At 40.3% G+C, this 288,358-nt stretch overlaps 2 protein-coding genes and 1 non-coding gene across 5 annotated transcripts; 1 reads left to right on the top strand and 2 right to left on the bottom strand.

Annotated features, from left to right (window-relative positions):
- Positions 1–16,799: 16,799 nt before the first annotated feature.
- On the bottom strand, positions 16,800–16,906 carry LOC124803840. Its single transcript, XR_007017312.1, has one exon. It is a non-coding gene; the product is annotated as a U6 spliceosomal RNA (small nuclear RNA).
- Positions 16,907–135,163: 118,257 nt separating this feature from the next.
- LOC124803127 (digestive cysteine proteinase 1) lies at positions 135,164–213,617 on the bottom strand. The gene is made up of 11 exons (XM_047264303.1): positions 213,047–213,617; positions 212,458–212,598; positions 206,324–206,496; positions 206,080–206,184; positions 203,672–203,834; positions 198,755–198,947; positions 191,208–191,428; positions 171,581–171,681; positions 162,050–162,181; positions 141,898–142,087; positions 135,164–136,074 (listed from the first exon to the last, which is right to left on the bottom strand). Exons 1-11 carry the CDS (start codon positions 213,087–213,089, stop codon positions 135,890–135,892), a joined length of 1,647 nt encoding a protein of 548 aa, XP_047120259.1. The 5' UTR covers positions 213,090–213,617; the 3' UTR covers positions 135,164–135,889.
- Positions 213,332–281,826, top strand: LOC124803128 (ethylmalonyl-CoA decarboxylase-like). 3 transcript variants are annotated; one of them, XM_047264307.1, is made up of 5 exons: positions 213,334–213,558; positions 247,822–247,836; positions 251,259–251,383; positions 279,050–279,283; positions 280,216–281,826. In XM_047264307.1, the coding sequence occupies exons 3-5, from the start codon at positions 251,338–251,340 to the stop codon at positions 280,662–280,664; spliced, it is 729 nt and encodes a 242-aa protein (XP_047120263.1). In that variant the 5' UTR covers positions 213,334–213,558; positions 247,822–247,836; positions 251,259–251,337; the 3' UTR covers positions 280,665–281,826. The 3 variants fall into 3 exon arrangements, with proteins under 3 accessions (XP_047120261.1, XP_047120263.1, XP_047120262.1); XM_047264305.1 differs by lacking the exons at positions 247,822–247,836; positions 251,259–251,383 and adding an exon at positions 273,464–273,678 and having other exon boundaries at positions 213,332–213,558; XM_047264306.1 differs by lacking the exons at positions 213,334–213,558; positions 247,822–247,836 and adding an exon at positions 273,464–273,678 and having other exon boundaries at positions 251,274–251,383.
- Positions 281,827–288,358: the final 6,532 nt, after the last annotated feature.

Below are 288,358 nucleotides of genomic sequence, written 5' to 3'. Positions count from 1 at the left end.
AGACACTGGAATTTCTTTTTGACTACTGCACCCTTATGCATTACGTTTTAAAAAGAGAAAAAGTCCAGTAGATAACTTCAGGGAAGCCAAAAAAATTTAGCCAGCGGGGGACATATAGAAAATCATTTTCCATAATAAACAAACTTAAATACAAAATTACTGAGATACTAAAGCACACACTCTTTATACTGATCATTTCACTTCAAGAAAACCTCTTTCTTACTGGAATTTACTTTCAGAAGCTATTATTCTTTGAACTAACTCTGCATAGTCATTTACCAGATTCTAGTAACTCTGATTGAATTTTTCGTAAGCAAACTTTTACTGTAACGCTTTGCAGTTGTTAAGAAAACAAAAAAACAATTTAAATGGTGCCTCTTTATATTAACTTGGCACTTCCTAAGTCTGTAAAATTAGGTAATCGGATTCGTTAAACACCAGGAAGGAACCTTAGATAGGTGTATGATTAGGATGAAATAACAGGGTAAACCACTTTCTTTAGTGTTCAAGAATGATTACTAAACCACAATGTAAATTAATGGTTCACGCTGTACAAAAGTAAATTTATTATAAGAGCATTTTCTGGTAGCTGTAGGCTTGGGTGTGGCGATCAGTTATGGCGCCTACACTACCCACAGTACGGCCTGCAAGACTCTTGCTGTATGGACTTAATTTCTCTTTTTGGCGTCGTTCAATTCTACATACAGTAGCCCAACAACTCGCAGCTATGCCGTCAGCCGTTTTCAGTCTCCATCCGAGGCATATTGTGCGAATTTGCAGGTAAAACTTCTCCTCATCCACAAAGGTGTTGCCTCAATCACTGCTGCCTGGAGACAGTGACTTACTTCTCGCGCTTGCTCTAGGTAGAGCGCCAATTCGCCCTTGCCACCTTTTCCATTCCCCAGAGCTACTTTCGTTTCAAACAACACACTGACTTTTACATAACTCCTATTTCTTATTGTTGCTAAGCGTGACCATTTCTTAAATTGTCAAATTTGCATTAACGAGAACACTACAATGGGACTTAACATCTATGGTCATCAGTCCCCTAGAACTTAGAACTACTTAAACCGAACTAACCTAAGGAGAGCACACAACACCCAGTCATCACGAGGCAGAGAAAATCCCTGACCCCGCCGGGAACTGAACCGGGAACCCGGGCGCGGGAAGCGAGAACGCCACCGCACGACCACGAGCTGCCGACTTGACGAGAACAACTTATACACACAAATATTTTTAAATACGAAAGGTCATCACAAAATTATTTAACAATAATAAGCAATTTACATAGTATTTCACGTACATTACTCATATACAATGCAAAGAACTTTAATCTCTAGTATAGTACGCTTTACTTTACATATACAGAAAATTTAGTACCAATCTGTGAAATAATTTTAAAGCAAAAAAAGTTATAAAAAATTTAAATGAACCATAAACAAATATTGTTATAGAGTGCCATGAACAACACACTAGAAATCTTGACTGGTGGGTACTGAGAGTGGGAGAGGAGGTGCGTTGGAAGTACTTTCTTAGGTTTTCCTTGAATAACTCGAAAACAACGGCCTCTAGCGAAAGTGTATCCAAGTACAAAATTTAACCGCATAATTTCCTACAAAAACGTCCTGTCCTTTTATGTGCAGGACTAATATTTTACACATAGAAAGCCATTGATGACCTTCAACTGTCTAGAACTAAATTAGAATTATATTAATATCTTCAGCTTCTGACGGCGTTGATATAATCAACGGGGACAGATGAACATGTGTACCCCGACTCGGGCTCGAACCCTGGATCTCCTGGTTACATGACAGACGCTCTATCCATCTGAGCCACGGAGTGCACATAGGACAGCGCGACTACAGTGACTACCTCGCGCACGCCTCCTGCGAGACCCACATCCTCACCTTGTATGTCCACACACTACATTCGTAGTGTCCCACCCCAACACGCTCATTGCTCGTGGAAGACATTCTTACTAAGTCCCGTAAGAGTTGGCGGAATACGTGTACATCCGCGAAGGAGGTTATTGCCTGTATTGCCAGAACTATATACTTATATGGATATGGTGGACATGTCCGAAAGAACAGCCACCATATCCATATAATTGTATAGTTCTGGCAATACCGGCCGTGACCTCCTTCTTCTTCTGTGCGGATGCACACATATTCCCCCAACTCTTACGGGACTTAGTAAGAATGTCTTCCACGAGTAATGAGTGTGTTGGGTTGGGACACTATGTAAAATAAATAAATAAAAAATAAAATAAAATATTAATTATTATATATGTATAATAGTGATTGGTTGTAATTAATAATTGCTTATCTAGAACATGGACGTTTAATTATTTGGTATCAGACGCTTGATAATGGCTTTTTCGTAAATGCAATGTTATTCCTAGTTGACCGTGAAATGTAACTCAAATAATCGGACTTCGTTTTAAAATCGTTTCCAAAGACTGCTGCGGTAGGTGCGGACTCAAAATCTCAGTATTAGAATAATTTGCCAGCCATGTCAATACGTCGTACAGAGGTGACTGTCTACTAAACATAAAAAAGTTTACACAGTTAGTTAAATCAGATATATTCAACGAATAAGCCTACAGTTAAATAATTCAACCTACTTTCATAAATATAGAATCTTTACAGAGTCGAGTGCCTAGTGAGGTTGCAACTCGCAGTGTTCTTATATATGGCGGTGTGCCAGTTAATAAAATATACGTGCTTCCCGCACCAGCTATTGTACAAGACCTACTTCTTAATGAAACATATGAGTGTCGTAATTTTCTTTTGTTTTATCAGCGACATAGCGCTGCAGTTCTGTGCCATAGGCTTTATTTATTTGTCAGAGATTAATTATTTAATTAAGATTTCGTGTTTTCAAGGAAACTTACGCACGGCATGCAAATGTGCCTTTGTTGTTGTTGTTGTTGTGGTCTTCAGTCCTGAGACTGGTTTGATGCAGCTCTCCATGCTACTCTATCCTGTGCAAGCTTCTTCATCTCCCAGCACCTACTGCAACCTACATCCTTCTGAATCTGCTTAGTGTATTGATCTCTTGGTCTCCCTCTACGATTTTTACCCTCCACGCTGCCCTCCAATACTAAATTTGTGATCCCTTGATGCCTCAAAACATGTCCTACCAACCGATCCCTTCTTCTAGTCAAGTTGTGCCACAAACTTCTCTTCTCCCCAATCCTATTCAATACCTCCTCATTAGTTACGTGATCTACCCACCTTATCTTCAGCATTCTTCTGTAGCACCACATTTCGAAAGCTTCTATTCTCTTCTTGTCCAAACTGGTTATCGTCCATGTTTCACTTCCATACATGGCTACACTCCATACAAATACTTTCAGAAACGACTTCCTGACACTTAAATCTATACTCGATGTTAACAAATTTCTCTTCTTCAGAAACGATTTCCTTGCCATTGCCAGTCTACATTTTATATCCTCTCTACTTCGACCATCATCAGTTATTTTACTCCATAAATAGCAAAACTCCTTTACTACTTTAAGTGTCTCATTTCCTAATCTAATCCCCTCAGGAACCCCCCCTATTTAATTTGACTACATTCCATTATCCTCGTTTTGCTTTTGTTGATGTTCATCTTATATCCTCCTTTCAAGACACTGTCCATTCCGTTCAACTGCTCTTCCAAGTCCTTTGCTGTCTCTGACAGAATTACAATGTCATCGGCGAACCTCAAAGTTTTTACTTCTTCTCCATGAATTTTAATACCTAATCCGAATTTTTCTTTTGTTTCCGTTACTGCTTGCTCAATATACAGATTGAATAACATCGGGGAGAGGCTACAACCCTGTCTCACTCCTTTCCCAACCACTGCTTCCCTTACATGTCGCTCGACTCTTATATCTGCCATCTGCTTTCTGTACAAATTGTAAATAGCCTTTCGCTCTCTGTATTTTACCCCTGCCACCTTTAGAATTTGAAAGAGAGTATTCCAGTCAACATTGTCAAAAGCTTTCTCTAAGTCTACAAATGCTAGAAACGTAGGTTTGCCTTACCTTAATCTAGCTTCCAAGATGAGTCGTAGGGTCAGTATTGCCTCACGTGTTCCAACATTTCTACGGAATCCAAACTGATCTTCCCCGAGGTCCGCTTCTACCAGTTTTTCCATTCGTCTGTAAAGAATTCGCGTTAGTATTTTGCAGCTGTGACTTATTAAACTGATAGTTCGGTAATTTTCACATGTGCCTTTATAACTACGAATGTAGTGTGCGGACATACAAGGTGAGAATGTGGGTCTCGCGGGAGGCGTGCGCGAGATAGTCACTGCAGTCGCGCTATCCTCTGTGCCCTCGGTAACTCAGATGGATAGAGCGTCTGCCATGTAAGCAGGAGATCCCGGTTTCGAGTCCCGGTCGGGGCACACATTCTCACCTGTCCCCGTTGATTATATCAACGCCCGTCAGCAGCTGAAGGTATTAATATAATTCTAATTTTCAGATGTTGTTCAGGCATGCTTACTGAGTATTTTAGTATGAGGGACACACTGCCTTCAGCGGCCCGTTACAGAGTAATAATGCAGTTACAATTTATTCGGTTTATTACCATGGCCATCCTCGTTTCTGCGAAAATACTGGCACATCAGTGAAGATGCCTGTAATATGCAATAACCAAAACGAACAACACACAACACAGAGTAATACAACAACCCTCAGAAGAAACGCTGTACTGTGATGTGAGTGACGTCGGTGTTGGCATCGCTCAGCATAGCGTAGTGGTGCCGCTCGTCCATTGCATTCGGTGAAGTCACACACGAGGTGCATATCGACCAACTCTTCATCATCAAACCTATCCATAGTAATGCTATATACTCACACGCCAACCGAACAGGTCTCGGAAGACCCTGACGGCACCGACCGGCCGCCGTGTCATCCTCATCCTACAGGCGTCACTTTATGCAGATGTGGAGGGGCACGTGGTCATCACACCGCTCTCCCGGCCAGTGTCAATTTTCGTGACCGGAGCCGCTACTTCTCAATCAAGTAGCTCCTCAATTTGCCTCACAAGGGCTGAGTGCACCCGGCTTACCAACAGCGCTCGGCAGACCGGACGGTGACCCATCCAAGTGCTAGCCCAGCCCGACAGCGCTTAACTTCGGTGATCTGACGGGAACCGGTGTTACAACTGCGGCAAGTCTGTAGCAATACTGCTGTGTATCACTGTTAATGTAGAATTAACACTGCTGGACAAAACAGAGCAGTACTGAATGCAAACTTGAAGGCAATGATTAACGAGGACATTACTGTTGTCAACAGTAGTTACTGTGAGCAAATAGAAACAAGACACGCCGCACAAACCGTCGATATTTGCGCTGTACTGCACTATTTTCAGTGCACAACAGATGGATAAGTAACTGGAGCAAGAAACCAAACAAAATGCAGTAATTGTAATGAGCCGCCAGAGACCGTGTGTCCCTTATATTAAAATACTCCGAACATATCCCTAAACAAGCTCTGATTTGCCGGTGGAGTTCTGGTTCACCCTGCATAGTCCCGAAATAATCATCACACTGTGCTCGTCTCACTACATTAAAGATAGGCCACATGTAGTACTCAAAATGCAGATTATCTTCCTGATAACTACATATTTGACGATCTTCTGAGAGATGTACGTTATTGCAGTTGCAGTACGCCTCTCTCTGTCAGTGACAACGTAAATGCGCTGAGGCAATATATTCCTTCAGTTACCAAAGATACGAACGTGTGTTTCACTTTAGATAACAGATGCCCTTGCGCCTTTTAATATCAATTTGCACTTAAAGAGTAGGTACATTTTTATTTTAATCGTCAGTAGCGGCACGTATGAGTAAGCAATGTCAATTTTTGTTCAAGAAGCGTCCTCATTTTTTACGATACTTCGTTTTATGAATGTCATAGTTAGGCAAGAAACGAAGTACGACTATTTTTCTCAGAATTTCCTTGCATGAAATGATGTCCAGTTCCGTAGGGATATTTATTGCGTGCATTTTGCTTCTTCTTCGTCTAAGCGGCACGCTCAGGAGGCTGAAGTTCGACATCTTCTCTAAAGTCGTAATTCTGTAAAGTCGTGGCTTTTCAACTGATATCTCAAAGCAATTCCAAATAGTCACGTGAGGTTGAAATGACGCTGTTGTTCATCTTTCGCGCGATAAGCTTTAATATCGCTAGTATTTGAACTGTTTTCACATATTTATTTATTAGTTATAGCAATAGCAAGGAATTGACGCTGCTACGGATGCAAATCGAAATTCGTCAAAGATGGAAAAGATACTTCTCGCGTATGAGTACTGTGATCGTCTAATTCTGGTTATACTAGTAAGAGACGTTTAATTTGTTGATTAATATCTAGAAAGAGTGTAATAAAGGATTACTATTGTACGACTAAGTTATGTAACTATATGGCCTTAATTTTAGGAGACAAGTACTAGATAAAGTACACAGTATGGTTGTGAGAGTATTCAGGTTTCGAGGAATTTTCGCCTGCAGATAAGACTTAACATATGTCAGACTCAATCTTTACCACCAAATTATACATTTCTCCAACACATTATTTTAAAGTAGTCACAATAGGAATGTCTAGTACTAGTACATAAAATTATATCTAAAATCATTACAAGCGATCAACATATTGTTTCCCTAAGGGTGAACGAAGAGTAAACATATGACACCCTCCGCCACACACCGTCAGGTGGCTTGCAGAGTATGGATGTAGATGTAGAAAATAATAACGGGATAATTTCTTACCTAAAAATATTGAGTGATTGCTAATTTTCGGTGCGTCATAGCTACAAATCCAATGTTCTCCAGTGACATCGAATTCAGACTATTAAGATGGCTCTGAAACTTGTGTACAAAATCCACTGTACTTCTGAATGGACTCTGTATTAGCGTTGTAATGACATTCAGCATCTGCTGCGCGGTTTCTGAGACACCTTACGCCACAGTATACTCACGTTATTTTGAAATCAAACGTATATTAGCGACAAAAATTCTGTTCTCCGCAGCTGAATGCTCACTCCATTGATTTTTCTACTCTGTGGCCGAGAGACGAATATAGCTCTAGTGAACTCTGTTAGTATGAGTATCTTTGGTTGACAGAACAGGCCTTCTACCCTCTCTGGTGCAAAGAGCGTCTCTGATGTAAATTGTTTAAAGCGGTTACCGCGCGCACATGTGCTCGCCGCCTGTTTTCAAAATTATCGCCGTATGACGTGGCTGCTCCTCTCTTTCGGCATTTCCTTAGTGATAATCTAGTTATGTATAATCAGCAGTTCCGATGGAGCGGCGCCTACGACGCGCAAACACAGCGGCTAGGCTGCGAGCGCGTGCTCAAAGAAGCAAAGATGACACTGCGCTGGTTGCACGAATACCGCGACCTGGCGTACGGACGGACGGGCGAGCAGCGGTCCCCCGCCACACAGCAGTTGCTCAATGAGCTCGAGTACCAGGGCTTCGCACCGGGTCCACTCGAGACGTGGTTCACGGGACCTGGCAAGGTAAGCTAGCAACTTTCTCTACATGCAAGTTATGTAAATATCCTTGTTCGCTGCAACCATGTTTTCAGGATTAGTGCGCATGTACCAGGAGCTTACTTGTGCAGACTACGGGGTACTTTCAAAATGAGTATTCGGGTCGGCTTCATAGCATTTATTACATTCGGTGTACCATTATAATGCATCAAATGAAGGAGAAACCGAGGTAATTTCCAAGAATGATTGCCTCTCGAAGGCGCGCGTCCAAAAGATACATATCGATCGTGCGATCCTAAATCGATCACTAGACTCAGGTGACGGGCGTTATGAGTATGTTTACAGTGGTCACTACAGCAACGACAAAAGAAGAGCTTTACAAAAATACTTGTAATTACGAAGGAGACGACTTACCTTACTTGTCGGTGTTGTCGTCATGTGAAAGTCCGTGTGATGTGTAGGCTACACGAACAATTCCCTTTTTGCCATTAATTCGCGGAGGTGTGTATCTTATAGCAACTAAGGGAACGACATAAAACAGATAAAAATGACGATCGCAAATAATTGATCATAACGCCCGCCACCAGAGTCGCGTGATCGATTTAGGATCGCACGCTCGATATGTATCGTTTGGACCCCGCGACTTCGAGAGGCAATCATTTTTGGAAATAACCCATATCCATGCCTGAGGCAGCATTCGAACCTGCGACCGCAGCGGTCACGCCCTTCCAGGCTGTAGCGCCTAGAACCGCTCGGCCATCCCGGCCGGCTCTGTGGTTCAGTTTCTTCCAATTGAGGAAAGAGGTATCATGGTAAGAAACATCAATTACAGATGCTTCACCGAAAATAAAGGCCCATGAACTTGTCGCCGGGACATGGCATAAAAAAAGAAACATTCAGTTTGGGGAGGCTGGTTGCAAATGTACCATCTCGAGGGGATTTTCTGACCACCAGATGTTCACATTATGTGTATTCACTTTTCAAATTAGGTGAAATGTTGAATCATCACTGAAGACGACGTGATTCAGAAATACTTCGCGCGGTTTGAGGCGCCATGTCACGGATTGCGCGGCTACTCCTGCCGGGCCGGCCGAAGTGGCCGTGCGGTTAAAGGCGCTGCAGTCTGGAACCGCAAGACCGCTACGGTCGCAGGTTCGAATCCTGCCTCGGGCATGGATGTTTGTGATGTCCTTAGGTTAGTTAGGTTTAACTAGTTCTAAGTTCTAGGGGACTAATGACCTCAGCAGTTGAGTCCCATAGTGCTCAGAGCCATTTGAACCATACTCCCGCCGGAGGTTCGATTCCTCACCCGGGCATGGGTATGTGTGTTGTTCTTAGCAAAAGTTAGTTTAAGGTAGTTTGTGTAGTGTTTAAGTCTAGGGACCGATGACATCAACTGTTTGGTCACACACATTTGAACATTTAGAAAATCTTCATCATCATGCAGCAAAATTTCGTTTGAAGTGCTGGCATGTAAACCATAGTCTGTTGGCTTTAGAGCTTGTTACAACTGCAAACGTTAAGGACGTAGTTGTAAGCGTCCCCTTAAAAGTCTTCACACAGACGTCAATGGAACTGCTAACTCAAGGCTAGCCCTCCGAACTGATTTCTTGAGGCTACGCGTGAAAGACTGTCACTTGTTCAACACGTACTTGAGTCACTCTTGGTCGCTCCACGCTCTCCCTTTGCATTTTCATTTAATGTATTATTTATAATTGTAAACTGAATGTTATAAATGCTACAAACCCTTAAAACCCGCATATTCATTTTGAAACACTCGGTACTTTACAGCGAGGAAACTGTGCGTCGCTGTTTCCTTTCTAGCAGTGCAAGATATTTAAAAAAAGGTTCCTTTAGTGCACTTTTCTCCTTTTGTCTTACTTCTTTCGTTTTCTCTTTCATTGTGGCTCCCACTTAGTTTTCCGCCTTTTTACTCTCACAGACACTTTTTTGGGAATGGTTTTAATCTGCAGCCTGTTAGTATGTGGAAAAAGGGATTTATGATCCTGTACTTTGATCCCTTTCTCTTCAAACCAAACAACCAACCATCACTTGTTTTCCAAGACAGCTTACGTTTTATTTTTTAAGATTGTGTTGTGTGTCGTAGTTCCCACCTATAGAGTTCCTTTTTTAATACTCGGTCTGTTTTCTTTCTGATAAACGTTTCTCTTATTAACTTGCTGTAACTCAAAATATTTTTTGCGTCATGCAGTAAAAATATACACCGTCTCACACATGTTCACTATGCCATTGGTCAAAGCCGACGGCTAGTATCGCAATTTTCACTTTAGCCAGCCATTCTGTGTAGGTCGGGAACAGTCAGTACCCAAAAGTTACGCTCTCTGTCTGTTGCCCTTACCAGTTTCTTGTTGGTTGGATCTGTGTCGATATTTACTCCTCTACTTGTTATGCTATTGTTAGACTATTGCCGGCCGCGGTGGTCTAGCGGTTCTAGGCGCGCAGTCTGGAACCGCGCGACTGCTACGGTCGCAGGTGGATGTGTGTGATGTCCTTAGGTTAGTTAGGTTTAAGTAGTTCTAAGTTCTAGGGGACTGATGACCACAGTAGTTAAGTCCCATAGTGCTCAGAGCCATTTGAACCATTTTTTTGTTAGACTATTCCATTTTTCGTTCCAGAAAACGGTAGCTACGAATAAGATCAGCTCTGGACACGTCATTTTTTTGTGATACGTTACAATACAGCATCACCGGTCTTTTGCGGTCTAACTGTGTTGGTGAGGCAGTAAATTTATCCACAGGGCAGTGACACTGCATCACTGCAATCCACTTTGGAGGTGTGGCGGTGGGACTTGTAGTCCAGTACCACCCTCCGACAGTGACAGCACTACATCAGTCAGGCAGAAAAATGTAGCCTAACGTGGGCAGGTAGGACGGGAAAGTACAGGACGTAGAATGGGGGCTAGTCCCGCCAAAGGATGCATTCGTGGTGGGCGTTCCAGGCCTATCGTTAGCCATGGTTGGAATCCGATTCCTCTAGGATGCTTAGGGGAACCGGATGTCGATGTCTCCGGCGTGGAAGTGTGGTCCCAACGTGGCGTAACTCATGGACAGTGTCCCGCAAGGCATCCACTTTCTCATAGAGCCGCCGCGCGTTGTTGCGTATGGTCGTCTTTAGGGGGACGATGTCTGCTTCCTCGTGGAGAGTGACAATTCTCGTGAGTGGCGGGGCATGCAGGCTCCACCTGAGCACCTTTTTCTGCAGGCGCTGCAACGTCCGCATCCTGGTGACACTAATCGTGGCCCATGCAGCAGATCCATACGTGAGGCCAGGCAGGATTACTGTTCGGTATATGAGGAGTTTGGTATGCAGGTTAAGTTCCCTACTGCAGAAGAGTGGGTGCAAAGCCCTGGTCAGCTTTTGCCCCTTGTTGGCGACATACTCCCGCATGACAGTGGATGAGCAACTTGTGGTCCATCTGGACCCCGAGATAGGTGGTTGTCGGGGACCAGGGCACCTGCACACCTGCGATCGAAATACTGCGGCGGAGGACAGGGCGCCGTTTCGTGAATGGACTGCCGTAGTTTTGGCGGCATTGAGAGCTATTTTGTTTGTCTGGCACCAGGTGATGGTGGCGTCCACCTGTCGCTGGAGGCCTTCGAGCGAGCATCTGGATTGCATTTCTTAACACATTTTCCCAAAAACATAGCTCTGTATCTGCAAATGCAATAAATATGTATGATGTTTCATTAGAAACGATGAAACACAGTTTATGCCATCTTAAAACTCTCATTATGAAATATTAAAATTAGCAGACATACGATCCGTTATACTGAATCACGTTTTTATTCTGAAGGAAAACTTGTGCACACCGTTCTTACACATAATTTGTAGGTGTGGGGTACAGTTTGAAACATTCCAGCATGTAGACAGCTGCATCACAATTTGGACAACACCAGGCTGTTTCTTTTCGGTACGTTTTTCCATTCTGCTTCTTATTGACATTGGAACACACTTTGCACACACGTGTTGGGTGCGGTTTTTTATGGTACGTTTTACTACCTGAGTTGTTTTACCAATGTTCTTTTAAGCGATTCGAACGCTTCACTAATTTATTTCCTTTTATTTATTGCTTACTGAGCATTCAGCCATAAAGAAACCTGGACCAATATCAGAATCATCAGCCTCCCCGTCTGAACTGGAATCACTGATTTCTTCTTGTAAGGCATTGCCAACATAGCTATCATCGAAATTCCCAATATCAAAGCCATCCTGAGCGCGAGCAGTGGGTCCAACAAAGGTTCAGGTAGCCGACGAAAGTAGTATGGGACTCAACATAGCTCAGGAATATAACAAGCGGTTATGTGCATTTCGTTTCACAACAATGGATTTGTCGCGGTGATCCTAAAGGAAGGAAGGAAAGTACTCTACGGCGTTGGTCCCCTATTTAGCTTGCATTTATAGCGAATTTGTCAGCCAGCGCAAAGAAAGTCCCAAGCGACTGGAAAAAAGCGCAAGTGACTCCGGTATATCAGAAGGCCAAAAGGCAGTACCTGCCGAATTACAGGCCAATATCCTTAACATCGGTTTGCTGCAGAGTGCTTGAGCATATTCTCAGTTCGGACATAATAAATTTCCTTGAGAAAGCTTCTGGCCATAAATCAGCACGGCTACAGAAAGAATCGCTTTTGCGAAACTCAGGTTGCCCTGCGGATTCCATTTCCTAGACTTCCGAAAAGCGTTTGACGCGATGCTCCACTGAAGACTGTTAACGAATGTTCGAGCATACGGAGTAGGTTCACAGATATGTAAGTGGCTCGTATACGTCTTAAGTAATAGAATCCAGTACGGAGTCCTCGACGCGGGTGTTCATCAGAGACAAGGGTCAGGAGTGCCCCAGGGAATTATGATTAGGACCACTGTTATTGTCTGATCTGACGGACAGGGTAAGCAGCAGTATGCGGCCATTTGCTGACGATGCTGAGGTGTATGGGAAGGTGACGTCGTTGAGTGACTGCAGGATGATACGAAATAATTTAGATAAAATTTCTAGTTTGTGTTTTGAACGGCAGCTAGCTCTAAATGTACAAAAATGTAGGTTAATTCAGATGACACAGTGGCGTTGATGAAATATCTAGCCCTAAAGTGGCAAAGCGATATGAAATGGAACGAGCGTGTAAGGATTGTAAAATGGAAGGCGAATGGCCAACATCGGTTTATTGGGAGATTTGTAGTAAAGTGTGGTTCATCTGTAAAGGGCACCGCATATAGGTGCGATACATTCTAGACTACTGCCAGAGTGTTTGGAATCCGCGCCACATCGGGCTAAAAGAAGACATCGAAACAATTCAGAGGTGGGCTGCTGGATTTGTTACCAGTAGGTTCGAACAACATGCAAGCACTCGTATTCCGAAAATGCTTCGGGAACTCAAATGGGAATCTTTGAAGGGAAGGCGACATTCTTTTCTAAGGACACTATTGAGAAAATTTAGAGAATCAATATTTGAAACTGACTACAGAACTATTTTACTGCCGCCAACGTACATTTTGCATAACGACCACAAAGATAAGAGAAATTACGGCTCGTACAGTGGCATAGGAACAGTCAGTTTTCCCTCGCTCTGTTTGCGAGTAAAACAGGAAAGGTAATGACTAGAAGTGGTACAGTGTACTCTCTGCCATGCACTGTAAGGTAGCTTGCGGAGTATCTGTGTAAATGTAGAAGAACCTAGTTTACGAGACTTCGATCGATATTGACATAGATCTTGTTACTATTATTGCCGCAGCTGCAGGTTACGTCGTGGGAGCAAGGGGGGGAGGGGGGGGGGGAGGGTTGCAGTCATGATGTGTACCCAGTACCCAGTTTGACTCTGAGTCGAATTTTGTGTCGTGAGATCCTTGAGTGTGCCATTCATGTGGTGGTGCGTTGCTGCACACGCTGCTGTGAAAATGAAGTTTGACCTTTTCGACAATACATGTAATGGCACAGCTCTACACTCATTATGTAGCGTACAAACAGCACTACGATATTACTGTATGTGTTTCGCTTTAGGATTGTTGCATTACTTTTGTGTTTGGCGTTGTACAGTTTGGTGATAGCATATTATAGACATTTTCACCGTGGTGAAGTTTTTTTCACAGAAGCAGATGTACGTGGGATAACAGAACGAATAAATTATAAAGACATTATTACTCTATTACTCTATCCCGAGGGCATGCAGCTTTACTGTATGATTAAATGATGATGGCGTTCTCTTGGATAAAATATTCCGGAGGTAAAATAGTCCTCCATTCGGATCTCCGGGCAGGGACTACTCAAGGGGACGTCGTTACCAGGAGAAAGAAAACTGGCGTTCTACTGATCGGAGCTTGGAATGTCAGATCCCTTAATCGGGCAGGTAGGTTAGAAAATTTAAAATGGGAAATGGATAGGTTAAAGTTAGATATAGTGGGAATTATTTAATTTCGGTGGCAGGAGGTCAGGTGCATATAGGGTTATAAATACAAAATCAAATAGGGGTAGTCCTGGAGTAGGTTTAATAATGAATAAAAAAATAGGAGTACGGGTAAGCTACTAGAAACAGCATAGTGAACGCATTATTGTGGCCAAGATGGACACGAAGCCCACGCCTACTACAGCAATACAAGTTTGTATGCCAAATGGCTCTGCAGATGACGAAGAAATTGATGAAAGTGTGATGAGATAAAAGAAATTATTCAGGTAGTGAAGGGAGACGAAAATTTAATAGTCATGGGTGACTGGAATTCGAGAGTAGGAAACATAGTAGGTGAATACGGATTGGGGCTAAGAAATGAAAGAGGAAGCCACCTGGTAGAATTTTGCACAGAGCATAACTTAATCATAGCTAACACTTGTTTCAAGAATCATGAAAGAAGGTTGTATACATGGAAGAACCCTGGAGATACTAAAAGGTATCAGATAGATTATATAATGGTAAGACAGAGATTTAGGAACCAGGTTTTAAATTGTAAGACATTTCCAGGGGCAGATGTGGACTCTGACCACAATCTATTGGTTATTAACTGTGGATTAAAACTGAAGAAACTGCAAAAAGGTGGGAATTTAAGAAGATGGGACCTGGATAAACTGAAAGAACCAGAGGTTGTAGAGAGTTTCAGGGAGAGCATAAGGGAACAATTGACAGGAATGGGGTAAAGAAATACAGTAGAACATGAATGAATGGGTAGCTTTGAGGGATGAAATAGTGAAGGTAGAAGAGGATCAAATAGGTAAAAAGACGAGGGCTAGTAGAAACCTTTGGGTAACAGAAGAAATATTGAATTTAATTGATGAAAGGAGAAAATATAAAAATGCAGTAAATGAAGCAGGCAAAAAGGAATACAAACGTCTCAAAAATTATATCGACAGGAAGTGCAAAATGGTTAAGCAGGGATGGCTAGACGACAAATATAAGGATGTAGAGGCTTATCTCACTAGGGGTAAGATAGATACTGCCTACAAGAAAATTAAAGAGACCTTTGGAGAAAGGAGAACCACTTGCATGAATATCAAGAGCTTTGATGGAAACCCAGTTCTAAGCAAAGAAGGGAAAGCAGAAAGGTGGAAGGAATATATAGAGGGTCTATACAAGGGCGATGTATTTGACGACAATATTATAAAAATCGAAGAGGATGTAGATGAAGATGAAACAAGAGATATGATACTGCGAGAAGAGTTTGACAGAGCACTGAAAGACCTGAGTCGAAACAAGGCCCCCGGAGTAGACAACATTCCATTAGAACTACTGACAGTCTTGGTGAGCAAGATGTATGAGACAGGGGAAATACCCTCAGACTTCAAGAAGAATATAATAATTCCAATCCCAAAGAAAGCAGGTGTTGACAGATGTGAAAATTACAGAACTATCAGTTTAATAAGTCACAGCTGCAAAATACTAACGCGAATTCTTTACAGACGAATGGAAAAACTGATAGAAGCCGACCTCGGGGAAGATCAGTTTGGATTCCGTAGAAATGTTGGAACACTTGAGGCAATACTGACCCTACGACTTACCTTAGAAGGAAGATTAAGGAAAGGCAAACCTACGTTTCTAGCATTTGTAGACTTAGAGAAAGCTTTTGACAATGTTGGTTGGAATACCCTCTTTCAAATTCTGAAGGTGGCAGGGGTAAAATACAGGGAGCGAAAGGCTATTTACAATTTGTACAGAAACCAGATAGCAGTTATAAGAATCGAGGGGCATGAAAGGGAAGCAGTGGTTGGGAAGGGAGTGAGACAGGGTTGTAGCCTATCCCCGATGTTATTCAATCTGTATATTGAGCAAGCAATAAAGGAAACAAAAGAAAAGTTCGGAGTAGGTATTAATATCCATGGAAAAGAAATAAAAACTTTGAGGTTCGCCGATGACATTGTAATTCTGTCAGAGACAGCAAAGGACTTGGAAGAGCAGTTGAACGGATTGGACAGTGTCTTGAAAGGAGGGTATAAGATGAATATCAACAATAGCAAAACGGGGATAATGGAATGTAGTCGAATTAAGTCGGGAGATGCTGAGGGAATTAGATTAGGAACTGAGACACTTAAAGTAGTAAAGGAGTTTTGCTACTTGGGGAGCAAAATAACTGATGATGGTCGAAGTAGAGAGGAAATAAAATGTAGACTGGCAATGGCAAGGAAAGCGTTTTTGAAGAAGAAAAATTTGTTAACTTCGAGTATAGATTTAAGTGTCAGAAAGTCGTTTCTGAAAGTATTTGTATGGAGTGTAGCCATGTATGGAAGTGAAACGTGGACGATAAATAGTTTAGACAAGAGTAGAATAGAAGCTTTCGAAATGTGGTGTTACAGAAGAATGCTGAAGATTAGATGGGTAGATCACATAACTAATGAGGAGGTATTGAATAGAATTGGAGAGAAGAGAAATTTGTGGCACAATTTGACTAGAAGAAGGGATCGGTTGGTAGAACATGCTCTGAGGCATCAAGGGATTACCGATTTAGTATTGGAGGGAAGCGTCGCGGGTAAAAATCGTAGAGGGAGACCAAGAGATGAATACACCAAGCAGATTAAGAAGGATGTGGGTTGCGGCAGTTATTCGGAGATGAAGAGGCTTGCACAGGATAGAGTAGCATGGATGATGATGTTTAGCTTGTAGGGCGCTCAACTACGCTGTCATCAGTTCCCGTACAAAGTCCCAATTTTTTCACAGTCCAATTTTTACACAGTCCAGTTTAGCCGCTGTCACGAATGATGATGATGAAATGACGAGGACAACACAAACACCCAGTCCCCAGGCAGAGAAAATCCCCAACCCGGACGGGAATCGAAGCCGGGACCCCGTGATCCAGAGGCAGCAACACTAGCTACTTTCTTTTTCTTTTTTTCCTTTTTATCTTTTCTTTTTTTTTTACGTGTCATCCTTGCGCAGGGTCCGTGATAATCTACTCTGTATCGTTCCAATTTTTGTATATGTACCACCGAAGCGAGTACTCCACTAGACCACGAGCTGCGGGCGAGTAGCATGGAGAGCAGCATCAAACCAGTCTCTGGACTGAAGACCACAACAACAACAACTGTTAGTTCCATGACGATGCTAAGTAAATGCTGCGTAAGTTAAAAGAGGTATACGAAAGATAGGGCCTCACAATCAGCTTGACAAAAACCAAATAGGTTAGCGACAATACCAGAAAGAAGGGGAGGCCAAGAAATCATTTCGCAAGTCGTGCTCTGTCTCGAGTGCCATAGGACTCAGCCTGCTTGCGCACTTCCCCCGTCATGTGATACTGCCTCAGTGGGAGGAAGGGGAAACTGCGAAAGCGCAATGTTTCGATGAGAATTCAGTGGCACTACGTACGACTTAGTTTCATATTTTCAACAGCATAGATCACGAACAAAACAAATTTTCGATATTATATAATTATTTCTTTCACCCTGCAGACATAAAACATTTTTTATCTAGTAAACTGTCGACCTACGGACAGACGCAGCCCATTTCACAGACTTTCGCTCACGGCTTGCCTCGTAATCGTGACTTATTTAGTTTTGTAGTCGAAAAACAGTCCTTCACACATATATGATGATCGAAATATTATAGTACTTCTGCAACCTCACTGTGGAGACTTGAAACTCAACCTGACGTCCTGTACAGTTTTAACGTAAAAGCATTTGTTACACTCCAGATCAGTCATTTACATCGGCACATGTACATGGGCACTTTCAACCGAAACGGCAAATGGACTAGAAAACAACTCAAAAACAGATGTAAGATTGGCAGTGTCCGCAAAACGCTTAGAAAACTATCCTTGTAATTCTTTCAAGGCCACAATGAATACTTTCAGACCTTGGATTTCTTTCATACCTGTGAGCTTAGGGAACTGGATTCTGTTTGGCAGGATTTGTCCCTTCTGTAATGTAATTTTCTTTTTAAATGCATCCACATCATGTCAGAAATGTTTCTCACCATGCAATGTCTCATTATAGGCAGTGCACAGTGAAATCCACTTAAAATCCGAGGGGTGCAATCCATTCCGGGTGTTCTAATTCTCGTTCCTGCGCTTCTTTTTCCTTCATAGATTCAACATTAGCGGGTTTTAAATCGAAAACTAGTTTCAAGCCTGTCCCTTGACTTACCCAACATATGTTGCAGTAATACATAGTCTTCATACTCTTTATTCACTTCCGTTGAAAAATGTTGCAACTGACAGTAGAATAATATGCTACTGGTCATTAAAATTGCTACACCACGAAGATGACGTGTTACAGACGCGAAATTTAACCGACAGGAAGAAGATGCTGTGATATGCAAATGATTAGCTTTTCAGAGCATTCACACAAGGTTGGCACCGGTGGAGACACCTACAACGTGCTGACATGCGGAAAGTTTCCAACCGATTTCTCATACACAAACACCAGTTGACTGGCGTTGCCTGGTGAAACGTTGTTGTGATGCCTCGTGTAAGGAGGAGAAATGCCTACCATCACGATTCCGACTTTGATAAAGATCGGATTGTAGCCTATCGCGAATGCGGTTTATCGTATCGCGACATTGCTGCTCGCGTTGATCGAGATCCAATGACTGTTAGCAGAATATGGAATCGGTGGGTTTAGGAGGGTAATACGGAATTCCGTGGTGGGTCCCAACGGCCTCGTATCACTAGCAGTCGAGATGACAGGCACCTTATCCGCATGGCTGTAACGGATCGTGCAGCCACGTCTCAATCCCTGAGTCAACAGATGGGGGGACGTTTGCAAAACAACAACCATCTGCACGAACAGCTCGACGACGTTTGCAGTAGCATGGACTATCAGCTCGGAGACCATGGCTGCGGTTACCTTTGACGCTGCATCACAGACAGGAGCGCCTGCGATGGTGTACTCAACGACGAACCTGGGTGCACGAATGGCAAAATGTCATTATGTCGGATGAATCCAGGTTCTGTTTACAGCATCATGATGGTCGCATCCGTGTTTGGCGACATCGCGGTGAACGCACATTGGAAGCGTGTATTCGTCATCGCCGTACTGGCGTATCACCCGGCGTGATGGTATGGGGTGCCATTGGTTACACGTCTCGGTCACCTCTTGTTCGCACTTACAGCACTCTGAACAGTGGACGTTACATTTCAGATGTGTTACGACCCGTGGCTCTACCCTTCATTCGATCCCTACGAAACCCTACATTTCAGCAGGATAATGCACGACCGCATGTTGCAGGTCCTGCACGGGCCTTTCTGGATACAGAAAATGTTCGACTGCTGCCCTGGCCAGCACATTCTCCAGATCTCTCACCATTGAAAACGTCTGGTCAATGGTGGCCGAGCAACTGGCTCGTCACAATACGCCAGTCACTACTCTTGATGAACTGTGGTATCGTGTTGAAGCTGCATGGGCAGCTGTATCTGTACACTCCATCCAAGCTCTGTTTGATTCAATGCCCAGGCGTATCAAGGCCGCTATTAGGGCCAGAGGTGGTTGTTCTGGGTACTGATTTCTCAGGATCTATGCACCCAATTTGTGTGAAAATGTAATCACATGTCAGTTCTAGTATAATACATTTGCCCAATGAATACCCGTTTATCACCTGCATTTCTTCTTGGTGTAGCAATTTTAATGGTGAGTAGTGTAGCTGCCTCTTTTGCTGCAAAAAGCCACATGAATCTGTGGAAGTCCTTTATACCGCAAACAAATAACGAAGGGTAAATAGCGCTGACACCACAATTCTGCCGACCTGAGAGAATTTTGACGCCCGAGAAATGAATGAATGAGTAGTCGAGCTGTGCTGGGTTCTTTCCGAGAGGTACCGAGCAAAGCTGGGATGTTGCCCGATCGTCGGCCCATACGTGGCCCGCACATCTGGCTCGTTTGCTGTTTGTATGCCGTGGCCGGCCCTGGAGGTTCGAGCCAGTGTGATCAGTGGATGTAAGTCTTTTAAGTATCTGAAGATTATGATGTCATCAAACGGAAAAGTGATGGTGACATAAACAAGAAAATAGGACAGAGCAGGAGGGCCTTATGACAACTGAACTCGGTCGTTTGGAATAACAAAATAACAAAAAGGTCCAAACGGGGTATACACTGTCCAGTTGTTGAAAACAGCGCTATGCACCGAGCAGAAACGTGGCTAATAAACAAGCGTCAGGGAAACAAATTGCTTGCAATAGAGATGGACATTCAGAGATGAAGTCGTGGCATCTCCAAGCTCAACCGAGTCACCATTACAGAACCTTTGGGTGTCGATAAATCAATAATAGACACCAGAGAGGTGAAACGTCTAAAATGGTACGGACATTTAGACAGCGGACCCCAGCGGAAAGAAGAAGCGTGAACGACCTATGAGGGGCTGGAGTCGAGAGGTCCATGATACAGTGGATGTCAGAGGACTACAAGAAGGAGACCGGCTCGATCGGAGGAAGTGGGACACAGGAAGCTAGAAGTGGCGCCAGCCATAGAATACTCGCAAGATGAAGATGATGATGGTGATGAACTGTGAGTTAACGGGATTAACCTCACATACTTTTCATATGAGAAAAACTCATTGGGTTAATGCGCTTTATTTGGGCAGTCACTGAATATCGATAGCTCTAAATACGCACTGTGGTAACGTCACAGCGACTATACACGGTGTTGGGGGAGGAAAGGTCAATATTTTACACAGTGATAGTATAAGTAATTCTGAACAAAAAATGTTATATGAACATAGCTGTCCAAAATGCTTCGTTAGGGAGGTATGGGTATTGAAAGGAACTTTAATTCTGCAAAACTGATGTGCAGAACTGAACGTATACGCAATACAACTGGACTGTAACGTGATTTTCTTGAAAACAATGTTACAGAGAAGTACAGTTACGTTACACATTTTTACATAATGTTTATTTACCTTGCATTTAGTACATAATGCATTACAACATGCATGTTACATGTATTCAGTTGAAAAAGACGTACCACGTCTTTTACAAACGGCTTTAACACTTATCATACAGACGTCGTACAGTTCACAGAATAGGTTCGACTATCCTATCGTGAACGTCAATGCACTTTTGCGCTCTAGCGATAACATGTTGAGTTGTTTGTTCAGTTGCCTGTGGTTGGTTCCTAATCAATTCAGCAGCGACGAAGCAGTTCATTTCGTGTACTTACCTTCACTTTGTGCACCTCTGATTTCATCCAACTCCATAAACAGAAATCTAAAGGTGTAAGGTCAGGTGATCTTGGAGGCCACGTGCACGCTCGGACGAAAAATGTCTACTTGGAAGAGAGCTTGTTGCACGCAAAGTGACAAGCACTTTGGTAAACACCCTGCGATCAGGTAATCGTCAAGCCTGAAAGCGTGTGTGGTATTCTTCTCTTGCACTGGTAGCACTACCGTCGCAGAAGCCATAAACATAGGCCTGCACCAATCTACATATTCCTCATTACTGTAGACGTCTGGCGTTGTTAGCAGCGCTAGTACGAACACAGTTAACACCATGCACTACACAGCTAACCGATCCGTCGCCGGTACACTACACAATGCGGCTTACACGGCACAAGTGCGCAAACAACGGGTGATTATACTCGTACTACGTAGTACGTGCGTCACATGACCATAATATGTGGTAGGTTGCATAGCGTAAACATAGCATGAACTCGTGCATTGTCTGCAAGAAAATCACGTTACGGTCTCGTTGTATTACGTATACGTTCACGTTGTGCACATTAATTTTACAGAACTGAAGATCCTTTCAATACCCACACCTCCCTAACGAAGTATTTGCGGGCCTATGTTCGTATAACATTTTTTGTTCAAAATTACTTATACTATCACTGCTTAAAATATTGACCTTTCCTCCCCAAACACCCCGTATTATTCGCGTTTCTGGTGAAAGTCGACTGGTTGTATCACGCACTCTCCTTGACCCGAAAACTTCACGATACCCGATTAGTGCAAACACCAATATGCAGAAGATGTGGTCTGCATGATTTTAATTACTCATTTTACACAATGAGGACTGTGCGTATGGAAGTGACAGGAACAGAATACTCAGTCACTTGCATTAAGATCGCTGTTTTCGTTGGGTTTTTTTCGTGAAACTGAACACTGGGCGTGCACTATTTTGACTACAGTTTTGTCTCGGTGGACATGATGAAGTTAGTTAGTTACATGTTTCAGAGATCATTTGAACGATCCATTTATCGAAATGATCTGGAACGAGTCAGTTTACAGAACATATACAGGGTGTTACAAAAAGGTACGGCAAAACTTTCAGGAAACATTCCTCACACACAAATAAAGAAAAGATGTTATGTGGACATGTGTCCGGAAACGCTTAATTTCCATGTTAGAGCTCATTTTAGTTTCGTCAGTATGTTCTTCCACCTACGCTCAATGGAGCACGTTATCATGATTTCATACGGGATACTCTACCTGTGCTGCTAGAACATGTGCCTTTACAAGTACGACACAACATGTGGTTCATGCACGATGGAGCTCCTGCACATTTCAGTCGAAGTGTTCGTACGCTTCTCAACAACAGATTCGGTGACCGATGGATTGGTAGAGGCGGACCAATTCCATGGTCTCCACGCTCTCCTGACCTCAACCCTCTTGACTTGCATTTATGGGGGCATTTGAAAGCTCTTGTCTACGCAACCCCGGTACCAAATGTAGAGACTCTTCGTGCTCGTATTGTGGACGGCTGTGATACAATACGCCAGTCTCCAGGGCAGCATCAGCGCATCAGGGATTCCATGCGACGGAGGGTGGATGCATGTATCCTCGCTAACGGAGGACATTTTGAACATTTCCAGTAACAAAGTGTTTGAAGTCACGCTGGTACATTCTGTTGCTGTGTGTTTCCATTCCACGATTAATGTGATTTGAAGAAAAGTAATATAATAAGCTCCAACATGGAAATCAAGGCGTTTCCGGACACATGTCCACATAACATATTTTCTTTCTTTGTGTGTGAGAAATGTTTCCTGAAACTTTGGCCGTACCTTTTTGTAACACCCTGTATACGTCATTTGGTAGGATATGTTCTCAGGCATCAGAATCACCAGTTTGGTATTGGAGGTCAGCGTGGAGGGTAAAAGTCGTAGAGGGTGACCAAGAGATGAATACACTAAACAGATACAGAAGGATGTAGGTGGCAGTAGGTACTGGGAGATGAAGAAGCTTGCACAGGATGGATTAGCATGGAGAGCTGCATCAAACCAGTCTCAGGACTGAAGACCACAACAACAACAACAGTGTTAATATTAATGAACATATTTTTAGTGGTGTTCATGCAACAACACTTAACCGGACGATCCACATGTGGTCTGAAGTTATGGTCTGTAGCTAAAAGTCGTTATGGTTATCTTTTAACTTTTTCTTAAAAGACTGTGAAATCTTGCTTCTTGAGCGTTTTAGTGTAGAGTCAAAAAGTTCAGTGCTTACCGCACACATTTGGTGCTTATTCATTTCATCTCAGCAAATGAGGATTCTTGTGGCTATCATTTTCTGGTCATGAATCTCAACCGAGCGGTTGGCTCGAAACTAATGCAGAGATTTTGAAAAATGACTTCAAACCGGCAAAATGTTTTGTGTTTTTGGATCAATAAATTTTTTTAATGAGCTCATGGTGTGCCCTTGACATGACTTACGGCTTATTTCATGCATAACATTAGGACTGCTAGAGGTCTACAACCAACGAAAATTGAACTCAAGAACTTTTTATGCCTGAGCTCTTCAACCCACCGCCTTCGTATATATTCACTGTTCCTCTTTCAGTACGCTACGTGCCTGTGAATACTGCATCACAACAAGGTTCCAAAATACTGTGAATAAACGGTGTGTCACAAACAAAAACTACAGCTTAGATCTGAGAATTTGGCGTTCAGTGTTTTTCATTTTCTTGACACTCCGTTGGAAATGGAAGAAGCGTTCTGACAAGGGTCAAGGAACTATTATACATTCGGTCAAGAAACTGTTATACATTCGATCAAGAAACTGTTCTACGTTATCTAAGGAAAAATAGCAGGATACCCCTACGTAATTTCACGAGTGGGGAACCAGCCAGTATAAGACGAGTTGGGAGAAGTGTTGTCTTGCCAGGGGCCCTATTCTGTACCGTTCATACCGATCGGTGTAGTAGGTTAGTTTCGGTAGTGACATCATTTTCGGTTCTTTCTCGAAATATTCTATTCAGTAATTTTCTGAGACTTGTTACCGAAAGGTCTTCCCACCGATTTTACGACAATTGTACCGAGAGGTTTTGTATTTCGGTCTGGCCCTGTCGATCGGTGAACTGGGGTTTATTTACACCTATAATTTGTTATTTTAAACATATTTAGCGGTTTTAGCTTTGGATTTAGTGATTGTGTTACTAAAGAATCACTAGAGGACGCATCCAGTTGGAAAGTGAGCTCGTAATAGACTATTTTCCTTCGTTAGAAATATGGTTAGGTTAGGTTGTTACTGTGAATGATTACATAAAAAAAAGTTTTCGATCAATATTCTCTCAAAATACGTGTTATTTTTATGCAAATAAGAGTTTAAAGATCATTAAATATCAAGACATCGGCTCTGCTTACGTATATTACATGAGTGTGAACTGACGTTACTAGTGCCTTTGTGTACTTTTTCCCACAAATAGGTTAGTTAGTAACTATCGAAACGTGCTTACAACTTTCAAGTAACAATGGAAAGCAATTATATCAAGCCTGATATTGGAAACCTTCCAAACTATCACGCATTTATGACTTACGCAGCACCGTTTGGCAACGAAGTCAGCCTACGTTTCTCTACACAATACTACAACAAATGAGCACTGCGTGTCTGTTGTTAGGCGTGGCCAAGTGGTGAGTAGTTGACCTTTGGCTGTGCTGCGGTGAGGACGCGCTGTTTGTGTTCCTGCCGCGGATCGAGCACTCGTGTTGTTTATATCGTAATCGGCCGCTTCGCGCGTGCCGTACTCAGCATATAGATCACTATGGCGCACCAATACAGAAAATCGACGCTCAAATTTACGTTCCGCAACGAATTTGCACGGCCTAAAGCACTAGAAATGGTTCAAATGGCTCTGAGCACTATGGGACTTAACATCTGTGGTCATCAGTCCCCTAGAACTTAGAACTACTTAAACCTAACCAACCTAAAGACATCACACACATCCATGCCCGAGGCAGGATTCGAACCTGCGACCGTAGCAAAAGCACTAGAAGTCGAACGATTTGTACGAGAAGAAGTTAAAATCCCGGCGACCGATATTCTCAGCATTCACTTGTCCATTGTGAGTAGTATCGTGTATGTCAAGATCATCAACAACGCAACATGTGAACGGATCCTTCGGGAGACGAAACAGGGCCTCCGTTTCTGCCATGCTGATGACAATGTGGGGACTGTGCACGTCGATTATTCTGGCATGGGACTTCGCACGATCAGAATTTTCGAACTTCCTTTCGAACTACTGGCGGAAGACGTCGTGACAGCGCTGCGCCCCTACGGCACGGTCCATGATCATATTGCGGAAAAATGGACGCAATTCTAGACATATCCTGTGCTGAACGGAGTCCGCCAGGTCCGAATAGAACTTAAAAGACATGTACCTTCATATCTGAATATCGGTGGCTGCCCTGCCATCGTCATCTACGATGGGCAACCGAAGACCTGCTCTGGTTGCTGGAAGGAGGGACACCTCAGATCAGAATGTATCCAACGTCGAATCACTCAACTGCCGCCAGCTGACGCGGACCCGCCATCGCGGCCGACGCTGCTTCCCGTGACTTATGCAGCAGCCCTCACGACAGCTACCACTTCACCACGACAGCCGACATCCACTGTTGGGTCGCGGCTCCATCCTCCAATACGGGTCGATGATGACACACCCGTTCCACAAGCTACGGATTCAATTCCGATGCCGCCGCCCCCGTCGACGGATAACAACATACATGACGATAGCATGGTCGTAGACTCGCTTATTGTGCCTACGCCTGCCTTTGTGCCGGAACGGCGTTAATCTTTGCCATCGTCTGACATAGAAGGACACACCAGGAAGCAACGTTCTCCGAAGCGACGGAAGCGGAGGCGTAGAGCAACTTCCGAACGGGATGGGACACAGCCTCCAGAGGACGACGACTCCACCTTCAATGACGACGCTACCACAGAGACAGCCGCCATTTGCTGCAGTGTGGCACCACCGAACGGAACTGAGGACAAACCACATATATCTCCAGTGGCAAAATCGGATGTCGATATGCTGGACAGATGCTGCCCACCACCTTCTGCCGTGTCCTGAGGAAGCTAGGGAAGCCGATCTTGCTTTGAGTTTCCCGACGCGAGCGGATGACCACGACGACGACGGAACCATGCAAGTTACGCCAACAGGGCCCACGCCATTGGCACCGGCTCTCTAGAAAGGACTGCAGGTGAGGTTTGGGGGGATGCAGAGGTGTCAATACAGTCAGAAGCGTCATAGGTAATTCCAGTCTTAATGGATAAATTAACACCTGCGGTTCGGCAACAAGCTTATCGTATCGCCACGCTTAACCTCAACACGATACGAACGGCAGTGAAGATCCAGTTGCTGCGTGAGATGCTTCGTTCTTCGGATGTTGACATTGCCCTGTTGCAAGAAGTGTATATAGCGACCCTCCCCGTTTTCTACGGTTATGTGACATATGTGTCACCGGCGGACCGGAATGGCAGCGGTACGGCAATACTAGTGCGCGACGGAATTGCCAACGAAGAAGTGACTTACCTTCCGTCAGGAAGGGGGCTGGCGATCACAGCACTGGGCACGCGCATCATTAACATTTACGCTCCATCAGGAACTGACCAACGCCGCGAACGATCGCTGTTCTACTCGGAGGATATCGCCCCCCTCTTTATCAGCCGCTTCGATCAATATATCTTCGGCGGCGACTTTAACTGTGTGCTCCACCCCAAAGACCAAGTCCCACATTTCTCGACTTGTCAAGAACTTCGGCTCCTGGTTCGAGATCTGCTTCTCACCGACACACGGGAGACAGTGCACGGTGACCGTCCCGGGCCGACATACCTTACTAGTCACTCAGCCAGTCGCCTAGACCGCATTTATGTCTCACGAGCTCTAGCGCCGGGAGTATTGGACGCCGAACGTTGGCCGCTTGCCTTCTCCGATCATAGCGCTTTCATATGCACACTCACTCTACAACAGCAGCGGATATGGCGCAGCCGAGGACCCTGGAAGCTGAATGTGGCACATCTTCAAGCCCCGGAATGCCGTCAGATTATCGCCAACACATGGCTGGATTGCGAAAGTCGTCATCCCCGATACCCTTCGACTCTAGCATGGTGGGTGGACTGTGCAAAACCAGCGTTTCGGCGTGTGCTAACACACTTCGGAAAAGATATCACAGCTTGGCATCATCACACATTGGACATTTATTACACGATGCTCCGCGAACTCGCCAGCCAACCACCATTTCCAAACCGACAAATGGAAAGCCGCCGAATTAAAGGTAAAATATTGTCTCTTACGAGGAAACGTTTGGAGGGGTCGTTGTGCGATTGCGACGTCAAGACCGAGCGGAAGGAGAAAACTCGTCTATGCATCACATCGTGCTCGACAGGCGCCGACGCCGACAGCAGCTGATCACAGACCTCTTATTGCCAAGTGGTAGGGTCGTAATGACTCAGGCGGCGGTTACAGAAGCCTTTGCAGATCACTATCGCCAGTTTTACGACGACGTGAATACAGAGTAAGCGGACGTTCACGACATACTGCAGCACGTGTCGCACACACTCGACAATGCAGCAGCGGCGACGCTGTTAGGTGGAATTACACGGGACGACATCGAGGACGCGCTTAACAAGGGAGCACTCAACAAATCTCCCGGGCCAGACGGACTGCCGCTCGAGTTTTATCGGACTTTCCGCGATCTAATGATGCCCCGATGGATCATCATGTACCAAGAACTGATCACCCCCGGTTCCCACGTGCCACCTGCATTCGTGGAAGGTCTCCTTATACCGATACACAAGCCTTCCAGAGGTCGGACCGTCGAGGACTACAGGCCAATTACAATGCTCAACTCGGACTATAAAATCTTCGCCCGACTACTCGCCAGCCGCATAAAGAAGGTTCTGCCCCTACTCCTCTCAATGGAGCAAACGACACAGGGCGGAGTGACCAACATGCAAACGGCAACCAGCGAATGCAGGGATTTAATAGCCATCGCCACATCCTGTCGCCTTCGAGCTGCTCTGATCTCCACTGATTTCGACCACGCCTTCGACAGAGTTCACCACAAGTTCCTTCTGTCCGTTATGGCCCTCATGGGCTTCCCGTCTGACTTTCTCGACATCTTTCAGCGCCTTTTCCGTGGAGCTGCATCCCGTGTACTGGTGAATGGACGGATTGCGGGTCCCTTTCCGATCCGACGGTCAGTTCGCCAAGGATGCCCACTCTCCATGATCCTTTACGCGATCGCACTCGAACCACTTGTCGGAGGGTTGAAAAACAGGCTCTCGGGCATGTCATTGAGGGATCACACCTTTCACTGCAGGATATATGCTGATGACCTTCTATTACTTGTCCGATCTGGTGACGAGGTACGCTCGCTGATACAATGGATCAATCGCTATGGATTGGTAGCGGGCAGCCTCATGAATGTGGCCAAGTCAGCAGCGATGCCCATTGGGAGAGGTCTACAGGAGGACACTTTAGCCCCACTCCCACTAGTTAACAAGACCCGGTTCTTGGGCATAAAATTTACACAGGATGTGCGCCGCAAGGCTGCCATGAACTATGCACGATTACTACAGGCAATACGCACAGAAGTTCGCCGGAACTTACTTCGACGGATGGACCTCCTACAGCATGTGGAATACCTCAACCTTCACGTGGCGACTAAGATGATCCACATGGCCCAGGTCCTACCGATGTCGACAGCGATGGCACACAGACTGCAAGCAGCGTTTGGATATTACCTTACCGCCGCACACCTATTCAAAGTCCGCTACGAAACACTCACTCTCCCTCTGCGTGATGGTGGACTGGGACTTATAAATGTACGAGCGAGAGCTACAGCGTTATACTTGTGCACAATGATGAAATTGTAGACCCACAAAGATGCTTCCCTTACGGGACGTCTGTTAGAGGAATTGCTGCCGGCGTCTCTTCTGCCACCTGTCACGGTTGCGCACATTACACCCTCACTCTCGCACCTCTCGGCATTTATTCTTGAGTATCGTTACGTGCACCCAGACCTTCCCAACACTCGCACTCCCAAGGCGAGAGACGTTTACAGACTGCTGCTAAGGTCCATCCCTCGCAATGTGATTGAGAGAAAGAGCCCTACGACCCTATGGCCTGCAGTGTGGAGAGCGGTCCAGAAGCCGTTCCTCCCCACGCGGGTACGAGCCGCGTGGTACCAGGTGGTGAACGGGAAGGTTGTAACACGACAAAGGCTGCACGCTATTGGGATGACGGATTCCCCCCTTTGCCCACGTTGCCACCTCGTGGATACTGACGAACACCGTTTAACATGCGGATCGGCGTTAGAGGTATGGCTGCTAGTGCAGAAGATCCTCGCCTGCTACCTACGTATCTCGCCTCGCACAATTGAGCCATGGCTCCTCCTTTGTCCAGAGGATACTTATTTCCCACCTGCGAAAACTCACGCTCTCACATGGTTTAAAGGCATGTCCATATACTACCTCTTTCGAGATGATGAGAAGATGGTGCTTGATTACTGGCAATTTCTCCAGGACAGTCATAGCACACTTGAGTGTACACCCCGATACCGACAACTATTTGCGAACTATTTGCGCAGTGTCTTTGATATCCCCCCCTCACAGTTGGGGAGTACCGGGCGGAGGATGACCGCCTTCATGGGGCTCCATACGCTGCGAAATGTTGTACCAAATTGGAACATGGAATCTGTACGAAGATGGGCCATGCACATGGAATGGCGTGCGGGAGTTGGTTACATTTTTCTTTCTTTATTATCTATCATCACACTATTAATTTCAAATTCTATTTCTTTATGAAACTTCCTGGCAGATTAAAACTGTGTGCCCGACCGAGACTCGAACTCGGGACCTTTGCCTTTCGCGGGCAAGTGCTCTACCAACTGAGCTACCGAAGCACGACTCACGCCCGGTACTCACAGCTTTACTTCTGCCAGTACCTCGTCTCCTACCTTCCAAACTTTTCTTTAGTTAGAAGGAACTCTTGTTCTGTTGTTGCTACGGATGTACATTCTAATTTTGTTTGTCGTAACTGAAAGACGCCTTTTCTATATATTAAAAAAAAGATTGGCAGAGAAAATAATTTACAATTAAAAAAAATTTTAAAAAACGAAAAAGAAGTGGTTAGCGCGCGGGAATGCGATACCAAAAGGCACAGGTTTGCGCACGGCGGGATGAAAAAAAAATTTTTTTTTCGTCCTCATATATGCAACACGTTCTGAAACATTGTTATTCGTGTAAGTTAAGATTTTTCTGCAATATTCATTATTACTTACATGTAAGAGCGCACTTCCTCAGTAATGATTTCTGTGTGTTTAAAATACGAAATACGAAATTGTCGGAGATGAAATAATTCACCATTTTTTCCGAATATGTAGCGATTTCCGAGTATACGGTTAGACAGGAATCTAAGAGCAAAACTTAAATTACTGGGAATGTAACTAGCAGCAGTCATCTTCATAATCTTGCTTGTCACAAGTATTTATCTGCGATCGAATCCTCAACCACAGTAGACAGAGATGAAAGATCTCTGCCGTAATATTTTTTAGACTGTAGAACCAAATACGAAACATTTTCATTCATGAGATACATGTTATAAACTTCGACGAACTGCGGGAGCTCTCGAAAATGCGGGTTTTTTTCAATTTTTGTTTTTAAGACCCAAATCGTTGACGCATCATATAGCGAAGTGGGCTACTTAATCATTTGGAGCTCTAGGAGCGTGTTGTAACCACATTCTGTTCTTCTTCTTATTCTTTGGATCTCTCAGAATCAATTTTTCGAGTGTTTTTATAGATGTATTAGTACAATGTGGTACTACACACTATTCCTAACTCATTTTCCGAAACGTAAAATCGAAAACACGATGTCAGTGTGAATGAGAATAAGATGACATAATGCGGTATTTACGACAATCTGCAGAACACAGTCAAATACGCTATCTTTATTAGGCATGCATGTAAACATGCGGTCAGAGAAACTGTAAAATTTTTTATGCATTTCAGCTGAGAATCATGGAAATGGATATACTGCGCCTGATATTGTTAAGGAGGAGGCAAGGGCGATGAAGGCGGGCACGTCAGCTCCATGGAATGCGGCGTCATGCGTTATGGCAACGTAAACGCAATTTTCGGTACTTGGAAGAATAGCGCGCCTGTGTCGTCTGCTAGCCGCTTTGTGTTCGTGGCGCTGTGCGCGCTGCAGTGCGCATGCGCGGGTCTGCGATCGCTTGCTTTTGATTGACTTGCGCGACACGAACCGACAACAGCGCTTCGGTTCTCTAGACCCGAACGGTATCGCTGCCGAAATGCATACTGAATAATGCAGACACTCAATTCGAGTACTAGACCGTTCGGTGCTCTTGAGTACCGAAACGATCGGCGCAATGGCGGAAAGATACAAAATAGGCACCCAGTAGAGAAACAGTAACAGCAGAATGGTTCGACCAGGAGAGCTCAGTTACTTCAAAAGCGGGCGACGCCTGAGTAACAAATTCATCAGGAACATTTCTCCCCTTCTAAAACAAGAAACAACCACAAACAAACCAAGACCAGGCAGACCTCATGTACTGACGGACAGAGACCGTCGAGCATCACGGAAGGTGGTTGTAAGAAATCGCATGAAACTAGCAGAAGCAATCACTCGTGAGTTCCATAGTGCTACCAGCAGCCCAGTTAACACAATGATTGCGCACAGAGTGGAGTAGAGTGGTCGAACAGCTCCTCATAACCCACACAGTTCCATAGTCTATATTAAACGACGCTCAAAATGGTGTCAAGAGCGACGCTACTGAACTGTGGATTACTGCAAACGAGTCATTTGGAGAGATTAATCACGCTGTACTTCGTGGCAATCCGATGGAAGGGCTTGGGTTTAGCAAATCTATGGAGATCGTTACCTGCCATTATGTGTAGAGCCAATAATGAAGTACGGAGGAGGTGGTGTTAGGGTATATGGATATTTTTCGTGGTTTGGTTGTGGCCCCCTTATGGCGCTGAAGAAAACACCAAATGCAGGAGGATACGAACATGTTTCACAACATCGTGTACTGCGTACAGTAGAGGAACAGTTCAGAGGACATTATGGTTTTATCAGCATGGCAACACAGCATCTGCGAGGCTATGCTTTGTGGACTATAGCATTCCTAACATGGACTGACCTGTCCAGAGCTCCGTCGTGAAGCCAATGGAACATCTTTGGCATCAGTTACAATGTCGACCTTAATCCAGACTGCAGCATCCAACATCACTATCAACTCATGTTTCGGTTCTTGAGGTAGAATGGGCTGCCAATTACTGCACAGAAATTCAGTCATCTCGCTGAAAGTGTCCCCAGCAGAGTTCAGGCTGTCATGTAGGCGAACAGTGGTCACTCAGTTTCTTACTGTCCACTAATAGCTGCCCAGATATTTTTCTACAAACAGCGTATACGAGATCTGTTCAGAAAATTCCGGAACTTTCTCCACAGAATTTGTTCACCTTACCTTTTACTTATGCGCAACGGCCTTGCCGCAGTGGTTACACTGGTGCCCGTGAGATCACCGAAGTTAAGCGCTGTCGGGCGTGGTCGGCACTTGAATGGGTGACCATCCGGGCCTCCATGCGTTGTTGCCATTTTTCAGGGTGCACTCAGCCTCGTGATGCCAATTGAGGAGCTACTCGACCGAATAGTAGCGGCCTCGGTCAAGAGTACCATCATAACGACCGGGAGAGCGGTGTACTGACCCCACGCCACTCCTATCCGCATCCTCCATGGAGGATGACACGGCGGTCGGATGGTCCCGGAAGGCCACTCATGGCCTGAAGACGGAGTCCTTTTTTTTTACCTTTTACTTATTGTGCACGGTCTCCTTCGAAATACTCTCCTCCGCCGCTCCCAATGCCGTTTCCACTTACGGAAGCAATCTTGGTACGCCTCTTGCTGAATCGCGCGAAGTGCCATTTGCGAATTTTCTTTTATCTCGTCTATAGTTGCAAATTTTCGTCCTTCCAACGGGGTTTTCAACTCTGGAAAAAAAAGTCCACAGGGGCCACATCGGGAGGGTACGGAGAATGAGACACCACAGTGATTTCGTTTTTTGTGCAACTAGTACGCTCCAACAGGGATGACTGTGCGGGTGCGTTATCGTGATACAAGAGCCACGAATTGTCTCGCCACATTTCAGGTCGCTTTCACATTTTCTCACAGGCGACGCAACACATCCCAATAGTACCATCGATTAACAGTTTGTCACTGTGGCATGAATTCATGATGAACTAATCCTTCAAAGTTAAAGAAAGCTATCAGCATGGCTTTGACATTTGACCTGACCTGACGAGCTTTTTTGGTCTTGGAGAATCTTTCTCGACCCATTCTAAAGATTTAAGATTGAACCTTGGTCTCAACGTCATAACTGTAGACGCGCATCTCATCATCAGTAAGATTCTCTTAAGGAATATCTCGTTCTCACAGCCCTTCACAGGTTGCGAGGCGAAGATCTTTCTGGTGTTGACTCACGATCCGTGGGACGAACTTGGCGACAACATAATGCATTCCAAGACGCTGTGTCAGGATTTCATGACATGATCCAACTGAAATGTTACATTCTTCTGCACTCTCTCGGACAGTCAGTCTTCGATTGATCCGCACCATTTCGTTGATGTCCCTGACACGAACCTCGTCAGTAAATGTCGAAGGGCACCCTTATCGACGGTCATCTTTAACATACGTCTGGCCATTTGTAAACCGTGTGAACCATTCGTAACACCGAGTATGGCTTAAGCACCCTCAACGTGGGCTTCCTGCATCGTTTGGTGTGTCTCTGTAAAGGTATTCTTGAGTTTCACACAAAATTTAATACAGACGCGTTGCTTCTGTACTCTTGCCATCTAGAAATTCGCAAACTTTGCAACACAACGTTCTACTCAATGCAGCACTGAGCAATAACTAACGGACATACGACAATGAAACTTTCGGTAGTTACACATTGAACACAGGCGTGTGCAAGGATGTCAACCGTATTTCGCTCCAACACAGCATTGGCGCGATACTACGAATGTTCCGCAGTTTTTTTGAACAAACCTCGTGCGTGCAAATTTGTACCGTTCTAGAATTTACTTAGTAAATGCTGAAATTTCATTTGAACTAAATCCTGTTGCTAATTTCAGCTCCCGAGAGAAATGTATACAGTTAAATTAGAATCCTTGGAAGTTTCAACGATGCTATACCGTAAATCATCTTGCTATTCCTTTCCTAAGGGGGGAGACTTAATCTCCCCTGTGTTCGTACTTTAAAAAGATGCAATAGTAATTCAAAACAAAAATATAAACAACTTTCTACTAAGAGCACTAAATGTGCGAAGACATCAGTATTGTAGCCCGCGCCGCCGCACCATGAGTATTGGGGTGTCTGCCTGCTTGAGACTCGACTGCCCTCAGTCTCTGCCTATCTTCCCTTACCTGGCTGTGTGCGCCTGAGCGTTCTCGGCTCCCCTCCACTTCCCCTCTTCCACGAGGGGCGGTGCGCTGCACTTGCTAGCAGGTATCGAGACTAGTCTCTGCCGCTTCTATGCTGGCTTTTAACACGGAAGTGAACAATCGCGCGGTTTGTGTTCATAGCCATTCTTGTGTGATTTTAGTGCATGTTTTCGGATGTCGCCAAAATGAGTGAGCGAGCAACTGAATACCTTATAGAATTTTTTTAAAACGCCTTTTTCTACATTAACGTACCGTAGGAAAAAAGTGCGAATTGAAGGACAAACGACCTACTCCTATACTCAGTGTTGTTTTAAGTGAAGCCAAACAAAAACTCACTTTTCAGAGAGCCTGGTACGAAAAGTATACTTGGCTGACTGCGAGTGCAGTTAATAACAGTTTATATTGTTATATATGTCTTCTGTTTGGTGGTGAAAAGGAATGGTGCAATGAGGGCATTTGTACAATAAAGAAGTTTGACAGAAAAGCAAGCACCAAACCATCAGATATCAAAACGTCACCTGCAGAACAAAGAATCATTTCAGTTATTGGCCAAAAGTAGAATTGAGCACGCCCTTTTTGAAGCCGCTCGTCTGACACCAATAAATTCAACGAAAAAGTTGCATCCAACAGGAGAGTATTGGTTTGTATTATTCAGGCAATTGTATTTCTTTGTAAACAAGAACTAGCCTTTCGTGGCCATCGAGAAGATGAATCCTCCAAAAAAAAAATGGCTCTGAGCACTATGGGACTTAACATCTATGGTCATCAGTCCCCTAGAACTTAGAACTACTTAAACCTAACTAACCTAAGGACATCACACAACACCCAGTCATCACGAGGCAGAGAAAATCCCTGACCCCGCCGGGAACCGAACCCGGTAACCCGGGCGTGGGAAGCGAGAACGCTACCGCACGACCACGAGCTGCGGACATGAATCCGCAAGCTACAATGGTAACTATATGGAAATGTTGGATTTACTAACTCAAGGAGAGCAGTTAATCCAAGACCACTTGTCATCATCTTCAACCTTTAAAGGATGTTCTCCAGATGTACAGAATGCTGTAATAGAAATGATAACTCTGGCAGTTAATGAGAAAATAAGATTCAAAATTCAGAACTACAATTTGATTTCGATTCAAGCTGATGAAATATTAGACGTGTCATGCAAGAGTCAAATGAGTATAATATTCAGATACTGTATTGCAGACAAAATTGAGGAAAGATTCGTTGAATTTTACGATGTTTCGAGAGATAAAATTGCTGAAGGTTTGTCAAACATTATTCATGCAGTATTGAAAGAATGGAATGTGGAAGGAAAAGTGGTTAGTCAAACATATGATAGCGCTTCAGTAATGGCGGGCAGAGAAAGAGGACTACAACAATTGGTGAAGCAGTTCTGTCCCTATGCGCTGTTTATTAATTGTTATGCACACCAACTGAATTTGGTACTGTTACATGCCTCCAAAATCATACGACAAGTACGCATATTTGTAAGCGATTTTACTGCATTCCATTCGGTTTTCAGCAAATCATCAAAACGAACTGTATTGCTAACTGAGAAAGGATTTAAACTACCACGTGTAAGCAACACCCGCTGGAACTTTCATTCCAGGGCAGTTTGAACAATAGCTAGTCATTTCTCAGAGCTATATAGTGTTTTTAATTATACAATTGATGATACAGACTCTCAGTGGAACCCAGAATCTTTGAGCTGTGCTGTGAGAATGAAACGACGGATGGATGAGCCTACGTTTGTCTACTTGCTTTGTTTCTACTGAGGGTGCTTTGTTTATGTTGTTCATTTCTTTAATGTTCTTCAGTCAAAATCTCTCAGTATAACTGCTTGCCACGACGAAATAAGAACTGTTTTGAGTAACTTACGACAGTTAAGAACGGAAACATTCGTTGATGAATGCATTAAATGCAGTTTGTGTTTGAATGGCAGCTTATCATTCCGTGACAATCAAAAGACATCTCTCAGGGCACTAACTTACGAGATACTAGATTTGCAAGTTGTTCAGATGGAAAGAAGATTTCAAGAGTTTCCCTAAATTCAGTTTGTGAACTTTTGAACGAAAAATGTTTCCCGAACTGTCAAAAAGAATTCCCAAAGTTGCAACTGCTTCACTTATTAGAACAGTACCCTTTATTCAAACAAGAACAACTTGAAAACGCACTGTGTAACATATACGACGATGTGAAAAGAAACACTTATTTCCAAGAATCCTCTTAAAGTACATTGTCAAGAATGATTTAGACTCTGTTTATGAAGAAACAACGAAGTTTCTGCGTTTGGTTTTGACCCTACCCGCAACTACACCAAGCAGTGGACGATGCATGACTACTCTTAAATGAGTGAAGAATTGTTTAAGGAATTCAATGTCCAACACCCGGCTGTCGTGTTTGAGCACGTTAGTAATAGAAAAGACACTACTTGGAGAGCTATCCAGTGATTAGATCTTTGTACACCGAGTTATGGACTCATTCGTGGAAAGAAAAGGCGCATTGCACTTATGTACAAGAAAATATAAGTGCTTCTTCTCTTGCTGCTGGAGTTCTACAAATTTGTCATCGTTTCTTGAACAAGTTAGTTATTATTATTATTAGTGGCGGCGGTAGTGGTAGCAGTAGTAGTAGTAATAGTAGTTGTTGTTTTGTTTGATGCATTTTGTTTCATTGGTTTAAATTATTGCTTATTGTACTATTTTGTCTCCCTATAATAAATGTAGTCTCCCCAACCTTTGCAGCCACGCTACGCCACTGCTTTCCTTACCTAATAAAATGCTTTAGATGTGATGCCACATAAAAGAAAATGACTACACAAATTCCCTCTGCTGAAAGCTCTATCCCCGTCTCAGCTGAGCGACGAACGTACTTGTAAGAACTAGGTCACAGTGGATGAACAAATCTTAATAGCTTTGTTTCTTTCAGATAGAGACCTACCTGGTGCCTCAGAAACTTCCTCCACTCCCAAGCACCGACCCTCGCTGCACACTGCATACCATGCGGCCAATTCCAGAAGACCAGGAGAAATTATTATACACAGGTAACGACTCGGCTGTGGTGGGACTAGTTTCCCTGTCCTAGTAAGCAACTGAGAAACTAGAAATCTCAATAAGTGTTGCTAGCATTCCATTCTCTCTATTGCAGCCTTGTTTGCAGTGAATGATTTCAGAGACAATATTCATATTAAGTAACCGGTTTACAGCACAACTAGGCTAAATGAAGGGATCGGTTGATAGGCCACCACCTAAGGCATCGAGGAATTGAGTAGGCCCCCATTAATTCGAGCCCCGGTATTTCGAAGTTCCGTGTAATTCGAGCTGGATTTTAAGAAAATCAAAATTTTACATAAAACGAGTAAAAACCTGTTTTCACACGTTGTTCGCATATACGTTTTACGCACTTTCGAATGTACCACATTTTGAAGTTTCTGTCAATTTTCCGTGTAAAATACCGGTAAAACTGTCCCACTTACGGTTTTCGTTCACAGTGAGTAGAAATAACCTTGGCCTCAGATATCTGATGCATTTCTATTACAGATGGATAGGTTCCGTTAGGTTTCGATGGTTGCACTTGCTCTGTCTTTGACGATCCAACAGTGGGACCGCCTGACAATCAATTGTAACATCCATATTGTTACCACTTTTTTGTGACTACTCAGCAACAGTGGTCTTTAAAATCAGTACGCCCAACTAACAATACAGTACACCCTTGCTGTACGTGTATGTCTGTTGGTTGTGTACTGTATTGCAGTTGTGTACTAACATCTGTATTGTAATGAGCCCACCTGTACGTGTATGTCTGTTGGTTGCGTACTAACATCTGTATTGTAATGAGACCACATGTGTCACGTTAATTTTAAAGAGTTGAATGTATGTTGTTGTTGTGGTGTTCAGTCCTGAAACTGGTTTGATGCAGCTCTCCATGCTACTCTATCCTATGCAAGCTTCTTCATCTCCCAGTACCTACTGCAGCCTACATCCTTTTGAATCTGCTTAGTGTATTCATTCCTTGGTCCCCCTCTACGATTTTTACCCTCCGCGCTGCCCTCCAATGCTAAATTTGTGATCACTTGATGCCTCAGAACGTGTCCTACCAACCGGTCCCTTCTTCTTGTCAAGTTGTGCCACAAAAACCTCCCCAACCCTTTCAATACCTCCTCATTAGTTATGTGATCTACCCATCTAATCTTCAGCATTCTTCTGTAGCACCACACTTCGAAAGCTTCTATTCTCTTCTTGTCCAAACTATTTATCGTCCATGTTTCACTGCCATACATGCCTACACTCCATACAAATACTTTCAGAAACGACTTCCTGACACTTAAATCTATAATCGATGTTAACAAATATCTCTTCTTCAGAAGCGCTTTCCTTGCCATTGCCAGTCTACATTTTATATCCTCTCTACTTCGACCATCATCAGTTATTTTGCTCCCCAAGTAGCAAAACTCCCTTACTACTTTAAGTGCCTCATTTCCTAATCTAATTCCCTCGGCATCACCCGACTTAATTCGACTACATTCCGTTATCCTCGTTTTGCTTTTGTTGATATTCATCTTGTATCCTCCTTCCGTTCAACTGCTCTTCCAAGTATGTATGTACAGTGTACTATTCATGTGTAACTAGGTGTTTCTTAATGTTTTAATTTATACATTACAATGAGTGGCTGGAGTAAGAGGAAATTTGTGCCGTTGAATGTGAAACTGGAGGTTATGGAAACACTAGACAAAGGAGAAACATTAAAAAAAACTTGCTGCTGAGTATGGAGTCGGTGAATTGACAGTTGGAGATTGGCGAAGAAACAGAGACAAAACTGATCTTTGCGATCTGTACGCAGAGGATCCATATGGGAAACACGTGGAACAGTGCAGCTGACTTTTGACTTGCTTGTTCAAACCTCTCTGTTTGTTTGCCTCTTATGAGAGAGTCCTTCACAGAGAAGTCGCTGCAAGCACTGATTGACCTGCAAGCCGATAGGTTGGCAACGTGACAACGTCGTTTAGCAGACGTTTGACCTACTTCCCCTACGCACAGTGTAATGTCATGCTGCGCCATGTACAAACGAATCATACTTGCTTCTGCAGATTAGGGAGAAGTAAAATTGGAAGCACACAACATTTCTTTTACAAATTACAAAGAGTTGCAAAGAGTACTAAAAATGATGATACAGAAAATGTAGAAACAATTTCTTTGTTATCTTGCATTTCCAAAACCATAGAAACGATAATGAAAAAAAAAAAACGAATGTAGTATCTAGACAAATACAACTTTCTCTGCAATTAACAAATCGGTTTGAGGCCCACAAGAGGTACACAGTCAACTACAGTACAGTTTACCTGAAGTTGTACTCGAAGCACCAGACAAGGGCGTGAACGCAACAGGCGTTTATTTATAACTAGAGATGGGTCGAACTCGTTCCTTCCCGTGAACTACTTCATTCATTTCACTCTTTGCCGTGAAGCGTTCAAATGAAGTAGTTCATTCACCAAGTACGGAAGCCTGGCGAAGTTGCCCAGTTCGCCGCTCAGCCGCGGCTACGCTCGCTTCGCCTCGCTCGTACAATAAAGCTTCGTAATACTTAATAATTTTACCAACAGATGGCCGAACTATGCAGTAACGTGCACGCAACGTTTCACGCTCTTACAGCTTCTGAGTTAACTTACATAGAGCATGGTCGAAGGGGACAAAAGGAAAGATAAACAGAGAAGCCTGTCACATACAATTTAATCTTGCTCGAAATTTTCTCATGAAGCGCCCAAAAAAGTCTTTATTTGCCAAATGAAACATTATTTGTTGTATTCATGGACTGAAAACTAGGGCTACCAACGAAATGCAGTCCAATCTTATGTTCCTTTTAAAATTTAATCCGAAATAGAATGAATGTGTTTACCACTGTCATAAAGTCTATATACCTACGTTAGGTAATTATTCATAAGTTTTCCTGTAGATTTAATTTTTGTTGAGAATAATAACCCTCCAGATTCAAAACGTAAACTGTCACCTGTAGTCATTGGTACGATTTCAGGTTAAATCCCTCTTTCAGTGTTAATAACAAACCTTTTTTTTCATGTTGGCTGTGCGTGCTCACACAGCCAGCCTCTTCGTTTGTATCTTTAATATTCATTTGTCTGCAAGCGCTGCCAACGGTAGGCTACCCTAGACGCGAAGTATAACTGCACAAATAGCCACGGGTAATGAATGATGCCAGCATTGCAGGATGCAGCTGACGCTGCCTTCCCCTCGCCCCTCACCTTCACAACCCCTCCTAAACCTATCGTTCCCCACAAACACCGCGCGATTCGTCGTCAGGCAGTAGAGGGAGGACTGAAGAGAAGGGAGGATGAGTGACGTAGCGCCGATGTAGTGGGAGAGGGAGAGGGGAAGACAGTGAGTGGACTAGAAAATAGTGTGGAGTGTGCTATCTGTGAAGAGTTTGAAGTACCAGTTCATTGAAATTGAGTGGTTAGTTCACACTTCACTGGAGTGAAGCGTTCATTTGAACGACTCATTCACTAGCTCCCCATCACTATTTATAACTGTCAAAGGTATTTGATGCAGTTGACCACAGTATTTTATTACGCAAGTTAGAACTATTATGGACAAGGGATATGGTAAAGAACTAGCTCGTCATACTTGGAAAATCAGGTGCAAAGAATTGAAATCTCATATGTTTCTAAAAGACTAGTAGTAAAACACTTGTCAGATCCGAAACATATTTAATATAGGCGTCCCCCAGGGAAGTTTATTGCCGCAATCCTCTTCCTTATGCATGTAAATGATTTTTCACAGATTGTCAGGCACGGAGAAAATATGCTATTTGCTGATGACAGTACCGTAGTTGTTACAAACAAAAATTTAACACAGTTAACAGAAAAATCCAATGAAGCTCTTAGAGACGCCCACAACTGGTCATTAAAGAACGGAGTAACTTAAAACGTGAAAAAGACAAATTGTATAAACTTCCGACTAAATAAAAAACCCAATAATACAACACTGAAAATAAACAACGATATACTAGATTGTGTAACTGATAGCAAATTCTTGGGGTTGAATGTAGACTGTCAATTGGACGGACAGAACAGGTGAGGATTCTGGCAAAGAGGCTATCCTCAGCATGTTATGCCCTGAGAATCCTTGAGCCACAATGCAATACTTCATGCCTCATAGTAGCCTATTTCGGATATATGCTTTCAATCCCTAGTTATGGGGTAATGTATTGGTGAATAAGTGCTGGGAACATCAGGCTATTTTTAAGATACAGAGAAGAGCTGTATTAAAAATAACGAATAATAGTAACAGGGCATACTGTATAGAATTATTCAAAAACCTATAAATTCTGGTTCTGTGTGAATACATTTATCACAACAAAATGTAAATAAGAAAAAAAATCTTAATCTATTCACCAAAAACAGCACAATGCGATACCATGAAATCAAATTAAAGAGAAGAAATAAGTCAAAAACTCAAAATGGTGTATTATACCATGGAATAAAATTGTACAACAGACTGCCACAAAAAAGTAAACATGTAAATATTCCCCACACCCGTAGCCAAAGGCTATATTTAGTAAATAATAGCTATTACACTGTAAATGAATATTTAAAATAACTAGAGATAATAACCTAACTTTCATGAACACTGTACAACCTAAAAATGTATGACATGATTACGAAAGTAGGACTAAGTTTAAGAGCTATAAATACTGTAAAAGACACGTTCATTTTAATAAGAAACATTGTACAAACATTTGACGACACCCATACAAAGTATGTTGCTCTACAAATGAATAAATAAATGAATCAATCAATAAACGATCAATTGCAGTTGCCACTGCAGAGATTATTCTTCACATCAACTTCCTGTGGTATGATCATCTGGACAGCCCTAATGAAAGGTGTTGCTAAGTCGATTTCCAATTTAGGCTCATGTAAAGTAGAACATACACACCACGTTGCGCTCATTTCTCTAGAAAAGATACTTAACTTGCCTACAAGTGAGACAGAGACATTGACTATGTGCTTATGTTGTTGCTGTGGCTCCAAATTGGCTTTCACGAGTGCTTGTCTCCCATATGACACATAATTTCCCCCTTATTTACTACGAAGTGAACATAAGGGATGAAACTTATGCAAATTCCCATTCCAAATTATGGTGGAAAATTCTGGTGTAGTTCAGAATATGATGCAACCCGTCAGGTCTGACCCTCATGTCAATCAATGTAGCTGCTGTGCAGTCCATCAGTCACATGTTTTTCCGACTACTCACAATCGATTACTTAAGAACTATGTAACAATTAAGTGTTAGGTATTCTGAGTGCATTTTGTTATGAGATGACTGTAATTCCATTTCCTGTCAAGGCTTACCTGTGATCATAATTGCAAAAATTGTACTCGTCTGATTATATTGTAGTAGCATCAGTTCTTCCTGTGCAACCATCAGTAAAATAATATAGAACATGTCGCGTATTACTTTGATCACACTGTCATTCTGTTACCGTTGGACCACTGCAGCTATAGAGCTTGTACGGAGCTAGGTAAAAGGGTATATCATTTCTACATGAAGCTCTGTGGGTCGTCAGAGAGAGACCCTGGTGAAATGCGTAAGTACATTTCGTGAAAGGAGGAGAGAAAATACGACACTTTGAACACTTTATGGGTCCTACTAATGATCGTCTTCTCATCACTGCATCATACGATAAGCGCACCAGACAGAATGTTAAACACTCCCAGGGACGTCATGCTACTACCCTGCAGTTCTGCCTCTATCTACATAAATAAAAATGTAAATGTTCATTTGTCCAAGATCGTGTGTCTCTGGTGTATCTCCGAAAGTGCTTGGCCGGTTGCTTTGAAATTTTGACACAGCGTTGCATCTAATACAGACATGTTTTAGGTACCTATTTCTATAACGTTTTGTGAGTTTCCGTAACGGCGTTTCTCTATTATTAAATTTATAAAAATTATATATTACACATATTAAACAATAGGTATATAAAAACACAGTTGCATTCCAATGCAATGTTGTTTTAAAATTTCAAGGCATTCAGTCAAAAACTTCCGAGATTTGCGAATACGAACATTACATTTCTATATAAGTACAAATGCAGGTGTTCGTTTCTTCAAAATCTCAAAAGTTCTTCATGGATTACTTTCATATTTTGACACAACATTGTTTTCGAACACTCACGTGTTTTTATACCTACTGGAAGACCCTCTGGTAAATATGTAATATGTACGTAATAAAAGGGGCAACATTATAAAAATGTAAAGTTGGTTTTCTCAAAATCGTTAATTTCAGAATGTTCTTGACCGATTGGTTGAATTCTCAGATGGGCGTGTTACCTAATTCTTCAATACACGTATATTTTTAACACACACACAATCACACAGGGAAATTACTCTTACCAAAAATCTCAAGATGTACCTTTCTGATTTACACGTTGCTGTAATACATGTTTAGACACGTTGAAAGCAAACAAGAAAGTTGTATTTATGGTTTATTGGTTTATGATTAGAATCTGAATTTGCAATAACAATTAACAAAGCTCAAGGTCAGAGAGAGAGAGAGAGAGAGAGAGAGAGAGAGAGAGGAAGAGAAGATGGACAGTGGGATCGGAGAAAACGGGCATAGAAGACGGGAAGGAGGAGATTGACGGAGAGAGGGACAGGAGAAGATGGAGAAAGAGAGAGAGATGGGGTAGGAGATCATGGACACAGAAAGCGAGGGAGACGGTGATGGACTTAGAGAGGAGGAGAGAGAGGGGGTAGTAGGAGATGGAGAAAGAGAAGGGGGAGGAGAGGATGGACATAGAGAGGGGGGGAGGGGGAAATGATGGACAGAGAGAGAGGGAAGGAGGAGGAGATGAGGAAAAAAAAAGGTGAGCGGAAGATGGACAGAGACAGGGGAGAGAAGGAGATTAGGATGTATATCCAGATCCCATACATAGTACAGGATTGTGTTTTCTCTTTTCTTTCTTCTTTATTTAAGCAGATTGAGCCACAGCGAAGTGTGGCTGGGTACAACTAGTCCTTGATAATGGTTTTAGTTCAGCGAGGAAAAGGGTCCATCAGCCCATCACATATGCCATATCCAGCTGATGATCCCGTAGACTTACCAACTTTAAAGGCACATTTGCAGGATGGGCTTGGATATATAGCAAAAACGTAGATATAAGTTCAGAATATAAATAAAGAACTACTTAAGATATCAATTCGTATAAGCGGTTGCATCTATTGTGGTTTGCAGCCGCTGCAACATTATAATAATTATGCAGTTCAGTTGTCTTGCCGAGAAGGCGACACCTTTTCTGTTCTGGTAGTTGTCCAGATAGGACGCATATCTGCCATTGTGGTAGATAATTATTTGGCACACCGCCATTATTCTATGATATGCAATCTCACTAGGTGTACTCATAGTTGCACACAGCAACAGAATTAATGTGTCTATGTAATTTAATTTAGTATAATATTTTGTGAATACAGTGATATCATTTAATCTTGTGTTTCATTTATGTTGCAAGCTATTGTTCCAATTAAACGGCGTCTTGGCAAGGCTAAGGTTCCGTGTTACAAATTATATCAAAGGTCCAGTACGAACCAAAGCTTTGGAATTCAATCTACGTATTCAATCTACGAAGTCCAATAAAGAAATATTTACAGAAAAATCACTCACGGTCAAACTTACAATGAACGGACCTTACGCAAAAAGCCATTGTCAAGCGCGCAAAGTTTGTATAAACTGATCACATGCTATTATCATTATTTATTATTCTTTGTTTGTTCTTCGATATTCTCAAAGCAGACAGGAGAAGTCACTATAAATGAAACAACCTGCAGGGATGATGATGCCACATTTCACCTGCTGTTCATAGTCCTCGAAATTTAATGTGTGATTAAGATTGGGTGATTTAGAGGGCCAGTCGATCTGCAATAGGGTGTTTGAATGTTTGTCAGTCCATGGAATGTATGCATGCAGCTTGGAAGATGGAAGTGTCCACTGCGCATATGTCATGAAGATGCAGAAGAAATGGCAACACTTATTGAGCTCATCATCCAGGCCATGAAGGCCCAAGGGTCGCCGAAAATGTTGAAATAAACATCCTGATTAGAGTTGCGCTCAGTCAAAACTACGGTTCGGTAGATCTAGAACAGTACATAAATAATGCAGTAGACAGTAGGACAGTGGGTGGTATTGGTAGCAGTGGTACGAAAGTAACGTAAATGAATGAGTGAAAAACTGGGAGCCGACGTGTTCTCTTTGTTTTTTTGCTTTACTCGTAATTAGAATCGCACGCCGTTCAGCGTTAGTCCATTGCATATTTTATTTCCGTACAAAATACAGATTGCGTTTTATAAGTAATAAAAATTAGTTGACCACATAACCCGTGCAGTTTTATGTAACCAAAGCAATTACTTTTGATGCAAGGGCAGTTTACATGTACAATCACAAAAAATCTATATAATCTTTGTTCTTATTTTGAACTCAATGGAACGTTCTTCAACACGATAAAAGGCAAGAATTTCCTGTTAATATTGATGACTGAGAAAGTTGTTTAGCAATAACAGGAACATGTCTCATATAAGCTCAACGAAGTACTGAAGCTATGTCTGAAATGTTTTTGTTTTGCGTTTTTCTTTAAATTTTACCTTTTCTTTAGGAAATTGCGTTTTCTATCACTGTATGAAAAAACCTATATTTTTAATTCATCTTTACTACAGCACCGTCTCTTTCACGTTAGAAATTAACAAGTTTCGAATAAAACCTCAATGAAACATTGAAAATTTCAATGTTGCTATAACTACTATTTATTTCTAACTAGCGCACCGGAGGATAATTATGTAGATTAAAAACGTTTCTAGGTTTCTTTACACACCCTCACTCCGTTTCTGGACAGTTCACCACGTCAGTTTCTTGGGGAATCTAATAAGACACTGATGACATATGCAGACAAAGCGATCGAAGTGAGGTAACTCCCAATAGTATGCTACACACCTAATGTACAGGTAATGCAGTTACGATCTTATCTGACTAAAGCTACTAGGAAAACTACCATAGTTTACGATTACTTACGATAATGTGCGGTAGCCTATGGTAGTTTTATGGCTCTAATCCTGACTCGTGATCACAATTGCTATAGTGAGTGGCCCAAAATCGTGGTACGAGAACACCCCTAAAACATCACAAAACCATCTCCGACCTCAAGTACATCCTCCATGCAATGCAATTTAATCGCCTCGTTGAGTAGCCCTTAACGCCAAGCAAAGCATCACTGGGGCAAAAATCGCGACTTGTCGAACTACATTGCAGTCCATCACCCAACTATTGTCCTGTTTCTGTGTTTTTGGAATTCTGTACCTATCAGTAAAACCGGAACCCTTATAGGTTAATTTTGTTGACAACAAAGTCTATCTGTCTGTCCCTCCCACAGTTCAAAACCCCTTTCCTCAAGGACGGGTAGACGTATAAGTTTGAACTTCATGCCACACTATAAGGTCTACGTTCCCTTGCCAGTGTAAGAAACTGAAGCTTCTAAGCCAATACAATCAAAAGATACGGCTGTTTATGTGAAAATTCTGACACTCAAAAACTAACTCACGCATCAAAACCTTTAGGGTATTTCCAGTTAATTTGGAATAATGAAATTTGGAAAGAAGCAATGTTTCGCAGTACAGTTAACGGCAAAAATTGGAAACTTGTTAATTTGTAATTATATCACACGAAAGAATTTTTTTATTTGTTATCCAACTGTTTGTTTATCCAACCGTCTGTTAAGACCCCTCTCTCTCGGGAATATGTCGATGTATCAAGTTGAAATTCATGTCATATACTAAGGTCTAAGGTATCTTAATAGTGTACCAAATGTAAAGTTAAGTCATTGCAATCAAAAGATACTGCCATTTATTATTTTGACACTCGCAAACTCAGTCATCAAAATCTATACACTGAGGTGACATAAGTCAAGTGATATCTCCCAGTATCGTGTCGGACCTCCTTTTGTCCTGTATACTCCAGCAACTCGACGAAGCATGGACTCAACAAGTAGTTGGAAGTCCCTTGCAGAAATATTGAGTCATGCTGCCTCTAGAGCCGTCCAGAACTGTGAAAGTATTGCCGGTGAAGGATTTTATGCCTGAACTGACCTCTCCATTATGTCCAATAAATGTCCAGTGGGATTTATGTCAGGTGATCTGGGTGGCCGAACCATTCGCTCGAACTGTCCAGAATGTTCTTCAAACCAATCACAAACAATTGTGACCCAGTGAAATGGCGCTAATTTCATCGTTGTCTGGGAATACCAAATCCATGAATGAGTGCAGATGATCTCAAAGTAGCCGAACATAACCATTTCTAGTCAATGATCGTTTCAGTTGGATCAGACGGCCCAGTTCATTTCATGCAAACACAGCCCACACCATTGTGGAGCCACCACCAGCTTGCACAGTGCCTTGTTGACAACTTGTGTCCATGGCTTCGGGGATCTACACCACACTCGAACCCAACCATGAGCTCTTACCAACAGAAACGGGGACTCATCTGGCCAAGGCCATGGTTTTCCAATCGTCTAGGGTCCAATCGATATAGCCACAAGCCCTGGAGACGCACTGCAGGCGATGTCATGTTGCTAGCAAAGGCACTCTCATTGGTCGTCAGCTGCCATTGTCCATTAACACCACATTTCGCCGCACTGTCCTAACATGTACATTCATCGTATATCCCACATTGATTTCTGTGGTTATTTCACACTGTGTTCCTTGTGTCTTAGCACCAACAATTCTACGCAAACGCCGCAGCTCTCTGTCGTTTAGTGAATCGTCGACCATTGCATTGTCTGTGGTGAGAGATAATATCTGAATTTGGTATTCTGGACTCACTCTTGACACTGTAGAACTCGGAATGTTGAATTCCCTAACGATTTTCGAACTGGATTGTCCTATGCGTGTAGCTCCAGCTACCATTCCGCGTTCAGAGTTTATTAATAGCCGTCGTGCAGCCATAATCATGTTGGATGCCTTTTAACATGAATCACCTAAGTACTAATAACAACTCCACCAATACACTGTTCTTTTATACCATGGGTACGTGATACTACCGCCGTCTGAAAATGTGCATATCGCTATCCCATGACATTCTCACCTCAGTGAAGAGCACTTCCCGTTGACCTAGAATCGTCACATTTGGCAGGAAGCAAGTTTTCACAATACAAGTAAAGGAAAAAATCCGAAAATTGACAATTTACAAATATATCACACGAAAAACATTCTTGAAAGTCTTGGAGCTCCCAGGACTGCTATGATGCCAGTATCAACGTCGGCATCAGGCAGAAATCGTCGAGATTCTTGATTCTCGGAATGGATGAAGTATTTTTACGCATAATTAAGTTTCTTCGAAATCCTCAGCATGCGAATCCTACTCGCTCCTGTACAGGTTTTTTGTCGCACGGAAGACGTGCAGCTTTAAGTGGCTCTGTGAGCAATGGCCTTTTACGGAGTACCCGACACCAAACGTCCATTTCACGCCATTCCCTTTTCAGTCGTCAGCTCGGAAACTAGATGAGACGGAGCTGCCTTCACTAATAACAGCAGTTCCTGTCGGATTTGAAACTGATTGTCATTGACAAAGCAGGACACTCGTCTCTGGCCGCTGTAGGTCTTTTATGGCCACTGCCTTAGGACATGATACATGATTGTGAATTGTACGCTATATCTTGTAGACATGTTGGACAGTCTGTACGGATAAACGAATCAATCGGTAACTGCATTCATCAGTATTATAGGCAATACCATCCTTAGTACTTTCGCTATGACATCTCATGTGTGGGTTGCCTACATGCAAGGGCGGGGCTGCGACGAGGAGAGCGCCCGAATTAGCGCCAATATCGCAAAAGTGGGATATCTGAAACTTGTTCGCCGTCTTTTTTCTTGTAAGTCAACCTCTGACTCACAAAGACATTACAACGGTAGTTCATTCTAATTACCCCTGAGCCGCTACCTTCCCTTACATGTTCGACCTCTGACACTTGCTCCATCGGTTTTTTTCTCTCGTATTCTAGAAATATGCTAGCGATTCTAACGGAACACGTGTGACGTGTAGCTGACGCATCGCACTTCTAACAAAGTTCTCAAGTTACATCACTATTTAAAAATAAGAGCCAAGTCGGAAATTGTATAGTGTCCCACAAATCCTTAACGTTCGCTTTCTTGATGTCTCCACAGAAACATTCCTGCATAGTATAAGCTGTTTACCAAAATAGCCCAGAATTTCATCTTTTCTGTTGTACACCATTCCTAAATACTAAAAAGAAAAATTCTCTATTTTATGATCTCAGGACTTTCTAAATGATTTGCTTCAGCATTTACGAAGCTAAACTAAATCTAACGAACACTAGCCTTAAAACCAGCAACCTAGAATTACGCGCATATGGCATTCAAGTTCAAAAAAATCACTAAACTCACAGACTTTGAGCGAGATGCAATAAATCCTTGATCAAGAATATATCTAATTGCATTCTCCTCAGATGGGTTCGTAATATACACATAATGACTTCAGATTCAAAGATTGAATTCAATATCATCCAGTGTGTATTCCAAATACCATCTTCACTCATAATATGAATTCTTTCGCTGTAAATCGAAAAATTATCATAGACTCAGTTCTCTTCGAGGTACTGGAAGCATCTGGCTAGTTCAGCTTTCAGTCACTAGGACCGCTAGTCAGACCACCCCCCTCCCCCTAAAATGTTCAACACCCATTGGTTCATGCTGAGATCACGTGATACTGCGTCATCACATCCATATAAGGAATCGCTCTCCAACTGTCTTTCTCACGCGTCCGTTGTTCCTCGCATCATTCGTTTGTTCGTGTGTGTGTTCGCCATTTCTTTTATCCCTGCAAAGATGAAAAGAGTTAACTCCAATAACAACATCTCAGAGTGTAGTGGGAAGAGACATAGAGTCCAGGATACGGGATTGCCAAGTGAGTAAATAATTTCTTTTTTGATTGTGAATTTTCGTGTTTATGTTAAATTCGCCTTATTAATTATGTCTCCTTGTTATAGTACATCTCGCGGATTTTGTCCTCGAGTGTGAGGAGCGGGCTGGGCTGCAACAGGCTCTGGAAATCCAGCCTCCTGTGTTCGATACAGTCGGAATTCTCTTGTGAGTATAATTTTCATTCTAATTTGTACTTCTTCTTCTATATTAGCCATTCAAATTTTTTTTCTTATTTCATACTTTTTTTTCTAGAGCACCTGAAACAAATTCAGATTCAGTTGGAGACAGAGCTGGTAGATGTTTGACGTAACAATGCTGCAGTAGATAATTGTTTTCAGCTCCCAGCTGTAGATAACCGAGAACAGCACTCACGTAAGTACTGAGAAAAACATCAATGTGTGTGATCTTTCAGTGTAACTAGGCAGTCAAAATAAATAAAATTGTCTCTCATCCTGATACAGGAGCAGCTCTAGGGGATCTGGATTTACTGGACAGGCAGCTGGAGGCTGTTCATCGGTGGATGCGGGAGCAGCCTCCAGCAAGTAATAATGAGATGGCCAAGCAGCATACTTGTAAGTTAAAAAAAAATTACCCATCTCTAATAGTAGTGCTCTAGGAGAGGACCGACCGACAAGATCAATCATATCTCTCGCTCCTGTACAACAACTATGATGATTTTTTTGATGGTGTGGTGGATTGTTTATGCCCTGGACCAAGAGCGAAAAAGGTAATTACTCACTCTGTTTATAACCATGTGCTCATTATAATTCATTCTTTCACCGCACCAGCAGTGGTAAACAATGTACTTAACTGTTATTATTTATTTTATCCCTACTTGTTTTTCTACAGCGATTGTGCCTCATCACGGCATTGTGCGCATAACGGCGGCAGCTAAACCATCCTCATTATCATCAAAGCAGCATCCGGAAAGACATGCATCTCCTATAAGGGCTCCGCTAGTCACTGCACGTGACGCGCTTGCCGCAGCGGCCATGGCTGCCGTACCTGGGAGTCACCCTGTCCTGGGCTGCTCTCACTGGCAAGAAGCCACCGCACCCCACCCCACCACCACCGCTGCAGCTGCTGCTATCCCAGCCGCTACATCATCACTCTTCTTGCCATGGGCCACCCTCTCGCAGCGGCTCAATTCATCATCAGCGTCTCTTCCTGCACCGTCACATGAGTTACAGAGCGCACACCTATCCACCTCACCAACTGTCGAATAGTTCTAGTTATAGTATTAGTGAAGATCCTGTGGCTAGTGGCAGTTCCCTCCCCTGTTCTTTTAGTGAAGGACATCAGGTCAGTGATACGTGGTGGTCAGGTACCACAGTTGCAGTACTCGATGATTGCCAATACCTTTGAGGAGCAAATCTCGTTCACCAGGATTGAAAACCCGGCAGGAGAGTACTGTGATCCTGTTGGATTTCTAACCACGTGCCTTCCTGTCATGGAAACAGAGCTCCTCAAGGTAGTCAATGATTCGCGGTATCCCGCCATTAAATGCAGTGCTATGCTTTGCATTGAATTATCGCCCCCCTCCCCCCAAAGTTTAGTGGAGAGACGAGTATTCATTACCTTTGGGCCGAAAATGGAGTGATAATGCTGAGCACATCAATCACCGAGTGGTTTCGTAAATCCACCTTGAGTGCTATATTGGGCTGGTTTTCAGAGATGGAAGTGAAAGGCTCAGCTAAGGCACTCAGCAGAATTCTACACCTGGACATCCATATACATGTCTACAATCCAGTAAATGGAAGGCCTAGCTATATCAATCTCCCTAAAGATATAGCTAATAAGCAGGCATGCATTAATGTCGAAATTAGTAAGGATCAGGCTTGTTTTGCATGGTCAATCCTGGCTTGCAAAATAAAGTACGATTGAAGGGATTATCCTGAACATCCCAGTACATACCATGTAGGTGATAATATTCATTCGTGTTATGAATTTTATGGTATAGAGTTCCCCGTCAAGATCCAGGACATACCTAAATTTGAGGCCCAGAATACCAGCATATCAGTTCATGTTTATGGCCTGGAGAAGAAAAGCAAGTCAGATGAGCAAGACAATCGTCAATCCCCTCCATTTCTCAAAATTTTCCAGTGAGTGTGAGCTGCATGTAAACATGCTGCTCCTCTCTGAAGTTGATCAGTATCACTATGTTTGGATCAACGACATGTCCCAAATCCTTTCCTGCCAACTATCAACTAATCATTGTGTAAAACATATTTGCTTAAGGTGTCTGAATTATTTCTCATCAGACGTTTTATTAGACACGCATATAGTAGACTGCACTTCCAAGGAACTGGTGCATGTTATTATGCCTATGATGACAAAAAATTCATAAAGTTTAAGAATGCTCACCACCAGGAGCGATGCCTGTTTGTAGTGTATGCCGACTTTGAATGCCTCCTTGCTCCTGTGACCCACTGTAAAGGTGAGCCTACAGCCTCACACTCAACCTGTACAGAGAAACACGTACCATATGCAGCAGCGTACCAAATTGTATCATCATATGGTTCAAGTCTTAACCGATACAAATCTTACATCGCAGACGGTCCTGCAGTTTGGTTGCTCACTGAGCTCGAAAAATTTTCATGGGAGGTTGATAAGCTTTACAGCGGCAACATTCTCATGACCAAATTGAGGAGAATGAAGATTTGTATAATAAAAGTGGTTGATTGTCATATTTGTGGGCTGCCATTAGACAGAAAAGTGGAAACTCCTCGTAGGGACCATTTTCATCTTACAGGGAAGTCCCATGGGGCAGCTCACAACGCGTGCAATTTCAAGTACCAGCTACCTAGACACATACCCGATTTCTTCCACAATTTAAGTGGGTATGATGCTCACTTTCTAGCTGAGCACTTGGCTGATTTTGGTTTAGAGAAAGATTAGGTCAGTGTCCTACCTGAGAGCATCGAGAAGTATATTTCATTCTCCAAATGAATGACGCCAAGAATTATGCTCCGCTTCCTTGATAAGCTATGTTTTATGCAGGCACCAGTCCAGAAACTCGTTGAAACTCTACTCGGGGGGATATGCATATCACTTGAGCTGCATTTCCCGACTAGGAGAAGTTTCAGCTTGTGACTAGGAAGGGGGTTTTCCCATATGAGTATGTGGATAGTATGGCGAAACTCAACAAAACCAGGCTACCTATACATAACTGCATTCTCCAGCAACCTCACAGGCGATGCCATAACGAATGCAGAGTATGAGCAAGCCGTGAATGTCTGACGGGAATTCAATATTTCCACTTTAGGAGAGTACGAACGGCCTTACATGCATGGACACAGACGTGCGCTTGCTTGTGGACATTTTCGACAACTTCCGGAGTCTAAGCATGACCGCATATTCTCTGGATCTTGCCTTTTATTACATGGCACCTCGGTTGTCTTGGGACACAATGCTCAAGAAAACGAAGTGCAGCACCGAATTATTGACTGATCCCGGCATGCTTCTTTCTTTGAGTGAGGGGTCCATGTGGGACTTTGCCAATGTGTCCATAGGCATGCAAAGGCAAATAACCCACGGATGGGTGACAGGTTCAATTCATCCCTTGATTCGAGTTATATAATGTACCTTGACATGAATAACTTATATGGGCATGCCATGCAGCAATCACTGCCAATTGGCGAGTTTCGATGGGTGCCCAAAGACGAATGCAAGGCATTAGGTGGAAAAATCATGGGGGGTATGGCAGCTGATTCTGATGTAGGGTTTGTGGTACAGGCAGAACTCACATACCCTATTAGTTTGCATGATGCGAGGAGGTTCCACACCAAAACCGATGGCAACGCTGGGGGATAAGTGGAGATATATTATTCATTATTGTAACCTCCAGCAATGCCTCAGCTTTGGTATGGAGCTGGTTAGAATCACCCAGGCTATCTCCTTCAAGCAGTCCCCCTGGTTGAAGGAGTATATTGATATGAATACGAGACAGAGAGCTTCCATGACTCATGACTTTGAGAAAGATTTTTGTAAATTAAATGAATAATTCAATTTTTGATAAAACTATGGAGAATTTGAGGGGGTGACGTGAAATTTTTATTAGAACCAAATGGGATGGGCGTTATGGCATAAGAAAGTGCATTGACACACCAAATTTTAAGTGGGTACCATATTCAATAAGAACTTTGTTGCTGTGGAGATGGCAAAGACTGGCTTAGAGTTTATGAAACCTATTTATGTTGGGATGTGGATACTAGACCTATCCAAACTCCACATGTACGGCTTTCATTATGAGTTTGTGAAAACTCATTTCGCAGATTCTAAGTTACTTTTTATGGATACAGATAGCTTCATCTATTGGGTGGCACTGTACACTGTACTATAGTCTAAAATCGGTCTGTCACCTCATGACAATAAAAGGGTCATTCGTGATTATGGGACTGAAACTCGCCCGTACTCACACTACTCACTTGTAGTGAGAGAAGGGCTGGGAAACTCTGATTGAGTGATAGTGAAAGAGTGAGAGAGAGAGAGAGAGAGAGAGAGAGAAGCTGTGTCTGCAGAGTAGTAGTATGAACCTTTGATCATAGTGTAATTAATTTTGTGTGTGTGTGTGTGTGTGTGTGTGTGTGTGTGTGTGTGTGTGTGTGTGTGTCTGTGTGTGTCTGTGTGTGTCTGTGTGTGTGTGATGTAAATGTTTTTGTGTACAATGTACTCGTGTATATGTAGAGAGAGAATGTGTGTAATATATTTTTGTGTAGTATGTACATGTGTATCATAGAGAGAGAATGTGTGGAAAAGAAAGGATAAAATGGAAAAAATAGAATAAAATTTTATGTTTATATATTCACACCAGGTGTGTGAAAGGAAGAAAAAGCACAAAAACCCAACAATAGAAAAAATTATATATTCATTTATTTACAACGTATTTCTATACTGTAAAAAAAAAATCTACAGACCATGTGTGTGTGTGTGTTTTTTTTTTTTTAAATAGAATAGCTTTTAAGTTTTTCACCTGCTGCTAGCCATTCAAGTCAGAATAGTTTTTTAAGTCTATATATATAGCTCACAGTCCATCAGAATTCTTATTGTAAAAAAAACCTTTGCTATTGTGGGCTGTTGAAATTAGATTCTAAGCGTGTGCAGTCCATCAGAATTATTGTAAAAACTATGCTAATGGGGCTGTCAAATTTAGTTGTAGCAGTAGTAGTAGTAAATAAAGTATCTCCACTTTAGTTTTTAGCATAGATTTATAAAAAAATGTCATACCACTGTTACTGTTGTAGCGTTTAAGTTAAAAGTATTTCTGTATTGGAATAGCAGAGTCAATTTGTACCTCAAGAATACTATATTTTACCTCAAGAATACTGTATTGTACTTCAACAATACTATATTGTATTTGTGTGAACTGAATAAAGCAAGGAAAAAATTGGTTACCGTACATCTTTCTTGTTGTTATTTACAAAAACCCTATCCCTATTGCATTATGTATGTATATGTATGTATATAAAGGCTGTGCATGTCTCAAATGATATTAGTTTTGCTGAGGATGAGTGCTATTAAGGAGGTGAAGTTTAACATGGATGATAACAAAATACGAGGGCTGTTCAGAAAGTAACCTCCGTTTGATTTTAAAAAATACACCAAGTTAAATAAAAATATTTTAATATATACATCTTACAACTACATCTTTGCACTATTTTTGTACATAGTCTCCATAGCGATTGAGGCACTTATCGTATCTCTTTACAAGCTTTGAAATTCCTTCTGCATAAAAATCACCCGCTTGTGCCTGGAGCCAGCCTGTGACCGCATCTTTGAGCTCTTCGTCGTCATCAAACCGCTGTGACCCGAGCCTTTTCTTCAAATGCATGAAGAGGTGATAATCACTTGGCGCCAGGTCTGGGCTGTAAGGTGGATGGTTGATAACGTCCCACTTGAAGGACTCAAGAAGGACCGTTGTTCTGCGAGCAGAGTGAGGACGGGCGTTATCGTGCAAAAAAACGATACCGGAAGTCAGCATACCATGGCGTTTGTTCTGTATAGCCCGTCGTAACTTTTTTATTGTTTCACAGTACACGTCTTGATTAATGGTCGTACCACGTTCCATGAATTCAACCAACAACACCCCTTTGGCATCCCAAAACACCGTGATGACTGGGTGTTGTGTGCTGTCCTTAGGTTAGTTAGATTTAAGTAGTTCTAAGTTCTAGGGGACTGATGACCATAGATGTTAAGTCCCATAGTGCTCAGAGCCATTTTTGAACCAAAACACCGTTGCCATCAGTTTTCTGGCAGAAAAATCTTGCGAGGCTTTTCTTGGTTTGGTAGGCGAATTTGAATGTGCCCACATCTTTGATTGTTCTTTTGTCTCAGGGTTCACGCACTTAATCCAGGTTTCGTCACCGGTCATGATTCTGTTTAACAATGGTTCTCCTTCGTCCTCATAACGTGACAGAAAGTCTAATGCAGAGGCCATTCTTTGAGTTTTGTGGTGGTCTATAAGAATTTTGGGCACCCATCGTGCACAGAACTTACGGTAACCCAATCTTGCTGTCACTATCTCGTACAAGAGAGTCTTAGAAATCTGTGGAAAACCAGTAGACAACTCCGACATTGAGAAACGTCGATTTTCACGAACTTTTGCATCAACTGTCTGAACGAGTTCGTCAGTCACCAATGATGGTCTACCACTCCTCTCTTCATCATGAACGTTTTCTCGTCCACTTTTAAATAAACGTACCCATTCACAGACAACTCCTTCACTCATAACTCTTGGTCCGTACACGGCACAAAGCTCACGATGAATAGCTGCTGCAGAATATCCTTTGGCTGTAAAAAACCTTATGACAGCACGCACTTCACATTTGGCGGGGTTTTCTATTGCAGCACACATTTCAAACTGCCACAAAAACTAAACTAGCGCAGGTACGACGTTCACTCGACCACGGCTTGATGCCGACTGACCTGTTGAGTGCGTGAACGCACAGATGGCGTCGCTACTCCCCCCACAACCCGCACTGTGACCAATCAGAGGTTACTTTCTGAACTGCCCTCGTATATAGAATGGTTACATGTAATTACGCCTATCATGCAGCATGAATTGGGTTATGGGAGCAGGAGGCACGTGACCATGTCCGCTTCCAAAGATATATAGCAGACATGTCTAAAATTATATCTCCTGTGCTTGAAGGAAAGCACAGACATACATTGTCAAAGCAGGAACAGGGTTGGGAAAAAAGAACATAGAGGTTGTGAACTAAAAATTCAATTATTTCTCATCCAATTTAAAAGTAATTTTACATTTTCATAAGCAGATACAGCAACACTTTCTTGATACATGTTCTTGAGTCGATGGAGAGAAGGACACCCATAGAATTCCAGGTCTTGAATAGTGGCAAACTTAAAGACTCGACGCATCCATGAGATCTTCTCCTTCCCCTTCACGTAGACAATGGTATCTGTGTGATCTAATACTTTAAGCGCAGTCACCATATCTTTATAGGGTACGCCAAGATTATCCCAGTGAATTCCATGGTAGAAATGTGTTAACAACTTTGCACTCTTCCATGTCTTAGCACACCTCACATACTTGAAAGATCTTGGTGATGCAATGTTTGCTGAGAATGTCTCTATTATTCCAGCATCTTATGTCTATGCTACAAACGCAACATCTTTAAATACAAACTGTCTATGCCCACCATCATAGAAACCCTGAGCATCCACAATGATGTTCACACCTTGAGACGTCATTGTGAAAGGCTCTAGGTATCATGCAGCATCTATTCATATATATAGCTCATTGCACAACACTGGTGAGCAGGCAGTAGTTGATCACAGAGTCATGTAGAACTAGAGCATACGCAGCAGTGTGTCCTGCGAAATTTGTTGATGATTCGTATTCAGTTCACACTTCTATAGGTCCTGATTCAATTATCTCGTTCTGCTTCGAGCAGTCTATTATGATGGTCGGTGAAAGCTCCTTTGACGTACGTTGACTTAGTAGACACCCTCCTCCCTCTAAAAATGGTTTGAATGGCTCTGAGCACTATGGGACTTAACTTCTGAGGTCATTAGTCTAAACCTAATTAGCCTAAGGACATCACACACATCCATGCCCGAGGCAGGATTCGAACCTGCGACGGTAGTGGTCGCGCAGTTCCAGACTGAAGTGCCTAGAACTGCTCAGTCACACTGGCCGGCTCCTCCCTCTCCTTCGGCTATTTCATAGTAAGAACCACAAAACCTTGCATACATGTCATAAGCTAGACTGTATACATTTTGATTCCACTACAGATGTAAATCATCATATGGGTAGAATTCTGAATTGAGGTAGACTTTGGCATTAGTTAACTCGCAGTTGTCGAACATGTTGGAATCATTTGCTATATTACCTCTCCTATCGGTCTGAAATGAAAGCATGATGAATCTAGGTGTCTCTAGATGGGAGGAGGTTTTAATAGCCCTTCTTTGTCTGCTCGCAGTCGGTAACACTGGGTACTCGAAAACCTCCCACAAGCTAAATGTCAGTGGCAGAAATGTACCAGAATTCAGCACTTTTAAAAACTTCGAACGCTCCTCGTCGGATACACTGATGTGAAGCATTTTTTATATTATCTTGCTGATTGTGATCATATTCTCCTCTTGAGCTCCTTGAAATATGAGTTATTGTCAGTTGCACTCCGCACCAGAATGACTTCCTGTTTAGCATTCATAATAATCTGTCTAATGTCCTCAAAGTATCCCATAAGCATTTTTAGAGGTATGCACACAGCAAATCGCTTGTACACTGCAACTGTTCTATCCTCTGAATCGTCTATGAACCATCCCGCGTTTTCTAAACTATGCAAATCTGCGGGTGATGCAGAGACGTGTGTTTTAAGGGTTGATGTTATGCCGACATTGAGTGTACAGTCGATCTCATGTCCATTGAGTTCATAGCTTACTCATGGAACAGGAATGCTAAAGCATTACTTGTAAGCTTGGATCCCACTGTATCGCTGCCATCGGTTTTCTTGAATGACCCCTCTAGATGTATGGAACTCTTGCATGGAAGCATGAGTGCATCTTGGTGCTGGATGACAATTTCATTGTTCTTTTTAAATGTGGTTGAAGCGTAAGGTTTATGAGAGAAGTATTCTCATCGTACTCTACTGGACTGGTTATATTGAGTGAGGATGTCATTGCGCAGCTTCAGACCAACTGATTTAAGAAACTCGGTGTTCACACGTGTTATCACTTTGCTGTTCGATAGCGAAGTGCCATGCTGTGGATTCTGTGCACTTGTTTTATACCGTGTGCCCATCCTGCCTTAGATGTAATCGTACAACGATTTCCTCACCATGAAAGTCAACAAGTTGATTATATTGGTCAACAATACACAGCTCCAAATAGTCCAATGTCTGACCTGTCACTGGAAGGTACATTGCATTGGCAGGGGTCTCAACAATCTTATATCCCATTGCAACTGAGAGGAAGAATCCATAAATTGTGTGAATCAGACTATCGTTCAGATAGGAGTTTGTTGCAATGTTACACTCGACTCGGATTGTGCTGACGGGAAGTATGTCCACAGTCTGATCTGATTTGTAAAATTTACTTGGATCCTTCTTCAAAACCTGTCCTTTTGTGAAACTCAGCAGGTGTCCTATTGAACCTTTCAGTTTAAAGTCAATGGCTGTATTTATAGTCCTTATTTCAAATTTAAGTGTATTAATGTTTACACGTAGTTCAATACCTTTTCCAGACTGTTTTAAGACTTTGTTTAAATTGTTGATGTCACATGCACCTGGTTCTATTTCGACAATATCTTTTTCACCGTTAATATCCAGATGCAGTTTGTTGTCAGTCTCAGTGATATTAGGGATGCTGTAGTACTTCTCCAGTCTAATCAACGCAATACTCCAGTCACTAACGCTCATATCACTTGGCGAGAAGTAATTTGCATGCAATACAGATGATCGTTCTTTTAACGTCAAAGTGTACGAAATTGCATCTGAACCTCAACTGATGAAGAAATGTTTAAAGCTCCTTCTTGTATAGCATGTTTCTTCTTCTTCTTCTTCTTCTTTGTGAACGTCAAGATAATTGTAGAACACACGTCTTCTGTGAGTGAAGTAGCGTTGTAATTCTTCTGGTGGTTGCAGGTCACCAAATGAGTCGACATAGTAGACACTATCCGCATTTTTCATAACATATGATACCCAGCCTCCAGCAACATCTAAATTCACAATGCCACATTCAACAGTTTTCCATGTAGTCTTCGGTAACGTATCCCACATAAACACACCATGGAATCTTGGTATCTTGAATTTGTTTCTAACAAACTTAAGAAGATCAGTATTTGTAAGTGGTCGATCTGGTACGACCGTTAATGGGCTTTTTTTATTCATAAATAGACCAAGCCTTTTCCTGCATGGTTTCAAGTATAGTCCTTTTCCGATGGCTGCAGCTTCCATCAGCTAAAATCCTATCTGCAATGTGACGACTTGATAGATCTTTATTTGCAGCATATGCAATGTCGTGTTCCATACATGCTTCGTTGAGCATATTAACCCCCTTATCACATCATGCCAAGTGTTTCTGAAGCTTTGTCCCAAGTCCACAGTAGTCATACCCAGGGATGTGTAGTTCTACTGGCAGTTTGTCTAGAATACCACCACCTCCTCTAATGTGTCTCCTAGCATGCAAGTTATGCTACTGTGGTGGTTGTGGATTATGCACCCCCATTATATAGCAAATCGTCTGCATCAGTCCAACTGTTTTGTGTAGCAGGAAAACCAAGCCATTTGACTAGTGCTTTATGTCTTCTTGCCTCTTCTAACTGTGCTTGGGAGTTTTGCGTGTTCTTAACTGTTGGAGCAATAGCTGCAGTACCACCAGCGAGGGAACCTACCACCGAGAGTGGGGAGAGGGCTGGGATGAGAAACAGAACAAAACTGCCAGATGTCTTGGGTATCGGTAGAACTCGTAGTGCTTTAACTGATCTTCTCCTTCTTCTTCTTCTTCTTCTTCCTGAATCTTTCTGCTTTGGTGCATTGTTAGCTGCATACATCGCTGTCAGGATACAGTTCTTCAAACAGCCCTGCTTCCCACCCTTGTCCTTCTTCTTGTTTAGAGCACAACATGCAGCATTCGTAACTCACTTGATATTCATCACTCCTAAATCCAACTTAATTTTTCCTCACACAGTTTTATCAACTTCAAATGCTGTGATGCATTGACCTATACCGATATCCCTTCTTCTCCGTATTGCCTTAGCCTTATCAGCTAAAATCCTATCTGCAATGTGACGACTTGATAGATCTTTATTTACAGCATATGCAATGTCATGTTCCATACATTCTTCATTGAGCATATTAACCCCTTATCACGTCGTACCAAGCGTTTCTGAAGCTTTGTCCCAAGTTCACAGTAGTAATACCCAGGAATGTGTAATTCTACTGGCAGTTTGTCTAGAATACCACCACCTCCTCTAATGTGTCTCCTAGCATGCATGTTATGCTACTGTGGTGGCTGTGGACTATGCACCCCCATTAGATAGCAAATTGTCAGCATCAGTCCAACTGTTTTGTGTAGCAGGAAAACCAAGCCATTTGACTAGTGCTTTATTTCCACGACATCTTATGACTCTCTCCATGAGAAAAACATCTGGTTCCGAGCTTTTCTGCAACTCCTCAGTGTAGAAGCAGCCTGCAATTTCTTCATCTTTACTATCCTTCAGTATATAAGTTCTAGGATTCGTTCTTTGCACTTTTGAAACTTTAAATATCTCAGCTGACCAGTTCAGTAGGTACGGTTTCTCAAATACCGTCTTGTGTTTTGAGGTACACACCAAATCACCTACATTAAATTTCTGTCTGCGTGAATCCAGCATCTTAATGCGATAGTACACCATATCCATGAGTCCATTGTCACAAACATCGATTGGTCTCGTTTTAATTGTGGTATGTTTGGTTCGATTATACTGAGCAATTATTTCTGGGAGGATATCTGTCCATTTGTGTGAACCCCGAATGTTAATAAGCATCCACATTCAACCTTTTATTGTTCTGTTCAGATGCTGCACGATACTTGCCTTCAGGTGAGTGAATGTCGAGTAGTGATTTATTCCATACTGCTGCATAACGGTCTCGAAATACCTATTGTAGAACGCCCCACCATGATCGGTTTGGAGGTTGTCTGGGCATCGATTCATCCCTGTCTGTAGCAAATGCTGAAAAACATCTGCGACATTGCTACCCTTTTTTTGTTTTGACAGGTAATGCTTAGGCAACTTTGGAGTATGTATCAATAACCATTAAAAATATATTTGAATCCATTTTTCTCATGTGAATATTCCGTCACATCTACCCGATCATCTTGCCATAAAACATCCAAACCTTTAATCATAACATGCCTACGAGGGTAAGTTTTGCATGCTGGTTTTTACAGCTCCCAAACTAATGTCTCTAAACTTATTCGATGATACCTCTCTCTCTAAGCTCAGAGATTATTGAAACAACCTCATTCAAATGAGCTGTTTTACCTGCAGCAGCTTGTAACCTCCCCCTCACTTATCGACCTTAATGACAGTGAAAAATTAGACTGCGTGTACCTAATGGAAATTTGGGAAAAGCAATCGTCACCGAAGTTAATCTGTCGGTAAAGAGGGAGAAAAGGGTTACATCTAAATGAAAGGAAAAATGCAAATGAAATTGGTGGAAATTAATTTTGAAAAGGGGTAAAGTTAATAAGGAAAGTAAATGTGCGGTCGTTACATTAACAATTAATTGGGGTTAATTAGATATTTGAGATTTGGGGAAAATTACGGTCACCAGTCCCATGGACAACTACTATAATAACTGAAAATGAAAGATTAGTGCACATATATTTAGCACTAAAAGCGTGGCAACGGAAGGTTGACACGTGTTGTGTGAAAACTGAATGTTTGTCAGAAGTAGTAAATTTCACTACACTCTGACTTAATTTAGCAAAAGAATTAATAAAATCGGAAAACTGAAAGTTAATTTAGTGACTGAAATTAATAGTGAATTTTGTTCCTGAAGCACTACGAAATTCAATAATAAGGTTAGTCTTGGGTTACCTCAACAATCATTTCAAAAGCTACTTGAATCTATGCAATTTAGAAATAAGAGATTTAACTTTGAACTTGAATTAAATGATTCTGAACAATTAACAATAGTAAAATTTAGTACGTACCAAGCTGAGCTGCAGTCACAGGTAAGCTAAAATATGGTAACAAAACTCACACTCTTAATTTCTGCTTGTGTAATCTAAATATTGTAGCCAGCTATGAATACTTTAACTGAACTTTGAAATTAAAGCAGTGAAAAGGAATGATACTACTTTAATGCTGGCGTATGAATTTCAACAACACTCGGGTTCATTGCAGAAAAGGAAGGGACCCTACTTGGTAATGCAATTGGGACAATGAGCAACAAAGGTTCATGCTAAGTTGCTGTATTTTTGTGATGCAACAGTTTTAAACTTCCAGTCTTCCTTGTTGGTTGATTGAAGGTTTGAAGCCGTTGATCGAGGAGGTGGCGACAGTCACTCATTGTCGGCCGTCGTTGTTGCAGAGGCTGGATGTTGACACGCCTCCTTCTTGACTCGGTCACCAGGCGAAACGGGTTCTTGATGTGTGCCAGCTAATGCTTCCCGTCCGCGACACTGTGTCAGAAACTATCATAGCAAGTCGAGCACAATTACATGCTGCCAAACCCTAAAAGTGCGGCAACTTGCGGGAGCGTCACACAACACACCTGTTCCACCGCCCTACCCCAGCCAGACTCCCTCTGCCCACACTCCATGCGGCAGAGTTAACACTACCAAAGATCCTAAACACTTTGGTTCTCCACACGACCTATCGATGTAATAGTTTGATAGCATAGTTTTCCCTAAGCCAGACCCAGCGTAAAAATACAAATATTTACAAAACAAACCAATTATACATCGACATAAATGCATAAAAATATATATATATATATATATATATATATATATATATATATATATATATATATATATATATATATATATATATATATATATATATAAAAAAAAAATCGTAAAACAATTACAATATATAAAGACACAGAAATGTCATATCTTCAGGTAACAAAATAAGGAAAAAAATTATAGTACAATAGATGGAAATAGGAGGATATGCATTTTTGGCGTTACAAGCTGATGCCATGAGCAGCCTTAGTCGATCTATTAGCTTGTTGGGGTCGTCATAAAAAATACACTGCGGGATTTGATTGTTCACTGCTTTATGCTCAATGTCAATACCATCACCACTGCTGCTGCTGCTGTTGTTTTCGCTTTCAAATGTTGGTTTTTTAATGGTTTTATATTTCTTGTTGCTCAGGATTTTCATGATCTTATGTAAACCGGTCATGTTCAGTATTTCACAATACATTTCCCTATCATTAACTGAATAATTTATAGGTTTTTTGGTAGGACTTAGGAAAATAAGATTCATTAAGCCGAGTGCTCTCTCAAACTGCCTGTAACCAATCTGTATTGTCAACAGTTACAGTTATTGGATGCATACCCAACATGTACGGTCTTCCCCTGCTAATGCCGAATGTTCTATATATCTGACCAGGCGTGTGATGGATAATGAATTTGTCAATGGCAACACCCTCATTATCGTGTGCTTCTGTTTTTGCTGAGAGCTATTGGAGAGATTCAGTAACCGGCTTAAAGGTCTCTCATAGTGTTTGCTGTCGATCCATATGCCCTAACCTCAGCAACCACAATTTCTCATGAACTGCTTTCCGCCATTGAATCACTTTCTGCTTCATCTACATCTTGGTGTATACTAATCAGACATCTCCACAGCATGAGGCTTTATATATCTGGTCATTTTCTTCTTCCTCTTACTATGTACATGCTCCCCCTTCTTAACAACAAGGAACTCTACATATATTTTCCCCTCAATAGCCTCGACCTTTTCAGTTAAGTCAGCTACTTTCTTACCGACTTAATTAACTAACTCATTTAACGCATTCATCATTCTCAAAAGAGTCTGATAATATCTCTCTAGTCCCCTGCGCATACCTCCAACTTTATGCACAATAGCTTTAATTCTCGCATCCATGTACAGGCGTATGTTCTGTCTGTGTACATCCATTCTCTCGGGTTGAGAGCTAGACATATGCGCAAATTTGTCCATGGTGCAGCTTATACCGATGTACTAGCCTCTCTTACAATGCTATATATGCAAAATCTCTTGAAAGTTTCGCCTGTACCTACCACCACTCAGTTTTCTTGTTTTATCAATAACGAGAAACCCATACTGTGAATGATTCTAGCAATCAGCGCATATCCTTACAAAATCGTTGAATAACATGTCAGTTCTGATGTGTGCCTGGTAAATGTGTTTTAAATTCAGATTTTCTTGTTTGAAGGCTATAATGAGATTTGCATTATCCCTAATCAACTGTTTCAGGATTCTGGAATATGTTTGGCTTAGCTAAAATACATCAACACCTATATGACGACCGAAATAGAAATATTTTCGAATTTGGTTTTAGTTTTCCACAGCAACATCATCAAATATGAAGACAATGTTTGGCTTTGCTTTTTCAGGTGGAGGGATATCACCACTTTCACTGAATGTCGTGTATGTAACACCATGTGTGTGTAACACCATCTACACCACGCAATATCTCCTGCAATAGCTGATACCTGAGTTGAAACAGCATTTTTGAGAATACACAAAAATGCTCAAATCGGACTCCATCTACAGGTGTTAGCAGCATCATGAGGACATTAGTCTACCCACAATTGGATGGACCTACAAAAATTGCTTGTGTATTATCAGGAAGGAGAATTCCATTCTTCTTGTTCTTCTTCAGGTCTTCTTTTTTATCTTCTTAGGACCAGTCACAGACAACAAAGTCCTTGTGACGAGGGTGTTTCACCCACCATGCCATGATACTAACTACACCAGGTACCGACACGCAGATGACATATGAGCTGCTCGGGGGAACACAATGGTAAGCGCCATCGCCGTGTATTTTGCGGTTGATGGCTAATGATACCACCTGTGGGATGCACAATGCAGTAAACTTACTAGTAGTTCCAAATTCACTCAATAGATGTCTGGGCGGAGCTTAATGGGAAGTGCCACTGTCCGTCTGTTGCGGAAACATAATGGTAAGTGACTGAGAGAAAGGCGGCAAGTAAAAACATCTCCGAGATTATGGCAACAGTGAACATGGCAGAAGACGAGGAATATACTTCCAATGATACTAATATCTTCGAGAGGGATCAAGAATACATTCCTAACGAATCAGATGACTCAGAGGTATGTTATTTTGTAAATATACTGTCTTTAGTACATTTCACGAACATAATGGTAAGTGCATGTACATACCATTATGTTCCTGAAGTACAATTGAAAATTACGTTCGCCGACAAGTACAAGATGTGTACAGTCCAGATCAGTGGTGCAACATCATCAAGAAGTCGGCTAAGAAGAATCCATTGCTTGTATATAATATGAAAATAGAAGATTTCTATCAAATACGACACTCTAAAGAAGCGTTTGTCTTCAGAAAGAAGACAGTTGATGGTCGAGATGTCAACCTAAGGAAAGTATGTAGGTGGAAGGTGACCTCTGGATATCCATCATCTTTATTCATCAACGAGACATTTTGTCATGAAATTTGGCATGAAATAAACTTCAGGAAATGTGGAAGGCAAGGACCAGTTCCTACGCTTCGACAATGGACAATGGACCAAGGCTTATTCAAAAGAAGAAAGTTGCTGACGTCCTGTCGCTCCTAAATTACATACCTCCTGTCCACCATGGATTTTTCCTGTCACTAAAGCCAACAGTTTTGGATGAAAAAGACATTAGTAATGAGAGTGATGAATGATTTTGCAGTTTCAGTAAAGTGTTGAAGACTTACTGCAAAATTTAATATATAATGTTCTATCACTATGTGTTGTTAATGGTGTATGGTAATGTAACAATTTTTGTATATTTCATTTGTTTTAGTCAGTTCTGAGTTTCATTTATGTCTGTATAGTAGCAGATAGATGTTAGAATCACTACAGAATAAAAGGACTGTTCAAAAAAATAATTCAGATTTGCAGATCAATTGAAACTTTAGATGCGCTGTATCTCAAAACTGTGATTTTGGCGCTTACCATTTTGTTCCCCCGAGCAGGTCATATATAGAAAGATACATTTGAAAGGATAATAATAGTATGTGTAGCCCCTATAGCTCCATCACTTAACTGACTGAGCTATATTGACTATACAGAGAAAACAGCTATACATATATTTATATATATTTTACCCATGAAGAGTAACTTAATCATTCATTATGTGAATAACTGATACAGCACTGGAAAAAAAATTAATTATTGTAATACTTTGAATATAATGAGAGTGGTATGAAATAAAACACAAACACAGTTTGAGATTATATATGTACATAAACTGTTTATTTATTTCAGTATCATACATAGGGCATAGTATTTCTGGAATATCATTACAATCTGTATGTATCTTCTTCTTCGTACCTGTACAATATTTGCCAAATAAAGCTTTTTGATGTGCAATGAATTCAGCACTCAAGCCAATAGATGCCTCACAGTACTTAGGTTTTTCACACACACATTTAATCTGTTTCTCTTTAGGTTCAGCGTTCCAGCGTTCATGTGCAGACAAAAGTGCTGCTTAAGATCATCAACATGTACTCTATGCACACATAGGGAATTTAGAACATCATTGTATGCAGAGTCTATGCTAGGCAACCAGTGATTCAGTCTCTCCAAAGCAACACATAGCACAGTATCAGATCGTATAACTACATAACTGAGGCATGCCTTAGATAAACACAGTTGTCACCCTATTTCACACATAATGCACAGTAATCACACACAGTTTTGTAATAGAAAGTGTCACACCAGTAAGACAAATGTCGGGGGGGGGGGGAGGGAGGACGAGAGTTGGATAATACTCTGCAGCCATCTGCTGATTGATGTAGCACTCTGCACGACATATTTCGTCCCAGTCGAAGTCGGGAATTGGCACATTAACACCCCTCGATACATTTTCAATTTCCATTCTCACATGCAAGCCCCAAAACTGATGTGCTTCTATACCAATGTTTACACATGTTGTCCCACTGGGAGTTAAATTGTACATGGAAGTGAAAAGCATGGGTATACTCGATACCTTCTTATCCTCATCATCTGCACTCTGTTATCACAGGGATGTTCTGCTGGGATGGATCGTATGTTGGTGACCAGTACTGTCCTCCATCTTGATGTTGTTTAGGACCACTAGCAGCAGCCTTTGATGTGTGGGGGCAGATTGTGTGTCCTCATCACACAAATCAATGAGTGGGATGGACAATGGCAGCTTGTTGTCCTTCTCCAGCAATGGGCTAAGTGCACTACAGGATTCCATGTGGCTGCTACAGGTTCAGATGTGCTGGAGGTTATTGCTGCCACAGCTCTAGAGGTAGTTGCAGGATGGCAGCCGGGATTACTAAAGGTCTGGATGTGCTTGAGATTGGTATGTTGGCGCTCAACCCTGTGCCAAGGGCTAGTGCTGAACAAAGACGAGGAAGCATTAGACATGGACCAATATGAGGAAACAATGAAACAATGAATAATAATAGTAATAATAATAATGCTAACCTCAGAGAACGATGTGATGTGGGATACTTACTTTTCTGTTTCCTCCTGTTCTGCATGACCATGTTGGATTGTGACTGCTGTTGATGCTTCTTGGTTCTTCTTCTTCTTCTTCTGATGCTGCTTACTGACTGAGCAAGTCTGGGGTCCCAGAGCTGCTGAGCCTCCCCTATACCCCCTCAAATAACATCACCAAATACCACCATCCAACTGGCTGAAATCTAACACGTGACTGGATTAAGGGTTCTTATTGGTTCCCGCCATTTCCCCCACACCAGACAATCATCTTGGATTACATCGTGGATGACAGCGCCCTCTGGCAGTGGTACTATGTACTAGGCCTGGACCTCATGGCAAACACACTGTTACCCTCCATCTTGGATAACGGTACTTGCATCATCGGCTGACGTCATGGCCACCATCTTGGATTATGTAACAGAATGGACAACAGTGCGCTCTGGTGGTGGTACTGTGTACTAGATCTAGACCTCATGGTGAACACACTATTTGCCACCATCTTGGACAACGGTACTTGCGTCATCAGCTGACGTCATGGCCGCCATCTTGTGTTACGTAACGGAATGGATGACAGTGCGCTCCGGTGGTGGTATTCTGTGCTAGATCTGGACCTCATGGCAAACATACTCTTTGCCACCATCTTGGATAATGGTACTTGTGTCATCAGCTGACGTCATGGCCGCCATCTTGGATTATGTCACAGATGAGAGCACTCTCTGCTGGTGGAACTGTGTACCAGGTCAGTTGGAGTCTGGACCTCATGGTGAACACACTGGATTGCTGTACTGTATCAAGCTGTTTAAATAAAGACTGGTGCATGCAAAATGCAACCCGCCATTTCCTAGGACGAGGTGGCAGTTGGATGACTTAGGTTAGTGGAGGTAGCCTAAGTGACCTATTTTCCCGCCATTTTCGTAGGTGTGTTGCATTTTCCTGATGGAATTCGAAATTCCCACCATTTTCTGGGGGAAAGGGGAGGTTAGGTTAGTAGAGGTAGCCCAATTGACCTATCTTCCTGCCAAAATCAGCCATCTTGGATGACATCATGGCTGCCATCTTGGATGCATCATGTGCTGTTGCCAAGTCTGCACGCTGCCATCTTGGATGATGTCATTGCCTCCATTTTAGATATATCTGGCAACAATGGAAAGTGGGGCCATACGAACTTTGTCCCACTACTTGTGGTAGGGAAGTCAAATGGTCAACTTCGGTTTATTGGGAGAATTTTAGGAAAGTGTGGTTGACCTGCAAAGGAGATCGCATGTATGACACTAGTGAACCATTGTTGAGTATTATTAGAGTGTTTGGACTGAACCAGATTGGATTAAAGGAAAACACTGAAGCAGTTCAGAAGAGGGCAAAAAAATTGGAAATTTATTGTAAGTTCCTCTGGGACCAAACTGCTGAGGTCATCGGTCCCTAAGCTTACACACTACTTAATCTAACTTTAACTAAGGACAACACACACACCCATGCCCGAGGGAGGACTCAAACTTCCGACAGGGGGGAGCCATGCGGACCGTTACAGAGGAGGGCTGCTAGATTTGTCACCGGTAGGTTCAAACAACATATAGTTATTTAGGTGCCTTGTGAACACAGATGGGAATCACTGGATGGAAGAAGACATTCTTTTCGAAATTCATTATTAAGAAAATTTAGAGAAACGACATTTGAGGCTGACTGCAGAACGATTCTAATGCAGTCAATGTACATTTCACATAAAGATCACTAGGATTAGCTTAGAGAGATTAGGGTTCGTACAAAGGCATGTAGATACTCGTTTTTCCCTCGCGCTGTTTCCAAGTAGAGAGGTAACAACTAGCAGTGGTACAGAGTACCCTCCGCCACAGACTATACGGTGACTTCCAGAGAATGTATGTAGATGCAGATGTAGAAAACAACTAACTGAAAACAATTTTCAGTTTCAGTTGCACATTTTTAATTACATGACATGTATAGATCACTCCGGATAATTTTCAGATCTAAAACAAAGTAAAATTAAATGCATACTGTCTAATATTTTACAATAAGTAGAAAAGAACTGTACATAAATGTAGATTTTACTTAGGTTCTTGCGTCAGCAATCCATCTTCTCTGTTCAGAACTGCATACATGAGTAGTGTGTTTCGCAACTGCGGTCAATGCTTTGAATAGTTATCTGGTGGCGACAGGGGAGAGGGGTGCGGGAAAGAGTGGAGGATGGGAAAAAATGGAGCGAGGGTCATTGGAAGACAGGAAAGGAACAGGGAGGCAGATTGATAGGGATATCATTGGTTTGACAAGAGGGGTCATTCTAAATTTATAAAAAAGGTATAACTATGTGAAAATTTTTGTTAAAATGTTGATAGTGTAGGACAGTAGGTGTGTAAACAGTGAATGACATAAAATAGTAAAATTATGAACTGGAGCAAAGCGACTGAGAGTGGTGAAAGAAGACAGGGAGGGGAGGGGTTGTGGCAGGGATGTTATGAGTTTAACAAGTGAGAGTCTTATACTAAAATTGCAAAAGTCAATTACATAAAAATTTTTCGTTAAAATATTAAAAGTGTACACTAATGGATGTGTGATACTGTAAAAGGTATAAAACAGTAAATTATAAAAGTGAAAATACAGTAATTTAAGCTGAATTAGTATCTTAAAACATTAAGTGTGAAATTTTTGAAGTATAAAACCATAAGGTCTTGCTCTGAAAGTATAAAAAGTAAAATAGTATAAAAATTCTCATTGAAATACTAAAAGCAAAAGACATTAAGATTGTAAAATTATAGAAGTGGAATTACATACAGTAACTACAACTAAATTAAGTATCGTTAAATATTAGAAATTTAAAAAAATTGCAATATAAAACCATGACAAAATATAAAACAATATATAATAAAAATGAAACCTTGCACAGGAGCTGAAGTTACAGGAAACAGGATGTAACATTCATGGTTAATTGCATTTGCTTTTGCTTGGTGGTGTTGTATGGCGTGCAGTTGTACAGTATTTTCGGAAGCCAGTCTGCATGCCGGCCTGCTGGATAGGATGGTGTGTGGGCCGATAAGCTGCTGCTTTTGCTTGTCGGTGATTGGGGATGTTGGTCACACATGTTGTGCATTGAGGTGAACGATTGGCTGAGGCCCTCAAAATTATTACAATATTAACTGTTAAAAAATATCATTCGCTGATTTAATGTGTGGCCAGTCTGTTGCAGTCTTCTTCTCCTTCTTGGTGTCATTGACTCGTAGTGTGTCGGCTGCTCCCTTGCGTCTTGAACTAGCTCTTCAAAGTTGGGTTCAAATGGTTCAAATGGCTCTGAGCACTATGGGACTTAACATCTGAGGTCATCAGTCCCTAGAACTTAGAACTACTTAAACTTAACTAACCTAAGAACATCGCACACATCCACGCCCGAGGCAGGATTCGAACCTGTGACCATAGCAGCAGCACGGATCCGGACTGAAGCGCCTAGAACCACTCGGCCACAGCGGGCGGCCTGGCAGTCACCTTTCAGTATTTGCACAGATACTGTTTTCAAATTTTAGTTAATTCTGACCTCTGCTCTCTGATTCCAGTGTAATTGCTGAATGATTCTTATGTCATTACCATCCAATCCTATTTCTCATAAGATTTTGATAAGAGGATCATGCTTAACAGTGTCAAATGCTTTCTCATAGTCGATAAAGCATATATGGATATCCTGCTGACAGTCATAGCATCTTTGCATAAGTATGTTCATGCCAAATAATGCTTCTCGGTTTCCCATTCCCTGGATAAAACCAAACTGGGTTTCTCCACAATGCTCATCACATTTATGATAAATTCGGTTATGTGTAATTCTTAGAAAAGTTTTCAGAGCATGATTCATCAACGAGATCAATCGAAATTCTAAGCATATTTTTGCATTTGCTTTCTTCGGTAATGGGACAAAGGTTGATTTCAGTCATTCATCCGGCATCTGGCCTGAGCTGTAAATTTCATTAAATAGAGCTGTTAACATTTTTGGGTCTATGCATTTTAAAATTTCAGTGGGTAAATAGTCTCCACCAGGCGCTTTTCTGTTCTTTGTTACTTTCAGCGCATATTTTGTTGCAGTCAAGAGTGTAAAAATCTCTTTCTTCCAACATTGTCAGGAGCTGTCCCTTTGTGCATTGTGCAACACATGCAAGTGTGTGTCAATGGTTCCAACAGCGCGCTTCGATGATAGGTGTCAAACAAACGCTGTTTCGTTATTAAAAATTGAAGCATGCTCTCTGAAACTTTAGTTTGTTGAAAATATGCCGTCATGATTCTATTAGGCTGCCAAGACTTAGAGTCAATAATAACAACTGCACAGGTCGGTCTTCTGTATACACTAAAACGGTATTTGTTCACCTCTCTCGTAAGCGTAATTTCATGATAGTTGATGGATCCTGTGTTTTCATGCTCAACTGTAAATCTAATTTTTGGGTGAATAGCACTCGTTCTATCTGCTATGTAATTAACATTGCTTTGATCTCCTTTAGCTTAAAAAAAAGAAAAAAAATGGCATCATCAACATAGCGGTAATAATAAAGAGCTTTGCTGCTTACTGCAGGATTATTAGTGAAAAATTGGTGCTCCAAATGATTAAGGAAAATCTCAGTCATAGTGCCACTAGCGAATTACCCATGCCTAGCCCTTCTGCTTGGTGGTGGTATCTCTTGCCGCCAAAAATGGAATAATTATAGGATAATATCAGTTCTAGAACCTTCATTAATACAATTATTTCTCCTGTACCCATTCTTTGCATTTTATAAAGTTGTTCTTAATTCCTTCTAATGTCTCACGGACAGCCATGTTAGTGTGTAAATTCACCACATTTGGGGATGCAAATATGGAATCAGCTAGTATGATTGTATCCTTAACGTTGTCCTCAAACTCGTACATATTTTTTAAACTACATTGCTCGTAAAATGTGTATATCTTTTTTAACCTTTGTGTTAGTGTAACATTTATTGGTGTATCAGGACTGTCTGGTGCTGGATATAAGCCTCATAAATTTGTCCTTTTTATTAAGCTGTACCTACGTGCGCGTGTCTGGGGATTGCTCATGATTGTGTATCTTTTCTTTCCCTGTCAAAAAGTCAGAGTTTTGAATTTTGCATTTTAGATGTGCATGAAACTTTTTTGTTGAATCTCTGGTCACTTCTTTAAATCCTTCTTCAGAGAAAAATTGTTCAATTTTATTTACGTAACATTCGTCACTCATAACGACCACAGTGCTGCCTTAATCTGCCTTGCCATTAACACTTCATGCTTCTTTAACATCCATTATTCTACACTACTGAACATTTGAATGAGAATTATTTTTGCAGTATTATACTTATTAGAATTTTAGCACGACCCCCCCCCTTGTTAAACCCATGACATTCCTACCACTCCCCCTCTTTGCTTCCTTTCCCCTCTCTCCTACCGCCACCAGATACCTGTTTAAAACACTGACCGCAGCTGCAAACCACAGTACTCTAATTATGAAGCACTGAACCAACAAGGCAGATTGCTCACCCAACTACTTGGCTCAATTCTTCATTTACATACAACGCTTTTCTATTTATTGTAAAATATTGGACAGTACATATTTAGTTTGACTTTGTTTCAGATCTGAATGTCAACCAGAGCAATCGAAATACATGATGTAATTAAAAATGTACAACTGAAAATTGTTTTAAATATCAATACAGTTCCTGATTCTCTCTGGACGAATATGTCAGCTGACTTAATGAACAAGGCCGCTGTGTTCCAGTAACACTAAGAAACAGTCTGAAATAAGTCGACTCTTGGCAACAGTGCAGACTCAACAAAGGCTGTATGTGGCATCATATTTGTCACTTTCCAGTTGTGGATGTCCCATCACGTTTTTATTTCAGAGTGAAGTTGTAAGAAGTGCTGTGTCAGCTCCTGTGGGAGTCACCGCCGACACAAACCAGAAAAGAGAGAAGTTACAATGGCTGATGGCAGAAGTCGAAAATGATCTGTATATATCACATGCTGATTAATAGGACACTTTTATTTCTATGAAGGAAAGAACCATACCTAACTTTTCCTTATGAAGTGGCTTCCTGCCTTTCAGTGCCTCCTACCTGCAATTACATTTACTATCACTATTCGCAGAATGCAGGCTAAGTATTGTTTTCTCGTTACTCAGTACCGATGCTCTCGAAGTCTGAGACCAAACTGGGGCCAATGAGCGATGGGTGGCTGGTTATGTCAGCATTAACAGGGTGTGCTGAACTGTCTTCCAGGAGGTGTGGGGCGGCCTGCTCTTTCCATTGGCATGCAGGTCAGCACCTTCTTGGTGCTTTTTCACAATACTGTACTGGTCAGTGTGCAGTCAATGCTTTAGGACTGCACATTGTTCCCCTACAGAATGCCGCACTGTTGTCGTTTATGGAACCAACTTGTGACAGCAGAGTTGAGCGAGGGGGCCAGGCAGGAAGCTAGGTGATGTGAGGAACTAGGAGCCACAACTGGGTCGACACTGAGCCCCCAGCCATGCCCTAACATCCATCCTGTGCTCCGAGGGAATGTCGGATGGAAAATCTCCAAAAAGACACCCACCCTTTTGCAGAGCCGGTCCAATGAAAAATGGAGATGGCAATGATGATGGCACCAGGTCCATGGCAGATGCTGGGAGGTGTGCCAGGAAACTGAGTTGCTGTGGCGCCAAAGGCAGTGGCTCCAGCTCCATCGGTTCCTCAGGTGGTACAAAAGAGGCCTTCGGTGGGCAGCTGCACCAGCTGCAAGATCCTGGTAGAATGTGAATCTGGGGACAGAAAATCTGCAGTAGAATCTTGCAATCAACAATCAAGAATCTCATTCTGATGGCAGCGCAGCAGCCCAGTGGGAGCTTGAACTAAATGTGTGCATTCAAATTTAGAACAATTGTCCCTCTCTGAAAAGAATAGAATAATTAGGTGCAAAGCGATAGTTGCAGAGTGTGGGAGGTGCCTTGTGTTGCAGTGCAGCAACTGGAGGAGCATGCAGTGGTGCCAACCATGTAGAAGCTCCGCAATCACTGGACGTCATGCAGCTAGGAGCAGTACATTTGGAGAAAAGCAGTATCACTTGCTTTCCTGTGTGGGAGGCATGTAGTTTGTTCATCTGTTGCTTGAATGTATGCACAAATCATTCAGCATCTCTGTTCAGCTGAGGATGAAACAGAGCACTGATAAGGTGAGTGATACCATTGGCTGTAAAACACCGTTCAAAGTCCTGAGATGTAGACTGTGGTTCATTGCCTGTCACCAACACTTCAGGCAAACGTTCCAAACAAAAAATAGATGACAAAGCCTGAATGGTACTATGTGACATAGTCGAGTTTTTGCTAAATGAGTCCACAACATTAAGCCAACAAGTGTTCCCAAAGGGAGCAGCAAAGCCAAAATGCACTCATTGCCACAGTGATTGAGACTTTGGCCAAGATAAAAACATTTGCGACAGGGCCAATAGATTTTCAGCACAAGTGTGACACTGTGACATCATGTGTGCATCCATGCCCTACCAAGTACAGTGCCAATATGCTAACGGTTTTGTGTGTACAGTTCCCCAATGTCCTTGGTGGAGCAATCACAATACACTTTTTTGCAGTGCTTTAGGAATAAGCAACATGCAATTGTCCAGAGTACTTTGCAATAAAATCACACTGTGCTGGATGGGGAGGCTATGCCAACAAGCAAAGTATTGGTACACAAAAGAATTCTGAATGTTTTTCACTGAACGAGACCAAGCAGTATTGATGAAGCACAACAAAAGGTTCAATTCATGGTCTGCTTCTGTAGCATGTGCAAATTTCCTATAGTACAGTGGAAAAGTTTGTAGTTCAGTGTCCTGTGCATCGAGATGACAAAAAGATGCAGTAGCAACATCAAATTCAGAATCAGGGCCAACAGGAAGGCGAGAAAGGGCATCAGATTTGCATGCTTTGACATGGGCCAGTACAATATTTCATACTGATACTGTGACAGTAACCAAGCCCAATATTGCTCCTGGACCATGCACAGCGAAACAGGTTTGGATGGATGAGACAAAGACTGGAGTGGTTTATGGTCTGTCTCTAGGTAAAACTCGCAACTAAACAGATAATGGTGAAACTTTGTCATGCCATAGATAATAGTAAGTGCTTCCTTCCCAATTTGGGAATAGTTACATTGAGTCTTGGTCAATAATATGGTAGCAAAAGCAATCGGCCTGTCCTGAGAACAAAATATGTGCAAAAGCAAAGCTCCAATCCCATGTGAAGAAGCATCCACTGTCAAAACCACAGGCTTAGTGGGATCAAAATGAACAAGGTATCTGTCACTCAATAAGTCATTTAACACATTTTCTGGTATGCATCCCGACACTTTTTGATCTAAACAAAAGGCACATTCTTCCAGCACAAATGATGCAATGGAGCTGCAATCTGGACTGCATTGGGTATGAACAGGATACAATATGTCATCTTCACAAGAACTGACTGTAATTCTGTCATGTTTTGCAGGGCAGAGAGGCTCTGGATGGCTAGCAAATGTGAGTGAATTGGATGAATATCTAGGCTATTAAGAACTTGGGCTAAGTACTCAATTTCAGTTTGGAAAAAGGCACATTTGTCCAGCTGACACTTCAAACCCACAACTGAAAGTACTTGAAAAAACATACAAAGATTACTGATATGTTCCTTCAGTGTATGTCCTGTTACCACAATATGGTCAAAGTAATTTGAAAATGGAACTTTTGCAGTAAGCTGTTCTAAGTAGCATTGGAATATGGCAGGCACGGAAGAACTGCCAAAGGACAAGCATAAAAATGTGAACAACTGTAAATGTATGTTGACCAAAAATCACTTTCTGAAACTCCTCATTTAACAGAATTTGCAAATACGCAATTTTTGAAAACAAGTGGCCTGCACCAAGCCAGTCCATTCATTCATCAGGGCTAGGTAGTGGATAAGTATTTGTGGATTCACAGTGGATTTGGTAAGAAGGAAGAGGTCCATTGACTAACCTGGATATGAGTGATAACACCTTTTTCTTGCCATTCCTTAAGTTCACTTGCAACTTTGTCTCAAAGTGCATGAGGGAGGGGACATGCCCAGAAAAACTTATGTTGCACATTTTCCTTCATTGTAATGTGCACCACAAAATTGTTTGCTCTGCCAGTTCCTTCAGAAAATAAATCAGGAATCTCCTCAATCAAATGAGTTACACTCTCTTTTGGATTGAAAGCAGAAACACAGAGGATGTTGTCCTGAATATGAAGCAATCAAATGAGTTGCACTCTGTTTTGGATTGAAAGCAGAAACAGAAAGGATGTTGTCCTGAAAATGAAGACCAAACAAATCAAGTGAATCTAACCCAAAATTATTTGGACAGTCTCACAAATGCAAAATTGTAAATGTCACTGTTCTAGTGTGAGACTGGAATGTCACAGGCAAACTACATTTACCAAACACTGGAACGTCCTGAGCATTATACGCAGTAAGTTCAATGCGAGATTTTGTTGACTGTGGCATGTACAACTGTCCATGAGTGGTATGATTAAACAATGTAACAGAAGCTCCAGTGTCCAAATGAAATTGCACACAGTTTGTTTGATAGTCATTGCACTGCATAGGGTGAGGTGAAGGCACAGCCTGAATTTGGTCATTGCTAGTACCGGTAGCTGGTTTACAAAAAACTACATTCACTGAATGGAAGGTACTTCACATTTACGGTAGTGAATTTTTCTGTTGCAAGCATACAGACTGTACATGACCTGGCTTTCCACAAGTAAAGCAAGCTGCATTCCTTAAGGGGCAGTTTTGTCTTCTACGTGTGGAAAAGCAGCAGGGACCTGATTTCACAGCAGACCCTCGTGTTGGTACTTGTTTACTCTGTCCATAGTGTAGTGGCCTGTTTATGCACACTGGTCAGTCATGTTACACTGCAGATGGGAGTTACCTCAAAGTTTTCCACGGCATTATCAAACAAGTCCTTACGTTCAATAATTTGTAACACTTTTTCAAAGTAGGATCAGAGTGTTTGAGAACTTGTTCATAAATCCTACTGGCTGACACATTGTACATAATTGTATCATGACTCATTGGATCACTATGGTACTGTCCACAGCTACATTGAAAATGACACTGTCATGTCAAATTCTTAAGTTCAGTGACCCACTCACATATGTCTGCTCTGGCTTTTTCCATAAGCAAAAGAACCCATAACAAGCTGCAGCAACCTTTACCTGATCTTCATAATATGTCAAGAGGGTGAAAACTAAATCTTCAAAAACTAACAACTCCAGCCTAGGAGTTGGAAATAACTTCTGAGCAAGGAAGAAAACTCCTGTCTCAGCCACTGACAAAGTTTCACTGTACCTTGCACTTGATGCATAGCACAATGAGCATTGAACTGAGCTTACCACTCATTCCATTTCTCTTATTGTGGAATGCATGGAGGCGGTGCCATGGATGTGGCTAGCTGTTGTGGCGGAGGTGACGCAGCAGTGGCTTGTGCATTAATGAGCTGCTGGACTGCCATCATCAACTGTGACATTTGGTGGTTCTGACATTGAATTAATTGCATTAGATCAAAGCCAGCAGCAATTGGAGGTGGTGGTGTAGGAGGCAGGTTAGAGGCTATTTTATTGAGAGGAGTGCCGCAACAAAACAATTAGAGGCAAGGCAAATACACAAAAAGTGGAAGCATTGCAGCTAATCTGCAAGAAAGAACACAATTAGTAGCAATGCTCCTCTGAAAGGAGAAGCAAAGAGCGAAGGCAGTCCTGGCTGTGGAATCCACAGCAGCAGGTGTTGTTGTCTACTGTGGGAGTCAGCACTGACACACAAGGAAGGAGAGAAGTTGTGATGACCAGTGGCACGTAGCCAAAAGGATCTGTGTATATCATACTGATTAATAGAAGATATGGTTATAATAGAGGGAAACATTCCACGTAGGAAATATATATCTAAAAACAAAGATGATGTGACTTACCAAATGAAAGTGCTGGCAGGTCGACAGACACACAAACAAACACAAACATACACACAAAATTCAAGCTTTCGCAACAAACTGTTGCCTCATCAGGAAAGAGGGAAGGAGAGGGAAAGACGAAAGGAAGTGGGTTTTAAGGGAGAGGGTAAGGAGTCATTCCAATCCCGGGAGCGGAAAGACTTACCTTAGGGGGAAAAAAGGACGGGTATACACTCGCACACACACACATATCCATCCACACATATACAGACACAAGCAGACATATTTAAAGACAAAGAGTTTGGGGTGTAAGATGAGGTTGAAATGAAAATGAAAGATAAAAATATATGGGGAGAGATAAGGGTGAACTAGAAAATAACTGGAGATCTGGTATGAAAAAATGCGAAAAAGTGTTGGTTAAGTTGATCCTGTGGTGAACTTGGGTTGGTAGACAGCGTGTGCATGAAGGTTAGGTGGTTGTGTTGCCGCTAAAACACGTTAAAGGACGGAGAAATTCGGGAAAATTTCGAAAAAACGTGTAAATGTATTAAAAGTCGTGGTATACACTCGCACACACACACATATCCATCCACACATATACAGACACAAGCAGACATATTTAAAGACAGAGAGTTAAACTCTTTGTCTTTAAATATGTCTGCTTGTGTCTGTATATGTGTGGATGGATATGTGTGTGTGTGCGAGTGTATACCCGTCCTTTTTTCCCCCTAAGGTAAGTCTTTCCGCTCCCAGGATTGGAATGACTCCTTACCCTCTCCCTTAAAACCCACTTCCTTTCGTCTTTCCCTCTCCTTCCCTCTTTCCTGATGAGGCAACAGTTTGTTGCGAAAGCTTGAATTTTGTGTGTATGTTTGTGTTTGTTTGTGTGTCTGTCGACCTGCCAGCACTTTCATTTGGTAAGTCACATCATCTTTGTTTTTAGATATATGATTAATAGAAGACTTTTATTTCTAAGAAGGAAAGTAACGTAACTTAACTTTTCCTTATGAAGTGGATTCCTGTGCCTCCTACATGCAATTACATTTACTCTCTATTACTACTGACAGACCACAGATTAAGTATCATCTTCTTATTACTCAGTACTGATGCCCCTGAAGTCTGAGACTGAACTGGGACCAATGAGCAAAGGTTGGCTGGTTAAGTCAGTGTAAACAGGGAATGCTGATCTCCATCTTCCTGGAGGTGTGGCACTGCCCGATCTTTCCATTGTCATGTGGGTCAGTGCCTTCTTGATTCAGTTTCATGGTGCTGCATTTAGAACTGCACAAATAGTTTAAACACTTGTGATAAGGATGGACCAAATCTATTACAGTGATTTGTTTAGAGGTAAGTCCTCCAGTCACCATCTTTATTTGTTAAGGTTTTCAACCAGACATCCTATTACATAAGGCTTTCTTGTGTGTCCTTAAACAGAGTGTCAGTAAAGAGCAACATTTTCCATCATACACACAACTGCAAGTGTTCTATATTTCTTTGAGCTCACTCCAGAGATATCTTCATACCTGCAGCCGAAAAGTTTGCCAGGGTGGTCTCTACCGAAACTGGAAGTTGCTCTATAGTCCCAGCCAAAAATCCATGTGTTTCATAATTCATTTCTTGCCATCTACAGCATGGTGACCACAAAATTCTTTTGATTCGGTATCCACATGAATTTCATTACATCAAATGTGCCAGGTTCCTGAAAAACAACAAGATCAACTATTTCAAAACTAGTGCAAATAATGATAATAGCCCTGCTGTATCATTTCAAAACTAGAGAGTGATCCAGATATTGACATTAGAAAATCAAACCATCATTAATTTCATTTATACTTTATTTACTCACTTCATTATGGTAGGAAACAAAACTATGAGATGGAGTGGAAATTTATAAATGAGAAACTATGTTAGGCAAATATTAATTACATATAATTCATAAAATGAAGCTGAAAGTCACTCACTACCTTTAAGGTTTAACCCATGAGTTCATAAAATACTGTAAACTCATTTTCTTTTTTAATCCTGAAACATTCCCCTTTTTAAACAAAGTTTGACCCTAAGTGGACAACAATGTGATCTGACTAACTTTAAAGTAGTGACCAGGAACTTTCTCATAGTGCAACAGATTAATTAAAGGGAAATTTAACAATAGTTAAACCAAAATAATTTGATATAATAACCTTCTCATATATTGGTAGTTATTTGCTATCTATGTTGTTGTATCACTCTTTGTAGGAGTAATTTGTGCAGTGTAAATGGACTTGCTCACAATATCCTGCAACAGCTAAAACTGAAATGAGCTCATGTGACAGCTAAATATTGACATCATGAACACTTCAAATATGTGCCATCAAGATCAGATCATTCTCTTCCATTTGAAATATGAAAAATGAATGTAATTTGCTCGTGAACAAAGTTGATAAGTGACTGAATGTAAAGATTTAATCAAAGGTCAGAAGAGTTGAAAGTGACTTCATAAGAATTGCCAATCATGTGAATACTGAATGAGCTTGTGAACATTATGCTCAAAACTGATAGAAAGACTCTTGTCTGTGATGAAAGTTGCCATCACAGCTCATATGATTTCCCATCACCACACATTTACAAAAGCCGGAAAACAATCCTACACTGATATCAATGCCCATAGTAGTATTTAATGTGTATAGTAGTCATATATATTTATAATATTTAATAATTCATATTTTGTATAACAATATTAAATATTTAATTGTATAATAGTAATTAATGTGTGGAAAAGTTATGAGATAAACTACTAGTAGACTCAGATGAATGAAGAAGAAAGTAACATTGTTCACATGAAATACAGTTGCAAAGTATCTTGTGTACATAAATCTAAAAAACCACAAAATGTATCACTAAAAGGAGGCCATGCAAGCAAGCAGCCACCTCACCATAATCTTGCACAATGCCACTTCAGTGTGCCCATTTTGATCCCCACCACTGCATATCACATCCACGTGATGTCACTGGCTGATAAACGACATGGCGGTTAGCCAGGCCCGAATGCTCCATTTGTGATCAGAACAGCAGTGCTTAATATTACCCAACATATATGATTCTTCCCTGGTAGCTACATATTTTCCATCTGATCTTTGTATCATTATGACAGCTAATGAAATCATCAACATTGAATTGTTCTTCTTTCCATCTACCTGTCTTATCAGTTGTTTGTGAGCATTGTTCAAGAGTTTCAGTTACAGGCTTACACTTTTCTCTTAGACGTTGGTCTCTTTCCAACTTTCTCACTCTCAGCAATCATAATTTCTGTCAAATTATCTTATGTGCCTTGATAACTTTTCATTTTGCCGACATACTAAACAGAGAGATTTGGGATGGATACCATTAAAACAAAGGTGTTTTTTGTTGTGGAGGAATCTTCTCATGAAATTTCAATCACCAACTTTCTCCTCCAAATGTGAATATATTTTTTTGACACTGTCCTACGTAGGGAGAAATGATCATCATAATAAATTAAGAGAAATCAGAGCTCACCCAGAAAGATACAGGTGCTCCAATAATATATCTCCACTTATCCCCCAGCATTGCCATCAGTTTTGGTGTGGAGCCTCCTCACGGAACTAGTTGCTCTCGACACAGTGGCAAATCGGTATGCGCGTCATGCAAACTAATAAGGTATGTGAGTTCTGCCTCTACCACAAACCCTACATCAGAGTCAGCTGCCATACCCCCCATGATTTTTCCACCTAATCCTTTGCATTTGTCTTCGGGCACCCATCGAAACTCGCCAATCGACAGTGATTGCTGCATGGCATACCCGTATTAGTTATTCACGTCAAGGTACATCATAGAACTTGAATCAAGTAATACAACCAGACAGGAATCCGTTGCATGTTACACCATCACCAAGTGGCATTGTGCCTCGGTTAGTACACTGGACTCACATTTGGGAGGACGATGCCTCGTATCCTCATCCATCGATCCGTTCATCCAGATTTAGGTTATCTGTGATTTCCCTAAACCATGTAAAGCAAATGTGGGGATGATTCCCTTGAAATGGCAGGGCCAATTTACTTCCTCCACTTTCCTTAATCCAGGCTTAAATACATGCATGTGTGTGAAGTGAACACCATCTGAGTGTATTAGCAATGACATAATAATGTTCATCTTTGCCACATTCTGATGGACCTAAAATTATCGATCAGGTACTGTTGGACAGGAGTTTAGCATTTTTCTTTTGTTCTTCCATAGTATCACGATACCAATCAGTTCCTGAGAAGTTGTTGTGAAGATGGTGTTTTGCCCATCCAGCAACCATGAGAATGGGTATGTGTTTGGATGAGCATACATGGGATCTGATAAAGGGAGAAGAAACAAGAACACGAGTTGCACTTTTTATTTATAAACTCTTATTCAGAGCTGGATATATGGACAATCTTAAATAAGAATGTAGTTCTATGACTATATCAGGTGTGGTGCACTTGTACATTTGCTAAATATGGATGCACAGCATGCATGAGAATGTTGTGCAATGGCTTCTTGCACAGGATGTAGACTCTGATGCACAAAGTCCATAGATTTTTGTATAAGCTATGCGTATATGGTTGCCAATTTTTTCTTTGATCAAGGGTACAATTAACAGTATAGTTTGCCTACATCAAATTCCTAAATTTCTACTGCCAGGTTATAGCATACCTGCAGTATATCAATAGTGAGCCACATGATGACAAACTGTACATGGAAAATTAGGAAGAATGCATAATGCAATATTATGCATACTGTACTATATTGTATTTGGATGCACAGCATGCATGAAAATGTTGTGTAATGGCTTCTTGCACAGGATATAGACTCTGATGCACAAAGTCCATAGATTTTTATATAAGCTATGCGTATATGGTTGCCACTTTTTTCTTTGATCAAGGGTACAATTAACAGCATAGCTTGCGTACATCAAATTCCTAAATTCCTACTGCCACATTATAGCATACCTGCAGTATATCAATAGAGAGTCACATAATGACAAACTGTACATGGAAAATTAGCATGCAATATTATGCATACTGTACTATATTGTATTTAAATATAAAGAACATCAGAAGTAAACATTTCAGAAACTTGTCAAGTGTGGACAGCAGTTAGGCAAACTTCATTCAAACATCACCCGAACAATAACACAAGGTTCAATGTGGTATATGAGGTACACTATCAAATACAGTATGATAATTTACAACACTACCTGCCAGCTCCAGTATGTCATTATTCTACTGCTTTAAAGAAGTCCTTTAGCTATCTTTGCTGAGCCATTTCACATACTTTCTTTAGTGCCTTTAGTGTGTATTGTTTTATGATCATCAGATATAGCAACTCGATTTAGTTTGTCTCACTTTGTTTCTCCACCATGTAATCACTTTACTTGTATCTCCATTACTTCATGTGCACTGGGAACATCATCTATACTTTCTTCGTCTTCATCATCCTCATCCTCAACTTTTCACTACTCTCATCAATAATGTCCTTGTCATCTGTGATTGAAATTGGTTATTCATTGTCGATGACTACCCGATGGTTCAAGTCTTCAAGATCAATATTGCACTGTAGAACATTACACACATACTGGAAGTCACAGCTGTTGAAATCTATGTCACTACAGTGTCCTTCTGTTACATTTTCTTCAGTGAAACACTTGCTTGTGCAACTTGTAATAGTGGCTGGACACATACTTCTCAAAGCTGGGCCTACTGAATATGCAACACAGATTTCAAGACCATTTCCATTTCCTCATCTGAATTTACTACTGAAGTGAGCAGTTCACGGAGATACTGAGCCTTAAAAGCTTGTATGATTCCCTGATCCAGCAGCTGAATTAATGCCATCATGTTTTTTTTTTTTTGTCAAAAACAAAGTTTTTATTTTTCCATCTTGTGTCTGTAACACATCAGCAGGCAGGTGAGCTGGACAGTGATCAAGATTAGTAGAGCTCCTTCTCTCAGCTTAAGTGACTGTAGGTTCTTTCTTGCTTATGGAACAAACTCTTCTTGAAGTCAATTGGTGAAAATGTCACGTCATCTAAGAATTCTTTGAGTGCCTGTAAGTGAATTGTAATGATGACATGTTTACATGCTTGAAATACCTTGGGCTTTTACCTTGTAGTACTTCGAGAATTTCAGGGTAAATTCTAGAAACACTTGGCTCTTCACCATCTCAAACACCCAATATTTTAATGACGAGGGTGAGAGAGCCTTTTTACTGCACCACACATATCTGTGTGTGCAGGAGGGACAGCTGTCATGAGAAGCCAGGAACTGTGTCAGATGAGTGGCCCTGACAAGAAGTTAGCAGCAGCGTCTTGGAATTTATATCAAAAAGTTAAAGAGTGTTTGTGTAATGTTCTGTGGTTTGTGGTGTCATGAGGATTGTTACAGAGACAGATGAAGCTTGTATTGTATAGAGACTCTTACTTTATGTCTTGGCTCTGTGTGAGACAGAATGTATGTAATTGTATGAGTGTTTAGTCAATTCTGATATTTATCTTGGAACCAGTTGGCTTGCTGGAGTTCACACAGAATAATTGTTACTTTGGGATGATAGTTGAAAATGCATTGTTGTTGAACGGACAAGATTCTATGAGTACATGATTTATTTCAAGAATCGAGAACTGGTTAACATTATTCCCCTTTAACCTGATACAGTCTTCAGAGAAGAATTAAGTGGTGAGAGCGACATAGCTGATGATGACCCAAAGAAGAGGATCAGCTGCATGCACAATGTATAAGTCAACTGGAAGAAACATTTGAGTCATGCAACCCAACACCTCACTGTCTCTTGTCGTCCAAGAAAATGTTAGAACCTTTACCTAAACAAAGAGGTTTCAGCTTATGGCTGCCCAATTTATCAATTTATTTGTGGCAAAGAGAAGGGTATTCTGTAAATATTCATTTTCAAACACATCCTATTTCCTGATTTTTTTGTATTCAGAGTTCTGGTTGGAAACAATAATAAAGCTCTGTTTCATCACAGTTATACACTTGATGATCATTTAAATTTTAATCTACCTTTATGTTGTGTAGAATTAACTGTGGAGTAGATTCACTGTCACAATACCTTACTTCCCAATGGCCGTTTGGTGAATTCCATGGCAACACTTCTGTCTTGACAACCATCCAACAGAAACTGTAAAACCTTTGTTTCCATGTAAACTGAAGTGAAATTTTCAGCTTGGGCTTTAATAATTGGCCCAGAAAGTGGCACACCTTCACTTCTGTTTACTAAAAACCACCTATAAAGCCATTTGTCAAGCTCACTGTGTTTTCCTAGTTTAGTGCTTTTCCTTTACATTCCCACATCACTTTTAACTGTGTTTGCAAAACTTCTGAGTTTATTCTCTTCTTTCCACTCACATGATAACCTTGCTTTAGTTTCACCATTCTTCACACAACCAATAATTTTTATTTATCACTCACAGTATACACTTTCCATTTCTGTGACATTGTAACAACCACACAGAAATCTAAACAATTAATGAATAATTTATGATCTTCCAGATCGTTGTGCTCATTTCCTTTATTGCCAAGCACCGTTGTATAGTCACTTTGTTGGCTGCATCACAATGTTAACTGATATATGTGTATTCAGAGATGCTGTCCAGCAACAATCCTTATATGTTTAGACAAACCAAAGGCTGATATACTGAGAGTTCAAAAATCATTTGTAAATGATATTTTATTTTGGGGGATGTACCTTATATCATGTTATATCTGAATCTTCAGTATATCAGACCATGCTATATCAGGCTTCTACTATATATCACCATTCATGGGAAATTACTGGCACAGATTGTATGGTCACATAATATTGCTGAGTAAGTTTGAGAATTTCAGATGAACATGGACATAATTAGCTCTGACTTATCACACAGATGATTCACACTCAGAACATTCTTTCCTTTTAACTTGTTATGAATTTTCATTGCCATATACTGAGGAGACTGTGCATATAGGTTTAAGCGATGAGTGGGAAGCATAAAATTGTCTCTGTTTCTCATGTTATACGCGTGATTGAAACAGTTTTTTTTTCGAATAACTGTAAATTGCTATGTAGAAAGATGATAATATCATAGATGTATAAGGAGGGAACTGTTAATAACTGTTGTTTTTGAAATAGTGGGCGACATGATGTCCTTGGATGGACAGTACACATGTTCCTTATTATTCTTTTCTGTAACTTTAGTATGCGCAATATATTGCTTGAATTTCCCCAAAAAATAATACCATACCTTACAACTGATTGAAAGTAGCTGTGGTATGCAATTTTCCTTGTATTCATGTCTGTTGCACCAGCTAATATTTTCATAGCAAATGCAAAGCTACATAATTTGTTTAACAGGTATTCAACATGTTTATTCCAATTTAAATTTTTATCTAGGTTTAACCCTAAAAACTTCACAGAATCTACTTCTTCTATATCCTGATTTTTATGAGTTATTTCAATTTCTTGGGGCTTTGACTGTTTTGTTCTGTACTGGACCATGTGGGTTTTGGGGATGTTCCAATCTTAATCCATTCAATTGGAACCATGTTTCTAGTTTGTTCATTGTGTTTATTATGTAGAGAGGGATGTTTTCTGGCTGCTGGTTTTCAATTAATACAGATGTGTCATCTGCAAATAAAATCGATGGAGCATTTATATTGTTCGGTAAATCATTAACATAGAACAAGAACAAAATAGGTCCTAGAATCAAGCCTTGAGGGACACCTTGGGCTACTGTCTTCCATTTTTAATAGTAATTTGCTGCATTTGATGAGTCAATCACTCTTTGTTTCCTATTTGATAAGTATGAAGCAAGCCAATTTAGAACATTACCCTTGATCCCATACTTGTCAAGCTTATAGATGAGCAGTGCATGATTTACAGAGTCAAAGGCTTTTGTGAGATCACAAAAGATTCCTGCAACTTTATTATGGTTGTCTAATGATGTGCTGATCTTGTCGATAAACTTGTTAATTGCATCAGTAGTACTTTTGCCACGCTGGAAACCAAATTGGTTTTCCGTGATAATATCATATTTCTCCATAACATTTCGAATCTGATTAGCAGCAGCATTTTCAAAGATTTTTGATAGGACTGGAAGGAGAGAGATGGGACAATAATTCCCCATATCCTCTCTTGACCCTTTTTTTGAGCAACAGTTTTACTTCTGCATACTTCAGCACCTCTGCGAAGCTTCCTTGTTCAAAGAATTGGTTTATTATTTTAGATAGTGGGTATCCTGTGCTGAAAATTTATATTTTCACCTCTGGTATGCCCCCTTGTGATGTTTTTGGCAGTAGGTGCTTGATTATGTCACCTGAAATGACAATGACAATAATGAGTTTAAAAAATGAATACACACGCATACATACATAAACTTGTCTGCTATCATTGTCAGTACCTAGGTGTGGTCATTAGGCAACAGTCAGTTAGGGAGTATGGTAATGAAGGTATGTTATTTTTTGCATGAGCTATTTTTGCTTATAATGATTACTTTACTGATCGAGCTATAGCACCTATATGTATTTTTAACTTCACACTCATGTTACACTCATTTTTAAACATTTTTATAATTATTTCACCAATCCATAATTAAAAGGACATTTTCAATGGGACATAATGTCATTTGGTTTCTTGTAAACAATACAAAACCTAATTTTTTTGACCCTAATTTAGACAATCATACTTCTCAGTATTGTGTACATTAACTTCATAGAGCAGCCGCTGCTTCATAAAAGTCATTTTCTGTCATCGTTTATCATAATGTGTGCCACTGTATAATAATCCATTGCTGGCAGTTCACATTCTACTCTGTTAACCACATAGCTATGTTTCTTACTTGAAGTGTTCACAAATTTGAGAATGACAATCTTGATGAGGTGATCACATTGAATGAAACAAACTTGACTTCACCTTCATTTAGCTATGTTAACGCATTTCTTTGATAATGAAGTAGTTAGAATCTGTACACACACACACACACACACACACACACACACACACACACACACACATATATATCGTCATCCTCCGATATACCGAAGCATGTGGGTCAAGACTTGCCTGGAACAAAGAGTGCAGTAGTCCCTCATCTTCTGCACTTATGCAGTCAGGTTACTGCATGGGAACATGTATATTGTCTGGTTCTCAGCATCAGAATAGTATGGAACACCTGCAAACCATCTATCTTTAGAGATGAAGCATGGGAATTAGAGTATATTTGGTTATCAGTGGCAATGAGGAAATTTTTTCTGGCATCAACAGAACATCCGGAGGACTCTCACATGTGCAAGTTGGAGACAGCAATGGATGGGGGGTGCAGGTAACTGCCTGGAGTCCTGTTGACCTGCTGTAAGTTATGCCAGAGAGGTGACACTGTGGGTTGGTGTGGTCTGTGGCATATGGCAGTCCTGGTGCAGGGAGGCAGGTTGGAGACAACCAGAATGCACTGGCCACAATAGTGAGGATGAGTAGGGAGGTAATGCCAGATGCTGCACACTGGTCATTGCCTGATTCAGTGCTCCTATGCTGTAGGGACAGGGTAGGATGTGGTCAGTCCTGTACAGGCTGCTAGTTCTCCTCACATAAGTCCCAATCTTTCAAGCATATCTGAATCTTAAACTGCAGTGTAATGGTTTAAGTAACATGTTATAATGTTTAAATAAAAACGTCACTGCTTCATCATTATAGTGTTCAAATAAAAGTATCTATATTACTCCAGCATAATGGTCATTAAGAACATTCTTGCTCCATTATTACCACTTGAATAAAAATGCCAAATGTCCTCACTTCATTGTAAATGTTTAAAAAATCCTTTCTCTTTGTTTAACAAAACCAAATGTCAATGACACTCCTACTATAGCACTGAACACTACACAAATGCTTGGCAGTAGTGGGGGCATTTGGAGCAGCAGGAGTGGTGTGTGTGGTGAGGTCTGTGGAGTTAGTAATTGATTTAAACACCTATATAATGTAACTGTTTAAATGCCATAATCATTTACATAAAATGGATGCTACGTTATAATGTTTTAATGCTACATATACAAATGTGCTGCTTCTGCCATCTTGTTAAAGGTGTGGGGGAAGAAATGAGGAAGTCCTTTGTCTGTCCTACAGTCAGCCATCTCCGATGGGGTGGGGGGGGGGGGGATTGAAGAAGAAGGGAAATCCTTTCTCTGTCTCAAAATTCTCCTGTGGTTAAGGGGGAGGGTTGGGGAGATGGTGGAGGTGAGTTTAACCTTGAGGGAGTGGCGGGGAAATATTTTGTCTGTCCTTATAGTTGCATTCAGCCCCTACCTCCAAGGAGTCATGTGGTGGATACACTAGCTACCATTGGTTGATCCCACTGGGACTGTGGCTAGCAGTGGTAGCTCACCAGTGACTCCGCACCAGGGCAGATGCACCCATGCCATGCTTGCTAGAAAATATGAGATCTGTTCAAAAAATTCCAGAACATTCATAATTTCGTGCCAATGGTGTATTGGAACAAAATGGAGCTGGCACCCCTACACACATATGTGTTTAATATGCAGCTGCCAGGAGTTTCAGTGTTGTATGTCTGTTGGTTATTAATCAGTGCTGTATTGAGTAGAATGTGTCACACAGTTTGCGAATTCTGAGATGGCAGAGTTTGAGGAGCAACGCCTCTGCATCAAATATTGTGTTAAATTGAGGTAAACCTTAACAGAGACACAACAAATGATGCAGGAAGCCTACAGTGATGAGTGCTTAAGCTATACTCGATGTTATGAATGATTCACACAGTTTAAAATTGGCCAGATGGATGTTCACGATGACCCTCGTTCAGGACACCCTTTGACATCTACCAACGACATTAATGTCAGGAACCTCCACAAAATTTTGCATACCAATTGAAGACACTGTTTGAGAGGTTGCAGAAGAACGTAAAATTTCAGTTGGATCAAGAGATAAAATTCTGACACAACATCTTGGAATGTATTGTGTTGTCACCAAGTCTGTCCCATGGCTCGTGAGTCAAAACAAGAAAGACCTTTGCTTCACAATTTGTGAAGAGCTTTTGGATCGCACAAATAAGAATGAGATGTTTCTTAAGAGAATTATAGCTGGTGATGATACATTGGTGTACAGTTTTGATGTTGAGACCAAAGTTCAATCTTCACAATGGGTCAGGAAAAGTTCTCCAAGACCAAAAAAAGCTTGTCAGGTCAGGTCAAAAATCAAGCCAAGCTGGTTTTTTTTTTTTTTTTTTTTTTTTTTTTTTCCCCCCAAAGGCTTACTTCATCAGGAATTCTTGCCACAGGGATAAACTGTTAATGGGTGGTATTACTGGGATGTGTTGTGACACCTGCAAGGAAACATGAGAGCAGCCTGAAATGTGGCAAGACAATTCATGGCCCTGGCATCACAATAATGCACCCGCACATTCACCCCTTTTGGAGTGTGACTATTGCACAAAAATTGAAATCACTGTGCTGCCTCATCCTCCATACTCTCCAGAGTTGGCCCCTGTGGACAATTTTTTATTTGCAGAGTTGAAAACCCCATAGAAAGGATGAAAATTTGCAATGATAGATGCGATAAAAGAAAATTAGCAGGAAGAGGTGTATCAAAACTGCTACTGGAAGTGGAAACAGCGTTGGGAGTGGTGTATCAATTGTTGGGCAGAGTATTGCAAAGGAGACCATGCACAATAAGTAAAAGGTAAATGTAGAAAATTTTTGTGGACAGAGTTCCAGAACTTTTTGAACAGCCCTCACAATGGTAGCTCTCTCTTCTTTCTCATAAAAAATATAGTAGATATCCGTGACACTGGTTGAAAACATTATGACCGTGCATTTCTCTCTTCAAATTTGTAATTCAAGTTCATTCTAGACGCAGAATGCAAATCTTTATGATGCATGTGAAACATATGTACAAAATCCACTGTGTGGGCAGAACTGGTATGTGTCTCCCCTGTGTGTGTTCTATGATGGTCTCATGGGTACCCTGATCATTGTCTCTGAGAAGCCTTGTGCTATTGCATTTGGTCTAGACATGACTGAGCACTAATGCAGGCAAGGTGACCAGCCTCATGATATCATGGATGCTTGGCACACATGCCACTGTCTTTGTGCTGAGAATTCACCTGTGTGTTTCACTGTTGTACACTACCACAAGCCCTGGTCATAGTGGTTGCTTAAATATTGTAACATCAACTGTTGTGTTTTGCAGACCATAAATTTTTAATATTGTAATAGTATTTCATTAAATTCTTCAGGCATCAGCCAGGTATCTACTCTCTAGGTCAGAAAACCTGTGTACCTTGGGTGGTGCTCCATCGCCCTCCTGACCTCAGAACACCACTCATCATGGTGTCCCAGTCCCAGTACACTGCAGGTAGGACACTGGACTCATATTGACGATGACAGCAGTTCATATCCTTGTCCACTCATCCAGATTTAGGTTTCCTGTGATGTCCTTATATCACTTAAGGCAAGTTTCTTTGGGAAAGACATAGTCAAATGCCTGCCCCAATTTGAGCTTTTTTTTCGTCTCTAATGACCTCATTGTCTTCCTTTATTTGTGAAGTCATGTCATTCCTGACTGCTAACCCCAGGTGTATCTCAACTTATACTTGAGGCCAAAGAATGTACCATGTACAAATCATCCTTGTAAGTTGAACCTCCACCAAGGGAGTAGATACATCAGGATCAATTTCCAGCTTTCAGATCAATCCACATTGCATGAAACAATGCATTTCAAATGGTGGCATTCACGCAGATTAGATTAGATTTACTTCCATTCCAATTGATCCGTAGTGTCAGAAAAACAATAATACATGACAAATATTTACAACTGAAACAAATAAACTAATGTATCTTCCACAGGTCCCAAGTGGAATGAACGTCATTTTTTTTAATGAACACTATATCAAAGAATCATTTTACAAACATGCAATTACTAAGATCACATGAATGCACTGAATTTAAAATTAGAAAAAATGTTTTTTTTTTTGTTATAAGGTAATAAACATATAACAGAACTACTACAATATTTATTTACAATGAACACATTACTACACTGAAATGGTGCAGAAGTTAGATTGTACTTAGACACATGGGAAGAAAGTTTTGATACGGATAATGATGAAGGGGTGGTGGCATCATCATTGGAAGTTAACCTATTCTCACCACACTCACTTATATTATAGTAATGGATTTTGTGCTTTTGTTTCTTCTTAATCTTTGTATTTTTGTTTGGTTTGTTTTGGTGACACATTGCAAAGGTTCTATGAGGACTTGTGTATTTTTCCTATGATAGTTCTCCCCTAAGAGGCCAGATATCTTAAAGTGAAAATTGATTCACATTTTGCAGTATGTGGACAAAGAGAAAGCCTATACTGCACCAATTTCCACTTAAAAAGAAAAAAAGAAAGAAAGAAAGAAAAGAAAAGAAAGAAAGAAGAAGAGTTAATTTAACAGAGAAAAAGTCAGCTGTATTTATGTTACTGGTATTTATAAAGAAGGAAAACACCTTGGATAAGGTAAAAATACTATGTATTGCTTTCTAAATATTGTTTACATGTATACAGTTTCTCTTGTAAATAAATGTCAATGTTTTGAAATACACTGACATGATAAAAGATCATAGCACAAAAAAGTAATTAATGCAGACAAATGAATTTCTGGGACTACATTTGTCTATATAACATACACTAACAGAAGAAAGGTACAATTTGTAGAGGCTTCCAGTTCCTCAAGATTTATTATTGCAAAAGTGCATTTGGAATATGTGAAATGTTTACAGATCAATAGCACACGCAGCTCTGAGGTATCAGGTATCAGTCGATGCTGAAACACCCATATTAGTACACAGGTACATCCAGTTCATCACACAGATGGCAAATACTATCCTGAGATATGTTATGCCATGCCTCCTCAACCTCTTCACATTGTTCTGTAAGAGTCATTGGTTGACAAGTTGCATGAGTCACTTCTTGTCCCATCATAGCCCACACATACTTGATTGGAGACAAATCCAGAAATCATGTTGGCCAGATAAGTTGCTGCATATCTTGCAGAGCATGTGAGCATGTGGAGTTTCGCAGTCAGCGTGCGGGTGAGCATTATCCTATTGAAACAACACATCACCTTCCTGTTGCAAGAACAACATACTGGGCACTGGTTAGCATCCACTCCAGAAATACCAAATGTTAACAAGAGTTGTAGCTTATTGCATCCCAGACTATAAGGCCCGGGGTGGGGCAAGTGTGTCTTCAATGAATGCACTCTAAGAGACAGTGCTCATCAGTGCTAAGTCATACATGCTAGTGTGCATCACTTGCATGCAGGCAGAATCTACTTTCAGAGCTGAAGACCAAGACACATCATTCCATCTTCCAAGTGATCATCTGACAGCACCAGTTGAGCCATGCAAATTGATGCTGTGGTGTGAGTGGAAGACGGGCTAGAGGTGTGCATGCCTGCAAATAACCAGTTTGCAACAGTTCGTTTTGACACATCTTGGATCACAAGCCCTCTTATCTCTGCTGTGGCAGCTGTAGGATCTTCCACTGCTGCTCTTACAATATGATGGATGTGGCAGGCATCTGTGTTGTATGGACATCCAGGACCTCATCTATGCGTGTGAGAATATTCATCTGACCACTGATAGCATCATTGCACAACTGCCACAGTACATCCAACTTGTTTGGCAGTTCTCTGAAAGGACTATCTGACACTCGGAAGGCCACAATTTGATGCCTTTCAAACTCACTCTGTTGGCTGTAGGAAGCACGAGTGCAGCTCCATGGCATGATTACCTACTTGCTTCACATGTTTGCACCACACTGAGCCTTCTGGCTGTGAGTGTTCACCATTAAAGGGTAGACACAGATGGTGCTCTGGTAGTCATGCCAGTATGCTATAGAGGGTGGTCCATTGATCGTGACTGGGCCAAATATCTCATGAAATAAGCGTCAAACGAAAAAACTACAAAGAACAAAACTTGTCTAGCTTGAAGGGGGAAACCAGATGGCGATATGGTTGGCCTGCTAGATGGCGCTGCCATAGGTCAAACGGATATCAACTGCATTTTTTAAAATAGGAACCCCCATTTATATCACATATTCGCGTAGTATGTAAAGAAATATGAATGTCTTAGTTGGACCACTTTTTTGGCTTTGTGACAGATGGCGCTGTAATAGTCACAAACGTATGGCTCACAATTTTAGATGAATAGTGGGTAACAGGTAGGTTTTTTAAAATAAAATACAGAACATAGGTACGTTTGAACATTTTATTTCGGTTGTTCCAATGTGATACATGTAACTTTGTGAACTTATCATTTCTGAGAATGCATGCTGTTACAGCGTGATTACCTGTAAATACCACATTAATGCAATAAATGCTCAAAATGATGTCCGTCAACGTCAATGCATTTAGCAATACATGTAACGACATTCTGTAAGGCTCGCACATGCATTGACAATGCGCTGACGCATGTTGTCAGTCGTTGTTGGTGGATCACGATGACAAATATCCTTCAACTTTCCCCACAAAAAGAAATCCACGGACATCGAATCCGGTGAATGTGTGGGCCATGGTATGGTGCTTTGATAGCCAATCCACCTGTCATGAAATATGCTATTCAATACTGCTTCAACCACATGGGAGCTATGTGCCGGACATCCATCATGTTGGAAGTACATCGCCATTCTGTCATGCAGTGAAACATCTTGTAGCAACATCGGTAAAACATTACATAGGAAATCCGCATACATTGCACCATTTAGATTGCCATCGATAAAATGGGGGCCACTTATCCTTCCTCCCATAAGGCTGCACCATACAGTAACCCGCCAAGGTCGCTGATGTTCCACTTGTTGCAACCATCGTGGATTTTCCATTGCCCAGTAGTGCATATTATGCTGGTTTACATTACTGCTGTTGGTGAATGACACTTCGTCTCTAAATAGAATGCATGCAAAACATCTGCATCATCCTGTAATTTCTCTTGTGCCCAGTGGCAGAACTATACACGAAGCTCAAAGCTGTTGCCATGCAATTCCTGGTGCATAGAAATATGCAGTTTCTCATAGCCCTGTTAAGGGGAGCCAGAGGTGGTCAAATCCAAAAAATTACGATAATTTTTTTTTTTTTTTTTTTTTTTTTTTTTTTTTTTTTTTTTTTTTTTTTTTTTTACTGAAAATTAATTGGAACATTCCTCTTTAATGTAAACTTTGAATTATTGTTCTACTCGCCCTAGAAGTGGAGTTATTACCATTTTCCCCCATGCCTGCAGAGGAAATGGGCGGCCGCTGAAAGCATCTTACACCCTCTCGTGACTTCCTGGCTACATTGTTTTCTGTGACAAATGAAGCGCTAAGAGCGCGGAACATCGTCTCTTTGCTGTTTACCGTTTTGAATTAGTTCAGTGTTGCGCCTGTTGTTGGTAGTATTATAATTCTTGTGTAAAGCGTTGTTCTGGTTATGATGCCATGTTTTAGTAACCGTGTATAAGAAGAGGAAGAACGTAGGGAAAAGAAAATTAACACTAATACCAAGTTGCGATTACAATTACTGAAACAGTGCGTTCTTCTGCTAAGCAACACATGGCAGGCCATAGCCCTGTGACATCTTCTAGCAAGAAGCTGACTGGTGGAAGTGACAGATTTCGAGAATATGTTAGTGACAGTGATGATATTAACAAAGTACTGAATATTGGATTATTATCTTCTGTGCTGAAAGAAAGTGTTCTGTGCAAAATGTGTTCAAGTGTAGGAGTGGGACTAGAGATAACAAAGCACTTTGGTTTAGCTTGTGAGATGAAGATAATCTGTGCATGTTGCAAGTATCAAGTGACTTTCTACAATTCACATGCCAGTCTCTTTGGTGAAAATGGACGATCTAGAGTGTTTGATGTGAATGTTCGACTTGTGTATGGTCTTCGATCCATTGGAAAAGGGTCTGCTGCTGGTAAACTGTTTTGTGGTATTATGAACTTGCCATCACCTCCAAGCAAATTTGGGTACTACTGTGAACTGATAGGATCCTCTGTTGAAGATGTGGCTTTGAAAGCCATGAAGGAAGCAGTGGAGGAATCTGTAGAAATGAACAGTGGTTCTAGGGATTTGGTAGTGGCATTAGATGGTTCCTGGCAAAAGAGGGGTCATAAATCCTTGAATGGGGTTGTAACTGCTACTTGTGGTGATAGTGCAAAAGTGATAGATGCAGCAATATTATCAAAACATTATAGGTGCAAAAATAAAATCAAAGGAGAGCACAGTGGAACCTGTGAGGCAAATTTTAGTGGATCAAGTGGAGCAATGGAAGTGGATGGAGTGAAACAAATTTTTGAACGTTTAGTTCCCAGATACAATGTTAGGTACAAATACTACCTTGGGGATGGTGACTCCAAAGGTTTCAAGACTATAGAGGAACTGAAACGATGTTGTTGTTGTTGTGGTCTTCAGTCCTGAGACTGGTTTGATGCAGCTCTCCAAGCTACTCTATCCTGTGCAAGCTTTTTCATCTCCCAGTACCTACTGCAACCTACATCCTTCTGAATCTGCTTAGTGTATTCATCTCTTGGTCTCCCTCTACGATTTTTACCCTCCACGCTGCCCTCCAATACTAAATTGGTGATCTCTTGATGCCTCAGAACATGTCCTACCAACCGATCCCTTCTTCTGGTCAAGTTGTGCCACAAACTTCTCTTCTCCCCAATACTTCCTCATTAGTTATGTGATCTACCCATCTAATCTTCAGCATTCTTCTGTAGCACCATATTTCGAAAGCTTCTATTCTCTTCTTGTCCAAACTATTTATCGTCCATGTTTCACTTCCATACATGGCTACACTCCATACGAATACTTTCAGAAATGACTTCCTGACACTTAAATCAATACTGGATGTTAACAAATTTCTCTTCTTCAGAAACGCTTTCCTTGCCATTGCCAGCCTACATTTTATATCCTCTCTACTTCGACCATCATCAGTTATTTTGCTCCCCAAATAGCAAAACTCCTTTACTACTTTAAGTGCCTCATTTCCTAATCTAATTCCCTCAGCATCACCCGACTTAATTAGACTACATTCCATTATCCTTGTTTTGCTTTTGTTGATGTTCATCTTATATCCTCCTTTCAAGACACTGTCCATTCCATTCAACTGCTCTTCCAAGTCCTTTGCTGTCTCTGACAGAATTACAATGTCATCGGCGAACCTCAAAGTTTTTATTTCTTCTCCATGAATTTTAATACCTACTCTGAATTTTTCTTTTGTTTCCTTTACTGCTTGCTCAATATACAGATTGAACAACATCGGGGAGAGGCTACAACCCTGTCTTACTCCCTTCCCAACAACTGCTTCCCTTTCATGTCCCTCGACTCTTATAACTGCCATCTGGTTTCTGTACAAATTGTAAATAGCCTTCCGCTCCCTGTATTTTACCCCTGCCACCTTTAGAATTTGAAAGAGAGTATTCCAGTCAACATTGTCAAAAGCTTTCTCTAAGTCTACAAATGCTAGAAACGTAGGTTTGCCTTTCCTTAATCTTTCTTCTAAGATAAGTCGTAAGGTCAGTATTGCCTCACGTGTTCCAGTGTTTCTACGGAATCCAAACTGATCTTCCCCGAGGTTGGCTTCTACTAGTTTTTCCATTCGTCTGTAAAGAATTCGTGTTAGTATTTTGCAGCTGTGACTTATTAAGCTGATAGTTCGGTAATTTTCACATCTGTCAACACCTGCTTTCTTTGGGATTGGAATTATTATATTCTTCTTGAAGTCTGAGGGTATTTCGCCTGTTTCATACATCTTGCTCACCAGATGGTAGAGTTTTGTCAGGACTGGCTCTCCCACGGCCGTCAGTAGTTCCAATGGAATATTGTCTACTCCGGGGGCCTTGTTTTGACTCAGCTCTTTCAGTGCTCTGTCAAACTCTTCACGCAGTATCGTATCTCCCATTTCATCTTCATCTACATCCTCTTCCATTTCCATAATATTGTCCTCAAGTACATCGCCCTTGTATAGACCCTCTATATACTCCTTCCACCTTTCTGCTTTCCCTTCTTTGCTTAGAACTGGGTTTCCATCTGAGCTCTTGATATTCATACAAGTGTTTCTCCTTTCTCCAAAGGTCTCTTTAATTTTCCTGTAGGCGGTATCTATCTTACCCCTAGTGAGATAGGCCTCTACATCCTTACATTTGTCCTCTAGCCATCCCTGCTTAGCCATTTTGCACTTCCTGTCGATCTCATTTTTGAGACGTTTGTATTCCTTTTTGCCTGTTTCACTTACTGCATTTTTATATTTTGTCCTTGCATCAATCAAATTCAATATTTCTTCTGTTACCCAAGGATTTCTACTAGCCCTCGTCTTTTTACCTACTTGATCCTCTGCTGCCTTCACTACTTCATCCCTCAAAGCTACCCATTCTTCTTCTACTGTATTTATTTCCCCCATTCCTGTCAATTGCTCCCTTATGCTCTCCCTGAATCTCTGTACAACCTCTGGTTCTTTTAGTTTATCCAGGTCCCATCTCCTTAAATTCCCACCTTTTTGCAGTTTCTTCAGTTTTAATCTACAGGTCATAACCAATAGATTGTGGTCAGAGTCCACATCTGCCCCTGGAAATGTCTTACAATTTAAAACCTGGTTCCTAAATCTCTGTCTTACCATTATATAATCTATCTGATACCTTTTAGTATCTCCAGGGTTCTTCCATGTATACAACCTTCTTTCATGATTCTTAAACCAAGTGTTAGCTATGATTATGTTGTGCTCTGTGCAAAATTCTACCAGGCGGCTTCCTCTTTCATTTCTGTCCCCCAATCCATATTCACCTACTATGTTTCCTTCTCTCCCTTTTCCTACACTCGAATTCCAGTCACCCATGACTATTAAGTTTTCGTCTCCCTTCACAATCTGAATAATTTCTTTTATTTCATCATACATTTCTTCAATTTCTTCGTCATCTGCAGAGCTAGTTGGCATATAAAATTGTACTACTGTAGTAGGTGTGGGCTTCGTATCTATCTTGGCCACAATAATGCGTTCACTATGCTGTCTGTAGTAGCTTACCCGCATTCCTATTTTCCTATTCATTATTAAACCTACTCCTGCATTACCCCTATTTGATTTTGTGTTTATAACCCTGTAGTCACCTGACCAGAAGTCTTGTTCCTCCTGCCACCGAACTTCACTAATTCCCACTATATCTAACTTCAACCTATCCATTTCCCTTTTTAAATTTTCTAACCTACCTGCCCGATTAAGGGATCTGACATTCCACGCTCCGATCCGTAGAACGCCAGTTTTCTTTCTCCTGATAACGACATCCTCTTGAGTAGTCCCCGCCCGGAGATCCGAATGGGGGACTATTTTACCTCCGGAATATTTTACCCAAGAGGACGCCATCATCATGTAATCATGTAATCTGAAACGATATGGAAATGAATTTGTAGTTGAAAAGTTGGAATGCATTGGGCATGTGCAAAAGCGTATGGGTGCACGGCTTCGAAGGCTCAAACAATCTTTGGGTTCAAGTAAGCTCAGTGATGGAAAGACAATAGGAGGGAGAGGCAGGCTTACTGATGAGGTGATTGAACGTCTACAGAGATACTATGGGTATGCTATAAGGCAAAATACTAGTAATGTTAGTGACATGCGAAAAACCGAGCGAGGTGGCGCAGTGGTTAGCACACTGGACTCACATTCGGGAGGACGATGGTTCAATCCTGTCTCCGGCCATCCTGATTTAGGTTTTCCATGATTTCCCTAAATCGTTTCAGGCAAATGCCGGGATGGTTCCTTTGAAAGGGCACGGCCGATTTCCTTCCCAATCCTTCCCTAACTCGAGCTTGCGCTCCGTCTCTAATGACCTCATTGTCGACGGGACGTTAAACACTAACCACCACCATCACCACATGCGAAAAGCAGTGTGGGCATTGTTCCTTCATATTGCCTCTTCCAATGAATACCCTCAACACAGCCTGTGCCCAAAAGATTCCTGGTGCAAATATAATGCAAAAAAGGGCTATGATCACAAACATGGTTTGCCAGCAGCTGTGATAAATGCAATAAAACCAATTTTTCATGACTTAGCACAGCCAGAATTGTTACACAATTGTCTACACAGAAAGATGCAGAATCCTAATGAGAGCATAAACAATTTGATTTGGAAAGTGATTCCTAAAAGGGTGTTTATAAGCATAAAAACACTGCACTTTGGCATTTATGATGCAATAGGAACCTACAACCAAGGGAACATTGTGAAGTGTGAAGTTCTGAAGGCATTAGGATTTACAGCTGGGGTGAACACTGTACAAGCACTAAGAAATATTGACAGAGAAAGGATAAGAGGAGCAGAAAGAAGAGAAAGGCATATGAAGTATGATGGAACAACAGGCCAGAAAAGAAGACAGAAGAGGAAGCTTTTGGAGGATGAAGAAGAAGACCCTGATAATCCATCCTATAGTGCAGGAATGTATTGAGAAACTTTGATAGCCATTTCCCGTAAATTAGAATTTTTCGAATATAAGGAACATTTTCTCAAAATCCACTCAAGCTAGAGAGATGAAATTTTTATACAGCACTCCTAGTGGTCAAACTTACATTGTAACACAGCCATTTGGCAATATGATCAGTATTTTCATTTCAGTTTAATTATAAAGCAATTATTTGTAAAAAAAAATTTGGGTCATTAATAAAAAAAATAATTGGAAGGAAACTAGAAAAGATACTCCAAAATCCCTCTGTCATAACTGTAATACTAAACCACTCTATATGTAAAAAAAATTCAAATTTTTCTATTTGGTAGTTTATTCATAAATGTTCCTCAAACTTAGTGATTTTAACATGGGCAGCATAGGCACCTCCGGCTCCCCTTAACCACAACCCCATTCTACCTCAGTGAAGTGTTGACAAGGCCATCTTTGTTGCCTTAAAGGCATTTTTGACTGTCAACTTACAAAGGCCAATCTCAAAGGTAACTAATACTCATGACCTTTACAACATGTATTTAAATCAGATCTGATTTGCACCCTCATAGTGGTGCTACAAGCACCACTCTTATGCGACTGGTGCAAAATTTGAAAAACCGTCATCCTTCAGATGTAGAAACATGCCTACCAACTTTTGTTTATATTGGACATCTCCTTCATGGTTTCACTTTTTTTTCTGTCAGTGTTTTTGGACACAAATTTCCCTATTTTTAACTTTCAGCAGATTACCACATATACTTTGTCAAAAACCAATGTTATGAACATTGCTTTGTCCATTCCATCATTGCTACTTCCTTAATTCTGTAGTAACTTCTGACTTCTTGTATAATGGATGATATATCATAATCTCACTTTCACCATTTGCTACTGGGTTAAGGGGAGTGACAATGTGTAAATACACCAACATTTGACGCAGGTACAGATCCAAGGGGAGAACTGTTTACCAAAACCATTTATATTTTTACATGTATTGAATCCCAAACTTTTAATGAACTTATACAGAATAATGTAACATAAAAATAAGTGGAAAGACCTTCCATTAAGAAAAAAAGATGCCTTAAGGCCACAGGGTACTTCTGAGTGACGAAAAAATTGAATTTTGTAAAACTTTATTAAATTCTATACACTTTTCTTATTACACTGATATACACATTATTGGGTTTAGAATAAAAAATTATTGCTATATACTTAATTTTGGAGTTATGGCCATGTACACTGCCACACCCCTTTACGTCAATTATAGAAAACCATTATAATTTTGCAAAAAACTGGAAAATTTTTTTCTTCCAGTGATTCTATTTGGGGTATATTCTATATATGTTTGCAACACTGCTGATGTCCAGCATCTGCTCTGGTCAATTGGTTTCTGTCTTACAGAAAGTCTGTTGCATAAGTGCTACAGATATTTGTGGTGTACATATTACTTTGTGTGCAGTGACGCATTCGATGATAAGCATTAAATGTAGCTCTAACATGAAAGACCAGTTGCTTGTCGGTGACAGAATACAGGTGCAGGAGGTTGAGAGGTTTGCTCTTCCAGTCACAATGTTCTGAGGCACAATTTATTTTATTCACAATTTCCAGTAAGTTGCGTTTTTTGGAATTTAGGTGCATATATCTACTGAATGCTATAAAGCATTACACTAATTTTTTTCTGCAGCTTGCAGTTGTCTATACCTCTCTGGTAGATATAAACATTATTGTAGCTTCAGGTAAATTGCAGAGAAAGAAAATTTTTAATTAGGACAAATTTTCTGAAAATTAAAATATAAGGAATAATAATATTTTTCATGTTAATACATGTAATGTGCAGAACTGAACGTATCTGGTATTACATCCATCATGTGATATACATTTGGTAAAAATTTTGCTTCCTAATATATGTATTATACAATTAAAAGGTACCTGGAGTTTTGAGGAAGTAGTTTAGAAATCTTGGACATAGATTTTTTTGTTATTTTTTTAAACATCAGTACTTGCTGAATTGTTCAAAATGTTTGTAAATTGTTTAGAAAGTATTCTACATTAACTGTGATAAGGTATAAAAGTGTAAAATGTATGCAAAATAAACAGTGCTTGAAAGAAACAGGTACTGACTTTCACATAATATGACGATGAAAAATATCCTGTGTCCTTGACAATTAATTTTCATCAAATGATCAAAAAAGATAGCGGTCCCCCATTTCAGCTGAAAAGTCGTAATGGTTAGTATATGTTGTATTTTGTACTATGTAAATTATTATGTTTCCAAAGTTGGAAAAGTTTGTTGCTATTAGTGTTCATAAACTAAATGCTATGACTGATTTATTTTTCAACTTTTGACACAAGTGCTTTTCAAATGATATACACTCTAAGACAAAAACAGATGCACCATGAAGGAATTATCCAAATAGGATGGCAATCTGTAGATGTGACATACATGTACAGGTGAACAAATTATTACAATTCCAGAAAAACTGGATGATTTATTCAAGAGAAAGAGCTCCACAAATTGAACAATTCAGTAGCATGTTGGTCCACCTCTGATTCTTATGCAAGCACTTATTTGGCTTGGCATTGGTTGACAGAGTTATTGGAGTCCTGAGGGATACTGTGCCAAATTCTGTCCAATTGGCAGGTTAGATCATTAAAATCCCTATTGGTTGGAGGGCCCTGCTCATAATGATCTGAACGTTCTCAACTGGGGAGAGATCCAGTGACCTTCCTGGCCAAGGTAGGATTTGACAAGCACAAAGACCCCTTTGGCTCTCATCTGTGGAATCCTTACAGCACAGCAGTATATCAATGATATTCTATGCTTGTTGCCCCTCATGACAAGTCATTCTGAGCTTACATTTCAGCAAGATAATGCCTGCCTGCACACTGTGAGCATTTCTATTGCTTGTCTTCATACTTGCCAAACACTCCCTTGTCCAGCTTGGTCACCAAAGCCCTCCCCAATTGAGAACATTTGGAGCATTATGGGCAGGCCCCTCCTACCAGCTCGAAATTTTGATGGTCTAATTCACCAATTGGACAGATTTGGCATGATATCCCTCAGGAGGACATCCAACAACTCTGTCAGTAAGTGGTAAGCTGAATAATTGCTTGCATAAGGACCAGATGTGGATGACTGCACTATTGACTTAGTCAATTTGTAAAGCTCTTTTAATCATCCATTTTTTCTAGAATTGTAATCATTTGTTTATCTGTAATTTCCATCTGCCCCACTCCCCCCTTGATCTAAACAGAGATGAAAAGAATGAAATGCATGTTAAAAATGTCCTTAACAAACTGTGCCCCATCCCAGAATCAAACCCAGGATGTTTATCTGTTTTGACAGTGATGTTGTCTCCTATTCTGTTGAACTCCACTGTGGATCACCCTAATGACATGTGAGTGTTTCAGGGCCAACAAGAGATGGCAGGCTGAAGTACCTGTCACTGCGGGAGAAGGTTTCACCCATTGACCGGTACTACTACCCTGCCTCGGTGAACCAGCGCTACGGCTGGCTGGCACCAGCAATGCGTCAGGCGCTGAACCGGCCAGAGTGTGCGAGGAGTGAGCAGCCACGGCGTGCTGCGCTGCGCAGGAAGGATGTGCGGCCAGACCCACCTGGACTCCGGAGGCCACTCACTACTAAACCACCAGAACGTGCCGAACTCTAGTCCTAGTCTACTGCTGTCCCAACCCTCAATGCCATTTTTTCTCTACTATATACTGAATATTGTTTGCTCCTGTTATACCAAAATTTGTACCAATGCCACATTCTTGTTCCTAGCTTTTGTTTAGTGGACTGAATCCTTGCTTTATGTTCCCTTTCAGGTTAAAAGGTCACCACACATGAACTTAATCATGTCACATGCTGAAATGAGATCTACACAAGGTTAATTTTTGGCAAGTAAACAAGTCTCCATGAAGACTCATTTTTAGATTCCCAATTCCACACCTCCTGAGGCTATACTAATAATTTTCATGTTTTCTGTTCTGTCCTGAGGTGTATGTCTATGGTTTCTTTTGGTGTCTGAGGTTATGTAACTCTTGTGTTACCAATGAATAACAGAAACCCTTTGTGTAATGTTTGTTTATGTTTTTCACTTGCAGCTCAAATAAAGATAGAAATGAAACACACATACTGGTTTGAATTCCAGGATGACTGCATCAGTATTATTTTATTTACTTGTTTATTTGTTGCTGTATCTGTTAAACCTATAGCCTTGTTAGCTAAAATGAGTAGCAATCAACACACTGTCATCGGAAAATTTATATTATACAAGTTGCTTCATTTATTAAATCAATTTACAGTTAAAAGTACCTAAAACTTATCACACTGACTATTAAGAAAACATAACCAGAAACCAAAGCTAATAATCAAAACTTGGTACTAAAAACTGATTTACCATATGGAGGAAAAAACAACTACTGATTCCCATTCGCTAAGTGACTCTTCTGGAAAAAGACTAACTCTGTTCATATACTGTACCAGCAAGTGCCTATTCCTATTGTTGATAACAGTGACCCATATATTGTTATTACAGCTACCTCCAGTGCCACTGGTATATTCCACCAAATCAGTGAAATTCCCAATTTGTTTTTGAGGTAAGCTACAGGTCTAAATACAACATACTCTACGCTGCTTATATTTTATGATTAAATGAAACCACTGTAACACATTAAAAGTACCACTACATAAAAAAACTGCTTAACTGCTGATTAACATTCAGATGAACATTCAGATACCATCTGCTACACTATGTAGAAAGAATTTTAAAGACTTAATTGATGATGAAATGGCAAAAAATTATGATTGACAGAGAAGATTTATTATCCCAGACATCGAAAAGCACCTTGTGCTAAATTTTCAGGCAGGAGGCAAATGATGAAATGGATGGTATGAATAGTAAATTTTCTTAAGTCTCATGCATTATTCCACTGTCTGTTGCAACAGATTTTGATGAAATTGAGTAAAGAGTATGGAGACTTTATATAAACTGCGAAGTATGTTGGTTAAGTAAAGGGGCATGCCTGGCACAATATTTGATTTAAAAACCAATAGTTTTGAATTTGTGAAGGAAAAAGGAGAGCAGGAACAAAAATTAGAATGACCCCACATTTCAAGTGGCTTGACTGCACACTGCGCACAATATGACATTGTAAGGTGAGAAACAACTTATTTCTGATTTGATGAGGATGCATTTAAAAAGGAAATTGCATTATGAAAAGGACCATTTCTGCCAAAAACATCATCCATTTCCCTTAGTTAACTGGCATTAAAGAAAATGTGAGGAATCTTGGTGGGCAGTGTTCCATAATATAACCAATGTCACAGCATTGAGCACCAGCATCTGGAAGGAATGACAGCATAAAAGACAAGATGTCACAAGCAGTAGTAGTAGTTTGTTCATCCAGCAACAATGTACATTGTATGCATTTTGTCAAAGAACATAGTATAGCAAAATAAGATAAGGGTGTACAGTTTCTTACGTAACGCAATGGTTCATTGTACCCATCATAATATTTTTGGGCAATACAACTTTGATTACTGTTATAATATAAAAGTATGAGAAGGATCTTTTATATGAAATACATTACAAGTAAATAATTGATTTAACACTTTTGTTTGGGTCCTTTTACATGAAATATATTGCAAGTACATAATTGATTTAACACTTTTGTTCAGAAAAATTAACACTGAGGCTGCGTCAAGCATTTGCTTTATGGTATTATTAACATATAGTTAATTAATGTAGTTACTTGCTACAAGGTTACTGCAAATATTCATTTATACTATAATAGCAGTTGGTCATTAAGAATTTAAATATTGCTTCCTTGAATGTAGACAATATTTTTATTTCTTTTAGCTGAGTTGGAAGTTTTTGTACAAAATAGTACCTTCAATGTTGGTTTCTTTTTGTGTTAAAGCCTTGTTTACTCTTTTTATGTGGACGTCATTGCACATTCTTGTATTGTACAAGTGAAGATCTGAATTGATTTTATAATTATCAATGTGCACTTTTATATTAGCAACACTTTGTTTCATATAGAGACATGGCAAGGGTAGAATATTTGTGTGTTGAAATAACTGTTTGGAAGGTGTTAGCCTTTTACTGTTTGAAATTATTCTAACAGCTTGTTTTTTGTAGGGTGAAGATGGTTTTCATGTTTCATGTCTAGATTTTCATAAATTTGCACACATAAGAATTTTGTGGCAGCTACCCTTTCAGTTTGTTTATTTTGAATTTTGAGGTTCACATCATGATGAGACTTTGTTTTCCTGTAATGTATATAATCAGTTTTTGAAATATTTAAGTTTAGCCTGTTCTGCTCAAACCAGTTTTGTATGTATTCCAAAACTCTGGTTGCAGATGTTGACAATACCCTATTTATGTCTGTTACAACAATATTTGTGTCATCAGCAAACAAACTTATGTGCGTACGTCTGATTGGGATCTTGATATAAGAAATAAGGGAGGTCCTAGAACACTGCCCTGAGGTACTCCGATCGGTACAGTCTGTATGTCTGATCTGTACACAATGCCTAGGTTTTTATTGTTTGCTGAGGTAATTTCTACTACCTGTTTTCTATTGTGGAGATATGGCTGAAACCATTTTAATGCAACTCCTCGTATACTTATAGTTGCTAGTTTGTCTAGCAATATATCATGATCAACAGTACTGAATGCCTTTGATAAGTGCAAGTTTATTCCTACTGTGCTGTTATTACTTCAAGTCCTATTACAATGTTTTCGATGAACTGGGTAACTGCCGTTTCTGTACTCATGCCTTTGCAAAAACCATATTGATTTACAGACAAGAGACTGAATTTTTCGAGGTAATTTGTAATTATATTTTTCATGGCAGTCTCTATTATTTTTGAAAATACACATAACAAAGCTATTGGTCTATAGTTTCCCACTTCACATATATTACCCTTTTTATACAATGGTTTTATTTTTGAAATTTTTAATCTTTGCAGGAATGCCCCTTCTGTTAATAATATGTTTATGATATGGTTATAATAGAGGGAAACATTCCACGTAGGAAATATATATCAAAAAACAAAGATGATGTGACTTACCAAATGAAAGTGCTGGCAGGTCGACAGACACACAAACAAACACAAACATACACACAAAATTCAAGCTTTCGCAACAATCTGTTGCCTTATCAGGAAAGAGGGAAGGAGAGGGAAAGACAAAAGGATGTGGGTTTTAAGGGAGAGGGTAAGGAGTCATTCCAATCCCGGGAGTGGAAAGACTTACCTTAGGGGGAAAAAAGGACAGGTGTACAGTTGCACACACACACACACACACACATATCCATCCACACATATACAGACACAAGCAGATGCCTGCTTGTGTGTGTATATCTGTGGATGGATATGTGTGTGTGTGCAAGTGTATACCCATCCTTTTTTCCCCCTAAGGTAAGTCTTTCCACTCCTGGGATTGGAATGACTCCTTACCCTCTCCCTTAAAACCCACATCCTTTTGTCTTTTCCTCTCCTTCCCTCTTTCCTGATGAGGCAACAGTTTGTTGCGAAAGCTTGAATTTTGTGTGTATGTTTGTGTTTGTTTGTGTGTCTGTCGACCTGCCAGCACTTTCATTTGGTAAGTCACATCATCTTTGTTTTTTGATATATGTTTATGATATGTGAGAGTGGTTCTGCTATGACACTACGGCATTTAATTATGACTGAACCTGATACCTCATCAGTTCCAGAGGACATTTTATTCTTCATTGTTTTTATTATCTTAAGAACTTCTAATTTATTTGTGGGACATAGCAATATTGAATTACTACTTTGCTCTCTTTGAACTGTGGTACCACTACTAGTAGCAAAATTTTTACTCAGATTGACTGCAGTGTTTATGAAATAGTCATTTATGTAATTTGCTAGAGTATCATTTCTGAGTAACACACCACGATCATCTTTTAATACAATGTCATCTTGCTTTTTAACACTTGTTTGTTTCCTTTTTTACTACATTCCATATTGTTTTCGACTTGTTTGCTATCCCTATGATTACTTTGTCACTGTGCATTGTCTTGCCTGTTTTAAATACTTTCTTATAAATTTTTATATGTCTTAACATAGTCTGCAAAGTGTTCATCTTGGCTGAGTTTTCTCAGTTTATTGAGAAGTTTTAGCTTTTGACTAGATACTCTGACAGCAGGTGTTATCCACTGGCTGCTGTTTCTTGGCATGACATTAATTCTTGTCAGCTTTTTTGGAAAACATATCTCAAATATGGACGTGAAAGTATTATAAAATGCATTGAATGATTCATCAGTTGATGATTTTGAGTACAAATCTTCTCAGGTTTCTTTTGCTAACGATTGGATAAAAATATTAACCTTTTCTGGGTAGAAGTGCCTTTTATATTCCCACTTGTATTTAACAACCTCAGGTACAGAAGAATTTAGTGTGTTGTGGTCTGAGAGACCTAAGTTTATGTTTTGTGCCTTGGTAACATAATTTTCTAAATTTGTAAAGACATTATCTAATAAGGATGACAATGACTCTGTTATTCTAGTAGGGTCTGTGAAGAGTGGTTTCATGTGAAAGCTGTTTAGGATATTCAAAAGCTGTCTTTTTTTCTTCATTTTCAATTAACAAGTTGATGTTAAAATCTCCACATAGTAATAAGTTCACTTCATTGTTATACAAAATCTTTAACACTGCTTCAAAATTTTTAAAAACTATGTTTTTATCACCTAGTGGCGACCTGTATATTGATATGACAATTAGATTTTTACACTTCTCCTCAGATTTTAGCTCTATGGCACATGATTAAAAGTGTTTCTCGATATTTAAGTCTCTTGCCAGTAAATAAGTAAGAGTAGTAGTAGCTTTATTCATCTGTAGATCTCTTTTTACAAGGATATAGGACATGTCAGAGTATTTACATGTTTAGACAAATTTAAATATAAGATAATTCATATATGTATACATTTACAGACCTCTAGTTAGAGACAATCATTAGATTTACTCCTGGTATACAATACTTTTTTTTACAAATAACTTATTAAATAATGTAATACCACACTGTTCACTCATATCTCACCATCAGTCACTGCACACACTACACACACATTGTTTCATAACGCTTCACTCACTACACACACGCACGCACGCGCACACGCATGCACACGCGTGTGCTGGTGATCTCTGGGCCATTTCCTGTACTGCAACTTCCCATTTGCTATCCTGAAAAACTGAGTCAGCATCGCTCTATGATGAGCGAGATGTTCAGCTCGAATGATGAAGAAGTGTTACTATTGTGCTATGCATAGCTTGGGGGTAAGTTTTTCTAGAAAAGGAAAAAAACATAGTGTGAAGGTTTTATGTGGAATGTAGGATGTTTTATAATCATTATTATTATTATTATTATTATTATTATTATTATTATTATTATTATTTATTTGTATAACATTTTTTTACCAAATCCCTACTCTGTTTTACCTAAGTAATCTTTCGATGTATAAAATACACTCCTGGAAATTGAAATAAGAACACCGTGAATTCATTGTCCCAGGAAGGGGAAACTTTATTGACACATTCCTGGGGTCAGATACATCACATGATCACACTGACAGAACCACAGGCACATAGACACAGGCAACAGAGCATGCACAATGTCGGCACTAGTACAGTGTATATCCACCTTTCGCAGCAATGCAGGCTGCTATTCTCCCATGGAGACGATCGTAGAGATGCTGGATGTAGTCCTGTGGAACGGCTTGCCATGCCATTTCCACCTGGCGCCTCAGTTGGACCTGCGTTCGTGCTGGACGTGTAGACCGTGTGAGACGACGCTTCATCCAGTCCCAAACATGCTCAATGGGGGAGAGATCCGGAGATCTTGCTGGCCAGGGTAGTTGACTTACACCTTCTAGAGCATGTTGGATGGCACGGGATACATGCGGACGTGCATTGTCCTGTTGGAACAGCAAGTTCCCTTGCCGGTCTAGGAATGGTAGAACGATGGGTTCGATGACGGTTTGGATGTACCGTGCACTATTCAGTGTCCCCTCAACGATCACCAGTGGTGTACGGCCAGTGTAGGAGATCGCTCCCCACACCATGATGTCGGGTGTTGGCCCTGTGTGCCTCGGTCGTAAGCAGTCCTGATTGTGGCGCTCACCTGCACGGCGCCAAACACGCATACGACCATCATTGGCACCAAGGCAGAAGCGACTCTCATCGCTGAAGACGACACGTCTCCATTCGTCCCTCCATTCACGCCTGTCGTGACACCACTGGAGGCGGGCTGCACGATGTTGGGGCGTGAGCGGAAGACGACCTAACGGTGTGCGGGACCGTAGCCCAGCTTCATGGAGACGGTTGCGAATGGTCCTCGCCGATACCCCAGGAGCAACAGTGTCCCTAATTTGCTGGGAAGTGGCGGTGCGGTCCCCTACGGCACTGCGTAGGATCCTACGGTCTTGGCGTGCATCCGTGCGTTGCTGCGGTCCGGTCCCAGGTCGACGGGCACGTGCACCTTCCGCCGACCACTGGCGACAACATCGATGTACTGTGGAGACCTCACGCCCCACGTGTTGAGCAATTCGGCGGTACGTCCACCCGGCCTCCCGCATGCCCACTATATGCCCTCGCTCAAAGTCCGTCAACTGCACATACGGTTCACGTCCACGCTGTCGCGGCATGCTACCAGTGTTAAAGACTGCGATGGAGCTCCGTATGCCACGGCAAACTGGCTGACACTGACGGCGGCGGTGCACAAATGCTGCGCAGCTAGCGCCATTCGACGGCCAACACCGCGGTTCCTGGTGTGTCCGCTGTGCCGTGCGTGTGATCATTGCTTGTACACCCCTCTCGCAGTGTCCGGAGCAAGTATGGTGGGTCTGACACACCGGTGTCAATGTGTTCTTTTTTCCATTTCCAGGAGTGTATATTGCATAACAGGTACTTCTTAGCTACCTTTTTAAGTAAGTGTATTTTTGCAATTTCTTAATCTCTGTTGGTAATTTATTGTACAGTTTTATTCCTTTGTAGAAAATGGTGTTATGAGTTTTATGTTCATTTTTCCTTGGTAACTGTAAGTTGAGCCTAGCTCTTGTCCATGGTGATGGGTAGAGCTGTTTGTGCAGTAATTACCAATGTTATTTTTGATGTGTACAACTGACTGGTAAATGTATTCACATGGAGCAGTTAATATCCCCAGTATTTCAAACAGATCTTTACAATGAGCTCAACTACTATTTTTGGTTATTATTCTTATGGTTCTTTTCTGGAGTTTGAAAATTGCGTTCATATTTTGTGCATTTGTTCCCCAAAAAAGAATGCCATAGCTAAGAACTGAGTGTACATATGAATAGTATGTAACTAAAATACATTGCATGTTACACACTGACACATTTCCAGACCATATTGTCATAAGTAGGCCAAACTATTAGATTTGTGGAAGAACAATGTATTGAACACAAAGAGCACACACAGACTTAAGACAGTTGGGAAAGTCGGCAGTCACAAAGCAGTCCTTGGAAATGGGACACTGCATAAATTTCAACCACAAAACGTGCTAACACATACCTCCAACATCTGGAATTCCACTGCGATGGAATCTACTGAATTTAGATCACAGATAACCTCATTAACTGTAACTTGGACTATTGCCTCAGGAAAGTATGGGATAATGCTTTTGATGTGCTTAAGAAACAGCAGAAACTTACACCAGAGTATGAGAATGGAAAAGCAAAGATCAAGCAATGAAATGTAGAGTAATGTTGGGGATGACAGACAAAATGATAATGCATTAAATGAATTCACAATTGCAAATAAGGACAGCCACCAGCTATAGAATGGAGTGATGGCAATGAAATTGGTGCCGAACTGGGACTCGAACCTGAATTTCCCACTTATCATGAGCAGTCGGCTTAACATTTGGCTACCCATGCACGGCTCACGGCCAGATCCAAACTTTATCGTCAACCATGCAGATGTACTTGAAAGTCACTTGCCCAGTATTAGCAGATAAATACGATAGTGCAGTGCCTGTGTTATCCTGATTACAATGCATAGCTCCTAAGGCACTATGGTGACTACAGCTGTTATGAAATACATTAAATGTATTTGCAAATGTATTATCAGTTAGGATCCTACTGTCTTTATCCATCCATGCTGTAGAGTTAATTACTGAGATCAATTGTAGGACTCAAATAAGGTTTCCAGATTATTTTTCCTATTAGCTTCCTTTAAAAAATCTACATTGAAGTCAGCACAGACTTTTAATTGTTTGTTGCTGTCTGACAGATAACACTGAAAGGAAGCCAGACTCTTCAAAAAAAGTCCATTTATTTCCAAGTTAGGATCAACACTGAAGAGCCAAAGAAACTGGTACACCTGCCTAATATCATGTAGGGCTCCCGCAAGCATGTATCAGTGCTGCAAACACTGTGGATGGACTTGACTAATGTCTGAAGTAGTGCTGGAGCGAACTGACACCATGAATCCTGCACGGCTGTCCATAAATCAGTACGATTATGAGGATGTGGAGATCTCTTATGAAAGCACACTGTAAGGCATCCCAAATGTGCTCAATAATTTTCATGTCTGGTGAGTCTGCTGGCCAGCAGAAGTATTTAAACGCAGAAAAGTGTTCTTGGAGCCACTCTGTAGCAATTATGGATATACGGGGTGTCACATTGTCCTGCTAGAATTGCACAAGTCTGCTGGAATGCAAAATGGACACGAATTGATGCAGGTGATCAGACAGGATGCTTACATACATGTCACCAGTCCGAGTCACATCTAGACTTATCACGGGTCCAATATCACTCCAACTGCACATGCCCCACACCATCACAGAGCCTCGGCCAGCTTGAACGGTCCCCTGCTAACATGCAGAGTCCATGGATTCATGAGGTTGTCTTCGTACCCGTACACATCCATCCACTTGATACAATTTGAAACGAGACTTATCCAACCAGACAACATGTTTCCAGTCATCAACAGTCCCACGTCGGTGTTGACAGACCCATGCGAGGCGTAAAGCTTTGTGTCGTGCAGTCATCAAGGGTACATGAGTGGGCCTTTGGCTCCGAAAGCCCATATCACTGATGTTTTGTTGAATGGTTTACATGCTGACACTTGGTGGTGGCCCAGCACTGAAATGTGCAGCAATCTGCGGAAGGGTTGAACTACTATTATGCTGAACGGTTCTCTTCAGTCGTCATTGGCCATGAAATGGTTGTATGGGAAAATCCCCACTTCATCACTACCTCACAGATACTCCCGCTCACGTGCCGACTATAACACCACATTCAAATTCACTCAAATGTTGATACCTTCCTTAGTAATAGTAGTAATCAATCTAACAACTGCGCCAGACACTTGTTGTCTTATATAGGCGTTGCTGGCTGTAGCACCATATTCTGCCTCTTTACATACCTCTGTATTTGTACATGCATGCTTATACCAGTTTCTTTGGCACTTCTGTGTGTGTACAGTTACAAGTGAACTATTTTTCAGTATTAATTCAAAAGCACACACTTATTTGTACTGATCACTACAAAATCTGCCTGTCTCAGTACTTTTGAACTTGTGTTCTGTCACAATATATGGAACAACTCCTCCTTTTCCCTAATTAGTTCAGCATTAGTAAGGTGCTGGAGTGTCATATTTTATATGTAACTTGTCTAACCCTGTGCTTATGTGGTGCTCAAATAGGCACAGGATGTCTTATTTTTTCAGAGCTTCCTTCATTCTCCAAACAGACAAGAAGCTCTTCTACCATATTACTCAGTCCTCTAATATTTTGATGAAATAAGCTATCCTTATGAGGCTTGAATTTCCCCCGACATATACAGAGGTCAAATAAATTACAGGAATATAGCCAGGTGACATCACTGACAATCATTGACATTTCAACAGGGGCATACCATACACTGGTCCTCCACATTCCTGATAATACGATCAATATATGACATGGGAGGATGACGTACGACGTGACTGGGAGGAATATGGTAGACACACCCCTTACACAAACCAAGATCATCCTTTACAGAACCTAAAAGGACCCTGATCTTAGACAGTGGTTGAAAAACACATTTCACATCATATTTCCACAAACTATGACCATTCCTGTTCGAAATGCTCCCTGTGCAATGCAAAATGGCCATAGTCTTTAGTGCCATGTTGGTACTATCATCACTCACCCGGTGCACAGTTGGTCAATAGCACAACACACATCTGATCTGTCTTTCACTATAATCTTTCTGATGAAAGACGACCTCAGGATGAGCTAACTCAGCTGACAAACTCTCAGGGTCCAAGATGACATGTGAACCAGGGTATGAAGTATGATGCAGCAGATCAGAAAGGATATGAATTGGTCAATCAGGTATCTTCTCTCTTGGCAGACATACAGAGGAAACTGTCCAACACAGAGGCCCTGCTTCTTTGTTTACTAAGTACATTGGTTCCATTTTCCTGCAAGACATCACCAATCGCTTTCATGTACATCTCACCACAAGTTATTTAATGGGAAATGGCAACTGCTACGAATGGCTGGAAGGCGTCGCCATGGGTAGTCCATCCACTCCAGTGGTGGCCAACCTCTCCATGGAACATTTCCAACCACAGGCACTGGACTCTGCAACTTTTAAACCTAAGGTGTAGTGTGGGTACATAGATGATACTTTTGTTGTGTGGAGCCATTCTGAGGAACAGCTCGGAGATTCCTAAGACATCTCAACAGCTTCCATGGCAACATAAAATTTACCATGGAGGTAGAAAGGGAGCAACAGCTATCCTTTCTAGATGTACTGGTCATGAGGAGTGGTGGAAACCTGGGACACAGCTGTATCGAAAACCAACACACAAGGACCAATACCTGCACAAACTGTCAAATCACCATCCAAACCAGCAAAGAAGCAATATTAATACACTTGTAACGTGAGCCACAGCATCTCAGATGCGAGATGCATCAAATAGAAAATGGTCTGACAAGCAGTAAATACTCCACCAGTTACATAAGAAGAGTCACAGGTAAAATGCTTGACAGAGTGACACATCAGAAAAAGAAATATTGGGAACGGCCTTTCTGCCATACATACCCACGGTGATGAACAGTACTGGCCATATATTTTGCAAACATGACATAAAGACTATTCACAAACTGACAAACAAGATCAAAGAGTTTCTCAAATTGTCAAAGTAGAAAAGTTCCCACCTGCATTGTCAGGAATATACCACATACCATGCAGAAAGGTCTCTTTTGGAATGACTGGATGATCAATATACATCAGGATCACCGAACATAAGCAACATTGCAGGTTGGGGTAGGTGGAGAAATTGGCCATGGTGGAGTACACGCTTTGTGACACCCATCACACAGTAAAATTCGCCAACATGGAAGTTCTTGCTGTAGAGAAGAGCTACACACACACTTGTTGAGAGAAGCTATAGAATGACACACACATGGCAATAGCTTCAACAAGAAAGATGAAAGCTTTAAAGTGAATGGATCCTGGATTCCCATGCTGCAGGTATCAAAGGGAGAATGGCAGTGGAAATGGCAACAGAAAAGCCCTTGGACGTTTGTGCACTCCACACAAACACCAGCAATGGGTGATAAAGTTTTGACAATGCCAGCCATTCATGCTGGTGAAACATCAGAAAAATCATGAAACAAATATCAGCCAAAGAACCTGAGAAGAAGCAAACAGGCTGTCTGTTAGCAAGTGACCACAAAAGCCTTAACAATTTTGAATGAAGTACCCCATCACAGTGAGCTGTATGGTGATAACTACAAATACATGTGAGTCTGCAGATACACGTCAGTCTGCAGATACATGTCAGTGTTAGTAGGCTTCCCATAAATGGCACATCCTGATGTACCATCAACCTTCCACCTGTCCAATACATCGAGGAAGGGAAGACAGCCATCCTTTTCTACCACCATTGTGAAATATATATTTGGTTGGATTGAATTCAGGTGTTCTTAAAAGTCGTTCAAATTCACATTGCCATGAGACCAAACAACAAAAGTATCACATACATATCTGAAACAAACACACAGGTTTTGAAGCTGCTGACTCCAAGACTTTTTCCTTGAAGTCTTTCATAAACAAACTGACAACAATAAGTGACAACAGGCTCCCCATCACAACTCCATCTGTCTGGTTGTAGTACTGGTCATTGAATTAAAAGTAGGTGGAAGTCAACACATGTTGAAATAGGTTGAGTTAAGAGAGAGACCATGTAAAACCTTACTAGAATGTCAGTCATTCAAATGCATTCCCTCTAATCGATGTAAGAAATCTGGTGAGTTCTTAATGTGCTGCTCACACCGACCTGCTATTGGGCTCAGCATAGTAGCGAGGTGTTTTGCTACAAGATAGGATGGAGCACCAATGTTACTCACAACCAGTTGGAGAGGAACCCCTTCTTTTTGGACCTTAGGAAGGGTGGAAGGCTATATAATGTAGAAGGAACAGCACAATAAGAATTAAAACTTAGAATAGGAACTTTTCTTCAGAAGGCTGTTACTCTTACTCTTAACACCTTTTATGGGGTCTGGGGTCAGCACTGATTCTGTGATATGCTGAATCAGACAGTAAACACTGCATCTATTGACTGTAATCCTGCATATCTGAAACAATGGTAGCATTGTCCTTGTCTGCACATAAAATAACTCTATCTGAATCGAGTCTAGTCGAATGTAAAGCAACGCTGTTAACTGCTGTAATGTTAATCTTGGGTGACGTGGCCTGGTCAACACATGACATGTCTCCCTCCCACCCCCCTCTGCAACATCAGGAGGTAGTTTAAAAACAGCTTGTTCAACGGAACATGTTGTGTATCATTAATTCTGCTGCCACCATTTGCATCAAGCAATGTGCTGGCCCAGCTCTTGTTCATGAAAGGACCCATTGCACTCATTGACAGTTGGATTTTGTTTCCAAGGAATTCTTTGGGCTTCATTTAATGGTTGTCTCAAAAATTTTGCTTTTTCTTGGGATTGGCTGAACAATGTTCATGGTCCCAGTCTGACTGGGAATTTCACTCTGAAACTGCCCAGCATTTGGTGAAGTCTGAACGTTTGCGTGACTCAAGAGTGTAATACCACAACTTGACATTCTGTGATAAATCTCGAGGAGAAAGATTTCGACAATGCAACTTTATCCGTGTTAGGGAAGGATTTAAGTTTTGCACCAGTGCCCAAGTGTTTTCCAATGGCTGATCTTATTAGTTCTGTTGAATAGGCTATTTTTGAACTACCTCTTGAGTTGCAGAGGAGGCTAGGAGGGAGGCATTTAGTGTGTTGACTGGGCACAGCCACCCAAGAGTAATACCACTGCAGCTGAAAGCGCTGCATTATGTTCAGTTATAATTGATCCAAATACTTTTATTTTACTTGCAGACAAGGGTAATGCTACCAATGTTTTGGACAAGCAGGATTATGTTCGAAAGATGCAGTATTGCCTGTCTGATTCAGTGTATCACAGAATCAGTGCTGACCCCAGACCCCACAAAAGGTGTTACGAGAAAGACCAACAACCTTCTGAAGAAAAGTTCCCTATAACAGGAGACCATCTGGAGTCTTAATTCTTATTTAGCTGTTGCCCCTAAATTATTTGGCCTTCCTAAGGTCCACAAGGAAGGAGTTCCTCTTCATCCAATTGTGCTCCGATATATCATGTAGCAAAACACCTTGCTACTCTATTGATCCCTACAGCAGGTTGGTGTGAGCACCAAATTAAGAACTCAGTAGATCTCTTAAGCTGATAACAGGGAATAAGTGTGGATGACTCTGATATTCTAGTAAGTTTTGATGTGGTGTCGCTTTTCACTCATGTTCATCTGTCTTGATTCTTTACAGTTGATTGTTGACTTCCATCACTTTTTATTCAATAAACAGTACTATGAGCTGACAGATGAAGATGTATGGGATGTCTGTTGTCACCTATTACTGCCAATTTGTTTACGGGAGACTTTGAGGAATGTGTCTGAGACAGCAGTTTTGAAATTTGCATACTTTTCCAGATATTTAAATGATATTTTTGTTGTTTGGCCTCATAGCAGTGTGAATTTGAACGATGTTTTAGAACACCTGAATTCAATTATTATTATTATTATTATTATTATTTTGGTCAGGCTATCAGGGCTGTTGAGAAGCAATATAATGAACTAAAGCATTACACATGCTTACAATAGCCAAGCAAATTTTCCATTGCAGGACATTGTCTTTGCATCATTCATCCTATGGAATATAATAACATGGATTTCCTGATAGGCACTTCCAGCCATTGAGATGGTGTTATTAAGGAATCAATTGAAATTAAATTAGCAAGTAACTTTATAAATAGAGATGGTGGTTTTAGTTCAAATTCTGTGTGGACTCCCACTCTCCTCTTCGTCAATAAAACTTAGGGATGAGCTAATGCTATGTTACCTATTGAATATATATGTCATTATCAATAACTTCTGATGTTAGTCATCTTTGGTTTGTGGTGGCACTAGCTCAACCAATTTGGCTACAGGGGAATGCCCTAAAAGTGCTAGAGAAGGTCTCAACTTTGCTCCAACACCCATCCACTGTCTCATTAGCATGTGGAACAAGCTGCTACTACACTTCCTTCCAAACAACTGAGGAGATCATATGGGAGACATGTTGGATCCTCAACCATGTGCAACCACGAAAGACAACATTTCAGGTACTGATGCGGACAACCTTGCAATACCTAAGGAAGATAAAGAACTAATCAAATAATGGAAAATCCAGGATGGAATGTAACAATATTAGAGAATGAAAGTTGCTACTCACCATACAGCAGAGATGCTGAGTCACAGATACGCACAACAAAAAGATTCTCACAATTATAGCTTTCAGCCATTCAGGCCTTTGTCAACAACACACACACACACACACACACACACAACTGCAGTCTCGGGCACTGGGAGCAGCAGCACCAGCATGATGGGAGTGGTGACCTGGTGGGGGTAAGGAGAAGGCTGGGGTGGTGTGGGGAGGAGGAGAGATAGTATGGTGGGGGTGGCGGACAGCGAAGTGTTGCAGTTTAGCTGGAGGGCAGAGGAGAGGTGGGGGTGGGGGAAGTAGTGGAAAAGGAGAGAAATAAAGAGACTGGGTGTGGTGGTAAAATGATAGCTGTGTAGTGCTGGAATAGGAACAGGGAGGGGGCTGGATGGGTGAGGACGGTGACTAAAGAAGGTTGAGGCCAGGAGGGTTATGGGAACGTAGGATGTATTGCAGGGAAAGTTCCCACCTGCACAATTCAGAAAAGTTGGTGTTGATGTGAAGGATCCATATGGCACAGGCTGAGAAGCAATCATTGAAATGAAGGATATCATCTTTGGCTGCATGTTCAGCAAGAGGGTGGTCCATTTGTTTCTTGGCCACAGTTTGTTGGTGGCCATTCATTTGGGCAGACAGCTTGATGGTTGTCATGCCTACATACACAGTCATTTCAGACTTCACTGAACTGACATTCTTGTCACCTTTGACATAGTTTCCCCTATTCAACAGGTGCCACTTTAAGTGTTTATAGCTGATTGGCAAGAAATTCAATGACAAGATGGCAGATCTATTTAGGCACATTCTTACCTCTACCTATTTTCTTTTTAATGAAGACTACTATAAACAGACTAACGTGGTAGCCATTGACACAAACTTTTATATGGAACACTTCAAATAGGAAGCCTTAAAATCAGCTACATGTAAGCCAGCTTGGTTCTTTCACTATGTAGACAACACATTTGTGATTTGGCCACATTGGAAAGACAAAATAGCAGACTTGCTACAAAATAATATAAAGAGGAGTAGAGAAGACAGCATATTAGGACATTGTGTTTACCCTAAACCCACTCTAAACGCTGACAATCACCACCATCCAGCACAGCGTAATGGTATTCTCAAGGGCTCACACCTACCCAATCAGATTCTGAAAACTTAGCAGCCAAACTTGATCATCTGAAAACAGTATTTCACACTAAAATAGCAAACTCCTTGCACCCTATGACATGCACTAATGAACCATAGGATAAAATGCAGGAGAGGAGGTAGATAAGCCATGAACAACTGCTATCCTTCCATACACTAAGTACAAGGGATAATACATATCATCCCTGCATGTGAAGACTACATCGCTCCTGCATAGCATAAAAACAATTTAGGCCTCCGCAAGTAGGGAGTGTACCACATCCCTTATCAATGTGGAGGAGCTGTATGGATTTCAGTGTAAGCATTACATGACATCAATTTTTGCTGCTGGTTGAGGAAGTTATGGACACAGTGAATCACTGGAATTTCTTCATAGACATTTTCATAGAGGTCTCCTGTACTTTGGACAATGTATAGCATCACAAAGTCCTCTTCATAATTTTTAAGCAGGGGATTTCTCCATTACACAATAGTTTCATTTGGCCATACCTGCAAGAACATCATGTATGTGTGTCCAGCATTGGGATCTCTTAGGCCACAACATCTCACCAACTACAGGGGGAGATGGACAGCTGACTTCTTAGTCACTTTCATCATTGGAACAATTCTGGTAAACAAAGCAGGGATCCTTTTCATTTGAATCACACACAACATTGCACCCAATTTTTCACTGCATCTGAATAGTTTTCTTACACACATTGCACACATCATTCTTATGGGTATTACATTCATATTTTTCACTACCTTCTTGTTTGCTCTCACAGCCTTTTTCTCTTTTAAATCAGTAATAAAAGTAGGACCTGTCAAAACGAATTGTGTTACCATCTTCTGTTTGTTTTTGGGAGATCCCAAAGCCTATGGCCATAGGACTGAGATCCTTGAAGCTACTTGTCCCATTCACAGTGTCTTTGGTGACCTGTTGTTGATTGTGCCTGCAGTTCCTCCACCCAATTATCTCTTGGTACAGTTATCACTTGTGGATCTGCTGTTCTAGTGTCAAGATTTTGTGCTGTGGAATTAGTGGGGTCTTCAAACACAGTAGCGGGAGCAGAAACTTGCTCAGGATAGCGATTCTGGTTGAAGGGTTGAATCTCACAGGCATTGAAGCCTGTAGCTGTACGGTTCCATACTTCAGCAAAAATAGCTCCATATGTCACTTCAGTAATGCCTTTCCCTGGATTTCTTCTGGCGTACATCCTGCACCCATCACTGTAAAATGTGTCTAGCGGAGAGAAGAAAAGAGATATTAAGGGTCTGTAGCCTGTGAGTACTGTAAGGGGGCAAACACAAAAGATGCACACTGTTGGCTATAGCCTCGTCCAGAGTTGGAGGATGTAAACAATGAGAGCTATGGCCATCCAAAAAGAGAACAAAGAGTTCAGGAGGCTTCACATTAATAAAATGGTCTAAGAACTGAGAAAACTGTTCCCATTTCATGTAGCCACTCTCTGAAGGATTACTTTTGTAACAGGAAGCATACCCCTTTCATAACAATGAGAGGAGGAACATACTGATCTGTAGCAGAAATACATGCCATTATACTTACTGTTTCTCCTTTTCTGCAATTAGTTTGGCTAACAATGTCTCTCTTACCATGCTGTGGCATAACTTTTTTTTGTTTGTAAATGAGCTGTAAACCCGTCTCCTCACAGATGTAAATGTTTGAGGATTTTTTCCACAAGCTCAGGTTATCTAACATTTCTGTAAATTGTTGTAAAACACAGCAACCTTCTCTTTCATCATTTCTTTGGTTCTAGCATGTGAAAGATCTTCAAAAACTCTTACACCAATATTCTTTTGTTGACTAAGAAGTCTTTGAATACAATCCTTACCTGCCATTTGTAAGTCATTATTAAATGTGTGTTTTATCCAATTTACAAATGCATAACAATATACCAGACTGCCCAAGTCTTTGTACATTAACTCATCTCCAATGGAGTCTGGTTTCACGAGGCATTCTACCAAATGCAATTCTGTACTTTGGGAAAAATTGTATGCTGCCAGAATTTTGCTAATAACTCATCATCATCTTAATAAACAGTGTGAAACCGAAAAGGTTGCACCTGCTGTGGCCAGCAGCATGCCATTTTTTGAAAAGCCTTCACACCTAAGTGTGTAATCTCTTCCGTCCAAGAACATCTGTCTGTGTTCCTTTTACAATTACGGACCATTTTGTAAGTAAATACAGTATTCAGTCTCAACTACTGAGATGTATTAAAATTAAAATTAGTAGTCAGTAAAAGATATTTGTAATATCACAAAAAATCAATGAGTCCGTTTGTGCCCATGAACATGTGTCTGGTGTCTGCCTGCCATCTGCTTCCCCCCCCCCCCCCCCCCCAACCCACCCCCTCACCCCCCCAGGGCTATATGAGTTAGCATTCACGAAAATCCAACAGATGGCACCACCAAAGCATGTGTAAAAAGCAGGAGCCCACAGCCACACCAAGGAAGAATCTCTGTGAATTTATAGAAATATAAACAATCCTTAACTCACAAACAATATTCTGAACAAAGTCATTACCTGCACAGCTTATATTGCTTACCTGCGTCAGTTTACAAGCCATAAGAAGATTCCAAATAAGGTACTTCAACCAATACGTATTACAGTCACTCATATACACCACACTGTAGCAATTTGGCTCTCACAAACAGTATTGTCAACTTCAAAGTGATGATACCACACATTTTCTTACGTTCTGTCTGTGTCTGCTGCTCTCTCCCCCCTCCCCCCCCCCCCATCCTTTTGCCCCCCACTTTATCCTATGCTGTAAGCCAAAACTGATAATATAATGCGAGACAGGTTTTTAATTTGGATACTGTTCAAAACCTGAAGAGCACTCACAAGGGAAACTCCCCAGTACAGCCCCCTCAGATTTAGTGGTAAGAGGGCCCAGTGGTCATGGTTAAGTGGTCACAACGGTGTTGGACTGCTAAGTGGCCGAGCCTTGCTCAAAGCCCTCTCATGCCAATTTCTTTTTTCGCTGTTCTATGTATTCAAATTTGTATCTGTGTTGTGGTGTAATGTCCGTTTGCAACAGCAAGGAGCAATAATGACAGTTGATTCTGCTCTTTCCTACTAGCAGCCGAAAGGAAGTGGCCTTCGAATAGGAACAGCAAACGATTGACGACAAGGTGACAAGTCAATGAAGTCCTCCATCGGAAAACATGTCTTGTGTGTCGTATGCAGCATTAGTGACTGTACATGTGTCATGTGATAGGAATCTCCTACTGACACACATAATTTGTACTCCTTGTGAGTGAGTGAGATATGCCTCCTTGCCCAGTTCAGGTGTTCGTATGAATGTGAAAGTGATCACTCCCAAGGAAATAATGAAAACAAAATAGTTTGGCACATAAGCTGCAATAAATGATTGCAACAGCCTGACAATCGCAGAGTTTCTATGTGCTCTGTTAAAACATGTTTTTTAACGTTTTTGAAGTTGGGTTCTGTTTTGAAAGTTTTGACTCTTTAATATGTTTGTTGTTACATAGTTCATACTCCATTATCTGTTGTTTTCATTTCTGTTAGACGTCTAAGCGGTATCTCACCTGCTCTCATTATTCATCATATTTACTTGTGATGGTACTGTATTCTTACCACGACTCATATTCTATAACCAGCGTATAGTATGACAATTGCCAAGGCTACAGAAAGAGAACATTTCAATAACCAGATGGACAGTTCATAAGGTTGGGGAGCAGGGATTGGGGGGGGGGGGGGGGGGGGGGAGGCAAAGAATAAATGGTACAAGGGTGTTTCAAACACAGCTCGTCGGTTTTGCAGTCCAACTCCATGTCCACTTAACCATGACACCACGGCTGTTCATTTGCACTCAATATTGCACTTGTTAAGCTTGGATCATTTACCGTTTCTATTTTGCCTTTTACACCTTCTTCCTGTTTTCATGCTTGATTTGTGTTCAGTTTTTGACGGGCAATGCTCTAGGACATCTTACCGCTAAATCTGAGGGTTTGAGATGGGAAGTTTCCCTTGTCAGTAAATAACGGGAAGATGGAAGAGATAAGACAGCTTGCAATCTATAGAGGAAGTTACATCAGAGAACGTGCAAGAGCAACATGGATGCTTTTAGATCATATGGAACCAAAAAATCTACAGGAGGCCTTTACCCTGCAGTGGATTTCAAATTGCTGATTATTATAGATATGATAAAGCAAACAATGGAAAATCCAGGATAGAATGTGATTATATCAATTATATGTTTTGCATCATCCCGGTTCCCAGAACTCCTGAAGATATATGTTGACTGTAGATATTGTATCACAGACTCAGTCCCTTTGACTTTTCAGAGATCTCACTAAACCTCCACCAGGAAGGAGGTACACGACTCATGTTGTCTGTAGTTCAATCATGCCTAGATGGTCAATACCGCAGTTCGATCGCATCTGCATTGTTACTTTGTGCCAGGAAGGGCTCTCAACAAGGGGACTGTCCAGACATCTCGTAGTGAACCAAAGCGATGTTGTTCGGACATAGAGGAGATACAGAGAGAGAGAGAGAGAGAGAGAGAGAGAGAGAGAGAGAGAGAGGAACTATCCATGACATGCCTCCCTCAGATCGCCCAAGGGCTACTACTGCAGTTTATGACCGCTACCTATAGATTATGGCTCAGAGGAACACTTGACAGCAATGCCACCACTTTCACTAATGCTTCTCGTGCAGCCACAGGATGTCATGTTACAACTCAAACTGTGCGCAATAGACTACACGATGTGCAACTTCACTCCCGACTTCCATGGCGAGGTCCACCTTTGCAACCATGACACCCTGTGGCATGGTGCAGATGGGCCCAACAACATGCCAAATGGACCGCTCAGGATTAGCATCATGTTCTCTTAACTGATGAGTGTCGCATATGCCTTCAACCAGACAATTGTAGGTGACGTGTTTGGAGGCAAACCGGTCAGTCTGAATGCCTTAGACATGCTGTCCAATGAGTGCAGCAATGTGGAGGTTCCCTGTCATTTTCGGGTGGCATTATGTGGGGCCGACGTACGCCACTGGTGGTCATGGAAGGCGCTGGACGGATGTATGATATGTGAATGCCATCCGCCAACAGACAGTGTAACCACATCGGCAGCATATTGGCGAGACATTCGTCTTCATGGATGACAATTCGTGCCCCCATCGTGCACATCTTGTGAATAACTTCCTTCAGGATAACGACATCGCTCGACTAGAGTGGCCAGTACGTTCTCCGGACATGAACCCAATTGGACATGTCTGGAATAGATTGAAAAGGGCTGTTTATGGACGACGTGATCCAACCACTCCAAGGGATCTACGCCGAATCGCCGTTGAGGAGTGGGACAATCTGGACCACCAGTGTCTTGATGAACGTGTGGATAGTATGTCGTGCCGAAGACAGTCATGCATCAATGCAAGAGGATGTGCTACTGGGTATTAGAGGTAGCAGTGTATACAGGTAGCAGTGTGTACAGCAATCTGGACCACCACCTGTGAAGGTCTTGCTATATGGTTGTAAAACACACAATGTGGGTTTTCACGAGCAATAAAAAGGGCGGAAATGATGTTTACATTGATCTCTCTTCCAATTTTCTGTATGGGTTCTGGAACTCTTGGAATGAAGTGATGCACATTTTTTTTTTTTTTAAGTGTGTGTAATTTTATCGGTAGATATAATAAAGCGTATTAATACTCTGACAGTAGTTTAGCAGAAGTGTCGCAATGCCTTGCTATTTCACGAGTACTTTTTCTTGCACTTACACATCTTGTAGCTTACATCATTTGGAAGCTGATGCCATCCCCCTCCCCCCCCCCTCCCCCTGCTGCACTAAGGGATTAGCAGTGTACAGCGCACAGAGACTTTGGAGAGTGGTGAGTGAGTACGAGCACAGGACACAATTGGGAAGGCTGTGTTGCCGGATGTACTCCACGGCCTGATACAAGGCGAAAAGCTTGGCTCTAAATACTGAGGAAGCCGATATTGAAAGACACGGGTGCCAATGACGAATGCACACCCAACCCCACGGTCAGTCCGAGAGCCATCAGTGTATATAAAGGTACTATCGCTAAGTTCCATGCGAAGGTCGTGAAACTGGAGGCGATAGACTGAGGCTGGAGTAGTGTCCTTAGGAAGCGAATTAAGGCCAAGGTTAACATGGGCCACTTCACGAAGCCAAAGTGGTGAAGGGTTCACACAAACAGGGAAAGTTGCAGGTAGTGTGAAGTTAAGCCGCCGTAGCAAATGGTGAAAGCGGACGCCAGGAGGTAACAGAGAAGAGCGACGAGCCCCACAATGACGATCTAAGGAATCATCAAAGAGGGAGGCATAGGAAGGGTGGCCATGCGTGGCAGACAAACGGCATGCATACTACCTGCTGAGGAGAAAGTCACGGCGGTAGGACAGTGGTAGTTCAGCAGCTTCAGGATACAGACACTCAACCGAGCTGGTGTAAAAGGCATCCGTGGACAAACGGATGCCACGATGGTGGATAGTGTTGAGACGGCATAAAAGGGATGGGCATGCAGATGCATAAACAAAGCACTCATAGTCAAGTTTCGAATGGACAAGGGACCGGTACAAACTGAGGAGGGTGGTTCGATCGGCACCCCAAGAAGTACCATTGAGGACACGGAGGACATTGAGGGACTGTGTACAGTGGGCTCGCCAGGTAAGACACATGGGAAGACAAGAGAGTTTCCTATCAAGCATGAGACCCAGGAATTTCATAGTGTCAACTAACCTAAGAGCTACAGGCCCAAGATGTAGAGATGGTGGGAGAAACCATTTGCGCTGCCAGAAATTCCTACAGACAGTTTCGTCAGTGTAAAAGCGAAAGCCATTGGCAATGCTCCGGGAGTGAAGATGGTCAAGACAGCGCTGAAGACTCTGCTCAGTGAGACAGGTCTGTGGAAAACTGCAATAGATGGCAAAATCTTCGACAAAAAGGGAGCCGGAGACACCCGGCGGAAGACAGGCCATGATAGGGTTAATGTTGATAACAAAGAGGAAGGCACTCAGGACAGAACCCTGAGGCACACCATTTTCCTGAATAAAGGTGTCCGACAAAGCAGAACCCACACGCACCTTAAAAACTCAGTCTTGTAAAAATGCCCGAAGAAATCAGGCAGGCAGTATGGAGGATACCAGTTCTCCAGCAGGTGTCGTAGACCTTCTCCAAACTGAAAAAATTGCCACAGTCTGGGATATCCAAAGAAAACTATTCATGACATGGGTGGACAAAGTAACTGGATGGTCAACTGGAGAACGCCGCGCTTGAAATCCACACTGTGCATTCGTGAGTAGATGGCGAGATTTGAGCCACCACACCAGCCAGGCATGAATCATACATTCCATCACCTTGCAAACACAGCTGGTAAGAGAGATGGGGCAATAGCTGGAAGGAAGGTTTTTGTCCTTACCAGGCCTAGGTATGGGTATGACTGTGCCTTCATGCCAGCATCCAGGAAATGTGCCCTTAGCCCAGATGCAGTTGTATCTGTTAAGTAGAAAGTGCTTGCCCACAAGAGAGAGGTGCTGCAACATCTGAATGTGGATAGCATCTGGCCCTGGGGCGGAGGACCGGGATGAACTAAGAGCATGATCTAGCTCCCTCATAGTGAAAGCAGCAATGTAGCACTCACGATTCGGAGAAGAGAAGGGTACTGTCCGAGCCTCCTCCACTTGTTTCCTATGGATAAAGGCAGGGTGATAGTGGGAAGACTTCGAAACTTCCACAAAATGGCGGCCCAAGGTGTTGGAGATAGCAACAGAATCCACGATGACATCGGCACCTACTGTTAGGCCAGAAATGGGGGATGAGGTTGGCCCACACAACAGAGGAAGGAACTAGTGAATAAAATCCAACTAGTTCTTTTGCTATCCTGAAGAACTCGATGACACTTTGCACGCATCTGTTTATAATGAATGCAGTTTTACAGAGTAGGGTGGCGGTTAAAAACGCGGAGAGCACATCTCCGTGCCTGAATTGCATCGCGGCACGTCTCAGTCCACCAAGGGTCTGGGACACGACGTGGTAAAGAGGAAGTGCAAGGAATGGAATGTTCTGCAGCAGTAAGGATAATGTTTATGAGATAGTCCCCCTGGTCATCACAACTGAGGAAATCTTGTTCTGCGAAGGTCACCACCACGGAGGAGTAAAGCTGCCAGTCAGCCTTTGTAAGCTGCCATTTGGGCATGCATGTGGAATGGGTAGGAGTCAGCAGACGGAGAGCACACGGGAAGTGGTCGCTCAAGTAGGCGTCGGAAAGAACGGACCACTCAAGACGAGGGGGCAAGCTGGGCAGTGCACAAGGATAGGTCCAAATGGGTATAGGTGTGCGAGGAGTCAAAAAGGAAAGTGGGTGCACCAGTGTTAAGGCAGCAGAAGAGGTTGAGTTGGTTAAGAATGTCGGCCAGGAGGGCACCTCTCTGGCAGGCCCTGGGAGAGCCCCTAAGGGGATGACGCGCATTAAAGTCACCGAGTAGCAAAAACGGTGGAGGTAGCTGCCCAATAAGCTGAAAGATGTCAGCCCTGGTGACACTGAAGGACGGAGGTACATAAATGGTACAGAGGGAGAAAGTCAGGTGGGGAAGGAAGAGGCGAACGGCAACAGCTTGAAGATGGGTAGTCAGGGAGATGGATTGACTGTGAAGGTCATCCCGTGTAAGCAGCATGACGCCCCATGAGATAGGAAGCCGACCTCAGGGGGAAGGTCAAAACGAATCAGTAAATAATGTGGAAGCTCAAAGCAGTCTTTGAGGGTGCAATTTCGTTTCCTGAAGGCAAAATACAAGAGGATGTTGCGATGTTAGAAGCAACCGTAAATCCTCTTTGTGGGACCGAAGGGCGCGAACGTTTCATTGGAGGACAGTCATGAGGAGGAAGAGATGTAGAGGTGTCAACTCAATGTCCGCTGAGGGACAGCTGGTGGAGTCGCTACTACAGTGCACAGAAGCAGGAGGATCCTGCTCAATGAGGTCCACACAAGTACTGGCATTGGTGGTGCGCACCAGCGAGACAGAGGCTAGCCGGGCTAAGTGACCATATGGTGACACCGTCGAGCAGGATCTTTGAGTTGGTGAAGGGGAAGACCATTTGTCTTTAGCAGACTTCTTTGAGCCCTTCTGCTTAGAGGAAGACTTGGGTTTAGGTTGGCTGGAGGGACGGAGGAAGTCTTCCCAGGAGTACTCCTTCTGGCCTTTCCTACCTGCCAGTTGTGAAGTGGGTAGCTTCGCCTCATGAGGTGAGAGTTTGACAGTTTGTTGCACAGCAGGAGGGGGGAGGGGGGGGGGGGGTGGGAAGACAGTGATGCTACCTTCTTGACACTGGGCGACTTCACAGCCTCAGAGCCGAATTTGAGGTCACATGTCTGTGTTGCCATGTCCCTCATGGAGTGAGGGCTAACAAGAACTGAATTATAAGAGCCAGAAGGGGGAACACAGGGTTTTCGACTAGCCAGTAACTTGCGAGCTACTGGGGAAGGCACTTTTCCTTCACCCAAATCTCCTGAACAGTCCACTCATCGAGATACTTGGGACAATCCCGAGAGGAGGCAACATGGCCACGCAGTTGAAACAGCGGGGAGAAGGAGGCGGACATTCACCCTCATGTGCATCCTTGCCACAGGTTACGCATTTGGCTGGGTGTTGACAAGATGTTCTAGTGTGATTGAACCGATGACACTGGTAACAGCGCATCAGTTTCAGAATGTACGGCCAGACTGTGATGATTTCGTAGCCTGCTTTAATCTTGGACGGGAGCACCACCCTATCAAAGGTGAGGAAAAGAGTGCGGTGGGAGACCAAGGAAGAATTGACCTTTTTCATGACACGATGAACAGCAATGCAATGACACCCTGATCAGAGAGGTAAGACTGTATTTCAGCCTCAGACAGACTGTCAAGCAGCCCGGTGTAAACTACACCACGGAAAGAATTCAAAGTTCTATGTGCCTCGAACAGGGTAGCCACGGAGAAGCGAGGCAGCAAGTAGTAATTGTGCTTGAGTATCAGAAGCCGTCTCCAAAAGCAAAGTACCATTCCGTAAATGAGAGCAGGATTTCACAGGGCCAGCAATGCCAATAACACCTTTCTGAATAATAAACAGATTGACCGTGGCAAAGGACGGACCATTGCAGTACGCGATACAACAAGGAATCGCGGTGCAGCGGGAAGGGTCTTTCAAATCAGTAGCCTCATTATGCTTTCATTATGTCGACGTCGCAATGGAGAGGATGAGTGACTCATCTCGAGGAAATCTCCCGCAACTGCCAGTGTCTACAATGGTGCGCTCCTTTGAAGTGGGTGCCCCCTACACAAGGGAGCGCACCCACCTTAGGTGATTGTTCACACCTCAGGTCACACCAGCCGAACACCTGACAGAGGGACCAATGGGCAATCTGGGAAGGTTACAACTCATGCAATCACCCCTCCCTGGGCCTGGCCTATACAAGGGGGTATGCGCAAACCCTACCTGTTGACCCGGGGCTGGGAATTATGCATTATCCAGTCACCTTTTACGTGTCAGACGCATGGGGCAGCCTTCAGGAGCGCACAGGGAGGAAGAAGAAAAAGAAGAGGATCCTCAGACGCTGAAGCATAGGAACGAGAGAAGAAGGGAAACAAAGAAAGGAAAAAAGGAGCCCAAAAGAAAGTTGAGACTGTTCGCAGGTCAGCAACAGAAGGCAGAACATTCCCAATAATACCCCAGACATGTTCCCCAAAGGAGGGGAAAAAGAACTACAAGATAGGCATGCAGCACGGAAGGGAAAAAGTGCTGCAAAGGCTGGGGCCCCGTGGTAGCCAAGCACGAACCCGCCAAAGAGTGGCGAGCCCCATGGGGGGCTTCCACAGGGTGTAAGCGCATTTTTCCTTGTTAAAAAAACACTTTTTCCAGGTGAAAATACCTTGCGCGAAGATACATTTTTTTGTGTATTAAGTGACAATATGATCACCCTTGGTGCTGTAAAACTTATCAATCCTTTGAATGGTAAAGGTTTTATACCAACTTAGAACTTCCTGGGACTTTAGGAAACAAAGTCCAGCAGGACAAAAAAGTATTGGAAACATCTTTGATGCATGGCACTGTGTACATAGCATATTTTTGTAGTACAAAAGTACAAATATGAATCCCACCAAATACAGCACACTATCTTCCAAAGATCTGAAATAGAGACTGAGCTGTGCAATGCACTTTTGATAGCCAGTCGCAGCTCATGTCACACGATCTCACCAGCCAATGATATCAGATATTCAGAGCTTAGAACATGTGGTGTAGTCAGCCTAAAGAAACATTCACTGTTAACTAGTGCATACACAAAAATAGGAAATGTAAATGGTTGAAATTAATATACTTACAATATAGCTACAAGAGAAGCTAGGCTTTCACATATAATATTGGTCATCAAAAAGTTTTTGCTGGTTTTTTCTTCTGAAGGATTGGTTAGGGAAGCCCTACAAGCACAGCATAAATTGCAACAACTGAATATTTCTGACAAGCATGATTATAAATTTCAGTGTGGTGCACAGGATATTTTGTGGATTACCAGGCTGAATACATGTTCCAGTACGCACTTAGACTTTTCCATAGATAAGCCAATTATGTGTGAAATTGCTCAAGAACTTACCGCACTTTTTTAAGATGATTATACTTTTTGCCATCGTTATTGCATAATTTTTAATCTTTGAAAGAACTAAAACAAATACGAAAAACTACCTTGAAGCTTGGTCTTTTTTTAGTTGTAACCATTTAAGATAATCAGACACGAATGTGCGAGTAAAATTTTAAATAATGGCATAAATGGCTGGTCTTCTGGGCCAAAATGTTTCTGAGTGGCCAGTCCTGAAAGTGTTGAGCTATGAATGAGAGTCAGGCACCCCGTGATTTAAAAAAATTCTCATGTAACACAATTCATCTTGCATAAAAGGAAATTTACTTTAGAAGTAACACTTCTCAAAACACCATTTTCAATATTTTCCCAAGACCTGTTAGAAATGTAAACATGTGTAATGTCACCCTCACCAAAAGCACTTTGTTGTTACAAACATGTGTAATGTCACACTCACCAAAAGCACTTTGTTGTTACAAAGTATTACGTAGGCTTCGTCCTAAAGCTTTTGCTGTTGGCAAATGCTTGCGTATACACTGTGTTTTGCTGTTGTAAATCACATATTTTCTTTGCAGTTGCAGTTTTATTGTGGTGTTATTCTCGTGTCTATGTTTTATTGCTGCAGTATTATTATGCAGTTGTGGGCTAAAGTAAAATTCTTGGTTAGACTAACAGTCAAAATTACAAAAATTTAACTGAAAACTAAAAATCTGAAAAATTTCGTGTTTATCCCACATGAAAAGATTCCTGCATTTTTCCCTGATTTCCCAGTTGTCCCAGAGTGTACATGCCTTGTTCCAGTATTTGATTTAGAAGTGAATGGCTGTTGTTACAACACAATATTTAGAATCTGTGTCTTCTGTACTTGCTAGACTAAATTAAATGGCAGCAGGGCTTATAATGCATTGAGTTTATGCTTAAATTAATGCACTGACCTTTCATATTGGAGAATTTTGTACTTTTAAGTCTCCTTGCTAGTTCAAAATTTTACTTAGAAATAAGGAAATTTTTCTACTCCTCAACTTTATTCTTTGCTACAGCTGTAAAATTGACATCATACAAAAAATCTGAATAACAGGATGCACAATGACACAAAGCTTCACAATTTTCACACCAATTTACACGAAAATTTCCTACTCAATGAAATTCGTTAATACACACAAAAATAAGGGTTCACGTGGTTTAAATATCACACTGCTTCAGAAGCTAGCATACAATGTCAGAGAAAAGGTAATTGTAAAAAAGAAAAAAAAATTATCTGGTAGAAAAAGTGACAGAATCCTAATTGACTGAATCCAAGCATGTTAAGTACAGTGTCTGCATAATAATAAACACAATAGTTCAGCAACCTTCTGAAAGGCTGAGAAAAATTAAAAAAACAGTTAAAAAATATCAAAAAATCACAGTTCCCTTTTCTTGTATCACAGATCTGTATATGCCAGCAGCCACGAAAGACTAAGTACAAAATATTATGTTAACATTTCTCAGACACTGGCAATTTGAAATGTCCACCTTTTAGGAACTCAAATTTGCGTAGCTTTTTAATGTTAAGCTAGTTATATTACATGCGATTGCCGGCTCTTTTATATAAAAGTCTGTAGAACAGTTTTAATAGTCTCCACCTTTCAGATTCACATTAAAGAACCATGTGATTAATATCCAACAGAAATAATGCACATTATAATGAATCACTCTTTGCTCTAAAGTGTGTCTACTGCTTAAGTGTCTGCTTGAACAAATCATCAAATATCGACTTTTTTTCTTATTAAGCATGACACTAGATTACATTGTGACATATGTTGGTGCAGTCATAACACCACAGTTGTTCTCTTTGGGAGACATCAAAATATAACCATCATTTCCCCAATATGTTGACCACGAGTTTTTAACAAGCCAGTACTTTTTGTCACCAAGTGCTCCATAACCAACCAATAGAACAGCATGGTCAAGTTCATCTGGAGTGTTACCTGAAACATTTCAAACACCTACAGGCACAGGCTGAAATTATAAGGAGAAAATATGCGAAACATTATCACACAATTCTTTACTTTTGCTAGCAGCAAAAGAAAGGTAACACTACATACTGTTAATACTGCTGCCAAAATAACAAATGAGAGCCAGATAAAGATCTACCAAACAAAATGAAGTGGAATAGAAGAAAACAATCATGAGAATCTTAATTTTGAGCATCTTGCTATTTTGTTAAAGAAACTCTAGGGTAGTTGAAATGTGTTCACTCCAAACTGAAAGAAATATTTTTTGTAGTGTCTTGCATGGTGGAATAATTACACTATGAAAAATTAGCATGCTACTGTTGACTGAAAGGTGAGGAAATGTGTCTGCACGAGTTTACGAGGGTGGAAGAAAAAGAAGACATGTAAAATTCTCTCTTGCAAATAACATAACATGAGCACATAACAATAAATTTCTCTCCTTTTGTTTTTCTAATTAAAATGTACAGGCAGGTACCTGCACTGGGACTGTATATATACAATTAATTTCAGTTTGCTCCATACTTTCCTTTAAGAATGAGTAAATCCTATACATTTTGAGAGTGGATTTATTGCATTTTGTGCACAATTATCACATTTATCATGGCTTTTTTCTAACGTTATATAAATGTGTTTACCTACAGTGTTATTCTTTCACTGCTATCAATACACTATGGAAACATGCTGTTACATACAAAATCAGCCACAATAATAAGTGTATTGAGGAGACAAGTTGTATAGATGAAACTCATCTATTTTGTATCCTTCCACTTATAACAATGAGAAATAATTTCAATTGATGATTCCAACGACGTGGTGTCTGCTGCGTAGACGGTGTGGCAAATTACTAACTGAAGGGGACCTAGTTCAATTCCCGGTCAGGTCAGAGATTTCCTCCACTCACAGACTGAGTACTGTGTTGTCCTCATATTTGTATCATCATAATTGGCATTCCACTATTGAGATTGCTGTATGGGCACAAAAACCTATGTAGTGAAACTCCACATGATACACAGCCATGACATGCTGTGCCGAACACACTTAGAAAGTTTCTTGGACATAAAATTCTTGATGCTGCTAATAGGTAGCATTGCAGGAACACCAGCACAATGTGCAGTTATCTGACAATGTGACAGGAATGCATCAGTGGCCTGACTGGGCTTTTAATACATTTCTGAATGGCCGTTGTAGACAACCTCTTGCACAAAAATAGTGAATTTATTCCAAATTTTAATTTTGTAAAACTGCATGGCTTCAGGCTTCAGGATTGCTATTGTTGATTGCCTCCTCATCAATGTGGCATATTAACCTCCAGTTGTGACATGGATTCCTGGAATTCTGATATCAAAGGAGTCAAGAGATTATCAGATGACCAATTTATGTGCTGGCTAATGTGCTTCATTATTGGGATGGATGGTGAAATCTCCGTAACATTACGCATATTGTATGCTGATAAAGTCCCTACAAATGCAACACTGTTCCTGCAGTTCGTTCCCTCCAACAACTTTCACTTTCTGCCTGACCCCTCTGCAAGTGTACTAAGGAGTTTTACTGCACATTATTCCATTGCTTTTTAAGTTGTACAAAATGAAATCTGAAGTTAATTGTTTGTCTAAACGTCCATCATTTTATGAAACACATAGTTAGGGACATTTTGTTGCTGTAATACTACAACATCATTGTGGCCAAGATAGCACGAAGACCAAGTCTACCACAGTAGTACAAGTTTATATGCCAACTAGCTCCGCAGATGAAGAAGAGATTGATGAAAAGTATGATGAGATAACAGAAATTATTCGGATAGTGAAGGGAGACAAAAATTTAATAGTCATGGGTAACTGTAATTCGATAGTAGGAAAAGGAAGAGAAGGAAACATCATAGGTGAATATGGAATGGGGGTAAGAAATGAAAGAGAAAGCCGCCTGGTAGAATTTTGCACAGAGCATAACTTAATCATAGATAACACTTGGTTCAAGGATCTTGAAAGAAGGTTGTATACATGGAAGAGGCCTGGAAATGCTGGAAGGTTTCAGATAGATTATATAATGGTAAGACAGAGATTTAGGAACCAGGTTTTAAATTGGAAGAAGAAGAAGAAGAAGAAGAAGAAGAAGAAGAAGAATGGGCAGCTTTGAGGGATGAAATAGTGAAGTCAGCAGAGGATCAATTAGGTAAAAAGACGAGGGCTAGAAGAAATACTTCAGTAACAGAAGATACATTGCATTTAATTGATGAAAGGAGAAAATATAAAAATACAGTAAATGAAGTAGGCAAACAGGAATACAAATGTCTCAAAAATGAGACTGACAGGAAGTGCAAAATGGCTAAGCAGGGATGGTTTGAGGACAAATGTAATGATATAGCGGCATTTCTCATTAGGGGTAAGATAGATACTGCCTATAGAAAAATTAGAGAGACCTTTGGAGAAAAGAGAACCACTTGTATGAATATCAAGAACTCAGATGGAAACCCAGTTCTAAGCAAAGAAGGGAAAGCAGAAAGGTGGAAGGAGTATATAGAGGGTCTATACAAGGGCGATGTATTGAGGACAATATTATGGAAATGGAAGAAGATGTAGATGAAGGTGAAATGGGAGGTACAATACTGCATGAAGAGTTTGACAGAGCACTGAAAGACCTAAGCTGAAACAAGGCCCTGGGAGTAGACAATATTCCATTAAAACTACTGACAGCCTTGGGAGAGCCAGCCCTGACAAAACTCTACCACCTGGTGAGCAAGATGTATGAGACAGGTGAAATACCCTCAGACTTCAAGAAGAATATAATAATTCCAATTCCAAAGAAAGCAGGTGTTGACAGATGTGAAAATTACCCAACTATCAGTTTAATAAGTCACAGCTGCAAAATACTAACGCGAATTCTTTACAGACGAATGGAAAAACTGGTAGAAACCGACCTCGGGGAAGATCAGTTTGGATTCCGTAGAAGTATTGGAACACGTAAGGCAACACTGACCCTACGACTTATCTCAGAAGATAGATTAAGGAAAGGCAAACCTACGTTTCTAGCATTTGTAGACTTAGAGAAAGCTTTTGACAATGTTGACTGGAATACTCTCTTTCAAATTCTGAATGTGGTTGGGGTAAAATACAGGGAGCAAAAGGTATTTACAATTTGTACAGAAACCGGATGGCAGTTATAAGAGTTGAGGGGCATGAAAGTGAAGCAGAGGTTGGGAAGGGAGTGAGACAGGGTTGTAGCCTGTCCCTGATGTTTTTCAATCCGTATATTGAGCAATCAGTACAGGAAACAGCAGAAAAATTCAGAGTAGAAATTAAAATCCATGGAGAAGAAATAAAAACTTTGAGGTTCGCCGATGACATTGGAATTCTGTCAGAGACAGCAAAGGACCTGGAAGAGCAATTGAACGGAATGGACAGTGTCTTGAATGGAGGATGTAAGATGAACATCAACAAAAGCAAAATGAGGATAATGGAACGTAGTCAAATTAAGTCCGGTGATGCTGAGGGAATTAGATTAGGAAATGACACTTAAAGTAGTAAAGGAGTTTTGCTATTTGGGGAGAAAAACAACTGATGACGGTCAAAGCAGAGAGGATATAAAATGTAGACTGGCAATGACATGGAAAGCATTTCTGAAGAAGAGAAATTTGTTGATATCGAGTATTGATCTAAGTGTCAGCAAGTCGTTTCTGAAAGTATTTCTATGGAGTGAAGCAATGTATAGAAGTGAAACATGGACGATAAATAGTTTGGACAAGAAGAGAATAGAAGCTTTCGAAATGTGATGCTACAGAAGAATGCTGAAGATTATATGGGTAGATTACATAACTAATGAGGAGATATTGAACAGAGTTGGGGAGAAGAGAAATTTGTGGCACAACTTCACTAGAAGAAGGGATCGGTTGGTAGGACATGTTCTGAGGCATCAAGGGATCACCAATTTAGTATTGGAGGGCAGCATGGAGGGTAAAAATCATAGAGGGAGACCAAGAGATGCATACACTAAGCAGATTCAGAAGGATGTAGGTTGCAGTGAGTACTTGGAGATGACTAAGCTTGCACAGGATACAGTAGCATGGAGAGTTGCATCATACCAGTCTCTGGACTGAAGACCACCACAACAACAACAACAACAACAACAACAACAACGCACCTGTAGCTCAAACCTGGCACAGATTCCAGCAATGGGGACGGAATTGTAGTTGGGGTTAAAGCATCTGTAAGGCAATATGAGAACTGCAAGGTTGCAGCACAATTGTACCATAATTATCGTACATGACAATTCATGTTCTGTGGCAAGATGGCTCCAAGAATGCAGAGGAATATACAGTGCAATGTTCACATTTCTGTTCAACTTGCACTGAACACGGTGCTGTCAGTCATCAATTCTGCATTATTTCACAGATAACTTCAGATGTTTGTTGCAATATTTGCATAAAAAAGCTTTGAGATGTTGCAAAAAGCAACAATAGTTTTGATTCAACATTCAAAAGTACATGTTGTACCTAACAATGAAATACCTACATCCCCATAAAGATAAAAGCGGCTGCAGTGCTGCAACTCAGGCAAACTAGTAAAGTATGAACTTTTAGAACAAGGCATACATTTTGAGAACACTTGAGATTTAAATGTTATGCCCCCTTCTCAAACAAAGCATGCATCAGCAGGAACGGATTGCTGTGCTAGTGTCCATTATTATCATGTGGGATAATCCTTAAAAAGCAACTACTATAAACATTAGAGGACCGGTATATATTTTCGATAACTGCATGAGAAACTCAATATCTGACATACTGTCATGCTATCTCAGAATGCACGATAAGTTACAAGAAACACTACCTTCCATCAACTGAATTGTGTAGATGTTGCTTTTGTGCATCCTTAGTTGACTTTCAGCATTTAAATGAAATATGTAAAAACTATATTGGAACTCTAATTCCTGTCAATATAAAATGCTACATCATGGGAGTGAGTAACAAAGGCATTTGAGAAAGAGAAAATACCTTCTATGAACTCTTACAATAAGTACAGCAAACAACTGAATAGTAAATCTTTATATATTTTTTAGACATTTAACATACAAAATTTTCTTTTTTACAAGTGTTTAGTGGTAGAAGTATTAGCCTAAAAAATGATTGATAATGAAAACAAATACTGTTAAACTATAATAAAGAATTGGTCAAACAGTCCAAGGGTGTACTGTCGGTTCATGGTGTCCAGTGGGCACAAAATTTCAGCAATCAGGCATCATCGGCATCATCATCATCATCATCATCATCATCATCATCATCATCCGGTGTGCTGACAAACTGACCTTCTGGGGGTGCATGGCCAACTTCCACACTCTCCCACTACAGGATGCTCTCCACAGGGTTTGCAACTGAGGTCTGAAAAGGCAATTACATCAGTATCTGTAATCAGCGACACAAAGCACAGTGCCCTGGCAGCAGTACTGTGGGTGTACACACTCCCCTGGCTGTCTGCTTAATTAGATCCAGTGCTGGTTGCAAAGCCTTGTTGATACTATAGTCTCTGTCCCAATTGATAAGATTGACCCTGGGGCGATGCTGTCACCTCTTCAGTTGCCAACAACGGCTCTAGGGCATGGACTACGTAGGGAGCGGCTCTTGGGTAGAAGGCTCGGGTGTGCACCCCCAAGAGGTAAGTTTGTCAGTGCACCTGATGACGGTGGCATGTTATAAGCCGAAATATTGTGCCAGATGCACACTATGAAGCAGCAGTACCTGTGTGGAACAGTTCAAGCAACAAATATGCCAGGAGAACCTGAAGAATCACACAATTAAGAATTACTTACCACATTTTGGTTCAAAATATACTCCGTTAGAGTAAAATGTGAATGACTTATGGGACGCATCTATACCAACAGATATTGGCCCATGTTTTAGTAAGGCAACTTTCAATGCATTTGCATCATCTGGGGTAACATTTACATAGCCTGTAATCTTGGCAGTGAGAGTTATATTATCCACATGACAGTATCCATCCTGTAAACAATAAAACCAATAGAGACATCCTTTTTTTTCTTCACAAATACAAGCAACACATTGTATTCTTTCATAGGAAAAACCTCTTGGAAACATTCTTTAAACAAACATTTTGTATTCTGCTCTGCTCTGCTCCTGGGAAGATCTGTCACAGATGATAGTTATTTATACTGTGATTAATTTATGTTTTTTACATTTCAGAACACAGTGGCATATTTTTGGAACAAAACAAGAAATTTCATATTAATTTCTTGTAAGTTTTTATAAAATAATTGGAATACTTTCGTTAGTATTATATTAAAACAAGACCAGAGTACTAAATACTCATTCCTGACACAAACTGCAATGACAAATACAGAAGATAAAACATAATAAATTCTTGACCTTTGGAATGTGTAATTTATTTGCTTACATGAAAAGGTGCAATGAGAGAAATGGGGGAACACAAAATTTACAAGCAGTACTGGCAAGCATGTTTGCAAACAATGCTTGGAGGACAGTCTAGAAAAATCCTTTACACTTGCCTCAAATTAAGGAATTGTTGGTTATAAGAGATCAGTATTTCAACAGCCCTACTTTTTTATTGAACAGTAGGCATGCCTTATATCAGGGTGTATACACGGACAAGGAAAAAAAATTCCTGGATTTTTCCCGGATTTCCCGGTTGAAAATACACTTTCTCCCGGGTGAAAATACACTTTATCCTTGTTAAGTGACAGTATACTTTTCCTTGGCACTGTAAAACTTATCAGTCTTTTGAATGTTTATAGTTTTCTACACAGAAGTAGAATCTGCCGGCACTTTAGAAAACGAAACCCAGGGGAACAAAAAAAACACGTTTTGGAAAGATCTTTGATGCGCAGCAACATGTACGCTGCATATTTTACGGAGGTATAAATTCAAATTCCGCCAAACACTGCATGTTATTTTCCGAAGCAATGAAATTGAGATTGCGATATGCTTTTGTAAGCCAGTCATAGCTCATGTCACGTGATCTCGCCACCTAATGATAGCGTAGGACACGTGATGTAGTCAACCAATAGCAAGATCACTCTTAAATAATGCGACCACACAAAAAAGAGAAGTTAGTGGTTTAAATTAATATATATATTGTTGCTACAAGAAAAACAAAGCTTTCACAAATAATATTGGTCTCTAAGATTAATAAGCTGCAAGAGAAGCTAAGCTTCCACATATAAAATGATGATCTTTTCGCGAGTGTTACACTTAAAGATACATCACACAAATGTGCCAGTAAAATTTTTAATAACGACGTAAATGTCTGATCGAGGCTCGAAATCCTTGAAGATGGTCGTCCTCAAAGATTTGATTTTTAAATGAGAGTTAAACGCTCTGTGATTTAAGAAATTCATTGCACATTCTTGCACATAGTTCATCTTGCGTAAAAGGAAATTTACTTTCAAAGTAACACTTTTCAAACCACCATTAGCAATATTTTCCCATGACCTGCTAGAAATTGGTTCGTTTCCGCAGTCGCCAGAGAGCGCCAGATAACAGGCGTCACTGCGCCTGCGCAGCTACGATGACGCAGGAAGCCCGCATGTTCGTACGTGTAAAACATTAAAAGATCTTGCATTATGTCATAAACTTGTGAACCACACTAAAATGCATAATTCGGCTTAAAGTGCACAATCGTATGTCCAGATTTGGATGTAAATTTTCTTGAGTACCAGTACCGTATTATCTCATGTTTGGTTCTTTATTATGGCATAATGCCATACGAGCTAGAATATGGAAACGTGCACTTCAGATGCAGCGAACAGTCGAAACTAGCCAACAGTGTGAAATTAAACACTTCGTTTCAAATAAATGGACTGTCTCAATGCAAAATATTAATAAAAGCCAAATCTCTTTAGCAAAGCGACAAAAGTAACTTCATTCTTCTGCAGCGCGATTAATGCTTGACTGTCGGAAAGGTGGAAATAAAACCTGAAACTAACAACATATTTCAGCCTTCCGTAATTATGCGAACGTATTTTAATTCATTTGGTAGCTCCCGGCCACAGAAATCCAATTTGTTTTCATTTAATGTGAGAGCAATAAACGAAGAGCAAACAGCAAAATCACTAAATGTAAACACAGGTCACGTGGAGACTACCCATCTCCCCACAACAACTCTGACTGCTCTGTGCGTCAGCCCCGGATCTACGATATTTCTGAACCAGAGCAATTTAGATAGTGGTGCCCAGCCACTCATCTGTAGCCAGAAGCTGGAGAAGGTACTACTCATACGCGACTCAACTGCGCATTCGCAAGAGCCCGCCCGCAACTGCTCAAATGAATCTAATGTAAACAGCTGTCACGTCACGCTCATCGGAGGCAATTTGTTGTTAGGAAGCACTGTATATTCTTCCTAAAGCCTTTGACACACTTTGGTTGGCAGACGCTTGTAGGAGCACTGTGTTTTGTTGTTGTATATGGCGCAATTCCTTTGTGACTTAAGTTTTATTTTCGTTTTTTTTTTTTTTTCTCTCGTTCATGTTTTGTTGCTGCAGTATTATTCTGCAGAAGCGGGATACAGTAATATTCTTCGTGAGAGTATTGGTTCTTACCAGTCAAAATCCCAAAAATTTAAGTGGTAACTAAAACAATGAAAAATTCCCGGAATTCTAAAAAATTCCCGGATCTCCCGGGTCGTATACACCCTGGATATGCTAATGCACTTCATTATTATAGAAAAATTAAATTAAGAAACAGGAAGTGAAACAGACCAAAATGAAATGAGATCTAAATTGTTATTACACAACTTAATATAATGTGACTTGTCAAAGCTGACACTCAGAAAGTGCAAGTGTGCTCGACTGTCCTCAGAAACAAAAAAAACTGAAGTGCATTTTGGACTAAAGTTTTTAAAAAGTTACACTTTTTTAATAAAGAAATGCCAGCTAAGTTGCTTCATTTTTCAATAATGACAGATGTGGGAAACATTTGAGCCTGTTCGCACTCTTGCCGTCCCCTTATTTTCCTTTCACTGTTCGAGCAAGAACACCTTCATTCTCCTCTTCTAAAACTCTGCAGCTTTAATGGCCTTGTCAGACCATAAAAATAGGTCTTCCACAGTGCAAACAAACTCAAATTTTGAGCATATCAGCAAATATTCAGTCGTCTTGTGTTTCTCCAAATTCACACAGGTCACCTTCAGACTAGCCCCACTTAACCATGTTTACTTTGCTTGTTGTGACTCCAGTTCTTAATCTATTCAGCAATATCCATTTACTGTACTGTAATTGCTGCTCTTGTGCGATTTTCTTTTTGGGGTGCAGGTTTGTTTTCTTGCAGAATCCAACAATGCAGATCTCATGTCAGCTTTCTGGCGGTGCTGTACGTTGGACCTCCCTTGACTTAAGATGAGTTGGAACTGTTTGGTGGTTACACATTAAGTGCCATGGGTCGGTTGTTTTTTGTCTCTCTCTAGTTTCGTAGTTTATTAGGCAGACAGGATTTAAATGAGATAGCAGCTAACATGAAGGAATACATGGCAAAATGTTTATATTCATATTATTCTTATGGTGAAGAGAATACTGCATGTGGTTCACAATTCATAAAAGTTCCTATTAGCAACCATCTCTTCTCACAGGTAGGAAAGGATTCAGAATGTAGAGTTGGCCATATTGACAAACATCCCAAACAGTCTTGCCAGTCGGATTTTCGTAGTACACTGAAATACTGCTACATTTGGAGATGAACAATACAGAATTTGTATTCACTTCGTTGGATAATGTATGAAAATGCAGTAGTCGATACTCGGGGCGGAGAAAAAAGCTTGTCTTCCACCTTTTTTTTTTAATTTATTTACTGATGCAGAGGTTTTAGCGCCAGTATTTATGCTTATAAAGCATGCCTGTGTAGCGCTACATATATTTGACGGAAGAAGTTAGTTGTGGCGGCACCTACCAACATTTTTCAGAACTTCCACTTACTTTGCACTCGATTCTAAGCTGCCGGCAGTTTTTTGGATCAGAAAAACCGGAAAAAAAGTGCAGCTTAGATTCGAGTAAATACAGTAAGTTGAGTCTAGCTCTTGTCCATGGTCATGGACAGAGCTGTTTGTGCAGTAATTACCAATGTTATTTTTGATGTGTACAACTGACTGGTAAATGTATTCACATGGAGCAGTTAAAATCCCCAGTGTTTTGAACAGATCTTTACAATGAGCTCGACTAGTATTTTTGGTTATTATTCTTATAGCTCTTTTCTGGAGTTTGAAAATTGTGTTCATATTTTGTGTGTTTGCTCCCCAAAAAAGAATGCCATAGCTAAGAATTGAGTTTACATATGAATAATACGTAACTAAAAGACACTGCATGTTACAGACTGATAATAGGATTCTAAGGGCATAACATGCTGATAACATTCTGTTTGCAAGTACCTTTGTGTGTTCACACCACTTCAACTGAGAATCAATATTCCATCCAAGAAATTTTGCATTTGTTACAGAGTCTATAGAGGTGCCCTCTACATTTAATTTAACATTGTCATTTTTCCTCTTCTAACTGAAATTCATGGCACTAGTTTTCTTTATGTTCAATGTCACTTTATTGCTTATTGACCAATCGTAAACTTCCTTGAGAGTTTCATTAGCTTTCTCAGTGACTATAATATTGCTGTCATCAGCGAAGAGAATTTTTTCCACCGTGAGTAATATTACTGGGAAAGTCATTGATGTATATCAGGAATAGTATTGGTCCTAATATGCTACCTTGCAGAACCCCTATATTAATGTATTTTGGTTCTGATAAGTGTTTTACTAAATGTTTAGATCTATTTGAAGTATGTGTTATCTCTACTCTTTGTTCCCTATCTGCTAGGTATGATCGAAACCAGTCATTAGCTACCCCTCGTACTCCTAATGCTTCTAATTTATTTAATAGAATCTTGTGGTCGACTGTATCAAATGCCTCAAAAAGATCAAAAAATATGCCTGTGACACACTCATCTTTATCAAGAGCACTAAGTACAACTTTTGTGATTTCTACTATGGCTGACTCTGTATTTTTGCCACTTCGGAAACCAAACTGTGATTTGCTTAAAAGATTGTATTTATTCAGGTAATTCATTAACCTCTTTCATAATTGCTTCTATTATTTTTGAGAATGCTGGCAGCAGGGAAATGGGCCAGTAATTTTTTATGTCTTCTGCATTACCTTTCTTAAGCAAAGGTACAACTCTTGCCTGTTTTAACTGCTCTGGAAATGTCCCTGATGTGAAGGATTCATTTATTTTACTTGTTAAGGGGCCTTGAACAATGCCTACGCATTGTTTCAGTACACACATTGGACCTTCATCTAAGCCTACAGACGTTTTCTCTGCAATACTTGAAAAATGCTTGTTTACACAGTTTGCTAAGTGTTGTGGATCATTTATTACCTTATCCCCCTCCCTCAGCAGTATGTTATTCTGCGTTTGTTTGCCTCTCCCCGTTTGCTTTTTTATAACATCCCAGCCTGCTTTGCTTTCATTCTCTGTGTTATATATTATTTTATCATTAAATGACTTCTTTGTAGCAATCAGCACCTTCCTATAGATCTTTTTGTATCTATGATAGAAATTTAAGAATTCTGGATCACTGCGAATCTTCTTTCATGGAACTGAGGTGTTCAAGTGTTTGGGAGGACTTCTTAATATCTGCTGTTATCCATCTGCTTTTGTGAGATGTTGATACAGACGTGCATACTTTTGAAAATGACTTTTCAAAGTTCAATTTAAACAATGTGGAGAATTTCATGTTTACATTGATTTCCTTACACACTTCATCCCAGCTTTGTTTTTCTAGTTCTTTTGAAAAATCTTTATTTTGATTTCTGATAGATGTCATTTGTAGGCTTATAGTTTAGGGAATGATTCGATGCCTGATTTTACTGTTGTTATTTGGCAGAGATGGTCTGATATGGCCCGACATCCACCCCATATACTTTCATGAATCTGCTGTACCAATCTTCCCTTCCCAGTCCTGTTTAGGTGTAGGCCATGCCTAGTGAAACCCCACCTGTTGGTGGTCCTGACGGGCACCAGAGACACATGAGCAAAGTTGGCTGTCCTCAGAGCCATCCCTAAACCCTATATTGATTCGCCTCACAGCTCCATCAAGGTGCGGTCGATCATGACGCCAGAACAGCTCAATGAAGTGTACATTGGTGCCATGAGTCAGGGAAGCTATCTATTCCAGGTCACCATCTATGTCATATGCCCCATCCCTGTCCAAACTGTTTACCACCCCACCCACAATCACTACATGGTCCTCTTTTGTAAAGACTTACATAAAGACCCTAGGTCCTTTATCACATGACTTAGCCCTGCATTTGGCTTTAAGATACAGTTGGTCTGCTACGATGCCCCTGAACTTTCCTGTAACTGAGGGCCTACACCTCGCCCATGCCTACTACCTAGTAGCAGCACTTTCTTCTTCCTAACGCTTAGTACATTCCTTGGCTTCTTGGCCTTGGTTGAAGTGTGCTGCACATTTCCTGCTCCTCGTTCTACCTGAGTAGTATGTCGGTGGTCATAATATTGTGGCTGATCAGTGTAAAGTGTAAGTTAATTTAATTGTTGTTGAATTAAACTAAGATTAAACTGTGATTTTGCTCAGACATATTTACCTTGGTAACATAAAAACAACTATTCTTTACAAAATACTTGCGTACAAAGTGCACCGTGACCAGCTTGTGCTACAAAAACAGTGTGCCGACTTGAGGGTTAATTAAATTGCAGTAATCGTAAGATGGATAAATAAATAATAACTGAGTTAGTGGGAAGCTTCAGCCCAATGTTTCTGGAGGAGGAAGGCAATCGGGTAGCTGGCGCAGACACCAATGCCATCGCAAAATGGGTCACAAGATGTTCCGCGAGAACCAATGGTTCTGTAAAAAAGCCATCCAGGAGGGCAAGGCCCAGGATGCAAGAATAGCTGTTGGCAACCTTGGAGGGTGTGGAGCACAGCCCACACCCACTACGAGGGGACAGGAGAGCCTAGGGAGGAGACAAAGCATTTCCAACACCCTTGCTTGCTCTGTCTGATTAAGTAATGGACTTTTACACGAAGAAGTTTAAAGGAGGATGGGTGCCACTTAAGGCATTGCAAGGCTTGATGGTGATCACAAATGATGATGGCAATAGCTGTGCTCCACCATGGAACCAACTAGTGGCATAAGGTACCCATCGAGCAGGGGGTGGCAATGCTGGTGGCGCGGGTATCGTGTCTAACACGTCACTACCAACTTCATCAATACAAACTGACAAAGGGGGTAAACGGGATGTATACTGAAACTTTGGAAAGCCCAGTGGCATAACCTGGCCACTGAGAGCCAGGAAGCGAATGAAAGAATCAACAGGAAGTGATCACTATTGCAGAAACCATCATGCAGCAACCAAAGTAAAGATGGGAGAAGAGGAGATAAAGTAAGTGAAAGATCAGTGGCAGAGAAAGTGCCGTAAGTGGTACTAAAATGGGTACGGGAACCATTACCAGGAAGGCAAAGGTTGTGGCCCACAAGAAACTTGTCTATGAGGAGACTCTGACTAGATGCAAAAGCACTTCCCCACAAGGGGTATTGAGCATTAAAATCCTCAAGGAGGAGGAAGGGAGGGGGAGTTGCTGAAGGAGGGCAGTAAGAGCAAAGGGCATAGGTGGTCTGTCAGGAGGGAGACAGAGATAGCAAACAACGACTGCAGAGTCCAAGTGGATCTGGATGGCAACTGCTTCCAAAGTGGTACAAAGGGGGATCCACCTACCAACAATATCCATACCAACCAATGTGCAAACTCCACTGGAAGTCTCCACATGGCTAACCCAGTTTCAACAGAAAGCATGGAACCCACAAAGGGTCAGTGAGTGAGGCTTGGTTAAATGAGATTCTTGCAGAACAAAACCTGTGGAGTAAATGGAAATAAGGGATTGCAACTCCAAAAGGTGACTACTGTATCCATTACAATTTCATTGAGTAAGCATAGAATGAGGACCCACAAGAATGGCGAATGGGCCGAAGTGGGTCATGCCACCGGGTCACCAACTGGGACAGTGTGACACCAATACACAAGAGCTCAGTCGCAGGTTGACAGGGAGGAGTCAGCACCTCTGGGGGCACCAGAGAGGTCTTGTACCAGGACTTATGTTTCCTCCTCCTCCTCCTCCTTCATAGTTTGAGGGGGCCAGCGGCCAGAGAGTTAGCAGGCTTCAGCAAAGTACTGAACTGAGAAAAGGCACGTGACTTGGGCAACTTGTAGCAGCAGGCTTCTGGTCTGGAAGATAGGAGAGGTACCCAATCATATTGAAATCATTGCTGGAGACTTTAAGCATCCAACAATTAACAGCAAAAGTTAAAGCTTTGTTAGTGGTGGGCATGATAAGGCAGCCTGTGAAACTTTACTAAATGCCTTCTCTGAAAACTACCTATAACAGGTACTTAGGAACCTCACTCATGAGGGAAATACATTGGATCTAATGGCAACAAATAGATCAAACCTTTTTGATGATGTCCACATCGAAACTGGTGTAAGTGACAATGAGCATGTAGAGAAACTTCGGCTCAAGTTTAAAATAATAGTTGACCATGCACTGGATAAATATGCAGCCATTAGAACAGTTTATAATGGGAGGGAACCTCCATGGTATACAGTCACAATAAAGAAACTTCTAAAGAGAGAGCGATTACTGTATAACAGGTGCAAAACAAAGAGTTGAACTATAGATAGAGAGATGGTGAATGAAATGTGTTTGGCTATCAAGACATCAATGCATGATGCCTTCAATGGCTACTGTAGCAGAACACTGTCAAGTGACCTTTCACAGAAACCAAAAAAATTCTGGAAGTATGTAAAGGCTGTTAGTGGCAGTGAAGTTAGCATCCAGTCTCTAGTGCATGAGACAGGAATTGAAATTGAGGGTAGCACAGCAAAAGCTGGAATGCTTAGCTGTGTTTTCAGTTTTTCCTTTGCAAAGGAAAACACAGGAGAAATGCCCTAATTTAATCCTTGTAACACTGAAAAAAATGAATTAAAAATACGTATTAGTGTCAGTGGTGTTGAGAAAAAGCTGAACTTGTAATAAATGAACAACGCTCCAGAAATTCCCGTCTGATTATATACTGAATTTGCAGCTCAGTAAGCTGCTCTTCTAACTATAATCTCTCATAGATACCTCGAACAAAAAACCATGCCCAGTTCTTGGAAAACCACAGGTCACACACCCGTATACAACAAGAGTAGTAGACGTCACCCACAAAACTACCATCCAATAACTTTGACATCAATTTGTTGTAGAATCTTGGAACATAATCTGAGATCAAACATAATGAGGTATCTTGAACAGAATGACCTCCTCAGAGCCAACCAGGATGGATTTTGAAAACATCGATCATGTGAAACCCAACTCAATTTCCTCACACACCATACTAAAAGTTTGGACCCAGGCAACCAGGTACACGCAGTATTTCTTGATTTCCGAAAAGCATCTTACTCAGTACCACACCTACACTTATTGTCAAAATGTGTGATCATATGGGGTATCAAGTGAAATTTGTGACTGGATTCAAGACTTTTTGATAGGGAGAACAACACAGATTGTTATCTTGGATGGAGAGTCATCGTCAGATGTAGAAGAAACTTCAGGTGTGCCCCCACGGAAGAGTGTTGGGACTCTTGCTGTTCATGTTGTATATTAATGACCTTGCAGTAAAATTGGGCTTATTGAAGATGATGCAGTTATCTATAATGAAGCACTGTCCGAGAGAAGCTGCATAAATATTCAGTCAGATTTTGTTAAGATTTCAATGTGGGGCATAGAGTGGCAACTTGCTCCAAATGTTCAGAAATGTAAAATTTTTCACTTTACAAAATGGAAAAAAAAGAAAAAAAGACTATGACTATAATATCGATGAGTCACTGCTGGAATTGGCCAACTCATAAAAGTACCTGAGTGTATCACTTTGTACGGAATGATCACATAGGCCCAGTCTTACGTAAAGCAGGTGGTAGACTTCACTTTATTGGTAGAATACTGGGGAAGTGCAAGCAGTCTACAAACGCCATTGCTTACAAATCACTTGTGTGACCCGTTTAGAACATTGCTCAAGTGTGCAGGTCCTATACCAGATAGGACTAACATGGGATATTGAACATATACAGAGAAGGGCAGCATGAATGGTCACAGGTTTGTTTAATCCGTAGAATAGTGGCGGAACTGAGCTGGAAGACTCTTCCTGATAGACATAAACTATCCTGAGAGCCGGCTTTGAGTGATTACTCTACGAACATGAGGATAACATTAGAATAATTACTGCCTGCACAGAGGCATTTAAACAATCATTCTTCCTGCACTCCATATGCAAATGGAACAGGAAGATACTCTAATAACTGGTACAACGGGATGGTTTGCAGAGTATAGCTGTAGATGGAGATATAGCTATAGCTGGTGAAGGGAAGGGGCCCAGGAGGGGTCCCGTAATCACCAACAGGTGCCGAAGATAGAGGGCACTTCTCCTGCCATGTAGCGGAAGTGGCACTGAGAAAGGGGTGGGGGGAGGGGGTGCGTGAAAGAGGGGAGTGGGAACCACAGGGGAAGGGGAGAGAAGAAAGCAGCGTGACTGGGGTGAGGAGGAGGAAGGAGTGGGACAGGACGTAACAGAGACAAAGTCAGATACCATAGACACAGGGTGAAGTTGGTCATATTTCTGATGAGCCTCACTGCACAATAAACAATCAATGGACATACACAGCAGTATCTTCTTTTCCTTCTTATAAAACATGCAATCATGGCAATCATGGTAAGTGATGATCATGAGATGACAACAAACATACACGGGGAAGAACCCTCATGGAGTGGATATCCACATTCATCGCATAAGGGGTGCACTTTATAGTGAGAAGACATTGCCCAAAATACAAACACTGAAAATTTGAAAACTAAGTTTCCTACAAAAAAATGACTCCCTGAACCTATTAAATGACTGGGAATGAGTTAAGGACACTGAGATGTTGCCAAGACGGTCGCACGAAGGGACACAGACAGGGCAGCAGGATAAGGTCTGAATAACAGCAAACCCAACCTCATCTTACCCAGTAAGTCCTCTTTGCCAAACTTGTCTTTGCTAGTTTCCATGAAAAATAATGGCTTGGTGGTGGTAAAAGTAAACAGCCAGTCCTGCTGCAGCCCAAGTAGTAGGGAACGATTTCACTCCAAGCCAGTGAGTCTGGCCCTCGTCCCGAGGGGTAGCCGGGGAAGGGAAGTCTGCAGGGTCATACGAACCAGCATTAAAAGATCCTTTCCTAACTAAAGAGATGGCCTTAGAGGAAAGGCCAGTTGTTTTGAGCTTAATGCACAAAGTGTCCACCCTGATCCACCCACTCTGACCGGGACATCTCCCCATGGGTGCCTAAAAGCCACAGCAAAGGCCACCTGACAGGGCAGCCATAGCCAGAAGTTCTGATGCTCCAGAATGGCAAGCAACCATTCCTGGACATACGAGGGTGGTTTGAAAACCTCTCAGAACCGAATAGAAAAAAATTACTGACATCACTGAAACCTTTTATTTTTCAATATAGTCTCCTTGTAGATTAATGCACTTGCTCCAAGGATGTTCCAGCACCTTGATCCCATCTCGAAAATGAGTTTCCTCCAGGCCTGTAAAATAGTTGTCAACTCTGGCTATCAACTCTTCATTTGAAGTGAATCTTTGTCTACCACGAAAAATTTTCAATTTTGGGAAGAGATGAAAGCCTGACGGGGCCATATCAGATAAGTAAGGCGGGTGTGGCAACAATTCATACCTTAGTTCAAGCAATTTTGCCATGGCGACGGCACTTGTGTGCGAGCACACATTGTCTTGATGGAAGATGACTTTCTTCCTTGCTAAACCTGGCCTTTTTTAATATAATTTGTTGCAATGATTATAAAGAATTCACCTTAATTGCAAATAGAAACCGTATATCGACCTAGGTTTCAAGTGCAGATAACCACACCTTCTTCGGAACACACTAAAACTACAAACTGCCTAAAGAGGCGCGGTCCAACATTAATACAGAAAGTTCTCATTTGTTGCAATTTGTCCAGGAGGTTAGCACAGTATTCTCCAGTAATTGTTTGTCCAGTTGGGAGATAATCTACAAAAAGAATCCCTTTCGCATCCCAGAACTCTGATGCCATGACCTTTCCCGCCGAAGAAATTGTCTTTGCTTTCTTTCGTGGTCGAGAATCAGCATGTTTCCACTGCTTTGACTGTTGTTTTGTCTCAAGGGTATAGCTGGTCACAAACCAGCACAAAAAAATCTTTTTCATTTCTCCTTAAATGGGCCAAGCATTGTTCCGATATGTCCATTCTCACGCATTTTTGATCCAGTGTCAGAGTCACAGCATCCATTTGCAGATTATTTTTTCATTTCTAATTTTTCAGTTAAAATGTGATATACCCTTTCAGATGACATCCGGCAAGCGTGAGCAATTCCATGCACTTCCAATCAGCAATCCTCCATGACCATTTAGTGCACTTTTGCAATGATTTCTGGAGTAGTGTCTCGTCTTGGCTGACCATTGCACAGATAGATCATCATCTAACCTCTCCCAACCAAATTTCCATTTTGCAACACTTGAATATGAAGGAGCACTGTCTCCAAGTGTATTCTGGAAATCAGCACGAATGTCCTTTGCTTTCATACCTCTCTTTATGAAGTACTTAATCACTGCTCGAAGCTTGATTTTTTCCCATCTTCGCAAATCACTATGTGGAAACAACAATAGAGCCATGTCATTGCCACAGCTCTCTTCCAAGAGCATTGACATGGCCCATGTTTACAGGCAACAGTCCAATGAATATCACAGAACAACTTGTGCTAGCGCTGACCTCTCATGGTGATTCTGAGAACTTTCCAAACCACCTTGTACACAGGGAGGTAGCAGCCCAAATATCACAAGTGTGAACCATGTGCTGTCAAGCAGCTCAACAAAAAGGGTACATAATGAGCCCACCACGCAGACACTACCATGCTGGCTATACAGCTTTGAAGGACAACAGCATTGAGGAAAAGATGGAAGAGGTGGTAAGGTCACACACCAGAGACACTAAGTAAGGTGTTCCTCCCTGGCTGACTCACACTATGGAGACAAAATTTAGAAGTGGAGATCACACCCAAAGAGGGACCAAAAATGCCAGAAAAAGGGAAAAAAATGTATACAAGACAGCCAAAACCACAAGGATAGACATGCCAACATAAGCAACAACTCCGAGAGATGGGAAGGAGGGAGCAGAGAGGAAGGAGCGAGAACGGAGAGGAAGGAGCACGGGGAAGGGAAATGAGCTTGGTAAAGAAGCAAGGGCCACAATAGCTCCGAACCCCATGTGCACCACACACGATCTCATAAAAGAGATGTGAGCCCCTTGGGAGTAGGAGGGTGGTGGCTGGAACAGGAAAAGGGGGAGCAGCAGCGATATACGAGCACCCTCCACCACATACCTTAAGATGGCTTGCAGAGTATAGATGTAGGTGTAGGTGTAGATTCCTTGCAACTGCATTTACAACTTGATACCTCCTACTTGGCTCAAAACTAAAGATAGACCGGCTGTTCTACAAACAGTGCCACTGATTGTGAATTTCACCATGCGAGTTATCATAATTTTCTCTGTTTGTTGGCAAAGAATCACAATAAGAGTTTAAACCCCAAGTGATACATGCAGGCATGTAGACAACAACACAGTGTTATTTCCAACATTAATGTGTGTGTACCCTCATTATATGCAGGTTTGGCTGCCCAAATAGCGCACGATGAAATTTCTTCTCCATTCCCAGAGTCCTTCCTGTTAGTTACAACATGGCATCACTAAACTAACAACCGTCAAAAAAAATAGTGGCATATTTATAAACACTACTTTCTGGATTTACTGCACAGTTTATAGGAAAAGGTGCCATCATGCGTAATATGAATGGCGATTCACAGGAGAAAATTTCTAGCTTGAATACAGGGAGAATAAATTCCACTATTACTAGAAGAAAAAGTATTTTATCTTTGAGATGCTATACAAAAGTGAAGATGTTATAGAAAGTAAAGAATAAGTTGTAGCTTTGAAAGAATTTCGAACTTTGGAGGAACCCACCATAAAGTGCTGAGGCCAATGCAGCGAAATAAAAATATGAATGATGGGGGAAGGAAAGATAGCAAACAGAAATTATACGTTTAAAATTAAACAAGTGCAGAATTTTAATGAAGAATTCCTTGTTCATGTTTTAATGCAACACAGTTACGAAAGTATTTAGCAGAGGAATGGAGCTCAACCTCCACGAAGTCACTATGGCAGGAGTCATGCGAACTGAATAAATGTCTGTCCCCATGTTTAGACCTAATGAGTACTCAAATATTTAATGTATTCCATGCTGAAGTTGCTTTATAGACTGACCCATGGAAAATTAAAAGCATAAACAGTCTAGGCACGCTGTCTTAGGAGAACACAGTAACCACCTTTAAAATGATTTTCTGTTAACTGTATTTGAGCCTCAGGTCACATAAATGGTATCACTGACTTTTCAACTTCTTAGCATGACATCATTACATGACCTATTTAAAAGAAAGAAAAACATGATAGAACAACACTAAGTAACTGAATTACAAACTCAAACGTACTAACACTCTTGAAAATGTTATCTAACAACTCGACAGGCCAGGAGAGATGCTCACAGTGTAGACATTACTGTGATATCATAGCTGGAACTGAAAGCAACAGTTAACAATGTAACAGTATGAAGTTGGTACCTCTTAAAATGAAAATATAAGAAAAAATATTCACAATATAAAATTGCCCTTCTGAATATGACAGTAAATAAATTACGTAACGACTGGTGTAGTTAATATACACAAGCACTACAAGCAGGTTAAATGATGCCTTTTACAGATGTGATCCACGAGTATAAACTGGTCACCAGCAGTTGTAAGTGTATTCGAAACATCCAGTGTAAAACAGTTAAGTATTACTATGTGCGGTGGCAGAAATACTTTGAAAAAGGCTTTGCTATGGAAATCACTTTGGGCATTTCTGTTTTTTGTTTTTTATACTTCAGTAAACATTTCCAGCTCTTTAAGAGTATCAGAATGGCACCCTTTAAGAGCATGATTTCTAATGTGTGCTACTTGAACCAAAAGCAGTTTTATTACTATCTATGTTACAGTGTTCTTCAGAGTGGACACAAAAGAGCTGCCTGCCTGACCAACTTAAAATTTTCACCAGGCACCAAATTTTATCTTATGCTCACAAGATGGAGTATTTATTTTTGTTTATGCCAAATTTTGTGTTGAAGTTGAATCTCAGTACGAAAGACTACTACTGTTTTATTCTTAATGAAAGAAAGATCAATGCTGTCTTTTCTTCTTTTCCTTAGTCATCTATACAGTTTATCCAATACTGAAACACATTCAACTTCTCAATAGCCTCTTATCAATTAGTCTTGAGTATCAACCCACAATGAGGCTATGTCACTGACAGCCAGTATACAGTTAATAAGGAGAAACTAATCATAGCGCTATACATATACCGACACCTTGATATCTGTCAGTAGGCATAAAAAGGATGCTGTCTGAGTACATTTAGTGCTTGGGGGGAAAAAAATAAAAGAAATGCACATAAATCGTTAAATGAACAAAGCAATTTCCATAACACAGCCCTTTTCAAGGTACGTTCTGGTTTGTTACGATGTGTCTTCCCCCTGGATGTGGTCTCTCTCTCTCTCTCTCTCTCTCTCTCTCTCTCCCTCCCTCCCTCCCCCCTTTCTTGGGAGAGGGGAGTTCATTTTTATGTAGACTCATTCCTGTTTGAGAGTGATGTCTGTTGAACAGATGTTTCACACAAACCGTTTAACACACACTTGTGACAACAGTAACCAGTAGACGGGCATCATTACACCTATTTCTAGTGTATGTCTAGCTACCTTACCTACACTGGTGACCACATATTATTTTGACTAGATTTGAATTTTATATATTAGTATTCCTAATCTTCATTTTTGTAATTTAAAGTTGCCAGCTTTGTACTAGCACACTTAATTGTAGCCTTCAGTTCCAAAAATCAGTGTGCAGGTATGTTTACGTCATCAGCCAGTGACATGTCCCAACATCTCACAGGTAGCGCAAACTATATATGGCTGAACAATTTGTCTGGCATAAAGTTATGCACAAGATTCAGAGAACACTGGGTAGCTTAATATCATCAGGGTCGCGATAGGCACAATAAAAAGATTCACACAATTATAGCTTTCGGCCATTAAGGCCTTTCTCAACAACAACAACAACAACAACAACAACAAACACACACACACACACACACACACACACACACACACACGTCTGCAGTCTCAGGCAACTGAAACCACACAGTGAGCAGCAGCACCAGTGCATGATGGGAGTGGCAACTGGGTGGTGGTAAGGAGGAGGCTGGGGTGGGGAAGGGGGAGGGATAGTATGGTGGGGTGGCAGACAGTGAAGTGCTGCAGTTTAGACGGAGGGCAGGAGAGAAATTGAGGAGGGGGGGAAATAGCGGAAAAGGAGAGAAATAAATAGAAATTAAATTAAAAGATTGGGTGTGGTAGTGAAATGACAGCTGTGTAGTGCTGGAATGGGAAAACGGAGGGGGCTGGATTGGTGGACAGTGACTAACAAAGGTTGAGGCCAGGAGGGTTATGGGAACGTAGGATGTACTGCAGGGAAAGTTCCCATCTGTGCAATTCACAAAAGCTGGTGTTGGTGGGAAGGATCCATATGGCACAGGCTGTGAAGCAGTCATGGAAATTAGGGATATCATGTTTTGAAACGCGCTCAGTAATAGGGTGGTCCACTTGTTTCTTGGCCATAGTTTATTGGTGGCCATTCGTGCGGACAGACAGCTTGTTGGTTGGCATGCCTACATAGAATGCAGCACAGTGGTCACAGCTTAGCTTGTAAATCACATGGCTGGTTTCACAGGTAGACCTGCCTTTGATGGGATAGGTGATGTTAGTGACCAGACTGGAGTAGGTGGTGGCAGGAGGATGTATGGGACAGGTCTTTCATCTAGGTCTATTACAGGGGTATGAGCCATGAGGTAAGGGATTGGGAGCAGGGGTTGTGTAACAATGGACAAGTATATTGAGTAGGTTCGGTACCGGCAGAATACCATTGCAGGAGGGATGGGAAGGGTAGTGGGCAGGACATCTCTCATTTCAGATCACAACGAGAGATAATCAAAACCCTGGCGGAGAATGTAATTCAGTTGCTCCAGTCCTGGATTGTACTGAGTTAGGGGAATGCTGCTCTTTGGCCAGACTGTGGGACTTTGGGAGGTGGTGAGAGACTGGAAAGATAAGGCACAGCAGATTTGTTTTTGTACAAGGTTGGGAGGATAATTACGGTCAGTGAAGGCTTCAGTGAAACCCTTGGTATATTCCGAGAGGGACTGCTCGTCACTGCAGATGCGACGACCACGGAAGGATTCCTAAAAATCCAGAATCCTAAACCCCTCACCTGCCGTGCCTTATCTTTCCAGTCTCCCACCACCTCACAAAGTCCCACAGTCTGGCCACAGAGGAGCATTCCCCCCCCCCCCCCCCCCCCCCCACCCCCAACTCAGTACAATCCAGGACTGGAGCAACTGAATTGCATTCTCCACCAGGGAACATCCTGCCCACTGTCCTTCCCATCCCTCCCACAGTGGTATCCTGCCGTCCAATAAACCTACACAATATATTTGTCCATCCCTACACAACCCCTGCTCCCAACCCCTTACCTCATGGCTCATATCCCTGTAATAGACCTAGATGCAAGACCTGTCCCATACATCCTCCTATCACCACCTACTCCAGTCTGGTCACTAACATCACCTATCCCATCAAAGGCAGGTCTACCTGTGAAACCAGCCATGTGATTTACAAGCTAAGCTGCAACCACTGTACAGCATTCTATGTAGGCATGCCAACCAACAAGCTGTCTGTCCGCATGAATGGCCACCAACAAACTGTGGCCAAGAAACACACTGCTGAACACACTGCCACACATAATCTCCCTCATTTCAATGACTCCTTCACATCCTGTGCCATATGTATCCTTCTCACCAACACCAGCTTTTCTGAATTGCGCAGGTGGGAACTTTCCCTGCAATTCATCCTACATTCCCATAACCCTACTGGCATCAACCTTTGTTAGTCATTGTTCCTCACCCATCTTCAGCCTCCCCGTTTCCATTCCAGCACTACACAGCCGTCATTTCACCGCCACACCCAGTCTTTTAATTTAATTTCTCTCCTTTCCGCAACTTGCACCCCCCGTCCCCTCCCCACTTTTCTCTCCTGCCCTCCGTCTGAACTGCAGCACTTCACTGCCTGCCACCCCCACCATACTATCCCTCCTCCTCCTCCCCGCCTCCTCCTTACCCCCACCTAGTTGCCACTCCCATCATGCACTGGTGCCAATGCTCGCAGTGTGGTTTCAGTTGCCTGAGACTGCAGATGCGTGTGCAAGTTGTGTGTGTGTGTGTGTGTGTGTGTGTGTATTGTTGACAAAGGCCTTAATGGCCAAAAGCTATAATTGTGAGATACTTTTTGTTGTGCCTACCGCAACTCAGCATCTCTACTGTATGGTGAGTAGCAAATTTCCTTCTCTAATATTGTTACATTCCATCCTGGATTTTCCATTGTTTCAACATCAACATCATCACTTTCATATAACTTAAACAGTGTAGGCAATGCAGGTGGAAGTTCTCAGGACTCGTGAATGTTATCTGCTCCATATTTCATTGGCTTTTGGAGTGACTTCTCATGGCAATTATGGGAGCAGATCATGATGTAATTAATCTGTTTACTACCTATGTAAATATTCCATGTGCATCATTGGTGCAAGCATGTGACTGGATATATATTTTAATTTGTAGCATATCATGTATCTGAGACTGCCTGAGAGGAACATGTTTGCAGGCCACAAAGAAAATAAAACAAAAAAGAAAACACTTGATGACGACAGCACCCCTCCAGTAAAGCTTAGTACCAACCAATTCATTGCTAAGACTCATGGCTGCAGTTCTTTGTTGTAGACCATTTGTGGCAGACTTTTTTGCCCTATCATACAAAGAATCGTATTCACATCCATGATTCAAGGAAAGCAGGAAACTGAAAGTTGACTCATCTGCTGCGCTGCTGGCAAAATGATATTTTACGCAAATGAAGCGAAGATGCATCCCATGCTGTAGTTGTTTTTCAGAAAACGTTTTACTTTTTGCATAATAAATATAGAACCACAGATTTTGGATTTGCATGTTTTTTCACTATGTAACTGTTCTGAAATAATATTATGAAAAGGAAAGTTGCTACTCACCAATAGCAGAGATGCTGAGTCGCAGATAGGCACAACAAAAAGACTCTCACAATTAAAGTTTTTGGCCATTAAGGCCTTCATTAACAATAACCCCCCCCCCCCCCCCCCACACACACACACACACACACACACACACACACACACACATACACACTATAACGCAACTCACACCCATGACTGCAGTCTCAGGCAACTGAAACCACACTGTCCTGAAACAATTGCAATAAACTGGATGTCACTTTGGCAACTTGCATGCCCCTAGTCAGTTATCCAATTAGGATAAAGGAGACCTACAGTGTAATGTGGGATCTAAACCTCATTTCACTTCTGTTAAATCTCCACATTACACAGATGAATGTTAGGTTAAAAGACAAAAGTGGGGGGAGGGGGGGGGGGAGGAGGAGAGTGGGGAACCATTCTTATCCATCAGATATGCTACACACAGGTGTAGCGATGCTTTTCCTTGTGCTCAGACAGCTGCTGTATATTTCAAAAGTACAATAAAACGTGTCTTTTACTATAATGCAAGAACTGTTTTATGTTATTTCAAACTGCATAGACAATGAGGAAAAAATCTGAAAACATTCGCAATTAATACAAAAATCTTTTAGTGAAAGACTGGTAATGTTTACCTGGCCTAGATATGGTCCATATTCATCTTCTGTAGGAAGTCCACCGTGTTTCATCATCCATTGGTAGGAGCGGAAATCTTCACCACCATCACAGCCATTGTTGCCATAACCCCAGCTACAGTCTATCAGTGCCTGAAACATAGTATTGTTATTTAGAAGCCAAACCTTGCTCGTCACCTCTTTACAATACTATGATTCCCTGTCAAGAGCAAACCAAGAAACAGTAAAAAGAGCAGTTTATACAAGAAAGTTTTTATGCATTTGGACGCAGCAGTTTTATTATTATTTCTTTTTCAGACGTTATGTCTGGTTAAAAATGGAAAGTGACGCGGATCTTGATCAAGCGTGACTTCCTTTTAACCATACGGTATATGTTACATTGCATTTAGGAACTTTCGGGTAATTGAACAAGTATCAATAATTACAGATTTCTGTAGTTGTATATATAAGTTTGGATGTAGCTGTATTGCGTTGATGTACTGGTGGATTTTGTGTGGTATGACTCCTGTAGTTGATAGTATAATCGGTATCATGTCGACTTTATCCTGATGCCACATGTCCTTTACTTCCTCAGCCAGTTGGATGTATTTTTCAATTTTTCCTCCTGTATATTTGTTGTACTTGTTATGGATATTTCGATTAGTTGTGTTAATTTCTTCTTTTTATTGGTGAGTATGATGTCAGGTTTATTACGTGGTGTTGTTTTATCTGTTATAATGGTTCTGTTCCAGTATATTATTATTATTATTATTATTATTATTATTATTGTAATTGGATTAAGTTCTTTGCTGCACAGCAATTATTATTATTATTATTATTATTATTGTTATTAGTTAGCAGCAAATCTGAAATTATTCTATACATAAAATGAAAGTGTAGCTCCCTACACGTCAACCTTCACAGGTTCACGTGAAGTGCAGTGTTGTGCAGTGGTGCTAGGGTGTTGCGCGTGCATACCAATTGAATCACTGTTGAGTAGTTCCAAGCCTGGCGACCAGGAATGCTGCATTGTATGTACGATTCATTTCTTCATGCTCACATTTACTCTCAGATTTAAATTTATGCTCTGTTGTTGTTCTACTCGACTAATCTCTGACATTGTGCTACGGAATTTCTCTCTGTTTGTTATCACTGTGAAAAATAAAAAATAAAATTTTCCTGTTAGTTACCATTATCTGCGTCTTTGGATTATGGATAAAACTGAGTAACTACATGGGTGACTGAGAGGAACAGTACAGCGTCAGAGTCTCTGTGAATCGTGCAATGGTCAAACACTGCCCAATTTCAAGATTAGCAGTTGCTTGCCACCATTCTGGCCAGACAATCCTGTCCTTTGGTTCGTGCAAGCAGAGGCAAGTGTCTGCTGCACAGGAGTAACAGCTGACGTGACTAAGTCTGCCCTCATCCTAAGTCAACTGGACCACAGATTTGCAGCCAAGGTACAGAACATCATTACCGCACTACCCAATCCGGACTCATACACTACGCTCAAGATAGAATTGATATGATGTGTGGCTACTTCCCAGGAAGATTGCATAAGGCAAGTGCTAACACAGTACGAAATAAGCGATAGCAATCCATCACAGCACCTGCATCATCTGTGCAGCAGTTGACACAGGCACAGTACCAGATAACTTTTTATGCACATCATGGAGCAGGCACATGCCACCACAGATCACAGAGCAAGGCAACTGTCGCCTCACAGATGGACATGCTGCTGGATGCCATAGCGAAGCTAGTTGACTGCATTCTAGACGCATTTGCAACCGCTCAGGTCAATACAGCTGTGGTGTCACATAACTGTGTAACAACCACATCAATGGTAGTGTGAGCAGACAGTGACACACTTGTAGCAAAAGTTGAAATATTGTGTGTCCAAGCTGGCACATTGTCATCACGCGACAGTGCCGTAAACAGTAGAGGACATTACCAATGACATTTGAGGAGTAAATCTGCCACCCGCACTACGACTCAATCGAATGATACATAGATGTGTTGCTATCAACACCGGTTCGGTGATCAGGCAAAGAGGTGCTCATAACCACGCCGGTAGTCAGCAGTAGGCAACCGATTGTCAGACATGCTCCAAGAGCCTGTTTTTCACTGATAGAGGTTCAAGCATGAAATTCTTAACAGTTACTGGGCCAGATGTAAGCATCCTGCCTCGAATGTCAGTGCATTGTTACCTGCTGTCAACTGCCTTCCATCTGACCACTGCAAACAACTCCAACTGCAATGTACAGCATTCAGTGGTTGGTGGCAACCTTGGACTGCAAGATTTCACCATCGCGAACATCACAGAGGCCATCATCAGAGCAGACCTGGCACACTACTGGCTACTACCCGATGTCATGAATTCCTGGTAGGCAGACAGCATCACCAGCCTCACTGTCACTGGCTTCCATTGCAGCACAGCAGTCTACAGTGCCAAGTTGATACAGGCTTCATGTGGTGAGTACACTGCATGGCTGAGTGACTACAGTGCAGGCCACTCAGTGCCCTAAGATGCATACCACATAATACAGTGCACCATGATGGACCCCCTTTGGCACGCAGGTCTAGACATGCTATTTAGCAATTGCAAAGGCTGAATTTGATCTGATGTTATGGGATGGTACAATATGGCCATCTAAAAGCCCATGGTCCTCAGCACTGCACTTGGTGCCAAAGAAAGGTGGAACCTGGTGCCCATGCAGTGACTGTCGCACACTTAACTCTCAAACAGTTCCTGGCAGATATTCTGTACCGCTGTTAAGGGACTTCAGTGACGCACTACGTGGTGCCACTATCATCACCGTCTTGGACCACGCAAAAGCTTACACCCAGATACCTGTAGCTGTAGAAGACATACCAAAGACTACCATAATCATGCCTTTTGGTTTATGCAATGCAGCTCAAACTGGGCAGAGATTTATAGATTCCATAGGCCTAACATTCTGCTTTGCATACCTGGCGTTCTCTGCCAATATGGAATGACATCGTCAGCACCTGTTTTAAATTTTTGGACAACTAGAACAATATGGAGTTGTACTGAACACAGTCAAGTGTGATTTTGGGGAGCCAGAAGTGAAGTTTCTTGGTCATAAGATCTCAGCTGCAGGCTTCCTTCCTCTGACAGAAGGTAGAAGCAATACTACAGCTACCCAGACCAGCCTTAGTCAAGAAATTGCGACATTTCTTGGGTGTGCTTAATTTTTACAGGCGATACCTTCCCAATACCACAGATCTACAAGAACCTTTGATGGCAGCATTGTTGGGTGATTATGTTAATGGCAAATTTCTTGTGCATGGGAAGATATGTGCTCCGTTTTCAAGGCTGCAAAGAAGAGCATTCCTGACACAGAGCGTTTAGTGGACCCAAAGGTTGATGCACCACTAGCTGCTGTTGTGGATACAAGCCATACAGCCATTGAGGCAGCACTCCAGCAGTGGATGGACAAAGCCTGGCAGCCACTGGCATATTACTCAAACAAACTGTCTCCTTCACAAAGGAAATACAGTACAGATGACCGTGAGCTCCTGGCTGTGTACCAGGCAGTCAGATATTTTTGTCTGCAAGTTGAAGTGCGAGTTTTTACTATCTATATGGAACACAAGCCCCTGACATTTGCATTCAGGCACAACAGTGTCAACAGCTCACTCAGACAATTTAATCATCTCGAATTTGTGGTTTAGTTCATTAGATGCATATCTAGAGTTAACAATGTCATTGCAGACTGTCTGTCTCGGGTCAGCAGTGTCTCAAGTCCAATAGATTTTTTTCACACTTGCCCAAGTGCAACAGGAAGACAATAAGCTCATATATATGTCAACGACCCAGCATCAGAACTGAAGTTGCAGCTCTTGGGTGCATCAGGAGAAGATACACATCTGTGTTGTGATGTCTCAGGAGGTCAACCTCACCCTTTACTACCACCACCTTTCAGGAGGAAAGCTTTCAACATGATTTACGAGTTTTGCCATCCAGGTGTGCAACCTACCTTCCATCTGGTGTCTCAGCACTATGTGTGGCCGAGCTGGAAGATAGACTGCCACAAGTGGGCCAGATTCTGTCTCAAGCACCAGCGAAGCCGAGTGAGTTACATCTTGTCTCAAGTGCCAGCGATGGACAATTTCTTGACAGGTAAATGCCCCAACTGGCCATTTTCCAGATACCACCACACGTTTTGCTCACGTGCATTTGGACTTTGTTGGCCCACTTCTCCCATCTGATGGACAGAGGTATTTTTGTTGTCCTTCATTGATCGTAATACCTGCTGGCCTAAAGCAGTACCGGCAGCCAATATCACAGCCGAGGCATTAACTTCGTCTTTCGCAACAATAAAGTTGGTGAGATATGGGTGCCCGCAGGCACCAGTTTCAGTCAGACTTGTCCGCCCAGCTGACCACGTTTAGTGGATACAACCGTCACAAGACCACGAGCTACCACTTGGCTAGCAATGGGATGATCAAGCGCAGGCACCACTGTCTGAAGGCAGCATTAATGTGCCTCCTCAGGGGACACCGCCTTAATGTAGCACTGTCCGTGTGGGAGAGGAGGTTCGTGTGCTCTGGATCCGGAGGGCTATGCTCGTGGTAGCGTAGCTACCAGCAGGGTCACACATGTTGGACAAGCCGAAGGGGAGGAGCCAGACCAATGTGTCCCTCAACAACCTGTCGAAAACCTGTCTCCTATCCTTTTCCCATCCCTAGCCCAACCTTTTTCTTTTCCTTCCCATTTCCCCTCACATAACCGACGCTAGTATAGGGGTGCAGAGGAAATGCCAAGCCCATTTGCCGAACATCTGGCAAATCGTCAGTGCCTGGGCGATAAGGTGGCAGCCCCACCAAGGCAATTGGAAGCGGTGGGCCAATCACCCGCCCTTCTTAAATAACCTGATTACTGAAACCGAGACGAGAATACAAAACCAGATGGATAAACTGGTAACGACCTTTGGCATGAAAAGGAAAACGAAAATTGGCTTTTGGAATATATGAACCTTGAGGGAGAGTAGCAAGCTGAAACAAGTGACAGGGGAAATGAATAACTGTAAGCTTGATATCGTGGGATTGAGTGAAGTGAGGTGGCCAGAATTTGGTGAAATGCAGACATCAGATGAAATTACGTTTTTATATTCAGGATGTGAAGAGGATGGAGTTGGGCTGTTGTTGACCAAGGCAGCAAAGAAGAGCCTCTTAGAATGGAGACCTGTGTCCATTAGGATCATGACTGCCAGATTTAATATGAAGGTCCAAAACATGACGCTTATCCAAAGCTGTGCTCCCAGAGAGACATCAGAGACTAAGAAGAAGGAGTTCTATTACCTGCTACGATAGACTGTAAGGAAAGTGAGCAAGAAATATATCCTCATTGTTATGGGAGACATAAATGCCAAGGTGGGAGATAACAATGCGGGTTTGGAACAGATAATGGGGGTACACGGCTTGGGTGAAATGAATGATAATGGGGAAAGATTTAGTGACTTCTGCACGAGCCATGACCTTATAATAGGAGGGACCTTGTTTCCTCATCAGAGATGTCATGTATCCCCAGATCATATTACAAAAAATCAAATTGACCACATGGCAGTATCCAGGGAGTTCAGGAGAAGCCTGGAAGATGTATGGAATAGAAGAGGAGCAGACGCAAGCAGCTACCACCATCTTATTACTGCCAGTTTCCGAATAAAGATTGTGGCTTCCAGAAAGAAACTCGAGCCAAGAAATAGATGATTCAATGTACGTAAACTGAAAGACCCACAGATAGCTGAGGGGTTCCAGCTGGAACACCAGAATAGATTCCAGGTGCTGGAACTGGAGATGGCTGAGGATAAGGACATGGAGGAAATGTGGACGTAAGTTAAAAATACTTTTGTGAAAGTGAGTGAGAGACAACTTGGCTTTAAAAATCGCCTTCAGAGAGATTGGACGTCCGAACATACCTGGAGGAAAATCACCCATAGAAAGGAGGCCAAGGGAAGAGTAAATCAGAGCAGGACCAGGCAACAAAAAGCACAGGCACAAGATTATAGAGCAGCAGATAAGGAAGTGTAGAGGAGTGTGAGAAGAGACCACAGAAGATGGATAGATGAACAAGCTGATACAGCACAACAGGCAGCGCGCAGGGGGGATGTGAAAGAACTGTATGATATCACTAAGATGCTCTCAATGAAAAAGCTTCCAGAGGAACCGACCAGTAAGGAATAAGAAAGGGGAGATACTAACTACACATGAAGAACAATCATGTACGTGGAAGGAACACTTTAAAGAAGTTCTAAATAGAGACCTTGGTGGGGAAGTAGAAGAACAAGAACAAATGGAATACAATGATCCTAGTCCCAGCATTGGTGTAAATGCACCCACGAAAGCAGAAATTCGGATAGCACTGAAGCAGATCAAGAATGAGAAGGCACCAGGACCAGATAATATAACATCCAAGATCCTGAAAACAGGCTTGGACACCACTGTCAAAATATTGCACATACTCTTAGAGAAGATATGGAGAGAGGAGAAACTGCCAACAGATTAGAAACGAGGTATTATCATGAAAATACCCAAAAAAGGAGATGTTACTAACTGCAACAACTGGCAGGGCATTACCCTATTGTCAGTACCGAATAAGGTACTTTTGTGGATCATTTTAAATTGCATTAAGGATTCTGTGGAAACACAACTGAGGAGAGAGCAGGTGGGTTTTAGAAAACATCGAAGCTGTGTAGACCTCATCAATACTCTCAGAATTATCCTGGAACAAAGTGCAGAGTGGCAACACACTCTCTACCTTACCTCCATTGACTTTGAAAAGGCTTTCGACTCTGTCAATCAAAGAGTCATGTGGGATACTCTTGCAAAATATGGCATCCCAACAAAGATTATTAACATCATCAAGGAAATGTATGAAGACTATGAATGCCAAGTACTACATAATGGAGAACTAACAGACCCTTTCCACGTTAATTCGGGAGTATGACAAGAGTGTATTCTTTCGCCAACACTACTTCTTTTGGTGTTGGACAATGTGATGAAGAGAGTGATGGAGGGACAGGAGAGAGGCATATAGTGGGGGATGTGGGATACGCTCAAAGATCTAGATTTCGCAGACATTTGCTTAATGGCACAATGAGACATCGAAGAGAAACTGGCCAGGTTACAGAGAGAGGCGGAAGTTACCGGCCTCAAGATAAATGTTTGCAAAACTAAAGAAATGTGGACAAATTCGACCATCACAAATAGGCTGGCCATTAATGGAAACAGGTCCAATCTTTCCTCTATCTCTGAAGTATAGTCACGACTACAGGAGGTGCTGAGGACGACGTCCATAGTAGAATCCGCAAAGCATATGCGCATTTGTACAACAGTACCCTGTCTGGAGAAATAGGAACATCTCAAAGAAGATCAAACTCCAGCTTTTCAATAGCAATGTGAAAGCTGTTCTGTCGTATGGTAGCGAAACTTGGAAGGTAACTAACCACATAAAACCCAGCTCCAAGTTTTTATCAACCACTGTATCCGGCGTATTTTAAATGTGAAATGGCGAGATATAATGACAAATGAAGATCTTTGGAGGGAGACAAATGAGCAACCAAGCAATATACAAATCAAAGAAAGAAAATGGAACTGGATTGGGCATACACTGAGGAAACCAGATGGAGCTGTTGAAAGGATGGCTTTGGATTGACGTGGAAAAGGATGATTGAGAGAGAAGCTGCAGTGGATGGGAAAACCTGGAGTGAAGTGAAGAGACTTGCTAGAAATTGTACCAGGTGGAGGAATTTCGTCACGGCCCTATGTTCCAGAGGGAACGACAGGAACCAAGCAAGCAGCAAGTGTTAATGTGCTGTGACGAATCTTTGAAATTGGGACTCCTCTTGGTATTACTCGGCTTACAGACAACTTTCAAGTTACACATCATCGCATCAGCAGCAGAAATAATTTGCAGTGAAACATCACGTCTGCCTGGTGATTTTGTCAGCACAGAAACAATCAAGACAATTGTACTAGACCAACTAGATTTTTCACAGCATTAAAGACAGCATGCCTCCAAAATCTGGCCACCACAGGCTTCACAACATGGTTCACTGCACTCTTTTATGCACAAAGACCTTGAGCATTGTACTCACGTGATGTTCCAAGCAGATGGCGTTAAATGTCCACTTCAAGCCCCATATTCTGGCCTCTAAAAGGTACGCCAGGAATAGGAACAAACAGTAAACATTCTGGTGAATGGCAACACTACAATTGCCTCACTGAACCGAGTAAAGCTAGCATATGTATTCCACGAGACGCCATTGCCAGTGGCCCAGCGTAGATGACTACTAGCCTCCCATCGGGACTCCATGATGCATCTGTCGCCTCTACAGTGCAGCGTCCACCGACTGACGCAGTACTTCCTCCAGCGTGGATGGCCCGCAACAGCCACAGAGTTCGAAACTGACACTCCACTTCTGCTAGGGAGATTATGTAATGCCCTACGTGTCAACCTCCATGTATTCATATGAAGTGCACTGTTATGCAGTGACAGTGCAGTTTATGTGTGCATACCAAGTGAATCGCTATCGAGTAGTTCCACACCTGGCCACTAGGAGCATTGTGGTGCACATGTGATTCATTTCTCCATGCACACGTTTACTGTTGGATTTAAATTTATTTTTTGTTGTTTTTCTATTTGACGATTCTCTGACACCACGCGATGAGGCTTCTGTATATCTCTTACCCACTTGCAAATGGGAATAAAGTTTCAGTTAATTGTCATTTTCTGCATCTTTTAATTACGGATAAAGTTGAGTAACCACAAAAGAAATATGGGTCTTAAAACACAGCTTCTGCAAAACCTAAAGCAAAGATAATTAGTTCGTCATATTAACTTTCAGCACAATTTATAGCCGTAAGTAATGCATTAAATAGTTTTCTTATGCTCTCTCACTTATGTAGTATCTGAGATTCAGTAACTACATAATGTTACTGAGACACATACTTGGATTTCAATGGAGACATATTCCAGCAAGTAAAAGCCCCTTCATCTCTCACATGCAACATTCAGAGACTATTACTTTTGTTTAGGCAGTTCCTGGTGGAGAAGGGATTGCTAGTAATGACTAATGCTAAATCAGTAATGAAATAGAAAACTATGAAAAGGGTAATGGATGGAATGCTGTTTCACCTTTCAGAAGAGAATGTGAGAGGCAATAAAGACCGAGACGAATCGAATAAAGGACAGAAGAGAGTCATATATACAAAAGGTAACAGTTTTCTTCTTTTAAAAGAGCACATGAGAAATAACAATAACCTAGCAGGAATAAAAAAAAAACTGATAACGGTAAACAACAATACCACAAAATAAAGCAAAGAGCATAAATATTTATACAATAATACACTTTTCTGAAAATAAAATTAGAACAATTATGAACACATAATGAGTAAATGAATATGTGTGTGTGTGTGTGTGTGTGTGTGTGTGTGTGTGTGTGTGTGTGTGTGAGAGAGAGAGAGAGAGAGAGAGAGAGAGAGAGAGAGAGAGAGAGAGAGAGATATGCATGATGAAATTTGACATACCTGTTGTGAAAGGCGAACTTGATACCCATGGGTAACAAAGAATGCTCCTTCAATTGCACCTGTTGTGCCAAAGCTCCAGCAAGAACCACAGACAGACTGATCTGTAATAATATGTTGAATAATATGCAGTTATAGATAGCATGCATACTTCAGCAATTTATTTGAAAGTACTGTAGCCACAAATATATATACAGGCAGCAAAGTTACGATTTTTTTAAAAGTTACTTTCATCAAAGACCACATGCACTGTTAGCCTCCTTATGCAGAAGACGTGCGCTATGCTCCATGTCTTTTTTTTTTTTTTTTTTTTTTTTTTAATAGGAAAAACTGACGCTACAATGTTCTGGCACACTAAAACAGAAACTGACAAAAAACCATCTAAACAAAAAATAAATGCTTTTTGCAGCTTAAGCCAACTTCTGGCATTTACTTTGTGTGTGAATGGGATTAAATGTCAGATAAATTCACTTTTAAAATCTAGATCCTAACATTTTACTATAATTTAAATATTTTTTTGTTGATTGTATCACTTCTTGTCTGTGTGTCATAATTTTTTTGTGTTTTCAAATGCAGAGTGCTGCAGAAAAATACATTCCACACTTTAAACTCCTCTGGGCCTGGAGCATTATCGATGTGTTGTAAGAAATCCTACCAACAAATGTACCACACAGACCAAAAATGTAGTGAAAAGCTGGAATAAAATTCCCATTGATTGTGAAAAATAAAATACTTAGTAATGAACCCAAGGACTCCTAAATTATATGGACTACCAAAAAGCCACAAAGAACAAATCCCAATATTAGTAGAAAGCTGAACATCTGCTCACAAAATACTATACATCAGAAACTATTCAAAATATAAAACTCAAGAACATTAACACACAACATAAAAGACATAATAATTTTTAAAAAATGGAAACTTCTCTACACCAATAGTCCAATAAAAGAATTCATACCATATAACACAACTTCCACAATATAGAAAATGACTCAACACATGAATGCAGGAGAACTTTGAGCAGCTAAAGCTAGTAATAAGCCAGAATTACTCCGAGTTTAATAATGCATTATACACACAAAAGGTGGATTCAACATGTGGCGTAGCATAGCTGGCACCACAGCTGATATATTGTTTAAACACATTAGAACAAAAAATTTTTTGCCCCACAAACATACTTCCAAAGAAAACTGTAATATATTACCATTATGTACATGACAGATTGTTCCAACACAGACATTCAACAAATACATAAAACATTTAATGAACTTCATACAGACATGAAATTCACAGTGAAAACGGATAACAATAAAACAATCAACTTTGTGGTCCTAACAACAACAAAAATTCATGAGACACATCAATCTGAAGTCTATAGAAAACATGCATCATTAATGCAAATTCCTGTAATCCTAAAACATACAAACATGCATACTTTCATATAATTATAGACTGACTGATCTACCATTACAACAATCTGCAAATAAGAAGGAATTAGGGCTCCTTTAAAGCACAGTACAACATAACAACTTCAATCCTAACAAAGTCGACCAAATCTAAGGCTAACAAAACAAACAGATAAAAATTAAGATTCACAGTGACATAAAACTGACAAGAGAGGTACCAACAAAACAGGAACTAACATACAAATCACATATATATATATATATATATATATATATATATATATATATATATATATATATATATATAGGAAATATATCAACAAACTCAACATACTGCTAAAGTAAACTACAGTTAAGTTTTGCATAAAAACTGCACACAGCCTAAGAACAAAAACTCACTCCAGAAAAACAAGACCACCTTTGCACACACCCAGGCATGTACAAAATTGACTGTAATGATTGTCAAAAATTCTTTATCGGCCAGATGGGCAGAAATTTCGAGATTAGATAAGAAATAGACATCTATATACATCAGCTCTTGTGAGTAGATCTAATGTTGAAACTAGTATCAGTGACCATGAAGTGACTGTATACCCTGTTCATCATAAGAATAAACCTGGTGTAAGCAAACACAAACATGATGGATTGGTCAGAAGCCATAGCACACATGAACTGGTGCTGTTGTGCTCTTTGAAGTAGGTCCTACTTACATATTAGATGTATTATTACTAAGTTACGTTAAATGAAACTTTAAGATATTCTGATGTATTAACAGCCATCAAAGTTTTTCTTAATCATGCTTTAGCTACGTAGCTTTTAGTTCAAAAATCATGTACAGTCACAGTCTTTGTACTGTTGTTCTCAGATTGTCGCACTATTAATATGCAGTATGAAAGTGTTTGAGGCTGCTTCCTGATCCGTAGTGAAGAACACGTGTGGAACATGGTCAAAAGGTGCCGAGAAATAGGTTGCTCTTAATGTTTTTCATACATTTACGGGAACAAACTGCTTTGAAATTTCCAAGGGACTGTATTCGACAGTTGAGATGCTAATATAGACTGAATGTATAGTGGAATTGGTAGTGTGGTAGAGTGATAACTAAGTGCAGTTCATGGATCGCCTTGCTCACCTTTTTTTCGTTCACTTTGAGATACCTACATCTCATAATTGTAAAATTCATCATCGTTTTTTATGAATAATGCACATCTTCTTGTTTCTAATTACATATTGCATGCAAAACTCCTGTTTTCATTTCAAATATAAATTCTTAATTATCGATATTTTATGAAAGATTGTTAACAAATATCACTTAAATTACAATAACATAACAATTTAACTTTTTAGGACAAAAATGAAAAACAAAATACTCTTTATTTGTACTACGTCCATTGTTTTATAGCACAGATGTAGTCTCACATTAACCAGAGTGATAAATGATGTGGACACATGAAAAACAATCAGTTTCGCAATATCGAGCACACCATACAAATGCTGTTTTTTTTTTTTTAAATGTGTCACTGTACCATTACAATATGAACTCAAAAGAACTGATCTGGAGGCAAGGTAGACTGTTAAGCTGCCAGACGTACTGCACTAACAACACAGCTTTTTCGCATGTCACTGCCGAACGTTGGTGGGATATAGAATGGTATGTCATAAAAGAAGAGGAGCAAATGTGGCCACCTTAGTAGCTTTGTGGATTCTGTTGTTGATCGACTCTCAATCACCATAGCACAAGGCAATTCTAGAAATGAAATGTACTTCCTGGATTCGGAAAAGGAAGGAGCTAAGAGATTACCAGACGACTGACTGTAATTAATATCTTCAGTGGCTTCAGTATTAACCAGTACAGTGAAATCCCTGCATCATGCTTTTGCAACACACAAAGCTTGTTCAAAGGAATTATCCCGTGTTTAAGTTAGGAATTTTCATCGCTCTTGTTTGTAATTAGAATACTACATTAGGTGGGAATGAGAGCATTTTATGCTTTCCTTCTGGACACAGGTCTCGCATTATCCCTCATTTATGTGTGTCTAATACAGTATAAGACATATCTTTATGATCATACTTGACACAGCTTGGTTTCCGCTCCACACGAAATGAAATCCAATGAGATTCCAGCAAACGCAGAATAATACGTGGTGTGATGTTTACATCAGGTTTATTCTTATGATGAACAGAGTATAGCACTAACAATAACTAAAGTACAATGGGCAATTAAAACAAGTAGGAAGATTTAAACATTCAGCAACCAAAATAAACACATAGTAGTGTCACATCTAAACACTGTGGCATGGTTGGCACTGTCCCAATTTATGACCTAAGTTGCAATACCAGAGAAGGAAAGTTGCTACTCATTATATAGCAGAGATGCTGAGTCGCGATAGGCACAACAAAAACATTCACACAATTGTAGCTTTCGGCCATTAAGGCCTTTGTCAGTAGTAGACAGACATCACACGCACACTCAAATGCAACTTGCACACACATCTGCAGTCTCAGAGAACTGCAACTACACTGTGAGCAGCAGCACTAGTGCATGATGGGAGTGATGACTGGGTGGGGGTGCCTCTCAAAGTACCACAGTCTGGCCACAGAGGAACATTCCCCTCGTAACTTAGTACAATCCAGGACTGGAGCAACTGAATTACATTCTCTGCCAGGGTTCTGATTACCTCTCGTGCCCTGAAATGAGGAACATCCTGCCCACTATCCTTCCCATCCCTCCCACAGTGGTATCCTGCCGTCCAATAAACCTACACAATATATTTGTCCATCCCTACACAACCCCTGCTCCCAACCCCTTACCTCATGGCTCATATCCCTGCAACAGACCTAGATGCAAGACCTGTCCCACCACCACCACCACCACCACCACCACCTACTCCAGTCCGGTCACAAACATCACTTATCCCATCAAACTCAGGGCTACCTGTGAAACCAGTCTTGTGATCTACAAGCTAAGGTGCGAGCACCGTGCTGCATTCTATGTAGGCGTGACAACCAACAAGCTGTCTGTCCACATGAATGGGCATCAACAAACTGTGGCCAAGAAACAACTGGCCCACCTTGTTGCTGAGAACACTGTCAAACATGACATACTTCATTTCAATGACTGCTTCACAGCCTGTGCCATATGGATCCTCCACCAAACACTAGTTTTTCTGAATTGAGCAGGTGGAACTTTCCCTGCAATATATCCTAAATTCCCATAAGCCTCCTGGTCTCAACCTTCATTAATCATTGTCCTCTCCCATCCAGCCCCTTCTCTGTTCCCAAGCCTGAACTACACAGCTTTCATTCCACCAACCTAACCAGTCTTTTTAAGTCTCTTCTTTTCCACTAACCCTCCCCTCCCCACCTCTCCCCTGCCCTGCAACTAACGTCCAGACTGCACATAGCTGCAGTACCCTCTCTTCGCCTCGTCCCTGCACACTCCCCAGCAGCACGTCACTGTCCGCCACCCCAACCTACTATCCCTCCCACTCCTTGCACCAGCCTCCTCCTTACGCCCACCCAGTCACCACTCCCACCACACACTGGTGCTGCTGCTTGCAGTGTGGCTTCAGTTGCCTGTGACTGCAATTGTGTGTGTGTGTGTGTGGTCTATTTTTGATGAAGGCCTTACTGGCCAAAAGCTTTATTTGTGAAAGTCTTCTTGTCATGCCTATCTGCAATTCAGCATCTCTGCTATATGGTGAGTGGCAACTTTCCTTTCCACAGAAGGTTATTTGAAGTTTTACAGGGAGCAGTGGGCAGTGATGAAATTAGCAAATGAAATACAATAGAAGATGGATGGGTAGATCTGAGAAATAGCGAAGGTAGCAGAGTATCATATAGGAGGAAAGATAAGGCCCATTTAAGATCCTTGGATAACATACATGAACCTAAATTTCATTGAAGAAAGAAGAAAATATGAAAACCAAGCAAATTAGTTAAACAAAAGTGACATAGATGTCTAAAAAATGAGGGTGGCAAAAATGTGAAAGCTTACAAAGCAAGAATGGTTGGGAACAATTGCAAAGCTGTAAAAGGATGCATAACTATAAGAAACCTAGAGAGTGCTTAAGAGAGGTTTGGAGAAAAGATAAGCACCTGTGTGAACATCAACAGCTCAGACAGCAAGCCACTGCTAACAAATGAAGGGGAGGATCAAAGGTGGAAGGAATACGTAGGAAGGCTTTATAATGGTAAAAAACTCAATGGCAGTATTGTGGTAAGGGAAGAGGGAATGAAAGTGAGATAGGAGACGTAACACTGTAAGAAGATTTGACAAAGTATTTAAAAGATCAAAACTGAAACTACCTACCTACCTACAGAAAATGACACTCCACCTGTACTATTAAGATCCTCGTGAAGAATCAGCCATGGGGAAGAGGGTGGGGGGGGAACACGCAGGTGCAGACAGGTGTGAATATTACTTAACTATATTCAAAGAAATGTGACTGATGCCTGAACAGGGACTTACATGCATCGAGAAGAGAAAACAGTGAATTGAGAATGGCTAGCCACTAGCCGAAATCTGTATTTGCGTAATAAAATCTAAAAAAGGATGACTGGTTGCTGCACTCTATAATTTATAAACCACATAACAATCGCTAAGAGCACCCACTTTCTGAATTGAAGGTAACCTGACTTAACTATCAGTTTACTAAGTCTTGGTAACAAAATGTATTAATAACAATTATCAACATAAGGATGGAATGAAGTAAAAGCCAACCCAGATGAACATCAGTTTGGGTTTTGAAGAAATGTACGATTGTAAAAGTAATACCGCCACAATGCTTATCTTAGAAGATAGGATCTTAAAAGACAAGTAGGAAAAAGCAAACCAAAATTTATAGCATTTGTAAATTTACAAAAATCTTTTGAAAACGCTGCCTGCAATATACCCTTGAATCCCAGAAGTTATAAGGGATAAAATACAGATAGCAAGTGGCTATCTACAACTTGCACAGAAATGAGACTGCAGTTATGAGCCTGAAGGCATGAAAAGGAAGCAGCAGTTGAGAAAGGTGAAAGGCAGGGTTGCAGTCTGTGCCCCACGTTGTTCGATCTGTGCCTTGACTATGCAATAAAGGAGAGAATTAAAGTTCACGGAGAAGAAACTTTGAGCTTTGCCAATGACATTGTAATTTTTTCAGACAGTAAAGGACTTAGAAGATGAGTTGAACAGAATGGACAGAGCCTCAAAAAAAGGTAATAAGATGAACATCAACAAAAGTGAAACAATGGTAAAGGAGTGTAATCAAATTAAATCAGGCAATGGTGACAGAATTAGGTTAGGAAATAGCCCATGAAAAGCAGTAGATGATATGCAAATGAAAAGCAGTAATGATATATCATTTATTTTTGAGAAAATTTCTCCTGGAGAAATAGCGGTCTTCATAAAAGTACTTTAAAAATGAATTATAAACAATCTTGATCGCAAAAACATTTATCTCAATGGTAAACGGTTTTTGTTAATATTTGCCCATCCTCAGACCCTCACACCAAGATGTTAAGCAGTGGTAGTGAATGGAGGAATTGTTGTGACCTCCATGAATGAGCATTTGACACTTGTGGAGTCGCAACACACACACCATTCATCGCCACTGCCTACCATCACGGTACAAGGGTCTGAGGGTAGTCAAATGCAGACCGAAACCAGTATAGTAGCTGTCAATGGCAGAAACAAGGAGGATATAAATTGCAGACTGGTGGTTAACAAGGAAACTGTTTCTGTAAGTGAGATTTGTATTTCATTAGTATTTCACTGAAGTGCTTTAAAGTCTCTCCTGGTGGGGAAAATGCTGAGTATAGCATTATCTGGAAGTGAAATGTCTGTGATCAAAGTATAGATTAGACAAAATACAAGCTTTTAAAATGAAATGTTACAGAACAATGTTTAAGGTTAGATGAGTAGCTCAAATAACTAATAAACCGGTACTGCATTAAACTGGAGAGAAAAGAATTTCATGGAACAACTAGACTAAAAGAAGAGAGGTTGAAAGGACGGATCCTGAGGCATTAAGGACTTGTCAGTTCAGTTAGGTGGTTAATAATTGCAAAGTGGCTCTAAGACCTGACAACAACAAACAAGATCATGCGGATGTTGGTTGCAGTACTTATTCAGAGATAAAGAGACTTGCACTTAACAGACCAGTATGCAGTGCTGTAAAAAAAACAGTCTTCATAGTAAAGATCACAAAAAGAGCAACAAAAACAAACATTTCAACAAGCCTGGATGAAATTATGACAGGTACGAAGATCGATGACGTTTGACTTCTTAAACCTACTGTAAACACAACTAAACCTGAAACTTCCTGGCAGAAAGGAGTGCTAGTTCTGCAAGGTTCGCAGGAGAGCTTCTGTTAAGTTTGGAAGGTAGGAGACTAGGTACTGGCAGAAGTAGGGGTGTGAGGACGGGGCGTGAGTCGTGCTTGCGTAGCTCAGTCGGTAGAGCACTTGCCCGCGAAAGGCAAAGGTCCCGAGTTTGAGTCTCTGTCCGGCACACATTTTTAATCTGGCAGGAAGTTTCATGTCAGCGCACATTCCGCTGCAGAATGAAAATCTCATTCTGGACAACTAAACCTGATTAGAGGGCATAAGATTTTCAAAACTGAGTACAGGGCATACTTTTCAGCTGTGAACTGTGTGTACGGAAATCCACAGCGTTTTTATCGGTTAAAATAAAATATTATTTCTTTTTACACTTTAGCTTCACTTATTGTGATACATCTGACACACACTACTTGTAATTGCTAACCACAATACAGCCACAGTATGCAATAGAACTGTGTCCATAGTACAAGGAACAATGGCTTTTCAGAAACCAACAAATAATGTCCAGATTTAGATTTCAGTCATAACAATGTACTTCACACATTGAGACATGTGGATATCTGTATATAGTAATTGAGAGATGCACACAAATTATAGGATCCTGTTATACAGAATTACAATACAACAATAAAGATAAATATAAAAATACAACCACCTACATTAATGCTGAAAAGGAGGAGAAGAATTAGCATAAATCCCAATGAAGCTACCAAAATCATGGCAAAAACAAACAAACTTTTGAACTCTCATGAAACCAGGAGACTTCCCAAAATCAACACAAACAAACCAATAAGAACCAACCATGAACACACAAACCCCCCCGAACTGCCCAAGAACTGGCAGCAGCACTCAAGGAACTGAAATACTACAATACTTGACACAGAGGACTTAGGAGTAAGTAGCATCGAACTGGAGAACATGTAATGTGATTTCGGAGGAATAGCCACCAGTTTCAAACTGCAACCACATCTAGATAAGGCTCTAATCACACCAATCCATCAGTTCAAACACCCCAGATCGTAATAACATCCACAGTTTCCACTGAAGAAAGCAATGAAAACTATAAAAAAACTGAGGGGTTGGAATGGAGGTACACACTATTTTAAGTGTAGGGCAATCACAGACAAAATATTACACGATTTGAATAACAAGACTGCAGTGGATGTTAGAATTCCTTATTGGAGAACATGACTGGTTCACAAATAAATTTGTATCTTCAGGTGCTTCACTGTATACAGTGGGGAAAAAAAACTTATCAGAAATTTAGTCATGCCAAGAACCAGACAAATAAAAGCTCCTTATGATCAAAAGATAAAAAGTCCTATTTAAATCAAATAAAGCCATTCCCAACATTTATATCCAGGTAATTATTATGTCCGACTCATGAATGTGCAAGTGTCTATGATAAAATGTATTGGAGGCTAAGATCAACCCAAACCTAAGAAAGAACCCAGTAAAAAAGTCAAAGTAAGGACGTAGTAGCTATTAAAATAATTTATAAAGAAAAATAATGATAATACTTAGCAAAAACATCGCATTTGTAACATTAAAAGAGAAAACGTTGTCAAAAGTGTCACACTTTACCTCCATTATAGACAACCTGGTGAGGAAGCATTCCTGTTGGCGGCACCGACCAACCACTACCTGTGGCAAGGTCTACACAGAGAGCCGTGCATGCACAGTGTTGCAAACATTACGCAACCAGATACCTTGACTGAAATGTTGGGGGCTGGATACACCTGGAGATGCGAATTTAATCTGTAAAACTGTTTGTGTTCTCCAATAAAGAATTCTAACAGGCACAGCAGTCTTGTTTATTCAAATCAGAAGTGGAGGTCACTAACAAGTGTGATCTACAACGCAAAACTGCCTGTTCGAGTCAAAGGAAATACATAGAAGTGAGTGATAAGATAAGCTCTAATTTAGGGTTCATAATGTTGGCCCATGTACAGATCAGATGAATGGAAGCTCCAGGTTACAGACACAAGAATGCTACATACGTCTGTAGGAATGACTCTAAAAGAGAAGAACAAGAAACAACCACATCCGAGGCTTGTTTATGGCAGCAAACATAGCAGTAAAGCTTGAAGAAAACTGTCTACACTGATAAGGGCATGTCCTGTGTATTGAACCTTAGTCTATGAAAGAACAGCATTTGATATAACAGAGCAGAAAAAAGGTTCCAGATGACTACCAAATGCATGATCAGGACCCAAACGAACAACCTGAAATGGACAGGACTGTACTCTGAAACAACACAAAAAAGACACAGAAGAAGAAGAAGAAGAAGAAGAAGAAGAAGAAGTAGTAGTAAACGTTTTCACCAAAATTTGCAAATATGTCTGAGACTTTGTTTGGATCTACCTATGCATGGCTCCATCAAAAATTCTGACAACAGAAAAATTCCTTGGACTTTGCACAATGGATAAATCCATCTTCTCCACAAAAAAGGAGATATGAGCGTTCCAGATAACTACAGAGGTATATCCAACTGAACAACATTTGGATCAAAAGGTAGGTGAAAACCAGGAATGCCTAAGACTATGGAGAAGTGTGCAGAAAAAAAATCATCACTTCAGAATAAGTCACAGAATATTACAAGAAATGTTTAGGCACCAAGTGCAATAGGTGCCAACAAGAAGACACACAACATACATCACAGCAACATTACTTTATCCCACACAAGGCAGAAATTCAAACCAGCCAGCTTACTAGCAGATTGACAGGGGGTGACAAGTAGGCAGGCCAGCACCGACTCCATCTACATCGATACTCTGCAAATCACATTTAAGTGCCTGGCAGAGTGTTCATCGAACCACCTTCACAATTCTCTATTATTCCAATCTCGTGTAGCGCGCGGAAAAAACGAACACCTTTATCTTTCTGTACGAGCTCTGATTTCCCTGTGCTCCAAGACACGGGCAGCTTCTAACAGCACACACAGGCCAAACTGTTTACAACTTTGGCTGAAACTAAGTTCAGCTAATTTAACAGTAGTGTTACTCCACAAGACAACTATTTAGGGTAACACCACAATGGCAATCAGCAGTTCCACTGCAGCCAGTAGCAACTTTAAGAACTTGTCATAAAAATTCCAAAGAACGCACTATAATACTGCTGGGTCAATATTAATGCACAACTGGGAAGACAGAAAAAAACTTCAGGAACATTGCTGCGACTACCCAGCTCACACAAGGACAAATAAGAATATCAAATGACTAATAGAACTACACACAACGATCAACTAGTAATGAAATTCACAGCTTTTAACCCTTGAGTAGCTGCGTCGGGTGAAAATGACCCGAGAAACTTTTCTTTTGCTTAATTTCTTTGGCACTTTACAGCTCAAACTTGCAGACGGCATGTATTTTCCTTTACTGTTAAGCTGTTTCAGACAGTGTATTCAGAGTCACCACTGCCTTCACTGTACTTGATTTGACACAATTGTTTGCATGTTCACACTTATTTTTCACCTGTGGCCCAATGGGAGTGCAAGTGTTCAACCGCAAAATACAGAGGCAACAAGAGTACGAACAACTGCATTTCTTCTTTCCTGCATAAGTAAATCAAATAATTTACCAATATTATTTTTATTTCATATTTTCTTCCCTCAGTCGAAAGTAATGTGACTTGCATCCACCACTAAAATGGGAGATCAAGGAAATAATCAAACCCCTCAGAAACAATAAAACACCTGGGGAGGATTCCATAACTGCAGAATTTTAGAAACATTCAAATAACAAATATCTGGTCAAGCTAACTGAAATCATTCAAAACATTTGGCTAACAGGAGTGATTCCCGAAGACTGGAAGACAGCCTTGATCCAGCCACCGCACAAAGTAGGTGATAAAACTGATGTTAACAACCACAGAGGCATTTCTCTCTTATCGATTACCTACAAAATCTCATCAAAAGCACTGTTAGCTAGGGTAGAACAACAACTCAAACCTCAAATTTTTTTGATTAGATTAATTTACTTTTTGTTCAAATTGATCCATAGTGAGGAGATCCTCCAGGATGTAGAACACGTCAGAAAAAAAAGAATACACAAAAATAAACATTTACAATGAAGAACAAATATGCTAATGTATATTCCATAGATCCAAAGTTGAGTGATCACCATGAACATGGAACAAGTAAACAAAATTTTTGAATGTATCTTCAATTACGAGGCAATAAACACTAAACAGAAAAATCATTTTACAACAGTTATATACAATGAGTGCATTATTGCACTGAATTTGTACAGACATCAGATTGTACTAATACTCGCATCATTTGATATCATTAGTGACACTCACATATACCAGTCAGTTCTACTAAGAAAGTCATCAATGGAGTAGGAGGAGTTACCGCCAATAAATCCTTTAAGCGGCTCTTAAACTGAACTTTATTGGTAGTTAAACTTTTTACAGCTGCTGGCAAGTAACTGAAAATGTGTGCTTCTGAATAATGGACACTTTAAATCTTTGTGAAAATTATTCTTATTTGCAGAATTGGTTCCGTAACTGAGCTGTTTGTTTCAAAAAATCATATATTTTAATAGCAAATTTCATTCAGCAGTAGTTTATATCCCTAGTGCCCTAAACAGGTCTCTGCGGGATGTTCTTGAGCTTACAACATAAATAATTCTTATTATAAGTTTCTAGAGCTGGAAAACTTAATAGCTTGGCTTGATGAATGGCTCCAAAAAATAGCCCTGTGTGATATTACAAAATGAAATTGTGCGTAGAATGTCAGCTTTTTCATTTTTATATCCCCTACATCTAACAACTTTCACATTGCAAATAGTGTTTTGTTTAGCTGGTTCAGCAGTTTCTGTGGTGTGCTCCTCCAATGTGGATTTATTATCAACCTGTAATCCCAAGAATTTATCACTATCCACTTCTTCTACCAGTTTATCATCATATTTTAGGCATACACTGGTGGGAAACTTCTTACAAGTTCTGAACTGCATGTAAGGTGCCTTTCCAAAGTTTAGTGACATAGAATTGGCTACGAACGATCTATTAATGCCCGTGAAAATTTCATTAACTGATTGTTCTAAGGCCATACCTGATTTGCTATTTATTGTAATGTTTATATCATCTGCAAACTAAATAATGGCATCTGGTAATGTTACTGATGAGCAATCACTGATATACACAAGAAAAGTAAAGATCCAAAATGTAACCTTGTGGAACATCACATGCAATTAGTTCCCAGTTGGATGATGTATAATAATTTAATACATGCCTCTTTCCTAATGACATCCTCTGTTTCCTGTTGGAGATTAGGATTTGAACCATTTTGCAGCATTTCCTGTTACACCGTAGTATTTCAATTTACTCAAAAGGATATTGTGAGTGATTTACACGATCAAATGCCTTTGACAGATCACAAAACACACCAGTAGCCTGTAATTTATTATCTAATAAATTAAGTACATTTCCACTGTTTGTGTAGATGGCCTTCTCAGTGTCGGAACCCTTTATAAATCCAAATTGAAACTTTGACAATATATTATTTGTAGTCAGATGGTACCTTCAAAGTCTACTAAACTCAGAAGCACACTCTTTAACTTTGTTGACATTTTATCCTAACTACCAGGAAATTTTGATTTTAAAGGTTTTAAGGTGGACGTTACACCTGGTGGGGCAGTGGTTTTAGAAAGAACAGGGCATATTCAGAGTGGATTTTCAACTTAAAGGCAATACCACCATATCTAAAAAAAACATTAATCAAATTGGTTGACTTTAGGAATGTTTATGACTCAGCTGATAAGAAGTCACTGTGCGAAATTCTCAATGAACTGTGCATGTGTAGTAAAACCACAGCTCTAATTAAGCAGTCATAAACACCCATTCTGAAACGAAATTTAGAGGTGAAAATTCTGGAAGTTTTGAGAGCAAAATTGGAGAGTCAGAAAGGATCGTCTCTCTGCCCTGCTACTTGTGTCCAACAAGAAGTCATAACAGAATGTCATTAGCAAAATTCCATAACAATGAGGGAGTTAGATTAGTTGACAAAAGGGGCACTCTACAAATACACTGTCTTAACATTTGCATATGACCAAGCCATTTTTGCAGCCATTGAAGAGACAACTGCTGCAAGACCAAGCTTAAAAATCAGGCTTACAAATCTCCTTTGACAAAACCAATTTCATGACAACAATTAAGGCAGCCCCTAGATAATGGAAACTACATATGGAAAAACAGAACTAAAAAGTTCATAATCTAAGAGAAGTAACTGAACAAGACATTTCTGGGAAAAAAGCAATTAACATAAGGGTTAATACGATGAAAACAACATACTACCTCATGAAGGGTCATAGGTTTTCCTTGTGAATATGCTGCTTGAAAAAGTCTTGGGGCATGCAGCCAGATTGACTGATCACTGGAGAACAAATTTTTAACAGCTTAATGTGCCATAATCATAATAATCATCATCATCATCATCATCATCAGGTTACTCCTGCTGATTGACATCCTGGACCAGTGCGCGATTTATATACCGGTTGTCTCCAACCTCCAGTGACCCTATGTATGGACTGTGCCATGTGCTTGATGTAGCTCACACCCTCTGCACCAGGATGTCAGTCAGCAGAAGTAACCCGAAGATGACATGTTACACCACTGAAAATTCATTCTACAGTGATCAGTCAATCTGGCTGCATGCCCAAGAGACTTTCAAGCTGTTTAACCATTGAAAAAAAGGGCAATGATGAAAGCAAAACAAATCATAGAAAGAAAAGTACTAAGGAAAATTTTGGAACCAGTTAAATAGCAAATTACGATACAGAAGATGCCATAATAGTGAACTTTACGTACAGACTGAAAAAATTAAGAGATATGGTTAGGAAAAGATGAATCCCAATGGACTGACAAAAAGACGGTTCATATATTCAGTAAATAAAAAATGCATAACACATACTCCAAAGACATTGGAAGGAACAGGGATGAACTCTACATTATGCCACAAGACACTGAGGAATGACTGCCACTCAAAAAGAAATTGCAATTTTCTAAAGGTTTCTGTGAAAAACCCAAGAAAAAGACTGCAGCCACATAAACAGAACAAAGAAGAGAGAAATATACAGAAATGTGGAAGGAAAGAAAGGAGAAACAGTTGCAATAACAGTGGTTCATAGTGGCTCATATGTAAAAGAATCATACAAAGGAAGAAAGTTACGATCTGAGAGAATGTAGTAGTAATGGATCAACAGGAAATCAAAGCATATATATATATATATCTAAAAGAAAGATGATGAAACTTACCAAACAAAAGCGCTGGCAGGTCGATAGACACACAAACAACACAAACATACACACAAAATTCTAGCTTTCGCAACCAATGGTTGCCTCGTCAGGAAAGAGGGAAGGAGAAGGAAAGACAAAAGGATATGGGTTTTAACGGAGAGGGTAAGGAGTCATTCCAATCCCGGGAGCGGAAAGACTTACCTTAGGGGGAAAAAAGGACAGGTATACACTCGCACACACACACATATCCATCCACACATACACAGACACAAGCAGACATTTGTAAAGGCCTTTCCCACGTGGAATGTTTCCCTATATATATATAAGGTGACTTACCGAACGAAAGCGCTGGCAGGTCGATAGACACACAAACAAGCACAAACATACACACAAAATTCAAGCTTTCGCAACAAACTGTTGCCTCATCAGGAAAGAGGGAAGGAGAGGGAAAGACGAAAGGAAGTGGGTTTTAAAGGAGAGAGTAAGGAGTCATTCCAATCCCGGGAGCGGAAAGACTTACCTTAGGGGGAAAAAAGGTATATGTGTGTGTGTGTGTGTGTGTGTGTGTGTGTGTGTGTGTGTGTGTGTGCGCGCGCGAGTGTATACCCGTTCTTTTTTCCCCCTAAGGTAAGTCTTTCCGCTCCCGGGATTGGAATGACTCCTTACCTTCTCCCTTAAAACCCACATCCTTTCGTCTTTCCCCTCCTTCCCTCTTTCCTGATGAGGCAACAGTTTGTTGCGAAAGCTTGAATTTTGTGTGTATGTTTGTGTTCGTTTGTGTGTCTGTCATCCTCAGGGAGTCACACCTAGTGATACGTGGCTGGCGACCACGGGGCCCCGAGCTGAGTCCTGGCATTGCTTCCACTTACTTATGCCAGGCTCCTCACTCTTATCTTTCCTATGTGGCCACCCTAGGCCAGCTCTTGTTCTTTTCCGACCCTGACGCTATTAGGTTTCGAGGGTTAGGGGTCTTTCATTTTCCAACCTATACTTCTCATGCAGCGTCTGACCCGGAGCGGGCGGCTGCAAAAGGCGTCTGTATCCCATGTTAGGGGCGGCCTCCAGAACTGCGGAAGGCAACGGAATACCACCGCAGATTATCTTCCCTGCATAATGCAGTCTCCATTTTATGCACAAAAAATGGCTTCCTCTCATGTTAAATCAGTGTCCGGAGGTAAAATAGTCCCCCATTTGGATCTCCGGGGGGAGGGGGGGGGGGGGGGGGGGGGGGGGGGGGGGGGGGGGGGGACAACTTGAAAGGAGGCAAAAAATCAAAACGAGAATTGGTACCTGGAATGTCAGAACTCTGCTACAAGCAGGAAAACTAGAAAACCTTAAAAGAGAGATGGAAAAGAATCATATGGACCTCGTAGGAGTTGCTGAAGTAAGATGGAATGGACATGGAGAGTTGCAGTCAGATGAATATGTATTCTACTACTCAGGAGGAGAAGTAAAAGGAATTAATGGAGTAGGAATGATTATGACAAAGGAATTGGCTAAATGTGTGGAATATGTAGACTATGCAAATGACCGGGTTATTGGTGTAAGGCTGAAAGGAGCACAAAAAGATTTACTGATTGTCCAGGTGTATATGCCAACTTCAGAATATGATGACCAAATTGTAGAGGAAACATACAATGTAATAGAGAGAATAATGGACGAAAATAAAAAATGCTGCAAAATAGTAATGGGAGACTGGAACGCCATTGTGGGAGAAGGGAAAGAGGGAAACATAGTAGGCAGTCATGGTATTGGAAAGAGAAATGACAGAGGTGAATGGTTAATTGACTTCTGCAGGGAAAGGCAGCTGATAGTGGCAAACACATGGTTCAAGAACCGTAAGAGGCGGCTCTACACTTGGAAATCACCAGGGGATAAATATAGAAACCAAATCGATTTTATACTGGTAGAAGAAAGATACAGGAATGGAATCAAGAAGGTGCACACATTACCAGGTGCAGATATTAATAGTGACCACAACTTACTTATGGCAGAAATAGAAATAAGAATGAAAAAACTGAAAAAGGTGACAATGGTGAAGAAATGGGATCTAGAGAAGATAAGGTCCAACAAAGAACAAATTACAGAAATGCTGTCTCGGGACTTTCTAATCACATTACGAGACAAAGAAGCACCTGATAATGCCAATGAGTACTGGAATATGCTGAAAGAAGGAATCATTAAAGCAGGACAGCAAAATATAGGATATGTAAAAGGGAAAAGGTCAAAAAAACCATGGGTCACACAAGAAATGATTTCCAAGATGGAGGAGAGAAGAAAATTGAAAAACAAGAACACTGAAGATGCAAGAAAGATATACCGAAGGTTAAATAACGAACTGCGAAGAGAAACAGAGCAGGCTAGGAAAAAATGGCTAAAAGAGGAATGTCATGAAATTGAAGAACTGGACAGGAGAGGAAGATACGACTTACTATACAACAGAGTAAAGACTATGACATGGGAACAAAACAGAGCAGGAAGTGCTACTATGGAAATTTTGAGTAAAGACGAAGAGGTAGTGTATAAAGATCGTGACGATGTCCTCCAGAGATGGGAAGAATATATAAAAGATCTATATGACACAAATAGCAAACCAGAAACTCTAGAACTTGAACCACACAACAGTGTAAGTGATGAAGAGAAAGGACCGAACATCATAATGGAAGAAGTAAAGTCTGCCATTGATGCAATGAAAAATGGCAAAGCAGTAGGTACAGATACAATACCGGGAAAAATACTAAAATGCTTGAACCACAATGGAATAAGAGAAATATTGAGGTTATGTAATAAAATATATGACAGTGGTGAATGGCCTGAGGACTTTTTGACAACAGTAATGATTCCATTGCCGAAAAAACAAGGAACCAAGAAAAGCAGCGAGCACAGGACAATCAGCCTCATTTCACATGCAGCCAAAGTGATGTTAAGAATAATTAATAAAAGACTTGAAAAAGTAATAGAGGAGAATCTCGGCGAGGAGCAGTTTGGCTTTAGACGGAATACGGGCACCAGAGATGCAACAGGGCTCCTACGAATCTTGGGAGAAAGGTTTATTGAAAAAGGAAGAGACCTATATATGTGCTTCATCGATTTAGAAAAGGCATTTGACAATGTGGTTTGGGACAAGCTGGCGACTATTATGAGGGAAAAGAGAGTGGACTGGAAAACCAGAAGACTTATAAACTCATTGTACCTTAATCAAAAAGTTTCAGTTAAAGTGAGAGGAGGAAGTACAAACTGGATCAGACTAGGGAAAGGAGTAAGACAAGGATGCTGTTTATCACCTACTCTTTTCAACCTGTACTTGGAAAATATGATTGACCAATGCTCATTAGATGACAAAGGAGTAGAAATTGGAGGAAGAAGAGTAGGGTGCTTGAGATTTGCTGATGACATGGTCCTTCTAGCCACAGGGGAAAAAGAATTACAGGATTTGGTGGACACCATTGCAACTAACGGAAAAAAATATGGAATGAAAATTAACACAAATAAAACAAAAGTATTGGCAATAGGAGGAAATAAGGAAATAAAAATTGTGCTGAATGGAGAAACACTAGAACAGGTGCAAAATTTTAAGTATCTTGGAAGCAGGATAGACACCGACTGGAAGTGCACCACAGAAATTAAAACAAGGATAGCAATGGCAAAAGAGGCGTTTTATAAGAAAAGGAGAATCTTCTGCAGCGGTATGGACAGAGAACTCAGAAAGAGACTCATAAAATGTCTTGTATGGAGTGTTCTTCTATATGGCGCTGAAACATGGACTATGAGGAAAAAAGACAGAGAAAGGCTGGAGGCTTTTGAGATCTGGACATGGCGGAAGATGGAAGGAATAAGTTGGATGGACAGAGTAAAAAATGAAGAGGTACTGAGAAGAGTGGGAGAGAAAAGGCAGTTACTAGATGTAATAAAGAGAAGAAAAAGAAATTGGATTGGGCATATATTAAGAAAGAATGACGGACTGATAAAAACAGTTTTAGAAGGTTATGTAGAAGGGAAAAGAAAGCGAGGAAGGAAGAGATTCCAGATACTGGATGACATGATGGACGGTACAACATACAGCAGCCTTAAGAAGGAAGCAATGGATCGCAGAAAATGGAGAGGCAAAGGACCTGCTAATATAGCAGATAACTGATGATGATGTGTGTCTGTCGACCTGCCAGCACTTTCATTTGGTAAGTCACATCATCTTTGTTTTTTATATATATATATATATATATATATATATATATATATATATATATATATAAAAAGAAAGATGATGAAACTTACCAAACAAAAGCGCTGGCAGGTCGATAGACACACAAACAAACACAAACATACACACAAAATTCTAGCTTTCGCAACCAATGGTTGCCTCGTCAGGAAAGAGGGAAGGAGTCATTCCAATCCCGGGAGCGGAAAGACTTACCTTAGGGGGAAAAAAGGACAGGTATACACTCGCACACACACACACATATCCATCCACACATACACAGACACAAGCAGACATTTTTCAACAAGCAGACATATTATATTATATATATATATAATTGACTAAAGTGGTCCAAGAGCATGTAAACAAACACACAATGAAGAACAGTTCCATTAGCTAGTAACATGCAAAAGCTGCAAGTATTTCATCCCAGTGAGTTATTTTGAAGCATTATATTGCTGTTTACCTTTAACAGGAGTGACTGCTCCATACAGGCGCCAGTCAAATGTACTAGGAAGTCCATTCTTCAGTTCAACAGATACATTGTAAGGGAAGGGCTGACCACCATTATAGCCTGGTGTGTATTTGCGACCACGGAGTGCTTGCAGTTCCAAGTCAGTTCTATCGGCTAGGTGGTTGACTGCCAGTGTATAACCCACATTTGCACGGTTTTTTGAATGAATGAACCTTTAAATAATTTACAAAATGATAACAACAAATCAAACATGAGATTTGTGAAATCTGTCTAGAGAGTATAGATAGATACAGATATAGAAACACGTGAATTAGTAAATAAATACATTCTGGTAGTATAAATGAACACTGCTAGCTAAAATTTAAAAACTACACACAAGAACTATATTAGGTAAATTCATTAGTGCTGATCATTGCTTTTTGTCCTCCTCTTTCTCCTTTTTTTAGTTCAAAAACTATTTTTTCTATTCTGACAGCCAGCCTGCAAAACTTTCGATACCACACCAATAGTCGTCATGTCACCGTTAAAACAAAACAAAAAATCAAATTGACTGTATGGAGCAATTTATTATTGTAGATGACGATGGGTCAACTAATTCATGCAAGAAAGAGATCAGTAAACAAATCACTATGTTAGTAGGTGGTCATGCACCAAAGAAGTAAGTCGATTTTTTCTATCAGGAAAGTCAGGGACAGCGTTTTCTGGTATGAGAGAAGATAAATAAAGGAGGAGGGGGATTAATACCAGTACAACACACTTTTTACCAAGAAGATGTTTCAGTAATTGAAAAAATGAGGAACTGAAACTTATTGCTGCTACATCCATCCCTTCGATGTTCCTCTCTAGCATCATACGGACATAAATTTGTGATGAATAAGTTTTTGGTGAGATGAGGAGGCTATGGCTACTATACTTACTTCTCAGAGGCTCTACTTCTGGGATGGAATCCACTCACTGGAAAAATGTTGACCTGTGTGAGGCAAACTCACACTCCATCAAAAAAATAATTTAATTTTAGAGAGAAAAGGACCTTTTGCACGCACGTGGAAAACTTCACGCCTTGTCACAGTGAGTAGTTGATCTGCTGCTGGAAACTTCTTCAACCAAAACCTATCTGCAAACAAAACCTGTAACTTCCTACTTCCTCACCTACATTTCACACTCCGCAGCTATTATTTCAAAACTGATTTTCTGAACTTTGTTCTATAGTGAAGACAACCCTACCCATTAACCTTCATCACACAGTGGCTTTCATCACTCTTGTGGCCTCTGCAATGCACTGAGCAGACCCTATACTATACGTAATTCACTTCTTTGGCACACAGCTCCTCTAAATATCATTTACACCTTGTTTCACAACTTTTCTTATGCAATTTTACCACAAGTAAGGTCACTTCAAGCAGTGAAGGACCTACTTCAAGGTGTATATGCAGACAAGGAAAACAATTCCTGGATTTTTCCTGGAGTTCCTGGTTACAAACACATTTTTTCCCAGGTGAAAATACACTTTTTCCATGTTAAGTGACAGTATACTTTCCCCCAGAACCATAACACTTATCAGTTCTTTGAATGGTTAAGTTATACACCGGCATAGACCATGCCGGCACTTTAGAAAATCAACCCCAGAGGGGAAGGGAGGGAAAGGTGTTTTGGAAAGATCTTTGATGTGCAGCAACATGTACACTGTCATAAATGGAACAGGATATCAGAGGATACTCCAAGACCATCGGAGTTTTGTAAATAATATTAAAATGCATAATTTGGCTTAAAGTGCACATTTGTATATTCAGATTCACAAAGAAGTAGGTCCCAGCCTGATATTAAGCTTTTCAGTGTGAGTTACGGGATGCAAATTTTCTTGGAGTGCCAATAATGTAGGAAATACTACAGTTTGTTCTTTATTATTGAATAAAGCCATATGTGCCAGATGATGAAAAAGTGCACTTGAAATTTGGCAAACAGTTGAAACTACCCAACAGTGTGAAATGAAACACTTCACTACAAATAAATTGACTGCCTCTGCAGGAAAGTCAAATTTATTTACCAAATCAACAAAAATAACTTCATTGTTCTATAAGGTGATTAATGCTTGACTGCCAAAAATGTGGAAACAAAATCAGTAAACTGAAACTAAGTTAGCCTTCTGTAATTACATGAATGTATTTTAATTCACTAGATAGCTCCTGGCCCCAGAAATCAGTTCTGTTTTCATTTCGTGTGAGAGCTGCAAACAACCACCCCCCTCCCCTGTACAACTCAGACTGCTCCGCATATGGGGGAATCTGGCGGTTACTGTACTGGCGCACCAGAAATATTATTCCGGGCAGCATCTGGCTGCTTGTTGCTACTGCTGATACAGCTTACAAACACAATTCAAGTATCCAGCAGCAGGAGATGATAGTGCTCATACGTGACTCAACTGCGCATGCGCATGAGCCCACTGGCAACTGCTAAAACGAACCTAATGCAGACAGTTGGGATGTCACGCTCATCGGAAACAGTTTGTTGTCATGAAGTACTGCATAGTCTTTGTCCTAAAGCCTTTGACACATTTTGCTACTGGCAGACTCTTGTGTGTGTGCACTGTGTTTTGTTGCTGTGAATGACACATTTCCTTTCCAACTTAAGATCTATTATTTTTTTCTTTCTCATTTATGTTTTATTGCTGCAGTATTATTCTAAAGTAGTGGGATACAGTAAAATTCTTTGTTAGAGTATCAGTTTTTACCAGTCAAAACAACAAAACTTTAAAAAAAAGCAACAATGAAAAATTTCCGGAATTCTATAAATTCCCGGGTTTTTCCCTTTTTTCTCCCGGACAAAAAAAATTCCCACATTTACCCTGGATTTCTCATCTGTCCCAGGGGTATATACACCCTGTTCTCCAAAAATCCATATCACATGCAAGTTGAAGTACAAATACCATCCAACTATGTATAAGCAATGGTCTTACCAACTCAAAGCTTATACAGGGAGCGAACTAGTATTTCAACATTAGTATGCAGAAAAAATTCTATGTTTTGAATATGCACCCCTAATCAAATATTTGGTGCAATTAAAGGAACTGCAATCCAGTTTTTAGTTGGCTGCCTGACAGCAGGCACTTTGAAGGGTGACTTTGTTAAATACAACATGTGGGCAAACACTTCCTCAACAATACACACCCCCACATGTACCAACTATTTGTGGTGCCAAGGATTGTGAAAGCCTAATGCTAATGGTCACAGGAGAATTTGAATGCAAGGTTGTCATATCAAGCATACTCCAGTCATCCAGCTGCTTTATCATTCACTATGATAAATGTATCACATAAATGTGATGGCACAGTGCAATGTTTACTGACCAGCTGTGGGAGCCAACGCAGGATGTGTGGGCTTCACATGTGCCCTTCAACAACCATTTCTTCCCACACCTTAGCACCCAATGTAGCAATATCAGTTTTAAAGGTTTGTTCTAGTGGACAAGATGGTTGTACGTGGTGGACGCTTTCTCTAAGTTACCAGTCAGATGTCAACAGCCACAACACAGACTGCAACATGGGCACTGGTGTCAATCATTGCAACAAAGTCCCTGTGGAGTTTAAAAAAAAATTTTTAAAAAAACTGGATCCAGGTCCTGACCATCTCTCCTCTCCACTCTGCTCCACAGTTCTGCTGAAGGAGAGGGATCGGCAAGTACATTTTAGGCTCAAATATAGAAGACAATGAAAACAATGACATTCTAGAAAGCACTGATAGGCTTCTCCTGCCCCAAATGCAGAACAAGATGCTCATGGTCTTACTGGATTTGGCCTAGTCATCCCAGGAAATAGTCTCACCTGCACCATGTGCCTGCACCATTCACCACTCACCTGGGTAGACACAAGAGGTCACCTGGGTAGACACAAGAGGCTTAAAATCCCAAAAGTCACAAAACGCCAAGAACAACTGATATATGATCAATATTAATCAAAACTGTGACATTCCTACAGCAGTGCCATCACAAGACCAACACAATCACAACACGAATGTTCCAGCATCACCCCCAGTCCACTAACCACCAGTTGACTTGTGCCTCAATCCATACCTCTTTTGCCAACTGGATAATGTTACAACACATGTCGTCATCACCATCATCCACTGCAACATCAGGAGGGACAAGTGCGTGACTCAATAAGGACAGACTCCTTTATAAACCACCAGGAAAGTGATAACCCACATCTTAGCAGGTGGTTACAAGCACTGTGCCGAAACCTATAGTGGCTATCTGAACACCTCATCCATAATGGTGTAGTCCTCCATTCTGGTGTCTGATAAAGAAAAGCACCCCTGGGTAGCTGAGCCAGATTTTACTAATGTCATTAGCAGGCCTGCAGTTTGTTAAGAAAGGAGGGATTTTGCATTCCTGACAAAGACCAATGTCTATGCTGTTCTGGCCCAACAGACTCACCCAAAGTAGGTATTACAAGCTAAACAGCTGGTAGCCACATCAAGTAAAGCCAATCACACTGTCACCGTCAGTCAGTATCTTGCATACTGGAGACCGCATAAACAACATCTCGAACTATCAAGTTCTTAATGGATCTGGTCACTGTTAGGATATTTTGTGAATTGAATGTATAACGAATTCAGGTTTCTCTTAACAATACTCATTCGCCTCAGCAATTTCATTGTGTATTTGCTCAAATATAACAAACTTGTGTGTGAACTGTTTCAAGTATAGTGTATCAGCACATAACACGTGTGTTAGTAAAAAATACTCAATTATTTAGTGTTGAGTTGGACACTTCACTATCAGCATCATGTAATGGTCATATGCGCACAACCATGTTGTTGTTGCTGTTGTGGTCTTCAGTCCAAAGACTGGTTTGATGCAGCTCTCTGTGCTACTGTATCCTGTGCAAGCTTCATCATCTACAATTACCTACTGCAACCTGCATACTTCTTAATCTGCTTGGTGTATTCATCTGAATCAACCTCAACCATTTTTAGCCTTCACGCTTCCCTCCAATACTAAATTATTGATCCCTTGATGCCTTAGAATGTGTCCTACCAACTGATCCCTTCTAAACAATTTTTGCCACAAGTTCCTCTTCTCCCCAATGCTATTCAGTACCTCCTCACTAGTTACGTGATCTACCCATCTAATCTTAGCATTCTTCTGTAGCACCACATTTCGAAAGCTTCTATTATCGTCTTGCCTAAACTATTTATTGTTCATGTTTCACTTCCATACATGGCTACACACTACACAAATGCTTTCAAAGTGGACTTCTTGCTACTTAAATCTATACTCGATGTTAACAAATTTCTCTTCTGCAGGAACACTTTCCTTGCTACAGCCAGTCAATATTTTATATCCTCTCTACTTCAACTATCATCAGTTACTTTCCTACCCAAACAGCAAAACTCACCTACTACTTTAAGTGTCTTATTTCTGAATCTAATTCCCTCAGTATCACCTGATTTAATTCGACAACATCCCATTATTGTCATTTTGCTTTTGTTCATCTCATATTCTCCTTTGGAGACACAGCCCATTCCATTCAGCTGTTCTTCCAGGTCCTTTGCTGTCTATGACAGAATTAAAACTTTGTCGGCAAACATCAAAGTTTTTATTTCTTCTCCATGGATTTTAATTCCTACTCCAAATTTTTCTTTTGTTTCCTTTACTGCTTGCTCAATACACAGATTGAATAACATCGAGGAGAGGCTACAACCCTGTCTCACTCCCTTCTTAACTACTGCTTCCCTTTCATGCCTCTTGACTAGTATAACTGGTTCCTGTACAAATTGTAAATGGCCTTTCGCTCCCTGTGTTTTACACCTGCCACCTTCAGAATTTGAAAGAGAGTATTTCAGTCAACATTGTCAAGAGCTTTCTCTAAGTCTACAAATGTTAGAAACGTAGGTTTGCCTTTCCTTAACCCATTTTCTAAGATAAGTCATAGGTTCAGTATTGCCTCGCGTGTTCCAATATTTCTACGCAATCCCAACTGATCTTCCCCAAGGTCAGCTCCTACCAATTTCTCCATTCATCTGTAAAGAATTCGTGTTATTAGTTTGCAACTGTGACTTATTAAACTGATAGTTCGGTAATTTTCACACCTATCAACACTTGCTTTCTTACGTATTGGATTTACTATGTTGCTCTTGAAGTCTGAGAGTATTTCACCTGTTTCACACAACTTACTCACCAGGTGGAAGAGTTTTGTCGTGTCTGGCTCTCCCAAGGCTATTAGTAGTTTTAATGGAATTTTGTTTACTCCTTGGGCCTAGTTACACCTTAGGTCTTTCATCACTCTGTCAAATACTTCACGCAATATCATAGCTCCCATTCCATCTCCATCTAAATCCTCTTCCATTTCCATAATATTGACTTCAAGTACATGACCCTTGTATAGACCCTCTATATATTCCTTCGACCTTCCTACTTTCCCTTCTTTGCTTCAGACTGATTTTCCATCTGAGCTCTTGATATTCATACAAGTGGTTCTTTTTTCCCCAAAGGTCTCTCTAATTTTCCTGTAGGCAGTAGCTATCTATAATTCAAGAACAGTCTTAATCGCATTTATTATTGTTATAATACCGCCAACCGGTTTCAACTCGACATAGGGGTCATCTTCTGGGTGTTTACACCATTGGTCAATTGCTGGTGTAAACGCCCAGAAGATGACCCCTACGTCGGGTTGAAACTGGTTGGCAGTATTGTAACAATAATAAATGTGATCAAGACTGTTCTTGAATTATTGATTAATCATACTAGTCGCTGCTTCTCTCCACAACCATGTTGTCCAAAAATCGATGTAGCTATCTAACTCCTAGAGACACGTGCTTCTACATCCTTACATTTGTCCTCTAGCTATCCCTGCTTAACCATTTTGCACTTCCTGTCGATCTCATTTTTGAGACGTTTGTATTCCTTTTCACCTGTTTCATTTACTGCATTTTTATATTTTCTCCTTTCATCAACTAAATTCAGTATCTCTTCTGTTACCCAATGATTTCTACTAGCCCTTGTCTTTTTACCTACTTGATCCTTTGCTGCCTTCACTATTTCATCTCTCAAAACCACCCATATTTTCTCCTACTGTATTTCTTTCCCCTGTTCTTGTCAGTCATTCCCTAATGCTCTCTTTGAAACCCTCTACAACCTCTGGTTCTTTCAGTTTATCCAGGTCCCATCTTCTTAAAGTCCTAACCTTTTGCAGTTTCTTCATTTTTAATCTACACTTCTTAATCAATAAATAGTGGTCAGAGTCCACACCTGCCCTTGGAAATAGTTTACAATTTAAAACCTGGTTCCTTAATATCTGTCTTAGCAATATATAACCTATCAAAACCATGTAACACATCAAAAAGTAATTCAAAGACTAACATGCAATTACAAACTTTTTGTTATTAGTGCAAACAGTCATTTGTTTGGTGCTGAGGTAGAATAATACATGCTAGGTAAATATACCATTCACAGTAAGAAGGAAAAGATTTATTAAATCTACTTAAAACAGCTAACTGAAAGGAACTTCAATAGCTAGACAATTGGTGAAATAACACAATTACCTCATATTCTGCCTGAACAATTCTTTCCTCTGAGAATGTTCTATGTCACTAACATAGCTCTTCTTGTGGATGTGTTTGAACTCTTCAAATGCTTTGTCTACATGTTTGTCATAATTATGGACAAATTCTTTCATTGGATTGAAAGTGTATATGTGTTTACTTCCAGGTCCCGGGAATGATGTGCACGTCATGTCTGCAAAAAAAGACAGAAGTAAATGATCAAAGAAAGAAATGACACATACAAAAATATGCATGTACACAAAACAGATTGTAAATGTGGTAACATCCTATTTTTCTTAGTGTTATGACTAATACTTTCACAATGGTTTCAATATACTCTCGCCAGATAGTTTAGATAAACAGAATTGTGACCGACATACTGCATTATATATATATATTTATATTTATTTATTCCCCCCCCCCCCCCCCCCGGGGAAGGGGGGGGGGGGTGAGGGAGGGGTAGGGGAGGTGCATACTTGAGAAGGGTTTGCATGTAACTTAAAAAAGTAGGCAATATGGTGAACAAGTAGTGCTCCAAAAGGAACTACAATTGTCTGTTGGCTGGTTCCTCTTACTTGACTTGTTGAAAAATAAAAACGAAGTTATTTGAATTGATGTATAAAAAAAGTTGCAATAATCGTGAAATTCACATAATTAACAAATCACCGTTAGCATGTCTTTTTTTATGATTTCAACTGCTAATACACTGCCTGACAAAAAAAAGAAGCACCGTTTAGTGTTGTTACAAGCCAGAAATGGGTATAAGAAGAGATTTGAACATCATCACATATTGATCAATCACTGTGATGACACAGATATACCATGTACTTGGGTGAGAAAGCTTATCAGTTCCTGACATATCGAAAGGGGAATATTTTTTGGTCTTTATTTGGCTGTCTGGTCAAATAGTGTGATATCCATATTTGAGAGGCATTTTGATGTGACATTGGTCCAATGTTGAACCACAGGGGAATGCGAGACACGCATATTCATTGCCACGGTTCCATTCAATCACATCTGACTGTAACAATGGAGGATCACTGTATTCTGCATCTTGCATATGTTAACCCCTTTACATCTGCACATGCCATCCGAGGATAAGTAGTGGACTCCCTGCAACATTCTAGTCATCTCGCATCATTGGTCAGAGACTAGGAGCAGTTCGGTTAGGGAATTATTGTTATGCCTATAGGCTGCTGTAAAGACAACACAAACGGCTGCATTTGGAGTTATGTCATGATCCAGAAGCATGGAATGATGATGAATGGCATCGCACTGTGTCCAGTGATGAATCATGTGTAGCACTGTGCTGGATAATAATCATTGACAAGCATGGTGGCAAACTGGGGAGAGGTCTCATTCTTCCAATGTTGTGAGAGGCACAGCGGTGTTACTCCTCCCGCCATGATATGGGGAGTCACTGGGCTTTGATCTCATGTTATGGCTTGTAGTGGCTGAGTGATCTCTGCTGGCCCAACAGTATGTCACAGACATCCTCCTGTGTTACCTCACATGCCATGCTACAGTATCACTGTGCCATTTTTCAACAGGAGAATGTTCATCTACATATGTTAAGTTTGTGTATGAAATGCGTGCTGTTGACCTGTTCTTGTGGCCAGCAAACTCCCTAGATCTGTCCTGAAACAACCGTGGGACCAGCTCTACAGTCAATTCCACCCCAGTGCAAATATAAACGATATACTGGATCAGCTACAACAGTTTGGGTTAACTTGGCACAGGAAAGGATATAATGTATTCATGACATCTGTTCCAACTATAGTAAAGGCATCCATGCCAAAAGGGATGCAACATCACACTGATAAGTGGGCTCATATACTGCCAAGTTCCTTCTAAATTTGGCTTGAGATTGTAATCACTGAAATAATATCACATACCCTCACAACGGGTGAAGTTTCATTCAACTTCTTGATCCCTCCATCTCTCCTTGAATTTTGCTATAAAAATTGAATAAAATGTAACAAAGTTTTACAAATGTTGAATATTGCTCTTTATGAGTCTGCGGCAAGTAAAACAAAGATTTACAATGGTATAGGCACTTCCAGGATGACTGTGGAGAAGTTCAAGATGACTGTTTTTCTGGACCCTCAGCACATCAACAACTGACGAAAATGTGGGAAAAGTGAAAGAAATGATTATGAACTATCACTGAATAACAATCAGAGAAATCACCAATGATGTCGGCACATCAAATGGTTCACGAAATATTTTTCAAAGCTTTGGGTATGAAACATGTGACACCAAAATTTGTGCCAAAGGTGTTGAATTTCGAGCAAAAACGACAGCGAAAACACGTTGCTCAAGACTTGCCAAATGAAAACAACAATGCAGAACTACTGAAACTTATCACGACAGGTGAAAAAACATGAGTGTACAAGTATGACGTTGAAACTAAGGCTCAACTGTCCCAGTGGAGGCACCCTGGATCACCAAGACTGTAAAAAGCTCAGCCACTGTGGCCAAAAGCGAAGATTTTGCTCACTGTTTTCTTTGATTTTGTTGGCCACGTCTGAATCATCTCCAAAATGCTCATTGAGTATTAATCACAGAATCACCGTTACAAATAAATTCCTCCACAACAAATGCACGATGCTCAACAAGCCACGCCATGGCACACTGAAAATGGCTTGTACACTGCTTTCAAACAAATCACACTCCACATCAGTGTCCTCACAACAACTCACACACTGGCTATGTCAAAAGCGAGAAGTTTATTGCCGGACCCTGTACTCAAAACTTCCATTACACATTTTACGGTCAGTAGCATAAAGGCCATTTACTGTGCCCAGATTTGTTGGAATTTACGTGTAGGTATGGAAAAGAAAAATGCCCCGCACAGTGCAGAAAGCGACAATGGATGAGTAATATGGACTGGCCAATGAGGGGTCACTTGCACTTTGCAGTTGTACGGGGGAGGGGGGGGGGGGGGTGCTGTGGACTCCAAATAATAAAGTACGAACTTATGGTTTTGGTCAAGCATTGAAGAGCCACGTATGAACATGTTGTCTGAAAAGCTTTTGAAAGAAGCTGCATAAATTTTCAGTGAGATCTCAGTAAGGTTTCAATGTGGTGCAGAGATTGGCAACTTGCTCTAAATGCTCAGAAAGGTAAAATTGTGCACTTCCACAAAATGAAAAAAACGTAGAATACTATGACTATAATATCAATGAGTCATTGTTGGATTGAGCCAATTCATACAAATAACTGAATGTAACACTTTGTAGGGATATGAAATGGAATGATCACACAGGTTAAGTCACAGGTACAGCAGGTGGTAGATTTTGGTTTGTTGGTAGAATTATGGGGAAAAAAGTGAAATCAGTCTACTAAAGAGACTGCTTATAAATCACTTGTGCAACTGGTTCTAGAATATTGCTCAAATGCGTGGGAGCCGTATCAAATAGGATAAACAGGGGATATACAACGTACACAGAGAAGGGCAGCATGAATGGTCACAGGTTTGTTTAATCCATGGGAGACTGCCACACACATACTGAAGGAACCAAACTGGAAGACTCTTAAAGACAGGCATAAATTGTCCCAAGAAAGTCTGTTAGCATAACAGAATGTACCCTCTGCCATGCACGTCGTGATGGTTTGCAGTGTATAGATGTAGATACAGAAACCATGTTTTGCAATTTCGTAGTGAGTTGTTTACATGTATAAGCTGTTTTAATACCTGGCACTGCATGGGGGGGGGGGGGGGGGGGAGGGGACATGTCTACCAGGAAATTCGAAAAATGAGATAACTTATTACCGGGACCAAGTAAAGTTTGGCATCTCACAATATATCAGTCACTTATAATCAACCCACAACAAGCAAAATGACCTCAATGTGCACTTATATGGACATTTGTAACCAGGTATCTCATCACGCCACAGTAGCTGGTGACTTCAATCTACTGAGTGTGCTCTTGGATGAGATAGCTGATGGAAGTAATTGAACATACACCGACATTAATTGCTTTTTGCTCTGTCAGCTAGCAGACAGTCTCGTGTTTATGTCTATAGGTGCACAAGTGACATACTTAGTTAACAACTGCTGGAATGTTAACTTCAACTGAGATTTCAATCATCTGATTTATTGACATGCAAAATACAGGGTGTTTATAAATGAATATTGAGGTTTTAATGCTTTATAATATTTATTATATTAAACTTACAGTTATAAATGATATGTCAAATGAAAGAGCAACTCAGTTTTACCAAGAACCTTATCAATGTTCAATGTGAGCACCATTTCTCACATGGCACAAATCAAGTCTGTACCCAAGCGGTGGATAGGATGCAAGGGGCCCAGTGACAGGGCTTGCTTTGCATGGCCTCTACATTTACTCAACCTAACTTTCCTTTGAGGCTTCATCAAGGATTGTGTGTACGTGCCTCCACTACCAGCAGACCTCCCTGAATTAAGAAATCGGGTCAATCACACCTATCAACATTTGGGAAGAACACACCCAAAATCAGTTCTCTCTTTCCTGTCCAGCGATGTAGTGCAGCATGCAGTGATTTACATTGATTCTGTTCATGTGATTTTTAGTTACCAGTGTCAGTTAATCTATTTTGCTTAGTTACTCAGAAGTGTATTATATCGCAAGAAAGTGCACAATGCAAAGAAGAGAGATCCTTGGAGTAAAGAGTGTTCGCTTGTCTTTAATGTGATTACAGCGCAGTTACAGTGTTCTTCCGGGATGAGCCACGTCCCCCACCAGGTCGCTGCTCGATCAAGAGTTTATCATCACACTACAAGTTTCACTGCATGACAGACAGGGCAAATCATGTTAAAAAAGGTAAAACAGTTATTTGCTGTCACGTTAATGTTCTGTCTTAATGTGAACTTTTTACAAAATAGTTTTCATAAAATCGCTAGTCAAATCTTGTTTGACAAGAAATACTTACTTGCTGGTATCTGGAACACATTCGGATTTGGTGGGGAAGCTGAATATTCATCATATTCCAGATAGTAATGATCATAATGAGAACCAAGAAGAGAATTGTAGCCTTTCATCTCATAACGGACTGGAATAGCAACCATATTTTGAGGTGGTTTTTGTGCTGCCCCCTGCAAGAGAGGGATGAGGCTGCATTACTATGAAATTTGAATGCATGCTTCACTCTTTTACACACACACACACACACACACACACACACACACACACACACACACACACACACAAAATTATATACTTTACGGACTATAAGATGCATTTTTTCTTTGAAAAATATAAAAATGTCCAGTGTTTGATTTAAAATTCCCACCAGTCATAAAAATGGCCATATATTTGATGCCACGAGAAGTGTATGTTTTATCTCACAACATTGGATTCAACTGGCAGCAGCAGTGCATCAATGTGACGAACATGAGTTGTGGGAATTCACAAGCTTGCTAATACTGTCTCCCTCCCACCCCAACACCACAAACCCAGAGCACTGTCTAGCCTATAATGTGTCATTGCAGCCTACAGTCCCAGTGAAACTGATTTGTGTTATCAGAAACAGTACAATATTTTTTGTTAGTAGCTAGTTTCACAATGGAAAAAAATAAAAGGTATTCATATGATGCAGGCTATAAATAGAAAGTAATAGCATATGCAGAAGAATATGGAAACAGAGCAGCTGAGCAGCATTTCGGCCCTCCACAGTAGAAAAAACCATTCACAATTGATGGGCTAGTAAAGAAGAACTGAAAAACATAAGGAAGATTATATGTGCAAATATATAAAGGACTAAATGCAAAATCACCAAAACTAGAAAATGGCATACTGAAATGGATTCAAGGACACCATCAAAATGGCAATGGAATTAATACAAAAATTATTCAAATAATACATGCTTGTAAGCTAATGCTACAATGGGCCTAAAGACTCTAAAGGGTGGAGTTGGTTGGTGCTACAGATATATGAAGCATCTTGGACTTAGCATGCAAAACAAAACCAAAATATCTCAGAAAATGCCACAAGGGTATGAAAACAAAATATTATCTTTCCATCAGTTCGTTACTCAGCATCAAAAGAAAACCAGTGTGAAACTAAGCCAAGTAACGAATATGGACTAAACTCCTTTGACATTTGATGCTCTGCTGTTGCCATTAAATGTGCCAAAACTGTAAAAACAAGAGGACATGAAAAAATGCACTACAGTGTTGTCCTTTCATGTTGTGCTGACAGCACTAAAGTTAATGTACTGATTATTTTCAGGTGCAAGAAAGGCCAAAATCTTCTGAAATTCCGCCAAGTGGTGGTGTTCACGCATGTGACAAGGATGGGATGGACAAGCCTGGGAGAGAAGGGAAGGTGCTTTACTGAAAAAGATCTTTCTTCTTGTACTAGATCAGTTTAGTATTCATTTGAAAAATTCTGTGAAAGAAAAATTGAGATGGGGAAATATAGAGCTTGCTAATATTCTGGGAGGACTTACTTCACAATTGCAACCTCTTGATGTTTCAGTAAATAACCTGTTTAAAGGGTATATGTGAGAGGAGTAATAGATGAAACCTAAAATGAACTTGCACTGAAAGGAGCTTTAAAATAATCTACTATCAAACAAGTGCGTCTGTGGATAAAAGTCTTAGTCTAGAATGAGAGAAGACATTATTGTTAAATCTTTCAAGAAGTGCAGCATAAATAACACTCTTTGTGGCAATGAAGGCCATCTTATATATGAAGAGGACAACAATGATGACAGAGAGGAGGAGGAGGAGGAGGAGGAGGAGGAAGAAGAAGAAGTAAGTTCAGATGACACTTTTCAGGGATTTTAAAGGTCAGTTTGGTTTTATAATATAAAATCTTTTTTTAGTCTAGCTTTGTAACCTAATAATAAAAATGGTAAGACAGTCATTTAAAAAAACTGCTTAAAAATTAAAGTGTGTCATAGTCCAAGCACGTTATAGTCTGTAAAATATGGTATATACACCTTAACAAGAATTATATGCAAGAATATTTCACTACTGATATTGGTAAGAAAGGTTTTTTTTAAACACATCCCCCACACACTCAGAGTAGAAGTGATTAAAACTGACACCATGTACCGTGTGATCATTAAAACATGAAAGGATGGTAGGAAAAGATAAATAACTCTGAAGTTCACGGTTGACTTCGCATAGCTTACAATTAAGATTCAACAATGATACAGGTATATTTATCCCAAGTACCAATTGAGATTCAACAAGGGAACAGTTATATTTATCCAAATACCCTCAATGCACTCAGAATATCACATCTATGACAAAGTTAAACTGAATCATAAAATGTAAAATATTGTTGTACCATAACATAATCTTAGAACAGAAAATAAAATTTCAGGGATACCTTGTAGTAGATCCACATTGTGTATTTGTTCACTTTGGCTCCAATTTTATCAACAAATCGCCACTTCTCACAGGACACTCCATTTACAACTTCTTTGCCAATAAGCTAATAAAGAGGAAAAAAATTAAAAGATACAAATAGTATGTCAAAATATAATTGTTCTAAAAATAAGTAACATCTTCCTCCTCTCCTAACAAATTTCAAACACACTCATTACATAACGCATATGTAAGTTAATAATTACCTGAAAATCTGAAAGATCTGGTAGCACAGCTTGTGGTTCAATTTTAAACTTGTCAGTCCCATTTACTTGGAGGCATGTCTGCTTGTTTAACTGAGTGTCAGTAGATACAGGAGCTACCTTTATGCTTGTCCCATATTTTGAAGATTTACTCAGTTGAAAAGTTTTCACCATATCTGCAAGCAATAAAAATGTACATTTGCACCTTCTAAGGGTCAGACACAGTGGTGGATACAGAAAAACCTCAAGGAGGGGGCACTAAAGATATCTTGAGCTACTTTTACTTTTATCGTAAAAAAAAAAAAAAAAAAAAATCAAGTCACATGCAAATTTTAAGAAAGTTTTATTCAAACTGATTATACATATATACAAGACAATCCCATCTTATGATATAAAAAAGTTACAATTGTGGTTCTCTTTCTTAAGTGATTAATTCTATGCACCTATTCTTCCTGGCAAATTGGTTATTACATCGTCAATAGGACAATCAATGTCAGGACGAGTGTTCAACAGAGCTAAGCCATTGTCGACCTCAGCCATGACTTTGTACATCACAATGTTGAAAAACTTCTTTCTAATGTAGCAATAGATGCAGGTAGACAAGTAAATGTTTTGTACAGCGTTGCAAAGTAGGATAGTCAGATCTAGGACAAATAGACAACTTATTACTTATTCATTCTTCAGTCTTAATATTTCTGCTTCTGAATGTAAACTAGCTTCCTATTTGGCGAATAGTCCATATTTGTAACGCTACATATCGAAGGTTCTCTGTACAAGAAATCAGTAGAATATTTGCGACTTTTCTCGAACAAATACCAGACAGAATAACGTGTCTAAATCACTAAAATTGCCGTTAGTTTTTTCGTAGATGTGTTAGCTATCTATGTGCCAGACAAACGTATAAAATACAATGACGCGGACACGCGTGCTACATAGGGAAGTACAATTACTCGATTACTCTATTCAGTTGAGTCTGACTGACGAACGAAACGAACAAATAGCGGGAGGGCTGACTGGAAGGGGCAGTGTGGGTGGCAACGCAGGCAGCCCCGCAAGGGGGGGGGGAGGGGGGCATGCGCCATCCCCCCCCCCCCCATATGTACCCGCCACTGCTCCAGGAAGCAGCTATTATGGTAGCCAAGTATGTGTTGCATGCACATGGTTTCGTTAGATGAACCTTTCCTTAGGAACAAAACTGAGTTGCCTGTTGAAAATGAAGAGCTCAGTCACATTACCCTCTTCAGATAGGAGGAGGAGGAGGAGGAGAATACTAAGAGTTTAATGTCCCGAAAATTACTTTGAGCAGAAAGTTGGAGAACTGACTCGTGAGGGTAATATTTCAGACCACACAGTAACTAACAGACCTGAGCTTTTCAAATCAGTTAATGTAAAGGAGAGCATTCTTATCATAAGACCGTTATAGCATCACTGACTACACACGTTACAAGGAATGTGAAAAAGGTTAGGAAAATACTGTTGTTTAATAAGCCTGATAGGAAACGAATTGCAGAGTATGTGAGTAGACAAAGTCAGATATCCTGTTCTGAGGATGAAGATGTGGAACAAAAATCCAGAAGCAAAGTGCCTTAGACATTAGCTCTGTTAGAAAGTTGCTACGAAAGCAAAGAGAGCTTAAGCGAGGTCAAAGTCCAGTTCATAAACAAGATGATGAAATCGAAAACGAGCATAAGAAGAGCAATGCAAGATGTGTTCAATAATACCATAGTAAAAGTTTGCCAACTGATATGTCTAAAAATCATATGAAGTCCTGATGTTGAGTCTGAAAGTCGATTGAAATCATCCCGTAGTTTGTATTTGGAGAAAATGTATGGCCTACTTAGTGATACTATGTACAGGAAGATTGATGATGACCCTACAGCATGTGTGCAACGGAAGACGTGTACACTCCTGAATTCTTCCGCGTTACCTCCAGAGACCTTCAAGCGGTTAAGGCCACATAGCATCATACCACCAAGGCTGTATGGTCTTCCTAAAGCGCACACATAAGGGCCTACAGTGAATAATATTGATGCCCCCATAAATGGTTTAGCCAAACATCTGCTTTCTTGCCGACATCAATGGTTGGCAAATGTCCACATCATATACAGAACTCAACCAATTTTATCAACAGTCTGGGGACTCTCCACCTTCGTAGTTCAGATGTTTTCCTGAGTTTTGATGTAGTATCTCTCTTCAAAAAGGTACCTCTTGCCGATTCCTTGGTACTAATTGGTAAACAATTTCAGTCAGGCCTCATTGTTTTGTTTCGGCACTCTCTTTCCTCAACCTATTTTTTGTTTAACTAAGAATATTTTGAAGATACAGACTGTGTCACCATGGGCAGCCCCTTGTCTCCCTGGTGGCTAACTTCTTTATGGAGGATTTTGAGAAAAGAGCACTTGACTAAGTTTTTTGGAGGTATATGGATGATACTTTCATACTGTTGCCCTACGGAGAAGATAAGTTAGTGGAGTTTTTACACCGTCTTACCTCCATTCATGAGAACATTCGATTTACTGTGGAATCAGAGGAAGATGGTTGTCTGCAATTCCTGGATGTTCTGGTTAGATAGAAGAGTGATGGCTCCCTGGGACATTCCGTTTATTATAAGCCCACTCAAACTGATTTGTACTTGCACTCTTCAAGTTGCCATCACCCATCCCAAACCATGAGTGTGCTTAAAGCCCTTGTACACAGGGCCCATACAGTGTCAGATGCAGATAGTTTACCTAAAGAGTATCCACATTTAAGGGCAGTGTTAAGAGACAATGGCTACTCGACCCAGCAAATTAAGAGGGCATTCTCAGCTAAAATCAAGAACCCGGAAATGGATACAGAGGAGAATGCGCCAGCAAAGTCCCTAGCTTTTCTTCCTTTTGTTGGAAATATTTCCTTCAAAATAGCAAGGATCCTTAGTAACTTTCTGGTGAAAGTGATTTTCCACCCACCAACTAAGATTTTGGACCTGCTGGGATCAGTAAATGATAATTTGTTATTGTAGAAGGCGAGAATTTACAAAATATCTTGCCAGTGCAGTATGGCCTAAATAGGACAAACAACACGCGCAGCTGAAGAACATTGCACAGAATATAAACGTCCCACTCACCTTCTGCAACCCAGCAAGTCTGCAATTGCGGAACATTGTATCTCCATTGAAATTCAATGGAGTATGACAAAACATTAATTTTGGCCACAGCAACATTTTTTTGGGACTCCATTATAAAAGAATCCATTTAAATATGCATTGTGGAAAATCTAATATGACTGTGGCAAGCGGCAACGCCGAAAACAACTGATCCTTCCAGTTCCACCAGCGAGTGCACTGCTGCCGGGTGATGTGGTCCTTCTGTCACTGCAACTCTTACACACACGCGGTAACACTATCAGCACACTATATAAGGCAAAGTGGAGAACGTCTTCATCAGTCTTTGATAGCTCACTTGAAGATGACTGTCAGGTGTCCAGTTGAAATATTGTGGAGTGAACTTTACGACGACCAGGTGTAAACCCAAAATCTCTTCGAACATTGTCTTTTCAGTACCTTGTTTACTTACTCGTTTGTGAAGCTAGTATCGAATTTAGTGATTTTCAAATTCGTATGAAATGTACAGTTATTGATGAATCAATTTTAGTTCTCTCCAAGAAATGTTTTTGGTATGCCCAACTGAGCTTCAAATTTTCGAAGCAACCAATACTGCAGGTGATATATCAGTGTCTACATCTTGATCCCTCTACCCCACACAAAATGTAAGAGTAAAGGAGGACAACTCACTGGACAGTAGAAGCATTGAGTCATCTGTGTAGCAACAAGCATGTGACATATATGTGTATCCAGTTAGTTGTCTCCATTACTCCTAATTTATTTACTGTCACCCAGAACTTTCCTTACCCTATTGACTACAGAAAACAAATTCTAATTCCAATTCAACAGATTTATACTACAGTACCTTTAGGCTGCCAAATAAACAAAAAATGATCTTTTTATTGCTCAGTTGAGTACTAAATTGGCAATAAGTTGCTCAGTGCATTCTTCAACTCAAAAGCAAAGTTCTATCAATGTCTGTTCTTTCCGACATCTCTGAAACAGGTGATAATGAACAAAGAACACTATATCTATAGTGCGCTAAATCGAGGTGTGCTTGGACAAACAAGGCAGTAAAGGCAACTGTTCTCGAGAAGCAGAGCATCTGGGTTCACGTCCTTGTCCAGCACAATTTTTTACATGACGCCGTTGCACTTAATGCAATGCCCTTACACAGCGAAATCTGAAAATTTATCTTTCAAAAGTAACTAATTTGCTGATTACAATTCCAAATGGAGAACAAGCTACCACTTACCTAAGGCAATCAGCAGTGATACACAGAAAAACTTTTCCAACGAATGTATTTTTTCAAGTATTAGACACACGCACACATACTGGTACTTATTTCCAGACACATAATGGAAAAAGTGAGCTGTGCTCTAGTTGTCGGTGGCAGCTAACAACTTTTATAACCATGCGCGTGTGTGTGTGTGTGTGTGTGTGTGTGTGTGTGTGTGTGTGTGTGTGTGTGTGTGTGTGTGTGTAGAGAGAGAGAGAGAGAGAGAGAGAGAGAGAGGAGAGAGCGCTTCCAAAAGCTACAGAAGTGCACAAGTAGTTTGGGCACATTTCTAAATTCATCTGTAGCCAAGTAATTGCCTTTTCATGTATTTTAATTACTTCTATTTTGGGTTGTCATGTTGTAAAAACTGCTTGGTTATACACACATAAAAGTACAAAAATTTGCAAAATCACATCAACCAAAAATACCTAAGTTTATTAAACCTTGTATGGAACTACAGTACGCAAATATTTGATAAGTATTTTCAAGCTCATTTTCCCATCTTATCCAGGATAGGTAAACAAATAAAACACTATCCACTACAAGAAAATATGCTCCTTGAAACGAAATAAAAATAAAGATTAATTGAGGTGATAATATTTAGCGACACATCAGAATTTTACACAAAAAGTTTAGATGCCACGTTAACATACTAATTACATCTCTAACTCTCTCAAATAACTGACAGAGCAATGTGGCACAGTGGCTAGCACACTGGACTCGTATTCAAGACGACGACCATTCAATCCTGCGTCTGACCATCCTGATTTAGGTTTTCCGTGATTTCCCTAAATGCCAGGATGGTTCCTTTGAAAGGGCACAGCCAACTTCATTCCCCATCCTTCCCTAATCCGATGAGACCGATGACCTTGCTGTCTGGTCTCCTCCCCCAAAGAACCCAACCCTCAAATAACTGCTGGAACTTCACAGCATTCATAACAATTAACTTCTCCATGAAACTACTAAATGGTACATATAGTTTGTCTTAAATTACTGTAGCTATAAAAAAGTTGCAGATTATCACAATCAATTTTTCTGCAATCTTGACCTCAAGCAGGACAAAACTGGTGAATCACTGAGCCTTGAAATGTGATGAGGATAAAATGTGTGCATTTAATACTAATATTTCCCTCACATTACTAGTACGTACTAGTAGTTTCAATATTAAGTAATCTCAAATCTGGCCAAAAACTGACCGAGATGAGAATTCATCTGCCCAAGACTGATGACATTAATCTCACAGTATTCTATTATACCAAATAAAATTATATGGTAAGCCAACAGGATAGATTTTGCTGTTTAGCTCTGCCAGAATCCTTTGTGAGGTCATATACAGCTTCATATGAGGATACTGCTTTATGAAAGAAGAACAGGAGCAGTTTATTAGTTCTGCTCTGAAAACTGAGTTGATATTCTGCTTTAATCACCTTTATTGAATTTTGCTAGAAAACTGGAAAGGGTGAAAAGGATATATGGCTTTCTCCAATTTTTTTACAAGGCTATCACTGCAGTACATTTGAAGTTGCTATTGTTTATCATTCAGAGGCTTGATTTGTGTCTTTATTCCATATTTGCAATTACTGGAGTATGACATATTAACAATAACACATTTATGACGCCCATCCAATTATTTGTATAGGAATGAATACAATAAGCAATACATATAAGTCCGAAACATCAGAATTCAAACAAGCAGAAGTATGTCAAAATAAAGACAGAAACTGATTAAACATTATATAAATTATCTGGGCGTAGAAAAATATATTTGAAACTTACCTCCATAATAATCAATTCGACTGGCCCCCAGCTTCAGGTCGAACCATGCATAAAAAGGTTCTTCAATTTCGGCATACGGTATATATAATGTCCCTCTCACTGAGTAACTATCACTAAAACTTGGAGGACTAGCACAGTACACTGTAAACCATCACAAAGACAATTAAGTTCACATGAATGTAGGCCTACATGCTAGGGTTAAGGTAATAAGAGATCACTTACAATATAATATTCACAAGTGAAAGTAAATCTTTGCCATAGGAGTGCACCAGTTGTCTCACAAGGTTGGTGACATGAATTTTATTTTGTACAATGTTCTAATTGTCACAGGGATGTATCCTATGTTGTGTGTGACTTGCAGATTATACATAAAAGCTGCATTGCGTAGTTTCGTATGAAGTAACGGCAATAAGTTTTCTTACAGATAGCTATTTACATTACTATATTGTCGGCGCATATTAAAACTACTTTCTGTTCCCTTACACCCGAGAATTCTAATATTACTTTCCTCCTGACTTTCGGGCCAACGACAACAAATAAAACAGAAAAGGTAAACAAACTGCAATGTGTATTTTGCGAAATAACTTACCTTTCACGATCAGAATTAAAACGAATACAGCTTTTAGAATCATTATGATCAACGATTCCGACTTCTACTTTGCTCAGTGGGCGAATATTGTACTGCGTCGCCTGCGACTGTTACATACCCACGGTGCCTTACTGCCTTTATTTCCTGCTTGCCCAACACGTGATGTCTGTTCACCGTCACACAGATACTGACTCAAGCTTTTATCTCATTGTCTCTTTTTTTCGTCGTCCCTCAACGCAAGCCAACAGTGGCATGTCTGAAATGTCTGACACTTGTAAACGTCAGCTTAAGTGCAAGTAGAACGACGAAATCATCTACGCAGCAATTCTGCAGCTGGCGTTCCCATTACAATAACAGAGAGGGACATCACCGGTGCTTATCTTTCTTCAGGCTTCATACAAAATTGCCAGTCATGCTTTCAAAAACATCGTCTCACGCCTGTCATTTTGTACTTGACCCCAACACTCAAGTCCTTATAGCGCCAGTATGGGTATAGTAATACGAACTTTAAGGTAGGCTTAGTCGTAATGCACTAATTGCCCATGGTCAATTTACTCCTTCTACTATAGTGAAAGGGAACCTTTTGTCAGTAATGTCAGCTTTGTTATGACTTTCTGACTGCAAAATACAGAAAAAAAAGAACTGACATACGTTCGAAGTAATCCTTTCCGCATTCTTGAAACTTCCCACGTCTGTTCCGTGACAGGCTTATCCAGCTTTCATGTTACAAAACAAGAAAAATAGATTTGCTATTTTTTTTCATTTCAAAAAATATTGCAGCAAAGAATTCGAGCAATAATTACTTGCGCAGAAATTTATGAATGAGTTCATATCGACAACTTACGAAGTAAAACTACTAAACCAGTGTCGGAGACTTAATGCCGCGTTGTCTGCATAAATATGTATCAAGCAATAAATGTACCTGTTTATATGAAAGGATCATCCAGAACTCGATGAATCCGTTGTCGGAAAAAGACCAAATGCGAATTTTTATGTTTTTATAAATGCAGACTTCAGTTAATGGAGATTACTGAGAGTTTTATCAGCAACAAGCCCCTTCATACGCCTACTTCCATGGATTTTATAACTTTCCGGAAATTTATTTATTGTGTTGTCCTAAAGAAAAGTATATCGGCTTGTTTTACATGTTTTCATTCTCTGTCATCCAATCGGCAACAGCGAGCAGATATAAATACGCATCTTGCTTGCAGAAGGCTTTTTAAGGCTCTTGGAATATTCACAATACTTTTATCTCTGTAAGAGTTTTTATTGATAGTGTTTCCAACAGAGTACGAAAGATTTGCGCCACATAATGAGCCTGGCCTTATCCAATAAATTTAATGCAACACCAGCTCAGCGCATTTTTCCAGAAGAGTGAAATATGCCGTTGTTAAACTCCTCTTTAAGAAACATCATAAGATAGCTATCAATAACCACTGACCTGTTTCACTGCTGACGTCATTTTCCAAAATGTTTGACAAGGTGGTGTATTCTATAACAGTATCTCACCTTAGCAACAATAATATTCTCAGCATATCACAGTTGGGGTTTCAGTAGGGTTCTCAACTGAGAATGACATTTACATGTTCACTCACCAGATTTTACAAGCATTAAATAATAAAATAGCATCAGCTGGTGGTATTTTCTGCAATCTGTCTAAGGCATTTGATTGTGTGAACCGTAGTATTCTCCTAAATAAATTGAAGTCTTGTTGGATTGATGGTATAGCCAGCTGATGGGTAGCGTCATATCTAACCAAAAAAAAAATTGCAAACAATTGTGCCTAGTAATTCTACCAATACAGTTTGGGGACATAATTCTGACTGGGGATAAATCACATACAGTGTTCCCAAAGGTTCAGTCTTAGGTCCACTACTGTTCCTCATATACGTAAACAATCTTCCATATCCTATACAACAAGCAGAATCAGTTCTCTTTGCAGATAACACTAGTACTGTACTCAGTCCAAGCATATTCAAATTTATTCACCTTTAAACATTTTACATGTAATCAGTGTCATATAATAAAAGTGACAGACACATTGTATACATCTGTATGTACATATATTTAACAAGACAAATTGCCTGCATAATATTATATTTCTAATTTTGTAATATACTCCTTTCACAAAATGTACCATCACAATTCAATATCATTTATTGCACTCTCTAGAAGTTCTTGAACTGTATAAAATACCAGTACCTTACTTTTTATCCATTTTGCTACTTTTATTTTAAATTTATCCATGGGCATAGAATGTGCACTTTTGGGTAATCTGCTAAGAAATGTGGGTGCTAGATACTTATATCTGCAGTGAATCTTTGATAGTCTGGCAAACAGGATGTCAATTGTAGTCCATTTCTTGTATTATATGAATGCATTGCCATCCTAAGGTCAAAATTATTTAAATTTTCTTTGGCATATATCAGGCAACTATAAATATACAAGCCAGGGACTGTCATTATATTTAATTCTTTAAAATACTGCTTGCATGAGTCTCTGGATAGTAGTCCTACAAGACATCTGATTGCTTTTTTTTTTTTTTTTTTTACACTGTCTTTGAAATTGGGCAGTTTCCCCATAGTACAATCCCATAAGCAAAATGAGAGTGGAAGAAGGCAAAATAGGCATATAGTAGGGGTGTTCTACTAACAGACCCTCTCAGTTTATGTAACAAAAAGATTACACGTGTGAGTTTCCCAGTTAAGTTTTTGGTCGATATGGAACCCTAGTAGTTTTACAGATTTGTTTTCATGTTTGAGGGCATTCAAATTAAATACAATATCTTCTGTCTTAGTATTATTTATCTGTAATGAATCTGCCTGAAACCAGCTGGTCCATCTGCCCATTCCTATTATTGCATTATTCTGTAATTCATCCAAGTTGTTTCCTTAGTAATTAGCATTGTATTGTCTGCATACAGTGCTGTGTCAAAAGCTACTGAAGAAGGCAAATCCTTTATGTAGACTACAAAAAGAAAAGGTCCAAGTATGGAGCCCTGTGGTACTCCTTTGGTAATTGACAAGAAACTGGATCTTCTTTCATTTATAGTCACTGTTTGTTTTCTATGGCGTAAGTAAGATTGTAATAGATGGAGAGCTCTCTGTCCTATTCCATAATACTGTAGTTTTTGTATAATAATATTGTGGGTTACAGCATCGAATGCTTTCTTAAGGTCCAACAATCTCGCACTAATTACAGATTTATTCTCAAAGGAGTCGTATACTTTAGTGACAATGCTCTCTGCTGCCTTCACATTTGAGAGACCATTTCTGAACCCATACCGTGTGGAACATAGCAGTTTATTCAGTTGAAAATACTGGCTCATTTGCTGTTGGATGCAGTACTCTATTCTTTTTGAAATTATGTCAGGTAAATCTTTGTCATCTTTCTTATACACAGGCATGATAATAGAAATTTTTAAACAATCTGGGTAAATATCTTCATTTAATATCTTATTTATTACCCTTGTTAAGGGGATTATTATTTCTTCTCTTATATTTTTTATAACATAATTAGATAAACCATAGTAGTCTTCAGCTCTGGAGTTACTGAGCTTGCCTATTGATCCACTGACCTGTCTAGAAGTTACTAACGCCCATTCAAATTTATCACTCAATTTTCTGTGTATTGTAGGTAGCAGTGCTTCTGCCTTTCTCACATTTTCCTCTATCTTAATGTCAGAGACAGGAATGGTAAAATGTGCATTTAATATATGTGGAGGAATTTGTGTACTGGTCTTTTTTTTCTTTTTTTTTTTTCAGCTTACTTCTGTTTTAATGATTTTCCATGCTGCTTTGCATTTATTTGTTGAATTGAGTATGAATGTGTCATTGGCTTTGCATTTTGCTGTTTTAATTTCAGACCTACTGTGTTTTCTGTCTAGTTTGTACATATTTTTATCTGCTTCACTACGGTGAGACCTGTCACGATACATGAGCATAACTCTTCTTAAATTGTTTAATCGTGGTGTGTATCATTCTTTCATTCTTTTGGTTTTCTGGTGGGTGTTATTCTTGTGGGTTCTATGGCACTGTTTAGGGCAGGTTTCTTCAAATATTTTAACTACTACATATAGGAATTGAATGGTTGACACATTAGCTTTCATAGCTTCTGTGATTACTTCATCCCAGTCTACTTGTTTTAACCTGGATTTTAAATAGAAGAGCTTTTTTCCATTTACTCTTCTTATTGCTCTACCTGGCTCATCTGAATAGTTTCCTATTTTATTATGTAGTGTAAGTTTAAGCCAAAGCCCATCATGACCTGAAATGCCTAGTTTAATTGCGTTTCTCTGACTTTCATTTATTTGAAAATTACCAATTATATATTCAAGGCATGCATTCTGTCTCGTGGGTGTATAGTTTATGCAGGAGAAGTTAAGTGCTCTTAATGTGTTAAGTAAATAGTTTACAGGAATTTAATGGTTGACACATTAGCTTTCATAGCTTCTGTGATTACTTTATCCCAGTCTATTTGTTTTAACCTGGATTTTAAATAGAAGAGCTTTTTTCCATTTACTCTTCTTATTGTTCTACCTGGCTCATCTGAATAGTTTCCTATTTTATTATGTAGTGGAAGTTTAAGCCAACGCCCATCATGATCTGAAATGCCTAGTTTAATTATGTTTCTCTGACTTTCATTTATTTGAAAATTACCAATTATGTATGCAAGACATGCATTCTGTCTCGTGGGTGTATAGTTTATGCAGGAGAAGTTAAGTGCTCTTAATGTGTTAAGTAAATAGTTTACAGTTTTGCTTTTAATTCTAATGTCTATATTTATATCACCGAATATCAAAGCTCTGCATTTTTTCTTCTTAAGGAGGAATACTATGAGTTTTCCAAGACTCTGTATAAACAAGTCCTCATTTTGATTAGGGGTGCAATACACAGTTACAACTAATATATCCATACTTGGAAACAATACAGCTGCTGCTTTAAAATATGTTTCAGTACAGAAACTACTTATATCTATAGCTCCATATATTAATTTCATTCTCTTACAAATACATATGGCTGCACCACCATGCTTCATGTTAGTTCTACAGTACCCTGTAGCTAGTTCATAACCATTAGGTGTATTCAAATCTATTTCTGTATGAGATAGCCAATGTTCATTTACCAAAAGCACAGTACAATTAAGTTATTTTTCATTGACTGGATATTAATATGCAAAAAGAGTAGACAATTTTCATTGACAGTTGGCAATGGCTGTCTGTGAGTTTGACACGTCTTCCTCATTTCTGACGCATCACTTACCTTAGGCAACTTCTTCTGTGTGTTTTTCTTCTGGTTTTCCTCCCTATTCTGCTTCCAACTAAAAAATCACTCAGATGAGTGGGAGGCACAGAAACAGAAGAAATGGTAAACAAAGTTCATAAAAGTATCACTGACTGGTTTTTGGGGAGTGGTCTCACCCTCAGTTTTAAAAAGAGTCAACGTATGGTTCTGCTCGTCTATGGGTACTACACCAATGATAAGTATAACACAAGGAGAAGAAATAACAAGTAGGGTGGAAACTTCAAAATATTTGTGTCCATATTGATGAGAACTTAAATTGGGAATAACACATTCTGGACCTCTTAAAACGATTTAGTTCAGCCACATCTGCACTTAGAATCATTGCAAATCTTGGGGACAGACAAATCAGTAAGCTGACATATTTTGCATATTTTTGTTCAGTTGCGTCATATACAATAATGTTTTTGGGTAACTCATCTTTAACAAGAAAGTCTTCATTGCACATAAATGTACTTTAAGAATATATGTGGCACTCACTCACAATCATCTTGTAGACATCTGTTTAAGCAGTTGGGTATTCTGACTACTGATTCACAGTATATTTATTCCCTCATTAAGTTTGTTGCAAATAATAATTCAAAAGGAACAACGATGTGCATAATTACAATACCAGAAGGAAAAATGACAGTCATTACTCCACATTAAGGTTGTCTTTAGCACAAAAAGGGGTGCACAGTGATGCAACAAAAATTTGTATCAGTTATCCAGTGATATAAAATGCCTGACAGACAGCAAAGTAAAATCTGAAAACAAACTGAGAAAGTTTCTCCTGATAACTCTTCCTAAATGTAGAAGAATTTCAGTTACTGCAACGTGTAAGAGGTGATGTGTAGGAATCACCAACTGACATCTGCTTATCTTTGTCCTTTTTGTAAAACAAAATAAAATAAAAAAACTTAAAAGTGTTCAAAATGTAACCTTATGTACAAATTAATTTGCAATTTGAATCTAAAATGACTCCTTCCACATCATTATGATCTATCATGCAAAATGACCTATGGAACATGTAACTAATTAACTAACAAACAATTTAAAAAATCAGTTTTATTTTAAATGTGATCTACTCACTCACAATACATGACACAAGAATAATTTTCATGTAGAGTATGTCTCTGTGCCTGCAATTTAGAGTGAAATTATTTGCTCAGTTGCAAAGACATTCAGCAGGCTCCTGTTTAACTTGAAGCAAGAAATTTTGAATCCTACCAATTCAACAGAAAATTTAAACTGTACCTCGTTTGCTACTGGTTCTACAAATTATTTGAATATCTAGGTTCAAGAACTGAAGACTTCTGTTAGGTTCATCGCAACTAGTAGTGTTTCACTGTAAATCTGTGTAACAACTAGTATCATATTGTAAACAGGACTATTTTCTTTGAAAAAATACCATTGTCATCATCCTCATCCTCCTCCTCCTCATCATCATAAGTAGCAGTTTTCAGCCACTGGCCTAGTTGGTTTTGATATAAGCCTGAATTTCCTCACACCTTTCCACCACTGCTCTGCCATAACCCTGTTCTAGCCTTTCCTTTTCCCATTGATCTTTCATGTTAGAAACTCAATTCATGCATCCTCCTCAGTGTTCCATCACATTTTTAAATGGTTTCTGTTACTGGGCAACAACAAAACTGATGATGGTCAAATTAGAGAGGATATAAAATGTAGACTGGCAATGCCAAGAAAAGCATTTCTGAACAAGGGCAATTTGCTAACATCAAATATGGATTTACATGTTAGGAATTCTTTTTTGAAAGTATTTGTATGGGATGTAGCTATGTACGGATGTTAGATATAGGTGATAAACAGTTTAGACAAGAAGAGTGTAGAAGCTTTGATTTGATTTGATTTATTTCGTGTTCCATAGGTCAACTGTGTTGAATACACAAGGACGTGGAACGAGTCAGTTTTTTACAAATACAGTCTGATAATCTTATAGCATATACAGAAATTTGAGTACATAATTATATAAAAACTTATACAGTAAATTCTTTGGGCAGCAATATAGAAAAAGAAAATACATATTTTCTTAGAATTATTAAAACACTACAGAAAACAGATACGGAGCACACACAGATACAGATCTCAGGTTAAATAAAATTCGTAGTGGCATTATGTCAACTTGTATTATATAATATTAAAATATTACAATTTATTTAGTTAAAAATTCATCTAGACTGTAAAAAGCTTTTTCTAGCAGAAATATTTTTAGTGCTTTCTTAAACTCGCTATTGTTATGAATCTTTGTCTTTATTTCGGGAGGAAGAGCATTGAAGAGTTTTGCTCCAGTGTGATGGACACCCTTTTGTGCCAAGCTCAAATTTCTGAGTTCACTGTGTATGTCATTCTTCCTCCGTGTGTTATGCTCATGATAATTACTATTTGGTTGAAATATATCTATATTTTTACAAACAAAACACATGAGAGAAAAAATATATTGGCATGTAGTTGTGTATATTTTAAGATTACGAAAACTATTTCTACAAGAGTCTCTTGGGCGCAATCTACATATAATTCTTAAAGCTCGCTTCTGTGCAATGAACACTTTCCTTGCTAATGGCTGGTTGCCCGAAAAAATAATTCCGTACTCAATGAGACAATGAAAATAGCCATAATAGGCCACTTTTGCAGTGTTAGGTTCAACACATGTAGTGACAACCCGTAAAGCATAGGTAGCAGAGCTAAGCCTCTTACAGAGATCAATAATATGTGAAGACCAGTTCATTTTCTTGTCAATGTGCACTCCAAGAAATTTTGTTGTTTCCATTCTGACTACTGGTTGATTACCACATGTCACGCTTATCTCTCTCTCTTTTTCTGTTTTTGTACAGAATTGAATAAAGCTGGTCTTACTGGAATTTAATGAGAGACCATTCACCTTGAACCAATTAACCATATCTGAGAGTATGTGATTACTGAGTTCCTCAAGATTGTTGACTGTTCTACTGCTCATAAAAATTGTGGTATCATCAGCAAATAATGTAAATTTACACGGCAGGCTTGTACATGATGGTAGATCATTTATAAAAATCAGGAATAGTAGTGGCCCAAGAATTGAGCCCTGGGGCACTCCACATGTAATGGAACTCCATTCAGAATCTGAGGAAGTGTCACATACTCCACCCGAGCTATTCAACACAACTTTTTGTTTTCTGTCTTGGAGGTACGACTGTAGCCAATTGCCTGCAACACCACTTATTCCTACTAATTTTGCTTTTTGCAAGAGAATCTGGTGATCAACACAGTCAAACGCTTTGGATAAATCGCAGAAGACACCAAGTGCTAGCATTTTTTCATTAAGGGTTTCTAGAACTTCATTTGCAAGTGCGTAGACTGCGTCTTCTGTTGAACGGCCCTTTTGAAAGCCAAACTGGCTTTTGCTGAGAACTCCATTCTTCATGAGATGATCAGTAATTCTTACATGTATTAGCTTTTCTAGAATTTTGGAGAAAGCTGTCAGCAAAGAGATAGGTCGATAGTTAGTTAGTTCAGCTTTATCCTCCTTTTTGTACAGGGGCTTCACAATGGCATACTTAAGTCTACTGGGAACAACACCTTTCTGAAGGGAAGCATTGAAAATATGACAGAGAATGTCCCTTATCCACACACAAGAATATTTCAATAAGTTACTAGATATATTATCAACCCCTGCAGAATTCGTACTTTTTAGAGACATGATGATTTTTTGAATTTCTTCTACAGTGACAGGATTAAGGTGCATTTCTGAAATTGTGTTAGAATATACAGCTTGACAAAGAGTTACAGCTTCATCAACATCGGGCTTGCAACCAATCTGTTGAGATACTGATAGGAAGTGTTTATTAAAAATCTCAGCCACCCTTTTGGGGTTATCTATTAGGATACCTTCATATCTGATATTATTTATATCTTCTTTACTTGTTGCATCTCTTCCAGTTTCTTTTTTTACAATGCTCCAAATTGCTTTTATTTTATTATTAGAATTATCTATTTTCTTCTCATAATAAAGGGCTTTTGATTTCTGTATTAGTTTCTTCAAAATTTTACAGTATATTCTATAGTGTTCCCATTTTTCTACATCTTTACAGAATCTTATTGCAGCATAAGTTTCCCTTTTGGTTTTACATGACTGTTTTATACCTTTTGTAATCCAAGGCTTGCTTACAGAATTGGAAGCACTGTTTCTGACCCATTTCTTGGGAAATATTTCTTCAAAAAGAGCACAGAATTCATTTATAAAACAGTTAAATTTAGTATCAACATCATCATGGCTATATACTAAAGACCAATCCATTTGCTGCAACCTGTGGTTGAAAGTTCCTTTCGCCTTTTCATTAATTACTCTTATGACTTTCCATCAAGGAAATTCTTTTTTGAACAGATTAACGTCATAAATAGTGAGAATTTGTCCATCATGATCTGAAAGCCCACTTATAACCTGCCTGACAATATAGTTCTGATGTCTATTTACATCTAAAAAAACGTTATCTATCATAGTTTGGCACTCGGATGTAATTCTTGTTGGGAAATTTATTACTGAAGTCAGATTGAGTAAGTTCATCACAATCTCAAAGTCTATTTTATTCTTATTTTCTGTCAAAAAGTTTATATTAAAATCACCTAATACTACAATATCCTTCGCTTTTGAAAGTAACCATGACAGAAGGAGTTCCATTGAATGCAGAAAAGTTTTTATGTCACCTGAAGGAGCCCTGTAGACAGCCAACACTATTATTGGATAGAATTTAGTTGTTATTTCTGTGGCACATGCCTCAAATTGTTGTTCCACACAATATTTCTTAATATCTATAGCTCTGTATGCTACACTATCCTTAACATAAATTGCTACTCCACCTTTATCTTTACTTTCCCTACAGTAGTATGTTACTAAAGTATAACTTGCTATAGATGGCAAGGCACATTTATCAGTAACATGGTGCTCAGTTAAGCACAAAATCTGGGCATTATTTATACTGTCCTTTTCACTAATGTTAATAAGGAGTTGATCTATTTTGTTTAAGAGGCCCCTTATATTTTGATGAAAGAAAGAGATGCTACAGAGGAATGCTGAAGATTAGAGAGGTTGATCAGGATCATGTAACTAATGAGGAGGTACTGGGGAGAAAAGAAATTTGTGGTGCAATCTGACTAGAAGGGGGGATCGGTTGGTAGCACACATTCAGAACCATCAAGGGGTCACCAGTTCAATATTGGGGGGAAGTGTGAGGGGTATAAATCTTAGAGGGGAAACCAAGAGATGAATACAGTAAGCAGATTCAGAAGCATATATGTTGCAATAGTTATTTAGAGATGAAGAGGCTTCCACAGGACAGAGTAACAAGAAGAGCTGCATCAAACCAGTCTTCGGGCTGGAGACGACTATAACAACAACAACTACTACTACTACTACTACTGTTACTATGTACATATCCATTCACTGAATAGTTTAAGCATTGAATCATCAAGATACATGAGTAGTTTCCTTTACTCCTAAATTATTTACATTCTTCCAGAACTTTCCTTACCATATTCACATGTCCAAACCACTCAAACCTTGCTTATTCTATCTCCTCCTGAAAGGGTACTTCCTTTACCATCTCCATGATCTCTTTATTTCTTATTATGTCCACCCTTGTTACTCTCACTCTTGTTCTGTGAAGTTTCATTTAACATGCCTGTGTCTTGCTTAAATCCCCAGATTTAGGTTTTAGAAGCGCACGTCATGGGTCGGTTCATAGTAGGGTCAATATATTATTCTCTTGGTACACTATGGAACATCTTTATACCACACCAAGCTCTTATAACTTTTCAGAAATGCTATTGCTTGCCTCCCTCTGTCATTCGCTTCCCCATAATTTGCACCATTTATTTCCACTACTCTTTCAAGATATTTAAAACCAATAACTTTTTTGAGCCATTCCCGTGTGGGTCTTGTGGTAGTCTTCTCCTCCTTTCTTTCCACAATAATGAACTCATGCTTCCGTATATTAAATTTCATGTAATATAATCCATCCACCTCTGCCAGTACACTTGAATTTCATGTTCCTTATTCCCGTACAACATTTAAGTCATCATAAGTAGGCTATTAACTTACCTTATCCTCTCTAACTCTTTCAGCCACATTGTGCGTTATGTGATCCATGCTAGCCACAAGAAGTAAGAGTGATAGTGCACTTCCTTGTTTCAGACCCTTTCTCTGCTTTATTTAATCTGTCACCTGCTGTCCTAATTTAACATACTGCACCTGACGAAAGGTCTACCTGACGGGAGGTCCTAGACACACGACATTTACATTTTACCATGTTCATTGGTCAAGTTTTTCATGCCTTTGTTCTCCAGAGCTTCATGTACCTTTCTGCAGCACACACTATCATATCTGCAGACAACCTTATAGGTGGGGCAACTACAGCTATGAATATTCATCTTGGGTATTAATAGCTGCTTTAGCTGTATTTGGTCCTTTTATTACTGTTCCACTACTGGTTTCATGGTGCTAAAAGCCACATAATCCATAAGGTGGGAAAGAGAGGGCATTTGCCACCTCATGAAATCTGGCACTGGGGAGGAGGTTTGACTTTTTACTTGGCTCTTCAGGTATCAAACAAATATTCCTTCAAAACATTGAGTGGATAGTTATCAGTAGTTTGATATACAGTAACTTCCGTGTATTGATTCTTGGGGCGGGATAAATTGAACTAGTTGTATCAAAAATGCCAATTTTAGATTCTTGCCCCCCTGTTGGATAAATTTCTGCAGATGCCTATGGCCATATCCATAATGTTTATCCTGTGACTACTTTCACACAAATATAATGACTATCATTTAGCTCCACAAGCAGAAGCTGTGTTGCTGTTCCATCATTTTATTCTCCCTAGAATTTATCAAATATTTTCAAACAGTGGCACATCAATGTGTCCCTCTCTAGTTCTTAAATTCTTAGATGTTTCCTTTTTGAGAATAGGGACAAATATTCCTTTTTTCCAATCTTCTGTGAGTGTCTTCTCCCTCCAAATGACCCTGTCACACAGTATAGCCACTGCTTTGCTGTAACTCCAGCTCCTCTTACTATTTCTGTTGACACCTTATCTGCATCTGATGCCTTTCCTCATTTCATATTGTGAAGTGACAATTCCACTTATGCCCAGGTCAAATCCTTTTCAATTTCTTCCCATCGCTTCATTGGGTACTTCCTCAGTTATTAAATCTGGGATTTAAGAGAGCTTTCTACAACACTTTCAGTTGCTGCTTATCATCTACTTATTTTACATTTACACCCAGCATAGTGGGGTTTACACACTTAAGCTTCACCATCCCAAACACTATTTTTCTGTTTCTTTCCTCCATTTTCTCCATACGTTTGTTGGTCCATTTCACCCTCTCCTCTGCTACTGTTTTACCAATGTAATCCAGAAAATTTTATGTTGAAACAGCAGCTATTTAATATAATTGAGGAAGCAACAGCTTTTTTGAAACTAGTAGCATTCTTTTTAATTTACTTGGTTGAATTTAGGTTGCATAATCACTAATAGCACTTAGCAGTATATGACTGTTTATTATTGATTACATTGTACATATTAATTTTTGTGATTTGCTTGTCTTTTGTTAATGCATACCTTGACTTGTTCCACATCCCAGGGATTCTCCCAGTATCTACACAACACAGTGAATGATTGAATAAAAAATTGGAGCAGTATATAAAAAACCTAAGATTGAGGTAAAATTTTCTTTTTAACTTGAAGTTACTATGTAAATAATGTATGCCCAAAGACAAACGAGAATGCACAGAAGAAGGGAGTTAAGAATATGGTTACACATGAAATTGGGAAGGCTGTAGAGGATTTTGGAATTTGTGCATGAGGGATACCAAAAAGATAAGAATCAGGTCAACAAGGAAAGTTACAAAAAAACAAAGATTCAACAGACTAATAATAAAAGAAGCTCAATCACACTACATAATACAGAATTTGACAGCAGTGGAATTAGGCCAATTGAGACTGTGGTTTATCATTCTATGTATTGCTCCTCGCATTACTCAGGATTCCATGACTGTTGTGTGAATACAGAAGCCATGGATTCAGAAATGCCACACTCAACATCTTGCAGGGTCTCAAAGGTACACATGGGTGGTGCCCAAGAGGACAGACACATTGATTGCTCACCCATGCAGGATCGTGCAGCCATGTTCCTTGAGTCAGGAAATGGGCTTGTTTGCAATAAGCATTCACACAGGCTGTGTGACGACATAGCAAACACTGTTGCTGCTTCCCTTAACACAGCAGTAGGGAGAGACACATGGACATTGATGTGTGTAATGACAACACAGGACACAGGAGTGACACCAACTCATATCTTCAGGTGAGTGGCTGATCACACAGGACATATCTATGTCTGGAGGCTCCAAGGACAACGAATCTTGCGAGATTGCATTCATATTCAATATATGGGCCCAGTCCCTGGCACAATCATATGGGATGCTTTTGGGCACACAACACAGTCACCTCTGGTTTGCGTAGCCAATATTTTGGACAGCGGCTATTACATTTCCCACATGTTAAGGCCAGTGGCTATGCACTGTCTTCAAGGTGTATGTGCTGTTATCTTTCAACAAGGTAATATAAGACAGCTTGTTGTCCTGACCTTCTTGGATACGGAGGATGTTTAGCTGTTGACCTGACAAACACATTGAAAACATCTGGTCTTGGGTTGTAGAGAGAGTGGCATGTTACCACTTGCCAGACATAATGACTGATGAACCCTGGTGTGGAGCCGAAGCTGCATAGAATCATGTACTTGTGTCTGTCATCCAAGCTCAGTTTGACTCACTGCCCAGCTAGTTTAGAGCCAGTTTTGCTTCCCAGTGTGGCAGCTTTGTGTAGTAACTTTCGCATGCTGTATACCCAATAATCATCTATAAATTTAATAATGTATTTTCTCTACTGTACTGTATACATATAACACGTAAAATTTTGTTATTTAATGTATTTCCTACACTTGGACTTCTAATAAATGTAAAAATGCTTAAATATGATAATGAAAGTTGTGGTAAAATGAGGCATAAAGGAGACCATTTACGAAATATTAGAAGTGTTAAGTCTTCAACAGACACACAAAACAGAATGAAAACCTAACACGGTGCTTCTTTTTGTTACTAACAAAAGTTGGCAAAAAACTGAAGTTGCATAAATAATAAGTACACTGAAAAATAAGAGTATAGAAGGTTCAGAAGGAGGGAAAAATTTGAATGCCTGAAGAAAAGTAAAATAAATCCCTAAGTCAGTACTGAAACTGCTTTTATTGATTCTTTACATAAATGTCTGTTACAGAAGGTGACAATGTAATTATGTATACTGATGACACTTGTTTTATAACTAGCAGCAACACAATGGAAGAACATGAAATTTTTTAAAAACATTTCAGTATTTAATGGCAGTCTGGTAGATAGTCTCACAACTCTCTACTATGTATTGTGCATGTCAGCATGTGGCTGAGGTGGAAGTGGGGTCTAAAAAAGAACAAGTGTTAATTTTTCAACTCCGGTCAGCAAACTGCCTCCTGTTTATTGAGAAAACATTTACTGTTTGACCTAGCCGGGGTACATTATGTGAGTTTAGCAGCCCTAGGGTGCAAACAGATTGAGCCAGGGCTCAAAAAGTGCATGGAGGCAACTGGCCAATGCATCTGATCTCATCGGGGGCCGGTCAGTAAAAGAGAGCGATCCACCCGCCTCGTCTGCACAGCTTGGCGCGGTGGGTGCTCACACGTGATCTCCTGGACCTTTCTGATTGGCTGCTGTAGGAGCTCTGCCTAGGCAAGTGACGCTTACCTAAGAGTCACCCTGTCAGCAGAAAGGTTGTTTGTTCGTCAAGCACATAGCACATAGCGGCACATACTGGAAAAATCTGATGTGTCGACAACCCAGGGCCCGTGCACGGCTTTGTGAAGATCTATTGCCATCCATAGCTCACAAATTTAAAAATAATTTCCCTTTTCTTTTATTGAAAATAAAGGACTCCCGTACTCAATCTGTCAGCACCTGTAAATCTCCTTCCCCTTCCACAGGAGCGAGGTTTTATGGTGAAAATTAGTTGTTGCTCGTTAATAAAAGAAAACAATTTGCTCCCTTGGTCTGATGTGCTAATATTTGCAAAAATGGGGTGGGGTGAATCTAAGTGTTGTGTCTAGACAAGACAGCCTAGACACACTGAGAGGAAGCCGAAAGGCACGCACTGAAACTCACGCAGGCGGGCGTGAGGTCTGAACAGGATACGTAATGAATGCTATAAAGAAAAGTACGTAGCTTCTGGAATACTTAACTTTAATCCACATTTGTAGAACATTGCTCTTGATGATACATTAATAGAATCTCAATATCAATTGAATACGGCGCCTTGCTAGGTCGTAGCAAATGTAGCTGAAGGCTATGCTAACTATCGTGTCGGCAAATGAGAGCGTAGTTGTCAGTGAACCGTTCCTTGCAAAGTCGGCTGCACAACTGGGGCGAGTGCTAGTAAGTCTCTCTAGACCTGCTGTGTGGCGCCGCTCGGTCTGCAATTACTGACAGTGGCGACACGCGGGTCCGTCGTATACTAGCGGACCGCGGCCGATTTAAAAGCTACCACCTAGCAAGTGTGGTGTCTGGCGGTGACACCACACTAAGTTTTACTAAAACATCTAAGTATACTGGAGTGGTTTTACAACAACATAAAAAGAAAGTCCCTTTTTAAAAAAAAATTAAAATTAAAATTAAAAAAAAAAAAAAAAAAAAAGAAACGATATTATACAGGAAGATTGTTGTGAGTTTGGTGATCAAAATCATAAAACATTTAGAGACATTGATCTTATCACACAAAATTCAATACGATAATTTCCCATCATCATTACTGTATCAGAATGCAAATCTTAGCACAAAACGTTAAAGGTATGTCAAAAGTTTCATAACATTGGAATGAAATATTACAGATTCTGTTAATCATATATACTTGCAATGCTAAACTCGGTGTAGCAGAAGTGTAGATGCTGGCCGAACTGAATCAGCACTGATTTTTTGAAGGTTACAGACGCCTCTAGAAATATGTAATTGTTTGTATTGTTGGCAAACGTTAAACTCATTGCTACATAGTGGAATCAGTTTCAGAATATAAACTGAAATATGAAGGTAGTAATTGTAACAAATTAGTTAATTCTACAAAATACAGGTATTCAATTGGCAAACATAGTTAACATAAACAGAATATGAAGATAGTAAATAATTAGATAAAACATTGAAATTCTCAAACTGAGAGGTAGTTTCTATGGTCAATAGCTTCAAAATAATAATTAAAGACTTATTGAAACACTAACAACCTAAAAAATTGCTTCATATACAGATAATAGAAAGTTAAAACATGTTCATAATGTAACATAAAAGTCATTTGCTTCTGTGTAGGGACACTGATTGCAATTGCTTAAACACAATAAAGTTCCAACTGTTGATGGTATATCTTCCACATATAATATAGACAATCATTGAAAAATAAAAAGAGTGAGAATCTTTAGGTCAGATGCGACGCTGTGATGCGGTGGCCCATGTGCCACTGACGGAGAGCGAGGCAGCACAGGGCGCCGCGCAGCGTTGCATACACTGTCGTTCCCTCAGGTGGGGACGGCGAGAAGGAGGGACATGGTGGCAGCTGCTTATTGTGTAGGCAGGTACTGAAACACTCCCCCTGGGATTGTATCAGTAAAGTTTGCAGGGGTGGGCTTCAGTAGCAAATAAACTAAGGTTTCCTACATTCAGTGGTCATCTCTAGCATCTTTACCCAATAGTTTACATGATTAGATACATTGATACATGATAACAATAATAGTAAATGAACATTAGACAATACAAACTTTATTTCAGTTGAACAGTGTATTTCACCATGGTAGACTATGCCTGACATTACTCTTGTCGAAATTCACCCTCGGGCTGTGCCTCGGGGAGAGTTGGTTGTGTTGACTTAATGTGTTTACAATATCCTTTCTTATACAAGCACCAGAGAACGGCTCCTGCGACAATCAGGGCTGGAACAGTCAGGGCACTAGGCAGAGTAACCATATACAATTTTTTCTGTGTCCGCCAGGTAGCTATGTGAGCAACAGCTCAATCCAGGGCGATTTGGCCCTTTTCGTGAGCTAGTAATTCGTCAACTGACTGAAGTAATCCAACATCGGACTCATTGGGTAGCCTGGGTACACCATCGGGTGATGGTAGTACCACAGGTACCTCAGGGAAATAAAGTAAAAGGGGTCCGAGGCTCAAATTTTTCACTTGTGTTAGGTGTGCTGACAGTTTGACAGTAGATGTTATTAAATCACAGGTGGACATGTAGAACAGTAATCTACTGTTTTCTAGCGTGAAATGATATGTCCGAGACACAAAAACATGGTCATAGCATATTAAAGCAATTGTAGATGTTTGAGGTACAAAATATAATAAACTATCCCCTATTGGTTTAAAACAAGGCTCACGCAAGGTCCTCTAAAAACAAGGCCACCTCACAATCCTTAGTTCCAGTATGAATGGATAAGTTTGAACACATATAGTAATTAGTGTGAAGGCACTGATGGAGGTCAGTCAGCTGCATGACAGAATGTCTTTGGCGATCTTTGCTAATAGCTAAGATATCATTAGTTTGCCAAGTCACTTGCTTTCGTAGGGCAACCCAAGTAACCGGAAAGGTGTGTAATCGATAGCATTCAAACTCGCAGTTGGCGCATGTGATGGGTAGAGAAATCTGTGCACCCAGTCCTTGAGAAGTTTGCACAAGATGTACTGTAGCTGCCACATAATAATGGGGTAGCGAGGATTCCCATACGGGGTAAAGCATTTGCATTGGTGATGCCAGATGAAACGAAACACTAGCCAGTGTTTGCAGGAACATTTCTGCAGGCATTAATGTAGGGCTAAGCTTATGCTGTAGTCCTAGCAGAGTAATAGTATGGAAGGTGTTAATATGTAACTGAATGGCATGGGTGTTGTATAGTAACATCTGTAGCACTCTCACTATCTCACATTAGTTATGGTATGATGTAAAAACTCAAGGTCCCATTGGATAACATTCCTGAATGTTTCGTACCGGTGTACAAGGTCAGTGGCCACGACACGAATTTGCCTAGTAGCAGTTAATAAACTGTCTTCAATATGGGTGAGGCATAATTGCTGGTGGACCAGTATGTCCCAATTTTGGTTGATAGTAAAAGTTACTTGGGGAAGGGTTTGGTCCCAGCGGTTAGCGTCAGCATGGTCGGGGGGTACCAAAGATAGTTTTGAGTATTGCACCTCCAGCATTGAACCAGGCTCTCTTAACCCGAGTTAGGGGCACAGTGTCGAAGATGCTTCGTAGTTGTTCTTGAGTATTTAGCAGCGCTTGTTTTAAATCCCACAGAGTGCGTAAGGTGGAAGTCTGCCCTGATTGTTCAAGTAAAGGTTCACAGGTCAATAGGCGATTGATAAGTTGTTGTGAAGCTAGCTCTTCTTCCTTAATAGAAGTTAGTTGTATATCGGTACGTATTACCGCTTGGTGGGGGGTATATAGCAAGTTGTTCAAATGTTCAAACATGATGCCTGACGATGACGGATGATTACTAAAGGGTGGGAGACTGACAGTTCCAGTACAAAGAATCAATAAAACACAGCATCTCTTGGTGTAATGTCTGGTCGATATTCTCCTGGTAGTTATTCAACAACTCCAATAGATTATGAGTGACACCGCCGAAGTGGCCAATGAAAGGACAGAGTGTAGTAGTGTCCTGCATTCAGAAGAGAGAGAAGGCATGAGAATATCTCTATGTGACTGTATGTAGTAATGACGACAAAATATATCACAGCAGTGTGTAATAGTGTTTGGTTAATATTTACCGTGCAATGGAGTCAGAGAGTAGTATGTTCCGATGAGGTGGATGCAACTTCACTGTTAATACTGAACTGGCCAGTAAGTGAGTGGTCACGGGTCTTTATACAATAGCAAGTAGCCAAAAGAGGGTTGTCAGCATTGCTGACAAGTATCTAGTCAGCTATCATGTGTAGAAGACTGACACGGAAATGGAATAAGCCCGCAGATATGTAAGAAGTGTGACTGAAAGGGGATCAGCAGCGCCTACGTGTTATTTGTGTGTGTTTTTGTTTTATATATAGAAATTGATGGGTCTTCACCCAGAATATTGGTGCGATATCAATGAGAGTCAATCTGTTGAGGTGGAAGGTTTCTTAGCCGCTAGATGCAGATAAACGTTTAAGCGTGTTGATGGGAGCACTTAACCATGCGATAAAGTACATGACTGCTTGTTTCCTTTACAGAGAAGGTAGAGAATGGTGGTAATTACATTTTATAAGTGATAACAATTTTCAGAAAATTCCGTAGGCCCTTTATCTACAGAGTTTTTATTTCTGGGGTGACTGTTCAGATCGCTGCAGCTACCCTAGACAACACATTGCGCACTATGTTGAAAAGTGTTTTCTGCACGAACTGTAACAGGTTTTTCCGGTGAGAAGTATTTAACGAATAATTCTCTCCAAATAAAGCGAGTAGATGCAAAAGCGATAACCAGGTAGAGGGTTTAACCACCAGAAATGCAAACAAAACAAGTGCAGCTGAACCCTTTTAATACATCTCCTGTAGTAGAGTTTATACTCTCCCCTTCAGGGTGGGGTGAGTATGACTGTACACGTATAATGTGGATGAGGTGTCTGTGAATGTGTAAGGAACGTTGTGCGGGTGTTCATGAAGCGATAACATGTAGTTCATACACTATGTCTGACAATATGTGGCTATTCATCGCTATGGGTTGCCAAAGCGAGATGGGACTTCATCATCATAGAAGCACCAGAGGTAATGAGAGGAAAAACCGATGATAGCGGCCATGAAAGAGATTCTAGTGTGCAAGGTTGCAATTGCCAGATGGGCTGAATAGTAACTAACTTGAAGGAGGACTTGCTACTGTTGTTGTTGAGTGGTCGAGATTTGTGGATTAAGCAAACCAGTGCATATTTACGAGGATAACAAAATGTTTCCCAGCATCAGGTAAAAGTAAGGCAGGGCATGGCAGAAAAGGATGAAATAGCAAGCATTTGCGGAGAGATGGTTACGAGAGAAGCATTGGCAACAACCAAGGACCACACTCATTATGATATCAAGGCATTAAGCACTTAACAGCATGACTGAAGTGGTTACTACACCCTGACTGCTTCAGACAAATTGGGAACAGCAACTTAACAAGACAGATACTTCGGCTCTTTACTCCTATGAAAACTCTAGATTCGCTGACACGACTGTTGGAGAAGAAATGTGCCAACACCTGGCATAATACTCGGGTTCTAAGAAGGCAGCGAAATAATGCAGTATGTAATGACAGTAATACAAGAAAAGGCGGATCAACATTGTAATAATGTATAGCATTTTAAAGCTCAGAGTGACTTACTGCCCATTCTATGGATAAAGATTCTGAGAGGTGAAGCGTGGCTGAACAGTAAAGTTTACCGGTTACAATATGTACGCGCGTGGCTGCTGATCAGGCAGCTCGTGCCCGCACGCACATGTGTGATGTGCGCTGCACTGCTTCACAGTAGTACGCGAGGGGATTAAAACTTCCCTCTTACACGACCGAGTATTGGTGTACTTAGTTTAGTGAGTTATGCTGAGAGATAATTTATGTTGGCACTAAGAACTGTGTGGTGGCTTTTCCAAGTACATATTGTATCGTTGCTATGATGCAAATTACATGTCGCACTTGTGCTTAGTGTCACGAAAAGTCACAAGCAGCAAGGAAAAGTGAAAATGTGAACACGATGATTGTATTTATGTACTTTGAGGGAGGGACAAAGCTCTCCTTAGGAACAACCAAATAATGCCCATGGTTACACCTTTAAAAATTTCCAATGCAGGTTTTTGCCTACTGTTGAAGGACACTGATTCTTCGCTTAGCTAGATCCCAGAGACACGATTTTCACTTCACAATAGATCGTCGGAGAATAGCTTAAACATGGACACTGCAACAAGGAAGGAGCGATACCTCGATGAGAAAAATGGCTGGAAAGATGGATAGGAACGGTATTGTTGGAGTAATTTACAGTACCACTGCATACTCATCAACAAAAGATGAAAGACAGGATAGATCCAAGGGCTCAGCAGTAGAGTAAGTAATAAAAGGGGAGGGCTTCAAAAATTAACTGCAATCACAGGCGACTGCAGGTATCCACTGATTCAGCAGCACAGATACCAGCATGTCGTGTGTTGTCAGCAGCATGAAAAAACCAAGCCAACGAAATAGTTGTACCTATTACTCATTGTCCATTGTGAGTGCGAATCTGTCTCTCACTGAGCTAGTCAGTTGTGATTCAGGCCAACTCAGCAGGTGTTCCTTTACCCTTGGCCAATTACTACGTAGCACTTGGGCCCATTCCTGAGTAGTTCCCATAATTTACTGAGTCCAACCTATCAATCTGACATGTCAGTGACTGTGTCAGATTGTCTTCCATCGTTGTGGTGGCAGTGAAACATTCCCACAGACAAAGAGGTGTATTAGTTTTTATCACGGAGCCGCTCCTTGTTATGCAAGGCAGCAGAATGGCCAGCATGGCTTAGGTGCTATTTGATTCATAAAGGAAAGATAATAGTAAGTAACTATCCCTTAATACAGTGAGGGGAGGGGGAGGGTTGAAACATGGCCCTGTGTTCCCTGCGTATACAAACTGAAGGTATACAACATAAAATGACAAAAAAATGCACACATACAACATAATAAACTGACATGAGGCATAATGCAATTATCAGCACAATAAAATAATACAAAAAAATAAAATGAAACACAGAGCATAAATTAGCTTATGACTTAGATCACTGAGCAAGCATTGCAAAGCGACTGGAAGGCAGTATAGTCATCTCAGGACTAATAGATGTGCAATCTGCTACGAGTTGGCATTTAGAAATTTAATTACGGACGAATTATGTCACTTGAAAGGAGACTGTCATGATCCATGGCTATGAATACTGAGGACATCCATTACTGGGTGTGTGAAAACATTACTTGTAAATGCAAGGTGGTGTGATCGGTACAAAGTGCGTAAACGATGCTAATAGCAAATAGGAGCGAGTGGGACTGTGGTGATGTGAGTCAAATGTAATTCATTGAGGTGTTACATTGTAATAAAATCGTGGCAGTGAAATGATGAGATTCTCTCACTTGTTTGGTACCACCTATAACCCCTGCCACACTCTCTAATAAATGGTTCTTTCTTTAAATCCACTTACTCTGTTATGGTAAAATATGCACACCCTATTGAGCTTGACTCGAAGTATAGACTTGCATGAGTAATTATGCAGACCAGCTGTCATTAACTCTGCCTCTATTTTGTCAGTATGTGTGTGTCATGCCCTATCCTCTTTCTATCATGTATCTCCCTAATCCTGGAGACTTATCTGAGCACATACTGTAGCACCACGGCGACATCTCGACGATCCATGACTTACCTGTGGCGTCTGCTCGGTGAGCCGCTGTTGCGATCAGTAAGACGTAATTTTATAGGTGTGTTATAGGTAAACAGTGAATAATTCTCTGAGTTAGCCTTCTATAATGATCACTTGGATGAAAGCTAATAGTGTTCTATTCTTCATTAGCTAAGGAAAATGATTATCTGCATTGTAGAAGACAGCAAATGTGTATATGTGAGACGTATTTACACTAGTAGTGCAGAACCCGTTTCATGGCGTATCACGGCAGTTGTGTATCCTGTAATTCTCATATGTGCTTGTTGAACGCCGTAGGTTGCATTTCAGACAGCATAAGAGTGTGAATTAGTTGCAAGACTGTAGATAAGGTAGGAATAATTTCGTTTACTAGTGTGTTTTATGTAATTTGCGTTTGGTTAGGTATAAGATACTTCGTGTAGTAGTGTAATTCATCAACTAGGACGTGTGTGGTTTATTAGATGACGTAACAAATGACAAAATGTGGCACAGTGATTCATTCGACATAGGGTGTACTGGTGTGTGGGTGTGTGTGCGGCTGCATATCTAACGGAATGCGCTGCTCTGGCGCCTCCAGCAAGGATGCTCTATCAGGCAGCTGTGCATTTCTTCGTACGCTTAGTTATGTTTTGTTTTTGTCTGTGATGGTGTGGCCTGTTATTTGTTACTATGTGGGTGAATGACTTCAGTACACTAGTGTTTGACTATGCCGAACTAGTGAAGTTGTGATACTCAATACTTCAACTCTAACTACGATTCTGATTCTATTCTTCTTAAAGTAGTGCTCTCTATTGGACGATTCCGAGCCCAGCTCCCTTCCGTACATAGCCAGGTTGGATACAGAAATGCACATCATAGTGGCCGGCTACACTAAGTTATGTATATCCGCCAATTCCTGAATGTGTATGGCAAAGAAGTACGCCTGAAGACGCCCATGAGCGGCACTACTTCCTTTAACTTGCAACCGCAAATACCAATAGTCTCTTTAACGGTGGAACACAAAAACTTTTAATCCCTGTTTTCCAAGATAGCGGAAAAATATTATTGGGGGCTATACGAACTGAGATGCATTACATTAGAAATGATTGAGTCCTCTACCAATTACGTAGTGGTGCCAGTATACGTCAGCGCATAGACAACGATCTTTCTATGTGAACTTTGACTAAATAAGTTACTCTTTCATCACATAGTATTGAAGAAATTGCATTGAATATTCACTTGGTTTGTAACCTGGGAAAAGTTTTCACTAGCTTCTGCTAGGCAATCAATAAAAGTTCCTCTTAAAAGATAGCAATTTGTGTTGTGTACATCGGCAGACATCATTATGAAAAGGTGTACTTTATTTGAGCATTAGACAAAATGATTTGTGGTTAATAGGTATTGCAGCGATATTCAAAAGGGAAGTTACCAGTACTGTCGTATGGAGGATGAATGGCATAAATACTACAAGTGTAGTTCCCATAACCAGGTACCATAACACAGATCACTCCTCTTCACAGAATACTTACCATTCAATGTTCTTTGTCATACTCTCCAGCATTTCAGTATAGGCATATGACGCACTAAAACTTCGGAGCAGCTACCAGCTCTCTTTCATTACAGTGGCACTAGTAGGTGTATTTTGTTACTGATAGTCATATGTACTTTGCATCGGTATGCTGTGTAGATGGACAGTGCAACGTGTGAAAAGAAATATCATTAAAATTGCTGTGTCCTTCCAGGCTGAATGTTAGATTTGTATGTACTGTGTAATTATTTCTTTCAATAATAAATGATTCCAAAACCTCACTATTCTTGTCCTGTTACCTTATTGATACATAGATTAAACTCTGGGGTAAACTCCATAGTTCAAGCACGGATTTGTACTCTCAGGGTGGGAAACAGAGAGAGAGAGAGAGATGTGGTGTGATATTTACAATGAGGCAGATGAAGCTAGTATGAAGGTGACCCAGCGATTACAAGCATTGGGTCTGATATCTAGTGTGTTAACAGCTACGCTTGATACACTACAAAACAAGATACAAACTTACTCTCTTGACCTCAATGCATAATGATGCTTGTTCCTTAAGAAATATCTAGGTCTGACAGGTAAAGGTTTTACCTTCTTTTTCTTTGCTTTAGTCACTGTAGGTCCTGGCATAGTTGATACGCTACTAGGCGATGGATTAGGCAAAACTGTCGGAATGGAAGGTGCTTTTCCATAAAAGGGTTTCAGACGATCAAAATGTACTATCACTAACCGATCTGGCAACTGGATTTCAGCATTTACTGGAGAGGTTAACCGAATGATGGGGTATGGTCCCCCATACTGAAGTGCAAACTTCTTTGTTCTTCCTCGTCTTACTGTTGGGTTATGCAACAAGATTAAATCTCCAGGCTTGTAAAGGGGCATTACTGCATTCTTATTACTCTGCTGTAATTGTTTTTTGGTGGCTTTGGAATTATTGGTTTGAACTTGTTTCCAAATTGACTTGAAATGGCGAGCTAACCTCTTGACTTCAGTTATGTCCACACCTGGGGGCAATTTGTCCAATTCAAAAGGTGAGTTCATAGGTTTGCCAAAAACTATCTCATAAGGACTATAGCCTGTTGACTCATGGACACGGCTATTATAGGCTGAACGACTATATTGATATAACAGTCCCAATCTGAATGTGTTCTGTTTACATAGCAACTTAACATTTTCTTAATTGTCCTGTGGACACGTTCCAGGTGGCCATTTGCGTTTGGATGAAAGGGGGTGGTTCTTCACTTTTTTATTCCTAGAAGCTTGCACACTTGAACGAATAAAGCTGACATAAAGTTCGTCCCTTGGTCTGTTAGAACAGCATCAGGGCTGCCGAAAGGCAAAACTAAGTGATTGACAAATTCTCTAGCAACTGTCTCTGCTGTCATATCAGCGAGAGGTACCAAAACAATGTATCGAGAAAAGTGGTCCATAATGGACAGGATATATTTATTGTTTTGATTGCTTTGTGGAAAAGGACCGATGATAACCAGGGCAATACTCTGAAATGTTCTCGTCATCTCTGGAAGGCTTTGTAAAGGTATTTTGGTCCTAGGAGGGGGTGCTCTTTGAGTGCAAGGTAAACAATTTTGAATATACTTTTGAACACCAATACCACGCAGCTATCCTGGCATTTGTTGCTCTTCACCCATTATGGGGCTAAGGACTGCATTAAGAGCAAAATCTGAGGCATCAGTTGCAAGAATAAAGGTTTTTCAAAATCTGGACAGACTAACAGAGGTGAGCTTGTTAGTACTTCTTTAATCTTCTTTACAGCTACTTCACATTCTTATGACCACTCGAAAACTGCACCTTTTTTCAACAACTTGGTTAATGGCTTAGCTATGGTGGCATAATCTTTCACAAACCGGTGATAATAATTACATAGGCCAAGCAGTGACTGTAACTCTTTTACATTGGTTGGGGTGGGAAAATCTCTCACAGCCTCAGTCAACCGAGGATCTGGTTTGACACCTTCAGCACTAATGACATGTCCCAAGTAGTGGACTTGTGACTGTGCAAATAAACATTTTTCTATCTTCAGACTTAAATGGGCACTCTGCAAATGTGACAAAACACACCTCAACCTTTCTGCATGTTCTTCAGTAGTTCTAGAAAATACAATAATATCGTCTAAATAAACTAAACATGTGGTGAGCTTTAAATCACGTAACAATAAATCAGCAAATCTTTGAAAGGTTGCACGAGCATTTCTGAAACCAAATGGCATGCGTAAAAACTCATACAAACCCGAAGGCACAATAAAGGCGGTTTTAGGTCTGTCCTTGGGAGCTATAGGAATATAATGATACCGCATATCTAAAGTGGTGAAATACTTGCAGTTTCCTAATTGATCTAGGGTTTCATCAATACGAGGCAAAGGATAAGTATCAGGTGTTGTTACTTTATTCACCGCTCTCATATCAACACAAAGCCTATGACTCTTCTCGCCATTGATTGATTTCTTACAAACCAGAACGATTGGGGACGACCAGGGGCTGGCAGAGGGTTGAACAATCCCTGCTGCTAGCTGCTGTTGAACTGTGTCTTCCACTATTGGTTGTAAATGATAAGGGATTCTATATGCCTTTTGAGATACAGGTCTAGCATCCCCGGTGGGAATCTCGTGCTGTATGAGGTCAGTAGCAGGCAAATATTGCCTTTCCTCAAACAACCACGCAAATTCTTCCAATACGCGCAATATTAGCCTCTGCCCTGCTTTACTCAAATGCTCTAACTTTTCATTAAATTGCTTTTGCAAAGAGGGTATCAGGGTATGCACACTTCTAATAGGGAATTGCTTCCTATTTTGATTCTTACCTTCATTTATTTCTGAAAAATCATCATCTACTATTTCCTGACCACTTGCTGAAACTGTTCCACGTGGAATCTCTATCCTTCTCAAACCAAAATTATCGACACATACAGGTACACAATACTTCTTCCCTTTTCTTTCTACAGCACATAAACCTCTCTTCACATGAACTTGCAACCTGTCCAACACATCGTTTTGACGGAACGGATCCACAAAAATGATTGAACTAGTAGGCAATGGAGCTTTGATATCAATCCATAGAACCTTGCCTGTCCCACTCTCAATGGTAACTGGGCGTAACGATTTAATGGGCCATGTACGTGGTTCTGTCGGATCCTGTGAGAGCGGCCACCCCTCACAGTTTCCTCTCGTGCTTTCGGTCCAAATGCTGCCGAAAAAGTGAGTTTCCTCACCAAATCGGATGGTGTGCGTCCTATAATCGATTACCCCTTGGTACTCATTGAGGAAATCATTGCCTAGAATGATATCAAGTCTCTCCTATGTTTCCATACAACCTCTATATTAAAACCATATTTTTTTTTTACTTAACTGAAAACTAACGAAAGATGACCCGGCAGGAATGATCAGTCCTTCACCCAGTCCAGCAATGTGAGAGCGGGGTGGTTTCAACCTCCAATTATCATGATAGGGGACAAACAGCATGCTAATTTGTGCTCCCGTATCTACTAACACTCTAATTGTTCTACCCCTGAGTTTACCCTCTAGCAAAACATTTGCCACCTCATCTTTCTGCTGTTTTTTATACACCGGTTGCATTACTTTTATCGGGGGCGAGGGTAGGTGGCCGAGCCTGCCCCCCGACCATTTCCCTGTTGGTAACTACCCCGTTGCCTGTTTGTCTGTGGGACATTTCGCTGCCTTTGTCTGGTTACTTTGTTTTGGGGGCATGTGGCATTAGTATGCCCGATCTTGTGGCATCTGCCACAACACGGTGCACGGCAGTATGATTAAACTTCCTGCAGTGCTGACATTTTGCATCATTAAGAAACATGCGCCACGACTTGTTACTTCGCGATGGGTTAGAAACAAATCTCCCTGCTTCCTCACATAGCAGTGCAATTCGCACAGCTTCGTGCAATGTAGTAGGGGAAGCCATTTTCACTTCTGTCGTGGTTTGCGGGTTAATCCCTCAAATGAACACATCTATAGCCCTTGCTTTTGCTTCCTCTATTAAAACTTCATTACGGGCCTGGCATTTGCTAAGCACATAAGTGCGACACGATACCGTGCGGATTCAATCAGCAAATACTTCTAAATCTTCATTGGTTTTCTGTCGTAAGGTAGACAGCAAATCCTGATAATAACTGACACCTCTCTTATCGGAATAGTGCCCTGCTAACCCTTTAGCCAAGGCTTCAAAAGTGATAGCATTTCGCAGAGCGTTGACTGACTCAACATATGTTCGAGCGTCTCCTGCTAGTTTCAGCTTCAGCACACTCAAAAGGAAACTATCAGGCCAGCCACAAGTCCTACCTACATCTTTGACACACTGCAAAAATGTCGTTACATTTTCGTTAGTTTTACCCGCGAAAGTCGGGATGAAATTTATGGCAAGAAAACTGCGAACAAGAGTGGACATAGGCGGAACTGGGCTAACTGCAGAGGTGTGACTAGCACTTGCAGCTGCTTGTTCAATTGTAACTTTTTTGTTGCTTTCTGCCGCAAACGCATTGCACTGCTCTCGCAATTCCATCTTTTGCACAGTTAACTGTCTTATCTGTTCTTCTAACATAGTGACAGGGTCTGCGCCAGGAATTTCAGCAGCAGCTCCTGCTTGCTTATTTGAACGGGTGTCAAGCATGTTTATAAAATGACTTCGCAAACAACTCAAGGAATTGCTACAAAGATAGCGAGGTCAGGCTGTCAGGCTACTGCAATTGCTCGCGACTTACACTACTTCATTATGCTGGAGGCGGCAACGTTGGCGGTGGCGGCGTAGGCAGATGAAGCGGCAGCTGGGCGTTGACTGCAGGCTACACAGTGACACTACAGTGGTGGTGAGAACTGCTGCCCCAGCAGCATCTGACACAGTGGCATCCGGTTGACTGCAGCTTGGCTGGTGGCATGATGGTAAACGCGCAGCGATGTCGCTGTATCGTGTGCGTTAATGCTGAAATAAAACAGGCCACCAGGGCCAACACGACGGCAACAGGGACAGCTGCATGTAATAATGCAGTGTTGTATCGGTGCTTCCAGCACCACAAGAAGTTAATTTACTGCATGACCCCAGGTCAAAGAAAATGTACCGGCATCAAGCCGTAATTTCAATACTTGTTAGACCACATGGTGGGTCAGATCCCACTTCACTGACACCAGTTGTGCATCTACATCTACATCTACATCCATACTCCGCAAGCCACCTGACAGTGAGTGGCGGAGGGTACCTTGAGTACCTCTTGTCGGTTCTCTTTTCTATTCCAGTCTCGTATTGTTCGTGGAAAGAAGCATTGTCGGTATGCCTCTGAGTGGGCTCTAATCTCTCTGATTTTATCCTCATGGTCTCTTTGCGAGATATACATAGGAGGGAACAATATACTGCTTGACTCCTTGGTGAAGGTATATTCTCGAAAAGCCTGTACCGAGCTACTGAACGTCTCTCCTGCAGAGTCTTCCACTGGAGTTTATCTATCATCTCCGTAACGCTTTTGCGATTGCTAAATGATCCTGTAATGAAGTGCGCTGCTCTCCGTTAGATCTTCTCTCTCTCTTCTATCAAACCTATCTGGTACGGATCCCACACTGCTGACCAGTATTCAAACAGTGGGCGAACAAGCGTACTGTAACCTACTTCCTTTGTTTTCGGATTGCATTTCCTTAGGATTCTTCCAATGAATCTCAGTCTGGCATCTGCTTTACCAACAATCAACTGTATATGATCATTCCATTTTAAATCACTCCTAATGTGTACTCCCAGATAATTTATGGAATTAACTGCTTCCAGTTGCTGACCTGCTATATTGTAGCTAAATGATAAGGGATCTTTCTTTCTATGTATTCGCAGCACATTACACTTGTCTACATTGAGATTCAATTGCCATTCCCTGCACCATGCGTCAATTCGCTGCAGATCCTTCTGCATTTCAGTACAATTTTCCATTGTTACCTCTCGATACAGCACAGTATCATCCGCAAAAAGCCTCAGTGAACTTCCAATGTCATCCACAAGGTCATTTATGTATATTGTGAATAGCAACGGTCCTACAACCCTCCCCTGTGGCACACCTGAAATCAGTCTTACTTTGGAAGACTTCTCACCATTGACAGTGACATGCTGCATTCTCTTATCTAGGAACTCTTCAATCCAATCACACAATTGGTCTGATAGTCCATATGCTCTTACTTTGTTCATTAAACGACTGTGGGGAACTGTATCAAACGCCTTGTGGAAGTCAAGAAACACGGCATCTACCTGGGAACCCGTGTCTATGGGCCTCTGAGTCTCGTGGACTAATAGCGCGAGCTGGGTTTCACACGATCGTCTTTCCCAAAACCCATGCTGATTCCTAGAGAGTAGATTTCTAGTTTCCAGACAAGTCATCATACTCGAACGTAATACGTGTTCCAAAATTCTACAACTGATCGACGTTAGAGATATAGGTCTATAGTTCTGCACATCTGTTCGAAATCCCTTCTTGAAAATGGGGATGACCTGTGCCCTTTTCCAATCCTTTGGAATGCTACACTCTTCTAGAGACCTACGGTACACCGCTGCAAGAAGGGGGGCAAGTTCCTTCGCGTACTCTGTGTAAAATTGAACTGGTATCCCATCAGGTCCGGCGGCCTTTCCTCTTTTGAGCAATTTTAATTGTTTCTCTATCCCTCTGTCGTCTATTTCGATATCTACCATTTTGTCATCTGTGAGACAATCTATTGAAGGAACTACAGTGCAGTCTTCCTCTGTGAAACAGCTTTGGAAAAAGACATTTAGTATTTCGGCCTTTGTCTGTCATCCTCTGTTTCAGTACCATTTTGGTCACACAGTGTCTGGACATTTTGTTTTGATCCACCTACCGCTTTGACATAAGACCAAAATTTCTTAGGATTTTCTGCCAAGTCAGTACATAGAACTTTACTTTCAAATTCATTGAAGGCCTCTTGCATAGCCCTCCTCACACTACATTTCGCTTCACGTAATTTTTGTTTGTCTGCAAGGCTTTGGCTATATTTATGTTTGTTGTGAACTTCCCTTTGCTTCCGCAGCAGTTTTCTAACTCGGTTGTTGTACCACAGTGGCTCTTTCCCATCTCTTACAATCTTGCTTGGCACATACTCACCTAACGCATATTGTACAATGGTTTTGAACTTTGTCCACTGATCCTCAACACTATCTGTACTTAAAACAAAACTTTTGTGTTGAGCCATCAGGTACTCTGAAATCTGCTTTTTGTCACCTTTGCAGAAAAATCTTCCTGCCTTATTTAATATTTCTATTTACGGCTGAAATCATCAATGCAGTAACCACTTTATGATTGCTGATTCCCTGTTCTGCATTAACTGTTTCAAATAGTTTGGGTCTGTTTGTCACTAGAAGGTCTAATATGCTATCGCCACGAGTCGGTTCTCTGTTTAACTGCTCAAGGTAGTTTTCAGATAAAGCACTTTAAAAATTTTCACTGGATTCTTTGTCCCTGCCACCCGTTATGAACATTTGAGTCTCCCAGCCTATATCCGGCAAATTAAAATCTCCATCCAGAACTATAACATGGTGGGGAAATCTACTCGAAATATTTTCCAAATTATCCTTCAGGTCCTCAGCCTCAACAGCTGCTGAGCCAGGGGGCCTATAGAGACATCCAATTACCATGTCTGAGCCTGCTTTAACCGTGACCTTCACCCAAATTATTTCACACTTCGGATCTCCATCAATTTCCTTCGATACTATCGCACTTCTTATCGCTATAAACACACCTCCCCCTTCACTGTCCAGCCTGTCTCTGCGGTATACATTCCAATCTGAGTTTAGAATTTCATTGCATTCAGGATGTGGCTGAGGTGGAAGTGGGGTCTAAAAAAGAACAAGTGTTAATTTTTCAACTCCGGTCGGCAAACAGCCTCCTGTTTATTGAGAAAACATTTACTGATTGACCTAGCCGGGGTACATTATGTGAGTTTAGCGTCCCTAAGGTGCAAACAGATTGAGCCGGTGCTCAAAAAGTGCATGGAGGCAACCGGCCAATGCGTCTGATCTCGTCGGGGGCCTGTCAGTAAAAGAGAGCGATCCACCCGCCTCGTCCATGCAGCTCGGCGCGGTGGGTGCTCACACGTGATCTCCTGGACCTTTCTGATTGGCTGCTGTAGGAGCTCTGCCTAGGCAAGCGACGCTTCCCTAAGTGTCTAAGCATCACCCCGTCAGCAGAAAGGTTGTTTGTTCATCGAGCACGTGAACAAACCGTGGGATAGCGGCACATACTGGAAAAATCTGATGTGTCGCCAACCCAGTGCCCATGCACGGCTTTGTGAAGATCCATTGCCACCCATAGCTCACACATAAAAAAAAAATTCCCTTTTCTTTTATTGAAAATAAAGGACTCCCATACTCAATCTGTCAGCACCTGTACAGTATTTAATTAATTTTTAAATCAAGGTGTTGTCTCTAAAAGACTCGAATATGCAGTTGTCAAACCATTCTCCAAAAAAGGTGATAAAGCTCAGGTTTCCAACTAATGACAAATTTCGTTACTAAATACTGAAGATGCTTATGTAGAAGAGGATTATGGAGTTAATAAACACAGTATCCTAAATTTAAATCAGTTTGGTTTGCAAAATGGCATTTTGACTGAACAGGCCACTTTCTCATTTGTTAGCCAGCTGGTCAAATCTATAAACACTAAAATGTTACCAGACGGAATATAAAGCATTTGACTGAGTAGATCACAAAACTCTACTTAGGAAGGCTGAGCTCTATCATTTATATGGTAAAGCAGGGATGTGACTTGAGCAGTATCTACATGACAGAAAGCAGAAGGTTGTGTTGAATGATTCTACAGTGACACCTACCTGCTCTGACTGTGGCACAGTGAAACGTGGAGTACTGCATGGTTTAGTGCTTGGTCCATTACTATTCTTAATTTCTATCAATAACATGCTGTTGTGTATGCGCAAAAAAGCACAGTTCACCCTGTTTGCGGATGGCATAACCATTACGATTGACAAAATACTCAATTGCTGTCTAGAGAGCTCTGAGACAACTTTATACAAGAAACTCTAGACTGGTTCTCTTCGAATAACGTGTCCTTCAGTTTTGACAAAACTCAGTTCATTCAGTTTTACACAGCACATAAAAACAGGATGATGTAGGAATTAAATGTGGTGACAAAGAAATATTGAGAGTCCTGGGATTACATATTAATAAACTAAATTGATCACTTCACATCATATATCTACGAAAAAGTCTGAATTCGGCAGTGTTTATCATTCACTTAATTGCATCTGTTTGTGACTTGGAAACAATAAAAACTGATTATCTTGGATATTTCCATTCACTTATGACATATGGCATCATATTCTGTGGAAACTAGTCACAAGTCTTCATGGCACAGTAAAGGGTCATCAGAATTATGAGTACAGTTAACTGTAGATGCCCATGCAGAAATTTATTCAAACAGCTGGTGATCCTCATCTGCCCATGCCATTACTACAATTTACAAAATAAGCAGTGCATATCAAGACATCTTGAGGTGTTGGGTGTTCTGTCAGATATCAGTGTCATCCACGCACAATATTTTGACAATGTGACCCGTTGTCTTCAATCAGGTGCTACCTGAGACTGCTAATCAAGTGTAACGGGTCCAATATTTATACTTTCTGTCTTCCCGCTCCATGATCACTTTTAGAACTGACCACAGAGGTGCACCCAACCAAAAATTGAACACCAGCTCATGGCCAGGTGTACTGGATTGAAGATGGTACAGTTCAGAATGCTGATAGTGGGAGCAAGCCACAGATGGAGTGCTTAGAAGTGACCATGAAAGGAAAAGGCAGGCAGTATAAAGATGGGACCCATTCCACTTGGGCAGCAGTCTCAAGTAGAACTTGATGAAGACACTGTCACATTGTTGAAATATTGTGTGTGCACAACACTGATATGCGGCAGAAGGCCTAACATCTCAAGATGTCAGCAGATTGCCAGGAAATCCTGAAGAAATAGTCATGATACAAGAAGTAAACGTAATATTCAGAAAGATACCAAAAAAAGTCTCAGTGTGGTACAGAAAAGAGTACACTACTCAAGCATAAAACTATATAATGAACTTTCAGTTCATGTCAAATCAATCCTTGGAAATCTGACTAAATTCAGAAAACAGCTAAAACCTTGTCTTTTGGATAGCTCTTTCTTACAGGAGTTTTTTGACAGTGTGTAACACTTCATGAAACTGTGTTTAATTTTAAGCATTACTATGTGAACTTACTGTGTAGCACTGGTATATCATTTACTAACAGAACATTTTGCACATGAATTAGAGTCTAAGCCTTATAATTTGTCTGTGTGAATATTATTACTACAGTTGATCTGAGTTATTATCTGAGCACTTTCATTTCACTTTTTGTGATCTATTTCCATGTGATTTAGATTGTAAGCCTTATGATCACTTGTATATGGTTATTATTGTAATAATGTGACACATTTGCATTCTTGGGACATAATGATATAGGATTTCTTGGATTTCCAGCACGTTGGGTTGACAATGGGAATGCATTCAAATAACTTCCGGGAATTCAGCCAGGTAACACTTTCAGCAACCGCCGATATTTCGGCGGGAGAACACCCCGCCATTTTCAAGGCAAACTGCAACGGACAGGCGACATACATGCAAATTTAATACCTCGGTTCTCGGACCCAAGCAGGAAAGATAACACACACACACTGAACACTAGTGCCACCAAAGATGGCCAAAGTCAGAGCTATCGATAGTGAGACTATGAATTCGCAGGTGAGGTAGCATTGAGTCTGTCCCTCTGTTTCTTGACAAGGGAGAGAGCCGGATTCCAAACAGAGTTTAAACAGAAACCTCCATCCCTGTTAACAAGGTTGCTCGCTAATTTAATCTCAACTGCCTCCCGAATCACACTGTCCCAATAGCTGGACGTGCATGCCAATATCTCGGTGTTATTATATAACATGGAGTGACCAGTATCCAAGCAATGTTCGGCAATAGCAGATCTATTTGGCTGCTGTAATCGTGTGTGCCGTTTATGCTCAGTACATCTGTCCTCCACGGTCCTGATAGTTTGACCAATATATGCCATGCCGCAGCTACAAGGGACACGATATACACCCGCCTTACGCAGTCCAAGATCATCCTTAACGGAACTCAAAAGTGCTCTAATTTTAGATGGAGGTCGGAAAACACATTTCACATCGTATTTCCGTAAAATACGACCGATCTTATTGGACGTGTTTCCTACGTAAGGCAAGAAGGCTGTAGACTTAGGTGTTGACTCAGAATTATCAATCACCTGATGTACAGTTGGTCGATAGCGCAACGCACGTTCAATCTGTCTATCACTGTAACCATTTTGACGAAATGTAACTTCAAGATGGGACAGCTCAGCTGGCAAAGTCTCAGCGTCAGAAACGATATGTGCCCTGTGTACCAAGGTACGAAGTACCCCTTCACGCTGAGCCGAATGGTGACAACTATTAGCTTGTAAGTACAAGTCGGTGTGAGTACGTTTCCTGTAGACAGCATGTCCCAATGATCCATCATCCCTCCTCCTAACCAACACGTCGAGAAAGGGAAGGCAACCATCCTTTTCCACCTCCATCGTAAAACGAATGTTCGGGTGGATCGAGTTCAGATGTTCTAGAAAGACATTCAAATTCTCCCTACCGTGAGGCCAAACAACGAAGGTATCGTCAACGTATCTATAGAAACAGGCGGGTTTTAAAGGTGCCGACTCCAATGCACGTTCCTCGAAGTCTTCCATAAACAAATTTGCGATCACAGGAGACAACGGACTACCCATCGCAACTCCATCTGTCTGCTCGTAATACTGGTCATTAAATAAAAAATAAGTGGATGTCAACACATGCCTAAAGAGATTAGTTAAATCAGCACCAAACCTGGCTTCAATTAACCGCAACGAATCAGACAGAGGAACACGAGTGAAGAGAGAGACCACATCGAAACTCACTAAAATATCAGAGTCATTCAGCCTCAGTCCCTCCAAACGACGTAAAAAATCAGCTGAGTTCCTGATATGATGTTCACACCGTCCTACTTGTGGACTCAACAGAGATGCAAGATGCTTGGATACACGATATGTCGGGGCGCCGATGTTACTCACTATAGGACGGAAAGGAACCCCTTCCTTATGAACCTTTGGAAGGCCATATAACCTAGGGGGAACCGCACTATAGGTGTTAAGCCCCTTGATTGTGTCCTGCGACAAACCACTTTTCTTCAGGAGGCTGTTGGTCTTTCTCTCAACACTTTTCGTGGGGTCAGCATCGATTCTGCGATACGTTGAATCAGATAGTAAACGTTGCATCTTTTGTACATAATCATGTTTATTTAAAACAACAGTGGCATTGCCCTTGTCAGCAGGTAAAATAACAATACTGGGATCAACCTTGAGAGAGCGTAAAGCAGCCCTCTCTGCTGCTGTTACATTACTCTTGGGTGGACGAGCCCTAGTCAAAACACGGCATGCCTCCCTCCTAACTTCCTCTGCAGCGTCAGGAGGTAGTTTGCAAACTGCCTGTTCAATTGAACTAATAAAATCAACTCTTTAGGCATGTGTTGACATCCACTTATTTTTTATTTAATGACCAGTATTACGAGCAGACAGATGGAGTTGCGATGGGTAGTCCGTTGTCTCCTGTGATCGCAAATTTGTTTATGGAAGACTTTGAGGAACGTGCATTGGAGTCGGCACCTTTAAAACCCGCCTGTTTCTATAGATACGTTGACGATACCTTCGTTGTTTGGCCTCACGGTAGGGAGAATTTGAATGTCTTTCTAGAACATCTGAACTCGATCCACCCGAACATTCGTTTTACGATGGAGGTGGAAAAGGATGGTTGCCTTCCCTTTCTCGACGTGTTGGTTAGGAGGAGGGATGATGGATCATTGGGACATGCTGTCTACAGGAAACGTACTCACACCGACTTGTACTTACAAGCTAATAGTTGTCACCATTCGGCTCAGCGTGAAGGGGTACTTCGTACCTTGGTACACAGGGCACATATCGTTTCTGACGCTGAGACTTTGCCAGCTGAGCTGTCCCATCTTGAAGTTACATTTCGTCAAAATGGTTACAGTGATAGACAGATTGAACGTGCGTTGCGCTATCGACCAACTGTACATCAGGTGATTGATAATTCTGAGTCAACACCTAAGTCTACAGCCTTCTTGCCTTACGTAGGAAACACGTCCAATAAGATCGGTCGTATTTTACGGAAATACGATGTGAAATGTGTTTTCCGACCTCCATCTAAAATTAGAGCACTTTTGAGTTCCGTTAAGGATGATCTTGGACTGCGTAAGGCGGGTGTATATCGTGTCCCTTGTAGCTGCGGCATGGCATATATTGGTCAAACTATCAGGACCGTGGAGGACAGATGTACTGAGCATAAACGGCACACACGATTACAGCAGCCAAATAGATCTGCTATTGCCGAACATTGCTTGGATACTGGTCACTCCATGTTATATAATAACACCGATATATTGGCATGCACGTCCAGCTATTGGGACAGTGTGATTCGGGAGGCAGTTGAGATTAAATTAGCGAGCAACCTTGTTAACAGGGATGGAGGTTTCTGTTTAAACTCTGTTTGGAATCCGGCTCTCTCCCTTGTCAAGAAACAGAGGGACAGACTCAATGCTACCTCACCTGCGAATTCATAGTCTCACTATCGATAGCTCTGACTTTGGCCATCTTTGGTGGCACTAGTGTTCAGTGTGTGTGTGTTATCTTTCCTGCTTGGGTCCGAGAACCGAGGTATTAAATTTGCATGTATGTCGCCTGTCCGTTGCAGTTTGCCTTGAAAATGGCGGGGTGTTCTCCCGCCGAAATATCGGCGGTTGCTGAAAGTGTTACCTGGCTGAATTCCCGGAAGTTATTTGAAAGTTGTATACGCCAGGAGAAACTCAGGTCTCAAATGGGAATGCAGTTTGTGTTAACTGGTTTCATGTAGAAAACAGCCAGAGTTGCAAAATTCAGTTCTTTTTACTGACAAAATGTTTGTCCTGCCAATGGTCACTGAAAAACTTGACTTCGACACAAGTATGTATGATATTAACATGGTTTGCATGCTGTCATGGAATACACCATTTTTCTATGTGGGTGATTTGAGAATGGGCTGTGGTATCCAAAATTGGTCATCGGTAAGATAAAAAGAACCATTGCCTGTCTTCTACCTCAGACTGATATAGGATTTTTCATCAAAGTACAGTGAAAATATAGATGTTGGCAGCTGTAACTCCTTTTGTTGTAATATTGTACAGATGCAACAGCAGAAGTAATGGCAACTCAGTCTTATTCTGCTTCCACATGAAGAGATCCACTATAATACTGAATGAATATAATAGAAGGAAACATTCCATGTGGGAAAAATATGTCTAAAAACAAAGATGATGAGACTTACCAAACAAAAGCGCTGGCAGGTCGATAGACACACAAACAAACACAAACATACACACAAAATTCAAGCTTGTGTCTATGTATGTGCGGATGGATATGTGTGTGTGTGCGAGTGTATACCTGTCCTTTTTTCCCCCTAAGGTAAGTCTTTCCGCTCCCGGGATTGGAATGACTCCTTACCCTCTCCCTTAAAACCCACATCCTTTCATCTTACCTTCTCCTTCCCTCTTTCCTGATGAAGCAACCGTTTGTTGCGAAAGCTTGAATTTTGTGTGTATGTTTGTGTTTGTTTGTGTGTCTATCGACCTGCAAGCACTTTTGTTTGGTAAGTCTCATCATCTTTGTTTTTAGATATATAATACTGAATGAAGTATAGAGTGGTAAAAAGTCTCATAACTATAGAACACATCAAATGAAATCTTGTAGGCGAGCATACAATAAGCTGAGAGCCAAGCATGCCAGGCTTATATTGGACTGTTGTGCACATGGCATAGTGCTTGCTGTGCCGTCTGTCCAGGTTGTGAGGCAACCTGTCTATGCCTGCCGTGAAGGCACTTGTATTGCACACTGTTTGACTGTGTGAGCTCCACTATGGAAATGTCCACGTCCATGTCTTCACCAGTAGGTGACAAATGCTGGAGCAGATGTTCTGCTGCCACAGGAGAAAATGGTCTGAAATGACATTGGTGTGGACAGGCATGGCGCCCCCTCCCCTCCAAGAGGCTGTAAGGAAGCAATGGTGATGATGGTGCTGTACCCATGTCCACATCCGGGCAGGCACTTGTCGCTGGAGGCAGCTGGGGGAGGTGACAGCAACAGCAGCTATGGAGATGAAGGCAGCCTGGTGCTGATTACTTCGTCTGGCAGCTGTGGCTCCCAGAGTGAAGACAGCACTGGAGCTAGAGGAGGTATGGACCACACCATGGGGTCTGGCACAATGTTGGTAGAGGCAGTGGGGGTGGAAGGCTCTCTGGAGCATGGTTGGTCTTGCATGCATGGAGCTGGTTGTAGTGTCATTACACCAAGCCATCAGAGGTGCACATAATGCAGAGGTGGCAGCCTTAGCAGTGCTGGACTACCGGTAATATCCACGTACGGTGGCAGCCAAATCCATGGGCCCAGATGGCAGAGCCCCAATGGAATCACTGAGAGCATAGGGGGCTGGCAGAAGTTAAGCAGCTCTGTCGTGCTACAGTCGCCAACTGGAGTGAACATATAGGGTCTAAAGAACCTATCAAGGGCATCCTCGGGAGAAGATTGAGTGATATATGTTTTCATATACGGTCTGAATGTATGGGCAAGCTGCTCCGCCTCTCCATTGGAGGGGCCATAACGTGCCAGATACCACTTTTTGTACAAAAACCTTCAAAATCTTGAGACAGAAAGTTGTGGGCTGTTGTCCATCATAAGCATATACAGTAATCCTTGTAGGGAAAAAATCTTTGAGAGGACCATGACTGTAGCCGTCATGGACATGGATGGGCAAAGAACCACATAAGGAAATTTTGAAAGAGCACCAACTACTACAAGTCAAAAGGAGCTAAGGAACGGACCCACAAAGTCAACATGAATACACTCTGAGGGGTGCTAGGTGGGGTGACCATGGGGAAAGAGAGGCCTATGATGCCACTTAATGGGTGGAACACTGCGAGCAGTCTGTCACTTCGCATGTGATATCATAGCCAGTACCCGGCCAAAACATATGCCGATGGACCAGCAATTTTGTACGAGGGACACCCAAATGGTCCAGATAGAGAGGGCACATGACATACCACTGCAATTAGGATGGGATCACAACTGTGCGTGTCAACTCTTCAGTAGCCAACAATAACACACCATCGCGAACTGAGAGTTGGTGGTGGAAAGCATAATAATTATGCAAAGGATCCAACAAGTGGCTCAGTTGTTTATCCAGCCAGCTGTGGTGGAGAAACTGAACAACCTCACATAAGGCTGGATCAGCCGCAGCAGCTGCTGAAATACAAGAACTGGTAATGGGATAACCATCCATAGAATTTTGGTCTTTGACATCTAAATGGAAACTAAACAGTTCTTCCTGACAAACAGTTCTTCCTGACCAAATGCTGGATTAATACCAATTGGCAATCGAGAAAGAGCATCAGTGTTAGTGTGTTCTGCTGTAGGTCAGAATTGAATCTCTTAGTTTTAGTGTGACAAAAACCAAGCCCAGTGTTGCAGATGATGGGATGCTTTGCTGGTAAAGATGCCAAAGGATAGAAAAGATAAACCAGAGTTTTATGCTCAGTAATCAAATGAAACTTAGAACTGAATAGGAAAACATGAAATTTTTGAAGTGCTTATGCAATAGCAAGGGCCTTTTTTTTTTTTTAAAAAAAAAAAAAAAAATCTGCGAGTAGTGCTGCTGTGCCTTATTCAGTTTTGGTAGCTTATGCAATGGGGTGTTCAGAACTGCCTGATCAGAACTGCCTACATATTTGTATGCAAGAACAGCCCCAAGGCCTTACTGGGAGGCATCTGTAGCCAAAACAAAATGTTGCCTGGCTGGAAGGTAACCAAGAGAGGTGCCTAGTGTATTGGATCATAATAGGGTAAAAGCACGCTCGCTAGCAGGCAGCGAGTGGAAAGGAACATGTTTATGTAAGAGAGCATGGCCAGTGTAACTGCACCAGGAATAAATTTACGGTAGTACGCAATCTTTCCGAGAAAGGTTTGCAGCTCTTTGACATCAGTAGGATGTGGCAAAGCTGTAATGGCATCAACGTTCTGGTAAAAAGGCTTGACACCAGCATGCAAGACTTCAAAACCAGGATAGATGATAGACGGCTAAAACACTGTGATGTGTCCAAGTTAAATTTCAAGCAGACTGCCCGTAGCACCATGAACAAGTCACGAAGATTTCATAGATGTTCATCTGTTGAGGAATCCGAGACCCCAATATCGTACAGGTAGTTAACACACCCAGCAGGGAGGCCATGGAGAAAATGACAGGGATGCTAGCCATGCTGAATGGCAAGTGCTGGTACTCATATAACCCAAAGGGGATATTCACTACAAGGACATGTTTGGAATCATCATCCAGAGGCAGTTGTAAGTACACTACTGACAAGTCTATTGTGGAAAAATATTAGCTCCTGGAAAGCTGTGCTAAGAGTTCATCTGGACGGGGTAAGGGATAGGTATCAATAATAGACTCTGAATTTACAGACACTTTGAAATCACCACAGAGCCAAAGGTTGCCATTAGGTTTTTGACTATTGACAATGGAGTAGACAGTTCACTAAGACAGGCATGACAACATCCAAAGATGTAAGTCATTCTAGTTCCAATTTGACTTGCTCCTGTAAACCTACTGGGACTGGGTTGGCACAAAAAAAAAAAAAAAATATATATATATATATATATATATATATATATATATACACACACACACACACACACACACACACACACACACACACACACACACACGTGGGTGTGCATCGTTGGTTTCATTGTGATGTGAGCCTTGAAACTGGTAGCATGCCCGAAACCTACTGAAAACAGGGAGGAATAATCTAGTTGTTGGTTTTGATCAGATACCAGGTGCACTTCGTCAGAAATAGAGAACCCAAAAACTTTACAGGCATCTAACCCAAATAATTTTTTAGTTTTGGCATCATCCACTACGAGAAAGGTCAAAGGCTGAACAACTTCTGTGTTTACTATGGAAGTAGAAAACTGTTCCAATATGAGTTTTTGTTATTTGTAACTCACCAACCAATGGCATAAAAGGGCAATGCCAGTGATCCAAGATCCACTTAGGTCTGAGAATTTAACATAGTCACTGCTGCACCCATGTCCACTTGCATTTTTAGCAACTTGTCCATCACATGCACTTCAGTGTAGAGTTTGTTTGGGGCCACCATCGCTTGGGAAACACTGTTCACATCCACATTCATGTCTGGTGAAGGAGGTTGAGAGTTGCAAACATATGGGTGCTCATGTTGAACAAAACAACACAAACTTCCGTGTGAGGGGCCAGGTGTATTATAGCATCACAAAACCATTAAATTAGCATATGAGTCCCAGTAAGCCTCAATAACAAAGTGGCAATGATGGCTATGCCCATGAAGTTCTGCTGCCCAAGCTCTGTACAACTGTTGCAGCTGCTATTGACAATGATAGAACTAAATGCTAGCAGCAATAATGTGAGTATATTTGCAATGATAATTAAAGAGCAACTAACACATTTCATTGAAAGAGAGACTGGCAAATTCCTGAAGATGAGCTAGCTGACACAAATGGTGATAAACATGAGGAGAAATGGAGAAATCCATAACACAAATAAAGCCTTACACAAATTGGGGAAATTGGGGTTGCCGACTCCAAAAGTTTGAAAATGTTGCTGAAGACATTTTTTCATATGCATTCCCAACTTCGGCAGAATCATCATTTGGATGAAATGGGTCTTACATAAACGGCAGTGCAATCTGGCAGTGTCAACAAGGATGCCAAATTGTTTAGTGCCATGGAGAGAGCCTACTGCTGGTTGGTGACAGCTCCCTGTTGTTCAACAAGAGACTGAAGAATTCTTCCACTGATATGTTGGCCACTATATTGAAACAAAGCGGCACTTGTCACCAAGTATGTTGTAACATTGTACAGACACAATGTCAGAAGTAAAACCTATCATTTTTTATTCTGCTTCCACATGAAGAGATCCACAATAACACTGAATGAAGCATAAAACAGTAAAAAGTCTCATACCTATAGAACCCATCAACATACAGTCTTGTAGGTGAGCATACAATAAGCAAGTAAACATAAGTGAGACCGAGGGCTAGGTGTGCCTGGGGTTATAGTGGGCTGTTGTGCACATGGCACAATGCTCGCATGATCTGTCCAGGTTGCAAAGCAACCTCTGCTGTAGGCTGCCGTGGAGGCACTTGTATCACATGCTGTTTGATTACACACAAATACATACACATACACACACACACACACACACACACTATAGGTTTACAACAGCTTTGGTGCTAGTTACCATCACCTAGTATTTCAACTGAAACTCTCATTAGACCTCATTTTTACACACAGAGACATTTGCAGCCTTCCAGCAAGATACCTCTCCAAGTGAAGGAGTATTAGGGATATGTAATGAAGAAAGATGTGGAGCTGCTTTTGGGATTCTATTACAAAATGCAAAGAAGAAAATTCTATGCTGTCACTGAATGTCACTATTCATTTATTCACAAAGCTCCACCAACACAGCTCTTGGATTTTTTATTAGCAGGCAGCGTCACACAAATAGTTAGGTAAATGGTGCACAAATGTCAGAAAACAAAACTATTTTCTATCAAAATGTACAGTGTTTAGGCAGCAAGCAAGGTGAAATGGAAGTAATTCTGGATGACTATTTAAAATGTATAAATGGACATTGGCTAAAAGATAATATTGTTACATTGGCTAAAAGAAATGCATGTATGTATTGCTGTTATGTGAGATTGAAATGATAAATAAGTTTTATAGAATTAACAATAAAGAAGGTGGCACTTGCATATATGTTAGGACAGAGCTAAATGCAAAGGAAATTAAATATAATAAGTAAAACGCATGGAGAAAAACTCTGAGTAATGTGTATGTGAATTAAACAAACTCAAAATGGTTACTGCAAGTGTGTATAGATCACCATCAGGCAATTTTACTTTTTCCCTGCAGAATGTTGAATTCTGCTAAATTAACTAAAAAATCAACTAGAAAATACAATTATTCTAGAAGATTTTAATGTTAATTTTAAAAATAACTGTAATAAACAACAACAATTGATCAATCTGTCCTTATCATATGACAGCAACAGCATTCAAAAACACTAGATGTACAAATGGGTCTGAAACAATAATTGATCAAGTATTTGTCAATAAGAACAAGCGTGAGCATATCACTGAGGTAATAGATACTGGGTTTTTGGATCATAGGGCAAGTTACATTGACCTTAAATAGTATATCTAATAAGGATTCAGCAGTCTGTGGTAAATACAAAGAAAGGAGATTTATTGGTAAATACAAAGAAAGGAGATTTATTAATAAAGCCAGCATAAGGCTCATTGATCACATACTAAAAAATATAACTTGGGACATGGAATCAACCTGTGATGTAGATAAAAAGTTTGAGTCATTTCTTGCAAGTTAGAAGCATTGTTATGGTGTCTCATTTCTTATCAAGTGATTCAGACTTTTTAAAGCAAAGGCATGGGTAATCCAGGGAATAAAAAATCAGCAGCCACCCTGAGAACATTAAACAAATCTGCCAGAACTACTACTGCTTTAAAACCGTATGCAAAAATTTGCAGAAAATTATATAAGAAGGTTATAATAGCAACTAAGAAACTTAATAATGACTCGTATATCATGAAAGGCAGCAACTAAATAAAATCAACCTGGAAGATAATAAATAGGGATATAGGTAAACAAAAAAACAACAATTTTATAATTAAAAGTGAAAGGAATATTGTTGAGGACCCACTGAAAATAGCCAACATATTTAACAAAAATTACACTAACATAGCAGCAAAGCTAACTCGAAGATAAGTAATTTCAGCTCCTGAGTGCAAATCCCCATGAACAATAAAAACGTGTTTCAGTGTCCTGTTACTGCATAATAGGTACAAAATTCTATAAATACTTTAAAAAATAAAATGTCATATGGAAGTTATGGGATTCCACAGAAAATAATAAAGCACAGTGCAAGATACATAGATACCCAACTTGCTGACATCATAAATGTATCATTTAGTACTGGGGTCTTCTCAGGAAAACTAAAATATTTGATTGTTAAGCCAATTTACAAGAAGGGTGACCAGCCTGATTTTATCAATTACTGACCTACATCACTGTTATCTGGATTTTTGAAAGTAACTGAAAAAGTAATTCATGAAAGACATGTTTCATTTTCTTGATGAAAATCAAGTATTATTTAATGGACAAAATGCTTTTAGGAAAAATAGGTCAAGACACTAAAGGAGTTAAAGACATTAGCTGCCAGTGGGCATTGATCTATATCAATGGAACAGTTGAAAATCTGTGCCGGACTGGAATTCGAGCCTCGGTCCCCTGGTTACTAAGCAGATTTGCTGACTACTACGCTATCCAGACACAGTGGTCACCGCAACTGCATGCACTACCTTAGTACAACTTCCTTCAAAATTAAATTCTCAACTTATGCCACACGTTACTGATGTACAGCTCCTCTTCATTATCCTCATTACTTGCGACCACTGTATCCAGATTGTGTAGTGGTCAGCTCATCTGTCTAATAAGCAGGAGACCTGAGTTCAAATCCTGGTCCAGCATCAATTTTCAACTTGCCCCATTGATATAAATCAATGCCCATTGATAGTTAATGTCTTGATTCATTGTCACTGCAGGACCAAAATGGTGTCTGTTCTCTTGGACATGTCCGAATGAACAGACACCACAAATGTAAAATAGGTCAACTGACCAGTAAGCTATATCTTTTTAAAACAGATCATAAATTCCATAGAAAAAAGTTACTGACCACAATTTATTGCTCACACAAAAGCCATGTATCAAAAAAGTACTCTTTATCATCCCAAAATCCTGTATAATGAACTACTAAAGGAAATTACAAGACTATCAAAATTCTGCATAAACAATAAAGAACTCAAGAAATGCTAATTAGCAAGAGTTTTTATAGTGCCAAGGAATACTTAAATCATCGGCATTCAAAACAGAGCAGATTATTTCCTTTGTCATAGTGCCCCAAAATGCTCATTTGAAAAATGAATTGTATTCATTTATTATTCTAATTTAGTATATTATGACTGCTCTTATGTGTATGATTTCATGTTGTACATAAGAAGCCAACATATAACTGTAAATCTTTCATGTCCTATTACATACAAAAGATCATTATGACAAATAAGGTAACATTTCATAATGATGAGATACAAGGATTCTAAGTAAATAAATAAAATAAAATAAAGTCTCACATCATTATCTGTAAATCCCCATCATGAAGAAGAACAATCCAGGATGTTGAACAAGTGAGTCATCTGGCAGAAGCAATCACTTCTTGCTCCTTCTTCTAAGTTATTAATAATAGTGGTTGTCTGCTCACACTGATAATTACGGCAATTACTTTATATATGTTTATCAGGAAAACTATAGTTACTTTGAAAAAAGCAATTTTTTTTTAACTGCTCAGCTACTGATTTTATCCAATATTTCAGACAAAGCATTTATGCAACTTCATGCATATTACTACGGTCTGTCTATTAAACTGATGAAGTTAAGATTCTCTAATACACATATTACAGTTAAGTGAAACTTGCATTTTTGGGCCCAAATATTTTGATAAAGTGAGAACTGTAATCACTGAAGTCAACATCTACAAAAAACAAAAATTTCAGGAAACACATTTTATTGAATTAGTTTAACAGTATACATTTATGATGTCTTACAATATTATATTTCACACATAAGCTCTAGATACATAATATAATGGTGAAAAAACCATTTCTATAAGCTTTCAGTTGCAATGAAAGATACGTAAAAATCATGAATTTTTTTCCATACAGAACATCTACAGATTAATTATTTTATAGCAATAATGGTCCAGTTTATTTTAACACATTCACTCCCATTATTAACCACTAATACAACTAGGAATAGGAAACACATGTATCAGCATGTAAGTGTAAGAATCCCTAGGTTTCCCAAAAGAATTCTGTGAGATGCTCAGTTGCCAACCGCACACAATATTTGCATAACACTCCCCTGTAGAATAGACACTCCTTTCACCCCAGCTGCACTGCCTCAGTAGACCATACCACAGCACAGTATGAAAGTGTGCAAAGCACGCCAGCAATACAGTCTGCAAGTCAACACAATAAGAGAGATCTCCACACGCAAAGCAGGCAGAACTGAACTCCCAGATCAACTCCTCTACATGCTTCGTGTAGACTAGGTGACGCCAGCTGTTACTTTACATTCTTCTGAAGTTGACTGAATCCTTAAGTTTTATTTAAAGGCCTTGCTCTATTTGTTATCAATTTCAGGTTGCACCATCTTCAGACCTCTCTATTATAAAATGGATAATCATATCAATAACCAGATAATCGCCTTAATTCACTTTGATGGAGATCATGATGAAACAAATGACCATGGTAATGAATTCCTTCCTTCATGCTTATGGTATTAATAGTGCCAGCTGGTAGGAAGTCTGGTAGCTAGACTTCCTTCTACTTGAGGTGCTGGTACCATCAATATCATCAACAGAAAGGATGGAATTAACTATTAAGGACATCAATTTGATCAAGCCCTCTATCTAAGTGTATTATGGTTGTTCCAATAATTATCCAGTTTATTACAGAGGGGCCTAAAAATAATGCCTTGCAGTCATAATGCCCAAATTGACAGAGAATAAAACAATACCTTTAAATATGCCTGACAGATTCATTCGCATTGAAAAAAATAAAAACATCCACAAGCTGGTGCCATCCCGTCCTATCATCTATCTGGATATCTAGGAAGTTCACATGTGAAGCATTACCCAGTGAACACTCACTAATCTCCACTTATGGTACCTGTAAGGCACTGTGTAGAATTGCATAATATGAGCTCCTGCAAGATTAAGGGTGAAACTACTTGCTGTGAACCAGCTGTAAGCCTATTCTATGATTCTCCCAGCTGCACCTGGCATGAAAGTGTCTGGGCTGTTCACCAATATGTTTGCTTCATCAGCAAACATTATAGCTTCTATTCTAAAAGCAGAGTTGACAGTCATCTTATATGATCCTCAGTATGCTTCCTAACAAGAGAAGGAACTGAACATAATAATACTGCATCACAGATAAGGGATTACTAACCTAAAGCATTCACACAGCCGAAGAAAGACTCAACATCTTCCATGTGACATACAGGACCTGCTTACATTATGACAAAATCACCAATATGTCTGTCTCTGTTCGATGAAGTCATGTAATGGTATTAAAGGAAAAAAAATTGTACATTATAAAAATCACATTGGATGACACGCTGACAGTTGCTAACTGAATCTATCTTGCTATTGGTTTCGATCCACTAGATCTTAATCAGGGTACAAAACATCACCCTAACATATGCATGTTAGCACATCATGATTTTGATAATGGTAATTCTATTTCAAGTTTTTTTTTTTATGTAATGGACATCAGTAAACAATTTAATCTGATGTGAGAACATGTGATGGTGAGCACACTGACATTGCTAACTAGAGCTGAAAGTAATACATTTCAAGTGATGCAATATGTGACATGTACACCTCGTTCTTCAACATTTTCTGGCATTTGAAACCAATGTAGAAGTGCTGGAGTAGGTGTTGATCTTTCAAGTTAAGCTGTTTACTGACAATCACATGTATGTTCAATCTGTATTTTTGTTCATATCTGAAAACTCAAAGACAGAAATTTAGAGATAGATTTGACCTTACATGATTTAAACTTGAGACAGAATAGTCAGTACTGAAGTCACAGTTGACTATACATATGAGGGGATAATGAAAAGTGACACATCTGAATTTTTTGCACGAAAACACTTAAAGCTTTTCAAATGAAACAGACATCATTAACATACTACATCTGTATTATTTCATGTCTACATATTTGCAGCCCTCTGCCAATAGGGGGCGTGGTGTGTAATGTAACTATGACGCTGCCTGAGAAACAGCATGCTGTATTCGAGTTTAAAAATTGAAGAGTTCGTCCACACATGGAGTACACTCTGCTTCATCATCAGAATGCGAGACTACACTCGAGAGCTGCAGTATCTCCAACAGTGCCACAGCTTGGGTTCACTGTCATCAGTCATCCTCCCTACATTTCAAATGATGCCACAGGTGACTTTCCAAAACTTAAAGAACATCTTCGAGAACTTCACTTTGATATTTATGAAGCTGTGCAAGTAGATGTGAGGCTGTAGCTCTGTCAAAAAAGTTGAACACTCAACAGTGACAGTATCAAAAAACTGTCGCCTCATCATAAGAAACATGTTCATTGCTAACTGAGAAATAAATATGTAAACTTGAAGAATAAAGATGTAGAATGTTAATAATATTTGTTTTATTTAAAAACCTTTAAGAGTTTTCACATAAAAAACTCAAAGGCACTAATTTTCAGGATGTTCTTGTACATATCCCAAGGAGAAATTTTTTGGCCTGGTTACAGCCATACTGTAGGAGAAGGAATTGATCATATCATGTTGTATCACAGATAAGAACTTACTACCCTAAAGCATTTACACAGGTGAAGAAACAATTATCATCTTGCACGTGGAATACATGAACAGCTCATGTTATGACAAAATCATCAATAGGTCAGTTGAAACTGGTGGCACAATTAAAGAGATTCATTAAGCAGTGTTTTTTCCAACACAATCTTCCTAAAATATGCTGCAGTTTTGGAGCATCAGTCTACTTCTGTAGCTCAGTGGTCAGGATGTCAGACTGCTATTCAGAGTGCTGCCAGGGATTTTACCTTGGTGATAGGACTGGAATGGGCTGCACTTAGCCTTGTGACGCCAATTGAGGAGCTATCTGAGTAAGAAGTAGTGGCTTCAAGATCTAGAAATCTGACAATGACCAGGAAAGTGATGTGCAGACTCCATAACCGTCCATTCTGCATCCAAATGACACTATTAGCAGAGGATGACATGGTGGCTGGTAGCTTGCAATTTGGGTGCCTGGGCCAGAATGTGGAGCTTTGCTTTTGGAGCACAACATATCAAAAATTTTTCAAAATGGTAGATGTTTTGGTTAAAGGAAGCCAAGCACAACAGAGAATTTAGTCATTCTGAAATCTCAGCCAGCACTTTCATAAGAAGACTGAGAGCTTTATTCATGGAATTGTTGAATAAAGAATGGCACAAGTATTCCAAAGGCAGGTGAAGGTCTTATTCAGAAATATAGACTTTGCTACAGTGTGTCAGTGTAAAGACATCTGCCAATGTTTAGTGGGCATCAGAAACACCACTACTGGTTTGACATTGAACATCAGATACAACACAGTATTTACAAGAGTGTGAATCATATTTTCATGCACAAACAACACCTTTGCATTTATTATCGGCAAGTTTTTTGTCTGTATTTGTGGTTAAAATGCAAGAAAGAGATAGATATTTATAAGGAGTCACATACACAAAGAAATTTGCCATTAAAATGAACTAAACACAAATTTTAAACAACTTACACTTACCAGATGTATGCAGACTGTCAAACAAATAATTTTCGTTGCCAACATGCCTGTCACTGAATGTCATTGTAGTTCCCTTGACCACATGTCACACAACACTTCTTTTATCCGTGATCAGACTCAACACCACAACACTTCTTTTAATCCGTGATCAGACTCAACACCTGATGAGTAGTATTTCCTCCAGTCCTCATAGTTTTCATCAAATGATGTGACATTTGATTTTGAAAATAATGTTTGTGTGTGTTATATAAACCTCAAAAAATTTCTATAAATACAGACTTAATTTATGAATTACTTGCTTTATTATCATCAATACATTGCTTCCCTCAGTTTGGGAATGCTAAGCACTTAATAGAGTCCCAATTACCTAGTTGTAAATTAGCATACAACATTTTTTTGAGAAAAAGAATGGAAAATGAGAGAAGTGCTCAGATTAAAAAGAATAAAGCAAGGAAGCAGTCTTCCTTATTTCATATATTGAGGAAGCAGTGAAGGAAATAAAAGAAAAGTTCAGAAATGGGATGAACATTCAGGGTGAATAAATATGACTGATAATTTCCTATGAACTTGTTAAGCTATTCTGGCAGAATAACTTGAAGAGGGAAATTTGTACAAAGACCAAATAGAATGTCAAGAAGTATGTTTGTAGTAACAGAAATTAATGATGCAGATAATAAGATAAAAATTTTATGGGATATTGTCAAACAGGAGACAGGGCAGCTAGGCAATGTACAAGATACCATAACAAACAAACTAAATAATGTTGTGACTGATAATTCCCATGTTGTGAGTACTTTTAACAATCGTGTTCCAAATGAAGCTGAAAAAATATGATTAAATGGTTCAGTTAATGTAGCAAGAGAATGTATTAAAATGTCATTCCACAAAAATTTAAGCATCTAGAAGTAACACTAACATCCTTCACTGAAATTAATTATAAATATTCTAAACAACAAAAGCTCATATGGTGTTGATGAAATTTGAGATGAATTCTGAAAAATTGTTCTAACTTAATAAGTAACGTCCTAAGTGATTGTTGAGGGAATCTTTCCAGACAGATTAAAATGTACAATGTTGAACTTCTTTGTATGAAAGGTAACAAGAAGACGTAAAGAAGTATCCTCCAATTTCCTTACTGACATCTTTGTCCAAAATATTCGAAAAAGTAATATACTCAAGAGTCGACTCACATTTAAGTAGAAACAATTTACTTAGCATCACAGTTGCTTGAATGAGACTGCTGTTTATACGTTCACTCACGAAATATTACAAGCCTTAAGTAATAAAATATCATCAGTTTGTATATTTTGTGATCGTTCCAAGGTGGTTTGATCGAGTAGATCATGTTACATTTTTAGAAAAGTCTTATACAATTGATGACTTTACATACAACTAGTTGACATCATACTTAACAGAATGCAAAAAGTTGTGCTGAATAATTCAAACAATTCTGAAAGGATAGACAATTTGAATGAGTGCGAAGAAATCACAAAGGGAGTCAGACAGGGTTCAATTTTGAGTTCATTCCTATTCCTTATAAATGTGAATAACCTTGCACTTTAACATTCAAAAAGCAAAATCAGTACTTGTCAAAGAAGACGCTAGTATTATAACGAATGCCACAGGAGAGAAAACAATGGAAAAGATTGTTAATGATGTTCTTCAAAGAATTATTAACTGTTTGTCTGAATATGGACTCTCCCTAAATTTTGATTTTAAATGTAGCTCTGTACAACAAATAGTGTCATACTAGCAACCAATGTAGTGCATGTACAGGAGTCAGTAAAGAGGGTATAATGCTCTAAATTCTTGAGTACACATCTATAGAAACTGAAAGCATGTTACTGAGCTTCTCAAACAATTAAGTTCAGCTGCTTTTGATCATAGAACTAGTCTTTAAAACAAATGACATTTTGCATATTTCCACTCAACAATGTCTATGGAATACTTTTCTGGGGGTAACTCACCACTTTCTAAACAATAGAAACTCCAGGTAGAAATATCAACAATGAAGGAAAAGATGGATTGCTAGGTACCATAAAAATGACTTGTTAAGTTGCAGGCAGGCACAATTAAAAAGACACACATAGCTTTCGGCCATAGCCTCCATCAGAAAAAGAGAAACACACACCATTCATACACACAAGCAACTACATCTCACACAAATGACAGACAACTCCGGCAGCTCGGGTCACAATGCAACTGTCACAAATGGGATAGAAGCAGCAGTCTGGACTGGGCGTGGAAGGAGTAATAGTGTATCGGTGGGGGAAGAGAGGAACACTGTCTGGCGGAGTGTGCAGGGACTAGAATGCCAACAGGCACAGCAAAAGGTTATCGGGCAGAGATGTGGGGGAAAAAGGAGAGGAGCAGGGAAAGATGGGCAGGTGCATTGGCAGAGGGCAGCAAACAAAGAGGGTGGGAGACAAGAATGGGGAGGAGATAATATGAAAGAGAAGATGGAAACTGTCAGGTGAAGGATGTAGGGACAGTATGTTACCTTATGTTGAGGCCACGATAATTATGGGAACAGGGAATGTGTTATAAGCATAACTCACATCTGCACAGTTCAGAAAAGCTGGTGGCAGAAGGGAGGATCCAGATGGCTCTGGCAGTGAAGCAGCCACTGAATCAAGTGTGTTAGTTCAGCTGCACACTGTGCCACAGGTTGGTCTACTTTGCACTTGGCCGCAGTTTGGCAGTGCCTATTCATCCTAGTGGACAGCTAGTTGGTAGTGCTATACCTCCCATGGAGAGATGCTGGATAAGAAATAAGACACAAGGGGAAGGAAGAAAAAAAAAGATTTATTATGATTCCAGTAAAGAGATTTGCGAGGGTTGGAACTTTAACAGTGGCAACTATTTATTTACAGCTTGTACAAAATAGATACATGATTCAAAGTTTTACTGACCTTCAAAGTAGTCAGCAGTATTGTGTTGCCAGCGATGTGGAAGTTGTAGAATACTCTTGTGCCAGTTGTGTTGACAGTTTGAGCAACGCAGTCTATTGTCCGACAAATTTTGTAGCAAAGCCGTGAAGTGTTTCCTTCAGTTTAGAAATCGAGTTGAACACACGAGGGCTTAAGTCGGGGAAGTGCAGTATGTGGCATAGCACTTCGCAGCCCCATCAGTCAAACAAATCAGTAATGCTTGCACTGTACGTGCTTGAGCATTGTCCTGCAAAATGATGGTCTGGTCCTGCAGAAAGTGTCATCACTTCTGTCTCTATGCTGTTCATTTTTGGAACACAACCTATGACCAGCTTAGAGACAGAAGTGAAGACACTTTCTGCAGGATCTGACCATCATTTTGCAGGACAATGCCCAAGCACATACAATGCAAGCAGTTACTGATTTGTTTGACTGATGGGGCTGTGAAGCACTATACCACCTACTGCACTCCCCTGACTTAAGCCCTGGTGAGTTCAACTCAGTTTCTAAACTGAAGGAAACACTTCATGGCATTCGCTTCAGAACTGCTACAAATTCGTCAGGCAACAGACTGCACCACTTGAACTGTCATCACAACTGGCACAAGAGTATCCTACAACTTTCACATCGCTGGCAACAGGTTATACACAATGCTGGTGACTACTTGGAAGGTCAGTAAAACTTTGAAATGTATCCATTTTATACAAGCTGTAAATAAATAGTTGGCACTACTATAATGCCAACCCTCGTAATAACAAAGGAAAACTCTTCTCAATAAAAAATAATACAGCTTCTCATCCACAAACAGGCGTATGAATGGAACACACAGTGAATAAACGTAGTGGGCTCCACTGATAACCCTTATAATGGAGGTCGAGTGTTTGGCTTAGTTGGCTGACAGGTACATCTTGGGATATCAGTGAAAAGTCGTAGGCCCTGCTGCGGTGGCTCGCGACTGGACTCTGACTGATGGGCTGCTGAGAGCTGGTGAATGAATTGGCTCAGATGGAGCAAACTGCCAACATGTTGGCTTGCACTGCCCAGTACAGCCGGGGCATGGAGGAATTTTTGCTGATCCAGTTCTGAACAAGTGACATGGTGGAGGAAATAGCTCCCTGCCATGGAGAACCTTTGGTGGCACTTGTCCTGCCATCTGTCTTCCTTACTGTGATCAAGGCAGCCTAGGGAGGCTTATACATTATGCAAATACGTGAGGCTTCAGTATCTGAGGGGTGGCTTCAGTATCTGAGGGGTTGCTGATCCCTTTAGGCAAATGGCAGGTACTCAGCAGGTAGTCATACAAATATAAAAAGTTCTGCAATGATTGTAGCGGAACTGGTAAATGACAAGGCTGCTTCCACAGGTGGCCCAGCCCCTGACAGGCTGGGATAAACTTGTGACAAGACTGGAATAGAATGTCCTGAGTGGGTGGATGGATTGGGCAGGTCTTGCACCTGGGACTTGCATGGGGATCTCCTCTTTGTGGCAAGGGGTTGGGGTTGGGAAGGCATAGTTGTGGACAAGGATGTTGTGGAGGTTGGGTGGGTGATGGAACATCAGTTTAGGAGAGAGTGGGAAGGATCTTGGGTAGGATGTCTCTCATTTCAGGTCATGATGATAGGTAATCAAAGCCCTGGTAGAGGATGTTGTTCAGTTATTCTATTCCAGGACGTTACTGTGTGACGAAGGGTGCACTCTTTGTGGCTGGTTCTTGGAGGTAGTGGGAGGATTGGGGGTCTGAGGGGAAATGGCATGGGATATCTGTTTGCAGACTAGGTCTGAGGGATAGTGCCTGTCTGTGAAGGCCTTCGTGAGACCCTCAGCATACTGGGCAAGAGAGTTCTTGTCGCTGCAGATATGCCATCCCCAGGTGGCCAGGCTGTATGGGAGGGATTTTTTAGTGTGAAAGGGATGACAGCTGTCGAAATGCGCATACTGTTGGTGGGTAGTGGGTTTAATATGGACAGAGGTGCAGAGTGAGCTATCAGAGAGGAGGACATCATCTGGGAAGGTGGCACAAGATCACCAATGAACCTGAACCACACTAGGAGTTAGGATAAAGTTAGTAAGTGTATGAGGAATGAGGTAGCGGGTTTGGAGTCTGAAGGATGTTGGAAAAGAGAGTGCTCAATAGGGGTAAGAACATGGGCATGAGGTATGTTGGTGTATAACAAAGTGGCATCAACAGTGACAAGCAGGGATCCAGCAGGTAAAGGGGTGGGGTTGGTGGAGAGTCAGTGAAGGAAGTGGTTGGTATCTTTGACATGAGAGACCACATTACGGGCTATTGGTTGGAGTGTTGGTCAACGACAGCCGAAATTCTTTCAGTGGGGGCAATAACCAGACATAATGGGGTGTCCAGGATTGTTTGGTTTGGGGATTTTGGGCAGCACATACAAAGTGGGTGTGTGGGATGTCATAGGGGTGAGGAGGGAAATGGTTTCAGGGGAGAAGCTCTGGGAAGGGCCTAAGGCTTTAAGTGGGGATGGAAGTTGTGTTGTACTTCTGGGATAGGACCACTCTGGCAGAGTTTATAGTTGGAGTAGTCAGATAATTGGTGAAGCCTTCTGCCAGGTGGCCACTATGATTCATAACAACAGTTGTGAAACCTCTGTCTGCAGGTAAGATGCCACACAACCTCCTGCCGCTGTGCCTGTTGGCATTCTAGTCCCAGCACACATTGCCAGACAGCATTCCTCCCTCCCACCACCTGTACACTACTATACCTTCCCTTCCCCGCCACCTCCAGACTGCTGCTTCCATCACATGTGATAGTTGCATTCTGGCCTGAGCTGCCAGAATTGGCAGTCACGTGTGTGTGAGATGTGCTTGCTAATATGTATGAATGGTGTGGGTTTCTCTTTTGCTGATGAAAGCTGTGGCTGAAAGATTTTTGTGTCTTTTAGTAGTGCCTGTCTGCAACTTGACATATCGCCTCTATGGTAAGAAGCTATTTGTCTTTTCCTACATTGCTGATATCACCACTTACTAATAAAACACTGACTGCAAAAAGAGAGCAATCAATAAGAATAATTCATAGTGTTCACCTGCCATCGTCATGTAGGAACCTCTACAAGGAATTGAGCATTATAACTGCACTATCACAATACATATATCTGGTAATGAAATTAATCATAAATAATACATCACAAGTTGAGAATATCAACAATGCTAGAAGAAAGAATGATCTTTATCACCCATTATTAAAATTTTAATCATTCACCCGATAACATAAAATGTCTGACAGATAGCAAAGCAAATTTTAAGTCTAACCTAAAATTATTTTTCCTTAGCATCTCATCCTATTACATGGAATAATTTCTATTCAAAACTGGCACCCTGGAAAAAAGGAAAAGAAGAGAGAACTAGTTTTTAAGAGTAGTTGCATGAGAGGGCTAAAAAGTATCGTGTTCATTAATGTTAACACTAATCATTTAAATGAAAGAAATTTCTGTATGGAATAACACATAAAATACAGGAAAGGCAACTACTCACCAAAGGCTGACAGATGTGTGGCACACAAAAGCACTCAACAGAATACTGTATTTATACTAGCTTTCAATCTCTGGCTCTTTCTCTAGCAAATGTACACACAATCACATTCACGCACACAACCACACGGACATCCAAATGCTCATACTCACTTGCATATTGACTGTTGATTACTGAAGGCAGTAGCCTGGGTAGATGGAGGTGGGGAATGATGCACAGGGTGAGGATGGGATAGCGCAATAGTGTGAGTCAGCCTTTTGATAGTTGAATCAGCAACTGCACAACAAGATGAAAGGAGTTCAGAAGGTAGAGCATACAACAGCTACATAGAGGAAGGGGAGGAAAGGAGATAAAGGGGGACAGAAGAGAAAAAGGGTGAGAGGTGGAAAAGAGAGTAAGGAGGACAGGAGCTCTCTCCACCTTTTCAACTCCTCTCCCTTTCTCTCTTCCCTCCCTGTCTCCCTCTTTATCTCCTTTCCTCTTCCTCCCCTCCCTCTTATATGCTCTATTCTCTGAACTCCTTCCATCTTGTTGTGCAGTCATTAGATCATCTGTAGAAAGATCTGTTTCACACAATCTAACTACCTCTTCCTTGCCTAATGCATCCTTCCATGCCCTTTCACCACACACATTTACCCAAGCAGCTGCATGTATATGTGTGTGTGTGTGTAAAATATATATATATATATATATATATATATATATATATATATATATATATATATGAATCATTCAAATGATCCATGGAACCTGTAACTTCCTGACTAATTTGTGATACTCTTCTTGGGTTTGCACTGGACCTTCAAGTCAAGTTGATACAATATTCAGATAGTCGACCTGGAGTCATATTCAGATGAGGTGCTGCTGTTGCTGAGACTAAGCAACAGAAGCGTCTCGCCTGGAGATATCGCCAGGTTGGACTGTCAAAATATTGTGTTGATTTGAAGATAAGGCTGCAAACCAGACAAGAGTATCGTAATTTTTGCTGATGAGACAGTTCTATCGTTAGTGAAAGTGAGTAAGGATTACAGGACTTTCAGAAGGGAAGGGACGGTCTAGTGAGCACAGAATACGGATTCAGAGTAAACTAAAGAAAGATGAAAGTACTGAGAAGTACAGCAGAAATTCAATTAGTGACAGACGAAGTGAAGGAATTCTGCTGTCTTGGAGGCAAAATAACAAATGACGAATAAAGCAAACAAGACATATGAAGCTAGTTAAAGCGGGCAAAGAGAACAATCCTAGCCTAAGTCTACTAGTATCAAACACTGGCGTTAATTTGGGAAAGAAATTTCTATTAATGTATGAGGTCTGTTCAAAAAATTGAAGAACATTTGTAATTTCATGCCACTGGTGTATTGGAGTGAAATGCAGTTAGCATCCCTGCATATTCCTGTGTTTAATACATAATTGCTGGAAGTTTCATTGTTGTATGTTCGTTAATCATTGTTCAGTGCTTTACTGAGTAGAACGTTATGTCGCACACATTGCGAATTTTGAGATGGCAGAGTTAGAGGAGCAACAAGTCTGCATTACATTTGGTGTAAAACTCAAGAAAACCTGTACAGACACAAACCAAATGATGCAGGAAACCTACAGTGACGAGTGCTTACCCTAAGCCCTACTCGGTGTTATGAATGGTTCACATGGTTTAAAAATGTCTGGACAGAAGTTAAGCATCACTCTCATTCAGGACACGCTTCGAAGTCTACTGATGATGCTCACCTCTGGAACATCAATGAAATAGTGTATGCCAATTGAACACTGATTGTCCGAGGTACTACAGAAGAACGTAAAAATTCAGTTGCATTGTGTCATGAAATCCTGACACAGATTTTCGAATGCATCATATTGTCCCATGGCTCATGAGTCAAGACCAGAAAGACCATCATCTCACAATCATGGAAAAGCTTTTGGAACACACACATGAGAATGAGATGTTTCCTAAGAGAATCAGAACTGGTGCTGAGATGTGGGTCTATGTTTATGATGTTGAAACCAAGGTTCAGTCTTCACAGTTGGTTGGGAAAGGTTCATCAAGGCCAAAACAAAAGCTCGTCAGGTCAGGTCAAATGTCAAAGCCATGCTACCAATAGTTTCTTTGACTTTGAAAGACTAGTTCATCATGAATTCGTGCCAAAGACACAGACTGTTAATTAAAGGTAATATAGGGACATGTTATGATGGCTGTGAGAAAATGTGAGAAGGAAGCGGCCTGAAATGTGACAAGACAATTCATGGCTCTTGCATCACGATAATGCACACGCATGTTCATCTCTGTTGGTGCATGACTATTGCGCAAAAAACGAAATTACTGTGTTGCCTCGTCCTCCTTACTCTCCAGGCCTGGTCGCTATGGACTTTTTATTATTTCCAAAATTGAAAACTCTGTTGAAACGACAAAGATTTGCAACAATGGATGAGATAAAAGAAAATTAGCAGACATCACTTCACACGATCCAGCAAGAGGGGTACCAAGACCACGTCAGCAAGTGGAAATGGCATTGGAAGCAGCATTTCAAATGTGAAGGAGAGTACTTTGAAGGGGACAATGCACAATAAGTGAAAGGTAAGCACAGAAAAATTTTGTGGACAAAGTTCCGGAATTTCTGAACAAACCACATACACCTGGAGCACGACATTGTATGTAAGTGAATCATAGACCATGGGAAAACTGGAAACAATGTGAATAATAGCATTTGAGACATTGTATGACTTGAGGACACTGAAAATTAACTGGATTGATGAGAAATGAAGGGGTTCTCCACAAACCAATGACCAAAGGAATATGTGGAACACTAATCATAAGAAAGGACAGTATGATAGCACATATCTAGAGACATCACACAATAGCTTCCATGATACTAAAGGAAGCCTTAGAGGGAAAAATTGTGAAGAAGTTACCAATGGAGAGAAATTGTATTGAGCTGCTTCAGGTCATTCAGAAGACTGATATTTTGTTCCACAACAAATATTGTACCAATATATAGTTTTCACTATAAAAATAAACTATAACTTTGGCTTCATTTACAGCAATGTATTAATAGCTTTGATACATATAACATGATTTATAATTTCTGAAATTGTTTCAGGTCAATTGCAAAAAGTCTAGGGATGTTAAAAAAGCAAAATAAAGGCCCTGATACAAGATACGTTAATTATTATACAGGGCCAGAAGAGGACATGACGACAATAGTTTTGAGTTTATCAGAGTATGGAGGTGGAAATATAACAATGGAAAAAGATGAAGCAACAGGATTAGTGATGATATGTATAAATAATCCACAGAAAAGAAATGCTTTTAGTGGTAAGAATGCTGATACCAGTGAAATCTTGGATAATTATTCTTAGCACCATTTTGCAGCCCATATTTGTAGCTAAATAAAACCTCAAACACCTATTTTACAACAGTAAAATAAAACCTTCGAGAAAAAAGATAGGACAAAATAATTATCAGCTCAATGACCAGGACAAGATGATTTATCATGCCTGATAAATTAAGCATTTCTAGGTTATGGGATTTCTCCATTTGGTTAAAAAATGGACATGATAGACAGCAAAAGTGTGTAGGCTCCTCAAGCTTAAATAAGAAGGCTAGCTAGGGCCCAGAGATTAACAGCAGGCTAGGTGCCATATTTTAAAAAAGTCAAGAGCACTTCTACCTTATAACTTTTGCAGCAATTACAAACTGTTACCCATAGCTTTTTGAGGAGTGTACCAATTGACATTGGCAATGTAATGAAAACTGTAAGCAGTGTCCTGCACTGCACAAACTGCTTTGCGGGTATGATATCAATTCTAACAACTTGTACTGACGACGCATTTGTGATATACATATGACTAAATCCAAGCACACTAAATAGTCCAACTTTAATCTAATTTGCAACAATATTGTACTCTGAAATCAGCTTATGATGTTCTATAGTTCCATTCCAAGACTTAATAAGTAAAAGAAAGAACATGTCTTTTTTATGATGTTTTACATTTTTCATAGCAGACAGGGACTTTACAATATTGTGGAAAGTAGTAATAAAATGGTGGAGTAGTTAATTTCTATTGAATTCGCGCTGACTGTGTAACGTTTAAAGTACTACGATCAGCTCTAAGAGTTACTTCGCTGGTTAAGAATCATGTCAAGTCGCCGTTGTGTCACCCCAACCATGCTTTCGCAGTTCAACCCCCATTGGGAGGAATTGTATCTGTTTACAGAAAAAGATGGTGTTGCAAAATGTTTAGTATGTCACAAAACGCTGAATTCTTTTAGGAAATTTAATTTGCAGCGACATTATATGTCGTACCGCGCGAAAGACTACGGAAGTGGAAAATGTGATGGACCAGATCGTGTACAGGAAGTTATTGAACTTAAAAGAAAGCTATCCGAAGAAGATCTGGACGACGAAGAAAAATCAACTGAGGCAACTCTCAGAGTGAGTTACAAAATTGCTTTGTGCGCCCCTTCACTGATGGTGATTTAATAAAAGAATGTTTGGTAGTTGCAGCGGAACATTTGTGTCCATCTCAAGCTGAACAGTTTCGGATTGTGCCATTATCTAGCATGACTATTATGCGTCGCATACAGGACATGGCAGACGACGTCCAGAGCGAGCTTGCAAATATCTGTAAAGATTTTATGGCGTATTCTCTAGCTCTGGACGAAAGTGTTGATATCACTGGAACAGCGCAGCTTGCCATATTTATTAGAGGTGTTAATAGAGATCTTCAGGTGAGGGAGGAGCTCCTCGATGTAGTAGCCATGAAGAACACTACAACCGGAGGTGATATTTTAAGTAGTGTTGAAAATATAGGATTGTCGTGGAATTCTTTAGTTTCAGTGTCTACAGACGGTGCACCAGCGATGACAGGGAAAAAAAATCAGGTTTCGTTGCGCTGTTGAAGGAGAAAATGCAAAACCTGACGGTGCTGAATGAAATAAGGGGCGTTCACTGTGTGATCCACCAGGAAAACTTATGTGCAAAGAGTAAAAATGTGATGAGTGTTGTTGTTCATACAACCAATTGTATAAGGAAGCATGGGCTACAACATAGGCAATTTAAAAGCTTTCTTGAGGATGTAGAAAGCCAGTATGGTAGCCTGCCTTGTTACAGTGAAGTCCGCTGGCTTAGTCGTGGCGAATTATTAAATCGATTTTTTTGCCTATTAGATGAACCATGGACCTTGCCGTTGGTGGGGAGGCTTGCGTGCCTCAGCGATACAGATAGCCGCACCATAGGTACAACCACAACAGAGGGGTATCTGTTGAGAGGCCAGACAAACGTGTGGTTCCTGAAGAGGGGCAGCAGCCTTTTCAGTAGTTGCAAGGGCAACAGTCTGGATGATTGACTGATCTGGCCTTGTAACAATAACCAAAACGGCTTTGCTGTGCTGGTACTGCGAACGGCTGAAAGCAAGGGGAAACTACGGCCGTAATTTTTCCCGAGGGCATGCAGCTTTACTGTATGATTAAATGATGATGGCGTCCTCTTGGGTAAAATATTCCGGAGGTAAAACAGTCCCCCATTCGGATCTCCGGGCGGGGACTACTCAAGAGGATGTCGTTATCAGGAGAAAGAAAACTGGCGTTCTACGGATCGGAGCGTGGAATGTCAGATCCCTTAATCGGGCAGGTAGGTTAGAAAATTTAAAAAGGGAAATGGATAGGTTCAAGTTAGATATAGTGGGAATTAGTGAAGTTCGGTGGCAGGAGGAACAAGACTTCTGGTCAGGTGACTACAGGGTTATAAACACAAAGTCCAGTAGGGGTAATGCAGGAGTAGGTTTAATAATGAATAGGAAAATAGGAATGCGGGTAAGCTACAACAAACAGCATAGTGAACGCATTATTGTGGCCAAGATAGATACGAAGCCCACACCTACTACAGTAGTACAAGTTTATATGCCAACTAGCTCTGCAGATGACGAAGAAATTGAAGAAATGTATGATGAAATAAAAGAAATTATTCAGATAGTGAAGGGAGACGAAAATTTAATAGTCATGGGTGACTGGAATTCGAGTGTAGGAAAAGGGAGAGAAGGAAACGTAGTAGATGAATATGGATTGGGGCTAAGAAATGAAAGAGGAAGCCGCCTGATAGAATTTTGCACAGAGCACAACTTAGTCATAGCTAACACTTGGTTTAAGAATCATGATAGAAGGTTGTATACATGGAAGAACCCTGGAGATGCTAAAAGGTATCAGATAGATTATATAATGGTAAGACAGAGATTTAGGAACCAGGTTTTAAATTGTAAGACGTTTCCAGGGGCAGATGTGGACTCTGACCACAATCTATTGGTTATGACCTGTAGATTAAAACTGGAGAAACTGCAAAAAGGTGGGAATTTAAGGAGATGGGACCTGGATAAACTGAAAGAACCAGAGGTTGTACAGAGTTTCAGGGAGAGCATAAGGGAACAATTAAGAGGAATGGGGGAAAGAAATACAGTAGAAGAAGAATGGGTAGCTCTGAGGGATGAAGTAGTGAAGGCAGCAGAGGATCACGTAGGTAAAAAGAAGAGGGTTAGTAGAAATCCTTGGGTAACAGAAGAAATATTGAATTTAATTGATGAAAGGAGAAAATATAAAAATGCAGTAAATTAAGCAGGCAAAAAGGAATACAAACGTCTCAAAAATGAGATCGACAGGAAGTGCAAAATGGCTAAGCAGGGATGGCTAGAGGACAAATGTAAGGATGTAGAGGCTTATCTCACTAGGGGTAAGATAGATACTGCCTACAGGAAAATTAAAGAGACCTTTGGAGATAAAAGAACAACATGTATGAACATCAAGAGCTCAGATGGAAACCCAGTTCTAAGCAAAGAAGGGAAAGCAGAAAGGTGGAAGGAGTATATAGAGGGTCTATACAAGGGCAATGCACTTGAGGACAATATTATGGAAATGGAAGAGGATGTAGATGAAGATGAAATGGGAGATACGATACTGCGTGAAGAGTTTGACAGAGCACTGAAGGACCTGAGTCGAAACAAGGCCCCCGGGGTAGACAACATTCCGTTGGAACTACTGACGGCCTTGGGAGAGCCAGTCCTGACAAAACTCTACCATCTGGTGAGCAAGATGTATGAAACAGGCGAAATACCCTCAAACTTCAAGAAGAATATAATAATTCCAATCCCAAAGAAAGCAGGTGTTGACAGATGTGAAAATTACCGAACAATCAGTTTAATAAGTCACAGCTGCAAAATACTAACACGAATTCTTTACAGACGAATGGAAAAACTAGTAGAAGCCGACCTCGGGGAAGATCAGTTTGGATTCCGTAGAAATACTGGAACACGTGAGGCAATACTGACCTTACGACTTATCTTAGAAGAAAGATTAAGGAAAGGCAAACCTACGTTTCTAGCATTTGTAGACTTAGAGAAAGCTTTTGACAATGTTGACTGGAATACTCTCTTTCAAATTCTAAAGGTGGCAGGGGTAAAATACAGGGAGCGAAAAGCTATTTACAACTTTACAGAAACCAGATGGCAGTTATAAGAGTTGAGGGACATGAAAGGGAAGCAGTGGTTGGGAAGGGAGTAAGACAGGGTTGTAGCCTCTCCCCGATGTTATTCAATCTGTATATTGAGCAAGCAGTAAAGGAAACAAAAGAAAAATTTGGAGTAGGTATTAAAATCCATGGAGAAGAAATAAAAACTTTGAGGTTCGCCGATGACATTGTTATTCTGTCAGAGACAGCAAAGGACTTGGAAGAGCAGTTGAACGGAATGGATGGTGTCTTGAAGGGAGGATATAAGATGAACATCAACAAAAGCAAAACGAGGATAATGGAATGTAGTCGAGTTAAGTCGGGTGATGCTGAGGGTATTAGATTAGGAAATGACACACTTAAAGTAGTAAAGGAGTTTTGCTATTTGGGGAGCAAAATAACTGATGATGGACGAAGTAGAGAGGATATAAAATGTAGACTGGCAATGGCAAGGAAAGCGTTTCTGAAGAAGAGAAATTTGTTAACATCGAGTATAGATTTAAGTGTCAGGAAGTTATTTCTGAAAGTATTTGTATGGAGTGTAGCCATGTATGGAAGTGAAACATGGACGGTAAATAATTTGGACAAGAAGAGAATAGAAGCTTTTGAAATGTGGTGCTACAGAAGAATGCTGAAGATTAGATGGGTAGATCACATAACTAATGAGGAAGTATTGAATAGGATTGGGGAGAAGAGAAGTTTGTGGCACAACTTGACCAGAAGAAGGGATCGGTTGGTAGGACATGTTCTGAGGCATCAAGGGATCACCAATTTAGTATTGGAGGGCAGCGTGGAGGGTAAAAATCATAGGGGGATACACTAAGCAGATTCAGAAGGATGTAGGTTGCAGTAGGTACTGGGAGATGAAGAAGCTTGCACAGGATAGAGTAGCATGGAGAGCTGCATCAAACCAGTCTCAGGACTGAAGACCACAACAACAACAACAACAACAGTTAATTTCTTCCAAACCTATTTGAAGTACAATAGCTGACCAAATGTGAACTGTCCCCTAACAATGGCAAACACTTTCAGTTACTAAGTGAGATGCAGACAAAGTATCTCAATCCTTTATCATGAAAGGATCATCATCTAAATATGACATATTTCTCATGTTCTCCTTTAGTTTACTTTAAGTTGCATTTGCAATTAGATTGTGGTTGCTAGAGATTACCTGTTTCATTCTTCTTGCAGGCAAAATGATGGTTGAGCTCCATAATGCAGTTACTGAAATTGAGAAATGGAAAACTGGAAAAGGGCTCATCCTGTATGGTGCAGAAGGGCATTTTTGTTCTGGCGGAGACCTCAGCTTTGCTCGAGAAAATTGTAATTCTCATGCAGGATTTCAGATGGCAACAATTATGACAAATACTCTCCACAGGCTACACAACCTGCCAATCATGACAGTTGCAGTAATAGAAGGAGCAGGTCTGAATCAAACAAAAATTAAATATCATATCAAATTATTTCAGAATAACTTTTGCACTTCTAATTAAAACTGTAGGTATTCTGTGATATATTTAGTAAATATGAAAAAAAAGTATCATAATTATTACACCCACAAAGCTGCTGCTTTATGACTGGTAACTTACACTAAAAAAAATGAGGTAATTGGAGATATCCTAATGGCTTAATTTCTCCTCACACCTTTGCTGCTTCATATGCGTTATTTTCGGGCCTTAAAATGGAGTCATCACATGTAATGAGCTTACTCAGCACACCTTTGGCAGCAATTTCCATAGTTTAATGGCAACAGTCCCAAGTACAACAATATATTGTATTTTGATGTCTTATATAAGGTGAATTTGGGTGAGATACAAGTCAAATGTCTGCACTCAGCTAAATACGAGTCAAGAATCAATTAAAAACAATATAGGTGATTGTTAAACTGTTAACCATGAATCTGTGGTGCATATGTTCACCCTGCCCTGTCCCCTACAAAGAAGCCTGGAAGCAAGTTACATACCAGTACATGTAACATAGCCCAACACTGTATTTTCACCTCTGTACAAAATGAAATTCTTTTCATGTTACAAAACTGATATTTTGTCTGTGAAATATGCACAAATTTCATTATTTTCAGAAACATTATAATTACAGAAACATCATAATCTTTCATTTCAGATTTGCAGATGAAGCTGTAATGCAATAATTTTGAATGTACAGATTGCTTATGTGCAAATATATTAAAAAACAACCTTCAGCAAATAGTTCAGTTGTGTTTTGCCTTACTAATGGTACACTAGATACCCTCAGCTGCACACCATACTGTGGTTTGCAGAGTAAATATGTAGACGTAAGCAAGTTGAATATTTACAAACCCAACCAGATTAATACTTATCTGGACATTAACTTTCTAGGTGCCTTGGGTGGAGGTGCAGAACTAGCAGCAGCCTGTGACTTTCGTCTTGCAAGTAAAAGTGCAGCTGGAATAGGATTTGTTCATGGCCGCATGGGAATTATTCCAGCCTGGGGTGGAGTTACATGGCTTGCAGATGTTGTAGGGTGTCACAAGGCCCTTGACTTAATCTCGTCTTCACAAATAGTGACTCCATCTAAAGGCATACAGATTGGAATAATAGATGCCATTATCAGTGATGATAATCCACTAGATGATGCAAGAGAATGGTTAAAGGCACGAACACGAAGTGATCCTGAAGTTATTCATGCAATGAAGGCAGCAATCAGAAATGCTAGAGAGTTGGCATACAAAATTTCACTTCCAGTTGAAAGAAGAATTTTTGCTCCATTGTGGGGAGGACCAGCAAATAAGCTTGCTCTCCAAAGAAATGTGAAACACAAACTGTAGGATTAAGAACTGCTTCACAGTATTACACTTCGCTACGAAACTATGCAACAGTTTTGATGCTTGTTTTGTTTTTGTGACACCCATGTGTGTATTGTTATCAGATAAATTAAGTGTAAGTATACGAAGGCTTAATGATAGTACCATTAGAAAAGATAACCTATCTAAAAAGTTATTAAGCTTACACTTTTTCTCTCTGTTTTGGTGCCAAAAACTTTCGTACTGTTCTTTGCACATACTATTTTACACTGTATGAAAATAATATTCTTTAATCTGTTATTTAGTACACTCCCACAACTCATTTTGAAGATATATTACATAAATGTAAAAGGATATTTATCTCATTCTTTATCATTTCACTTTGTTTTCCTCTGTGTTAGAATGGATTGTTATACAACTACATCATTAATATATCCTAAACATACTTGTAATTAATACAGGTCACATAACAGATAACAGTTTTTATTTATTTAGTTTCACAATGGCACTGGCACTTTTTGTTTTGCCTTTTTTTCTTTTTTAAAAAAGGAGCTATTACATAGCACTGACATATTTCAACAAATATTTGCATTCCTTAAAATAATGAGTATTTCAGTTTGTACAATAACAAAACGTTAAGAGAAGGAAAACTACGGTAGCACATACACTGTAAAAACTGAATGGTAATTGGTACAGCAGTCAACACAAGGGTTTGAAACACTATGGCATAAGTAATCCTTGGTCTTGAGGTTCTTCAGTTCTATTCAGTAATGCTACAGAAAGTCTAATTTGTCTAAGCTTTCAGATTTTGTATGAAAATAAGAACAATGTCAAACACATCAGTAAGACACTTAACTGTGCACTATGAATCTGATTAAAGCGAAAAGTGTTTTTTGTACTATGACTCACTGCAAGAACTCAGCTGTATCAAAGAACCTCGAGACCAAGTATCAACATAGTTAAATGCAACACCTTACAGGATATGACTTGGGTGCAACACTTACACTTTTACTCTTAAATCAAATGACTAGTGAAATCCTTGTAAGAACTTTCTAGTGTGTAGTCGGAAATCACCGATACGTAGATTTTAAAATTCACTTAATGCTGAATACGAAGCAAGAGGAAGAAATGGTAAATTTTACTTTGTGGGTGTAAAATTTTTTGAAAAAAAAAAAAAAAAAAAAGAGCTGTTTCTATTTTAAGTTCTTTAAATCCCACCACTGCAAACAGTATGGGAAGAAATAGGATCTTAAAAGCATATTATAGATCTTCCTAGCAATATGATACTGAATTAAAGTCCTGTTGTGTGTTGATAAATAAATGAGATGAAGCCCAGGGATGGGGGATGTATCTGACATAAGCAATGATAAGATAAAGCTTACAGTGTGTAGGGTATCATTATTATACACCAAAGAAGCACATTGTTTTCTTTTTGTAATAAAGGACAGTATTCATCCGAAAAATATGGAATAAATTTCCACTTTCTTATTTTCAAACAGGGCATTATCTTTAGGAAATATAAAGAAACCCATTCATTTATAAAGTCTTTAATAATTATATATATAAATATATATATGTATATATTTATAACATGGTCATTTCATTTATTTTTTACATTACATGTATTATTGGACTGACTAGTTTCAATTCAGTGTTTCATTATGAACAAGCAGACTGTTAAAATTTATATATATTATGGGTAAATTATTCTAATTAATAAATGAATTCTTTTCCAAATTTGCAATTTATCTTAACATAACATTATTATGATCTCCAAACCACTTGTAGTCATATATTCGAGATTAAAATGGCACACAATTTTATAGAACCTGTGCCATAACTGAGGGGGAAAAAAAAAATCATTTAACTTCATGTAAATTTTCAGGATTATACATTCAGTGGTTTTGACACCAATTTCAAGCTTTGACTGGACTGAATAAAATATCTAAATTTGGATTCTTAAAAGAGACCAAACAGTTGAAAAGTTTTGTTTATAAAAAAAGGGAAATTAAAAATGGAAGGTCAAAAACAACTATATAAGCAGAAAACTGTACAACAGATAAATATAATCTGTCCATCAACAACATATGAAAATAACTGATGTATTCCTAAGTCTGATAAAACATTTATAAATCTGGAATTAGTGAGGTAAAAAGAGAACTGGAAATGTGAAAATATGAGAGGAAAGTTGAATACAGTGGATACTCGATTATCCGACCCTCATTTATATGGATTTGTGATATCTGGATTGTCAACCATGAGCAAATATCTCTGTACTGTCTAGTCTGTACACTATCCACCTGCAGTGAGCACAGCAGACCAACAGCAGGAAATGTAAGAAGACGATATAGAACAAAATGTAGAGCTTTCGAATGGTTCGAATAACAGTGTGATACTGTGAGTTCACTATGATTAAAACAAATTCGTGATGTAGCAGCAATGAAGAGAAAAAACTGTTTGCTTCAAATGATAGTTGCCAAATATTTTTAAAGAAATTAGATACAGTGACTGTCTGATGTGATTTTGTTAGGTATTTCATGTTTAAGGTTACAGTATTTTAGTAATTTTAAGAAAATATGTACGTGTGTATGAAAACTTGTCTATAATCTCCTACCAAACACTGATGTTTTGTTGATTTTAGTAAGTTTAATTTGTTTTTATTGTTCTGAATGAACAAATAATATTATGTATTAAACCTAGAAAGATAACCATGTGACAGTGTACCTAAAAGATAAGAATGTGCAGGTGATGTAGGTTATCATTCTAAGAATTAATAATACAAAAATCATTTTTCTTCGTAAATTCAAAATCCAGATTTTCGATTAGCCAAATAACTTACAACAACAATTAGTTCGGTTAACTGAGTCTCCACTGTACTTATATTCCAGAAGAAAGTGATTCTTGTGGGAATCAAAGTGAAAAGAGGTGGAAATGAATTGCTTTGAGGTAAAGAAAAAGTTGAGGTAGGTACTAAGCAACAAACCTGAGAAACAGCACATATTCGGTGGGACTGTTGTTGTGGACGGGATTACCTTTGCCTGTCTGTACTGCTACCAAAAGAAGTAGTTGCTGGAGCCCACATAAAAACAGCAATTTTACAGCTTAAGACATGATAATAGCAACGAATCAGATGAAATGAACTTAGGATTTCACGGAGTGGTCCCATTAAGAAAAGTACATCTGGTTTCTACAGCTTGTGGTTTAAATGCTATACAACATAAACAATGCCATTGCAATGTGAAATACAAACATGGAATGCACGAAAAATGATGCTAACTGGTAAATATATATAAATTTTGAAAATACTAGTACAGTTAACCAGACATATTTCAATTAAACTTTAAAAAAAATTGTTTATGAGAATTTTTGGTTAAAAAGTGTAGCTCCATTCACAATTTTTTAAATAACTTTTCATAATGTGCTGCTGCAAAGATAATTTGGATGGTTTTCAAATGAGGAATTAATTTTGCACTTTTTTTATTTGGCAGAAACTGTCCCATAAGACTGCCTCACACCACATGAAATGAACTAAAAGTTTTCTTGTTAAGTGCTACGGAAAATGGCAACTTTTACAGTATTTAAAAAATATTCTCTTTGGATTCTGAATAACTGATTACACAGCTAGTATAGTTTCCTTCCAGCAGAATCCTCTGGACTTCTTCCAGTCACACTTGTCATCTAGGTGTAATTTTACATTAACACTTTTCCAAAATAAAATGCTAAGCCTCTGCAAAACACCATTTAGCTAAAACAACACACATACAAAAATAATTACAATTTAATTATTTAAATCCCTATTCCTACGTATTTTGTACTTTCCTGCAGGCTGGATTCTAACCTGCATCCCTACAGTCCATTTCACACTCAACGAGGTAGATTCTACAACACACATCAGAACAGAGACCTGCAGTTAACAGAGAATACACTCATCACCATATGCAAGGCACAATGGCATTTCTTAATTTCTTAAACATACACATCCACCATCTTCTTACATAGCTATCTTCTGAACCAATTTAACAGAAATATAAAGTTACATGGCTAACTAATAAGGACTGGGCTGGAGGTTTCTAATGTATTTTGGTTACTGGAAAGGTTGTTGAAGATGATGAAATTTTCAACAACATGCTGCACAAACAGAAATTTAGTAAAATTTCACTTGATGTTTCGAGCACATGAATACAAAGCTCTGCAGATAATGTAGGTTTGATATCAGCAAAATTATTTTTTAAGGATATCACAGGAAACAACAGAGAAACAAAGCAATGCTCCACATTCTATAACTACAACTTCAGATGACATCAGAAACAAATTAAGAATTATACTGGACTAGCAGCACCACACATTAAGTCATGAGCTCAAAATTGTTTGAATTTAACGACGCTGTTATAAATGAATCTTTCACAGTTAAAAAAAAACTGAACAAAGCTTAATTTTTTTTTACATGCTTTATAAGAAAGTAGGATGGGTACATTAAAAGATACACCACGTATTTAACCGGCAATACTTACAAAGCTACAAAGTCTTTTCAAGCAGAAAATTGGTGATGTCAATAATGACCACATACATCATAAAAATGTTTAAGTGGTAGAACTGTCATGACTTGTAATTTCTAGGAAGTGTATGATTTACTCTCTTACTTCAATGAGGACTTTTTGTTGTTAATTGCTGTTTAAAAATCTCTGCAAAGGAACATGATTATGTTCTATCCTAAGTGGAAAATAATTGAATCTGTGAAAATAAGTTGAGGAAATAATTGTACGGTGAGCACATTGCTTGCTTTCCTTGTAACTACATAACAATAAACGAATCATTGTAAAAATTCTTGAACAAACATCAACGGAAGATAGTCTTTAATGGCATTTAACTCTTCTCCCTTTTTTCCTTTAAGCTCAATGAACATTGGAGAAAGGAAAGAATTGCTGAAAGTCTATGTACTTGAAATATTAGTTAGCACTATCAAATCTGGCAACTGCGTATGATATACACAAGACTAGGCACTATGAGGTAGGGAAAAAACAGGGAGGGCACAGACAAATAGAATTTATCAGTGTAGCTAAAGCAGAGTAAAAGAAGTGGAGGTACATAGTTTAAAAACGACATCTGACAGAATCTTCTGAATTAGATGAGTGTTGGTACAATAAAATACTCTTTCAAAGAAATAAAAGAAATGCAATATTATATTTCAAGTGATTGTGGCTGCACCTGATAAGGAGTATACTACACTGACAATGCAGTGCGAACTGTTCCCACTACTATGCTAAATGATTGGAATGGTTTCCCTGTAGTAAAAACTGATTAAATAAAATATTACAACATAGTTGCATACTGTCATCTCATTCAGCAAAAAGCTGAACAAGGATAAATATACACAAGAAAATGAAAAACATCACGCTTTCTATACTACTAACAATATCATTCTTCTAACAGATGGTTTTTATGAACTCTGTAACTGCAAGCCTACTGCCATGTATTCCAAACAATAAAATACTGTCATACAAAAATAGCGGACATATACAGATATATGTAAATATGTATCAAATATTAGTTTAAAATTTATTTCTAAGAATAAGTACACTCCATTATGTAAGTAAAAACGTAACTTTATATTTAAGAGAGGTAATATTCCATGTGCTTACAAACAGGCTATCTGTTTTAAATGCTAATTTTAAATAATTAAAACTGAGAAGTTGGTGGAGTAACAGTGCATTCTACAACTACTTTGGTTCAGATAACACAGAATTCTACATAAATGTAATAAATTACATTTGGTTAGCTTTAAACAATATATACAAGCAGCACAATCAATATAGTCATACCAAAAGTCAGCATAGGGAAGGGAATATGGCATTAAATAATGAAACTGTTAACATATCAATCAAAAATGTTAAAACAACACAAGAAATGAACTAAGTCTTTTCAGAATTACAGGCTACTTAATAAGCAAAATAGCTGCTATCTTTTGTGCTGCAAGAGGCAGTAGATCTTATGCTGAAGGCTTCAGATCTTGGAGAGGTGATTGCAGATATCACATAACTACTAATGCCTGCATTCATAGTGTCAAATCATAAAATGATAAGTTACGAGGCTCTTCACACTTTTGTTTGTTTAGCGTAACCAACTCACTATTAATGAACTCATTATTTTTAAAAAGAAACTTCTGTAATATACTTCCATGTGCTGCTTGTAAAGGCTTAAAGCTTTCACATTCCTATAATTTTTTCAACAACTATTCAAAATTAAAATTCACAAAGTATCTACATATACAGTGTTTGCCAGAATAGATAAAAGGCAAAGAGTATTAGGAGGAGCAACAGATGTACTGCTGAGAAACCAATAGTAAGGAATGAAATTTAAGCTGAAAAAAATACTGTGCCTGAGACGAAAACAAAAGACATAGGAATAAAGTAGGGTGCATAATGAATCATCTGTACATAAAATAATGGAAAGGCAACCACTCACCTGTAGTGGATTGATGCATTGACCACAGAAACACGTAATGATAAGCAAGACTCTTGCCATGGCCATGGGAGAGGAGGAGATTGCTGTTTTAATGTCTCATTGACAACGGGGTCATTACAGGTGGAGAACAAGTTTGTTATGCGTTTCGGTGCTCCACACATTGATCTGTTATAGGTGAAAGGTTGCCTTTCCCTTATTCTACATATTGCGCCATCAAGGAATTTTCAGTTACTGAATCATCTACACAATTATTCTACTCAGTAAACTGAGGCCGTATCACAGATTATAAAATCGACTTCAGGATCGAATAAATGACAGCATGATCTTTCAGATGCCTTCAAAAGTTCTAAGGACAAATGTTTTATGTAATATTGATCAGAGACTGGTCAGTATTGTGCTCGCATCTTTTTTCCCAAATGAAGCATACATCATCATTTGAAATATTTTGTATTTCTCAAATGTGTAGAATGTTAATCCTGAATTCATACAGCACATACAGTATATCTAAACGTTTATAGAAAGGCAGTTGTAAGATATTTCCCTCACATAAACTTACTATTAAATACAGGGAAATTTCAGTTCTCAGCAATATTCTGTATCTCTCTCTAATCAAGACTCATATCACTATTTCATAAATCATTGGCAAACTGTTGTATCCAGTGACTTTAGTTAATGCATGTGTCATTTAGTCTACTGGATTTTGCAAGTGTGTTGGGTAAAAAGAGAAAGAGTGTTGTGAGATGGAAAATTATTTTTACATCCACTGCTCTTATGCAAGATATAGAAACTATCAAGATTTCAAAACAATTTCATTTTTAATAACAGTGACTGTTGTTTGTATGCTGTGACCCAAATTAAGTCCTGATTAATTTCTGGAGCAGAAACGGTTAAAATGGAATGAAAATGTTAACAACTGAGTAACTGAGAAGATTGTATAAACAATACAGGCAAAAATTACGCAACAATGGCAAGCAAGCTGATCAGCACAACACTGTTACAATTTTTAGTAAAATACTTGTTATATAAAAATATTAATTTAAGGTACTTTAATTCTCTTAGAAGCAGCTAGAGTACCAACCGGTTATGCAAATTATGAAAGAATTGACACAAAAATTTGTCTCATGTACAAGAAATGGTAGCACAGATTTGATCTAACATATTGGCTGTCATCTTGACTGATGAGTTTAAATATAACACAATGCTCAGATAAAAAGTATCTTGGTTCATTGCTTCAACACATCTCAGCCTTTATTATT

The sequence above is a fragment of the Schistocerca piceifrons genome, chromosome 6, assembly GCF_021461385.2.
Source record: "Schistocerca piceifrons isolate TAMUIC-IGC-003096 chromosome 6, iqSchPice1.1, whole genome shotgun sequence".
Lineage (NCBI taxonomy): Eukaryota > Metazoa > Arthropoda > Insecta > Orthoptera > Acrididae > Schistocerca > Schistocerca piceifrons.
The sequence above is the reverse complement of the archived record's forward strand: the minus strand, read 5'-3'. Positions and strand labels throughout refer to the sequence as shown.

Bases quoted from the DNA above. Each gene is read 5' to 3' on its own strand.
- LOC124803127 (XM_047264303.1), bottom strand. From the start codon at position 213,089: ATGATTCTAAAAGCTGTATTCGTTTTAATTCTGATCGTGAAAG. The intron at 162,182-171,580 runs GTATGTCAAATT...ACTATGTTTCAG, and splicing joins AAGTTCGCCTTTCACAACAG to GCACTGATAGACTGTAGCTG. The intron at 136,075-141,897 runs GTAAGTAATTCT...GAAATGTTTCAG, and splicing joins ATATTTTGAACCAAAATGTG to GTAACACTCCAGATGAACTT.
- LOC124803128 (XM_047264305.1), top strand. From the start codon at position 213,533: ATGGGTATAGTAATACGAACTTTAAG. The intron at 273,679-279,049 runs GTAAGAATGCTG...TTCTTCTTGCAG, and splicing joins GAAAAGAAATGCTTTTAGTG to GCAAAATGATGGTTGAGCTC. The intron at 279,284-280,215 runs GTCTGAATCAAA...TTAACTTTCTAG, and splicing joins TGCAGTAATAGAAGGAGCAG to GTGCCTTGGGTGGAGGTGCA.